The sequence below is a fragment of the Lissotriton vulgaris genome, chromosome 4_1, assembly GCF_964263255.1.
Source record: "Lissotriton vulgaris chromosome 4_1, aLisVul1.2, whole genome shotgun sequence".
NCBI lineage: Eukaryota > Metazoa > Chordata > Amphibia > Caudata > Salamandridae > Lissotriton > Lissotriton vulgaris.
Window position 1 is genome coordinate 96,712,075 of NC_141691.1, and position 288,358 is coordinate 97,000,432.

The following is a 288,358-nucleotide window of genomic DNA, read 5'->3' on the forward strand; positions in this document are numbered from 1 at the left end:
ACAAAATGGTGCTTCTTTGTATAATACATGCATATAGAGAGAAAGAGAAACCAGACAGTTAGCACCATTGCACAGAGATGGCCCTAGTTGAATAATAAAGTGCTGAAGGTTTGGCAGAAAGGACTTAAGATAGCCTTGTGCAATAGAGCTTTAAAAGCAGGGGTGAGTAAAGGGACTATATCTAAAAGTGTTTATAGTTTATTGTTTGATCAATTAATTAAAAAAATCATTACAATGTGTATAAAAAAACATTTATACATCACTTCACACTGCACTGCATTGGTCGCAATCAAAGAGAATGTGACAATTGGGGTATTGACATTTGCAGTTAGATAACAATTTCCTTCTAAAAAGAGATAACTACTGTTGTGCAAAGACAGGCGCAAGGTAGCACTAAAGTGCGTTAGTGTTTACAGTCGATTATAAAATCAAAAACCTGTCACATTACGAAAATGTGTGCAATACCATACAAAGGTACATTAATGATTGAAGTCAGTGGTAAAATAATAGGCAGTGGGTCGGGTTTGCTTGTTCCATGCAATGCTGCTGCTGTTTAGTGTAGATTTCATAGTTACAGAAATCTATGGCGATGAGTTGACATTTCTTGATTCCACAATTTATTGTTTCATGTTCTTTTTTTGTTTGTTAAATAATTTTTATTAATAGAATAAACACAGAGTTAAAACATTACATAACTCAGAGGATATATATCAGGAGATAAACAGAGGTTAATACAATCTATTTGATATAAGAATGATAAAAAAGCACATAATGCAAATATTATAATAAAACACAGTAATGTAAGAAGAGAAACGTAATGAGGATACAAAAATCATAACATCATAATAAAAGTCATGTGTTCTAGAAGGAAAAGGAAAGAAATGGTATATGTATTTTTTATAGGGAAGAGAGAGAGGAAAGAAAAAGGGAGAAGAGAAGAAGAGAAAGAGGGGAAGAGAAGAGAGAGAAAAGAAGGAAAAATGAATAGATTTAAAATTGGTATTATAAGGAAGATGAGTGTGAGGACCGAAATGTATTAAAAGGTAACCATATTAAATCCGACTTAATCTTTAGATGTATAGAAGATTGAGAGACAGAAGCAATTCTATGTTCATCAGAAATTAAATTCCACCAAAACAAAAAGGATAGTTTAGAATTGTCTTTCGAACATGATAACTTTATAAGCAACAGCAATAAAAAGGTTAAAATAAAATAGTTTTTGAAGGGAGTTGGTCAAAATCTGGAGATGAAGTACCTAAAGTATATATTATGAATAGCAAATTCAACATCACAAGAAAAAATCAAAATACATTTCGACCATATAGCTTTCCAAAAGTCATAAACCTTGGGACAATAGTAAAGTAAATGTCTCAATGTTCCTTCAGAAGAAAGACAGGACCAACATAATGGTGATATAGAATGGTCAATTTTGTGTAAAAAGAGGGGAGTACTTACAACTCTGTTATACATAAAATATAATTGTGTAATGTTGGCAGTTTTAGAAGTTTTGAATTTTTTTGCCACAATTAATCCCATTGAAGAACAGAAAGCGATTGAGATAAATCCTGTTCCCATGCTAATTCGTAGGAGATTTACTCCGAGTGCTAGTAGCTAAGGAAAAGGTTTTATATATAAAAGAGGCACTATGGATTGGGTCATAGGAAATTTGAAAGAGGGGTGTAACAGGCGTAAACAAAATAGGCGTGGGGTTAGAGTTAAAAAAATTAAAAAAGGTTTGGAGAACAAGTGATAATGTGTTATATTGCTGGATGTACGAGTCAGGGAGGCTAAATTTCTCTTGTAGTTGGGAAAAGGGCAAAATCGAATTGTTAACAATCAACTGATGAACATAAAAAAAATTATTTTCCTTCCAATGATTGTAGTAAAAGGATTTGTGGCGGAATTTGATCTGTTCATTAAACCATATTGAAGAAGACAAAAAAGATTGGTATGGGTAAAAACTCTTGGAAAAAAAGTGTATGTATTAGCCGATGAGAATATTTTAAGATAGGATATTTGGAAATGAAAGTGCAATTGGTCATAAACATAACATCCTGAAAAGAAAATACATTTAACAGTGAACGTTCAACAGCAACCCATGATGGCATAGGTAAATCTTGATAATCTTTAGATATGCATAAAATTGATGAATCAAAAAAGCATTGTGGTATAGTATGAAATCAGCAAATCGAACACCACCCTCTGATTTTGGGCGAATTAATTTAGAAAGGGCAATATGAGCACGTTTATTGTTCCATAAAAATTTGGTACATAAAGAATTAATCTGTGACAAATAATAATTAGGAATTTTAAAAGTTAACATTGAAAGTATAAATAGCACCTGCGGAACAATCATCACTTTGATTGTATCTAGTCTGCCCCACCAGGATAAAAATAATGGGGACCAGGAAGACAACAAATTAGTGAGTTTGAGTGTTAAGGCAGTAAAATTATGGGATAAAGTGTCAGGAATATTGGAGGAAAACCAAGCTCCTAAGTATTTAATCTTTTGAGGGCACCAAGTAAAGTTGGTTGATTCAAACATGTGGCAGTAACATGATGAATTTAAAGGTAAAATCTCAATTTTGGAAAAATTTAATTTGTATCCCGAGACAGTGGAAAACAAAGCAATCTCGTGTAAAAATGGGGGAAGGGAGTTGCAAGGATTGGACATGTAAATAAGGATATCGTCTGCATAGGCAGAACGTTTAATTTGGTGGGAGTTAAGTCTAAAACCAGTAATATATGGGTTATGTCTAATTCGCTCCAGAAAGGGTTCTAAACAGAGGAGAAACGGAAATGGAGAAAGAGGGCATCCCTGAAGGGTAGATGAAAATATGAGGAAATGAGCCCGTTGACAAATACACAAGCACGTGGGGCAGTATAGAGTAGCTTGATATAAGAAATAAACCTTTGACAAAAGCCAAACCATTGAAGAGCATAAAGTATATGCTGTCAATTTATTCGGTCAATGGCTTTTTCTGTGTCAAGTGATAGAGCAGCTAAAGGAGAGAAGCACTTTTTTCCAAGGTCAAGAATATTTGAGAATGTTCTAGCATTGTCAGAGGCAAGTCGGCCTTTAACAAAACCATCTTGATCTGGTTTGAGGAGAAGAGGGATAATCTTTTCTAAGCGGGAAGCCAAAATCTTTGTAAACATTTTACAATCATAATACATTTTGGAGATGGGTCAAACATTTTTACAAAAGGAAGGTTCCTTTTCAGGTTTTTGGATGATAATAATAAGGAATTCTAGAAAAGAACCACATGCTTTGGAATTGGAGAGGAATGAGTTAAAAAGATCCAATAATGTTGGTGCAAAAATTGAGGAAAAAGCTAGGAATAATCCAACTGAGAAATCATCCGGTCCTGGTGCTTTGGCTTTTTTTAAAGATTTAAAAGCGTTGGTTATCTCCTGAAGAGAGATATCTTCTTCAAGAGGTAAAAAAGTATCAGGAAGAGAAAGGGGTTTGGGAATACCTTGGAAAAAGTTACAAAATTGTTTTCAGAAGGAGTTGTATCTTCTGTGTATAAAAGTTCATACTAGGACTAAAATGTATCTACAATATCTGAATCGGAGGAAAGAAGTTTAGTAGTTGTTTTTGAGTGAATAGGTCCAATATTATTACATTCCAAATTGATTTTTAAATAGTTTGCTAACATTTCCCCCTTCCTTATTTTGGCCACCATGAAATTTGGATTTGATCTTAAGAAGAACGTAACAAGCATCAACAGTGGCAATTTTATTCAGTGTAGATTTGGCTGAAATAAATTCTTGCAAAGTGGAGGAAAATTTGTAGGAAAAATTATTATGCTCCAAATTTTTGATTTTTTGAAGAGTTTCCTGATATTTAGCATTAAGTAATTTCTTCTTCTTTGTAGAGTAAGCAATAGTAAAGGTCCTAAAGGATGCTTTAAAAGCATCCCAATTGTTATGAACTGGGGTGTCTGAAGGTTTGGTGAATTAAAAGAATTTATTAATAAAAGAGGTCATTTCTGATATGAAGGTTTGGTCAGAGAGTAGGTGGTTGTTAAAACGCCAACAGCCTTGTTTGCATGTATTAAGGGACAGATCAAAAGAAGCAGACATGGGGCAAGGTCAGAGATAAAAATAGAACCAATTTCAGAGGAATGGATACAGGGGAGTAATGACTTAGAGGTCAGAATATAATCAATATGGGACATAGTGTGGTGGACATGTGAAAAGAAAGTAAATTCAGAGGTGTCTGGATTACATTTTTTCCATGCATCATACAAAGGACGAGAGGTGATGGCAGATTGAAATGATTTGTGAGTCTTATCAGGCTTAATTTTGCATTTAGACTTCCTATCAGAGAAGGGATCCAGCAAATTATTAAAGTCACCACCAACAATTATATTGGGGTTAGAAATAGAGGATAGTTTCAATTTATTACAATGCCAAAATTGTGGGTCGGGTTTGACAGAACCATAAATATTAAGGAGAGTGGCTTGTGTTTTACAAATATAGCATCAACCAAAACCCAACGTCCATTGGAATCACATTCTGTTGATATTATGTGTGCATTGAGTGATTTATGAAATAAAATAGCAACACCAACATAATGATCAAGAGCAGGAGAGAAAACAATTTGATTGACCCATTGACTTTTAAGCTTAAGAGATTCCACATCATTACAATAAGTCTCCTGTAAAAAGACAACATGAGTATTAAGTTTGGATAAGTGAGACAATTCCTTTTGACGTTTGACAGGATGGCCTAAACGACGGACATTCCACAAGACAACATTAAACTTGTTGATGAGTGGAGGGGAACATATGAAGACAGGAACAGTAAACAAGAAAAAGAAGCAACATGTATCAAACTATAAAAGAAATACACTCTAGAAGATAAAAAGATAATAATGAGATAAAATGTAAGGGGAAATAACCAGAGAGCAAAGAGAAAGGAGAAGAGAGAAGGAGAAAAAGATAGAGGAATAGATTTAGTAAACAGATCAAGGAAAAGAGTCCAGATCTGAAAATAAATAAGCAACCGGAATGAGAGGAGCATGGTGACGTCGAAAAACAAGGACAGCTGTAGAGTGAATAGGTAAGAAATGGCTTCCTAAGAAATAAAGAAATAACAAAGAATAGAAAATATAAAATACAAAAAAAATTAAGGAAAAAGGACAAAGAGTGAGAGTAATTTAAGAATAAGAGAAATAAACAGAGTAAAGGATGAGAGAGTACTAGAAAAGTAGAGAAGAGGAACAAATAATAAGAATCCAGATATATAAACTATTAGAACAACAGTACCAATCCATTAATTAAGAGAAAAATAAACATTAGTATCCATGTTATGAGAGGAGATGCTATTTAGAAAGTATTTGAGTTTCTCAGGGTCCTCGAAAAAACGCAAGCGTCCTTCATGGGTAATTTTGCAAAGACAAGGTTGAAGAATGCCATACTAAATGTTCAAATGTCTCATCTGTGGACGAAGAGCCAGAATTTTTTTCATCGAGCATTCGTTTCATTGGAAACATCTTGGGAGATGAAGATATTATGTCCCGCCCAAGTGAGAGGACGTTTGAGTTTGACAGCCTTCAGAACATGCATAAGTTCAGTAAATTCCAGGAAGAGCATTATAATACCACATGGCTTGTTTGAATTAGGGTGGAGACGGTCCAGACAATGTGCACGCTGTATATTGAGAGGTGAAGAAGATTGAAGATCCAAAAGATCTGGGAGGAACTTCTGCAAAAAGGATAACATGTCAATATTTTCCGGAAGCCCGTAAAGGCGAAGGTTGTTTCTCCGATTGCGATTTTCAGGGTCTTCAGTGTGGAGTTTCAGCATGTGGATCTCTTGCTCTAATAAAGGAATTTTTGTAGAAATATCTTGAAGATCTCCCACATGTTGCTCCAGTTTCAACACCTTTCCCTCCATGACTATTTTTTTAGTTTCTCATTGGTAGTGGACATAAACAGTTGAAGACCACGTACCTCATCTAAAATAGTCAAGAACCGGATTTTGCGAGGAGAAAATAGGAGAAGGTGGATTATTTTTGTGCCTTTTTGGTTTTGCGCCTGAAGAGGACGGTTTAGGAGTGACGTGAGAATCGCTGGCCATCCTGGATTGTTGGTTAGACTGATGAGTAGTAAGTAGAATAAGGCGGGTCCGGCCCATATACTAGCGAAGGCAGGAGCAATGAGCAGCCCAAAACAGGTCACCGGATTGAAAATAAAACAGAGGAGTAGAGGTAAAGTGTATTAGACTCTGGAAGGTGACTAATAAAATATACTGCTCATGCCAAGAAAAAATGCCCCTTCAGAAAATGACCAGTGCTAGCCAAAATATGGTAAATATTACCATCTAAGCCAAAGAGAAGAGAGGCTATTCCATGCATTGTAATAAAAAAGTATTAGTGTTCAGTAACATAAAAAGTCCACAGTAGTACAGGTAACCAGAAGGAGTGACATCCCAAAAAGTAGTCACAAGTACAGTTTTCAACTCTGCACATCATAAAAAGTAAAATGTATTAAAGACCATGGGGGATGCATGACTCTGACATCAGAAAGAAGCAGTATGACAATACAGGCGATTTGAGAAACCCAACTATGAGGAAAAAATGGAGACGCGAGCGCTGCGACACAAAAAGACGGACGCCCGCGCTTCTTGAGGAAATAATCACCGCTGCGGCTATAGTATTTAAAAATTAAGCTGGGGAAGCCAAACGCAGGCACAGAGATTCAGCGTTGCATCACCCAATTGGAGCTATCAGGGTGTAAATGTTCAATTATCTTAAAAAAAAACAAATCAGCCCAAATTTCATGAAACATTGGAATCAAGGGAGATGACAACAGTCCTTGCCTCCATTACAGCCATATCCACAGTGTGCTATTCTGCCCTGCCAGACTTTTCTCGAGGTGCTGAGGTAGTGTTTAGAGCCTGTTGATCACTGCTTTCATTAGATGGACACCACTCCTCCCAGGCGTGACCAGAAACCAGCCATGGTAACCAGGTACTTACAATCTTCTCACTACTTCAAGGAAATGGATTCACTGGCAGTTAATCCCACCTTCTTCTGTGAGTCGAACGATAGACAACCTATTTCATTATCAGGTCAAAGCGTGTGCCAACAATGATGAAAAATCTGAACGCGGGCGCCGTGACTCAAAATGGCGATAAACAACACTGCAGCTCCAGAGTTCACAAATGACGCTGGGGAAACCAGACGCGGCACAGAGACTCACCGCTGCATCACCCAAGCGGGTCTGCCATCGGAGCCAAGCAGCTCCACGTCAAGAGGCACCCATGAAGAAAATAAGCCCTGCGTCCAAGCAGAGCTCGCTGCAGAACAGCCATGATGCTTCAGCATCCAAGCCACGCCCCCATTGTTTCATGTTCTAAAAACGGGATTCAGCAATTCTTAAGGTTTATCAAGTCATTTAAAATAGCGCTTGGATGTTGTGAATTCCAGCCTGAGGTAGGCCGTGAAGATTATGAGATTCATTTCAATATTTCTGCACAAAAGCGGGAACTTGATAAGTCAGTAGATCAGGAAAGTGGAATTGCAGCGCAGGCTGCTGGAACTGTTAGATGTTATTGTGTCCACTTTTAGCTGCTTTGTCATGTTGACACCTCAGGAGCTGTGTTTTCTGAGTGGCCTTTTGGCAACATGAACCTGCTGTATGCAGAATGGATAAAGTTCATCAAGATGATGTTTAGGACCGTGTTCTCTGCTGAGGCCAGTGCCACTATGATGCGCTGTCTACAAGACCATACTCCCAGTTTGTTCCCCTCACGGCTTCAGTTTTAATCTGCACAAGTTCATCAATGCTGAACAGATACATGCAATATGCTCCAAGGATTCACCTAATGCCCCGCAACCCCTACATATGATCTCCTCTAATGGACACTGCCAGGGAGCTAAACATTTCAAGAAGTTCCACTCACCCTAAGTGCCATAAATCTCAGATTTAAATGCAGGGAGTATGTACAAGCGAGGTGTTTTGATGGAGAGGCTGGCTGATAGGAATTACTGCCCATGCGTGCATGCATTTGGATAGAATTGCCCGGTTGCTCGGTCAATCGGCTGGCTTCACTGTGAGTGTCAGCCCTCTGTCTTTCACAAGGAGCGTATCGGCACACAAAGTAGTTTGTTCAGTGCCAGCAACTACTATGGCAGTGTGTGCTCTTTGAGACCAAATTTCTTTTGCTTTTGCCAATGTTTGTTATAATGGTGAGGACCCAGCAGCTTGCACACTAATAAGACTGTACTAAAACCATGCCCAAAAAGTAATGCACAGACAAAACCAAAAAGATGACCACAATTTTGAGATCTATGGATTTGACAATGCTTGTTTATTTGTATGATTCCTATAATCTTATTGAAACTGGTTACACTTATTTTTCATTATGAATATTTTTGGGGAAACCAACATACATCAACACATTTTACTAAAAGATGCTGCAAGGAGTTGGTATCTAAACATTTATGGTACTTTAAATAAATGTGTTTTCCTACGCTTTATTATGAAAGCAAAGAATCATCCATCTTGCTTTCAAGCTTCTGCAAATTTGTGCATCTTATCAGAGAGCATTCTGGGAGCAATATGCCTAGCCTGATATTGCTAAACTTTGAAAATGTGTGTACACATTTTGATACTGGAACCAGTGAGTAGTGCAGTCGGAGATAACAACATACTCACCCTAATAATAAAGTCTGACCAGCATTAACTCATGGATACAAATATTATATTAACTGCAGACAGTGCCCTTCCCTGATCCATAATGTGTTACTGTGAACTGGCAGCCATAGGGTTTGTGTCCCAAGGGCAAAATGAACATGAAAACGTGTTGCCCTTGACCCCAAACAATATGTCCTGGGCATCAGGCTATAGGAATTCCACATCCCTGAAAGCCGCATTCAGTGTAAATCTCAATTTCTGCAGCACACATAGAAGAAGCAAAACGCCATCAATTATTGCTTTTGAGAAGGAAGGTGTTCCTTCCAGCACAAAAACAATCATCCCTGCAACGCAGGCTCCCTTGCATCATGGTGCAAGGGTGCCTGCATTGGCGCTAGGCATCTTATTGTGTGCTAGCGCAAAGGGAAGGACAGGAATGCACTGTTTTGTGGTAAATATGACGCATCCCTGCACTTTCCTAATGACGCAGCTTGTAAATATGCCCCCAAGTTCCTAAAAACTCAGGTACCCCATCTTCCATGGCGCATTACATCACCAAGGCACCCTATCATGCTTCTAATTGCTTTACCAGTAATTGTCCAATGTATATGTTTTCTGTGTGAGCAAAAGGCCAGTAGCCACAAGCCTTGCAAAAGTCTTGAACATGAGCTAATAAAAACAATCAGCTGTCCACATCTTGAGACCACCTCTCTTGAAGACTGAATATCAGGCATGGTATTAATAACAGCCAGAAAGTTCAGTACTGTACATGGGATGGTCAACAGGACACAGCATCTGCTTTGCATGACTGGGATGTTTGAAGATAATAGGTTGTTTGTTTGTCTTGGTTACTGTCTTTGTGTCTGTCTGTCTGTCTGTCTTATCCTATTGTTTGTTTAGTAACATTCATATTTTGCTCGGTGTTAATTTTATTGGGTACATCATTTGTTTAAATGTTTGGTTTTGTTATAATTTTATCTTTTTAATAGGGTGGGCTTTCCCTTTAAAAATATTACACAATATCTGTTGATAATTTATTCCATGGATTACTGGTTAGTACTGTTCCCCATCTATCTTAGCTTAGAAGCTAGAAATGTTTAATGAAAAAACTGAAAAAGTGAAAATATTTGAATGTTGCATAGTTTATTTTTTAAAACAGATTTTATTGTGTCAAGGGTCTCAAGGCGCTTGTACGAATAGCACTGTGGAACCCATCCTGGCTTTCCCTGTGAGGCGTCCACTCCTGGGCATCCCCAAGGTGGAGGCCAGGCATCCTTAGCGTTGTGGGGGCCGTTGTGGAGATTAAGCAAGCTATTGCCCAGAGTTGCAGAGTGGGACTCCATGATTGGAATAGGCACCAAGGCGAGAATTATCAGGTCTGTGGAGTTCTGAGCCCAAGACCCACCTAGGCGGGAAATTGAACCCTGGTCCCGGGGTAGGCTCTGCATCAGGGTCTGCCGCTCTAACCATTGAGCCACACTTCTCCACAGTGTAGTGCTCCTTGACCCAGGAAACATCTGCCATATTAAACATTGCAAATGATTCTCATTGACGATTAGTTCATACAGTATGAGTATCATAGTCAGTGAAAACAATATAACATCAACACATTGAAACCACCCTGGTGCACGAACCCACTGCTGCGCTTTGTTGGCCACCTCATCTCCCATCCCAACAAATCAATTCCCTCACTACATAGCTGGTCCCTTACCCATGAGGCCCACATATCAACCCAGACATAGATACATCCACCGGGGGCACCGGGTCCAAGTCGAGGCCTTGGTAGTCTGCCCATCTTTTCCATATTTTTGGGGTGCTTTTGCGGGCAACCCCAGGCTTTAAATATTGGGATCTCTAACCCCATTCAGAAGGCCTGACCATTCTTCCATGCTGAAAGATAATATGGGGCAGTCGCTTTCCACGGCCTCGTTATATCCCATTTAGCCAATGTCAGCCTCAACAGTAGTAAGTACCTCTTGTAAATGTTACCTCCTATACCCTCCATGATATGTAAAATTGCCAGTATTGGCGAGGAGGGAAGCTCCCACCCCAACACTTCCTTCAGACAGCCCAACACCCCTCTCCAAAATTTTGTGAGTGCTGTGCAATGCCAGATTGTATATATTAGGGACTCCTCCTCCTGGCCACATCACAGGCATATCCAGGATGTCACAAGGCCCGCCCTTCACAGCCTGAGCCTAGTATAGTAAAACCGGTGATGGTATTTAAATTGAATAAGACGCAAACGCGTTGCTATCGCTGCTCCCCGAGGGGAGGCCAGTGCGTCCATCCAATCGACGCCGTCCAATTGGCCAAGATCACTAGCCCATGCCTCTCTAAGTTTGTCCAGTGTAGTGGAGCTATGGGTCACCTGTGACTGATAAATCTTCGATATTTTGTGGTCCTGCAGATCGCCCATGAAGACCTTGGCCTTGACTGGACTGAATTCAGGGAGAGCCTCTAATCCTGAGATGCTGGGGTAAATGGCATGCCGACGTTGAAGGTATTTATAAAACTGTGTTTTGGGCATGTGGAATTCTTGTTGAAGATCTTGGAATGATTTTAGCACCGTGCCTCGCTTTACATCTCCTAATGTGGAGACTCCTATGTTATCCCACCCTCGGAATCTGGATAACGCAGCCAGCTGCGGCAAACGACCATTGTGCCAAAGTGGGGTTTCCCTAATCAATTTTTCCACCACCCTATCCTGCGGAGGGACTGTTTCCACTCTTGGAATACCACCCTAGTGGCCGGCAGTAGAGAGTTGGTTAGGGACTCTGAGTACAAAAAGGTATGTAGGGTGGACTCCCCCACAAACCGTCGCTCCACTGCATAAGCAGGCATGAAGCTGGACCCAGACAAGACGGAAGTCCTCATCCTCGGCTCCACCCCCTCAGCATGGGATGACTCCAGGTGGCCGACTGCACTGGGAGCAGCACCAACACCCATCGACCATGCACGCAACCTAGGGTTCATCCTCAACTCAACACTCTCCATGACCACGCAAGTCAACGCCGTCTCATCCTCCTGCTTCAACACCCTCTGCATGCTTCGCAAGATCCACAGGTGGATCCCCACCAAAACAAGAAGGACGGTCACCCAGGCCCTCGTCAGCAGCAGGGTGAACTACGGTCACACCCTCTACGCAGGAGCCTCGGCCAAACTCCTGAAACAACTACAACGCATACAGAACGCCTCCGCACACTTGATCCTCGACGTCCCTCGCCACAGGCACATCACACCCCACCTGAAAGACCTGCACTGGCTTGCCGTCAACAAGAGGATCACCTTCAAGCTCCTCACCCACGCACACAAAGCACTCCACAACATCAAATCAGCATACCTCAAAAGACGTCTCACCTTCTACACCCTGAACTGCCAGCTTCGCTCCGCCGACCTGGCCACCATCCCCCGCAGCCGAAGAGCGAACACTGGCGGCAGATCGTTCTCCAATCTCTCCGCCAAAACCTAGAACACCCTCCCTATCCGAGGCTACTCAAGACCTGTCTATTTGAGCAGTAGCAGCAACCCTCCCCCTAGGGTCTTGAGACCCTCACAGGTGAGTAGTGTGCTTTACAAATGTTATGATTGATTGATTGCCTGTCCCCGTACCACCATTCATTCAGCATCAAGAGATGCAATGCCATGTAATACGCTTGGATATCAGATGTGGCTAGCACCCCGCAAGCGAGCGGCCTGCACTCCCCTTCCCTGGATGGTGGCTATGGCCACATGCTCTCGTCGGATATTATGTTGCGTAGCCCTCTGGGGCATAAATATAGCCTGGTCTGGATGGATCAAGGTGGTGATATAAGATTGCGGTCGTTAAAGAGCATAGGATCAACATCACAAACTATGCTGATGAGACGCAGCTTATCCTCTCATTGGAGGGGGAGCAATCTACTTCTATTGATGAGTTTCACTGTTGTCTGCGTAATATAGCCCAGTGGTTGAAAGCCAATTGATTACAATTTAATGCCGGTAAGACGGAGATTCTTTTCTGTCCGGTTGACAGAATTCCTTCACTGCTGTCTAGTAACATCTGGCCTAGTGAAATGTCTACTGCACTGAGGCCAGTGGAGAAGGTTCGCAATCTGGGCATTGTGTTTAACAACAAGCTGAACATGGAAGCCCAAGTCACTAAAACGGTGGGAAACTGCTTGGCAATCATCAGATCACTACGCAAAATCCTTCCTTTACTACCATCTCAAGTGCGGGCTCTTGTTGTACAGAGTACAGTCTTGAGTAGACTGGACTACTGTAACGCCCTCTTGCTTGAATCTCCTAAGTTCCTGTTGGACAGATTGTCGAGAATCCCGTACGCCGCAGCTAAACTTGCTCTGGGATCGCAGAGATGGTCCTAGTCCTCCAAGGCCCTTGCAGAACTCCACTGGTTGCCTGTGGGACAGAAAATTAAGTTTAAATCTCTCTGTCTTGTGTTTAAAGCTTTGCACGGGATGGGTCCGAGCGCGTTACAGAGAAAGTTTGAGTGGTATGCCCCAGCTAGAAATCTTCGCTCTACTTCAGCTAGATTGGTTAAGGTGGCTAGGTTTAGGAAAGCCAGAACCGGCGGCAGAACTTTTGCGGTCGCTGCGGCCAAACTGTGGAATGTACTGCCTCTGGAAGTAAGACACATCAGTGAGCTCTTACCCTTTAGGAAAAGGCTAAAAACGTTGTTATTCCCCAAAGTTTAGCTGACGCATTGCCCTTTACTAGTTGCCAGTACCTTTTTGTTGCCTCCTTTCAGACGTGCACTTTGAGTTCTCAGCGCCAGGATGCCGTAAGGTGATAGAGCACTTTATAAATGTAATAAATAATAAATAAATAAAATAAAATATTGTTACCCAATAGTACTCATTTTATCGACCTCAGAAGGGTGAGAGTATGAGTGGACCTGCCAGGATGTGAACCTGTAACCATGAGGTCAAACACAGGTCCTTATAGTGGACGCATTAGTCCACTAAGCCACCAGACCCGGCTTCCTTCTCCACCCCTGCAAAAGCTGTGGTATTCAGCAGAGGAGGGGGAGAGTAGGGGTTGTGGTAGTGATTAATTTGCGCTGGTGTTTGCAGGTGGGGCCCACAGGGCAAACACAAGGAGATGCCGGACGGAGCGCTGAAACTTTTCAGACACTCACCCCAGTCACAAATCTGGGTGCAATCCATCATCGTTCTTTAGCTCACTTCGCGACCCCAGTTCAGACACAGCAATATGCAAATCAGTCTTGACCCTGTGCCTCATGGGAACAGTCCAGCCCGAACTGCCAAGCCATGTCTTCTCTGGACCGGAAACAAGCATCCTGGGACCGGTTGCTGGGTAACACCCTTCATCAGCCAGGATAGCTTGAATCCAGTGGCAAAGTGAGCAAGGGACCCACATCTGAGCATACCCTGCCAACTTAGGGAAAACAAAGCAAACACAAGGAGATGATTGACGGAACGCTGAAACTTTTCAGGCACTTCGTTTTGGGGACCGGCACTTATTTTTCCCCATCAGACCTTAACCCAGAGCAAAATAAAGAAAAACACAAAGAGGGAAAAGAAGACGGCAGAGAAAGACTGAAAAATAGGGAGAAAGCAAGCATGACAAATAATCTGGAAGATTTCGAAAATAAAGCGACAGGGAGTTCCAGGGGTGAATTAAAGAAGCATGAGGAAGAATCATGACGAAGAAGCCTTGGTATTTGGCCTTCTGACTTTAGATAGCTCCAGCTGTGGGCTTCTAAGCTAAACTGCGTCCAGCCGGCACTTATTATTTTACAAATTAAGCACTGTCTGTGGTGTCTTCCACTGTCCTCATCTCTCAGCACCTGCTTTAACTATGATTGAGATGCTGTGGGAGTTGCAAAACAGTTCAGTTGCTGCCTTTCTGTCCCCTGGTGAAGGAGAGGCGTAAAATAATGCCAGAGCAGGAGGGGTAGCAGAGGAGACATTTACATCCTTTGCACCCACAGGGGCTCCAGATAATTGAAATTTGAATTGATTTATTCTAGCTTTTGAGATATGCATCATCTTGCCTTCTGCAGTGGTATAACCCTCAATATGAATGGCTCATAAAAAAAATCCTTGTTAGTTCCCTCCTGAATGTATAGGTCCCCATAATGTTGAAGGGAGGGAAAAAAGTCAGGAGATTTTGAATATGTGTAAACAAATATGTGAAATTCAGACTTACTGTTTCAATGTTCTTCGTATTTTTCTCCTGGATTTGATCCAGAGACATTGCCTGCTTGCAGCAGGTAAAATCTATGGGTGGAATATCATTAGCCCAACCCATGGCTACTAGTAATGAGGGCCTACATGTATGCTTCATTTTTACTGCAAGATCATTTGGTTCTTGCTCATTACTCTTAGAGAAGGTAGGAGCTGGCAAGAAGACCAGTCTCTCTCAGAGGCCTATTAACTATCATGTGCTATAATTTGTTTATATGTACTCTGGAAAAGAACAAAGGTCATGAAATATCACTACACAGTAGCTCTTAGAATCCTTACACTCCAATGCCAAAGGCAGCAATCAAGAGGAACAGTGCCACCCATACCTGGCCCCTGAGGCTACTGATCCACCCTTGCATTGGGACTACCTCAAGCCCTCAAGAGTTAATGTTTTTCTATGTATATATAATAAGGTTTTGGGGAAACATCCCCGTACCTGAGGGGTTGAGAGGTTTCTCAGTCGGAGTATGCCCCCCCTAAGACAGAATTTTAACCACAAAAAATACCCCAATGGACCTGCAAGTGGTCAGTAGAACAGATTCCCTAACTGTAAAAAACGGAACTCTCTAGTGTAAGGTTGCACCAAACTCAACCTGAATGGGAGGAAGGAAAACATTCTTTGTTTAATTACCCTCACACACCCTAGTGCCGGGTCACTCCGACGCCCACAAGTCGGGGTGGGCTCAACCAAAGTGTTTGGGAGCTCTTTTGATAAATGTAGACCGAGGGATTAAAGATTAAAAGACCTCAGGCAGATTCCTGGTTTTCCTTTATTCTGGGTCTGTCTGAGTTTTAAAAAATCTTAAAAACGGGAATACAGAACTATAATATCCCGCTAGAAACTACAATTCCCTAGCATGTTACTCATGCATCACGTTGGTTACACGATGACGCCGTAATGTCACCTTTGCAGAATACAGAACTACAATATCCCGCTAGAAGCTACAATTCCCTAGCATGCTACTCATGCATTGCGTTGGTTACGCCATGACCCCGCAATGTAATTTCCGGCTGCAGAATGTGGGCCTTTCATTATTTAATCAACGATCCCCGGAGGCTCTATGCACAAGTCGAGGACCGGTACCAAATAGGTATGAGAAGCGGGATGAGAGCTTGACTCGAAGTAAGTACTACGCGCTGCGCACAGACACATTTTGTGTCTACTTGACAAGACGAGTGGAAGGATCGACTACCTTCATATCCCCATCACTGAGATTTCAACTTGTTCTCCTCTTCCCCACCTTTCAAAAAACTCTCTTTACTACGGTGATTGCTACAGGACCACCCACAGTATCCTACCCGTCCTGTGCACAGCGATTAGCCTCCCCAAGAAGGGTAAGGACTTGAATGAATGATTAAGAGTACATGCAGTCGATGTGTGAATCTTGAGTAAACATTAAGCTGTTTGCAATTTTAATAGACAGACTTGGGAGGACAAAAGCGGTGAGCTGTTTGGAGAGACTGGCACACGGTGTTGGCACTCTGGAATGTACGCATTCTAACACGAAGATAGTGTTAGCATGCAAATAAAATCGCCACAATACGATAATCTGTCACATAGAATTTGTGTGTTACAGATAAAGAGATGAGCGGCACATAAGGGGATGAGACTGGTGACATGGGCTTGCACATGATCATGGCATGTTAATATGACTGGTCTCTACCACGCACCTATATGGTAGAAAGCACAACAGTAATTCTGAAATGATGCTATTTTAATATTGTGTGTTGTCTGTCTTTGTCCTTTATTTATGTTGACAGATGGAGGATCACACATAACGGATAAGTTATCTGTTACATGCACACGAGGAGCAGTTACTTTGCCCTAGGATAGAGACTCCCATCACTGTATTCCCCAGGGGGGTAACCTTTGCCCTGAAGTAAGTCCAGGACCAATTCTAATTACACAAATTCCTCCACCTCAGGGTTGATCCTTGGATAGACAATGGAATGTGTTTTTGGAAGCAATAAAAGGAGTAAAGAAACAGTTGGCAGATTTCAGATGATTACATAAGAGACCAGTTTGTTTTTAACTGCACGTCCAGAAAAATCCCAGAAAGACAACTGAGCTGCAAAAACCGTCTCTAGCGGAGGTGATTGACTTTACTATGAGCAATGAGAGCTCTGCGATTTCTACTAAAGCCATGCATGGAGATTCTGACACCAGTGTCAGCATGGTGGCTGCACTGGTCCAGAACCAGGAAGACTATCTGTGCGCTGTCAACGTGAAATGAAAAACCTCAAAGTTCACACAGAAAAAAATTGGCAAATGTTTCCTTCAGATGCGGCTCAAAGAACCATTTTAGCAATTTTGCAGGATGTCCAGCCATTAACAAATGATGTTTGTCCTGTAAGAAAATGGGGCATTTTCAGAATGCCTGTAGGAGTAATAAGACATTTGTGAACGTGGGCAGTGTGGAGACAGCAATGGAGACATGTTCAAATTCACTTAGTAATGTTGTGTTAACACTCAACTGTGTGGAGAACTCCAGAGTGGAGAAGGGACTTTTATGCACTGCACTTATTGATAACGCGAATTTGAAGGTCACGGCAGACTCAGGAGCTCCCATAGCCATTCTGAGGGACACAGAATTTTAGGAATTTTGGGGAAAGAAAGTTTCTCTATCTAAATCTGATGTGAACCCGAAAGCTTTTGGGGAAAAAGATATAGATATGGTTGGGTATTTTGTGTCAAAAGTACAATGTTTGGGGAGAGAGACTGAAACAAAGGTGTACGTAGCAGTCAAAGGAAAGAACATTATTGGATGGAGCGATTTGGCATGCATGGGACTGTATTTAGTTCCAGGGGACGAGAATCCAGTCAGGGTGGGGGAGTTACCAATTTGCCAAGTGGAATGTGTGGATGGGGCATTGAAGGATATCCTGTCCGAGTTTCAATCTGTATTCAGTGAGCAGAGGGGTTAGTAAAAGGCATGGAACACCTTATAAAGTTGGTACCGGGTGCTCAGGCAGTAACCCATAAAGTACGCCCCATGCCTCTGAGTGTCAGAGGAGAAAAGAGGAACTCCCTGCAAGATTTGTGCTCTCCTGGCATCATATTACCTACGGATTCCTCACAAGGGTGGCAACCATAGTCGTTGCCAAAAAAAGTTTGGCAAGATTAGGCTTTGTGCAGACTTACGGGCGCTCAACAAGAATATCATCATTAACTGCCACCCACTACGTAGGATTCATGAGTTACTTGCAAACCCGGGGGAGCCAAGTGGCTTTCTTTAATCGACCTGAGGTCAGCAAGCCACCAGGTGGCATTATCAACAGAATCTCAGGATCTTATGATGTTTGTTACCCCCTTTGATACCTATAAGTTTCTATGGTTGCCCTTCGGACTAGCATCTGCGGGCAGCGTGTTTCAGAAACTTATGGACACGTTGTTATACAGTATAAAGGGTGTACATGCGTATCTGGATGACATCCTGATATACGCAAGGACTTTGGAGGAGCACAATACAATTTTAAAGGATGTCTTGTCTTATTTCAAAATCAAGTGACATCAGGATGAGAGCTGACAAATGCAAATTCGGGGTGCAGGAGCTGGAATATCTAGCGCACACAGCGTCTTGCAATGGTATAAACCTCAATATTCAGTTGTGAGAGCAATAAAAGATGCCAAGGCTCCTGCCGAAAAGGACACTTTACGAACTTTTCTTGGGCTGGCAGAGTACTACGGCAAATTTGTGCCAAACTATGCACAGACAGTGGAACCTTTACGTACTCTTCTCAAGAAGGGTCAAGGTTTCAAATGGTCAAATGAGTTGGAGGAAGTGTTTGTGAAAGTGAAGGAATTGATTATATCTGCTCAGTCCTTCCATACATTTCAAGGACACTATGTTTAACATATAACGGTGGATGCTAACATCCATGGTCTGTGAGCGGTACTTAATCAGTAAGTGAATGATTGTGAGCAAACCGTGGCATTCGCGTAATCCCATAAGCAATTCAAACAACAATAAAGTGCCATCGAACGAGAGGCTCTGGCATGCGTGTAGGCTGTACAAAAGTTCAGGATGTATATTTGGGGTTGCAGGTTTGAACTTGTCACGGACCAAAAAACATGGGTCTATATATTTACCAAAGTCAATAGCAACAGTCTGTCAGCCAGACTCATGAGATTGGTATCTAAGTTGCAAGAGTATAACTTTACAGTTAAGCACATTTCGGGGGAAAAAACCTTAGAGCGCACTGTCCATCGAGAATGCGGATGAAAGTGGACGTTGAGGATGATTCACAGGTGGATGACATCACAAGGGGCACCTTGGTTCCACTAAAACTGGTATGATAGTAAAACAACATTATTGGTGTCCAGGAACGGATGGTCAGGTTAAGTTGCTAATAGACAGGTGCCCGGAATGTTTCCTGTCAGGCAAACATAAGAGGACAGTACATCAGGACTCAATTCCCGGAAGCAGCATGGGAAAAGGTGGGATTGGATTTTTCAGGTCCATATTCTTTAATTTTAACAATATATTACTTTTCTAAGGGGATGTAATATAGTTTTGTGGAGGCACCTGACACTGACCCGTCTATGATGTTATTAAGTAGAATATTTTTATTAGAAGGAGCATCCAAGGTCATAGTCACAGACAACGGCACACATTTCGTCTAAGAGAAGATGTGCAATTTTTTAAGTTCAAGGGGCATAAAATACTTGAAGGTCACATTATATTCGCCTGGTTCCAATGGCCTGGTAAAGAAAGGCAACAAAGTTATGAAAGAGGGGATTCAAACTGATATGGCTGCTGAGTTGAATGTTAAGGAGTTCATTGAGCGTAAAGTGTAGAGCTATAGTACCTCACCACATTGCACGATAGGGGTGATGCCCATATGCCATGCTGAGAGGCAGGGAGGGGCACATTCTTTTGTTCCCATCATGGTTGAGTGAAATGTCAAGACGGGACAAACCCGGAATTGAAGAAGCGACTGCAAGGGTAGTTGAGAAACAAGCTGCCATGAAAGATAGATTCCACGTGAAGCGTCACCCGTGCAAGGAAAATATAGCAGCTGGTGACTGGGATTTGATTAAGTAACCTCTGAGAGTGAGGAAAGGGGAGTCTATATTCTCTATGCCGGAACAAGTGAGCAAAGTGAGTAAAGTGGCAGTGTTTATGGTCGGTAAAGGTTGGTCGAGGCAACTAGTAAAAGTGTCACCTGAACAAGCAATTATCATGCGTCAGAGAAGAAAGCGAATGGAGGATCAGGATTGGACACATTGGTTGCAGCCTGGTATGAATAGAGTATCTGTGACAGGTGGCTGGGAAGCACAAGGGCTTGAACGAGATCCCGCCGCTAGTAGTGTGGGGGACTCATTGTGTGGCCGAGAGCACCAAAAATGTTTGAAAATGTCGTTAGATATTACGTTGGAATAATTTTTGGAATGGTTGATTCATTGATTTCTAGCTACTTGTGTTTCTATTTCTAAAGGTTTTTTTCGGCTTTTTGTTATTTTAGGGCGGAAGGTGTTGTAGTGTGCTACTATTGTCATGTTGGCTTGCCTGCTTATGCCAAATTCCAGTCTTATTTGAGCTGGTAATGTGTGAGAGGGGAGCTGGAAAACTGTAGATTTTCATGAATGTTTTATCAAGTATCGCATTATCATGCCCTTTAAGTGCCCCACTCCCATATGCTAAGGTTGGGAGAATCTTTGCCTGGGCCACCTGGGGCAGAGGCGTGTTTGTGGGTCTTTTGTGTATACAGATCTGAGAGCACAAAATAGTGCAGTGGCTTTCTTTTTTATTTCATTCATCTGGCTCCTGTATCTATCGTTGCCGTTGAAGTGATGATGATGCATTTATAAAGCGCTCGTTGATCCTGCCTCCAGTCTAGGTCGCCCTCATGCGCTGCTGCCTACCTGCCAGCCTCCTGTGCCGGTGACATCACCCGCTGCCTGCTTGCTGATTGCCGCCACCGCTGCCTGCCTTGGACGGCCCAGCCGCTGCTGATCCGCCCACCTCCTGATTTTCGTCCTTACCGCGGCTGCCTCCCTACGGCCCGCCCCCCTACAGCCAATTCGCCGCCCCGCTCCCGCCACCCAGCTGCTCCTCCTCCCGGTTCCACACTTAAGGGGGCCGCGTAGCAGGTGAAGGGAGCGACCGTTGACCCTGCCTCCAGGCTAGGTCGCCCCCATGCGCTGCTGCCTACCTGCCAGCCTCCTGTGCTGGTGAGATCACCCACTGCCTGCCTGCTGATTGCCACCGCCGCTGCCTGCCTTGGACGGCCCAGCCGCCGCTGAGCTGCCCACCTCCTGATTTTCGTCCTTCCTGCCACTGCCTCCTTGTGCCCCCCCCCTCCAGCCCATTCGTCGCCCCGCTCCCGCCACCCAGCTGCTCCTCCCTCCCGGTTCCACACTTATGAAGACCACGAAGCAACCACGCGCAGCGGACGCGCTGCTGGCGTGCTGATGACGCGCCAAAGGCAAGCCCACCTGCGCCCGTCCGCGCCTGGACCACGCCCAGCGCCAGTACCCCTGGCCCCCGGTGATGCCAGCCCACGTGATGAACTTACGACGCTGCCACCCTCAACGCACTCAACGCCAGCCGGTACCCCGCCTGCTACGGGGCCAACCCGAAACGCACCCACGGACCCTTCACCTGCCAAGACTGCAAATTCACCTGCCTCTGGACCTGCACCGCACCCGCAAGACCAGGCACCAGCAACAATCACCTCAAGTGCATCCTGCTCAACACCCGCTCCATCCACAGACACGTCATCGAACTATGGAACCTCCTCGACACAACATCACCAGACGTCGCCTTCCTCACAGAAACCTGGATGAACGCCTCCTCAGCCCCCGACATCGCAATAGCCATCCAGGAGGGCTACAACATCACCCGAAGGGACCGCGTCAACCAAACCGGAGGCGGCATCGCCATCATCCACAAAAACACCATCCAAATCACGACTAACACCAATGACACCCTCACCGCCACCGAGCACCTCCACTTTCAGATACACACCGACCCCAAGACCACCCTCAGAGGCACTCTCGTCTACAGACCCCCGGGACCACGCACACAATTCAGTGAAGCCATCGCAGACTTCATCAGCCAGCACGCCCTTGCCTCCTCAGACTACATCCTCCTAGGAGACCTCAACTTCCACCTGGAGAACAACAATGACAGCAACACGGTCGCCCTCCTGGACAACCTCGCCAACCTTGGACTCAAGCAACTGGTGAACACCACCACGCCGGTCACACGCTAGACCCCATCTTCTCCGCCAGCACCACATCTCCTTCAGCCACCCCACTGGACTACACTGGACAGATCACAGCTGCGTCCATTTCAACTTCAGGAGAACCACGACCCACCACCACCCACAACAGGTTCCCCGCAGAAGCTGGAGCAAGATCTCTGCCGACCAACTCACCACCTCCCTCAGCCAGAACCCTCCCACCAACACTAGGGACCCCAACGAAGCAGCCCGCAACCTCACACAATGGCTCACCAACTGCGCCGATGTCCTCGCGCTTCTGAAGAATCCTCCCAGCAGACCCGGCAGCAAGAAAGCCTCATGGTTCAGCAACGACCTCAAAAACTCCAAGAAAACCAGCCGCACCCTCGACAAAGCCTGGCGCTACGACCAGACAACGGAGAGCATGACAGCCCTCAAGAACGCCACCCGCAAACACCACCAGCTGATCTGCACCACCAAAAGGACAACATTCAAAGAACGTCTGGACAACAACACCCACAACAGCAAGGAACTCTTCAACATTGTTAAAGAGCTCTCCAACCCCAGCACCTGCAACAACAACATCACACCCTCGCAAGACCTCTGCGACTCACCCGCCTCGTTCTTTCACCACAAGATCGCCGACATACACAACAGCTTCGGAGCACAGACCACGCACCCAACCACCGTTCCAGCACCCACCACCTCTGCAAATGGACCCCGGTCAGCACCGAAGACACCGCCCGCACGATTAACACCATCCACTCCGGCTCCCACACCGACCCCTGCCCACACCACATCTTCAACAAAGCCGACTCCATCCTCGCACCTCAACTCCGGGATATCATTAACAGCTCCTTCGCATCCGCCACCTTAAGGTAGAGCAGGAAACATGCCGAGCTCAGCGCCCTCTTGAAGAAACCCACCGCGGACCCCACGGACCTCAAGAACTTCCGCCCCATCTCGCTCCTCCCTTTTCCTGCCAAAGTCATCAAGAAGACCGTCAACAAACAACTCTCTGCCTTCCTCGAGACAAACGGATCCCTCGACCCCTCGCAGTCCGGGTTCCGAGCAAACCACAGCACCGAGACCGCCCTCATCGCAGCTACTGACGACATCAGGTCCCTGCTCGACAACGGGGAAACAGCAGCACTCATCCTCCTGGACCTCTCAGCAGCCTTGGACACCATATGTCACCGCACCCTGATACAACACCTCAGCAACACCGGAATCCAAGGAACGGCCTTGGAGTGGATCATTTCGTTCCTTGCCGGAAGAACCTGGAGAGTCCGACTCCCCAGTTCCGATTCGCGGCCACTGAAGTTATCTGCGGCGTTCCGCAAGGATCCTCGCTCAGCCTCACCCTCTTCAACGTCTACATGAGCCCCCCGCAGCCATTGCACGCCAACACAACTTAAACACCATCTCCTATGCCGACGACACCCAGCTGATCCTCTCCCTCACCAACGACCCCGCCACCGCCAGAGCCAACCTCCAGGAAGGAATGAAGGACGTCGCAGAATGGATGAAGCTCAGCCGTCTAAAACTGAACTCAGACAAGACAGACGTCCTCATCCTGGGACCTTCTCCCTCTACCTGGGATGCCTCCTGGTGGCCCCCTGTCCTGGGCACCTGCTCCCAAGCCAACGGACCTTGCTCGCAACCTGGCTTCATCCTGGACTACTCCCTCACGATGTCCAAGCAAGTCAACGTCGTCTCGTCGTCCTGCTTTAACACCCTGCGCATGCTCCGAAAGATCTTCCGGTGGATCCCCACTTAAACCAGGAAGACGGTCACCCAGGCCTTCGTCACCAGCCGACTGGACTACGGGAACGCCCTCTACGCCGGAACAACAACCAAACTCCAGAAAAGACTCCAGCTCATACAGAACGCTTCTGCATGACTCATGCTGGACATCCCTCGTCACAGCCACATCTCTGCCCATCTGAGAGACCTGCACTGGCTCCCAGTCAACAAGAGGATCATGTTCAGACTCCTCACCCACGCACAAAAGGCTCTCCACGACATGGACCCCAAGTACCTCAACAGCCGCCTCGCATTCTACACACCCCTCGCCAGCTCCGTTCCGCCAGCCTCGCCCTCGCCACCGTCCCACATATTCACAGATCCACCGCCGGAGGAAGATCCTTCTCCTACCTGGCGGCCAAGACATGGAACTCCCTCCCCACCCACCTACGGCTGACCCAGGATCATCTCTCCTTCAGGAAACAATTAAAGACCTGGCTGTTCGAGCAGTAGACAACCCCCCTCCCCCCAGCGCCTTAAGACCCTAGCGGGTGAGTAGCGCGCTCTACAAATTTCTTGATTGATTGATTGATTGATACTTATACCCTGAGGTGTCCAGGCGCTACCTTCATAGAAACATAACTAGATGGAATGGTTAAAACTAACCCTTTAAAAAGCTAGGTTTTTAGGGCATTTCTGAATTTCAACAGATTTGTTTCTTTTGTTAAGTGAAATTGGCAGGAAGTTCCAGAGTTTCACCATGGTGGCGGCAAAACTCCTGCTACCCCAGTTCATCTTGCGCACTCTAGGGACAACAAGGTTGCCATGCTCAGCTGTTCTAAGAGATCTTGCTAGGGTGTATGGCTCGAGAAGACTTGACATTAGGCCTTACTTTGTTCAAGGATTTAAAAGTTATACACAGGGATATGAACTCGATCCGCTTGGCCACCGGAAGCCAGTGCAGTTGAAGCAGGGCCTTAGAGGTGGATTCAAATCTAGTGATCCCCAAAAGCACTATAGCTGCCGCATTTTGTGCAATTTGGAGCTTGTTGATACTGCGTTTTAGTGCGCTGGTGAACTGGGCATTGCAATAATTCAATCTGGATTAGTTGAGTGCAGATACCACTATTTTCCTTAGATCAAATGGGATCCAGGGTAGCATTTACCTCAGATGTTTGAGGTTAAAGAAGCAGGTCAAAGTAGTATGATTAATTTGGGCTTCAAAGTATTGTATCAAAAATCACTCCTAGGTTTTTTGCCTCGCTCGCTGGAGTTGGGAGAGGGCAGAGTTGAGAAGGACACCAACTATCTGTCCAGATAGAGGAACTGTTACAAAATAAAAGAACCTCAGGCGTAGAGGAGTTAAGCTTTAGACAATTGTCTAACATTCAGTTTCTTATATGACTCATACAGTCATAAAAACTAGCGGCTGTAGAGCTAGATGGACTATTCACAGAAACAAATATCTGTGTGTCGTTGGCATAAGACACTAACGCAAAACCATAACATTTGATCCGTTTCGCCAAGGGGGTGACATAAAAATTAGATAGTGTTGGGCTCAGGGAAGATCCCTGGGGAACGCTACAGGGAAGTGAAAAGGAGGGTGAGACATAGTCTCCCAAAGCCACCACTTGAGATCGTTCTGACAGGGAGGGGCCCAACAGGGAGAGTGCTTTATCCCTGATCCCAAAAACTCTAGACTAGTCATCAGCAGCTCATGGTTAACCGTATCAAACGCTGCTGATAAGTCTAGAAGGATCAGGGCAGCACTCCCCCCTCCATCCAGAGTCTGTCTGAGTTCTTCAGTAGCGGTAATGAGAACCAGCTCCGTTCTATGATGAGAGCAGAATCCAAATTGAGATAAATATAGAGGGGGTAATCATTGATAAAGGTAGATAGAAATGGACTCCTAGGTACTTGTGGCACTAGTTTCTCCTCCTCCAGCCTCGAACTGCAAGGATATCAGTTTTCTTCTAGTTGAAAATGCAGCAGTGGCGTCCAAGAGGCGTTGAAGGCAAATCTTTGTTTTGCAGATAAGAACCAGGTTGTCTGCATACAGTAGGTTTGAAAGGTGAAATCCCCGTTTAGGCGGATGAGGCTTGACTGTGTTCAGGGCCAGAGTCAGGTCAGATAGAAACAGGTTGAATCGGGTGGGTGCTAGAACGCAGCATTGCTTGAGGTCATGTGTAGTGGGTATAGGTCGTGACAGGCGCGATCCATCTCCGAATTTATTGTGACCCATGTGTCATGATGCAACAACTGCAGGGCTCTGAGCAGGGTGTCCGGGATGTTAAGGTAAGCGAGTTTCTGCCAAAGCTACCCCCTATTAACCCTTTTGAAAGCAGACTTGTAATCTATGGAGCCCATGTAGACAAGGTGGTTGTCTTAGCCCATGTTTGTAGTGAGTCCAACAACATGCAGGAAAAATACCCTGCTTTGTTGTTTCCCGGACATCTTCTTGTCGCCCCCCCCCCCCCCCGCCCCCCCCCTTAAAGATGGGAGAGAGTATCAAGCCATGCCAGGAGGGGGAGATACAGTTCTTCTCCACTATGGTTGAGAAGAGCGGGCTAGTAGGGTAGCCCAAAATGTTGTGTCTTCCTTATAAATAGCCGGTGGTAAGCCACCTGGCCCTGGTGCCCCCTCTCTGCGACCCTTGGCAATTTGTTTCTGGACAAGGGCATCAGTGATGGGGCACCGGGAAAAAGCCTGATTGCAGCTTGTTGTAGGACCTTCTGCTGGATTTGTGGCCACATCATCTTCCCCCTGGATAAGGGATTGATCAGGTGCCACCCAGTCCATTTAAAGTGCAACAGAAATTTGCAGTTATTTGACCTGGTGTTATATAGTAGTTTTGTGTAGAATGAGTTTAATATTTTCATTTGGTGTTCCCTTTTCACCCCCTTTAGATATCTTAGAGCTTCCCTTAGGTTACAAATTATTTTTTGATCCATAGTCGACCGTGTGAGGTTACTCCACAGCTGGTTATTCCTTTTGTTGGCAATCCTTATTAGGTGGCTGGTTCCGACTCCTTGTGTTGAGTGCAACTTTCCCGGTACCGGCTTTGCGTGCTGGCTTGCTAGCTTTTCAGTGAACTTTGCCCAGCTAGAGACTAAGTCTCCCTCTAGATTGTGAGTGTTAGCTAGTAGTAATTTGGCTTCTGAGACCAGGCTTGGGAGGGAGTTGATGGAGCACTCGATGTGTTTGAGGTTGATTGTGTAACATTTAGTGCCTTTATCAACTGCAACATCATACATATCTGACCCGATGTTGAGGGTGAGCTCTTAGGGGCAGTGATCACCGTCCTTTTTTTCGCCAAAGCCAAGCAAAGTGATATGGCTCAACCAGGGAAAGCTGACAAATTTAGAGTCAATTAAGGAAGCCCCAGTGCTTAAGTATGAGAGGCCAGGTGGCTTGTCGGAGAGGAATCAATCATTAAGCGTTCTCAGACCAAGGTATTCCAGGATTCCTTGGAGTGCCTGTCCTCTCTTGTCCTCTTTGTTCCACCCGGGACGATCTTGAGTTGGTGTTGCACAATCGCTGTCTTGTGCCTTTGTTATTTCATTTGTGGGTAATTAAGTCATTAGCCACATGTTGAAAGCCCCTGATATTATGATATCCATGCTGGCATTATTTGATCTGAGGTTTATGATCATACTGATCAGTTTCTTACAGAGAGCTGGTCTTTTAGTTGGGATAGGATAGATGTAAACATTTATTAGAGTTAGTCTCTTTGGCTGTCCATTAGCTATTTTGAGAGATAGGCCCACTACCTGTAGCCCTGTAGTGTTGCTGTCTTGTTCCCAGGAATGGTAACCACTGGTAGTGAATACATAAGATGCGAAGCCTCCACTGCTGTGACCGTACATTCGTTGTTTGGTTGCGGAAATGTAGTGATTTGTGTAGCCTTCTAGTTGGTGAGTCATCTGTGATCAAATCTCTTGTAATAAGACAATTTCAAAGGAGAGTAGATAAGAAATGATGCCACGGTCGTCAATTCGTTGATGTTCCAGGACCATATCTTGAGCGGCCATTCAGAGAGACTAATTTGGAGGCTAGTTTGTCAACTTAGGAGTCAGGTTGAGTTAAGAGTCCCTAACAGTCATGCCAAATTTTCTGCTTCTTCCAGACCGGCAATTTGTTTTTTGTGGTCACCCTTTGTTTGCCCAGTTAGAGGTGCTAAGGTTTTGCCTAGTGTGCCTCTGAGGACCGAGTGAGCCAATCTGGACTGTACTGTTGATATGTATGCATTTGTCAGGCTTTCGAGGATGTGTGGATATCTGGGTTCATTTGTGGAGGTGATGTGATTCCCCACTGTTCGAAGGTGTCAATGTGTCCCAGAATTTTAGGAGCTAGCTCCGTAGTTCGCCAGGTTGCCTTAGTTGTTTCATCATTGTGACCGGGCCGGCATGATGAACTGAATAGATACGATCTCATGCGATCTGATTTCTCCATGCTTGCCCATGGCTTGGATTATTTTGAGGATGTTGCCACAGTTTAAAGTATCAAGCATCTTTAGACTTATATTTCGGATGAAATAATGTATAGGCAGTTGAAGTTTGAGGTTTCCTTGTGTCTAAGCACCAGTCTCGAGTTCTAGCAGGAGTTTTAGTGTCCCTGGTTGAAGGGGCAAGAGATGTTGAGTTCAGTTGGTGTGAGAAGAATGAGCCGATCTAAGACTGCTCCCCAAGACTGAGGATGGTGACTGTTGTCCCCCCTTTTTTTTGCTGGACTGGTTGTTGAACTAAACCCCTTTCATGAGGGGTAGGGTCCAAGCTCAAGCTGGCAGTTCCAGGGTGCAGCTGGGGAGATGTGTGGGACTCCTGTTGACTCATTATGACTGAGCCTGTGATGTTATGTATGGCACTTGCTTGGTTGGGTCTTCGGTGTGGGTATTTTTGTGTTTGAATGGGCCTGTTCCAGTTAGCTGATGATGGATTCGGCTGGATGCTGGGGCCCTCCACCAAGGGACATTGGACTGAGGTAGCCAAGTCTTGCTTGAGGATTTTTCAGCAGGGTCTCTATTTGCTATCTTAGCAGGGTCCACGGTGTATGAGGGGATGTTTCCTTTGGTGAGTTCCGTGATGTTAGTCTTTTGAGTCGTGGGAGTGTGTTTAGGGATTTTGCCTGCACCTTCAGGCACCCCTTCTAGGCCGCTGTTCTGGTGTTGATGGTTATGTGGGGTGGTGTGAACTGAGCATTTCGTGGTTTGAAACAGAGGGTAGTGCAGCAGGTTGTGGTTCGTAATTAGATTTTTGTTGCAACCCTTCCTTCTTTTTGTTCATTTGCGTTTGGGCTCTCCTGCGTCTACATGGGGTGCCATGTCAGTTCCAGCTGTAGGGGCAATATTTTCCCTGGGATTTTTAGCCAGAGAAGAGGGAAGCAAGCAGTTGCTCTTAGAGTTACTGTCTGTTGTGGCTAGTCGCTGCGGGTATCCAACCTCAGCTACCCTTTCAGCTTTTGTCCCGTCAGTTTGACAGTCTGAGAGTCAGTTTTCCCCCGGTATCAAAGGCCCCGTCTCTGAGAATTTGAGGCTTTGCATTGATTATTTCTTCAAACTCACCCACTAGCTTTTTCATCACCTCTGGGAGTGAGAATAGGATTTCTGGTTGGCTAGGGCATGCGCCTAAGCCAGGCAGAAACCACCACTCTAGATAGGGCATGGGAGGTAAACGATAATGCAAATGCTACTTACCAGTATGCATCTGTTCTTGGCATGTAGGGCTGCTGACATTCATATCTGTGCATAGATCGCCGCCTAGTGTTGGGTCCGGATGATTGCACATTGTTGTCCTGGAAGAGTCTTCGAAGTATCACGAGATAGGTGGCTCCTCCCCTGGACTACAGTGCGCATGGGCATTGCCTCCATCCCCAGATTGTTTTTAGCCATTGGCAGAGATGGAGTGAAGTATGTGAGTGATGACCATGCTATGAGCATATATATACATATGAATGAATACCGCAGCTGCTACAGGCGCCGGGGAGGAGGGTGGGTGATATGAATGTCAGCAGCCCTACATGCCAAGAACAGATGCATACTGGTAAGTAGCATTTGCAGTTCGAGGCATGTGGGCTGCTGAATTCATATCTGTGCATAGAATACATAGCAGTCCCTCCATTAGCGGCGGCCGCCCGTGCCAGCTGCAGCAGTCTGAAAAAGTGTTTTGAGAACAGCCTGACCAACAGCAGCCTGCTGTTTGGAATGCACGTCTACACAGTAGTGTTTAGTGAAAGTATGTGTGGTAGACCATGTGGCTGCTCTACAGATATCTTCTAAGGGAATGTTACCTAGGAAAGCCATAGAGGCCCCCAACTTCCTGGTGGAATGGGCCCTCGGTGGGATAGTGAGAGTGCGCTTAGCTTTAGCGTAACAGATCTGAATGCATTTCACGATCCACCTAGCGATCCCCGCTTTGGAGATAGCGTTTCCCTTGTGGTGTGTGGCAAAAGCAACGAAAAGCTGCTTGGTTTTGCGAAAATCTTTTGTCCTGTCTACATAGTACATCAAGGCTCTCTTAACGTCAAGGGTGTGGAGCATCCGCTCCGCCAGCGTCTCTGGGTTTTGGAAAAACTCCGGCAACTCAATTGTCTGGTTTATATGGAATTGAGATACCACCTTGGGTAAGAATTTAGGGTTAGTGCGGAGCACAACCCTGTTAGCATGCACCTGGAAGAAAGGTTCCTGGATGGTGAGCGCCTGCAGCTCGCTAACCCTCCGTAGCGATGTAATTGCTACTAAGAACGCAACCTTCCAAGTTAGAAACTGAAGCTCACAAGAGTGCAGTGGCTCGAAGTGAAGGACTGGGTTCTTTAAGACCCAGCGGTGCCAGGGCACAACACCTGAAACCTTCGTGGGTAACCTGCTCCGGCGTACGAATGACAGAGACACGGGACACTTCCTTCGGCGTCAAAGATTCAAGATTTATTTGCTGCAGGGAACACAGAAATCACAGGAAGTACATCGAGTGTAGTTCGGGGAGACTGCTTCAAATTGGTTCTGTGGATCGCTCCTTTTATACAGTTTTTACCCATAGGACAACATGGCACACAAAAGTTTACAACCCGGTTCCCACCATTATCCCCCAGAGGGGTCGCTTTGGTCACTTTGATACACATGAGGTCCGGAACATAAGTGCGGAAACATTTGGCGGTTCCCAACTGTAAAAACCCATCTTCCCACCATTAGCGAATTCCAATCAACAGTAAAACAGATCAAAATAGGAACGAAAGACAGGTGGAGAGGAAGACGGAGACAGTGGGGAGATCGGAAAGGGTGTAAAAGGGGAGGTATCGAGAAACACGAGATACAGGCATCAAAGGGACGTGCCTAATGAGATGCACGGCTGAGACAATAAGTCCGTGCGGCAAGATGAGCCTCGAGCGGCGCCATCTGCTTTACTGTAGCATCATCCCCCTCGTCATAAAGACACTTTCAAAGGACATGTGTCTTCCGCAAATATCTTGGGAGTCCCAGGGTCGCGAAGCGGGCATCGTCCGTTCGCTGGCTACTTTGAGGGCAAGAGACAAAATGGATGCCGTATCTAAGATGGAACCCGTGGGTACAGATGAGAAACCCACATAACAAACGAACGGTCTAAGTTAGCACAGCGAAACTGCGCACACTTACTAAACTCGTCATTTGCGGTTCATAGATACCAGACTCGACCATATTCGTGCGAGTCGAAAACACCACTTACAATTGTGACGGAACCTCAGACGCTCCTTTTGCCCTCATGTAGGCAAGCACTAGTCGGAATCATATTCGATATTCATCAGACCATCGAGATGTTGCTGTAGCATAGCTCTGTCCAACCGAGTCCCCTTGGTAACAGGTGGTTGTCTCATACACGTTGTAGCACAGAGGCCACATAAGGCAGGACCACACTGCACACAAAGGCAACACGTGAACAGGAACACTACAACGACTCCGATGATCATCAGAATCTTCCAACCCCAAGTCGACATCAGGCCCCAAAACCATCCAAGTAGCGTCCAATCCCCTACATCCACGTGTATGGATTCGGAGATCTTATGCAACCTCGAGATGGCTTGATAGACAGTAGGAGCGTTATCTGGAATGAAAATGCAGCAGCTCGAATGGATCACCTTACATACCCCACCTCGATCTGCTAAGATGACATCTAAAACCATACGGTTTTGTAACGTCATAAGTCTATCCGCCTGAAGTTCAGTGGTGATATTACCAAGGGCACTGGCAGTAATATTAGCTGTCGATTCTACCACTCGAGTCAACTGTCTCAGGTTCCTACTATTAACCATAGGTCCCCAAAACGGGAGGAAACCCTTGAAAAAGTCTCCTGCCTCTTGACCGGCAGTATCCTCTTCGCTAATTACGCCTCGCACAACTCTAGTCTTATGATAATCGGCATCTACAGTAAACGTCGGCGGCAACAAATTTGCAATGAAGCATGAGCCCATGAAGTCAGCGGGCAACCATGCGTATGCACGATCATAACAGATAAAGTATGTACCCTTGGCAGCCAGAAACACAGGGGACGAGACCATCGGCAGAATGTAATTTTCAGTGCAAGCACTTGCTCCAAGTCGGGCTTGCGATCTTCGGCCACGACCCATAAGACAAAAATTACCAGTGTGGGGTACAACCCATATTGGGGGCGAGCTTTTAAGCTGCTTTTCGCTGGTGAACGCACTATATTCACCTCTACTTAGGACCCTATAGGCTTGTATCTCTTCTTCGGGAATGAGCGAGGGATCATAGATATCGCTATCTAAATCCTCTATTGCTATCGACAAAGGTTTTTGATACGAGGTAGGACCAGAGTAGGGAGAACGCGGTTCTCGAATGGGGTGGAAACCCAGTGCGCTTCGAAACATTGTTTGAAATGCTCGAGCTGACCCTTGGGAACTATACGGTAACACCAGATATGGAATTCCCTTATCCGTAGTATGTGGCATCAGCCCACACACCCAACAATTAGTAGTGTTAACCACTAACTGATGCTGATGAAGGAGCTGAATAAAGGAATTGTTGCGGAATTCTACACGTCTAGCCTGTTCGTGTTCCGGTAACATATGAAAGGAATGAGGAGAAAAAGTGGAGGTAAGTTTAGGGTCAGGAGTAGGAGTAGGTGTAGCAGAAGGTAAGAAGTAAGACATCGTGTAATACACCCCACCCGCCAATAATGCAGAAGCAGTCAAAAACAATACGAACAGTTGGAATCTAAAACATTTGGTACGACTGAGTTGCTGCAGCTTGAATCTGTGAACCTGAGCTCCTTCCAAATCATTCAGCTTCGAGAATGCCATTCCCTACGACCGTCCGCAACGTTTCTTGACGCACTTCGTTCTGTGTAGCAATAGTCAATCCCTAGGAGTTCCCAGGAACCGACGGCCTTTAACCTAGCGTCGAGACCTACTATCCAGAAGGAAGTACTCGCGCGGCCCTACGGCCTTCAATGCACAATATATATATATATATATGCAAAACAATGTCTCTCAGCTGTGAAAGCAAAAAGTGTAAGGAACGGAACTCAATGAATATATACACAAATAATTACAATGGTACGAATGTTCAAAACTGATCACGGAAAACGGGATAATGCAGTCATCAATACAGCAAAAACAGGATCCTTTATAAGTCCTTAGTGCTAGATCGCAAAAAGTATCGAGTTTTCCCAGGACGTGTCTGATCGTCAAACAAAGGATCCGTTGAAGGGAGAGCGTCCTGTTGATCAGCTGAATGTTTTGATCTTGAGTCTTTTGCTGACAATTGTTCGACAGTGTCTCTCTGCTGCACTGAGGATTCTCCGACAGGCTGTGCGTCGCTAAAAGGCACAAACGCCGGCAATACTTCGGTTTCAGTTGATGCAATGCCTTTCCTCACCCACGAGTCTGCTGGCAACGGAATGGGGACTTTCTTGGTGTGCGTAGCATGCACCCAATTCTTCCGCCCCTCAAGACGAACTGCAGTTCTCGTGGCAAGGAGGACCTGGTAGGGTCCGGTAAACCTCGGGTCCAGGTTATTCTTGCGTGAAAAATTTCTCGTCACCACCCAGTCTCCGGGCTGGAGCTGGTGGCCTGGACCCTCCGTCTGCGTCGGCAATGCTTCGTGAACCTGTTGGTGAATTAACCTCAGTTTAGCAGTCAAGTCATGAAGATAATCGATCAACATTGGGTACTCAAGATCACGAAAAATACCTGGCCTAGGAACCCCCCACACATTCGCAGGACGGCCGAACACTATTTCATAGGGACTAAGCCCTACTCGGGAGTGTACAGTCGCCCTAGTTGACAGTAATGCTAAAGGTAAAGCGTCAGGCCACGAAAGACCAGTCGTAGCCTGAATCTTCGCTAGCTTTAGCTTAAGGGTGCCGTTATACCCTTCAACCAAACCAGCTGACTGGGGATGATTGGCGCTGTGGAATTTCTGATTAATTCCAAGGCCCTTACACACACTCTTCATCACACTACCCACAAACTCACTTCCGTTATCTGACCACACGACCCTAGGCATTCCATACCGAGGAAAATATTCCTTCAGTAAGATTTTCGCAGTAGACAAAGCAGTATTGTCTTTGAGAGGATAGGCCTCGATCCATCGGGAGAATGCGCAAACCACAACTAAAACGTATTTCAGGTTATTGCATCGCTCCATATGGATGAAGTCCAATTGAATCACCTCAAAGGGGCATGAAGGGGGAGCAAAACTGCCAGGGGGAGTTGGGGTTCCTTTGCCAGGATTGTACATCATGCACACCATACAATTCTTCACCAGACGTTCAGCACATTTCGTGATGCCATCATTCTTCCACACAGGAGACAATAATTTGCAAATACCTTTCGCGCTAATATGTGCTAACCCATGCGCCATTGTCACAACGGCCAGCACATACGCATCCGGTAACATCCATCTCTTCTGATCAGACAGATCAATCCAACAACCATTCGCATCCAACTTTCCCGTACTTTCTTTCCACTTTGTCTTTTCAGTGTCGGTGGCTTCATTCTGAATTGCTTTCACACTCTCGATAGTGTCCTCACACATACTCGATTCTGTAGGCCACCTAACTGAACTCGTCACATACATTCGAGTGCTAAGGTTCCGGGCAGTCTCCTTAGCAATCTCGTCCGCAAACGCATTACCACGACCAACATCGTCCGTCACCTTACGATGCGCACTACATTTAACAATTGCAACTTGCTTAGGCAACGTCAGGGCATCCAAGAGATCATTCACAAGCTGTCCATGCTGAATCTTCGTACCATGCGACGTCAAGAAACCTCTCTCTCTCCACAATCGTCCAAAACTGTGTGCGACGCCAAATGCATATTGGCTGTCGGTAAACACATTCACACGTTTCCCTTTCGCTAACACACACGCTCTAGTAAGAGCAATCAGCTCTGCAGCTTGGGCAGAATTCTGATTTAATCTTGCAGTCTCAACAACAGTATTCAACGTTACAACAGCATAGGCAGTAGTCACATCGCCATTCGGCAACTTAAAGCATGACCCATCCACATACAATGTACCATCCGGATCTTCCAATGGGGTGTTTTTAAGGTCCACTCGACCTTTTGTTTCTTCTTCCGTCCTCAAGTAGCAATCATGTTCTGCTACTTCATCTGACTCTGTGCTAATTGGTAACAAAGTTGCCGGGTTCAGAACATTACAACGTTTTATTTGAATGTGGCTTGCCAACAGCGTCAACTCGTACCCAGACAACCTCGCACTCGTCAAGTGCTGAGTTTTCGTACGATTCAAAAGAGTATCGACTGCATGCGGAACCATCACCGTAAGCATATTATCCATGACCAATCCTGCTGATTGTCGGATGGAGACCGCGGCTGCCGCCGTTGCTCTTAAACAACTCGGCAATGCTCTAGCTACCGGGTCCAAGGTCGAGGAAAAATATGCACATGGACGTTGCTTACCACCAAAAGGTTGCGTTAAGACACTCAAAGCACAACCTTCTCTCTCGTGAACATATAACGTAAACGGCTTGCTGTAGTCAGGAGTACCTAACACAGGAGCCGAACACAATGAACCACGCAGTTCAGAAAAACTTTTCTGACATTCTTCCGTCCATGGTAAAGGAGTCGAAACATCTTTGCACGTAAGAGCCACCAATGGTTTCGCTAGCAATGAAAAATTAGGAATCCATTGCCTGCAGTACGATGTAATACCTAGAAAGGCACGCACATCTCTTTGGGTTGTTGGCACAGCCATGCGCGCAATTGCTGCAATTCTCTCTGGGGTCAACCTCCTTCCCTCCTTTGACAATAAGTGACCTAGGTAGGTTACTTCTTGACAACAATATTGGAGTTTAGTAGGGGACACCTTGTGATTTAACTCACAGAGATGTTGCAGCAACGACACCGTAGCAATTTTGCAAATGTCCTGAGTATCAGCAGCCACCAACAAGTCGTCGACATATTGGATCAAGGCCGCACCAGCCGGCAACCTAAACGCATCCAGTTGACCCTTCAAGGCTTGACTGTAAATCGATGGACTTTCACAGTAGCCCTGAGGAGCGCGCTTGAACCGGAAGCTGCGTCCACCAAGAGAGAAACCGAAAAGGTCCCTGCTCTCCTCGGCAATCGGGATGCTGAAAAACGCATTTTTCAAGTCAATCACCGAAAACCATGATGCAGAAGCTGGAATCAGAGTCAGTAGCGCCGTGATGTCAGGCACAACAGGGAATTGAGGAACCACGATTTTATTCACCTCCCGTAAATCGATAACAAAACGATAAACAGGCGGTTTTGAAGGATCAGTACGTTTAAGAATGGGCAGTACAGGGCTGTTGCACACGTTTCCCCGAGTCTCTTCGATAACATCTTTCTCGATCAAATCATAGATGATCGCTAACAGTGCTCGTTCACCATCAAGGGAGATACGATATTGGGGAATACGTGGCAAGCGCACATTAGATTTCAACTGAACAACATATGGTGAGATATCAAGTAGGCCCACATCATTTGGACCCGTTGCCCACAAAGACGCAGGAAGAGAACTCAATTCCGGTGGGAGCTTATCAAGGGATATGTACATGGGAGAGACAACCCTCTCTCCTAACGTAAGCTTCACACCCGCAGGAGAACAATACAAAGTCGCATACAAACGTTTAAGCAAATCCAGGCCCAAAAGATTTTCACCACAACCCGTAGTCAAAATCAACGGAGCTTCTAGCTCACGTGGCCCAATTTTAAGGGGCAAAGGGCGCGAAACTGGATTGCTAACAGGGGCGCCAGAGAATCCAACGGAAACATTTGTTAAGCCAGACAAAGGTGCGCCAGGGAGTTTCGAATGCTTAATGGAACTTTTCGCTGCACCAGTGTCCAACAGAAAAGGCTCAACGACGCCCGATGTAGCAACTGCGACGTAAGGCCCTCTCTGATCAACCGGAACTGATACCACTCCCTCTCCTTGTCTATGGCTGTCCTAGTAATTACTGTCGTCAGTTCCCTGATCGACGTAATAATCGTCTACATTGTACTGCGCAGATCGTCCTTGCGACGATCCACGTTGATCAAAACAATTATCGGAATTTGATGAGTTATCTGAGCGATCGGTCTGAGCACCACGACCTCTACCACGTGATGCCTGCTGTGAACCACCACGACCTCCTCTCGATGAGTTACCACTATTACGTTCGTTTAGAACAGGACAATTGAATTTAATGTGACCCTCTTGTCTACAATAAGCACATTGATTATACCCTAACGAAGATCTTTGGGAAGAGGAGTCATTACGAGTTTGAGATCGGTTCGATTGCGGCTGTGATCTATTCTGTTGCGAATTATTCTGATTTGAACGTGGAGGAAACGCTTGCTGAAGCAGCACTTTAGTTTTTAGCTCTTTCGTCTTTTTATCAGCACGGTCGCTTTCTTCTTTCTCTCCATTCTCATAATATTGTGCCGTAGCCAATATCTGAGCTGACGTAGAAACGGCCCATGCACTTTCTGAATTCTTCAATTTATTGCTCAAATCGGGCAATAAGTTCGAAACAAATTTATCCACGAACAACCTTTGACCACCCTCAGTGCTCATATCCTGACCACTATGATCGATGAATGCCTCCTCGAACCTCGTAAAGAAGTCGGAAACACTCTCATCCTTCTTCTGCTTACAGGCTGACAATTTGTCCCAATTTACCCTCATAGCTGGCATAAGAGTTTTCATTAGCGTTATAATTCTTTGAGGAAGGGCAGTAATCAGCTGCTCGGGTTTAGCACCACCAACTTGTCGAGCATCCGCCGCTACAATGGCAGCCCAAGCACCACCTAATTCGTTTGCATGATTTTCTTGGCGAATCTTAGCCCATACCGGTTGCGGTACGACATTGCCGAACAACATATCGATATCGGCAAGATTCATTACCGTAGCATCTACGAGCTGCGATAATTCTTTGTAATTCCCTGCAGGATTCTTGCGAGGGTCAGGCAAAGATTGCTTCACCTGTAACACTTCCGATCTTTTCCATGGGAGATGTATCCATACCCTCTGGAAAAACGGCGGGATCGGAGGGTTAGCTGCAGGATTACCTGGCATCCAAACTGGCGGAACTTCACGCATAGGAAATTGACCAGACTCATCTGATTGTCTTTCAACATCCTCAACAAACAAGGCTTGAGGTATAGGAGTGGGACGAAAAGACAGTAACCGTTCAACAGCACGTCGAACATTGGTGTCCACTATCAGTCCAGTCGAGAACTGAAGCTGTAGATCAGACAAAGCGGTCAGCACCTCGTCAGGCGCGTCGGCCGATATCTGATCGCGAAGGACCTTACACATTTCCTCGAACACAAATCTTTGGGTTGGTATATTGAACTGACAAAACGTGTCGAGTACAACACGTGGTGGATTTCTAAGGGGGTGCGTCATCCAACCCATCGCCATATTATATAGCGAAGCACGTTCCCTATTACCAGGGAGCTGACTACGTCTCTGGGGACCATCTGAACCAGCGGACCCAAGGACAGGTCCGAGCGAATGAAAGAAGCTAGCCGCAAGAGGAGAATTACGACTACGAGTAGAGGGAGAAGCATAGGACACAGGACTAACAAGTGAAGGGGTAGAGACAGAAACAACAGCAGGGGTTAACAAAGCAGGAGCAGTAGCGTGAGCAGGAGTATGTGGAAGCGGAGGAGCAGTAGGAATAGCAACATACGAAGGAGCAGGAACAATCGGAAGAACGGGTACAGGTTGAGGAACAGGCAAAGGAAGAATAGGTGCAGGAACAGGTACAGGGGGAATCACAGGGGCTGTGGTACCCTGTACGTACGGAGGTGGCGACTTCATAAGATAGGACATTAAAGGATCCTCAACTGACTCATCCTTCGCTTCCGACTCCGTAGGCAAAGTAGGATAACATTTATCTATAGTCATACGCTGTAATCTGTCAAACACTTCCTTTTCCCTAACCTCCTTATCATGCTGGAACTGCTCTGCTTTCTTTACAATGGTACCAGCACTATCTCGCTGATTTCGTTTAGTCTGTCTGATTTCTTTCTGTCGGGCTTCTTTACGCCACAACCGAAAGGCATCAAACATGGCCGGCCTTGACTTTTTCGCGAACAATTTAACCTCTAGATTATCTAAGATCGGGGCCTCGAAGCTACCATGTGGTGGCCAACGAAGGTCGCCGTCCTTCTTTGTATATTTGATCCAGTATTCATTAAAAGTAATCGGGCCTAGCCCATGTTTGCTATACAGTTCATACGTGGGAGTTCCAACCGGAGGTATCGGACACGAGTCCTCCAGTCGGGAATCCGTACCACAAGGCCTGAAACAACTAAACAAAGTACAGCGACCAGGCATCTTGCACACTAGCCGAGTTTCACAAACTTCAAGGGTTACGGGATTTACCAAGTCCCAGCAAAGAACAAAACCCTCGGTTTTTGGCGGCTGCAGTCGTCAAACAACACAACAAAGTACGCTGTGTCACCGACAAAAACACTCACACAGCGTTAACAACAAAAACACTCGCTAAAGTGTCAACAACCAAGAACTCTGGGAGCGATCCACAAATACTTAACTCAAAGATCGATGGCGTCACCAGGAAGGCCCGTCAATCGTCTCGCTATACCAAGGTCTACGCCAGGCGCCAAAACAGGTCTACAGTCAGGGCAGCAGTCCGTCGCAGCCGTCAGGAGGCGGGAATCTTCGCGGGAAAAGTCTTCGGGCCACTTATTTCGACAACAGGATCGATGAAGCGGAGTGCACCTTCCCTCGGAGATTTCACACGAAGTTCCTCACGATCGTCGGGCTTGGACCGGTACCACTGATGCAGCCCCACGTTGGGCGCCAACTGAAGGACTGGGTTCTTTAAGACCCAGCGGTGCCAGGGCACAACACCTGAAACCTTCGTGGGTAACCTGCTCCGGCGTACGAATGACAGAGACACGGGACACTTCCTTCGGCGTCAAAGATTCAAGATTTATTTGCTGCAGGGAACACAGAAATCACAGGAAGTACATCGAGTGTAGTTCGGGGAGACTGCTTCAAATTGGTTCTGTGGATCGCTCCTTTTATACAGTTTTTACCCATAGGACAACATGGCACACAAAAGTTTACAACCCGGTTCCCACCATTATCCCCCAGAGGGGTCGCTTTGGTCACTTTGATACACATGAGGTCCGGAACATAAGTGCGGAAACATTTGGCGGTTCCCAACTGTAAAAACCCATCTTCCCACCATTAGCGAATTCCAATCAACAGTAAAACAGATCAAAATAGGAACGAAAGACAGGTGGAGAGGAAGACGGAGACAGTGGGGAGATCGGAAAGGGTGTAAAAGGGGAGGTATCGAGAAACACGAGATACAGGCATCAAAGGGACGTGCCTAATGAGATGCACGGCTGAGACAATAAGTCCGTGCTGCAAGATGAGCCTCGAGCGGCGCCATCTGCTTTACTGTAGCATCATCCCCCTCGTCATAAAGACACTTTCAAAGGACATGTGTCTTCCGCAAATATCTTGGGAGTCCCAGGGTCGCGAAGCGGGCATCGTCCGTTCGCTGGCTACTTTGAGGGCAAGAGACAAAAATGGATGCCGTATCTAAGATGGAACCCGTGGGTACAGATGAGAAACCCACATAACAAACGAACGGTCTAAGTTAGCACAGCGAAACTGCGCACACTTACTAAACTCGTCATTTGCGGTTCATAGATACCAGACTCGACCATATTCGTGCGAGTCGAAAACACCACTTACAATTGTGACGGAACCTCAGAAGGGAGGACCCATCAGTCTTGTAAGAACCACATTGAGGTTCCATTCTGGAGCTGGTGGGGTCCTAGGTGGGATGACTCTCTTGAGTCCTTCCAAAAAGGCCTTGATAGCAGGGACCTTAAAGAGTGACAGGTGTTGCCTATTCTGGAGGTATGCTGCCATAGCAGAAAGGTGAATGTGGATGGAAGAGTACGCTAAATTGCATTGATACAGGTGGAAAAGGTAAGAAATGATGTTTTGAATGGAAGCATCTAGCGGGTCAATATTGTGGTTAGCACAGTAGATGACAAACCTCTTCCATTTAGCCGCATAACAAGCTCTAGTAGTGGGCTTCCTTGCCTCCCGAATGATGTTCATGCACTCGGGAGGAAGATTGAGGTAGCCAAACTCTAGGACTTCAGGAGCCAGATCGCCAGGTTGAGCTGTTGCGGATCTGGGTGCTGAATGTCGCCATGGTTCTGCGTCAGAAGGCTGGGAGTGAGATGAAGCCTTTGATGCGGTACCACGGAGAGTTCCAGAAACGTGGTGTACCATGGTTGGCGAACCCATGTTGGAGCAACCAGGATGAGAGTCATCGAGTGCTGCCTGAGCTTGCGTGCCACCAGTGGTATCAGAGGTGCTGGGGGAAAAGCGTACGCAAATCTGCCTGACCAGTTCATCCACATCGCATTGCCCTGTGATTGCGGGTGTGGGAACCTGGCGGCGAAGCTTTGGCATTTTGCGTTCTCCTTTGTGGCGAACAGGTCTATCTCTGGATGACCCCACCTTTGGAAGTACGGTTGGAGTACTGATGGATGTATCTCCCACTCGTGCATTTGATGGCTGTGCCTGCTGAGCAGATCCGCCATCTGGTTGTCCTTGCCCGGGAGATGCTCTGCCATGAGGAAGATGTTCCTCTGAATGGCCCACTTCCACATGCTCTGAGCCAGATGAGACAGCTGTGGAGAGTGTGTGCCTCCCTGCTTCTGAATGTAGTACATGGCCGTCATGTTGTCCGTCCGGATCAACACGACTTTGTTGCACAGATGTACTTTGAACGCCTTTAAGGCCATGAAGATTGCCATCAGTTCCAACACATTGATGTGCATCTTCCTTTGCTGTAGTGTCCATAGTCCCTGCACAGTATAATGGAGTACATGCGCTCCCAATCCCTGGAGAGAGGCGTCCGTCATCAGGATAATCTGTGGGACAGGCTCTTGGAATGGTCGGCCCTTGCAAAGGTTTTGTGGATTCCACCAATGCAGAGAGTTGTATGCCCGACCGCTCACCAACACTAGGTCTGTCAGTTGCCCATGAGCCTGAGTCCACTGACGTGCTAGGCACTCCTGAAGTGGACGTATATGTAGTCTCGCGTGCGGGACAATGGAGATGCAGGAGGCCATCATGCCTATCAACTGCATGAACACCTTCGCTGGAAGCGAGTGTTGGGGTCTGAATCGTTGGATCAGCGCCTGGATACTGGCGATTCTCACTGAATTCGGCTGCGCAGTGGCTGCCAGAGTGTTGATTGTCGCGCCCAGATACTGTCGCACGTGGGCGGGCTGGAGATGGGACTTTGGGTAGTTCAGAGAGAATCCCAGATCGTGCAGGAGATGAATGGTGCGTGACACATGGTCGACGCACTGTTGTTCTGTCTTTGCTTGAATGAGCCAGTCGTCCAGGTAGGGGTAGACGTGGACGTTCTGGCGACGGAGATGCGCCGCCACAGTCGCTAGGCACTTTGTAAATACCCTTGGCGCTGTGGTGACCCCGAACGGCAGAACCCTGAACTGGAAATGCTGGTCTTGAATCGTGAATCTGAGATACTTCCTGTGGGAAGGATGCAGGGGGATATGAAAATATGCATCTTTCAGATCCAGCGTAGCCAGGAAGTCCCCCTGCTGAAGCAGAGGGAGTACTTGCTGTAACGTGAGCATATGGAAGTGCTCCGAGAGAATGTACCAGTTGAGGGGCCTGAGGTCCAGGATGGGCCTGAGGGATCTGTCCTTTTTTGGGATTAGAAAATACAGGGAGTAAACCCCTGTTCCCCTTTCCTGCAATGGAACGAGCTCTATTGCCCCTTTTTGCAGCATGACTAGAACTTCCTACTGCAACAAGGTCAAGTGCTCGCCGGACATAGGACGGCTCCTTGGGGGTATGTTTGGTGGAATGGAAGTAAGTTCCAGACAGTAACCGTACTGGATAAGAGACTTGACCCACCTGTCCGTGGTGATGGATTTCCACGCGGGCAGGAACTGCTGGAGTCTCCCCCCGACCGGTGTTGTATGGTCGGGGGGCAGTGACAAGACGTCACTGCTTGTTGGCGGTGGTGGACCTGGAGCTGTTGTTTCCACGTCCCCTGCCCTTGACGTTATTGCCTCTGTAGCCACCTCTACCCTTGTTGTTGTATGAGGTTTGGGTGTTACTTTTGTAATACTGTGTGGACTGCGATGCCTGACCCCTTGAGGTGCCTCTGGAGTTGGAGCGGCGAAAGGAACCACCCCGAAACTGCTGAGACTGGAGGGCCCCCATAGACTTGGCAGTGTCTGTATCTTTTTTCATCTTTTCCAGCGTCGCATCCACCTCAGGGCCAAACAGGTGGTCAGGATTAACTGTTTGGTTCAGTATTGTTGTTTGAATATCGGGCTTGAACCCTGAAATTCTAAGCCAAGCATGCCGTCTAAGCAACACACTGGTATTGATTGCCCTGGAGGCTGTATCGGCCACATCCAGCGCACATTTTATGGATGCGTTTGTGATGAGCTTCCCTTCCTGAATCAGCATTTCCCCTGCCTCCTTGTACTGGTCAGGCAAGTGTTGCAGTAGCGATTCTAAGGTGTCGTAATGAGCCCTATCATAGCGTGCAAGTAGGGCCTGTGTGTTTGAGATTCTCCAAATATTAGCTGCCTGTGCAGCAATTCGTTTCCCTGAGGCCTCGAAGATTTTGGACTCTTTGTCTGGGGGAGGAGCGTCACCAGTGGTCTGCGAGTTCGCCCTCTTCCGAGCGTTGGATACGACCAACGAGTCCAGTGGCAAGTGTCCCTTGATGTATGTAGGATCTGAGGGCGCTGCCTTATATTTTTTGTCAATGCGAGGGTTGACGACACGCGCCCGGGTGGGCTCCTTGAAGACCTCCGTTGCGTGTTTAAGCACCCCCTTAAGCATTGGCAGTGTTTTGACTGACTTTTCAGCCACTGAGAAAGTGTCAAATAAAAAGTCCACATTGACAGGGTCCGAGTGCAGCTCGACATCGTGGTTAGCCGCAGCTCTCTCGATCAGAGCGTTGAAGGCCGCTGAGTCCTCCGTCGGTGACGTTTTGGCCGCAAAAAGTTGCGTGTCCTGGCCCGACTGCGGGTCCTCCGCGTCGCCTCCGGCCGACCAAGGTTCGTGCTCCTCCTCCGGATCCGAGTACGCCGGATAGTTGTACTCGGCATCTTCCTCGTCAGCCTCGCCTGCGGCGGAATGCGTCGGCGAGTGCCCTAGGGCTTGTGGAGACACAGGATCTATCGGGGCCGAAGTTTCCGCAGAGTCCCTTTTATTTTTGAGAGGGATACGAAAATGTTCCAACACCGGCTCAGTGGTGATTTTTCTCTTGAGGAGAGACAGTTTCCCAGTATTAGCGTCGATGATGACCTCTCGACGCTCTTCCTCAGCAAGCGGCATTACGTTCCGTATGTTCTTACCTGGAAAGTGCAAACTCAGGGGCATATTTAAAAGCCCCTTTCTCCACTGGAACATCACTATTTTTTACGCTCCCGTAGCACTCAGTGCTGGCCCATATTTACTAGGCCATGCAAAGCCACCATGCTTGACTTTTCATTGGCTTATAAATAAATTGCCCCCTTTCACGCATTACTCCACGTGAAAGAAACGCTGCATGAGTGTTGCTGTGGGTGTTCCCATGCAACACCCTTGGTTTCTGGCGCGTTCCCAGATTTATAAGGTTTCGTAAACCTGGGAGGCGTAAAAGTTGTGCAACAAGGAGAAATACCTTATTTCTACTTGTTTTTTCCTCTTTCTATATGTGCTGTATTTTGCAACACACACAGAAGGAGCAACACTCTATCAATAATGTCCCTTCCTGTACCAAAACAATCATCCCTGCAATGCAAGCACCCTTGCATCATGGTGCGTTGGCGCTAGGCAGCCAATTGTGTGCCAGAGCAAAGGACAGGAATGCTCCGCGTTGTTGTAAATACAACACATCCCTGCACTTTCCTACTGACGCAGCTAGGCGCAGCAAGATGGCTTGCAGCACCTTGCTGCATCATTATCTTTTAAATATGCCTCCAAGTTCCTAAAAACTCAGGTACCCGGTCTTCTGTGGTGTGTCATATCACCAAAGCACCACATCATGTTCCTGATTGTTTTACAGGAAGTTGTCTATTGTATATGTATCCTGTGTGTGCGAAAGGCCAGTAGTCATAAGCCTTGCAAAAGTCTTAAACATGAGCTAATAAAAACCATCAGTTGTCCACATCTTGAAACCCCTTCACTTGAAGGCTGGATACCAGGCATGGTATTAATAACAGCCAGAAAGCCCAGCACTGTAAATGTGATGGTCAGCAGGAAAGGGCATCTGCTTTGCATGAATGGGATGTTTGAACATAATAGGTTGTTTGTTTGTCTTGGTTACTGTCTTTGTGTCTGTCTTATCCTTTTGTTTTTTTAGACACATTCGCAGTTCGGTCTGTGTTAATTTTATTGGGAACATAATTTGTTTAAATGTTTGTTTTTGTTACAATTTTATCTTTTTAAGAGAGTGGCCTTTCCCTTTAAAACTATTACACAATATCTGTTGATAATTTATTCCGTGACATTCCAGTTAGTACTGTTCCCCTCCTTTCTTTGAAGCTAGAAATGTTTTATGAAAAGCAAAAAAGCGAAAATATTGGAATCTTACATTAGTGATGTTTGGTGAAGATTTATGTTGTAATGTCTGTTTATTTTTTTGTAATTTGTTGTTGTTTCAATTAATTAATTAAAAATACTGTACATCTACAGCAATATGTGTTTCATCAACAAGAACACAGGAATGTTGACGACGTCACTGAAAACTGTGAAAGCAAAATCCAGTCCCTGATGCAGGTCTGGCGGCACCAACATTCCATAACATAACACATTTACATAACGCACATTTACCTATTGCCATCTAAGCGCTGAATTACAGAAGTCTATTGTTACCCAGTAGTACTCATTTTATCGACCTCAGTAGGATGAAATGCTGAGTGGACCTGCCAAGTGTGAACCTGTGACCATGAGGTCAAATACAGGTCCCTGCAGTGGACGCATTAGTCCACGAAGCCGCCAGACCCGGCTTCCTCCTCTGTGCGCCCCACCCCTGCAGAAGTTGCAGTATTTAGCAGAACATGGGGATAGCAGGGGCTTTTGAGGACCGGCACTTATTTTCCCCATCAGACCTTAACTTAACCCAGAGCAAGAGAAAGAGAAACACAAAGAGGGAAAATAAGTCGGTATAGAAAGAGGGAGAAAGGAAGGATGGCAAATTATAAGAAAAAGTTTAAAAATAAAGAGACAGAGTTCCTGTAGGTGGATTAAAGAGGCATGAGGTGGAATCATGACTAAGAAGCCTTTGTATTTGGCATTCTGCCTTTAGATAGCACCGGCCGCAGGCTTCTCAGATACATTTTGGCCACCCGGCACCTATTATTTTACAAATTAAGCACTGGCTGTGGTGTCTTCCACTTTCCTCCTCTCTCAGCATCTGCTTTAACTATGATTGAGATGCTGTGAGAGTTGCAAAACAGTTCAGCCGCTACCTTTCTGTCCCCTGGTGAGGGAGAGTCACAAATATTGCCAGAGCAGGAGGGTAATAGGAAAGACATTTGCATCTTTTGCACCCACAAGGACTACTCTCCAAATAATGGAAATTTGAATTGAATTATTCTAGCTTTAGAGATATGCATGTTCTTGCCTCCTACAGTGGAATACACTGGAGACTGAGGCCATCATTAAGAATTGCTCATAAAAAATCCTCGTTAGTTCCCTCCCCTGGATTTATGGGTCCCTGTAATGTTGAAGGGCAGGAAATAAGAACGGAGATTTTGAATATGGGGAGACAAAAATATGAAATTCAGACTTACTGTGTAAATGTCCTCCTTATTCTTATCCTGTATCCTGGATTTCATCTAGAGACATTGCCTGCTTGAAGCAGGTGAAATCTATGGGTGGAATATCCCAATCCCAGCCCAATGCCTTCTAGTAATGAGGGCCTAAATGTATGCCTCCTTTTTACTGCAAGATCACTTCGTTCTTGGCCATGATTTTTAGAGAAGGTAATGAGCTGGCAGGAAGATCGGTCTCCCTCAGAGGCTTCTGAACTGTCACAAATGTTTCATGTGCTGTAATATTATTATTTTTTCTAAATACGTACTCAGGAAAAGAACAGAGGTCTTGAAATCTTACTACAAAATTGCTTGGCATGACCTTTATGTAGTGAGCAACACTGGCAAGCCTAATGGATAAAGGTGGGGTCCAGGCTGGATCCTCCTCCAGAGAAACACATTGAAACAAGGATTTGCAAATCTTCAACCACCTCGCTTTCCTCTTCAGCACCCTTTTTTCACTCTTCCCCGAATGCACTTCCTTGCATCTCCCTCACTTCACCACTTCCAAACATACACTGCACTCACTCACATTTAAGCAATGTATTTACGTTTGCTTTTGCCATGTAAATATTTTGCCATCTGTGCACCCCCTTTACAGACCACTGTTCTGCGTGCTCTGCAGAGAGGTCAAACCATTGACAAGCAGTGCTTTGGTTTCGGCGTCAGCCTCAAGAGCTCTCAATCAAAGCCCCTCAAAAACACCTGCACAGCTCATAGTATGAACGGGAAAAAATACAGTAAGAAACAAAACGTGACTAAATAGCTAACTCTTGAGGAAGGCAAGATTAAGTAAAACTTGAAATAAGAGAGGAATTAAATCACTGACATGCAGTGCCTTAACGTTTTTAACGCTCATTGTTCCAAAATCAATCCATGTCTTTGGAATTAATGTTGTTAAGAGCATGAAGATAGGGCCAGTTTTAATGCCATACAGCAGATAACTGTCCACTGTAAGCACATATCTCTTACTTAGCACTAGACTCAGATAGTTGGTTCAACTTCACAAGGGAACAAGAACCCTGGCCTGCTTGTCTTTTGGATCCATTTTGCCGGGGAAGAAACGCAGTAGCACAACTTCTAATGGGGCCAACAACATCCTGCCAGAGCCTGGGGTGTTACAATGGGGGACTGTAGTGTTGTAAGGGGTTTCAGAACAATATACATAACAGAAGATTAGCATTCCAACACATACAATTACCAAGAAGAAGGCACTAAACAAACATGTGCTTGCATCCACTCCTTTGTGTGCCAAATGGGAATGAATGAGATCCATGCCTGTGAATGATGGATGGTTGCTCTCCCGCAGGGACGGAGACTCAGAAGCCCAAAATTATGGCTCTGACAGCATCACTGGAATATAGTGGACACTGCCATAGACTACAATGGCATTGATTCATTATGAAGTAAGCACTGCGTTGTGCATCACAGTTCAAAAAGTTGATTACTGCCTGCCTTCCGTCTCTTGCTTTAGAGTGACATAGACAACCTGGGACAGATAGCTCAGACTTAAATGCATTCATTTGCTTGGAGATATAATTGTATCCCTAAATACATTGATCTATTTAATATTTGTACAGGAATGTAAAGGAAATCATTACAGGGGGGCACAGCCCCAGAGCCCTAATGGAGAATCCACACCTGCGTTGCAGGTCATTCTCATCTGTAGCAGATGTTGTGTTCCTCCTCTATAATCAGCAGGGAAAAAGGCAACAAGAGAAGCATTGACTAAAAACAACATAACTTTAGGAATATAATATTAATCTGCTCATATGGAACTTCTTCACGAGTAGGACGATTTTCCAATCAGTAGCCAACAAATGCCAGGGCACATAACAGCAGAATCTCACTTTCCACAAGGACCAGACGGCCCTGCTGGGGCTAAAAAATCTCTAAAGCATTATTAACTGGGCTTTGGCCCTGATCAGTGTTCACTATAATATACTCAAGTATATAAAGTCATCTTGGGATATCTCACTTTTTACAAACAGCCTCTGGTTCCTGGTGATGAAGCCCACATTTTTACCAATTTTATTCTACAAATCAAGACCATAAATCTCAAAGTTACGTAGAAGCCAGCTCTCTTCTTCACCTGTGTACTTCCGGTTTTCCACCAGGAACATAGTCTGTTCCAGTGTCAATTATTTTACTTTGACCATGAGTACAAAGATTGATCTACCATGACATTCACTCCAACATAACTCTATGATCCAAATGGACTAAAGCTAGAGACTGGACAAATTAACATTAATAATGGCTTAGCTACAGGGATTGAGTCTAGGGAGTGGGTCGCTCTCCTCTCCTTCCTGGATTAATCAAAGGGAGGTTATCTTTGATGGATGCAGTATCTGAACACTTGTGTATTACGCCAACAGGGGTAACCTCCAACCTACCGTTTTCTTATTCTGACAAGGGTACCACCACATTAAAATGATTTCTTCTGGCAACCCTTAGTCAGTTTTACTTCCTTGCACACACATTGTCACCCTCCGTATAGGACTCACCCCTCCACCCACATGCACCTAATGGCAGTTCTCAAAAGAGCTCCGACAAAGTGACCCTTCGGGGGACCTGTAGGGCATTGCCCGATGATGAACATGACATCTTTCGGGGTGTGTGAGATTACAAGAGACCAGACTTGTTCTTCCCTCTCTTTTGAGAGAGTCCTAGACCTAGGATCTCCATCTCCATCTCTGCCTTTCTTTCCTTTCCCCCTAGTGCGTGGGTGACTATTTGCACTACTCACCAGGAACAGTGTCCTCCCCTGTTTTGTTGACTTCATGTTTACCTTGGAGCACAGGCACTGGACCATAAACTAGCTCCTGGTCCCCTCCTCTCGTTTTTTTACATTGGATATGTTCCATTGACACAAACAAACAAAAAGCCTAGAACCCAATACAGTTTAATCACCTGATCAAGCTGTCAAGTAACTTTAGACTATCTATGTTCAAACTTGAATCTTAGGGAAAACTAACATTTATTTATTTACTTGTTTAATTGTTTTCCAAAGCACTGGCTTATGCCAAGAAGCCACTTCATTCATGAAGTGGCTTCCAAATACTATCTTTTGCATGTAGATGAAAAAAGTAATTCCTTATGTACTCAGATTTGACATTTTACTGAGATGTATGATAAATATAAGTTGCTTCAGTATTGCCTTTCTATAGATGACCATCCTGCATAAGTAAATATTTCCACACAGGTTGAGGGCATTCTCTGTGTTACCCCTTTACTGCAGTAGAGTATCGAAAAATAATAAGGTTGCACCCAAAGTAATTTTCTAACTATTAATAAAAGGTCAAATGTATCCAAAGGGATATAAAGGGAGCATGACCTGATACAGAAACGAGTTCTGCATCATATCTTTCTCTGTCTCTTTAGAGAGTAGTATTGGTTTAATACCCTCTCCTTGAAGACATACAAAAAGTAACAAACTTTGCACAGAGACATCAGGAACAAGTTTAAGAGAGAAAAAGGGATTCTGAAGGGTTTCCTTGAAAGCCCTTGTGCTGCTCTCAGAGCTCCTGCAAATGATATCAGCAGCATCTGAACTCTCATTGTTATAGTATGCCTACTCTCCTGGATATAATTGATGATATGTAAACTAGAAGAATGTCTTTCTTCCCATCCAACCGTTAAGTACAGTGCTCCTTAGGGTAATCTCTTTATTATCTATTTTAATGCCCATGTTAGACCACTATTTTATCTGATTCTTTCTGCAAACCTCAAATTCCATTCTTATGAGGACAACACACAGATCTCTGCACATGTTCCAGACCCTTTTGAATTATTCAAAACTAAACTCCAGTCTGATTACGACAGCTGATTAATCGGAAGTCAATGGTCAAAAATGAAATGGAGACAATACTAAGATGTGGCTGCTAGGTTCTCAGCAGGAATGGTCTTCTCTGACTCTGTGTATTAGCCCCACCTTCACTCCAACTCCCTACCCCCCACGCACATTGTTAAATATTCAATCTAAATTCTCTGATCTGGATGCAAACTTAGTTTCTCAGGGATGCTAATATGATCCATAGCTTGACCACTGTTTTGGTGGTCAAGGATTCTTTGATCACAATTTGCCAACTCAGGTGAATTCAAATCAGGTTCCTTAAGATACCTTAATTAGGAGAATGGCTCATTTAGTTTGCTTTGCAATCCCTTAACGCCTCCAAAAGTTAATCAGTCATCTCATCTTAGGTCTATGCAAAAGGTCTCACAATTGAGAAAAGCAGCACACTGGTCAAATTGCAGAGCAGTGGTGGAATTTAAATTAATCGCCCTTGCCTACAATGGCTTTCATGGATCACAACCCAAATTCATGATGGGAGGCCCTTTCCTTTCAAACTGTGACCAAAAGAAAATTGTACTTCCTGAAATGAACAAAGATTCTCAGGCTTTAGCTTTAAGTTTTGAAATCATCTTCTGCTTCATTTACAGTAAAAGATTTCTTTTGTCTCACCCTTAAAAAGCTTAAATCTTTCTATTTTACTGACCCCGTTTTGCCTGTTGGTATCACTCTGCAGCTTCCATTGTGCCTAGATATGATTTGATCTTTGGTGTGCTCCGTTTCAATAAATCACATGTCAAAATAAATATTGAAGTGCATAGCTTGGTGAGGTGTTCACAAAAATCAAAAGTGAAGCCCCAAAGGATTGTAACAAAAATCTACCATACTTGAACTTTTTCAGAGGCAGAGGAACAAACAGCATACATTTCTGAAACTACAGAATAACCAAGGATTGGTAAATTTTGAGTTCCTTGTCATACTTTGAAAGGAAAGCAATAAATAGCGAATTGCATTCACTTTCAGTTCATAACCAATAAAATATGTGGAGATGTATGGATGATGTAACGTCTGTGGAAATGAGCCTTTTTAGGCGCCCACAGGTGCAGGAGTTCACCCTTATCTGTCCACTGGTCCTTAAACCAACAAAATAGAGATCGCAACGGAAGCTGGAAAATCAAATAACAAGTTTATTATTCACTCATGAGTGGGACTACATTAATACAAAACCCCCAGCCACTATATGAGGTTGTACAAGGAATACAGAAACCAAGGGTCTTATATACCCAGTTTGTTGCACAGTAAGCATGGAGACTCAAATAGAAGGTACAGGCATACACAGGAATAGATATCGACTAACATGGACTGATAGAAACCACTTTGTCAGCAGAGTGGGAGTAGAGACATAACTGCTTATATCAGTTGAAATAGCGTGGCAGTTACATTTTAAGACAGGTGCATTCTAGGAGCTACAGGCCTTTCTGAGATTACACAATGCTCTGGCACAGTACTGAAGGAGTTAACTACAGTTGATGACTCAAGCAAAATAGAAAGGCAGGCAACAGTGAAGACGGCAGAATCACATGTCTAACAAAATGGGTGCCACAACTACAATGGCTTCAGCACATGCTAAGGCAATTATCTGCGATTTCCACACATCCTTCCCAGCTTCAGAGCATGTGAATGATTACACCACACATGGAGCTTGGTATTACACATCTTTATTTCTCAGCGTGTAACCATTTATTGAACATTCTACATCATGAATTCTATCAATCACACCCAAGCACTTACCTCACTGTTCTACGTAGTCTGTCAGGAACCAAAAGAATCCTGTCATCTCGTACTCAAAAGACACCACATATTCCCCTTTGTGTAGTAAAAAGTACAAATAATATATGTATACATCATAACTCAATAAGTCATTTTGATGCTTGAATCAGTCGCCCAGATTTTGCCATGTGAGGCTGCGGAGTACAGGAGAAGTGGCCATGACTACCACTGGTGACAGAGACACAGGTGCTCTTAGGATTTTCAGATGGAGAAGTCTCACTTCTGACATCTGAAGTTGGCTAATGACAAGGCAGGTGCTTCAAATGTGAAGAATCTCACATAATGGACTTTCCAGGACAGTGAGCGGTCACCATGTGTCCTTTACAAATCTATGTTGAAATCCTGCAGCCTTTTCCCCCGCAGGGAATCACAATGCAGTGGTTACAATGACTGCGTTGTGATTCCGCATACCATTTTGGAACAACGACATGCGGAGGGGGGGGGGGGGGGGGCGCTGGAATAATATACTATTCCAACTCCAGTCTGTGCGGACACTAGGGAAGGTGTTGGATTTTAAATCCAACCCCCCCCCCACCTCGGCAAGTCGTTGTTCCGACTTGCGGAGTAATGGTATGCGGAATCACAGCGCGGTCATTGTAACAACCGCGTTGTGATTCCCTGCGGGGAAATAGTTTCGGGGTAAAGGTTGTTTACCGTCTTTTACTAGTTACAACCCTCAGTGGATCAGCATCAAAACGAGCATCAGACTTGCGTTTTAGTTTCTGGACTCAGTCTCTTTCTGTAAAGAGTGTTCCTTGCATATCGGCATTTCTCTGCATAGGTATTCAGTTTGTGATTTATGATTTGAACATGTTTGATGAAGTTCACCATCATCAAGCAATCTTGTAACGGTCCATTGTGGGAACTTTGGTCTTCATTGCTTTGCCAAACATCAGGGTTGAAGGACTTTCACCCGTAGTTGATTGAGGAGTTGAACTGTAGGCACAGAGAGTTGAATGAAGAGCAGATTTGGTTTTAAGCTTTTCCAGTGCAGCACTCTGAACAGGGTGCTCCGAAAATGCTTAACAATGCTGTTTGTGTGTGGTCAAAGAGGTGTGTGGTTTTCTGCTGCTTTAAGTTCAAATGAGTAAGAAAGTTTTTGAATTATTGACTGTTGAAAGGTGGGCCATTGTCGGACTGCAGAATTGAAGAAACATGCCATGTTGCAAAAATACCATCTATCCTCTTAATGTCTTTTTCCTGAGTGATTGACGACTGGGCTTCTACCAAGGGAAAACGGGAATACTCATCAATGACTACAATTAAATGATGTCCATTGTCAAGGGGCCTAAAGAAGACAGCAAAGATTTTCTCCTGCACAAGATTTGGAAAATAAGACATGTTCAATGAATGCTGTTTTTTTTGGGAAGAAAAAAAGTTGCTCAAATGACATGCCTTTAATTCCCTTTCAACTCTTTCATCAAGATGAGGAAACCAAATTCGGTGACGGAGAGCTGTCTTAATGTCAACAATTCCACGATGTTCCTCATGTGTCACTTCAGTGACTTGCTATCTCAAACTCTCCGGCATGAAAATTCTCGAACCTCATAAAATGATACCTTCTTGGGTAATGGAAAATTCATCTTTCACAATTTTGAACTTCAGATGTTCACTGTCTTTTGTAAGAGGTTGAGTGTGCTGTTTTCAGGATTGACGTGCAGCAATGTCTTTGAGTATTAGCATATCACTGTCTGTGCTTGTGGCAGCAATGATTTAATCCACTGATATAGCGGCAGATGTACTGTAATTTATGATGAAGTTAATGAAGGCTTCAACCGTTTTGAAAGTGGTACTATGACATTGTACCGGTATTCGTGAAAAGTAGACAGAGGTCCTTTCCTGGTCATTGCACAATATTGTACTCATTTTCCAGCAGTCACAACCCCCACCTCTTACTGCAAGGGAGCATCTTGGCTTTAGAATTGTCAAAGATGGTAAGCAATGCTTGATGATCTGTGACAAGAGTGAAATGCTTTTCATATAAAAACACGCAAAATGTTCACAAGCCCACACCACAGCTAGGCTTTCTTTTTCAAATTGTAAGTAGACACAATCATTTTGTGAGCAACTTCTGCTAGCGTAAGCTGCAATATGCCTTCAAGCATTTGGATATCCATTGTGTTGGGCAAGAATCCCTCTCAACCCTACCGGACTTGCGTCAACAATTTCTGTATGTAGATTTTAATCAAATTAGGTCATTTTATTGGCATTTGCTATTGCATGTTTGATTTTCTTGAAATTTCTTCACACTCATGTGACCATAGAAATGAAGCATTTCGTTTTAGTAAGTCTCTTAATGGGGCACTTACAGTGGCAAATTCACATATGTACGTAGAACAGTAGCTGGCCATGCCAAGGGTGCAGAGATAGAATATTGAATCACAAATATCGAGTTGCACAAATATTGAGTTGCAAATATCGTAAGTCAGAAATATCGACAGCAGAATATTGTGGTCAAGAATATCGAGGTAAGGTAAGTAATAGTGATTTTATAAATATCGAAGTGTTTAATATCGTTTGCAAAAATATAGTTGTTAAATATTGTTTGATAATTAATGTTATGTATTTTAGTATATATTTTATATGTATGTGTTGTATGTTTTTTTGTAGAAGTATCATTTGTATTTTTAATATATGTGTTACATTTTATAGTAGTTATTTTTTTTTTATTTTGCGTTTTTAATTCTGTAATGGGTTGTGGGGTTATAGGGGAATAGGGTGGGAAGTAATTTTATTTTATTAAATGTATTGATTATTTTTTATGTATCAATATTTGTTTTTTTTAGATGTTATAGTGTTAAATGTGTAAAGTAATTTATTATTAATAAATTAATGATTGGTTGTTAATTAATTCAAATGAATTAATTGGTAATTAATTAGGGTAATTGTGTAATTAATTTTAGGTGTATATTGTGGTGTTTGGTGAGGGTGGCTTGGAAGCTGAAGATGGCCGTCGCATGAGCCTGCACCTCCGCACCATCCCACAATTATCTGGATGCCCTGGCAGCGGAGGGGGCCCGAACTCTGAGCTGAAAGACTGCCTGAGAGGTTGGCAGTGCCCAGGAGTCAGATACTGCATCTTCCGCTGCGTGGGGAGGGCTGGTATAGCTAAGTCAGGTGACCGAGGAAAGACCCCTGGTGGCTCCAAGATGGCGATGTGACTCTAACGCAGTATATGTGTGACAGTGGGCCTCGTGAGAGCTGCATTTGTTGCTGCAGCACTTAATCGGGTGGAGAGCCCCTGGGAAGTCTGCTCACCTGCACCATGGAGGAGGAGCAGTGCCTCCCACAGAAAAGACTGATGCCCTGACAGCCACAAAGGAGGCACTGAAAAGAGCGTCTGTGGAGTGATAAGGACCCCCGTGACTGGCGGAGGTAGGAGACTGGGGCTGCACGCTGGTGGCTGGTTAGTGGTATCAGAGGCCAGGAGAGTCTACGATGAGGTGTGTCGGGTCTCCTGCTGTCATATGGTTACTGCGTTTCTATATATTGTGTTAAGTTAGCATGAGTTTATTAAATGTTTAAACAACATATTTTCCTTCGGCTTCAGTTTGCACACGACACCTAATTGTTATTGTAGCTTTCAACCTAGACGAAAGATGTGATTTATTTGAGAATAATATGTTATTGCTCTGATATCAGTTGTGCTTGGTACACTTGGTACAACTGTCTGCACACTGAGAACTGCACCCTCTAAGAATAACCTAGCACAAGGTTGCTGAAGGCCTGATCCTCGCACCACATTAGACATAACACAAATAATGTTGCTGCCAACATTGGGCTCTACGCGGGTTTAAGATAGAGTTACAGGGAATGAATCAACACACTTGATGCTTCGCATGCAGAGAGCTGGTAGCTGTTGATGTGATCTTCTCCTACTGACATTTAGAGGTATGGGCCCGCCCTGCTAAAAACCCAAATGAGACCTTCTTAGATATAATCTAGTATGCTAAATAGGGTGCGCGAAATATAGGTGATACAGATTTCTATAGAGTTTGTATTATAATATGCTATCACCTTTTGCTTACTATGGATTAGTGACTATGCTGATAACTCTGATTTTTATAATATGTATGCTGGTATTATATAAGATACTGCGTTTGAGAACCTTGCATTGAAAAATAAACATTTCAAACTTGCACGTGTGTTCTTTGACTCCCAGTTTTGGTTTGTAATGATTATATAACGAAAGAGTGTTCATGTGTTCCACGATACCTGAGGTACCCTAAGTTCATGTTCTGGATTGTCTAAGTCATTGGGAGTTTATTAGAACCAATGAGACACTGTAGCTAGCTCGGTAAGGGGATTTCTGATACTAAGGTGAGTTTTGGGTCACCCTAACTCACCCAGGTTCTAGATCTCTGTGCACAGTTCTGTGGGAGAACGGAAACCCTGCTACATGGCGCCCATACGTTCTTGGCCTTATATCATGACACTCGAGTAGTATATCATTCAAACCTTAACCCCTTCATTCCCGTTTCCGGAAAACGGTGGTGTCGGACAACCTACCTATTTTTGAAATAGGTCTTTTCAAGCTTGAATTCATCTAAAACGGTTTCCTTGAATTACTACCCAGTTGTGCTACATAGTATTCTTTGTTTCTTTTCATTTTCCTGTGCTGACATGGCACAAGCCGTGGACATCCCGCAGCATAGTCGCATTGCGGTGCGTGACCACTTGCGGGCTTTTAATGTCCCTGTGGAAGGCTTGGCTGTGGTTCTGGTAGTGAGTGTGGAACATGCTTACCCGTACGAACTATTTTATTCCTGGGTGACATTTCCGGCGGTGGACGCTAATTCTGGTGTGTTCCATTCATACACTGCTTCAGCTGTACCAGCTGCGTATGCTCCATACAGGGCACTGGAGGTTCCTATTGATGTTTGGTAGCATGGAGTTTGGTTTGGTGGCGCCCTACCACACGCTTTAACCGCTCCGAGGTTGGGTCCTTTGTCCATTCCGGGCACTAATTGGCCCGCTTTGGCTGGATTCACTCCTCACCCTAATCGCGCCACTTGTAACGTGGCTGATCTGCGGCGACTTCATGAGGTCGCAGTGTCTGTGATTAGAGCGCTTGTTCATTACACAAGCCGCAATGTTCAGGACGCAGCCCCTAGGGGTGCGCAGCTTCGAGCAGAGCAGGCTGGTTTAAAAATCAATCCTGTCAGGGTGAATTCCGTAATGGGCAAGAAGCCCCAGGATAAGGATGATTTTCCTTTCTGGCTTGTGGAGAAATTCGGCCAGCTGGAAGCTGTGTTTCCTAATACGAATCCTGGTGAAAAACACCGGATTCTTACGCTTAGTTTACCGAAAGATTTGGCCCCTGAACTTGTTGACTGTGAGACCTGGGGTAAGACTTTTGCAGTGGTCTATTCGAGGTGCTATGGCACCCCGTCTGTGACCAACCTGTCTGCGGTCCTTAAACGTGTTCAAGATGATCACGGACCGGAGTCGGCGGTTGAGTTGGGTATGCGCCTGTGTGGCACCTTTGATATAGTTTGCAATCTGATCCTTGCGAATGTGAAGGGGGATGCAGTGAACTTTCAGGTGGCTAACGCTTTAGCGTTAATTCCCGAGGCCGAGAAACCCCGTCAGTTAGCAAGAATAATTGTAGCGGCTTATAAAATGGTTGGCCGCAATGCAAAGGGTCTTAAGACTTTTTCTGATAAAGAGAAAAAGCAGCCCCAGGGTCAGTCTTCGGAAACTAGTGGTCAACCTAAGTCCAAGAAACAGAATTGGCCTAAAAAGCAGAATCAGGGTAAGCAGCAACAACAACAAACACAGGTTTCTGCTCCTGCGTCTCCGTTGCCTGCGCAGTCGGATCGAGTTTATGATTTGCGCGATCGCGCGATGATTAAATCACCTGAAAGGTTTCAGGCTTCTGACCAACGCTCTCCTCGTTCCTTTCAGGACTCATCGGCTCCGTCAACCGGTGGTGGAGGGGGCGGCAGGGGCCAGGGTGGCCAGCAAGGACGTGGTCAGCCCCGCCCGCGTAACGGTGGAGACCAGCAGGAAGGCACTACGCCCAAGAGACCACAGTTTGCCACGAAGAAAGTCGCCGCCTTGACAGAGCATCGATATGCCCCAGATAGTGAGAACGCGGCTTCGGAATCTGACGTGGGCTCTGACCTTGCTGGACAGCGCGGCGGAGATTACCATAGTGAGAGAGGCCCTCCGTCCACTGTTGAAGGTGACAGCGACTGACACTTATGTTGTAATTGAAACGGCTGATACGCATGTTGCTCCCCCTGAACGTCTTTTTGAAATTGTCCTGTTAATCGAAGGTGACATGCAGCGAACTGTAAAAGGGGTATTTTGGGAAAATCTTTCGTCTACGTATGACATTTTGCTTTCGGAGGCTGACTGGCCCCCACCTTTTGTTCTCGTAGCTCCGCGAGGGGAGGAGGTGATCCTCCCAAGTTTCGCGCATACTGTATCGAGAGTGGAAGAGCTGCATTTTGCAGAAGAGTGGGCTCTGGCGCTTGCGCCGGCTGTGTACCGCAATCAGTGTGGCTGGGATAAATTGTCTCCGAGCCACGAGATTCCTTTACGGTCTCAGCCGCAGCCTCAACCTCAATATCCCATACGGGGTGAAGCCAAAGCTTCAGTCGCGGCTATCCTTGAACAATTGGAATATCAAGGTGTAATTGAAACGTGTGTGTCACCAATGAATAACCCCCTTTTTACTGTAAACAAGCCGGACGGCTCATATCGTTTGGTTTTGGATTATAGGCATTTAAACTTGAATTGCCGTAACTGCGCAGTACAGAATACTCATGGCTCTGCTTTAGTGAATAGTCTTGAGCGTAAACGGTTCAAAACCACGCTTGACATTTCCAATGGTTTTTATGCCCATAGATTAGATGGTCTAAGTCCCCAATGGACCAGCTTTACATGCGGCGGTGTGCAAAAAATGTTTCGGCGTCTCCCGATGGGCTATAAGAATAGTCCTGGAGTATTCTCCGCCCGCATATTCTCTCTTTTGGAGGGATTCGACCCAGTTGCTTGTTCGTATGTGGATGACATTTATCTCACAGACGACGTTCTTTGGGAGCATCTGTGTCGAGTTAATAGCATAATTTGTAACTTTGCAAACATAATTTACACAGTGTACACAGTGTTGTTTCTCGGCTACGAGCTTAACAACGAGGGAAAGGGGTTGGCACCTCACTTCCTGGAGAAATGCGCACAGTTGCGCTCTCCGACAACACTGAAAAAATTACAATCTTTACTGGGCTTTTTGAATTTTGGGAGGACTTACATTCCGGAATATGCCCAGCGTATCAAGACTTTGTATGCTTTGATACAACCATCTTTTTCCAAATCATGCTGGCTGCCTGAGCATTCAGCCATTCTGCAGTCTTTGCAGGCTGATTTGCTCGCTTCTGAATACTTACAGACTCGTGATAACCAGACCAACCTGGTGATAATAATTATCCCTGGGGCGGTGGGTTTCACGTACCTGACTTTTAATGAAGGGCATACAGTACCTATTGCTTACAAGTCACACTTGTACACTTCGGCTGAACTGCGTTTTTCCACTGTGGAGAAAGTTTTAACGGCTGTACAGATGGCAATTCTTAAAGAACGTGCCCTGTCACAAGGAAAACGCATGTTGGTTGTTACCCCGTGTCCTGCCTTGGAGGCAGTTACGAAAGCCAGTGTACCAAATTCCAAAGCTTTGCACCCTAGGTGGATTCAGTGGGCTGCATCCTTGACATCCCAGGATGTCACGTTTATTTTTGACGCCACTTTACGGTCGCAGGAGTATTTACAGTATGAATTTGTTCATCCTGCTCCTTTAGCAATGCGGCCGTTGGAGGATTTCCTTTGCATCATTTACACTGATGGTTCGGCGCAGGTTGCGCATGGCTCTAAACATGCCTACGTTTCCGCATGCGCCATTGTGGTCGGTGCCGTGGTGAACGATGAGTTCAAGTCCAGTGTCGTGCACACGCAGACGCTTGGGGACTGCACCACACAATTAGCAGAGCTTCGTGCTCTGATGCTTGCGTTGGAGTACGCAGATCCTAGTGTGACGACTTTGATCGTAAGTGACTCTTACTACTGTGTCCAGGCTTACAATGAAAACTTGTTCTTTTGGATTCAGAATGAATTTCGTGATTCCAAAGGTAGCACAATAAAACATAAAATGATCTGGGTCCGAGTGGCGGAACTTAAAGAGAAGTTGCCACTCGTGTTTGTGATTCATACTCTCAGCCATCAGCGCGTGGGGGTCCACGCTGTTGGTAATTCGCTTGCTGATGAAGCAGCGAAGTCAGCGGTATCAAAAAACTTAGTTGCAGCAGTCACGAGGTCCAAGAGCAAGATAGATGATGACATCTTGGCAGCTGTTGCTGCCACCGAGAAGGGAGGTAAATATCCTGCGGAGTTCCCTTCTAAATACACATACCACTTAAGTCCCGATAAGGTTCCTTATGTGAAAATTCCTGATGTTGGCGAACGTCTAGTTCCCAACTCGGATCGCAGGGCTGCTTTGATTACAGCAGCTCATGAATGTGTGGCGTCTGCGCATGCGGGCGTCTCAGCCACTGTAACTCAGCTACAACAAAGGTTCTGGTGGCGGGGACTGTACAAACAGACGCGCGATTATGTCCTTCAATGTGACATTTGTCAGCAGATTAAACCTTCAACTGCTGCGCGTCCGCCTCAGACACAGTTGTACATCTCTAATAAACCGCTTGGATGCGTTTATTTGGATCACTGCGGTCCATTTTCATATGATACTGCATACAAGTACATCTTGGTCGCAGTTGATTCATGCACACGCTTTGTGTGGGTATGGCCACATCGGAGTGCTGATTCACGGACTGTCATCAAGGATTTGCGAGTCTTTATAGGGATTTTTGCCTGTGGTACCTTCCATTCGGATCAGGGTCCGGCTTTCGCCTCTAAGGCGTATAAGGATGCTATGGTTTCGTTGGGGGTCCAAGTCAAGTTTTCGAGTCCGTACAGACCCGAGGGTAATAGTGTAGTGGAACGAATGAACCGTGACTTAAAGCAATCTTTGACAGCTCGAGTTATAGGCACTGGCAGAAACTGGTTGGCCCACCTCAATGGCGTGCAGCGTGCGCTTAATAATCTCCCTAGAAGGTCTCTGGGTGGGCGGACCCCGTACGAAATGCTCTTTGGTATCAAGATGTATGTACTTGACCTCAACGGTCTAGACTGCAAGGCCCAGGCCGAGGCCTTTGACGTAGATGAACATTGCAGTGTTTTACAGGATCTACAAAAGACCAGAGACAGTCTAGCTAAGGAACATTTGCCCTCCACATCGGATGATGCGTTGCAGATCCCGGTAGTTGGCTGGCTACCCCAAGTTGGAGAACTGGTTCGAGAGAAGATCGAAAACAAGAAAGAGTTTGGCCCCTCATATCGTGCACCGGTTCGAGTTCTTGGAGTGAAGGGCACAAGAACAGTCATTTTACCACCACTTCCAGGTCGTAAGGAAAACAGATTTATCTCAATTGACAATGTCAAGACACACAGGGTGGCCGATTCTTCATAGCATGACACCGGCTGTATCCTGTCCTTCCATGGTGAGGCACTCTGTGCTGGCTATTACTTCTGGTGCAGAACCGGAGGTGTCCCTCGAGATGCCTGCTATTTCCAGTCCTTTATTAAATACTATTCCTGTTACTAACATTGATGAGCTGAACTACACCTATCCTGCTGATTTATCGATGCCTGATTTGCAGACTCGTTTGGCCGACCAGTCCAGATTCTCTTTTGACTCTGTTTCGGAACTTTCAAAGAAACCCTCAACTATTGCGAAATATGCCACTTTATTTTAAAAAAAAATTTTAATTCCCCCTTGGTCATACATTTGGTTGATCCTATTTTCATTTTATCTTTTTATGTCAATTGGTTTTGTGTTTTATTTTTTCCGCCTGATCGATGGTCATTATGTCGAAGAAAGAACAGGAATTCGGTACCTTATTGGAACATTGGCCCCTCTTTCCTCCTCACATTCAGCACACAGACTGAAACGAGAATTGAATACAGTCAACATTACTGCTTGGCCTGTCCTTGATGGGATTGTGTGGGATGCGGTTAGATTTCAAATACATGGCCCCACTGAAGTGATTAATGTTCCGAATGTGCTTAGAGTAAACATGGGGGATGTGATTAAACAAAATATACGTTCTGATGATTGGGATATTCAGGCCGTAGAAGCATTATTCTCTGATTTAAAATATTATGCAGCTTTTGATGCTGAAGACTTATATTTAGATTCTGTTAATTATGGTGATTTGTTTTGCTTCCAACATTATGGTAATCATTTTCTCCATAAGACGAATTCCAGGAGGGTTGCTGTGAATTACACGCAGTGGGAGCACTGCCCAGCTCCTTTAATAGGAAGCTCCAGTACATTTCTGAAAAAATACCGTTATTTTACAGATTTTAATCAATCGAATCCTGAGTCATTTTACTTCAGAATGACAGAAAAGTCCATGTCCAAAGTTAGACTTACCGATACAAAGTTGCTGTATTCGAAGTCCTTTCTAGACAAATTGGCTGTAGATGGCTACGAGTTCTGGAAGAGAATAATTGACCTTAAATCGGTTTGGGGTACCAAAGATTGGCAGGTACAAGGCATCCCGAATCACATGTTGTTTCTAAATTCTACTATTTCCCAAACAACATGCTTTGGATTGGCTACTTCTAAAAAATTAAATACACCAATTATCCCCGATTTAGAAGAATATTCAGGTTGGGGTAATTTTTCTGATTTGTCTATTCGTGAAATACAGTCTCTATTACACAATTCGTCCTTTAATGTATCCAGTTTGGATCCAAAGGGTTGGCTGTTGTGGCAAAGAAGTGCTGATTCTTGCCAACGTCGCTTTCTGGGGTTGGCTGTAGGGTTCACACAAGTCAGACCAGATCCCCGTTTTGAAACTGATTATACTGTCACCACTTACTCTGTGGGGAAACTGTGTCAGAATTGGTTACAACATTCCACGTTAGCTGCAGTTAAACTACATCTGTCTCAGTTAACTGAAAATGTGGATTCAAATGATTTTATAAAAGGCCCGGCTAAGGGTAGATCTAAACGGTGGATTTATGCAGTTTACAATGAAATTTGGAAAGTTTCTCAAATTGAGGCTGCTAAGCGCCTAAGGCAATTAACCAAGCAAATTTGGAAAAGGTACTTGCAGTTGTCGATAACAGTATTAACATGCTTTCTTCCCGAATTTACACGTGGAACAATATTGTTTCTTCTGTTGTTGACATTGTGCATGATGAAGTGTCCGTATTATATCATGGTCAAAATCAATTGCGTTCTGTTATGCAGTTTGCTTGGACACTACAGACTCTGAAAACTGGTCGAGTGCCTTGGAGTTACATGAACGTCTCATCACTATTTGCCCCATTTAATTTGACTGACAAGCAGCACATGCTTTCCATGCGAGATGCATCATTTTCTATGTTACACATTGAAAAATTAGAATCTTTGCCCTTTTCTGTTGCTGAGGCAGCTGCTGCTACATGGCTTATCCATGGTATTATTACTTTACCATTTGCTCTGTATAAATTTACAAATTATATGCGATATATTGCTATAGGGCGATATGAACCACTAGGTAGTGCTTTCCTACATGAGACATGGTCTTTACCATACACATACAGATGTCTGAAGGAAGGGAAGGAAGTGAATCTGAATGGTGAAGAATGCACACAGTTGCCTGACCGTTCACTGATATGCAGACACATCCAGTTGCATGGTTCTTGTAATCAGGACCGGCCTAATTTAGCCTGTGTTTTGAAAGGCACACCAGTTCCTGCAATAGTTCCCACATTCACTTTATTGACTAACGGTAGTTATTTACTTTTGAATAACGAGGAGTGTTGTGGGTTAATGGTCGGTATCGCCTATGTGGTTACTGTATCAGAACGTGTGGTGTGTTGCAAGAACGTGTTATATCCACACACGCATGGGAATTCAGATGTTTCCATCTGGCCGCGCATCCCAACCTTGAGAGCGGAGTTCAACGGTTTGAGCCGAATAAGAGCCCTTTTGTCTCAAAAAGAAGTGGCCCTGAGCTTGGCCTGTGAAACTTATGTCCTTCACATAGCTAACACACGCACAGAGGTGTGTCAGGTTTGGACCTATTGCAGACAATACATTGCAGGTTTCCTCCATCACTAAATCCTCACCCCCTTCCCTCAACTGGACTCAGCTTGTGGCGAAGTATCGTTTCGCCTTGGATCAGTCATTTCCCTGTTGCCAGTGTAGTGGGGCCAGTTAGCGTTCTAGTGTTTGCTTGGAACGCTGGCTCTGTGACTTGGAGCGCGAGCGTTCGGTAAACGTCGCACTTCAACTGAATTTCCCCGAGAGGCGAACGTTTCTTCATTCGCGCTCTCTCACAGTAGATAATTTCAGTCATAGTTAGGTTTAGTTCTGTCTGGTCAGATTTACTCTCTTTCCCAGTCACCTGCCCGTTTAATATCCCGGAGTTCGGCGGCTTTGTCAGCTGCGACATTCTTCCCGTTTATTGCTTGCTAGCCTCACGGACTTTAGTTTGGCTTCCTGCAGTCCCCTTGTCACGCTTCCAGCATTTCCCCTTCACCTCCTGTCAAGTTATCCATTTCCTCATTCTGGGTCGGCAGCAGCGGCTCCCTCGTCATCCTGGCAGCGGTTCATTGTGCGCTGCAGAAGGCACCAGAGACTCGCCACACGGAGAGGTTCCCTGAGCGGTAAGCAGCATTTAGTCGGTGAGCTCGAACCAATTTCTCTTCATTTCAGAACTGTGTATTTGCTCCCCCTCAGTTTTCGTTGAGACTAATTGGAACACAAGTATTTTCGCTTGTCTGCAAAAGACTTTTATCAAGACCTCTTTGGAACTTACCAGTTGGAAGCTTGTTGTTAAGTTCAGGAGCTGCATTTCATATCCTAAAGACTGTGTCCTCATGTAGATAAAAATATATATATATATATTCTTGTGTACCACCATTTTCTCCTGCTCATTTCGTCAGCTCAGCTACCATCTTCTACACAGCTGTTTATTTAGACCTACCAGAGAGCAGCTAAGGCTCACACACACACAGGTAATTGGGGTTAGGTTCCAGAGAGATAGTTTCAGGAAACTAGTGTATTGAGGAGGTCAGAACTTAGTAATGTTGTCCTTATGTTTTGCAGAATAACTCTTCACCATTCCTTGAGCGGGAGTAGATGATTGTGTGAGCAGTCTCTCTGTCTGTCTATCCACTTCCCCTTTCCCTGTTATCACTGTTGCAAGAGAAATCCGGCACAGAGGTGAAGGGGAATTGGGAGCTAGCTTCATCTTCGGTCTGATACTCCAGCGGATCCAGAATCTTCAGGTACCTTCTGACAGATTGAAGTGCCCGCTGTATTATCCGCTTGGGTGTCATGGCCGAAGGACTAGACCTCAAAGCCCTGGGATCCATTTTGGAAGATTTACAAAAGCAATTGATAGAAACCAGAGAGGAAGTTAGGAAATCTAATCAGGAAACAAACTTTCTTCGTCAAAAGATAAATGAATTCACTACTAGTCCAAGTCCTGATTTTGGGGGTGCAAAGTCCCAAACCTTTAACCCTTCACCAGCCACTAGTGAGTTTTCCACACAGGTAGTACATGCTATGTCTCCCACTATTCCGCTAGCCCCTCCCGAAAGATTTCTGGGGGACCCAAATAAGGCACAGATTTTTGTCACTCAGTGTTCATTGCATTATCTCTGTAAACCAATAATATTTAAAGAAGATCAATCCAAAGTGGCGTTCATGCTGTCGTACCTGAGTGGAGATGCCGCTTCTTGGTCATTGCCCTTGGTGTCTACAAATGATCCTGTGCTGTACAATTTTCAGGAATTCAAGACAGAATTTTTACGAATATTTGATCGGAGAGCAATCTCTCAAACCACCGACAATGAGCTTCTGGATCTAAAACAAGGAAATCGAGAGTTGGTGGCATATTTAGCGCAGTACAACAAGCTTATAGTTGAGACAAATTGGCCAACAGAAAAAAGAGCAGCAATTTTCTACAGAGGTCTGCGTGACGAATTGAAGGATGGACTCTCCCAGATTCCCAAGAGACCCACCGACGTCTCTGAACTTATAGACTTAGTTCTTCAAATTGACCAGAGACAATCTGAGAGGCGTCAGGAGCGGCGAAAGGAAACTCGAACTTATCCTCCAAGATTTGATCGCATGCATCCAGAGAGTGTTAAGCCCAAGGAAGAAGTCACGGTAGAAGAACCAATGCAAATTGGAAGGGTTCGGGGACCGCTTAGTACTGAGGAACGGGAAAAGGGAAGACAAGGCAAGTTATGTATGTACTGTGGAGGTTCTGGACATTTTGTCAAGGAGTGTCCACGCAGACCCAAGACATCGACATGGGTAAAAGACAAGCTTCACCAGTAGAAGGGGTTGCCCTGGTGGAAGCTGAATCTAAGTCAACTCCTCTAATTCAGTCATTGTCTAACACCATGCAGTTTTCGGCTCCTCATCTCATCCTATCTTGTCAAATAATTTTTGGAAAGGAACAAGGTGCAAATGTAGCAATCATGATTGATTCAGGAGCTACAGGAAACTTTTGCGATATTCTGTTTGCAAAGAGATTGGGCATTAACTTTGTGAGGAAGGACAAGCCCGAGCCAGTGCGAGCTGTTGATGGAACCCCTTTATCTTCCGGTCCGATAGCTTTTGATACAGAAACAATCTCAGTGATTGGACCTGGAGAACATAAAAGTTACCTTCGATTCTGTTTAATTGATGCTCCTCAGTTCCAACTGATTTTGGGATTGCCTTGGTTAACAGAACATAACCCGAAGATTGACTGGGCAAGGAGAACTGTAGATTTGACCTCAGACTTCTGTCTGGAACACTGCTTTCATCCTCATACTGTGAAGACGGAGTCTAGTGAACCTTACTGTTTGGCCAATCAACCGCAAGTAATTTGCTTGGTGGAACTCCCCGAAATTCCTGCACAGTATCAAGATTTAAAATCCGTTTTTGATGAGCGAGAGGCGCAAAAACTTCCTCCCCATCGTGAATATGACTGCACAATTGAGTTGGAACCAGGAGCCTCGCTACCCTGTAGTCGCATATATGCTCTTTCGGAATCAGAAAATTTGCATTTGAAGGAATACCTTGACAAGAATTTGGCTAATGGATTCATCAGGCCCTCTCAATCCCCAGTTTCCTCCCCTCTTTTTTTTATTCCGAAGAAAGACAAAAGCCTGAGGACTTGTATTGACTATCGGGCCTTGAACCTGGTGACCCGAAAGAACCGATACCCGTTGCCACTTATCTCTTAACTTTTGGATCAGGTGAAGGAGGCCCAGATCTACACAAAATTGGATTTGAGGGGGGCTTACCATTTGGTCCGGATGGCAGAAGGAGACGAGTGGAAAACGGCATTTCGAACTCGTTATGGGCTTTTTGAATACCAGGTCATGCCCTTTGGGTTGTGCAATGCGCCTGCGGCATTTCAACATTTTGTAAATGACATACTTCGTGAATTTCTGGACCGCTTCGCAGTGGTGTATATTGATGATATTCTTATTTTTTCCAAGAATACCGAGGAGCATATCCAGCATGTTCGAACCATCTTGGAGTGTCTGTTGCAGAATCAACTTTTTGTGAAATTGGAGAAATGTGTATTTCATACAACCAAAGTGGAGTTTTTGGGGTTCATACTCTCCCCCGAGGGAGTTTCCATGGATGACTCCAAACTCAAGGCAATCCGAGATTGGCCAGCTCCAGGTTCAGTGAAGGAAATCCAAAGTTTCTTAGGGTTCGCCAATTTTTATCGGCGATTCATTCAGAATTTTTCAGAAAAGGTGAGCCCCATTACTCGTTTGTTGCGGAAGAACGAAAAGTTTTTATGGGGAACTGAGGCAGAAGGCGCTTTTCAATTCCTAAAAGAATCCTTTGTCACAGCACCCATCTTGCAACACCCGGATCCGTTGGAACCATTTTTTGTAGAGGCAGACGCTTCCAATCTTGCTATTGGGGGAGTTCTGTCCCAACGCCATAAGAAGACTGGGCAACTTCATCCAGTAGCCTTTTACTCTCGAAAACTTACCACAGCAGAAATAAATTATGCCATCGCCGACAAGGAGTTGCTGGCAGTAAAAGTGGCGTTCCTCGGATGGCGACATTATTTGCTTGGAGCCAGGCACGTGGTGACTGTGTTTACCGATCATAGGAATTTGCAGTTTCTAAAGTCTGCGCGAACCTTGACCCCGAGACAGCTTCGGTGGTCTTTATTCTTTGCCGATTATGATTTTGTTCTCACGTACAAGCCGGGAATAACCAATGGAAAAGCAGATGCCCTCTCTCGACTAAATGTGGGGGAGAATGCAAAGGAAAAGACAGAGGAATTCCTCATCCCCGCAGAAAAGATCTTGGCAGTTGCAGTAGTGGATGAGTTGGGAGAGAAGATTGTCTTGGAATTAAAAAAAGATGATTACTCGAATTGGGAGAATAAGGGTCCAGATCGAATTGTGGAAGATGGGAAACCTTATTTTCAAGGAAAAATGTTTGTCCCCGGAGAGAAACTACAAGAGGAGATCATTCGAAGTTTCCATGATCAGCCTTTGGCTGGCAACAAGGGAGTCTTGAAGACGTTGGAACTGATAAAGCGAAATTTTCTTTGGCCAGGTATGGAAGCTCAGGTTCGACAGTATGTTGCCACTTGTGAACTATGTTTAAAAGGGAAAAGTCTCAGGCAATCCCCACAAGGTCTTCTTATGCCTTTACCTGTACCACCTTATCCTTGGCACACAGTATCCATGGACTTTATTGTTGAGTTACCATCTAGTCAAGGGATGTCAGTCATTTGGGTGGTGGTAGACCAATTTTCTAAAACGAGTCATTTTATTCCTCTCAAGGGTCTTCCTAATGCCACTGATTTGGCCACCTTGTTTGTTCAACACATAGTCAAATTGCATGGAATTCCGAAGGTAGTGATTTCAGATAGGGGGTCCCAATTTGTGTCCCGATTTTGGAGATCCTTCCTAAGTGGCCTGGGGGTGGACTCTCGTTTATCCACCGGTTATCATCCCGAGACCGATGGACACACTGAGAGAGTAAATCAAGATTTGGAACAGTACTTGCGTCTATATCTACTGGATCAGGAGGGAGATTGGCCATCTTTACTAGCTCCAGCTGAATTTGCCTATAATAATTCAGTGCACACCGCCACTGGATTTTCTCCTTTCTTCTTGAATTCAGGTAGACACCCCAATATGTTGGTGGGCAGAGTTGTAGGAGAAGTCCCAGCTGCTGAAGAAGTCATTCATAAGTTACAGATTGCCCTGCAGTCAGCAACTGCAAACTTGGTCAAGGCGAAGTCAGCTTTTAAGCAGCAAGCTGATAAGGGTCGCAAGGCTAATCCAGTTTATCTTCCTGGGGAGCAGGTTTGGGTTTCCACGCGCCATATGCGCTTGCGGGGAAATCGAAAGTTTCAACGTAGGTTTGTGGGGCCCTACTCAGTGGACAGAATGATAAATCCTGTTTGTGTGAGACTCCAATTGCCCAAAACATTGAAAATTCATCCAACATTCCATGTATCGTTGATTCGGAAAAGCCCACCTAATCTTCGTAAGGTTCTTCCACCCGTTTCAGTACAGGTAGACTCAGTGGAGGAATATGAAGTTAAGAGAATACTAGACTCTAAGATCAGGAAGGGACAACTTTTCTATTTAGTGGATTGGAAGGGTTTTGGTCCAGAAGAACAATCCTGGGAACCCAGCTCTAATGTTCACGCAGCCAGACTAGTGAGAGAGTTTCACAAGACTTATCCACACAAGCCTAGGAAGGGGGTTTTGGTGGGGGGTACTGTCAGGTTTGGACCTATTGCAGACAATACATTGCAGGTTTCCTCCATCACTAAATCCTCACCCCCTTCCCTCAACTGGACTCAGCTTGTGGCGAAGTATCGTTTCGCCTTGGATCAGTCATTTCCCTGTTGCCAGTGTAGTGGGGCCAGTTAGCGTTCTAGTGTTTGCTTGCAACGCTGGCTCTGTGACTTGGAGCGCGAGCGTTCGGTAAACGTCGCACTTCAACTGAATTTCCCCGAGAGGCGAACGTTTCTTCATTCGCGCTCTCTCATAGTAGATAATTTCAGTCATAGTTAGGTTTAGTTCTGTCTGGTCAGATTTACTCTCTTTCCCAGTCACCTGCCCGTTTAATATCCCGGAGTTCGGCGGCTTTGTCAGCTGCGACATTCTTCCCGTTTATTGCTCGCTAGCCTCACGGACTTTAGTTTGGCTTCCTGCAGTCCCCTTGTCACGCTTCCAGCATTTCCCCTTCACCTCCTGTCAAGTTATCCATTTCCTCATTCTGGGTCGGCAGCAGCGGCTCCCTCGTCATCCTGGCAGCGGTTCATTGTGCGCTGCAAAGGCACCAGAGACTCGCCACACGGAGAGGTTCCCTCAGCGGCAAGCAGCATTTAGTCGGTGAGCTCGAACCGATTTCTCTTCATTTCAGAACTGTGTATTTGCTCCCCCTCAGTTTTCGTTGAGACTAATTGGAACACAAGTATTTTCGCTTGTCTGCAAAAGACTTTTATCAAGACCTCTTTGGAACTTACCAGTTGGAAGCTTGTTGTTAAGTTCAGGAGCTGCATTTCATATCCTCAAGACTGTGTCCTCATGTAGATAAAAATATATATATATATTCTTGTGTACCACCATTTTCTCCTGCTCATTTCGTCAGCTCAGCTACCATCTTCTACACAGCTGTTTATTTAGACCTACCAGAGAGCAGCTAAGGCTCACACACACACAGGTAATTGGGGTTAGGTTCCAGAGAGATAGTTTCAGGAAACTAGTGTATTGAGGAGGTCAGAACTTAGTAATGTTGTCCTTAGGTTTTGCAGAATAACTCTTCACCATTCCTTGAGCGGGAGTAGATGATTGTGTGAGCAGTCTCTCTGTCTGTCTATCCACTTCCCCTTTCCCTGTTATCACTGTTGCAAGAGAAATCCGGCACAGTGGTGAAGGGGAATTGGGAGCTAGCTTCATCTTCGGTCTGATACTCCAGCGGATCCAGAATCTTCAGGTACCTTCTGACAAGGTGCAGGCACTTTTAAATACTGACTTGCCGTTTCATTTCTGCGAGCTGGTTCATCAAATCTTTAATTCTTCCTCCACGTCTGGACTCGCACATTTTGTTAAATTGGTTAGCAGTGGTCTTGTGACTACGTTTGAAAAAGTATTTGGTATTATCCCTGCGTTCTTTCATTCTATATTCGCAAGTTTGTTTGGCGGATTCCCTGTTTTGCTGGCTTTAGCTGCAGGCGTTTTGGTGATATATTGCTTTATAAAACATGGATGCCCATCCTGCGCAAGGAGCCGCTCAGCCCCTTCTGACACTGTTTCGCAACTGGATGCTTGGTTACTATGGCACCTTGCCGCTTGCGACTTTAAGCACGGCTTTTGGATTATCGTTTCGGTTTTCCTATTTCACATGTGTCCAGCCTGTGTTTCATTGCCTGAGCTGTGATTCGTACCTCAAGGCTCATCCCTGAGTCCGACACTTTTTAACATTTATGTGTCGGACCTTGCTAAAACCATCAAAGCGCACAGGATGAGCCTAACCTCCTACGCCGATGATACCCAACTAGTGTTGGCTATCAAGGGGGACGGAGACCTAGTGGCAGAGAAATTTAAGAAAGGACTTGTAGATATAGGAGAATGGATGGCTACCAACTGCCTCAAATTAAACTCAGAAAAAACTGAGGTTCTCATATTTGGACCTCTTCTTCCAGCTTGGCCATCAAGATGGTGGCCCAAGGCCTTCGGTACCCCTCCTATCCCAACCACTAAAGTCAGGAACCTCGGAATCATCTTCGATGAGGGTCTAAATTTCATGGACCATGCCAACAAAACAGCGTCCACAGCACATCTAAAACTGAAGATGATAAGGAAAATACGTCCCTTTCTTCCTGACTCAGCTATTAAAACATTGGTCACCTCTCTTGTCCTTTCTGCTCTGGACTATTGTAACGGCCTCTTCCTTAACTCCTTCGATGCTCATGACGAGCTCAGCTCGTCATGATGTACACCTCCATACACTCATGACGAGCTGAGCTCGTCATGAACAATGGAATATCCAAAATGTCAGCACAGGAGGAAAATAACACAAGCATCGATAGTGTTAATGCCCAATCCAGAGTAATTATCAAATTGCAGACTATCCAGAACGCAGCAGCACGTCTGCTTTCTGGCAAAACAAAATATGAATCAATATCTAACAGTATAAAGGATTACCACTGGCTCACCATTCAAAACAGAATCCATTTCAAGTCCCTCTGTATCGTGTTTAAGGCGCTCAACAACCAAGGACCCCACTTTCTGAAAGAACAGTTACAACGATACAAACCTAGCAGAGCCCTACGCTCAGCTACCCTCAATCAACTGGTCATTCCTCGCACAAAAATGGTTTCATGGGGCGATCGACGCTTTTTGGTCGCGGTCCCAAAGCTCTGGAACTCTCTACCCCTAAAAATCAGGGAGAGCTCCTCCCTCCTTCAATTCCGTAAGCTTGTAAAAACTTGGCTGTTCGCCCAATGATTACTCTTTCCTTATGCTAACCGCTACAAATAACTGGTTTTACTAGCGCCAAGACGCCTAAGGGTAAATGATGCGCTTTATAAGTATTAAAAATAAATAAATAAATAAATAAATAAATAAATTTGTGTCTCTGCTTGACGACTTCTCCTGACGTCGATTTTGATCAGCTGATGAGCCCCGTAGTTGCTCACGAGTTGGTTTGTTCTGGCGAAAGGGTTATGGCCGTGGCAGCGATGCATGGACTAATGGGTCAGTGGGACATATCCGCAGCGGCGCATGACTTTCTGGCACATAGCGTTCTCGAGAACCCACTGAGTTGTCCTCTGATGTTGCTAGAGGATTCGGTGCTGGAGGAGGACGTATGTTCTTTCCCATTGCTTAATTGGATGGCTGAACTGTTTTCGGATGATGACAGTGATTTCATGTTGGAAGCTGTGGCTACCAATTTTGCATATTCTATCCACCCATGAGTGGCTTTGGAGACTTTCACTATTATGGCATGTGACTTTTTAGTAATTCTGAATGGTGCCTTTTCTGTTACGAACATTCGACTTTTATATGTTCTGGGCCTATGATTTTATAAATGGCCTCAAGTTCAAGTTTTTTTTAAATATTTTTGTGTGGCCACTATAGGCATTCATACATATTTTGTATTATTGATTTTTATATACATTTACATACATTTAGCGTGGCTCAATATTGTTGAACTCTGCTTTCATGTTTTGCCTTTCTTATTGATAGAGGAACTGGCAAAAACAATCACTGAACTGGAGGAAGAGATATACAACTTGAAATCAGAATTATCCAAAAGAATGGAGGAAGAACCATGGGGCAAATTTCTTGAGGATATGGACATCAAACTAGAAAAATATGGAAAAGAACTAGAGGAGACTAAATTACGAAAGTTTAAAAGAGACACCATAGACTATAAACTAAATGAAGCCTATACATGGGCAGAAGTCTACGCGAAAAGACGCTTTACAGGCAAGAAACAGCAGACAACTTCTTCTCAAGAAAGCGTGGTCTCAGATAGTGAAACCAGCACCACTAGACAACCACTTATCCAGGAGCAACCACGAAAAAAGGATCTTGGTAAAACAGTCACAATTGATTCAGCCTCTACATCAACTACTGACCCTTTTTTAGAGAAGGATTTGAACCTGGCCAAGCCTCCGGATCAAATTTCATCACACCCTGGCGACAAAAGACAAGAAGAGGAAAAGGCAAAGGAGAAAGAAAAGGAGAAGGAGCAAGCGAAAAAAACAGGGCCTACGGAGCCAGAGCAGAATTTAGTAATTAACATTTCGAAATATTCTCCATCCAAATTCGAAATCCAATTATTGAATAAAGGCCCGACTTTTGTCAGTACATATCGCACCAATGAATTGGAGACAGAGGTATCATTCTTTAAGTTTATGAGGATTCTACGCTTAAAATACTTTTTCACCATCCTGAATCCAGTTGAGACATCCGAAAACACAGAACAACAATTTAAACCAAAAAGTAGTTTTATGGCGCCAGTATCCCATAAAAGCTTGGATTTATTTGAAACCCTTGTAAAAGCGGACATGACGAAAATCAAATATAAGAGCAAGCTACAAAATTTGACAAGAGCTGAACTAAGCGCTTTACGCACTCTCCGTAACAATGAGGATATAATTGTACAGAAGGCGGATAAAGGAGGAGGTCTGGTTATTATGGACTCTGAGTTCTACAAAAAGAAAGGTAATGAACACGTCTTCGACACTGAAGTTTACTCAAAATTACCAAAAGACCCTACAAATGAGATTGCAAAAACTTTGGATAATATTTTGGATAAAGCGGAAGAATTAGGGTGGATCACCACCGCAACTAAAAGATATTTAAGGCAACTATATCCAAGGAGACCGAAAATATACTTCTTGCCCAAAATACACAAATGCTTGCACGATCCGCCATTAAGACCAATTGTTTCAGGTTGTTCCTCAATCTTCGAAAATTTGGGCATATATATTGACGCCCATATGCAAGCTTTCATGCAGGAATGGCCAACATACTTAGAGGATACTTCACACTTTTTAAGGAGTGTCACTTCAATGGATCTACAAACTGACGAGCATCTGGTACTGTGCACAATAGACGTTGTGTCACTTTACACATCGATTCCGCACCAAATGGGCCTAGAAGCCATAGAATGGGCGCTACTGCGAATGGATAAACCACCAGAAACAAAGTATCTAATTATGCAACTACTAGAATTCTGTCTACACCACAGTTACTTTGTATGGCAAACTGAGTTTTTCACACAACTAAGCGGAACTGCCATGGGTTTTACCGGGGCGTGTGTCTACGCAAACATCTTTATGGCAAAATTTGAACTGGAATACATTCTAGAAGACATAACGTGGCAAACTGGCATTCTGTACTACAAAAGGTACATTGACGACATCTTCCTTATTTGGAAGAAACCTATGAGAGACCTTGAGCGCAACATACAAAGTTTAAATCTCATTAACCCAAGAATCAAATTCACAAGCCAAACCAGCACCACCTCACTTCCTTTTTTGGATGTACAAGTAAAAATTGAAGAGAATGAGATAAAAACAGAACTCTACAAGAAACCAACTGATAAAAATACAGCACTTCAATATGGAAGCTTCCATCCAACCACTTTGAAGAATAACCTTCCAGTATCTCAGTTTATGAGAATAAAACGGATATCATCGGATGATGCTCAATGTGCCATGAGTCTTGAAAGACAGAAACAATGTTATCTCAAAAGAGGTTATCCTGAAAAATTAATTGACATGCAAATGGACAAGGTAAAAATGATTCCAAGGACAGAATTATTACAAAAAAAGACTAAAGCTTCAAAAAAGAGAATGGTATTTGTCTCAAAATACTCAACATCTACAAGAGAAATCAAAAAGACGATTCTTAAAAGATGGGATATCCTACAAATGGAAAGTGATTTTAACCATCTTTATGAGCAGAAACCGCTCTTCGCATATTCAAGGTCAAGAAACATCAAGGAACTATTGAATAGACCAGATGACATGATACTAGAAACAACTAGTCCTAAAGGCACAACTAAATGCTACAACTGCAAGAACTGTAATAATGTAATTACTGGCAGTAAATTATCTCATCCGAAAACAGGTGAACAAATAGGGCTTAGACATTCAGCAAATTGCAATGCAGAACATGTAGTATACTCCATAAAATGTCCTTGTGGATTACTGTAAGTCGGAAAAACCGACAGGAAAATGAAAATACGCTTGGCAGAGCACAAGAGTAGAATTCGTAACAAAAACATAACCTCACCATTAGCCAGGCATTGGATCGAGAAGAACCACACTATAGCACAAGTCCGTTTTCAGATCATAGAACAAATTCCATAGCGTCTAGGGTTGGACAATGCCAAAATTCTGCTTAGAAGAGAAATATATTGGATTCGCAAATTACAGACAGTAGTCCCAGATGGGCTTAATGACAAACTTGATATGATATGTTTTCTTTAAGCACAGGTTGGAATTAGCATCAGATTACTCGTGGGTTGTCATTCACATAGTGGCACCAGGTACCAGAGAGTCTATATGTGGTATATTCATACACACATGGCAAAATTAAATATAAGTGGCATATTCATTTACATATGAGAAATTAACTATTGATGTACTGTTACCATTTTGCTAAGAATACAAAATTATGTAACTCATTGTACTTATTTTCGATATTTTTCTTATGCTTCACTCCTTCCTTCTGTCTACTCTTGAGTCACTAAGAAACTTGACAACGCACCCATTATCCTCAAATTAGTTGCCCTAGAGTGGCTTGAAATATCTATATATACACCAACACATTTGATAAATAACGCAAAAAAAGCGCCTCCTTCAAGATGGCGCCCACAAGCATGAGTCCTAGTCCGGTTTTTATTTTCATTCCCGCAATCGGGTTCTTCATACAAACTAAAGTCCGTCCTTTGTGTTGATATCGGGTCCGGCGCATCAAAATAAATAATGGACTAGATAACCCTACACACATCACGAAGGTAGACGCCGTTACAACGCGACTTTCTTTCTATTTCCCGGTAAGCACAACTACGAAGGAGACTTTTTCACGAGGATAGTTGTTTCTTAACTACCGAGCACTAAACGGGCATTGTATTTCTCTGTCATTCTGTATAGAGTCGGAAATACGCGGACTTCTAGCGAGATCCTGAAAAATTAACATAAGGCTCGCAGGTAAATTGAAACCTTTGCGTTTACTTTCATACCTCAACCGCTGAATTGTACACTTAATGATAGCGGGCGTATATGGCCTTAACCTTCCGTTTTGTATTATTTCCTTCACTAGATCCTTTTCAACGTTACAGTTTAACGCTTATGACTTACAGGTGAGCGCTAATTTCAACACATATCAAACCTTGTTGGTTTGTTGTAGACAGATATAAAGGGACAGCGTTCTAAATTATATGTATATATCTTTTATATAATTTCCCACAGGTAGTAGCTTTCGTCATCCAGAAATAAAGGTAACGTGGTGTTAATATACCACCATATATTGCTTCTTATAAGCTGATAAGTTCATAAACTTCATGTCACTATCACAAATCTTTTCAGAGTCTACAAAGAAGTTTTAACCACATATGATTCGCATACCAACCAGTTAGTTAGGTAAGAATAAAACATCTACCAGTTCAAAAGCGATTAACTTTTGCTTCAGTATCGAAACTAATTAGGCTTCTCTTTTCTCTTCTTTTCTTTCTTCTTTTTCTTTATAGGCCCCTGACGAAGGGGTGCAAACCCCGAAATGCATTGGGTTGTGAACTAAAACTGTGTTGTGTTTAAATTGCTGAGCAAAAATGTATTATCAAAGGCACTAATTGTATGTCGTTTTTATGTATTGCAATGAATCATGCTTTATTCGTTTGAATTTAAAATGAAACAAGCTATAAAATATGTTTGAATTAAATGCAAGGCAAATGATAAAATTTGAAATACTCATTCTTTAGTTGGTGCGCACTAGAGTCCTTGTGATCTTGTGATCCTTGGCTATATACAGTTTCTTATAGTATTGGCTTGTTTTTTTTTCCTTTTTTGACCGTCCTCGGATCATTGGGGGGGTGTCATATGGTTACAGCGTTTCTATATATTGTGTTAAGTTAGCATGAGTTTATTAAATGTTTAAATAACATATTTTCCTTCGGCTTCAGTTTGCACACGACACCTAATTGTTATTGTAGCTTTCAACCTAGACGAAAGATGTGATTTATTTGAGAATAATATGTTATTGCTCTGATATCAGTTGTGCTTGGTACACTTGGTACAACTGTCTGCACACTGAGAACTGCACCCTCTAAGAATAACCTAACACAAGGTTGCTGAAGGCCTGATCCTCGCACCATATTAGACATAACACAAATAATGTTGCTGCCAACATTGGGCTCTACGCGGGTTTAAGATAGAGTTACAGGGAATGAATCAACACACTTGATGCTTCGCATGCAGAGAGCTGGTAGCTGTTGATGTGATCTTCTCCTACTGACATTTAGAGGTATGGGCCCGCCCTGCTAAAAACCCAAATGAGACCTTCTTAGATATAATCTAGTATGCTAAATAGGGTGCGCGAAATATAGGTGATACAGATTTCTATAGAGTTTGTATTATAATATGCTATCACCTTTTGGTTACTATGGATTAGTGACTATGCTGATAACTGATTTTTATAATATGTATGCTGGTATTATATAAGATACTGCGTTTGAGAACCTTGCATTGAAAAATAAACATTTCAAACTTGCACGTGTGTTCTTTGACTCCCAGTTTTGGTTTGTAATGATTATATAACGAAAGAGTCTTCATATGTTCCACGATACCTGAGGTACCCTAAGTTCATGTTCTGGATTGTCTAAGTCATTGGGAATTTATTAGAACCAATGAGACACTGTAGCTAGCTCGGTAAGGGGATTTCTGATACTAAGGTGAGTTTTGGGTCACCCTAACTCACCCAGGTTCTAGATCTCTGTGCACAGTTCTGTGGGAGAACGGAAACCCTGCTACACTGCTGAACAAGGGAGCTGACGCGGCACACGGGGAGAAAGGCCTCGGGAAGCCTGCTCGCCTGTGGCATGGAACAGAATTGTGCTTCCCGCCAGAGGGTCCGTCACCCTGACAGCCATGAGAAGGCACCTGGGAGATTCCCTGGGAGTGGCGTCGGTAGAGTGATTCGGTCCCCACGGCTGATGGAGGTGGGGGGCCAGAGCTGCACACTTGTGACTGGCGGGCAGTCCTGGTGGCAGGGAGAGACCCTGGAGAGGTTTGTCGGGTCTCCTGTTGCCCGAGGGAGTTCCTAGGCATAATTTGAGAAATAGTGCCCCAAAGTTGGACACACACCCTGCTCGATCTGCCTTGGTGGCGGACTGAGGGCGAGAGAGCTGGCACAGCACTTAGCGGGCTCCAGAGAGTCTTGGTTGCAGGGGATACAGGTCGGCGCTCGGCAGGCCCTGCTGATTACCATGGTGACCTGGCAGGGAAGGGAGCCTACCTGAGAGAACCGGGCCTGGCAAGAGGTGAAGCTCGGAGTTCAAGACTGAGGTAAGGCGCTAAAATAGTACCACACCCAGCGGCTGGACTCGGTGCTCGGGAGTAGCCTGATGCTGTGTATGTTAACTGGGGGAGATAACAGCACTCCAGGGACTGGAGTGGAGGCGGCCCCCTCTGAAAACCAACTGCGCCATAAGCGGCTGAGCCCGAAAAGTGTTGTTTGGTGCTGACATGGCCTGGCAAGTAGTGGGACTCTGTGGGCGCAGTTGTGGACTAGTAAGCAGATCGGCGCAGTAATAACAAAAAACTCAGTGAAGGGCTCAGAGGAGAACCAACACAGAGACGTTAATTGTTCACATGAGGCTGGTCTGTGCAGGCGGCCTCTTCTACCTACAGTAGCTGTGTCCTAGATAGAGGATTGGTCCCTAGTGAGGTGCCATGACCCAGGGTGACCGGCCGGGGCTAGTGGAGTACCGACTACGGTGTGGCGACAATGTGGGGGTACCCCGCCTGTGAGGGCGAGGGCAGGCGCTGGCTGGAACCCAAGATTTGCGCAGTGGAGGGCATGACTGGGACATAACACTACAGGTGCGTGTAAACCAGGACTATAGTATATCCATATCCTTGCCTATCTGAGTAGCACCCACCACACTACCGCTGAAATGGGTAAACCAAGGGCGAGACAGACAGGAGCCATCCAGGAAGCGGAAGAAACCTTTGCAGGAAAGTCTGCAGAAGGAACCTGGTGACCCTGTACAGCAACAGCTGACCAAAGTATTAGAGGCCATAGCTGACACCAAGACCACACTGCACTAGGACCTTATTATGTTGTCCGTGGGATTGGACTTTCTTTGGAAAGAACACAAGAAATTGGCAGAGAGAGTTAAAAGCACTGACGCTACTATAGCGGGCCTCGCGCCGGCGCAGCGGTTCTTAGCGGTACTGGTGGGGGACCTCACGGGTCATTATGATGACAGACGAATTGCAACCGCCAGCTGTGCGGTGGCGATCCATCCGTCATCAAACGTGGAGTGACCGCCCGCCATCATATTTATGATGGCGTGCCGATCCACACTGCGACCATGGCGGACAAAAATTACCATCTGTCACGGCCCTGCCACAGGCAATCATACCGATTGCTTGGCAGAGCGGCCTGCAGGCATAAAATGGTGACAGTGCCTAGCAGGCACCGTCCACCATATTATGATGCAGCCTTTGAGCCAAACTTTCCATGACAGCGATACCGTCATGAAAAGGCTGGCAGAGGTTCTGTTTTGGGGCCCGTTGCGGGACCCCAAAGTGCTGGGGGGTGTATGTGCACCGGTGGGTACCCATAGTACCCCCCCTACATTTCAATGCACCAAGCGGCAGGCACTGTGTGGTGCCTGCCACGTAGTGCACTGAAATGCAGAACCTGCATTTTTGACATTGCAGCAGGTGTTGCTGTCAGCAGCACCTGCCTCAATGTTGAATAAGCAAGATGCGAACGCCATGGTGACGGTTGCATCCTGATTTGTGGTGCCTGGACCGCCCTATGTATGGCTGACGGTCCTGGTTTACAACAGGATGGCGGACGGACTCCAGTCCTCCCGCCATCTTAATAACCCCCTTAGTGTTTAAATGTCCTATATGCAGTTTGGGAGGCTGGCCATTGTCGGACTTCCCTAGGGTCAGGTAGTTGTTCAGAAAGGGGATTGTTTTGTTAGTTTATTATATGACATTTGCAGAATAGAGTGGTCAACCATGGATGGGGATACAGGAGTAGAGGAGGGTCGTTGGGGTGGCCTTCAAGAAGTACCTCGCCACTATGATGCATGCACACAACACAATAAGGCTTTTACCCTGGAATATATGCAAGGTGGGATCCATGGCTAAGCGCCACAATAGTTACTCCTATTTAAAATGTAGGGATGTACATATTACCCTCCTGCTGGAGACTCACTTGATTAAAACTGAACTTGAGAAACTCCACAAGCGATGGAGAGTTCAGGTTTATGCAACAGCTTTTTCGGCTTTTTCAAGAGGATTATTAATATGGAAACGGCCCGGGGTCCCCTTTGATTTTACCTACACTCTAGTAGATACAGAGGGTAGGTATGTAATCCTGACAGTTAGACTGGCAGGCCATGAGATAATGTTGGGTGATATTTACGCGCACAACCAAGACCAGATTACTATCTTGTCCTCCCCCTCAGCTAAGATAGCTACACATATGAACAGGCAGGTACTGCTGGATGGAGATTTTAACCGTGTTGCAAACATTGCGGCTGATCGCTCACATCCCCCTCTCCCAGGGACACACTTTCATTGCACTGCAGTTGGGTTCCAAGGTTGGATATATTGCGTGGGCCTCGAAGATATCTGGAGAATGCAGCATTAGGGAAACAGGGAATACTCCTTCTTTTCATTAATCCACCAGGTACACGATATCCTTGATACTTTCCTTTGCTCCCCAGCCCTTAGTTGTTCTATTAGGCATACTGAATATTTGGGATTCACATTGTCCGATCACAACCCCTTGATGCTAACTTACTTACCTTTAGGGAGCAGGCCACTGTTTCCCTCTTGGAGACTCAGTCCTTTAGTGCTGGAGGATGCCCCATTCCGGACATCACTGGCCACACTCTTAGAGACCTATTTAGCACAAATACCCACACAGCGTCCTCAACGCTAGTGGACTGGGAAGCTTTTAAAGGTAGTGATGCAGGGTCGCTGTATGGTGCAGTCGATTGGGGCGCAAAGAGAAATGTGGCAAGAAATACTGGACTTATAGGGGAAGCTACGACAATTAGACAAAACATACGGACTGGACCCCACCTCCCTGACCCAACTACAAGAAACACGTGCAACCTATCATGAAGTGCTGGGTATATTGAGCTGCTACAGTTACAAGGGATACATGGACAGGGTAGAGAGAGAGGAAGAGAGGGCGGGACGACTCCTAGCATGGCTGATTAGGCCGGAGACACAAGGGACGCCAATTATTCAGATTAAAATGGAAACTGGTGGCCTACTTTATAGCCCTGATGACATTAACGCCTCCTTTCAGAAATATTATGAGAAGCTATATGCCGCACCAGTGGCAGTTAGCCTGCACCACATTGGTGGATTCTTGGACCCTCTCCCACTCCGGACCGTAGACCAACAGATGCAGGACGAGTTGGGGAGTTCTGGGGACACTGCAAGAAATCTGTGCTTTGATTGCGGGTTGACGCCAGGTAAAACACCGGGCCCGATGGCCTCCCGGCAGAATTCTATAAGAAATTTGTGACTGCCCTGGCACCACAGCTGGAAATCCTGTATGCTGCGTCATGTGAGAAGAGGGAACTTCCCGGTACTACTATGGACGTGCTCGAAGTTTCCCTCCCTAAAACCTATGGGGTAAGTGCTGGAGTGGTGAACTTAAGGCCCCCTCTATGCTCAACTTAGAATTTAAAATACTTAGCAAAGCTCTGGCACGTAGGCTGCTTTCCTACATGAAACCACTTATATACCCAGATCAAAATGGGTTTATTCCCACCCGCAACACCTCCTAAAATCTCCGTAGACTTTATTCTATTCCCTTCCAAGCGGAAGCTATACGTAATCGACAGGCGGCAGTCTTATCGATCGATCTGGAAAAGTCTTTTGATATGGTCAGTTGGGAGTACCTATTCGATATTATGCGGCATATGGTCTGGGGAGGCCTGGGTGAAGTGGGTACTGCTTCTCAATGCCGCCCCAACTGCAAGGGTCAAAATGGGCAAAACAATTTCTAGCCAGCATAAGATCTTTCGAGGCATGCAGCAGGGGTGCCCACTCTCACCCCTTTTGTTCACACTAGCAATGGAGCCACTTGCAGAAAGATTTCGATTGGAAGGCGATGGATTGGGTATTAAAGTAGGTATGCATGTGCATATTATTTCACACTGTGAGGACGAACTGCTGATATACTTGGGGGAGGTGGTCGCTGGCAATGCCGCTGCTATACGGATCATGGATAGCTTTGAACAAGTATCAGGCCTTAGGGTCAACAAAACCTAGTCTTACCTGTTCCTTGTGATGGGTACATTGCCTTGACCTGAGGACTTGCGCATTGACATCCATTGGACCCCCCACACATTTAAATATCTGTGTATCCACATTTAACATTCCCTAGAAGATTTAAGAGAGGCTAAACTGGGCAAAGCATTTCGATCCCTTAGGGCGTCTGTTCTATTTTGGCGCACCTTGCAGCTCCCCATTATGGCCTGGATCTCTTTGGCCAAAATTATTATGTTACATCGTCTCTTGTATTACTTTGTTAACTTGCCAGTTCTGATGACCTTGGGCTGGTTTCTCTTGCTGAATTCCTTACTGTGGGACTTGGTGTGGGGGGATGGGCGCCCGAGAGTCTTGTTGAAGACGCTACAGCGACCCATGACCGAGAGAGGACTGGGAGTGCCAAATTTCGAGTTCTTCATGTTGGCTGTCCAATTGCAATGGTTAGTGTGATAAAGCAAGGCTTCGGTCCGTAACTCCCCAGACTGGACCACCTCAATATTGAAATAAGCAAACAGGATGTCTGGGGGTTATTTTGATTAGAGTTGTGATAAACCTTAGACCATTAATTCCAAAGTTTTACGGCTTTATTTACCTTATTTTAGATATTTCAACAAAGACATTCATAATTCAATAGAGCTTGTCTTTTCAAAGAAACACCACATTAGTAAATCTCATAATTCAAAAACGCTTGAAATAGAACTATATACAACATTTCCATCGTGCAAAAAACATTTTTGTTAGAAAAAAATAATAATATATGGAACGTTTTTGCAAACAAATAATAATAAATAAATAATCACAAGAAAAACATCAATAACTCATGTGTGCCAGCCTGAAATTAAACTAGTTCTACGTTCATATTAACACCCGATGGACAGTTACTCATTTTCAAAACACGTTTCCTGTCCTGCCTGTGAGAGGATGGGGTTACCTAACCTACTGGTGAGTGTTGTCAGAAGCTGCTAAGGGAAATATATTTAACATTCCTTACGACACGCCCCATCAACAGTCCCCATACTCAAAGCCAACGCGTTTTGAATCACTTACAAATCCAGGATTCTCTTCAGGACTTGGACTTGGTATTTTGGCTCTTAATTGTGGTGTGGAGTTAATCCACAGGACTGATGTCCAGAAACATTGCTTCAAATCTTATAATGTGATCGAAGCTTCAAATGTATGTGACATGTGGGACAACTCAGTGGTGAAAATGGACTGACACCACTGAGTTGTCCCTCTCGTTACATACTGTTGATGGGGTGTGTCATGAGGAATGTTAAAAAATTAATTATAATATATAATGGTCTAAGGTTTATAGCAACGCTAATCAAAGTAACCCCCCCCCACCCCCCGACATCCTGTTTGCTTATTTAAATTGCAATGGTTGGCACAATGGTTGGAAGGAGTGAATAAAGGGGGTACTTGTCTCTCGGAAACTGTTGACCGCCCTGGCCTGTTGGTGGCTAAACTCATAGTGCCGACCACCGCCACCCCATATGAATCGGTGCTACAGGTTACTGCCCTACAGGACTAGAAAAGCTCCCTGACCAAGGTAAAGAGTGCCCGAGTTATTCACCTATGTTGCCCCTGGTGGGCCACAAGAACTCTTGGCTCTTCAGGGTAATTGGCCGATTTCGGGTTACACCCTCTCAAAAATCCAGGATATTGGTATCTTAAATCCCAATCCTACCCCATCCTTTCCTCACTTGTTAGGCCACTTAGCACGCCCCGTCCCTCGCCGGGCACCCACTCTCTTCACTACCACTCCTGGCACAGCTCGCCCTAAAGACTTTGTCAGCCTATCTTCTTAACACCCGATCCCTGGCCAGTGCTTAATTTGTAAAATATGAAGTGCAGGTGCTGAAATGTTTGTTTTTCTGGCTCCACCCACTCCCTCCACTGGCTCCACCCACTTCCTCTATTCGCTCCACCCACATCTTCAAGTGGCACTGCTAAAAGTCAAATATAATACCTGATCTGAATTTAAGAAAGGAAGCCTTCGTAAGATTTTGATAGGAGGTTCCCCGTGAACCATTTTGAAAAAGATTAAAGCAAATGTGCATTTAAAGCACACGTTTGGAATAAATTAGCTAAAACCACTAATACATTGAAAAGGGACAATGTCAGTGCTCTGTGTGCTGATTTGGGGAAAGGACAATACTGGGAGGGTAGGGCATGCCATTTTTAACAGTCTATGATTTCAAAGGTACGTTGACATAGCTGAAGTTATGTGACAAAATAAAACAAAATGTTGTGAAAACACTAGTCTAAACAGATAAACTTGAATGAGTCAGCCACTGTCAGTTCCAGTGGCCGAAGGGCTGTCTGATTTTCCCATTGCGTGGCTGCTCATTAGTATTTGAGCGCATCTTCGCGCCCCGGCGGTTGCATGGCATCCATTTATTTGGATGCATTTGAATGGGGAGAATCATCATTTGGAAGCCTCTTATTCGAAAATCCATCTGCCTTTGCGTTAATGGAGAGTCAGACAAAAAACAGGGTCCATTTACAGTGCTTTCAATCTCAACATCACATCAGGCTCACAGTATGGAGCTGATTCGCTGCTGTGTCCAAGTTTTCAAACTCCCACTGCAGCCAGCCACGAAGCCCTCGTTTTTATCCCTCATTGATTCATTCAACGATACTGTAAAACAGTGGGAATGCGTTCGAAATTACACAGCAGCAAAGCAAAGAGAGGCGCGTGCGAGGGCGCCACGCAGAAGGGTGAGCACTGAGCAGTGAACTGCATGGCTTCTGCCAGCAACACAGAAAGAAGTGCAGGGCCGACCTGGGCTAGAAAGAGCGACTGGGCACCAAAAGTAAAAGTAGCCCCCAGTAGCGAATCATCAGACAGGCAGCTAAAAAAAAAGTGGCCCTCATTTGCAAATCGGGGCATTTTTTAAACTGTAAAGACACAATTTAGTGTTTTGAAAGGTATGTGAGATTGCAGGCATGCGTACTTGCTGCAGGTAACTTTTTTATGGCAAAAAAGGGGAAATAAATCACCAATAAAAAAAAAAACACCAAAGTATAAAACAGACCCACAGACAAAAAACTGTTCCCTTGCTATCATGTCAGGCTAGCCCTTCTGGCACTGCCAGATTGCCCCATTAGTCTGCCAGTGTTACTCTGCATGAGGGCTAGATAGAACGGCTTGCAATCATGAGTGGACATAGGACAACAGCTTATTGAATATTGTTTTGCCCAAATGTAGCCATAACGTACTGTATAATTTTATTGAAAGACCGGAAATAATAATTAAGCAGCACCACAATAAACCTCTGCTTGGCTTATGAACAGGCAGCCATAAAGGCCTCGAAAAGTCTTGCTCACAGAGAATTTTTATGCAATGCTCTGTATCAACACCTTTCACACCGTGCTTAGATTAACTTCTATTGGGCTTTGCTTAACTAGTTCTATCTTCACTTTGTTCTTACCGTTATTCGTGGTGGGCCGGTCGGCAGGACGCACGGCTGCTAGGCACTTAGCTAGCGCTGCTCCTGGCTGCTGCACTGTCTCACTGGCTTACTGGACTGCTCACGCTCAGGGTACTTCAGCGTGTCGTGCTGTCTGCTTGCTACCAGGCCCGGCAGGCCGCAGTCTGCAGTCCTGACTCCTGACCAGAGGGAGGCTACCTGTGTCTGGTCGGTGAAGAGTCAGACACTAGCTGCCACTGCAGCACACCACACCAGACGACGACCACCAGACACAGCTATAGCATCAGGCCAGCCAGGACAGCCCAGGCAGCTCTCGTCGGGGACCGGGCTAACTTAATGTGCACTGACTGCAGTGACTCGTGGTGGCGTGGGCCGTCCGTCCGTGGAGTGGGAGCTGCCGCCCGATTTGCCGAATGCAGTTAACTAAACTGCGCAGTTTATGCTGGGGCGTGGCAAATGGTGGCACTGGCAGCCTGCCTGAGCCCTGAGCAAAAATGAAAAAAATTTGCGCGCGGTAAGCCCCTGCCTACCGGCCCTACCCCCATCAGAACCTCAGCCCGCCCAAATACATTTGTGCGCGTTCTGAACTTCCACGGCCCGCCCACCCACTGGCTAACTTAAACAGAAACTGTCAACAAGTCTGTTGCGTCCGCCATGCAGTGATGAAACGAAACTTGGGTTACTTGGCTGCTGGCTGCGGCTGCCTGGCACATTTTATATTTATGTACACTTACTAATAAATTATAATTGTATTATTCGCCGTCTCTCTTAGCCTGGGCAGGGGCAGCTAGTGGTGCTACTCATACTACCTAACCTACCTCGCGTCACATGCAGATGAAATGTGATTTGCGGGCGACCAGTACTGGTTACGGCGGAGGGGGAGGGTAGGGGAGGGGGGGTCGGGGCTCTCACTCCACTCGACTCACGCTAGCAACTAACTCGAGAGTCACACTCGCAAAACCGAAAACACTGCACCCTGGCCTGATGTGACGCCGGTGATCGGTGATGATGACAGACTCTCACACACTGTGACTGCTATGACATGAAAAAACACGCTGCGGCCGCCTGCCGGGCCTGGGCCGCAGATAGTACAAGTACAAGAGAATAAAAGGTATATATAGATACCATATATTTATTTTTTACAAAACCTATTCATCCTTTGGGTATGTGCGCTGTAGACCCGGCCCTGACATTTAAGTGCCGGTACTAAGCACCGGCAAGCACCGGCACAAATTAAGCACTGTCCCTGGCCAAGCATCAGCTTGAGCTCTTCTCATTTCCGGATTCAGTTAGGCCTGACATGTTGTTTCTAACCGAAATATATCTCTCCTCTGATTCCTCCCCTGACATCCTGGCGGCTATCCCCGATCCTTATTATGTTCTGCGCTCTGATCGGCCAGTTGGGAAATCTGGAGGCGGTGTATTGATTATAATCCATTCGAAACTCCATTTTCTGCCGATCCCTTTCTTAGCCATCCCGACAGTAGATTACCTTATTATTAGATCGACTTCCACCACCACCCCTTTAACCTGTGCCCTTTTCTACCACCCGCCGCAGTCTATGCCCCTCTTCTCTCATGCAATTGTGGAACTGCTTGCCACTCTTGTTGTCAATAATTCTCGCCTTCTGGTGCTAGGCGATTTCAATTTTTTGCCTTCTGACCCCCGGGAGTATTCCTATTCCAAATATTTCACTGATATCCTTTGTAATTGGAATTTTTCCCAGCACATACACTCCCCAACCCATATCCATGGTCACATCCCAGACCAGGTTTGGTCGGCTAACTTAGACATTTCCATCCCGACCATTAGCCCTTGCCTTTGGTCTGACCACCATTTCATTTTCTTTTCCTTTGACCTCAAGGAGGTGGGCAAACCCCTGCTCCCTTCTAACACCTGGGTCCATAACTGGGGACGTGTGGACAAGTCCCTTCTTTGCTCCTCTCTGTCTCTCTTATCTTCTTGCCCTGACCTATCTGGCTTCTCTCTCCACGACCAGGCTACGGCCATTAACAACTGTCTTTCTTCTGCCTGCGACCAGTTGGTACCCCTAAAACTAGATAAGACTCGACGCCTTCACGATTCCAACAGATGGTTTTCACCCGGTTAAAGTTAAAATAACTGGCCCTTAGGCAAGCGGAGCATCAATGGAGGGTCAGATACTGCCCCACCTTAACCCCTTCACTGCGGTGGCAATTCCGCCGCAGTGCTAGGGGGTGGAGGGGGTTGCACGGCTCACCTGCGCTTGTGACGGAACCGCCCGTCACTCGCCTCGGGTGAGCTGTGCTAGTGACAGAACGGTTCCGTCACGAACGCGCACGCTCAATAGAACGCGCCGCGCAGGCGCGTCGAGCGGGCCGTGACGGAATTGATCCGTCACTAGCACAGCTCACCCGAGGCGCGTGACGGAACGGTTCCATCATAAGCATGGAAGGGGTTAAGATCTGTGTATCTCACCTTACTGCATGATTACAAAAAATCTATTCTTTCTGCCAAATTGGACTATTTTACATCTAAAATTCTTCTTTCCTCTAATAAACCTAAGGATATTTTTTCCATTGTTCACGACCTCGCTACATCTGCAAGGGATACCCTTAAATCCTCCCCTTCACAAGCCCTCTGTAACTCCCTCAATGAGTACTTTAATGACAAAATCAACACTATCAAAGTGAATATTCCCTCTCCTTCTCCCAACTTTTCTTGCCCTGTTCCCCAGCCCAATATCCATCATCTGGAACAGTTTCCTCACATTTCTGGGAAAATCTTCTCATCTTGCTTCCCAAAGTCAACTCGGGTTCCCCCACGGACGGCTGCCCTGTCCACCTACTGAAAGAGGTATTTTCTGCTTGTCCTGACCCCCCTCTTTCACTTCTTAATAATTCTCTCACACTGGGGACGGTCCCTGACCTTTTCAAATCCGCTAAAGTTATACCCATCCTGAAGAAGACAGGGGCCGACCCCTCCTTTCCCAGTAATTTCCGCCCTATCTCTCTGCTCCCCTTCCTGGGGAAGCTTTTAGAGAGCCATGTTACATCCTGTTTAAGTTATTTTGTTGAGACTTCACAAACTGGACATCATAGTATTTAACTATGCTGATGATCTCCAGCTTATCTTTAATATTTCTTCCTCTCCTTCGTCTATCCTCAATTTTCAATCTGTCATTACTTTTATCAGTGACTCGATGAGCTCGAACCATCTTAAGCTCAACCCAGAAAAGACCGAGCTGGTACTCACCGGTGGCGCTCCCTGGTCTTCCATCTTCTGGCCCCCTTCCCTTGGTTCTTCCCCCACTCCCTCCAAAACTGTTAAAAGCCTAGGCATTATGGTCAGCAGCGACCTTTCTATGAATCACCAAGTTAGCGCTGTGGTGTCCTCATTTTTTCTTAATTTACGCATCATACGCAAAATGTCCCGCTTTTTTTCCATCGAGGCGCTTAAACTAATCTTGCTAGCCATGGTTATTTCGCATTCGGATTACACGAATGCTCTGTAGGTCGGTATAACCGCCTACGAGCTTCGGCGTCTCCAACTTATCCAAAACCAAGCGGCAAGGTTAGTTTACAAACTTACCAAATATCACCACACTACCCCTCTTCTAAAATCCCTTCACTGGCTACCCCTCACTGAACGTTCTCTGTTTAAACTGGGCTGCCTGATCTTTAAGGCCTTAGCCGGTTCTGCGCCTGAGTTTGCATCTGCCAAACTCAAGTGCTATGTCCCTACTTGTGACCTTCGAACTTCCACCAAAAACCTCCTGCATATCCCTCACTTCAAAAGGAAGAAACATGGTGGCCGGAGCTTCTCTTATCTGGCCAATTCCTTTTGGAATTCTTTACCTCTTACTATCAGAACAACGGCCCATTACATGGAGTTCCGCAATCGGCTGAAGACCTGGCTGTTTTCACAAGCCTTCGCTGAGTGAGCAGTTCTCCTTTTATACTTGTCCTCAGCGCCACGAAACCGCCTGGTCAACGTGCGCTTAACAAATCATTTCAACTTCAACTTCAAGAATTGGTGGATAGCTGTGGACTGCCCCCAGGTCAGTTCTTAAGCTATGAGTCTTTGAGTCGTACCTTTGGGCAACTGTGGGGTGCTGGTAGGGAGGAACCTGAGACACACCCAATCTTGCATGCGTGGATCACGCTGGGTACAGCCGGACATCAGGTGAAGTGGTTTTATGTTGCCTTACTCGCGGCGTCTCTAGAGCCCATAAGCGACTTGAGGGAGAGATGGGTAAGGATTGTGGGGGAAGAGCTTACAGATGTCAAATGGGGCAAGGTATTACATCCCCTAAAAAATGCTCTCATAATACGCATCTAAAGTAAATACAATACAACTTCATACATATGACCTATATGACACCCCACCACCTTAATGTCACCTATGGAGGGGAGGTGCCATAAGCTTATATTAGATATTAATTCTAAAAATTGTTTGATGACTTGTACGGTTAAAGATATATACGAAATGTCAATAAAAATTTGATTGAAAAAAAGGTGTGTGTTGTGTTTTTAGGTGCTACTGTTGGGCTGTAATTTATTTTTAATTGATGAATTATTAATTGGATGTTAATTCATTTTAATTAATTAATTGGTAATTAATTATGGAAATTGTGTAATTAATTTTAGGTGTGTGTTTTGGTGTTTATTGGATTAAAGGGTGGGAAGTAAGTTGTATTTATTTAAATAATATATATTTGTTAATTAATGTTAATTATTTGATATGTTTTTTGGGTAATTATTTATATTTTCGTCTGTTGTTTTTACTTTTAAAGGGGTAAAGGGTGCCTAATAAATACATTTTAATTACTTTGTTATTATTTGTTAATATTAATAGTTTAAAATTTATAAATACGTTGTAATTGTTTTTTAATATTTTAGAGTTTAATTTAGGTGTGTGTAGTGAATATCATAGTGCTAAAGCATGTATAGTCAATTAATGCTTATTCTTTTTTTATTAATAATATTTTTTAATTGATTATTAATTATGATATCTCAGAGTAGCCACTCAGTATAGTGCAATAAACAATCTCAAATTAGTACACAAATTACAGTAAAAAGTATAAAATTGAGTCCTTATGTCGATGCGTTTCGGTGCTTTATTCTTTATCGTATAAGCACCTTCCTCAGGACAGAACTTTTAAAAACATGGCTTCTTCATTCTAAAAAATGAATACATACAATTAGTATTGATGATCCTTACTTGAGAAGAAATATCTATCTATTCATGCAATTTGCTAATCTGTGTATCGCAAGTGTCTACTCGGGTTGTCATATATATTTCTTACATGAATTGCCTATCTATGGATTCCTCTCATGTAGTGGTGGACCTTTCAGTTATTTACTTGGTCCTCTTCGTGAGACTCTTTATCATGAATTCTGCACAGGAGTCCTCTGCTGTTGAGAGCATAGTTTGAGTATTAATATAAGTGCTTAGCCATTATCAAATTATTGACTCTATACTACCAAGGTGTAATTCACTTACTTAACAAGGTGAGGCTCTTGGCATTGGCGCTTATTCTTTCTGGGTCTTAGGTCTTCTGGACCCTTGCCTTTCCTTATAGGGATCATCAATACTAATTCTATGTATACATTTTTTAGAATGAAGAAGCCATGTTTTTAAAAGTTCTGTCCTGAGGAAGGTGTTTATACGATAAAGAATAAAGCACCGAAACGCGTCGACATAAGGACCCAATTTTATACTTTTTACTGTAATTTGTGTACTGATTTGAGATTGTTTATTGCACTATACTGAGTGGCTACTCAGAGATTTGTACTATAATGAAATGTTTTTCAAACAAAAACTGTTAAAACAAGCCTATATCTGAGTATTCAAATGTTTTATGTTTTATTAAATGTGTACCAATAATTTTTAAACTAAAGAAAAAAACTTTAAGAATAAAACGTCTTGAGAGAAATTATCAATTTAATTGTCTGTGTATCTATAACCAATGGTGTCACCATAGGGGTCAGAAAGTCAATTTTTGAATGTAGGCTGATATATCTAAACTAGATTGAACAACACAGAAAGGAATTCCTTTATTTTTACTGATATTACCCAGTCCTTTCTGGTATATCTGGGAAACTCCCTTCTTTTGGAGGTTATCACAGTACATGACATAGGAGAGATACAATTCTAGTTTAACACATGAACAAACAGTGAGTTCCTCAGAGAGGCCCTGGAAAGCAATTATATGAAGGTAATCAGGTCAGCATGAACACTTGATCATCAGGTGTCCACATCGCCCTAGCACACAGAGCTCAATTAAGAAAGAGCAGCTGCTGTGACAAATCAGTTTAGTGCGGTAGTGCAGCAAATGTATCTCTTTTGCAATAGTCTAACCAGTAAGGAGTGACACTTGGTAGGGCTGGAAATATCTGGATGTCATCATCGTAGGTGTAAAAAGAGAAATCATAGTAGAAGCTGAACAACAGGCTGAACTTACATGCAATTAGTAAAGAGAGGAGAGGATCCCTCTGCATTTTCTGTGAGGTTATTGCACGCTAAGGAAAAGAGACTGACCGTATACGAGCAATCAAGAAGATCTGGATCCCGATGAGCACTCTATTCAATCCAATTTCTTTCACATGCCATTGTAGAAGATTTCAGATACAACTAATAACTTGAAGAACACTCAGGCTACAACACAAACGCTGGTACCAGCAATCTCATGCCATATTCTCCTTGTGATCTATCCTTAAGATGTACATTTACCAATAATGACAGCAGTCATTTATTCAGCAATAGCTGTGCTTCAAAAGTCTGTACTGGATCACTCCATGTGCCCCATATGGGTTAGCATTGGAGGTCACTGACTAGACAGCATAGTCTTTCATTAAGGTCCCTAAATTGTACATTGAGAGTACATTTCAAAGTTTAAGCTAAGTAGGGGCAATAGTTTAAAGCATCTTTCAAGTCAAGGGTAGGTTTTTCCAAGGAACACATGAAAAAGAATTTACAAAGCTGATAATACCACTGTAGTAGATAATGACCAAAGTCTTACGAGGGTGCCTGATCTCATATGAAGCACACTGAAAAATGATCCAGATGGGAACTAGATTGAAGGTTTTCAAGAATCATCATCAATGGTTCAGCATGGAGAAGTGCACTAGATGTAAATGCTAGGGATTAGTCGGGACAACAGAACAGTTTTAATGAGGTCATGACCATTTACAAAAAACGTCTTTTTCAAAATTAGCAATAGATTTTCACTGAATTTGGTTGATGTAATATTCTCCAAAAAATAGCCAGATGTCAATCATAGAGCTTTTCGAAACATTAAGCTGGGTTTAAACAAAAAAAAATGTAGACAATATAATTTCTGTTTTGCAGGTGCTTGAAATTTGTATAGGGGCGAGCAGTAAAGTCAATCATGTCACTTATGTAGTATATTAACACAACACTGTGGATGTCAATGGAAAATGCATGCTGAGTACTGAAAGTATCCTTTTCTAATTGCATCAAGCCCTGAAGCCCTGAAGCACGATTATACAAGAAAAGGCCACCTGATGATGAATGTAAGGCTCTGAAAAATTGATTAAAATTGATCTTTCTCTGCAGCCTAATAAGTGACTTGACAGTTTGAGAATTGTTAAAAAAACTGGTGTTAGCAGTCATTAATACAAACAAATATACAATGACTTGACCAACTCACTAGATTTGCCGAGGCAAACCGTACTGGACCACATGAATCAAAGTGGAAATAAAAAACTAGAGCATGGCCCAGAACTTAAGAAATGCAACTCTGAAATGGCTTTTCAAATTCTAGGGGCCAACACACCTCCCACTCAAATATTGATATCACCAACAATAATGATTTGATGGGAAATTCGAAACACTTGGCTGTCAGATCTACAAATTGACATTAAAAGAAGAGTTGAGGCTTGGAGAATTATGTATCATACCTGAAGCAACTGTTGAAAGAGAAGACCAGCAATGTTTCAAAGTAGAACTTCCGCAGAGAACAATCAAGGCAATAATTATTTTACCACTGGAAATATCTCCATGTTAAACTTGGCACTGTGAGGGCTGAAAATCAGCAACAGGTCTGAGAGTAAATCTTTGATTGGTTCTTAAGCCACAGAGTGGACAGTAACACACAAAGCTGGAAACCTGACCAGTGGAGTATAGTTGCAAAAAGCATAGCACCATATAAGAACATTGGGTGCAATGTAAAGATTCATGATAACTTTTGTGCTTTTTTCTTCAAAAACAATATATAATTCATGCCTGATATCTCTAAATGAGGCAGAAGTGAGGTAAGAGAGAGGATTACCTTTGTCACTAGAATGCATGGACTGGAAATATAGAAGAATGGACAGATGACCAGGGCCCATCTTCTCCTTAAGTCATAAATTCTTAAGTTCATAACTCTGAAGAACCACACCCATATTTAGTACAGATCACTCAGGCCACCTGTTTGAAGATGGTTATGTGATTTAATGGAGCTATATACCACACTGTTCTATAGCACTTTTAAACAAAAACAGGCCCCTCTGAAGTCTTGACTCGAGTCGTGATTCGCACTCCTCTATTATAGCATTTTGCTTAGTCTCCCCCTCAGGACCACTGTGTATTTGTGCTCCTTACCTGTTTTCACTGCAGAGTATTGTGTGCATTGCATTATATCTCCGGGTAGGAGATATTTTTACGTGTTATAATAAATATCTATTTTTATAAATGCACTGTGTGGTTCTTTTTCACTTAACCTATACCAATAGGACAATCTGCTAAAACAAGCTGCTTTACACACCTTTGGGATCAAGCCTGAAGGCTGCTCTCCACAGCTACCACTTAGAGATTCCTAAGGTTGTCTAAGACCACTAATACCACCGTAAGGGTTTTCTGTATTGGTGCAGAGTGCTACACTTTCATAAGTGAGCACCATATACTAAGCCATCCTCCTACGGTGGCATAAAGATATACCATATGTATAATACAATCAGCCTCACAAACAAGAACTATCATCCTTCTGTAGCAGCAGATGTGTCTGTCTATATGTCTATTACCAGATATACTGCTTAGAAACATTGAGTGCTTAGCAAGTGCATATGTGTGCACATTTATATTATATTTATTTTATGGTTTTGTAAAGCTTTGTGAACCACCCTAAGATAGCCTCAAAGTACTCACTATGGGAAGGTACATTAGGAGGGAGTGAGAGTAGGAGCATAACACATTTGCAAGGGCTAGATGTGAGAACTAACCAATCAAACAGCAGTGGTCCACAATGTATGGAGATTTACAGCCGTTTGTTATGATGCCAACCAGGTGAGAAGGTCTGGATGAAGAGGAACAGCTGTTACTCGTCTGACCTGGCAGGACATGGGAACTACTGATGAATTATCCAAATGTTGGGTTAAAGTGGTGAATCTTTAAGATGCTTCACAGTTTGAAGCATCCACTTTAGAATTTTGGATGAGAGGAATAACCTCCACAGGGTGCAGCAGCCCTGGATGTAGAGAGACCACCCATCATGTCTCCTGTGCGTTACCCAGTCAGGTTGATAGTATGGACTTGTTGAGTTATCTGAGATTGTTAGTTGGTTGGTTGATAATAGACAGAGAGTATTACACAGTAGTTTGCTGCATAGACAATGTACGCAATGTGGATAGGTGCAATGTGTTTTGAAGGAAGCTTTTCTTTTACTGGGTACCAGTGCAGAGAGGCTGCATTATGGTCTTTTAATTTCAGGAGAAACAGTAGGTGAACTGCAATAGCTCCTATATCTGGGACATACATCAGCGGTAAAGTCAACTTAGTAGCAAAAATTGAGGTTTGGCAAAAGGAGAGCAACATGCTATGTTGAGCCGTTGGTGTAGTGATTTGAATACGCTTTTTGGAGCTATGGGAGCAGATGAAAAATAAGTGGGTCACAAAAGAGAAAATAAATGGGGCTGCTGGTGCTGGTCACCTAGGCGAGAGAATGCTGTTATCTATGGTATGAACTAGGATCACCACACAACCTGATTACCCATGGCTACCTTTAGATATGTTTTATCAATCTGCTCGCTAAAATTAAAATAGTAAAACAAAAACAGAATTTGAGTGGTTTCCAAGTTTCAGCTGCACAAAGCATGAAACCAACATTTTCTTTTGTTTACAGCATTACTCTAAACAGTAAGCAGTAGTTAGACTCTAGGTGTACCTTTTTTCATCTACTCTATATAAATTCAACAACATTTCAAGATAAAACTTTAAAGCTTGAAAGATAAAGTCAAGTCATAGGTGCATGCTGAATTTGCACAATACACAATATTAGAAGTCACAGCTTTAGCTTTAAGAGGAATTTCACCACCTCTGCACCATTCTCCTCTGATCATAAGCAGGAACCCTTTGTCATGAGCTGCACGCCACATGCCATGATTGTTTGTTTACACACTTATCGTTTGTGCAATCATGCACAGATGGATGCATAAACGTAGCAAGTTTTAACTCTGAAGACATTTATAAACAGGTATAATTATTAAGAACTCTTGTGTTTGTAAATCATCAGTTGCAAAGCCTTGCTGCACATGACTTTGAAAAGCAACCATTCACAACAAGTGCCATGTGTATATAAATGAGGATGCACATGGCTTAAAAAAGCAATTAGTGACAAAGACTGCTATGTGTATTTAAATGAAGATTTAACTGTTATACACACACTCCCTCCAGCATGTGTATTCTAATTAGGTACCTCCTGCGCAAGTGATTGCAGCCATCAAGCACCTGCCGGTGGTTAAGCAAATGAGTCAACCTATTTAAAGCTCAAGCATAAAACTAAACATTGCTTAGCTTCGTTTCCAGAAGAGAGTCCACTTATCTGAAGTCTACGGTCCTGCGATCCCAAGCTGTCTTGCTTCCTTCTCTGGTTTCCGACTTCAGGGGTGTTTCCCGTGGCCTCCAGCTCTCGGCGACGTCTCCGTGACTCAGGGCATCTGTTTCCAGATGCGTTCCTTCTTCTCAGCTGCTCTCTTTGGCCAGATACCTGCAGAAAAGAAAAAGAGGACAGCGTTTACGGTGAAAGTGAACCATTTGTATTTTAATGAGGCATTATTTAGTTGAACCAATCTGTCGACAAACTATTTCTGTGTGAGAACTGTTTTGGAACTTAGAAAGCTTACTGAGACAAAGCTTTGGAAATATTTGAAAAAAGACAACTTTCATTTTGAGACAATTCTGTGACATTCAGTGAACCGTTCTGAGATCAAGAAAATAGACTAAGAGACGCTACAGAGATAAATCTCTTTGGAAATATTTTATAACTTCCTTTAGTGGTTTAACGTCATTCTATTATTGAATGGTAAATGTTTTTGTACTTGTATAGCGCACAGCTACCCGCAGTGGGGTTTCCGGCGCTTGTACGAATACCGCAAGGGAACCCTTCCTGGCTTTCCCTGTGAAGTGTCCACTCCCGGGCACCCCCATGGTGCAGACCAGGCATCCCTCGCGTTGTGGGGGCCATTGTGGAAACTAAGCAAGCTATTGCCCAGAGTTGCAGCGTGGGACCCATGATCAGAATAGGCACTGAGGCGAGAATATCCGGTCAGGGGAATTAATGAGCCCGAGACCCGCAGGGGCAGGAATCGAACCCTGGTCCCTGGCCAGAGCTCTGCATCGAGGTCTGCCTGCTATAACCATTGAGCCGCATTTATCATAATAGTCTAACAGTTATCATAATAGTCTAACAGTTAAAAGTGAAAATACATAACTTCTAATTATTATTATTTATTCACTAACAGATATCTCATTAATTGAACATTGTTAACAGATTTCTACCCAGCTAATAGCAGCAAAACGCTGTGTATCTTTGTTGATTCCTTGATGTTAAGGTAATTGTTAGACTCTCAGTTGCATGCATATATTTTGTACCACAGCACACAACAGGTGAGACTCATGGCATTTAATGATGTTTCTTTTATTCATTAAACTTGATCAAAAGGTACTATAACATATTTGGTGACACTTCAGAAGTCTGTAATTGAACAATTGTGAACCCCACTAACAGCCAGTTCGAGTTCCCAGAAGATTCCAGTTCGTATCCTGAAGCAGCTGGCAGCCTTGCTTTATTTCTCTTCTTTTGTTTCTTCATCCATCCCCCTACCCCCTGGGAGATCGTAACAGTTTGATGCATAATAACATCATCATTCTTTGTGTCCTTTCAGAGGGATTTGGGAAAAGTCCTCACTCTAGTGGAACAGCCTGGATTTCAGGTGTGTTGTTATCTTGACATTCATTTTGGTATTTCTTTACCGCCACAAACTATAGATCTAGAGGAAACTGCCTGGATGAGCCTTCATCTATTGTTTATTTCATAGTCCCTCTATAATGTTAAGATATGGCTGTTAGACCTAGACCTTTTGATGGGTTTATCACCAAACTTTTTGCCTTTTGGGCACTCTTATGCCCCAGAAATGGCGGTGCTCTTCATGGCACTGTATGAGGAACGGTTTATTTACCAACACAATCCATATGGCATACACATCGTGAGATGGTATCGCTATATAGATGACATCTGGTGTCAGTGGAGAGGAACTGAGGCACTATTAACTGAATTTCATGAATGGCTGAACAATAGACATCCCAATATAAAATTCAGCATGGCTTGCAACAACACACGTCTAACATTTTTAGACGTAGTGTTTCACCAAGACGGCGAGTTGGCAACAACTCTATACCGCAAGCAAACAGATAAGAACACCATCCTCCATTATCGCAGCTTCCACCCGCATAGTCTAAAAGCAAATTTACCATACAGTCAGTTGCTACGAATTAGGCGCAATTGCTCGAGGAAGGAAGACTACCTAATACACGCAGAAATGCTGTGTGACCAACTTTCTAAAAGAGGATACCCCAAAAAAATGTTAAAACACGCGTCCAAGTGCGCGTGGTTTACGCCCCGGGAAGCGTTACTAACAAAAAAGGACAAAAAGCCATTAGAACAACTCGTGTGTGTTACCACATACGGTCCACTCACGAATAAATTCAAATCAATAGTTTTGAAACACTGGCATTTGTTGTCTAATTTAAACATTCCATTCCCTAAACCAATGTTTGCATTGAAGAAAAACAAAAGCATGGGGCAGCAAATAATTCGAGCTGATTTGGGTACCCCTCAAGCAAAGAGTGACTTACCCACGTTGTGGAAGTTAAACCCAGTGAGGGGCCACCACAAATGTGGAACCTGCATATCGTGCGCAAGCACTGTTGAAGGTTCCACATTTGAACATAACACCATTAGATGGACTCACACCGAGTTTACAAATTGCAAAAGCAAAAATATAGTCTATGTAATCATTTGTCTGTGTGATAAACTTTACATCGGCAAAACCATACAACAGATTTCACAAAGATTGGCCCAACACCGATCAAGGATCAAACAAAAGGTGTTGAATGCACCAATGGTCCAACACTGTCTTGATCAAGGTCACTCAGAAAAAGAACTAAAATGGTCAGTACTATCGAAAATAAAAATTCCACCAAGAGGAGGAAATGTGGAAACACTGCTATTAAAGAGAGAAGCCCATTTGATTCAGAAACATGACTGCGTGGGTGTAGTATTGAATGAACACGAAGAATGCCACAATCAGTAAACAGGTCCAATGTAAAATAGATCACTGATAAACGATTCTCAGAACCATGAATAATTTGGACTTCATGTCCCATAAGCCCCAGGTCACATGTCCAGTCTTTATGCAATCACGTAACCACAACACTCACTCACACGAGTGATTTCGAAGCAGACGGCAGTACTCCATACGAAGTCTGCAGGTAAACGCTGCACGCGCCCATTAAGATAGAGCACTAACATGAGGAATACGAGTCCTTTAACATAGTTTCCCCTCACTCCTCCAGCAGTAATGGCAATCTTGGAATAGAACAAAAAGGTGACGCCCCAAACACTGAATGCTCGGCGTTCAGCACGTTGGGATTTGACCAAAGTAAGTGCCCGACATTTTTGTAAACGGCTTCTAACTAAAGTAATGGAGTGAAAATACATGTCCCGCTAATTTAAATTCACCTCAAATCCCGCAGCATTAACAGCGATCCGCACAATCGACCCAAAGAAGTGGCGCCCCCTCTTTGATGATAAGCCTGGTGCTCCACGCTTTAGCAAACAATAACAAGTAAGTGCACGCCATTCTGGCAGCCTGCCGATGACTTTAGTCTGCAAACCGATTAGTATGTTTACTACAAAAACGTCTAATTAATATTACAGCGTTTGGTGATTTCCGATTGAATAAGACAGAAATCACAGACTGGATGACATGTATCGCCTGATTATCTTGTGAGTTGAATTCTCAACATCTTTTCCAAACTAGTGTTAAACGGTCCCTTGAGACAACAAATAGAAATAACATCACTGTTTGTATTTCAGAACACAGTGAATCAATTCAACCAAGAGCCCCAAGATATGGAATAAACACACGTAAATTCCACAATAAGGTAATAAGACTTACCGACATACACCAATAGTGACACCATAGGTTAAGGTCCCAGACTAAAGCATGCCCTTTGTTTATATTCATATAGGTACCCAGCCCAAAGCCCTGAACAAGAGCCTCACAAGTAAAAGATAGGCTCGGAAACGCGTCAGCTAACTACACATTCGTTTCAATTTCGAATGATTTTCTTTTTTTCGCATAAGGCTTTTCAAAAATAATTGTAATGAATGGAAAATGTTAAGCATGCCTTTGCGTCACTAGGCCAGACTCTCAGCAAAAATTGCATTTTAGAGGCCTTGTAGAAGTTGTCGGTAGGGTACTACCATGAGGATGAATAATTGACAACCTTGTTTGTTAAATGTTTTTTGATAACAATTGTTACAAGTATTTTTGTATGCTTTACACAATAATTGTTTTTAGACACTTGTATGTTATATGTCACTGTGAAAGACAGCGAGTAAACCTCGGATTTTCTTCAAAAAATTGTAAAAAGTTGTTTTCACTATTTTCTAACAAATAAAATAAAAAAAGAACCTAAGGATTAAATACCTTAGGCTGAGATTCTGCTCTAAATAATAAAGTTGCAGAAGAAAAACAGTGACCAGGTCCCCCCTTTTTTGTTGAAATTTGGGACACTCTGGGCACTTTACCACTACTGATCAGTGCTAAAGTGTATCTGCTCTCTCTGTACATTGTGATTCTGATTGCTTTTCCATGATAGGCATATATTATTTACTGGTAAGTCCATAGTAGAGTACACTCTATGTGCCCAAGACTTGTAAATCAAAACGCTTCTAGTGGGCCTGCAGCAATGGGTGTGCCACCCAAACAACCTTTCAAATATGTCTCAGACCTGCCACTGCAATGTCTGCATGCGCAGTCTTTAACTGCCATGCCAACCTGGCAAGTGCACCCAATTGCAAGGCTCTACCTCTCCCTTTTCCTACATGTAAGGTACCCCAAAGTTAGGCCCAAGGTACCCCCATAGGCAGGGTGCAGCGTAGGTGAAAGGTAGGACATGCACTCGTGTGTTTTAAGTGTCTTGATAGTGAAATACCGCCAATTTTGTTTTTCACTAGTGAAAGGCTTTTGGTCCCATGGGTTTGCATTTGATCTGCCTTGTAGCATCTTACAAGTGTAAATTTCCATTGGGACAAGATGGAGAAATGGATTTTAGGCTCTCAGAACTCTGAATTTAATGACACACCTTTCATGAAGGTGAGTTTTAAATTGGATGTTTGAAAATGCCACTTTTTGAAAGTGGGCATTTACCATTCTGTGTGCCTCTGCTTGTTCGTGTATTCGCCATCTGGTTTTGTAGTGACAGGAGCTGGGGGTGTGCATTCACTCTAGACTGTCACAAGAAGGGTTGAGGTGTATCCTGCCTTTCCTGGGTGACTCCTGGCCAGACTAAATAGACCTTTCTGCATTTAGAGTGGTGGGAGGGGATTTCACTCACACCTGAATAGGCTTTCTCTCCTCTGCACAATGCTGTCTCAGCCTCTTGTGGTCAAGCTGGACCAAGGAGGACAGACCTGGTTTTGACAGAGCCCAGAGACGCCAAAAAGAGAACATGGGGTATAAGTATTAGACCTAAAGCCCCAGAACTATAGGTCACTTCTGGAACTAACTGGATCCTGCCAAGAAGAAGAGCTGTAGAGCTTGGCAGGAGGAGTACTGCCCCTTTGCTGTGTGTTGCTTTGTTGGTCTGCAGTTGCTGCTTCTGTCTGTGGGCAGAGGAAAAGACTGAAACGTTTGCTGTCCTGTCATATCTTGCTTAAAGAAGATCTCCAAGAGCTAGCCTCCTGTTCTGAAGTCTCGGGGACACAAAAACTTCACCTGCAGCACCCTTGAACTCCATTGCTGGGAGTTCTGACCTGCCTTGTGGTGCCAACTCAGGTTCAGGGCCCGAGGAGGTTGTTCCTGCTGCAAAGAACTGAAGAAACCTGAAAATCAATGCATCTCCCTTCCAGTGCCTGTTTTTCCGATGCAACACTGGCAAGCTGGATATATTTCCACGCTCTGCCACCGTACGGCGAAGAATAGAGGCAGCTCCTGTCAATGGCTGAAAAATCCACCGCATGCCAAGTCCCATGCACCCATCTCCAAAGTCCAAGATCCCTAAGATAGCCTCAATGTACTATCTATGGGAAGGTACATTAGAAGGGAGTGACAGTATGAGCATAACACATTTGCAAGGGCTACAGGTGAGAACTAACCTGCAGTGGTCACAATGTATGGAGATATATAGCCATTTAATATGATGCCATTCAGGTCTGAAAGCCTGGGTGAAGAGGACCAGCTCCGGCGCAACCCCTGCTGTGCGACTGAAAGAATCAAAGCATTGTGGGACCGCACCTGAAGAAATCGACACAGCGACTGTTTTCTACCGCCACAGCTACCTCCAGTGTGCCTGGATTTCCACGCATCGCACCTGTGCAGCAAGTTACCAGAGGCCGCCCCACCGACCAAAATTGCATGGATTTCGACGCATCAATTTCCCATGCAGTCTGGATTCGACGCAACACTTCTCCTGCATGGCAATAGAACTGACACATTGACTCCCCAAGGGCTCAGAAACTGATACATCGCTGTGTTTTCTGATGCATCTCAACTCTGCGGCTGTTTTGCCTTGTGAATTCTGACGCATTTGAGGTGCTTGTTAATAAATCACGCATCCATCGAATTTTATGGACAGAATTGCTTGAAACCTTTTAAAGTGATTTTGTTATTTATGTATGTTGGATTTTTGTCATTTTGGTCTTGTTTGGTTTAGATAAAGATGCTTTCTTTTTTTAAACTGGTGTGGTGTTCATTTGTGGTGTTACCATTGTATTACTATGTGTTTGGGTACAAATACTTTACACATTGCCTCTGAGATAAGCCTATCTGCTCGTGCCAAGTTACCTAGGGGGTGAGCAGGAGTTATCTAGGTCTGTAAGTCTATTATCCTGACAAGAAGGAAAGGTCCCTTTGTGGACAAGGTCAATACTTCTGCCAGCTAGAGAGCCCCATTTCTAACAATGGCCAGGTTGCATGATGGGGAATAATCCTAGAAAGCAGACCCAGATAAGCTGCCATGTCAAGGGTTCACTATGGTGAGGACAGCAGAGGCTCTACCATCTTGAACCTAGCGGTTCTCCCTACTCTAATTGACAAGGGGGACTACAGGTTTACTGAGAGGGAGCACCTACAGCCTATACAGCAGTTCCCACTACAACAAACCCAAAATAAATTCGGAAGTATAATTTGCTTATTTTGAAGATTGGGAAAACAAAGATAATATTATTAATAACAATAACAGCAAACTATGCACTATGAACTCACTTCTTTTTGTGAGTCACATTTTGTGCTACCTAAGAGGGGTGAGTACACCACTGAGTAAATGTGTTTTGCATACTATAGGGACACAAAATATTTATTGTAAATCAAATACCTGCAGTATGATTTACAGGCTCGGAAAAACATCCTTTAGACAGCTTTAAAATGAAAAGAATTGACAAGCTGGTTCAAGCCAAAGGGCAAAACATAGGAAAACATACCCACTGCTCTACAGAAAGCCAGGTGCATACACCCTTACAGGGGATATGTCCTCAATCATGCTAATCCTCACTGTCTCCTATCCTAGTGGCTCATTCACACTGGGGTTAGAGTGGGGGAGGAGAGGTTTACAGCTCTCCCTCCATTCCTGCCCCAGACTGAACAAATAGACGCTTTTTAAAAAATATATATTTCTTAAAGAGTCAGCCTAATTATGGTTTATTGGGTTACTTCATAGAAAATGTTATTTTTTTAATCTTTAGAAACTTTGCACCATTTGATGAAATCATAGTCAACCAGGTCTACGTGATCTTGAGACTTTATTATAAATCCCCCATGAAGAGCTAAACCTATAGGGCATGGGTCCCAGTAGCCCAGAAGTGAATTTTCCAGTTTAATGTTCAAACATGGAAGAGGTGATGTTGTCTTGCCAAAATAACAATCTATTTCAGTTTCAAGAAAAACCTTCTAGTGTTTTTTGTATAAATGCAAAACCTCTGGGGAAGGAAAGTTAAATATGGTAAGAATATTTATAGAATAATGTTAGAATATAAGCATGACTTCAAACTCCAGTGATGAGTTAAGAAATGCTTTAATAGCAAAGTGAAACACTAACCATTTTAGAGTAGTCCACCCCTCACGATGTCCTCCAGAAACTGTCACACTCAGAATTCTAACACTCCTTACATTCTTAAACAGGTATTACCTTTTAGAATGGTTGACTAAAATGTTGTACATATTTAACACATAAGATTTATACCCCATCACCTTTACATAACATAACACAACAGTATACACAATCCCATTCCCTATAGTATGGTCAAAACAAATGTACAAGATGTCAAACATAAGCATTAGAAATCCTTTTAAGGTTTCACCTAACCTTTATTCATACAATAGAACATAACTACCCTTCAACGTTTCCCCATCTCCTAATCCCTCCGCCAACATGGCCTTCCTGCAAATCTAGTAGTCTGTCTCACAACCAATGACACACTGCCAACTTTTGCCACCAGTGGCTGTGGAATACAAGTCTCCTCCTCTGGAATACAGTGTCCTGGTTTGTTCCATTTAACCAATCTGGACATACTCCACACATCACCATTCCCCAACTCTTCTACATTCCTCCTCCCCCAAGTAATGGCAAAGAATGTCTGACATAATATTGACAGACAGAATATCGAAATACAAAAATATCGGAGCAAAAATATCGACATCAAAAATATCGGAATCCTATCTTCATAAAGGTAAGTACAAAAATATCGAAAAAATAATATCGTAGTACAAAAATATCGGAATCAAAAATATCGTTTTTTTAAATGTATTAATAATAATGTAAAAATAATTTTAAAATACATATAATTTTACAAATATTAAATAAAAATATTAAAACAAAATTAAAACTAATACATATACATTTAAAATAAATAAAACACTTAATAATTTAATGTAATTTTTTTTTAATGTTATTTATTTGATTTAATGTAATATTTTTTTGTTTTTACCCTGTACGCCTGTACCCCAAAAACCCAAAACTGACCCTGAACCCTAAAAATATCCCTGTACCCCAAAAACCCAAAACTGACCCTGAACCCTAAAAATACCCCTTTACCCAAAAACTGACAACTGACCCTGAACCCTAAAAATACCCCTTTACCCAAAAACTTAAAACTGACCCTGAACCCTAAAAATACCACTTTACCCATGAACTGAAAACTGACCCTTATCCCTAAAAATACCCCTTTACCCAAAAACTAAAAACTGGCCCTGAACCCTAAAAATACCCCTTTACCCAAAAACTGAAAACTGACCCTGAACCCTAAAAATACCCCTTTACCCATGAACTGAAAACTGACCCTGAACCCTAAAAATACCCCTTTACCCAAAAACTGAAAACTGACCCTGAACCCTAAAAATACCCCTTTACCCAAAAATTGAAAACTGACCCTGAACCCTAAAAATACCCCTTTACCCAAAAACTGAAAACTGACCCTGAACCCTAAAAAACTCCTTTACCCAAAATTAATTAATATAATTTAATTACCATTTAATTATTAATTAACAATAACAATAAAGTAAATATATTAGCACATTAGCTGTAATTAATTCAATTTAATAATTAATATTATTTTTCCCAATTAATTAATTAAGAATAACAAAAAATTATATATAAAAGAATTACTATAATTAATTTAATTAAATAATTAATATTAATTAATTACCAACTAATTAATAATTATAAATATGTACAAAATTATATTAATTAATTAACTAATTAATATAAATTAATTACCAATTAATTAATAATTAAAATATGTACAAACATATATTAATTAATTATTATTAAATTACTTCCCACCCTATTCCCCTATAAACCCATAACCCGCTACAGAACATCTTTATCAATTAATCAATTAATTAAAATTAATTAAAAATTATTTCTCAATTAATTAATTAATAATTCCTACTAATTAATAACTAATTTAACATAATTAAATTACTTCCCACCCTATTCCCCTATAAACCCACAACCCGCTACAGTAGTAAAAGACAATATTTAATTAAATTACATTAAAAATAAATAATAAAACATAAAACATAATAAATACAATATAATATACACTAAATTTATTTAAAAATTGATATTAGTAACATCGAAGTTATTTATTTCGATATTATTGACATCGATATTTAAAACTTCGATATTACTGATATCATACTAATATCGATATTAAGACTGTCGATATTACTTGCCTTCGATATTTTGTCCCATCGATATTTAAACTTCGATATTTTTGTATATCGATATTTACAAATCGATATTTTGTCTGCGTACCAATGGCAAAAGGACCCATGAATCTTGACGTCCATTTCTGGACAAACTATGTTTTTTTCACTAGGACCAGGTCACTAACAGTCCAGGATATAGCTTTTAATACATTTCTTCTTGTCATACCTTTCCTCATATTTACTCTGGTAATTTTTCCTCGAGACCACACTTGTACTTGCACTTGCTCAAATCATCTGCCTGTAAGAACCGTCCAGCATCATGTATTCCCCTATTCATCCAGGTAGGCTTAAGCTTTGTGTTGCTCACCCTACCTCTCATCCAAAAGAAAGGAGGCTTAAAAGTAACCAGGTTGGGAGCATTGTGATGTTCCCACCACAGTTCATCTAGAACTTGAGTTAACGGCCTCCTAGCATCCAACGCTCTCCGCGCACATGATTTGACCAACCTATGCTTCCTTTCCGCCAAACCAATGGCCTGGGGTGAATAAAGCACTGTCCTATGATGTACAATGGACAAACCTTTGAAAAACTCTTCTATTTCTTGCGATGTTAGTTGGACCCCGTAATCATTCACAATGCACTTAGGGATACCTTCTGTAGAAAACTCTGTTTTTAAAAACTCAACCTCTACCCTGGTATCTAACCCTTTCACGAACTTTGTAACTACCATTTGGACAAGTAGTCCACCAGCAATATTGTACATTTCTCATTCTCAGGCACAGCAAAATCCAGCCCAAGCTTCTTCCAAGGTTCAATTGGAACAGCAATCAATGACAGTAGTGCATTAACAGCAGACTTGCTCTTATCATTTTTGGCACATGAATCACAATCCTTTACTACCTCCTCAACCTGTCTGTCCAGATCTGGCCACTAACGCAACTTTCTCAGTCTGGCCTTCGTGAGGATTCTCCCCAGGTGACCTTCATGTGCCAAATTCAAAACTTTCTTTCTCAATTTCATGGCAGGAATAACTCTTTCTCCTTTGAGCAGGTCATCTATGGTCCAGTGCAGTTCTTCGCTGCACATTCCTCCGAAACAGATCTATAAACTGGCCATCCCTTCGCAATGAACTCTCTGAGTCATTGGACTTCAGCGTCACCGTCTCTTACTTCACACAACTCCTCTTTCTGAATGGCTTTCTCACAAAACCAACTCACACGATAGGGCTCCTGGCAATCCTGAACACTAGTTTTCCCACAAATGGGAAGCCTAGACAGGCAATCTGCCACACTGTTAATTTTAAAATACATATAATTTTACAAATATTAAATAAAAATATTAAAACAAAATTAAAACTAATACATATACATTTAAAATAAATAAAACACTTAATAATTTAATGTAATTTTTTTTTAATGTTATTTATTTGATTTAATGTAATATTTTTTTGTTTTTACCCTGTACGCCTGTACCCCAAAAACCCAAAACTGACCCTGAACCCTAAAAATATCCCTGTACCCCAAAAACCCAAAACTGACCCTGAACCCTAAAAATACCCCTTTACCCAAAAACTGACAACTGACCCTGAACCCTAAAAATACCCCTTTACCCAAAAACTTAAAACTGACCCTGAACCCTAAAAATACCACTTTACCCATGAACTGAAAACTGACCCTTATCCCTAAAAATACCCCTTTACCCAAAAACTAAAAACTGGCCCTGAACCCTAAAAATACCCCTTTACCCAAAAACTGAAAACTGACCCTGAACCCTAAAAATACCCCTTTACCCATGAACTGAAAACTGACCCTGAACCCTAAAAATACCCCTTTACCCAAAAACTGAAAACTGACCCTGAACCCTAAAAATACCCCTTTACCCAAAAATTGAAAACTGACCCTGAACCCTAAAAATACCCCTTTACCCAAAAACTGAAAACTGACCCTGAACCCTAAAAAACTCCTTTACCCAAAATTAATTAATATAATTTAATTACCATTTAATTATTAATTAACAATAACAATAAAGTAAATATATTAGCACATTAGCTGTAATTAATTCAATTTAATAATTAATATTATTTTTCCCAATTAATTAATTAAGAATAACAAAAAATTATATATAAAAGAATTACTATAATTAATTTAATTAAATAATTAATATTAATTAATTACCAACTAATTAATAATTATAAATATGTACAAAATTATATTAATTAATTAACTAATTAATATAAATTAATTACCAATTAATTAATAATTAAAATATGTACAAACATATATTAATTAATTATTATTAAATTACTTCCCACCCTATTCCCCTATAAACCCATAACCCGCTACAGAACATCTTTATCAATTAATCAATTAATTAAAATTAATTAAAAATTATTTCTCAATTAATTAATTAATAATTCCTACTAATTAATAACTAATTTAACATAATTAAATTACTTCCCACCCTATTCCCCTATAAACCCACAACCCGCTACAGTAGTAAAAGACAATATTTAATTAAATTACATTAAAAATAAATAATAAAACATAATAAATACAATATAATATACACTAAATTTATTTAAAAATTGATATTAGTAACATCGAAGTTATTTATTTCGATATTATTGACATCGATATTTAAAACTTCGATATTACTGATATCATACTAATATCGATATTAAGACTGTCGATATTACTTGCCTTCGATATTTTGTCCCATCGATATTTAAACTTCGATATTTTTGTATATCGATATTTACAAATCGATATTTTGTCTGCGTACCAATGGCAAAAGGACCCATGAATCTTGACGTCCATTTCTGGACAAACTATGTTTTTTTCACTAGGACCAGGTCACTAACAGTCCAGGATATAGCTTTTAATACATTTCTTCTTGTCATACCTTTCCTCATATTTACTCTGGTAATTTTTCCTCGAGACCACACTTGTACTTGCACTTGCTCAAATCATCTGCCTGTAAGAACCGTCCAGCATCATGTATTCCCCTATTCATCCAGGTAGGCTTAAGCTTTGTGTTGCTCACCCTACCTCTCATCCAAAAGAAAGGAGGCTTAAAAGTAACCAGGTTGGGAGCATTGTGATGTTCCCACCACAGTTCATCTAGAACTTGAGTTAACGGCCTCCTAGCATCCAACGCTCTCCGCGCACATGATTTGACCAACCTATGCTTCCTTTCCGCCAAACCAATGGCCTGGGGTGAATAAAGCACTGTCCTATGATGTACAATGGACAAACCTTTGAAAAACTCTTCTATTTCTTGCGATGTTAGTTGGACCCCGTAATCATTCACAATGCACTTAGGGATACCTTCTGTAGAAAACTTTTAAAACTTTTAAAAACTCAACCTCTACCCTGGTATCTAACCCTTTCACGAACTTTGTAACTACCATTTGGACAAGTAGTCCACCAGCAATATTGTACATTTCTCATTCTCAGGCACAGCAAAATCCAGCCCAAGCTTCTTCCAAGGTTCAATTGGAACAGCAATCAATGACAGTAGTGCATTAACAGCAGACTTGCTCTTATCATTTTTGGCACATGAATCACAATCCTTTACTACCTCCTCAACCTGTCTGTCCAGATCTGGCCACTAACGCAACTTTCTCAGTCTGGCCTTCGTGAGGATTCTCCCCAGGTGACCTTCATGTGCCAAATTCAAAACTTTCTTTCTCAATTTCATGGCAGGAATAACTCTTTCTCCTTTGAGCAGGTCATCTATGGTCCAGTGCAGTTCTTCGCTGCACATTCCTCCGAAACAGATCTATAAACTGGCCATCCCTTCGCAATGAACTCTCTGAGTCATTGGACTTCAGCGTCACCGTCTCTTACTTCACACAACTCCTCTTTCTGAATGGCTTTCTCACAAAACCAACTCACACGATAGGGCTCCTGGCAATCCTGAACACTAGTTTTCCCACAAATGGGAAGCCTAGACAGGCAATCTGCCACACTGTTGTTGCTACCAGACATGTGTTCTATACAAAAATTAAACTCACTCCACCCAACTTTTAATCCAGGGGGTAACAACATCATCCTTTCTCGTGGCAAGTAGTTGTACCAGTGGCCTTTGATCTATGCGCACCACAAATGGCAAACACCAAAATCAGAACTTAAAATGTTTTATGGCCCATACGCACGCCAAAGCCTCTCTCTCCACTACAGAGTAACATTCCTCTGCACTCTTGAGAGAGCGTAAGGCAACAACACACTCAGTCATCACAATGACTCTTTTCGCAACATCGAAATGTCCTAATGTTGGCATCTGGTTGATACTCTCCTTTATCGCCTTGATTGACAACTCATACTCTTCCGTCCACTCAAATGTATTCCCCTTCCTGAGAGTAGCCCTGGTGGGTTGAGCGACACTGAAAGAATTTCGAACAAATTTTGAGTAAAACTCGGCCATCCCAAGAAAGGGTCTCACTTTATCTTTATCCAGCTAAGCAGGTGCCTTCAGAATAGCGTTGTTAGGAACCGGTCTGGTACTAATGCGGCTTGTGTCATTTGTAAACATCCCCTTGGGTGATTTGTGAATCATGTTCTACTATCCATCTAGATACTAATTAACATCATGAATGTATAATATGTTTTAACTAATCATGTGTATCTAATAGCCAGTCTAATCCATCATTGCTTGTTTTTGCCAATGCTTCTTTGCATTTTATATTTATATTTCGATACTGTACAAAACATGCCCCCATGTCTTCTTCTTTGGAGGCCTAGACTTCATTTACCACCAGAACCCAAGCACGCATTGAAACACGTGCTTTGAGGTGCATTGCAGCACGTTTCCTGCATGCTAGGCAAAACCCGTAAGCAAGGCTATAAATAGCCACACCCGCAAACATGCAGCGCTTGGCTTTTTGCCTTTACCCTGGAACGCTCCTGAGACGCCTTTTGGTTCCCTGGCAACGGAGATCGTTGCGTCGTGTCTCTTCACTGTAGCTGATCGAAAGAGCTCTTCATTACCAAGGATCTGCACTTCATTGGAGACGCGCAGCGGTGATGCACAGCGGCAGTGCCGTCACCGCGCCGGAGTCACGCCAGAGTCCAGCCCATCTGTGCCCATCCGGGCCCAGACGGGCCTAGGGCCAGGAACTCTGCCCAAAAATCCTGCTATAAGGATGACATACTCACGGGATGGTCTTATGGCATTTCGCCCTTTGCAAATCGCTGCCCGTAAACCTGCCTACAAAGGATTTAGCCGCTATCTGCCCGCAGGCCGGGTCAGCTCATTCATCCTGACAAAGGTAAGAACGCCCTGTCGTTAGGTCTGCTGAATTGTAGATCTCTTACAAGACACTCGTTAGAAGTTAAGTTCCTTATTCAAGATTTGGACTTAGACATCCTGTTCCTGACGGAAACTTGGATAACTTCTAGTTCTGACGCTGATGTAAATGTAAATGTATTGCGATTTATATAGCGCACGTATCACCCGAAGGCATCAAGGCGCTTTCCTTGGGAACCCGTCCTGGTATTCCCCTGTGAGATAACCCCAGCAGGGTATCCACAAGGTGAAAGCCAGGCATCCCGCCGCGAGGGGCCGTGGTGGAGATTAAGCAAGCTATTGCCCAGAGTAGCAGAGTGTGAACCCATGAGTCGAGTAGGCACCGGAACGAGAATTATCGAGTCCGTGGAATTTTTGAGCCCAAGACCCGCCGACGCGGGGAATTGAACCCTGGTCCAGGACCGATCTCAGCTTCCGGGTCTGTTGCCTCTAACCCCTGAGCCACACTTCTCCAATCGTGCAAGCCCTCCCCCCAGGCTTTCTTATATACCATCTGGATAGACCTGTGGGGCGAGGGGGTGGCATTGCTATTCTATACAGGGACACATATGTGTGCAGGGCTCAGAATGGTTTAGTGTCGGACTGTGAGAGCTGCCACTTCTCCTTGCGGACATCCCCTACGGTATCGGTGTCAGGTATACTGACTTACCGTCCTCCGGGCTGCGTGGGTACCTTTGTTAGCTCCCTTATGGAAACAGTTACTACCCTGGCCTCTTTTACGACTAATTTTATAGTGATGGGAGATTTTAATCTCCATTTTAATGACCCAGCGGATTTAGTAGCTCGAGACCTACAGGGCGATCTGAAAGCATGTGAGCTGTTATTAATTAACGCGGGGGCTACGCACGATAAGGGACACTTACTTGATCCAATCTTTTCTAACATTCCCCGCCTTATGGCTAGGCCTGCGTATCCCCTCCAGTGGTCAGACCATTTTCTGGTTTCGGCAACTTGGCAAATTGGCCCATCGCCCACATCTGGCCATCAGGCCTATTTGGTGGACAGTTATTCAAAGACAGTGGTCTCAGACACTTATTTATACTTAATATTAATCAGTTAATGATAACCTTCTCTTTAGTCATAGGGCATGTCCAAAGGATCAGCCACGGTACATTCAATGATCATTGGTATACAAATCAAGCCAAAACGCAACAGCAGTAAATATGAGTCCAGGGCACTATTTAATTCATTACAATCATTGCTATCTCAATATAAAACGAGAATTTAGGTCGCCCAAAAGAAATATGTGCAGAAAAATGAATATAGAGTGCTAGAGAAGAAGAAAATGTAAAAGGAGCATAGAGTAAAAAGTATCAACATCCAGGACAGAAACAATTATATGGCGTCGACGTTTTGCCCTATGACTAAAGAGAATGTTATCATTAACTGATTAATATTAAGTATAAATAAGTGTCTGAGACCACTGTCTTTGAATAACATTTATTACCCGGGTCTTTTTGACGTTCTGGGTCACCCCATTGCCTTAATGGTTTATTTGGTGGACAGAGCATGGTCCAGATTATCGATCAATGACTGGATTTCCAAACTGGATGGCACGTGCCCTCCCCCTGAATCTGACCCCTAAAGGGAGACGCAAATTTCGATCAGTGGCTGACCACTTCTCTTGATGCCATAATCCCGAAAAAGAGAGTGCCAAAGAGGGAGAAAAGAATTGGCTCTACCCCGTGGTATACTCCCGAGCTACGTACCCTTAGGAAGGGGTGTAGGAAGCTGGAGAGGATGTGGAGAAAGGAATGGGAGGTAGCCAGGCGAGAGGAATACCGCTCTGCAATGAGGGGTTATAAATCCGCTCTTCGTCACGCTGAAGCCCAATTCTTTGAGGAGCGCATAAGATCTGCCTCCAACTCTTCCAGGGAGACTTTTAAAGTGGTAAAGGACCTTCTTAAAGTTCCTGAGCCCGTGGTAACACATGACAACCAGAAGTGTAAGGAGCTGGCAGACTTCTTCCACATGAAAATTGAGAAGATTTTAAGCACCTTGCCCCAGTCTCCGTCGCTTCAGCCTGGTCATAAAATGGACACACTAAAACAGCCAAGAGGAGCATCTACCCATTTAGAGACTTTTGGCCCAGTATCAGTGGCTGAAGTCCTTAAGGCTTTGGGCTCTATGAAAAGTGGCTCCCCCAGGGATCCGGTCCCCATGAAGTTCCTGAAACAGGTAGCAACTTCTATTGTCGTTCCTGTTACCGACTTAATGAACGCATCATTTGCCCATGGCTTGGTGCCACCGAGCTGGAAAACAGCAGTGGTAAAGGCGCTTTTAAAGAAGCCAAATCTGGATCCTTCGGACCTGGCAAACTTCAGGCCCATCTCCCTGAGGCCGGGACTCGGTATAATTGCGGAAAGGCTAGTGAATCAACAACTGTCAGGTTTCCTTAAGACTAATGGCCTGCTACGAGATTCACAAACCGGATTCCGGCCAGGCCAGGGCACCGACACCGCCCTTCTGGCAGTCGTGGATGAAGCCAGGAGCATTTTGGACTCAGGAGGGTCAGTGGCAGTGATCCTCCTGGACCTCAGTGCGGCTTTCGACACTGTGAACCATCAGGTGTTGATTCAGCGACTGTCCAATGTTGGTGTGTCAGGGGTCGCTCTGAAATGGCTTAGGTCATTTCTCAGCAGCCGGACATACCAGGTCTGGGAAGGGAGTGATCGGTCAACATCTATCCCCCTCCAGTGTGGGGTGCCACAGGGCTCTTCCCTCAGCCCTACATTATTTCATGTATATATGGCCCCCCTGGAGGACGTTGTGGCCCCATTTGACATTAAAATCGTCAGTTATGCGGATGACACGCAGTTGGTGGTCGCCTTATCCCAACTGGTGGAGAACCCCGATCTACTGCACTCCTGCCTGTCGGAAGTCTACACCTGGATGTGTGAGTCATCTCTTAAGTTGAATGGTTCGAAGACAGAAATAATGCTGTTAGGGAGTAAGACCCCTTCGCTCCCTGTGACCAGCTGGCCTAGCTGTATGGGAGAGCTCCCAACCTCGAAAGAGGAGATCAAGAGTTTAGGGGTCTGGCTAGAGCAAGACCTGTCGTTTAGAACCCAGGCGAAAAAAATGGCAGGAGTCTGTTTTGCCCTCCTGCGGTCAGCCCGCAAAATTCTCCCTCTGCTTCCTTTAACATCAAGGAAGTTGCTTATTCAGGGGCTGATTACATCGAGACTAGATTATAGTAATGCTATTTTTCTGGGCGCCCCTGAAGCAACATTTAATAAACTCCAGCAGGTTCAAAATGCGGCTGCAAGGCTGCTTATGGGCGTCCCTAGGAAGCATCAACCCAAAAGATTGCCACCACGCTTTGCCATGTAAACTTTTCACACAGATTCTTTATCAATACCTTATCGTCTTAACTGTAAGACGTCAATTCTACTACCACCATAACTTACAGGTTTGATTTCAGGTGGCATGAGGGGTATGCTCTGGTCATCCTGTAACAAATCTTATCTTCCACCATGGTTTAAGGGGACTCCGAGTCAGCCAACACCACCACTTCCCTATCGTCCAGTGTGATGGAACACTCAGGCATAGCAATGGAATCCGTGTCTACCTCATCTGTACTTGCCTTCACATTCAGAACTATGCCCAATCCCTCAAAAATGGAATCCACCCCCTTCCGAAACCCTTTCTCATCCTTACATACCCTAGCATAATGGCATTTCTTTCCACATTTTCTACAAACATAGTTCCTAGCGTACCCCTTGGGACTGTTCACAGCATGGCCAGGATTGCCACAATGGAAACATTTAAGCCTTGCTCTTTTGTGATCAGACATGTCAACCGCAGGTTTCTCTTGCCACTAAATCGATCTGAACATGTTCCTTGCTAACTGACTCCAAAGCAGAGCTGGAGCCTTACGCACGTAAGACAGGAGAACTTTTCTCATCTGCTTCACCCATGAACTGGTGCTTTCCATGCCCTCAACTGTTGCTAATGCCCCTCTGAGCCCAAGATTCTTCTTTAACACTTTTTCCTGTACCCTCACATTGTTGGTACAACATACCAGCTGATCTCAAATAAGTGAATCCGTCAGAAGGTCAAACATGCAGGTACGAGCAAGAGTTCTCAAACATGCTTTATAGGTTTATGTTTTTTAAAATATTTCCTTATAAATCTTTGGGTAAATAATCAACTCTCCGTTCAGGTTGGGATAATGTGATAACATACAGCATCTGCACATTGTACAGTACAATAGAAACCATGGAATTAACGTAAATGCAGCAGCAGCATAGTGCACAATACGTCAACCCACATTTAACAGCTAATACCGACAGGATCACGCCTTACAGTCACTGCAATGCACATCATGAAATATCCTAAACAGTAGCTAAAAAACAGAATAAAGAATAAAAGGGGGAGGACCTTGATCTGCTCATAGTACACATCATGCTTCACCTGGGTTGCTGTGGACCAACGCTATGCTATAACTGGGTTGCCATATAATGTAAGATCGCAGGATCATTGATTAACTGAAGGTATCTGAAAGAGGAGGGTGGTGGAACAAGAAGATGGAGGGTGTGGAGGATGGCAGGGTATCAAATCTTTTACAAGGAGGTGGGGGTGTTTGCCACCCCCCTTGCATGGAGGTCAGCTGCAGCACAAGAGGTCATTGGTGGGCATCTGCAACTTGGCTTCGATAGCTGTGAGATATGTTCTCCAGTCTGGTGAATTGGGTGTACTTGGGTGGCCTGTTACGGTCCTTTGGGAGATCTCAAGTTTGGGTATGAGGGCTCTGCACAGATCATTGAGCCATAATTGAATGGGGGGCTAAGTGTGATTTCCAGCTCATGGCCAACCTGCGCTGAGCAACCACCAAAGTTGAATCCAAAAATGTATTTAGCGTCTTGTGCTTTGTCGATAACTGAGTAATCCCAGCAGTAAATGCAAACCATAGAACTGTACCGCACTGCCCGTGGCTCCAGGCAGCGTGTCAGCTATTTCTGTCCAGTATGTAGCTAACCCCAGGCATGACCATATCATATGTCTGAATGTGGCCTCTGTAGCGCTGCACTGGGGACAAGTATATGGGGAGCCAGGGTACATCCTAGCGAATCTTTGGAGCGTGAGGTATGTGTGGTGAAGATAATTAAATTGGGTGTACTTACCCCTGGCCTTCATTGAGACAGTTTTCGGGAATCTCAGACATTGCACCCACTGTTTAGCGGTTAACGTTGTCGAGAGTTCTCCATCCCAGTGAGCCCAAAAGGTCGTGACTCGTGAGAGGGTCGGGACTGCCCTGTCATGGCGTATGGAATTATAGAGCATTTTAATAGTGCGAAGGGCGGTGCCATATATTGTCAGACAAACGGCCTATATATGGCAGAAAACTGTGGAACGAGTACTGGGGTGGGCTCCCTTTCACTCAGAATTATCAGTTTGGCATTCGGTACTTGTGTGCAGGATGGCAGAAAACATGTCTTTCCAGGCATGGACCGAGGGCGGCTGTGGTTTTGGCTGATCCATATATAAATGATACCTACATTACATTTGTGTAGGCATGTGAAGGGTTTGGTTTGGGACAGGGGCAATATCTACAATATGCTGGTCTAATGGAAGTGGCCAAGATGACATGGCACACATACCTGGGTATGCCCGGACCACTGAGCCCTAGGACATTTTGTTAACGTGTGGAGGAGGAGGGCGTCGATTGGTGTCTTTGTTGTATAAGGCTATGAGGGCGGACTCAGGGTCTTTGACGCTTAGGGCATGGGATGTTTGGAATGAAGATTTACATTCACCGTTACTGGAGAGGGAGTGGGTCAAAGTAAGTACACTAACACGCAAGGTGACCTGCAATGGCTGGTTGAAGTTGCTGCACTATAACTTCCTGCAACTGGTGTATATGAGCCCGGTGAGCCTCCATCGTATTGATACCTCCCGTTCACGTGAACGTCCTAGATATTATGGAGACCATGCTGGGTTCATACATTTGGCGTGGAAATGCCCGGAAGTGCATCAGTATTGGTTTGAGATAGTTGGCACAGCTCCATGGTAGGGTGGTTATAACGTTGGAGGCTAAATCTGAGCAGTGCCTTCTAGGGCTGGTGCCGCACCGCAAAAAGAGGACAATGGCCAACAAGTTATTGCAGCTGGCACTGGTATTAGCTAAACATAGGGTTGCCATTTGCTGGATGGGTTAGCGGGTTCCCTCTTTTGCAAATTGGATGGAGACGTGGGAAGTGGTCCCTGGCGGAGGAACTACACATGAAAGCCTACGGCAGGGACGAAAGGTTGTATGAGATATAGCAACGTGGAGAGAATTATGCAGAGAATTATTGAACTTAACAAGCACAGAAAGTGATCAGACTGCTGAGACTGATGATGACGATAGTATGTAAACGCAGGTGCGTGTGTCTCCCTAACTGTATATGATGCTGTGTCAACTACTAAGCCATGAAAAATTGAAAGTGTATTCACCAGTGCCATGTGCCCTGGGCTCTAATATATGTAACGTAAAAAAGTCAATGGATATTGTCAGAAAGGATTCTGGTGCATATTTACGAGTTCTGGCGCATCTCTGCATATCAGCAGAGATGCGCCAGAACAAACGCGTCACGCAAAACTACCCTTGCGTCACGGCAGAAGCGTGGCATTTACAATGTGGCACACCGTGGCGCAAGGGTAGGCAGATGCGTGACGCATCTCGTGACGTAAGGGTGGCGCATCGCTGGAGTCACGTCGCAAGCTCGACGCAACTCCAGCAATGCTCAGGGCCGCCCAATACTTAACATACTGCGTCAGTCCTTACGCCTGCTTCAAGCAGGCGTAAGGAATTGACGTAGCATCAACGCGGAAGTGCCTGCGTGAAATCTTGTAGATTTCACGCAGGCACTTTTGCGAGGCGCACAGGCGCCGGAACGCCCACCCTGCGTGGGAACGCCCCCATTGTGGCGCTGGGCTTTATAACGTGACGCATCTCCCTAGATGCGTCAAGTTGTAAATGCCTCGCAGGGATGCGCCACGTTTACGCTGCTGTTGCGTCACGCAAGGCGGCGTAAACGTGGCGCAAGGGGCTTGTAAATCTGCCTCTCTGTATAGGACCGTTCAGTTTGCGGTGAAACGTTACAAATAAGGTTAAAAAAAAATCCAAAATGAAATTGCAAATTTAAGATGAACTCCAACTTTTGAATTATGGTTATATAATGCTTTCCATTCAAAATGTGTTTTTAATTTGCAGATAACTTTGGCACCATTTGCAAAATGTGCATAATACATGATAAGTAAATAGTGTGTGTATTTTAGGTGCATCATATTTCCTGCAGATTAATTGAAAAGGGTAGTTACAGGGTTCATGAAAGTTTTGATGTGATTTGCTAATACGTCTGCCATCAATTGGCAAATCTGTAAAAAGTGGGCAAATTATATCATGTTTCATTCATACCATTTCCCGAGTATTCATCAGTATAGGAGAAATTACAAACACAGTGTTTTCATTTGAAGTCCTTCAGAATACTTGACATCAACACTTCAAAATGGTTCTGTAGCAAATCTTCACTCATAAATGCCCCTTCTGTGGTTTGGCACAAATCTGTTGAGATTTTTCTGATGCATTTGCATTCCCAAAAAAGTGTCAAGTGGACTTCAGAGGGTGCATTTTTATATGACTTGATTGTTAGTTTGCAAATTATTTACAGATCTGGATTGAAGGCGGAACTAAAGATGAAAAATAAAAAATAAAATGTGATTGAAAGACTGCACTTTTTTCCCACTAGCAATTGCTGGATATATAAATACACACCAGATATGCAGATCTATGCGTTTTTATTGATTTCATATTTTACCAGTATTCCATAAAATGTATGACTCAATATTTTGGTAGTTTACATACAGAGTATATAAACTTGATATTTTTGTAGAATTTTTTGACTCGTATTCTGGTATGTCGATTTTGTTCCAAATGCTCTGTCATAGTGCTGTTTATGGAAAGTGGGAGAGAGCACAGGGCTTGGCTGAAAGCCACACAGTGACTCTACCAGCCCCTCTGCTCTGCCAAAGTCTAGATTTCAGCCCGGAGCATGGTATCAAACTACTCACTTTTTTCACTCCCTAGCAGCTGTGTTCCTGGAATCCAGAGAGGTGCTTGACAGTCTACCCAAGTATTACACATATTTTATTTAGTTGCAGGGAGCAGCTCCCACATTCATAGTTTTGATATCTCAGGATTGGTCCTATCGAAGGTTTCTTAGGTTCTTATTATCTTCTTGTGTATTTCTCCAATAACTTTCATGCTGCCTAGTGCCCTGGAAACAGCCACAAATCTTATATTGAATCAAATGTATTGTTTTAGGACAGACTTTTCTTTTTCCTAACCCCTATCTCGATGCTCCTTGGGCAGGGAATGATGCCTAGCACTCTTTTACACCCCCAAGATTTTGTAGGTAGTATAGAACCTCCAACCTTTTATGGATCCTTCACATTGAATAATTGATAATAACAAAATTGCCATTGTGGCGAGCCAATGAAATCACCCGAGTGTGTTAAAATCTAATTTGCGATATCAACATTATCGGCGCCATCTCGTCCCTTTTCAGGCTCATATGTGCGCGTAAGTAGCAGCCAAATTGAATGCCATGGCCTCTCTGCCCACTGCCGATTGCCAGCGCGTCTCTCTCTCCCTCTGACCTCGCAAGCATCCCCCCCTGCACGCTGACATCCCCCGCTCTCACATGCCTGGGCCATAAACCTCCCTTCCAGCGCGACCCTGCCTCGGATCCACATCCCGTACCCAGCCAACACCTCCCTCCATCCCTTCCATGATCATGCATCCTTTTGATGAACCCCCCTTTTCCTCCATGCCCGATTGTCCTGCTCGTTCCCAGGCCGCCACCTGGCCCTGCGGATGCAGTTTATTGCTCCCATAGAGTAGGAAGCTTCTCTCTTCAAAGGATCTACCATTGATCAAAGCCCCCACCCCATGAGATTCGATCAGCCGCACGCATTCCGGGAATCGGCGGAATGTCCAGCTGCGCGACAGTCATCACCTGCTGAGACCGGGGTGGGGACTTCTACTGTAAATGTGTGTGGGAACGGGCTTGAAGCGGGGATTCCGAGGATGTCTTTCCATACTTCAAAGTGTTTACAGGAATGTGTCACTGTAATAAAGACCATAAACCTGTGTATAAGAGGCCAGGCCTCAGAGATGCGGTTAGAGCACCTCAAGAAGATACCCTGTTGTCTGATTTGATGTGTTCTGCTCCGTCGGAATAAACTCCTGTTTCCAGCCTTCCTGTCTCCAGCGCCTGCCTCTTTGTTTGATAGATTCGAGTGGTATGAGAGGCGGTTAACGCCGGGCAATAGTTAAAGGTTCTTGGTCGACATTGGCCCTACCTTTTCCACAATTGGCGTCCCAACCGTGGGCCCATCAGCGACACGTGGATCCAGTGGGAGAGGTCCTGACGACAGAGTGAACGACTGCAACGATCGGGAGAGCTCCTGCCCGATAGACCCTCATCTGGCAGCCGATCATCCGAACTTCACCGGTTCCGAGCAGACCTCTCTCGAGTGATCTACGGTCCTGACTGGGAACCATCAGGAGTGCCGCGACAGTTACGGAGAATAGAGGACGATCGGGAGCTGGATGCGGAAGACCAGAAACTGTCCATGCGGTCCGGGTAAGGTCGTGTAACACGACAAATTGCGAAATGATTGTTTGATTGTTTGGAAAATACTAGTATTACTCTTCGATTGCTTTTTTTTTTAGATATTCTCTGCCTGCAAATGGGGAAGAATAGAAATATTCTCTCTTCCTTTGCAGATAGTGAAGGGTAGGTAACGCAGACTTTTGTCCCCCGTTGTAATCTGTTGTGCCTATTTTTCTCCCCACTGATTGTTTGATTGTCCGAACATTGATTGTTCGAAGTTGGTTCTTTGAGATATTCTCTGTTTGCAAATAACGTAGAATAGAAATATTCTGTCTAGTCTTTGCAAGTAGTGAGGGATAGGTATTACGGACCTTTGTCCCCCGTTGTAATCTGTCATGCCTATCTTCTCCCCACTGATTGGTAGTTGGTTCAGCCCGGACCGCTTATTAGAGGTGAACCATCCAGCTCCACTCGAAGGCACCCCTAATAAGGACATATTCACGAAATATGGACTAGTCGCTATAGCCTATAGTAAGCTATGGCACAAATATACAAAAAGGATCAGGAAACTCAGTGGCCACTGATAGGATCCTTCGATGACGATAAAATGAACGTGCTGGAAACAGCCCTTCGTAACAATAAAACAACGCCCACTATGCTTGATAGTCTCGACATGTGGCGCAAAGAAGCAGAACAACGCAAAAAGAGAAACAAAGTGAGATTAGAGAAAGAACTACGAAAAGCAGCTCACCTAGCAGCCAGAAAGTTAGAGGAAGAGATAAAGGAGAGAGGAAGCCAAACAGAAGCAAGAGTCCGAAACATCGAGTCAGTGTCCCGTCAGAACACCCTCTACACTCTACCCCGAGTTACCCTCGAAACAACGAGCGAACGATGATCTATTACTAGGTCCTCCAATCATCTACATGCCCCCTCATATGCCCCTTCCCAACCCTTAGTACAGCACCCGCAGCCCCCAAGCACAGATGAGAATAGTACCAGGGCCTCGGTCCTCATGGCCTCCGCACCGGCCAAACCCCTTGTACTCGACGCAGCACAAGCAGCAGTATTAGACAACCCTGAGACCTGAAAGAAAGATTACACTAGAATAAACAGGTTGAGCAAGGATGAGCGAGCAGGGATCGACAATATAGTAAAGACACTGGTGGAACGGAAGGAGAGTGAGGAGTACGTAATGGATATGTACAATTCATATGCTGAGAGCCACAGACGACACTTTGTTGTGCGATTTTGTTACCACACCCTAAATGCTTATGAGGACCGATACCGAGATAAAGGTCCCGAGAGCCTAACGACCCTGTATAGAAAGGTTGGCATCGGGGATGAGGGCAAGTGTGACGTGACGGACCTCCTCACGCGTACGCTTGAAGTTTTCCGCCACCTCACTGAACGGGGGTTGGAAGCTAAAATTACGACTCCTGTAGCGACCGAACCTCGAATAGAACAAACTAATGCAATGATGCCTATAAGGGAGGCCGCTCCCTACTGGGTTCCCCCACGAGGTCTGGGAACGCACGATGATGTTAACCATCAAGATGCGAGAGGGAGGGTAGTTTATAACTGGGTCTACCAACAATGGGATCTGCAAGATATTCTGACGTTCCGATTTACAAAAAAACCCCACTGCCTTTTACACTGAATTAGGTACAGCCTTAGGTTCAACGATTATGACCCTAGCTGACATTGATTTGTTTTTCGGGTTATGTCTGCCAGCTGATGTGTGGAAGCAAATCCGGAAAGTCGACCACCTTGAGCTGTTCGGACATATCAGGTCACAACTCGATGGCATAGATAGACAACGAGAGCTTGGTCAGAAACCTTTGAAATCCATTTTAGAACTCCCAGACAAAATCGTGCAGAAACTGAAAACCCTGATCCCGGAAAAGAAGGTGGACTGGTTGATAGTAACGGCCTGCCGCCAGAAACCCCAGGAAGACGTGTCAGAATACTTCTCCCGGTTTGAAACTGTGTTTTCCGATTACAGTGGCCAGGACATGACCACTGCAACCGGACATCATCTTTTTTTCCAGAACTATGTTAAAGGTCTGTCACAGGAGGTCTCTCAGAAACTACAAGCTAGCGAGAGTAGTTGGGCGGCCTCCAAACCTGCGGCTATCCTCCAGATGGCCCAGTATTATGAGCATCAGAAGAACGAGAATGATAGGGCGACCGAGAAAAAGAAAAAGGACCTGAAGGAAAGCGTGATGATCGCTCAGTTGCAGGGGGTGACTATAGGAAGAGAGCAGTACAAGGGAAATTACCAATCGAATGCTCCTAGAAACCCACCCCCTAAAGACCGTACACCCGCACCCTATGTTGGACGTAAGGACATTGACGAGAACCAGTGTGCGTTTTGCAAGGGATTTGGCCATTGGAAATCTCAGTGTCCGGTCCTGTTAGAAGTGAATAAGAATAGAGACACAAGAGATGTAGCGGGTGGGCCTAGAAATAGAGGAGAGGGACGAGAGTCCACGAATGACACCAATAACGACAGACCAGGCAGACCGAACACATTTGACCGTCCCCGACAGAACCAGTACCAGTAGTCTGACTGTGACGACGCTCACGACTTCGCATAAGACTGCCAAGGGCAAGGGAGGGATCCAGTCGAGCTCTATGTTGACCAGCAAGGTCCTTATGTCACCGCTAAGGTCCTAGGTACAAAGTCTCCATTTTTGGTAGACACTGGCGCAACACGTAGTGTGTTATCTAAAAGACTGATTCCAAGAGCACCATTGTCTGGCTCACTTGTAACATCGATAGGTTTCGATGGAACGCCCTCCACTAATCCCTTGTCCACACCGATCTCCTTTGACTTGGAAAATAACAACACTGACACAACGTTTTTGCTCTCATCCAACACCCCTGATGCCATTATGGGACTTGACTTACTGAAGCATTTCCGAGCTACTATTAGGTGTTCACAAGACGGAGTTTGAGTCTTCTTGTACGATAACCCAACTCTGCTCAGACTTTGTCCCACCCGACCCATGTTTTCCATCTCTGACGCTGACTTGTCCCTACTTGACACTCTACCTCCATATCTGTGGGCCAAGACTGACTCTGACGTAGGACGCATGATGATCGACCCAGTGCACATAACTGTTCGACAGGACGCAATACTCCCAAAACTTCCACAAAATCGGATATCGCCCGAGGGCGAGAAGGCATTGGTAAAGATTATCCAGTCCCTGATAGATGCAGGAGTGGTAGAAGAAGTAGTTAGCAATGTTTGCAACAGCCCTATCCTACCCATTATAAAGAAGCAAGGTGAGGGAGATGAGAAAGCGTACCGCTTCATCATCGATCTGCGACAGGTCAACAAAGTAGTTGTACCTCAGTACCCTGTAGTCTCAGACATCACCACTATTCTGACTCTGATTCCTTCCACTGCTACCACCTTCACTGTCATTGATCTCAAAAACGCTTTCTTCTCTATCCCCAACCACCCAGACAGCCGATAGCTCTTCGGCTTCACCCTAAAAGCCCGCTCGTATAGATTCTGTTGAGCATCCCAAGGCTACACTGAAAGTCCCAGCATCTATAGCCAGGCCCTCAAGAGACAACTGGACGCAGTCCAGTTACCCGATGGAGTGGTGTTGATACAGTACGTCGATGATATCCTTTTGGCGGCCGACACCACTCCACTTGCAGTCACAGCCACCATCCAACTCCTGCACTTCCTTGCGGAGAATGGCCACAAGGTCTCCAAGAAGAAGTTGCAATTCTGCCAACCCCAGGTCACCTACCTAGGCCACCTCTTGTCCAAAGACGGGAGAAAGCTTACACCCAATCGAATTCAGACCATTCTAGAGACCCCTGTCCCTAAAACCCATAAAGAAGTCCGCTCCCTGCTAGGCCTCACTTCCTTCTGCCGACAGTGGTTGCCACATTTCAACCTCATTGTGAAACCACTGCTTTCCCTGCTGGCTAAAGATGTCCCCTTCCCGCTCCCTTGGACCCCTGAATGCCAATCCTCCTTCAAAGAACTACGAGATGCCCTCTGCTCAGCCCCCATCCTAGGAACCCCTGATTACACAAAACCCTTCTCCCTCTACACTCACGAAAGGGAGGGATACACTCTGTCTGTCTTGACCCAGTCCATTGGCCCGGAGCAACGCCCATGTGCCTACTTCTCTGCCACTCTTGACCCCGTAGCCAGAGTTTTGCCTGCCTGCCTTCGAGCTGTAGCTGCCGCTGCTATCTCTATCCGACAAAGTGAGGGGAACGTACTTTCGACTCCCTCACGGTGTTAGTACCCCATGCGGTCGACACCCTCCTGAACCTGACTAAGACGCAACATCTGACTAGTGCACGACTGACTGGGTACGAACTGACTCTGCTTGCACCCCACATCACACTGAAAAGATGCACCACGCTGAATCCGGCCACTTTGTTGCCCCTACCTGAGAACGAACTCAATGTATCCCCTATACATGACTGTGTGACCCTCACGGACGAGCAAACTAGGAGTAGGGTTGACCTCAGAGACACAGCCTTCCCAAACCCTGACGGAGAGCTGTGGGTGGATGGCTCTTGCATCAAACTCCCCGATGGCACCACCTCAGCTGCTTATGCAGTTACCACAGCCCGAACTGTAGTAGAGACCGCTCGCATTACACAACGATCTGCACAGGCAGCAGAACTAATTGCCCTCACACGAGTATGTATCCTAGCAGCAGTAACCACAGCAAACATTTACACCGACAGCCAGTATGCCTTCGGGGTGGTTCATCATTTTGGGCTCCTATGGAAGGAGAGGGGATTCCTGACCTCACACGGCACACCCATCTCACACGGAGATCTAGTCTCTGCTCTGATTGAAGCGGTCCTCCTTCCCAAGCAACTTGCAGTAATAAAATGCCAGGCACACAAAAAGGTGACGGACATCATTGGACAGGGGAATGCACTGGACGACATCACTGCCTGGACCACAGCTGAGAATAGGACAACGACACGCATGTATGTGACCAGGTCACAAGCAGAAAAATGGACGGACGCTAGGGAGACTATTAGAGACATCCAGATGGCCAGCTCACCACACGAATTGACTGAATGGGCACGGGTGGGATTGAAAGACGACGAAGGCTGCTGGCGGACAAAAGACACGAACAAATGGCTGCTACCCAATTCGTACCTGATCCCCATACTGACCATGGCACACTCTCCTGCACACATAGGATCTGCCCCTATGGCCGAACTTGTCTCCAAAGTTTGGCACAATGACAAGATCACAGACTCTGCTAAACGTCTGGTCCAGCAATGTCTGATATGCCTGCAACACAACCCTGGAAAAAGAACTATAGTACCCCGGGGAGGGTTTGGGGTCCCCAATCACCCATTTGAAGTCCTGCAGATGTACTACATCCAACTAGAAAGATGCCAAGGTCTGAAATATGTACTTGTTGTCGTGTGCGCATGTAGCAAGTGGGAGGAAGCCTATCCAACTCGCGACAACACTGCCATTGCCACTGCAAAGGTACTACTAAAATAATTCTTCCCTTGCTACGGCCTTTGTCGAATTTTGTGGAGCGACAATGGCCCCCATTTCGTAGCCGAAGTTATCCAACTCATCTTGAAGGGGTTGGGTGTAAAACAAAAATTTCATGCAGTCTTCCACCCCCAATCTGCTGGACTAGTTGAACGACATAATGCCACACTGAAGCTCAAGCTAGCTAAGATAGTGGCTACCACAGGACTGAAATGGCCAGACGCTCTCCGACTGGCATTACTATCAATGCGTTCCACCCCCACCAAACACCATTTGACACCATACGAGGTCGTTTTTAGCCGACCCATGAGCGTCTGGTCTGCACCAAAACCAACTTCCATTCACGACGTCCCGGACGTTCTAATGTCTGATTATTTGTACAACCTGACTAAGACACTGTCTGTTATCCATCAACAGGTGCTGCATGCCATTCCTGATGCTTCCAGGGGCCACAGACACGACATCCAACCCGGTGACTTTGTATTAGTCCGGAACTTCCAGCGTGCAAAGAGTCTGGAACCTCGCTGGACGGGCCCCTGGCAAATTTTGATCACCACCCATACAGCTCTTCGAGTGGAAGGTAAACGGAATTGGCTACATGCGCACCACTGCAAAAAGATCTCCTCCACCCTGATGACGACCGAAGACGTGGCCACCCAAGAAGAGCTCCTGAACAAAGATCGACCATCCCTGAGCTGTTACCCTGATGAAGAGATGCTTGAACTGACAGAATTTTCCGATCCCACTGTGCCATCCAGAGAAGGGTATAACTTGCGACGAAAGGAGGGAGCTTCGGCCAAGCAGACTACTGACTAAGTTACAATTCTCAGAGCGGTGGCCTAACACTACTAAGGCTGCCAGGAGAGAAGCCAAACAAAGTTTGTGGTTCTGCCCGCTACCGAGCCCCTTGAAGATGATGGAAGCCCCCGACACGAAGATGATGGAAGCCCCCGACACGAAGATGATGAAAGCAACCGGACATCCGAAGACTCACTACATTTAAGAAGTTGGCCTGATATGTGGTGTTTCCAATTCTGGAACCGCCTTGTACAAATCCAAACAATCCCTTATGGTGTCTGGTTGTAAGTCAACCTTGTTAGACAAGCTATCCTAGGGGTAGCATGGGCTAAGCAGCCTTAAAGGCTTAACTTAGGAGGTCGTGTTAAGCGAGCTGTTTTACCACATACAATCCTGTAATACCAAATGAAACCACACAAGTATATATTATAAAAATATATGTGTTTATTTCTAAATTAATCCCCAGTACTCTTTATGAGCAAAGGGGCACAAGCGTTAAATCAAAAGCACAGTATAACATATAAAGTTGCACAATTATGGATGAGGGTGGGTGGCCACTCAAACCATATATTAAAAAAGTGGTATAAGAGATACCAATCGAACAGTGGTTAGGCCTAGGGCCTAGAGAATCGCTGGGAGCAGTCAGGACTAGCAATGCTGAAGTCGGGAGAAGCCCGCGGGATTCGGGTGCAGCACGTAAAGTGTGGCTTGCACCAATGCAATGTCAATGGTGCGTAAAAGTTACACAAAGTTAGTTTAAAGATACTTCCGCTGAACCTAGAGGAACAAAACTTAAGACACAGACCCTAGAGGTTTGTACCAACGTGGGCACACCGGCGTTGCAATGTTACCTCACCCACAGGAAGTGGGTGCACAGGGTCGAAGTGGCGTCAGGTTTTGACACGCAGGCTCTTGGTGCTTGGAGCTGAAGATGCTGCAGGCGATGGGAAGCAGAAGTGTCCGGTGTGATCCAAGGGTGGATCTGAAGTGGTGAAGACCTGAAAGCAGAGGGGACAATGTTCAAAGTCATTGACCAGTGACCACCGTGGAACCAGATTGGAACCAGGCAAAGTCGGGTGCAAACAGGTGATGAGGTGTTGCTTCTCTCTGCAGCCACGTAGACACGAAGAGGTCAAGGACGTCCAGGAGTCGATCACGAGCTGTCCCACAAAGGCTCTAGCTGATGGCGGTGTCGGCAACTCGATTGAAGCAAACAAGCCTTGGCTAATGCAAGCCAAGCAGAAAGTGAAAAAGGCTTATTACTCGGACCAGCAAAGTCAAAGCGGGTACTCCTTTCTACAGAAGCGAGGGCAGGTCTGGAGCAACCAGAACCACAGTGTAAATTGTAAGTTTTGTCGCCAAGATGGCCGCTGACCACGTGGCAAGTGGCCGGGTTGGCGAGCCGAGTGGCACAAAACAAAAGGGCCCCACACAGATCGTGGAGATGCTGAAGGGCTGATCTTTGGTGCAAATGCTGCTCGGTTATGGGGCTTCTTAAACCCCAAAGCACAGAGTCGAGGGTGCCTCGGGTGCTGCGCAGTCAGCGTCTTGGGGGTCTTCCAAGATGTCAAGTCCCATGTCTCTCGGTGCCTCCACGGGTCCCTTCTTTGCATGGACTGTGGATCGAGCTGTGAGAAATATGGGAAGTTGGGTCTTGTCAGGCTCTGCACTCGGGCTTTGGCGGGAGGCGGCGGCAAAGCAGACGTTGAGGTGCTGGGTGGTGCCTGTGTTCACATGGTGGCCCCTCCTAGGCCACAAGGGAGATGCTCTTCAGTCTTCTGTTCATCAGAATGTCGAAGTCCAGTCGTCTTCTTAGTTTAAAGTTGATTTCAGGATGATCTGAGTTGCATTGGCACTGCTCCCACTCTTATTCCAATCTGAGGGGTGGATCTCCTGCTAGGTCCCTCCCTATGGGTGGGACAAGGAAGGGGGGTGGTTACACCCCCTTTCCTTTGTCCAGGTCACACTGGAGCTGGGGCTGGTGTGCCCCAGAACCGGTTTGACCGGATTATGCAAGGGAAAGCCTTGTGCTCCCCAGGCACTGTCTGGTTTCTTTCAAACCTCCCTGCTACAATCCACTATCTCCTGTCTGGGGTGGTGTGACACCTCCCTGCGACAGGAAAGCCTTTGTCCAGGCCTCCTCTGCTGAGTTTCGGTCAGCAGCAGGAGGTCAGACAATGTGTCTGTGGCAGAAGCATCCATTTTGTGGATCTGAGGCTCTTTTAAAAATCAACCGCGTTTTAGCAAAAGTAACATGTCGTCCCCTCTAGAGGGGTTGAATGCTACCAGGACTGGCGAGGGGGTAGTATTCCAATTCGTATGACACCTTACACGACATGTTTTGATAAAGCCAAACCAAAGTTGACATATAACCGTGAGGATTATAATGCACTTAATAGTATATGGTTTGGCATTATCCCGGAACAGCTAAGGGAATTGGTCCCGACAGCTGCAGACAGGCTCAGCTCATGTTAGAGCACCATCTCACATTAAACCACGCACTCTGCCTTCAGGATTGTTAAGGCCTGCCATAGGAGTGGCTAACAGGTTGATATGTGTCCAGATAGGTTTAGATATAGGCATACTATATCTAAGCAAGGGGTGATTACACCACCTTGCCCCAGCTGAGTGATCAGCCAGTTGTGTCAATTTTAGATAGCCAGCCAGGGGTGGCAAAAGATATGCTGCAGCCCCTGGTAGGCCTTGGATGCACCTATGCCCTGGGCACCAATGTGCTCTGTACAGGGGCTGATAAGGTGACCCAAGCTAATCTAGTTATGCACCTAAGGTACATGGAATCCATTTTACAGAGAGAGCAGATAGCCTGGGTCCCTGATTAGCAGGGAACCAGGCCAACTAAGTCGAAAACCAGCTAAACACAAGGCAAAAAATCTGGGGTAACCATAGTCAGGTAGCCACCTTCCTACACAACCCCCCCCCCCCCAAACGAAAGGAGATAAGGCTATCCTTGGCCAGGTAAGCCTATATTGCTTGAGTGGCCATATAAGGAAGTACCTGCACTAGCATGGGTACCCCCTGTCTCATGGTCCACTAAGCAGTCCCTCACCCTTGGGGTATCAGAGGGTCTCCACCATAGAGAATCACTACCTTGGGTGTGTCTTTGCAAGTTAGAAGGCTGGTTTGGATATGGAGTTTTGAAGTGAGGCTCCACTAATTTAGGACTCAGCTTCCTCCAATTATCTTCCACCATGTGTGCCCTTCTCTCTTCAACTGAGTTGCACTGTGCTCTCAGGGTCAGCCTCTGGCTACCTAAAGCTGGAGGCTGGGTCCCTCTGTTTGGCTTGTTGGAGGGACAGTTCAGGTTTGAGCCCTTTGGGTCCCAGGTTTGGCTGTGCCCAACAGAATCCATCTGTGGGAGGTCCCTAACTACTTTTAAGGGGGCTCCATCAGGAGTTTTTAAAGTTTTAACCTTACTAGGGCTACTAGTTTTGGTGCCCCTAATCTGTTGGTGGGGGTGCTTTATTTGACAGGGGGCCCTCTGGGTCTCACTGCCCTTCTTGTCATCTGCAGCCCTGGGCTGACTAAGGCAAGGTAGAGAGGGGCAGATTACCTGCTCCAGACTGGATCCCACCTGAGAAGGTTCCACTGCCATCAGAGGCTCTGTCAGGCCAGGCCTAACAACCTCTGGGGCAGTTCCTTCATCAGGGGTAAGATCAGTTCCCTGAGGAGGCTGATCCTGTCCTAATATCTGGTGAGGGGGAGATTTCTCCTCCTCCTCCATGCTCTCAGTTTGGGTGGAGTGATCCATCATTTCAGGCTTCACAACACACATATCAGTTTGAGTTTGGGCTGTGGCCATCACAGCCCCACCAACCTTTTCAGGAGGAGACTCAGTTTGGGTTTCTGCTGTTATCATAACAGCTTTGCTATTCTGTTTTGGAAGAGCTTCTGTTAAAGATGGGGCAGAGAGTTGCTCAGCCCTACCAACCTTTTCAGGAAGGACATCTTGGGTTGGGGCTGTAGCTATTACAGCCCCACTAACCTTTCCATTGGAGTTTACCATTCTAGAATGGATTTCCTGTTCAACCTCAGCCCAGGCTGAGATTTCTAAATCATTACCCAGTAGACAGTCTACCGGCAAGTTTGGTGACACTGCCACTCTCTTTGGGCCAATGACACCTCCCCAGCTGAGACTTACTACTGCCATGGGATGATTTGTCTGGATGCCATCAATGTTTGTTACCTGGTGTGTGGCACCTGGTAAAAGTTGCTTAGAGGGGACTATACAGTCAGCCACCATGGTGATGCTAGCCCCTGTGTCTCTAAAGGCTTCAACTTTCAAACCATTGATGATGGGTTCTTGTCTATATTTGCTCAAGGTATTTGGGCAAGCAGAGAAGTTGGCAAACCCCATGCCAGTCTCATAAACAAGATCATTGGGTGAGGGGGACCTGGATAGGCCAGGGTTCACCTGGGCTCCAAAAGTAAACCCACGCAGATTCCTGGGTGTGCTCCCACTTCCTGGGGGATTACTGCTGACAGTAACAGGAGGTGTTGGAGCTGGCTTTGGAGGTATGTTTTCTTTATTGCCATTCTTGGGACAACAGCTGTCTGTTTTGTAATGCCCAACCTGTTTACAGGCATGACAATAAGGCTTTTTCTCAGTTGATGAAGTGTCTTGGGACCCCCCCCCCCCATTCATGAAGTTTTGGGGCCCTGGGGAAGTCTTTTCTTTACTTTTATCCCCACCCTTATCTTGAGGCTTGGTAGACTCCTTCTTCTGGTTACTGTCCTGATTCTTAGGCCTAATCCTGGTTCTGACCCATTTATCTGCCCTCTTTCCCAATTCTTGGGGAGAGGTCAAATCTGAGTCCACCAGGTGCTGGTGTAAGAGCTGGTTCTGACAATTACTTAGGATCTGCTCCCTCCTGATCAAATTATTCAATCCTGTGAAGTCATGTACTTTGCTGCCATTTAGCCAACCCTCCAGAGCCTTAGTTCCACAATCAACAAAAACAGTCCAGTCCTGTGTCTGTGTCTTCTGGGTGTCTCTGAACTTCAACCTGTACTGTTCAGTGGTTAAGCCAAACCCATCTATTAGAACACTCTTCAGTAATTTGTAATTGTTGGCATCCTCATGTCTGACAGTGAGGAGCCTATATCTCCCTTTCTTTGAAAAGGAGTACCATAAGATTGCTGCCCACTGTTCCTCGGGAACCTGCTGTACCATGCAGGCTCTCTCCAGAGCAGTCATCCATTTGTGGATGTCATCCCCTTCCTTGTAGGGGGGCACAATCTTTGTCAGGTTTCTACTATCATAGGACCTGGGTTTCTCTTTAGGAATATTGCTGCCACCAGTGGAATCTAATCCACACATTTTTCTTTCTCTTGCTAAAGCAAGTTTAGCTTGAGCCAAGGCTATCTCTTCCCTCTCTATCTGGAGTTGGACAGCCCTCATCCTGGCCCTATGCCATATGGCCATATGCCTATGCTTTCCTCTGGGGGGGAAGTCATTCCCCTTTGAGATTCTCTTGAGACACTATAAACATGAGAGTCCCCTGATGGAGATCTCACCCTTCTGTTGCCTGGGAGAATTAGGTTATGGGATCTGGGGAGGTGCGGGCCCTCTCCACTCCCTAGTAGGTCCAAGTTGGTTTGGCTGAGCCTCCCCACTGGGACCTGGTTACCCCTCTGACTCTGAGCAGGCTGATCTACCTCTGAGCCTTCTTCCTCCTCTTTCTCCTCTCCTTCTTCCTCTTCTGGAGTTATCTCATGCTCAAGGGGGTTTACTCCATCTCCTAAATCTAAGGGAGCCTGACTCTCCTTATCTAAGTCATCCTTTTCCAGGATGGCTATCAGGGAAGGAATGGTAGGGCCTCTGCCCTTCTTTAGCCCTCTTGCAGTGCACAAGGCACACAAGTCTTTGTGGCTAGGGTTGTCATATCTGGAAGTTGCCTTGGTAGGGTCAACTATCACAGGGGCAGAATCTGAAGCTCTTCCTGTGTCAGACATGGCTGCTAGTGAGGTGTAAGTGGTGCACTTACCTACTCTAAGTGTTTTACTACTGTACCTTGCTAGTGAGTTGTAGTCAGGGTGTGCTACTCCCTTTAATCTACAACTACTAAGTTCAGTAGAACTTAATATGCTAAGCTTTTGATTTATATGTACCTAAGGTACTTGATGTGATCTTTCAATTTGATAAAAAGATTGCAATGGTAAAACAACAGCAAGCTCAAATCCGCACCGCTGCGCACCAATGTGAGAAGTTGGCCTGACATGTGGTGTTTCCAATTCTGGAACCGCCTTGTATCAGTCCAAACAATCCCTTATGGAGTCTGGTTGTAAGTCAACCTTGTTAGACAAGCTATCCTAGGGGTAGATTGATTGATTGAAGGGCGATTTGTGTAAGCGCTACTTTGTCCAAAGGCGTCAAGGTGCAAAAGATGGAATAAAAAGCCAGGTACTGAAGTGAACTGGAAGGGAGAGGAGACCTAAGAGTAGGCTTCAGTAAAGAGCAGAGTTTTAAGGCCCTTTCTGAAGAGCAGCAGGGAATCCTGGCCCCTGAGTTCCAGAGGGAGCTCATTCCAAAGTCTGGGGGCTAGTGAAGAGAAGGCCTTACCACCCCATCTCGCTTTGGCGACTCGGGGGATAGACAACAGATACCGACCGGAGGAGCATAGTGCCCTGCCTGGGATATAGGTCGACACTAAGGTCCTGATGCCCTCAGCGCCAGCACCGTGAAGAGCCTTGTGGGTGATGGTCAGAATTTTAAATTTTATTCTGGCATGCACCGGGAGCCAGTGAAGGTTTCTCCTGATCCTGGTCCCTGAGGAGCGTCTGGGGGCATTGACAACGAATCTTGCTACCGCGTTCTGGACGACCTGCAGGCGATGGAGTAGTTTAGTGCTCATGCCAAGGTAGAGAGCATTGCAGTAGTCCAGTCGCGAGGATAGAAGGGCAACTGCCACCTGTTTCCGGGCATCAGGGTAAAGGTAAAGGGTAAGTTTTCTTAGTATCCTTAAGACCCCGCAGCAGGTTGAGACTGTTCTACTTACTTGCTTATCAAAAGCCAGTGAGGTGTCAAATATGACTCCCAGATTACGGGCAGAAAGGTAGGGCTGGGGGCAAGATCCAAGTGTCTGGGGCCACCAATCATCTGACCAGATCTCCTTATTGCCCCCGAAGATCAAGATCTCCGTTTTCTCCCCATTCAATTTAAGAAAGTTCGAGGCCATCCAACCTGCCACAGCTTCCATGCAATTTCGGAAGTTTAGGGCCGTGGTCTCGACAGAGTGGGACAGGGAGACCATAATCTGGGTGTCGTCAGCGTACGAGAGCACTTCCAGTCCAAAAGTTCTAACAAGCCTAGCAAGTGGGGCCACATAGATGTTGAGCAATGTGGGGCTCAAAGCGGAACCCTGCAGTACCCCACATTGCAAAGGCATGGCATTGGAAAGGAAGTCACCCAGTTTGACCCTTTGCTCCCGATGGTTGAGGAAAGAAGTGAGGAGGCTGAGAGCCAGACCCTTCACCCCCGTCTCACTGAGGCGGGAGGCCAGAATGGTGGGGGACAGGGTGTCAAATGCTGCCGTAAGGTCGAGTAGGATCAGAAGAGTGGTCTGACCACTATCGACCTTGGCGCGGATATTATTGATCACCACTGTAAGGGCTGACTCTGTACTGTGCGCCTTTCGAAAGCCATGCTGAGATGGATCAAGCAGGCAGGTCTTATCTAAAAAAGCGCTAAGATGGAAGTTCAAATGAGCCGCCAACATCTTAGCTGGAGCGGGAAGAAGAGAAATGGGGCGAAAGTTCTTCAGAATCCCAGGATCCAAGGAGGCCTTTTTTAAAAGAGGCTTAACGATGGCAGTCTTCCAAGGAGCTGGGAACTCACCACTGGAGATGGCTCTATTCATAACTTCCAGCAAAGCAGGAAGTAGAGTGTCCCTGCAGTTTTTTAGGATTTTAAGGGGACAGGGATCAAGAGGGAAGCCTGACTTGGTTGAGTCTAGTAATTTGTCCAGTGTCTCAGTCGAGAGAAGAGGGAAGTTGGTCAAGATATCTTTGGAAGCTGGGGGATGATCTAAGGAGGGAGAGAGAACGTGAGTAAGATTATGACTCTGGAGAGCTGTATAAATATCCGAGATTTTAGTGTGGAAAAAAGTGGCGATCTGATCACAGAGTTCTTGAGAGGGTATTATGGGGTCGGGGTGTTGGACAAGGGATAAGGTTTCTACCACCTTAAAGAGATCACCGGGGCAGGAGAGAGATGAGATTAGCTTAGAAAATTACATTTGTTTTTCAGCTAACACCGCTGCTTTATAGCTCTTAATAATAATAATAATAATACAGAATTTTGTATAGCGCGAACAGCTACCTCACGAGGAGGTGTCCCGGCGCTGAGAGAACAAGTGTATCAGACCATGGAGGCTGGAGAGGGTAGCATTTAGCGAGACTGGGTAAACAGCCAGGTTTTCAGCAGGTGTTTAAAACAGGCTTCAGATGGGGCCTGTTGGAGGGTGATGGGTAGTGAGTTCCATAGATTGGCCACATTGGCCGAGAAGGTTCGTCCGCCCAGCCGGGCTCTTTTTACTCTAGGGGCTGTCAGACGCACATGGTTGTTGGATCTGAGCGAACGAGATTGGGAATACCTTGGAAGTCGAACTTTCAGGTAATTTGGGCAGTTTCCATATAAGGATCTGAAGGCCAGAGTAAGTGCTTTGAATTTTATTCTACTAGCAACTGGTAACCAGTGAAGGGAGAGGAGGTACGGAGAGACTGAGTGCTTGAAGGGAATCCTCATTAAAAGTCTCGCAGCCGCATTTTGAACCAGTTGTAGTTGCTGTATAAGGTACCTTGGTAGGCCCAAATACAGACCGTTGGCGTAATCCAGCCTGGCTTAACTGAAGAGGTTGTGTTAAGCGAGCTGTTTTACCACATACAATCCTGTAATACCAAATGAAAGGACACCACACAAGTATATATTATAAAATATATGTGTTTATTTCTAAATTAATCCCCAGTACTCTTTATGAGCAAAGGGGCTCAAGTGTTAAATCAAAAGCACAGTTTAACATATAAAGTTGACAATTATGGATGAGGGCGGGTGGCCACTCAAGCCATATATTAAAAAAGTGGTATAAGAGATACCAATCGAACAGTGGTTAGGCCTAGGGCCTAGAGAACCGCTGGGAGTAGTCAGGACTAGCAATGCTAAAGTCGGGAGAAGCCCGCGGGATTCGGGTGCAGCACGTAAAGTGCGGCTTGTACCAATGCAATGTCAATGGTGCGTAAAAGTTACACAAAGTTAGTTTAAAGATACTTCCGCTGAACTTAGAGGAACAAAACTTAAGACACAGACCCTAGAGGTGTGTACCAACGTGGGCACACCGGCGTTGCAATGTTACCTCACCCACAGGAAGTGGGTGCACAGGCTCGAAGTGGCGTCGGGTTTTGACACGCAGGCTCTTGGTGCTTGGAGCTGAAGATGCTGCAGGCGATGGGAAGCAGAAGTGTCCGGTGTGATCCAAGGGTGGATCTGAAGTGGTGAAGACCTGAAAGCAGAGGGGACAATGTTCAAAGTCACTGACCAGTGACCACCGTGGAACCAGATTGGAACCAGGCAAAGTTGGGTGCAAACAGGTAGACACGAAGAGGTCAAGGACGTCCAGGAGTCGAGCACGAGCTGTCCCACAAAGGCTCTAGCTGATGGCGGTGTCGGCAACTCGATTGAAGCAAACAAGCCTTGGCTAATGCAAGCCACGCAGAAAGTGAAAAAGGCTTATTACTCGGACCAGCAAAGTCAGAGCGGGTACTCCTTTCTACAGGAGCGAGGTCAGGTCTGGAGCAACCAGACCCACAGTGTAAATTGTAGGTTTCGTCGCCAAGATGGCCGCTGACCACGTGGCAAGTGGCCGGGATGGCGAGCCGAGTGGCACAAAACAAAAGGGCCCCACGCAGATCGTGGAGATGCTGGAGGGCTGATCTTTGGTGCAAATGCTGCTCGCTTATGGGGCTTCTCAAACCCTAAAGCACAGAGTTTAGGGTGCCTTGGGTGTTGCGCAGTCAGTGTCTCGGGGGTCTTCCAAGATGTCCGGTCCCACGTCTCTCGGTGCCTCCACGGGTCCCTTCTTTGCACGGACTGTGGATCGGGCTGTGCGAAGTCTGGGAAGCTGGGTCTTGTCAGGCTCTGCACTCGGACTCTGGCGGGAGGCAGCGGCAAAGCAGACGTTGAGGTGCTGGGTGGTGCCTGTGTTCACAGGGTGGCCCCTCCTAGGCCACAAGGGAGATGCTCTTCAGTCTTCTGTTCATCAGAATGTCGAAGTCCAGTCGTCTTCTTAGTTTAAAGTTGATTTCAGGATGATCTGAGTTGCATTGGCACTGCTCCCACTCTTATTCCAATCTGAGAGGTGGATCTCCTGCTAGGTCCCTCCCTATAGGTGGGACAAGGAAGGGGGGCAGTTGCACCCCCTTTCCTTTGTCCAGGTCACACTGGAGCTGGGGCTTGTGTGCCCCAGAACCGGTTTGACCGGATTATGCAAGGGAAAGCCTTGTGCTCCCCAGGCACTGTCTGGTTTCTTTCAAACCTCCCTGCTACAATCCACTATCTCATGTCTGGGGTGGTGTGACACCTCCCTGTGACAGGAAAGCCTTTGTCCAGGCCTCCTCTGCTGAGTTTCGGTCAGCAGCAGGAGGTCAGACATGTGTCTGTGGCAGAAGCATCCATTTTGTGGATCTGAGGCTCTTTTAAAAATCAACTGCGTTTTAGCAAAAGTAACATGTCGTCCCCTCTAGAGGGGTTGAATGCTACCAGGACTGGCGAGGGGGTAGTATTCCAATTCGTATGACACCTTACACGACATGTTTTGATAAAGCCAAACCAAAGTTGACATATAACCGCGAGGATTATAATGCACTTAATAGTATATGGTTTGGCATTATCCCGGAACAGCTAAGCGAATTGGTCCCGACAGCTGCAGACAGGCTCAGCTCATGCTAGAGCACCATCTCACATTAAACCACGCACTCTGCCTTCAGGATTGTTAAGGCCTGCCATAGGAGTGGCTCACAGGTTGATATGTGTCCAGATAGGTTTAGATATAGGCATACTATATCTAAGCAAGGGGTGATTACACCACCTTGCCCCAGCTGAGTGATCAGCCAGTTGTGTCAATTTTAGATAGCCAGCCAGGGGTGGCAAAAGATATGCTGCAGCCCCTGGTAGGCCTTGGATGCACCTATGCCCTGGGCACCAATGTGCTCTGTACAGGGGCTGATAAGGTGACCCAAGCCAATCTAGGTATGCACCTAAGGTACATGGAATCCATTTTACAGAGAGAGCAGATAGCCTGGGGCCCTGATTAGCAGGGAACTAGGCCAACTGAGTCGTAAACCAGCTAAACACAAGGCAAAAAATCTGGCGTAACCATAGTCAGGTAGCCACCTTCCTACACTACAGAAACCCAAAGACTGACAAAATACACAGCTCCAAGACTATTGCTCTCTTTATTGCCCTTCTCTTTTGCCTCCTACTCATGACTACCCTCTGGATCGTGGAAGAGAGTGCACCAGCTCATAAGACATTTCTAACCACTGCACAGCCTACCACAATGAAAGAACACTACCTGGTCTCTCTTTCACCTCAACTCCGAGAAAGACGTAAGGAGTTTTGGAACAACTCCTTCGTTCAATTACTGCACCAGCACAATCTTGCCACCAATGCCACCAACTGCTGGATCTGTGGGTTGTTACCCCATGCCACTGGACATTCCATCCCCTTCATCCCTTCACCTTTCTCCGTTCACGGTTCCTGCCTTGCTTGGCTTATCCTCTTGCAAGAAAGCTACAGGGATAATGCCACTTCCAGCAGAACTATGGCACATTTCTTTCATGGGGTCTGGCAGAACAAAACAGGGAGAACTGCTGCACACTTTTGCCCTCTGACATCCAACGACTCTATTCATATGGACATCCCTGTCAAAGAACAGATTAAAATGCAGGTGTTCAACAACCCAACCAGACCCACCTTCTCCTACCTCCGGAAACGAACAGCTGCCACCCTGACTGTGGCCCTATCTGTCGTCAATGTCTCAGGCCTCATGTGCATCGAAAGGCTTGGGACACAGCTGGTAGGCCACAGCGCTTGCCGCATCACCAGAACTCTGGACTTAACTGATCCACCCTCTTTTGTTACTTCTCCGAATATGTACTTTGTTTGTGGTACAAAAGCTTACACCTGGCTCCCCAAAGGCCGGGGGTACCCGTTACATTGCCTTCATTCTTCCTCCGACCCATGTGGCTCCAGCAAACCATCACCGACAAAAGCTTGCAAACGACATTGAGCAAGCCGACTTCACCGGAGCACAGTTCCTGGACGCTTTGAAGAGACTTGTTCCACTCTGGGGTCCGATGGCGAACAGCCGTGCCATCCGACATTTGACCCAGGCAGTTGAAACGACAATGAACAGTACAGCTGGCATCCTCACAAACAATACAGCCGAGCTTCAGGCGGTCCGCCTGGTGGCTCTTCAGAACCGCCTTGTTCTAGATGTGGTTCTAGCGGATCGTGGAGGAGCATGCCGTATCATTGGGTCCAGCTGTTGCACCTACATACCGGACAATTCACCCTCAGTTTACAAAGCCATTGAACACCTCCACAGACTTTCCTCAGAAGCTCACCAGGCAAAAGAAGAATGGTCGCTTGGGAGTTGGTTCTGGAGTACTGTAAAGAACTGGGGGTGGAGGTTGTTTATGATCATATTGATACCGATTGTCGTAATATGGGGATTCTGCCTGGGTATTCAATGCTTGCCACCCCTGTGTTCACTTTGTGCAAACTGTATCTGCCCTAAGACTCTGGACTGTGAAACTGAACGCATGAAAGCATTATACAATGTTGAGATCCAAAATATAATGGGGATAGACATAGATTGACAAGCTGGCTAGATATGTTGAAAAGGGAGGACTGGTAAAATCTAGTTTGCGATATCAACATTATCGGCGCCATCTCGTCCCTTTTCAGGCTCATATGTGCGCGTAAGTAGCAGCCATTTTGAATGCCATGGCCTCTCTGCCCACTGCCGATAGCCAGAGCGTCTCTCTCTCTCTCTCTCTCCCTCTGACCTCGCAAACATCCCCCCCTGCACGCTGACATCCCCCGCTCTCACATGCCTGGGCCATAAACCTCCCTTTCAGCGCGACCCTGCCTCGGATCCACATCCCGTACCCAGCCAACACCTCCCTCCATCCCTTCCATGATCATGCATCCTTTTGATGACCCCCCCCCTTTTCCTCTGTGCCCGATTGTCCAGTTTATTGCCCCCATACAGTAGGAAGCTTCTCTCTTCAAAGGATCTACGATTGATCAAAGCCCCCACCCCATGAGATCCGATCAGCCGCACACATTCCGGGAATCGGCGGAATGTCCAGCTGCGCGACAGTCATCACCTGCTGGTATGGACTTCTACTGTAAATGTGTGTGGGAACGGGCTTGAAGCGGGGATTCTGAAGAAATGTCTTTCCGTACTTCAAAGTGTTTGCAGGAATGTGTCACTGTAATAAAGATCATAAACCTGTCTATAAGAGGCCAGGCCTCAGAGATGCGGTTAGAGCACCTCGAGAAGATACCCTGTTGTCTGATTTGATGTGTTCTGCTCCGTCGGAATAAACTCCTGTTTCCTGCCTTCCAGTCTCCAGCGCCTGCCTCTTTGTTTGATAGATTCGAGTGGTATGAGAGGCGGTTAACGCCGGGCAATACTTAAAGGTTCTTGGTCGACATCGGCCCTACCTTTTCCACAAGTGCTTCAGGTATAGGTTGTGCGAATGAGGAATTTGCTGTGCTCTGTTCACCATCACCCTGAGCACAGCATATAACCTTATTCTGATGCAGATATGTCATCAATGATGGCATTGATGAATTCATAGGTGACAGTATTTATGAAGTATCTGCTGATGCAATTGGAGTTGTTAAAAGTGGTTTGAAATGTTCATCAGTGATGTCAGATACCAGGTCATGTCGTGTAGTGGGCATGAGTTAAAGGTATCCCACCTACGTTTTCGTATTATGGTGGACCCTACTTTTAAGTCCTTTTTCAATATATACTTTAATGTATGTGAGAAGGATTATTTGTAACGTTTAAATGGAATGGGTTACATCTTCTTGTAATGTTTATATTACACCAAACCGTATACTTACTTGTATTGCATGTCATATTGCTATATGTTTATACACTCAATAAAATACTTTGAGGGAAAAAAAAGGTATGCAGCTCACAATAACGGTCATGTTTCAGTGATTTTTTTAATAGTTTGTCCTTTTATATTATTTTTCAGGTGAATATGGGGAGGAGTGTGTGCTTGACTTTAGCCCCAAGTTTTATTACTGTGAATGTTTACAGTTTGCAGATGTACACACACATAACCTCTTTCTCAAGTTTATTTATTAATGTTCGATTAATTAAAATCATTACATGTATGAACCGTTACATGCAAATAGGAGATTAAAACACGTAATCATTTTTTTAGAAGTGCTGATAAATTGGTTCCGCTAGTTTTAAAACATAGTTAAAATATTGTTTGCGCTTATAATGATCTTTAGAAAACAAAGCTCGAAAGGTTTTAGGATTCGAAGTTTTAAACTGCTAGGTGCTTGTTAGGAGACTCCTGGAACCTCCTGCTGTTTCGGCCCCTGCAGTTGGGGGTTGCGGGCTTTGGACGCCACTGTCCACCTCTGGTGATGGTAGAGCATGGGATGTCCTGGGCAGTGCTTGCAATGGAAAAATAGAAGTGCAGGTACCCTGTACCAAAGTACCTACTCGTTTCTGGGAAGTGCTGTGCCGGTACTATCTGATTAAAAGTAATACTACTAGCTTGAGAAATTCCGGTATGCTCCCTCTCAAAATTAAAAAGTGGCGGTACTCCATACCGGACAGTACCGGCCCAATTAAAGCACTGTGTCTACTTCGGGCTTCTTGATGCAACTTCTATGGCTGCACACAACGCGTCTTTGCGACCTTGTAAGGGCGGAGTGCCTGTAGTGTGTTTGTTAAAATGCCTCCAGTCTGGGTTACTTCAAACGGCCTTGAGATCGGATGATTACATTTTGGCTGGTGAAGGGTCCCAACTCACAGGTTTTGATGTTCCCTTGGGTGGGTGGTGGTTCCGGGTCCGTGTCCAGTTGGCACGCTTCCCATGGCTTTACCAGGAGGAGATGGTACCTATGGCCTATTTGGAGAATACAGGCCCGTGCCGTAGGGGGGTACATAGAGGCGGCTTCAGTAAGTACATTTCGGATGGTACTAGTAGTTTAGTTTAGTGTCGTTTATTTGGTTAGCGCAGTTAATTAAAACCATTGCTATAAAATATCGACATTAGCACAGTTATCACATTAAGAAACGAAACTAGGGAGATACACAGTCAGTTTAAAAAAAAAAAGTCTATAAGTATAAAAACAGTCTTATAGTTACTAGTGTTATTGCACTATTGCTTTAGCCCAGAAATGAAAAAAATAAGACAGGAGGTACTGGGCAAAAAAAGTCTGTAATAAGATTTTTGGGGTGGAGGGACAGGAAGCGCTGTGGCCGGGGAGGGTAAAAAGAGATTAGCCAGAAGTATCACAAACTTTCCAATCCTAGCGAGCGCTTGAATGTCTGTGGAGGTAAAGCACAGGGCCGTCGCCTCCCAGCATGACCTAATGCCCCATTTTAAAAATACGGGTTTTAAGAGTGATCTTCTGGGGGCATCCATGGCAGGGCAACAGCACATCAACCCTCATGCGGCCATGATTCTGTGTGATATCTGCACAGTCTGCAGGCCCCCCCCTCCTTTGAGGAAGCCCATCTGTAAGAGGCGGTAGAACACAGGCCTAGGAGGCGCACGAACATTATGTTCTTCCGTGCCACTGCGTTCAGGTTTTCCAGCAGATAGAATTGCGGTACCCCAGGTTGGTATGAGGCATTCAGGGGTAGCAGGGCAGTAGGTGTGTTTAAAGCCTGGAGGTCCATCCGATGGGAGATTAATTTCACCTGCTTGTTAATGACTTTTTTCCAGACTGACTTTGTAAGAATCGATGTAAAATAAAGTGTGGAGGGTTGATGTTTGAGATATAGCTGTGCAATTTACTGGATAAATGAAATTAAAATTGGCTCACACAAGATTCTCTCCGCCATGGCAAAACATTGAATAATGAATTTTAATATGGATCGCTACATTTTCCCAAGTGCTGTGGATGCTTAATAGTCTAGCCTTAAATGTATAATTTAATAAAGTACATAGTGGTTTTTATTATAAAAAGACCTTAATAGGCCCAATGTTATCTTGTATAAAAACCACAAAGATCCGTTCTTTGCAAGTTTGCTTTGCACGACGGGGATTATAAATTGAAGACAGTTGCTTCAAGCTCTTCCCACAGCCTGGCAGCTCCAGCGAGCAAGACTTGCATCTTTCCTTCCCTGGCGAACGCTCGGTTCCGGCTCCACACCAGAGCAAAGGCCGACAGCTTGTTACCATTTAATTAGCTTTTTTCACTCGCACGATAATTGCGAGTACATTAGAAGCTGATTATTGTAATATGATTTCCGCCTTTTTTGGCTTTCCACTGCTAACAGTCGGATCTATGACTGGGTTTTACGTACTGTTGAGTGGTTTATTTCCCCCTCTGTTTTTTTAACATGATTTCAAGTTTTAACACATACTGGTGGGTGGACCAGCACTGTATTCATTTCTACACTATCTTCAAAGCTGCAAAAGGAACTCTGGATGAGATTTAATGTAAACTGAAAATAAGCACTAAATAAATGTACTATATTTTCAAGATCTGGTTAGTACTGCTGTGACGTCATTCAAGAAGTTGCTGATTTCTCTCTGTTTCTCGTTTCTGTGAAACCCAAGCGAGGCAGTGGAATTTCGCGTGGTGATCCGCAGGACCCATGGAAGAAATGGAATGAAGAACAGCGGTCCATCATGGGAATGCGAATGCGGCTTCCGCGTCGGCCAAAGCGTTGCAGTGGTCAGCCGCTGTTGTGTGAAGCCATGTGACTAGGCAATGTTTGCGGCTTTGTGGAATCCATTGTCAGGAGAAGCTGTCTCTTGAGCTGACAGTGTGCCCTTAGCTTGGGAGGTGGAAAGAAGGCACTACATGTGCTAGTATTATGGGTGGGGTAGGACAGGGTGGTGGTAGGACAACAGGTGTTGGTTATGGTAGGGTGGTGAGGAGTGTCAAGATGTCAGGGCCCTTATTTATGAGGCCTTGCGTCAGTTTTGCGCGGCTGGTGTGTCACTTTTTGTGACGCACCAGCGGCATACAAAATGCGCCTTGTTGCGCCATATTTAAAAAGTGATGCATCTATGTAGATGCGTCACTTTTTAAACCCCTGCGCCACATTATACCTGCGTCAGGTATAATGTATGCAGGGGGGGCGTTCCCCCGCAAAAAGCCTCGTAATAGTGACGCAGTGAAATCTATGAGATTTCACTGCGACACTTTTAGGATGCTGTTGCATCAAAATCTTGTGCCTGCCTCACAGCAGGCGTAAGACTGACGCAAGCCCTTTCACATGGGGCTTTCCCCATGTGAAAGGAGGCATTGCTGGAGTTGCGTCACTTTTGTGACACACTCCAGCAATGCGTCACTTTTGCGCTCAAGGATGTGTCAGAAATACTGACGTATCTGTAAGTCCTTGCGACATGATGCGTCATACATTAAATATGACGCATCATTGGTGTCGCAAGGAGTGCGCAGTGAAAAGTGACGCATCGCTGTTTTCACGCAGCGATGCGTCACTTTTCATAAATGAGGCCCCCGGTTTTTATTGGGTTTTGGAGGGTATAGAGAGGTTGACAGGACATTGGATATTAGGTTTTATTTTGTGCTGGGATGGCTTACATATGGAAGGTGCGGAGGTGGCATGATACCTAGTGTTTTTTTAATATTAGAGGGAAAAGAAAAAGAACGAAAGGAACAGCCCAGCTGGGAGGTAACAAGACAGTAGAATCTTAGTGTAAGAAATGTAGGAAGCCGTGGCAAAGTCAGTAGCACAGTGGGGTCAGAGAATGGACACATAAAACAGTTTCAGTTTCATTGTTTATTGTATGATTGATTAAAATCGTTACAATTTGCAAAAAAGTAAAAATGATATAACATACGTGAACGGAAAAAACACCTAAGCGAAGTCACACTCAATGGAAAAGGGGCTTACGGTTATTAAAATTTAAACAACACCAATAAAACACATGAAGTGTGAACTAAAGTGCAAATATTGAACCACAGGCATATATTCTTTTGATCTGATCAGAGTTAGTCTTAAACTATTAAATTACTCTTACCATTTTAAAGTGCGAATGTGCCTAAGAACCAGCAGTTTTATGAAAAGAACTGTGTGCAGTGATACTTAAAACAAGAAATATGATGCTTTAAAATAAAATTACAGTCAATAATCAAAGATCCTACTGTACATTTAATCAATTATGGGTTGAGCATGTGGACCGTTAGTTATGGGGGCTTTTCAAGTGCTTCAGTGTTTGAGCTATAGAGTTTCCTTAATTCTGCAAGGTATTTTACTCCCCGGCAGGACAGGATTATAGAGGAACCTTCCATCCAGCAGATTAAGGATTGCCTGCATGTGCGCATATTCAGTTAATTAAAAATGGGTTTCAAAAGCTGTTTCCTCAACTCCTTGACTGCACGACATGCACATAGCAGGTGAGTTAGTGTTTCATTGATGAAGCCTCATAGTCAGCAATGCGCTGATTGTTGATTACTTTTCCACGACGGCTGTAGATCCTTTGAATCCTGCATCCCCAACCGGTAAAAAATAAAATGCTTTTTTATCTCTACACTTAAATGGACTGCTAGGTAGGCTTGAGGCTTTGTAGATGTGGAAGAATTTATCACTGTTCACGAATGACGATGTGTGGACATTGCTATGTTGTCTTCCAGAAGAGATTTCTTCTTTGCTGCATCATTACTGGATTTACTCAAAGTTGCCTGATCTACCATGCTATCCGATGCTGATTGTATTTCAAGTACAGCAAAGGCTTTTCTCAGGTACGCTCCCCATGAGTTTGGTTGTGTCTTGTTCCATCTGGTTTTTAATCTCTTCCCAACGTAAACTGTTCAATGTGCCGAGCTCAGATGAACAAAATTTATGGCATAACTTCGCGAAACTGTTCATACCCCAGAATATCTGATTCTGGAGGCTAAATTCCAGCCGAACCTTGGCTGGAGAGGCGGACTTCGGTAAGTTAAAAACACCCTTATTAACCTTCGTCTGGATCTCATTTAATAATTCAGACTCCTTTCTGCACCAAGTTACTAGACCATATGACAGGGTGGGGAGTATTTGAGCTGCCATCAATTTAAAAAGTTGGTTATAGTCCGGGCAGTCCAGTTTTTTATTCAATAATCTGTATGCAAAAAGTAGCAACTGGGCTTTAGCTCTTAAATCCTTTCTTTGTTCCTTGTGTATCATTCCCCGCCCCAGTTTCATGCCAAGGTATTTGTAGGACACTTGCTCCTTAACTAGTGCCCCATTTACAAACTATTTAAACTTTGATTTTTTTGGAGTCCTCTAGGCGGACAACCTTGGTTTTCTCTTTGTCAAGTGTTAGATTTTCATGGTCCAAGTAGGTGGCAAGGTTGTTTATTGCTCTTTGTAACCCAATCGGACTTCGGCTTAGCAACAAGATATCGTCAGCGTACTGTAGAAAAGGAATTGACACTTTGGACAGATTTGGCGATGACAATCAGCTGCTTCTGTATATTTGGTTAGGTCCGCGAGGAACAGATTAAATAGGCTCGGCGCCAGGACGCAACATAAAACAATGGTACTTCACTGCATTGGTGAAAGTGTATTTTTGGTGTACAAATCCATGTGTCACAGAGTGATTGTCCTATACAGGTATTGTTAGAAATTGGGTTTCTGGTTGGCAGAGGTATGCACCCTGTCCAAGAAGGAACTACAATCCCAGGCAGCGTAAGTCATATGCACACCATAAATTAACCTGTGCTCACCCTTCGGTAGCTTGGCACAGAGCAGGCAGGCGTAACTTAAGAGGCAATGTGTAAAGTATTTGTGCAACACATCAAACAGTAACACAGTGAAAACACCACAATAAAAAGCAACACTGGTTTAGAACAATAGCTTATATTTGTATGAACAAAACAAAACCAAGAAAACAAAATTCCAATAAGTATAACTGGAGTTATGAATTTTTAAAGAATAAATGAAAAAGTGCTTCCTAAAAGCTTAAAGTGCCAACTGGGTTGCACTAGACCAGGTTAATTCCAAACGTTTTGCCTGGCTATGATGGAGCGTGGGTCGGATACAGGGACCAGCCTTGGCCTGCTGAAACATGTTCTTGAAATGCTTTGTCGAAAGAGTCAAGATGCCGGAAGCACAGAGGCAATCCACTGTCATTAAACCACAGGACTGAAGGTGATGGATCTGCACCAAGCTACTCAAAGTCAGGGAAGAGTCTGGACTGGAGTCGAAACACAGGAAGCAAGGAGGCGATTCATTGTCGTCAAACTGCTGGTGATGCAACAAAAGGTGATGCGTTGGCACAGACCCACGCAAAGTCGGAGGTTCATTGGAAACTGGAGATAATGGGTAGCGCAGTTGGTGATGTGATGCCCATGGTCCGGGTAGCAGCGGCGATGGGTCAGCGCTGAGGTAGATGTGTCGGTTCCAATCAGCGCAATGCCATTGATGCGTGGATTCTATCAGTTGCTGCACTTTATATCTACTTCCAAGGGCCCAGGTTTGGATTGGCACCACTTGGCAGGGCAAACCTTGCAGCAAGTAAAGTCCTGGTGCATTTGCAGGTTGATGAAAAGTCTTTGATGTCCCTGAGTCTTACAACAGGCTGAATGCCAGCATGCCCCTAGAGTCACACTGGGTTCAGGTGAGATGGGTCTAGTTCTTTCTTAGTAGGGCAGAGGGTAGCAGGCAAGGGGTAGCACAGCAGAAAAGCAGTTCTTCCAGAGCATCAGTCCAGCAGGGTGGCAGTCCTTGTAGCAGCACAGCGTCCTTACTCCTGGTAGAGTTCTTCACAGTTCCAGTAGTGTATTGATTTGGTGGGGTCAGAGACTCAGTACTTGTGCCCAATTGTGGCTTTAAAGTGGAGATGTCTTTAAGGAGGGACTTTGAAGTGTGTGTAGGGACAGTGCACAGCCTGCTCGGGTGTAAATGTCAGCTCCTCACTCCCATCCCTCCCAGAATGACCCATCAGGATGTGGGTGGCCACTCAGTCACGCCTAAGCTCCCTTTGTGTGTGGCTGTCTAGAGGTAATTTCACAAAGTCCAGTTGTCACCCACTCCAGATGTGTATTGGAGACAGGCTGCAGGCACACAAAAGTGGCATTTATAAAATGGTAATGATAAATTCATTGTTACCAGTCAAGAGGATTTATCATCACCAATCCAATGACTTGAAACATGATAGATTTATTCCTCCTCAATCAGGAATTATAGTTTATAAGTGTAATAAGGAATTCCCAATGTTAACCTATGGCAGGGGTAGGCCTCACAGTAGTAAAAACGGGGTTGGGTGTTTTTCACTACCAGACATGCAAACCTTAAAAGTACATTTCCTACCCTTTGATTACACAGCACCCTTCCTTATGGACTACCTAGGGCCTACCTTAGGAGTGGCTTAAATGTAATAAACGGGGGTTTAGGGGGAGTTTAAGGCGTGGCAAGGGGTTTTAAATGCCAAGTCGACATGGCAGTGCAAACTTCACACACAGGCTCGTCAGTGGCAAGCCTGAGACATGTTTAAAGTGCTACTTGTGTGGGTGGCACAATCAGGGCCAACTAGAAGCTTTTAATTTACAGGCCCTGGGCAGACATAGTGCCCTCTACTAGGGGCTAATACATAAACTAAATATGTTAGTTGTGGATACGTCAATCAATCCATGCTTTAGGGGAGAAGCACATGCACTTTAGCACTGGTTGGCTGAAGTAATTCAGCAAAAGTGGAGGCAAACAGCCAAAATGTTTGGAGGAAGACCACTCTAAAGCTGACAGGTCTAACAAGTATCAACTGCTCCATAGTGGTAGAGGAAACAGTGCAGCCAACTCAGACCTAAGCTAATAACCATTCCATGTGTAATGTGCAGTTTAAATAACCTCATGCTACATCTTAACCACATAATTGTGAGTAGATCTTTAAAATAAAAATGCAAGAATTCTGAATTGAGATGAAATAAGGAGAACATTGCTAGGGAGAATGTATAGAGAATCAACTGGGAATGCAAGAAGAGCCAATAGGGAATTATCAGTCAGGGGAGATGGGCAGGTAAGACAATGAGGTGATGGAGACCCGGATGTCGAATAGAAGCTTGCCAATGCGCTGATTGTTGTGTGAACAGGGCTAATCTGGGTTGGTGCCAATGCTTGATTGCCCAACCCAAGATAGTGACAGTGTAGTCATCACGCAACCAACAGTGTTTGGCCGGCTGATGTTACAGTCATCGCTTGCTGCGCATTACACCACATCCTACCCTTCCTGTGCGCTACATCTTCAACCATCAACAGGGTCTTGTGTCAAGGACAGTGAAGGACAAAGTAAGCTTATATGCTGCATTATCTACTCTTCAGACAGGCATTTTCCTCATTAGGCAGGAGGCTGGCTATTTGGTGGCTGCAGAGTAGAGTTAGCATGTATGTGGTAGGTGGACAGTGAGTCTTGTGGGCACTGTGTTGCGAGTGGAGTTTGTGGCCATATATATTAACTATTGTAGATGCAAAGACTACATAGGTGTCTTAGAATGTATGAGGGTATGCAGAGAGGGGCAGATAGCTAGGTGAGGATTTCTCCAGGGCCGGGTGAACTTGACCCGTGAGGGGCATGTTTGAAATGGAAAAGGACAATCCTCTTGGAAAAAAACCAAATCTAACAGCAGTGATAAAAAGCTTCAGAAAATGCCAAGAAAATCTGGTAATGAGGGTAAAAGAGGACACCAAAAATGTATAGACTTATTGTTGTAGAAGTATGGGTTGAAACCATCAGCCCGAGCAGCCTTCAGTGCTAATACTACATGAAATGTTGTGGTTTGAAAATGAGAAGGTTGGCTGCAGTGAGAGGTTGCTGGAACGATATTGTGGTCCTCTTTGCTGAAATTCCTTGTTTGTGAATAAAGAGTGAATACTACTTACCTACAACGTGGATCTGGATCATTGTTGTCCAGCCAGTCTGATTGCTTCAAGCTCAAATGGGTGACAAATTGTTGGAGAGGGCTGCAGGACTCTCACACTGTCAGCAACAAAGGGGCATATGTATGAATCCCAATTCCCGTTTGCAAACAGGCCAATTCTCAGAATCGGCCCATTTGCGAACGGGAAAGATCCTTTTGGGATGTATTATCTCAAAAGGCCCTCGCAAAATAGGGAATCGCAAAATTTGCGATTCCTTATTTTGCAAAAGCATTTAAGGAAATGCAATTTGCGATTCCTTAAATGTGATGTAAAAAGCATCCAAGTTGAGCGATTTCTCCTTAAGAAATTGCAAATTACCAGTAACTTCAAGTTGGTGGTAATTTGCGATTTTTTAAAAAAAGGCACTTTTTTGCATTTTTCGAAGAGCCATGTGGCGGACATGTGCACACATACATTTCAGGGGTGCAACAGGTTGTCCTTTTGACACCCTGGCACCCTTGAAATAGCATTCTCAATTTGCGATTCTCTAATTGAGAATCACAAATTGAGAATGTCTTCCGATTCATTGGGGAGGTATTCCTTAATTGAGAATCGCAATTTGCGATTTGCAATTAAGGAATATGTAGGATTTGCTAAATTATTTGCAAATCCTACATACATAGCATTTTGCGATTCTCAAATAGCGATTCTCTAAAAATCGCTATTTGAAAATAGCAAATGTTGCCTTTGATACATATGCCTCCTAAGTCTCCATGACACACCTGGAAGATGGTTGATAGTGCCTTTCTCCTTGCGGTGTTCTGTTTTGTTCTTCATCACCATCAGTGCATAACAGGAAGTCTTCAACTCTCACCTGTATTTATTGCCTGTCTGTGGCTTCATCTTTGTGTGGGAGGGCACCTCCGAATGTCATGAAACCTTGTGCTCCTCATCTTGTTGTCGCGATTCAAGCAGTCTAGTAGGTCGAGGCTTTTCACGTTCAAAGTATGCAGCGCATCATGCATTCCACGCCTCGTTTTGGTGACCGCACTTCATGCAGCCTATAGAGACTCTGCACTAATGCTTGGTGCGCTTCAAGCCTCACCCTGGGGGAACTCCTAGGGGCCTCCCCAAACCTCATGTTGGTTCCACACAACTTGAAGTCGAGCCACAGATGTGTTTGAAGATTGCGCATATAGCTCAATAAGGTTTATACCTGAAATGTATTCATGATATTGTTTTAAAAAATTGTAATCTTGTCGCTCAGAAATCCAGGATGTAGTGCCAATATTTATTCGTGTTCTTCAGCTCTAGTTTTGCAAGCACGTATTTCTCATTTGCTTACTTGTACTGTGAAAAGATTATCACCATGTACATTATGAAATAATATTGCTGGGATTTTTGCCTGCATTAGGGAACTTCAACTTTGTTTTATATTGGATAATAATACCTTCCTAACCTGCTAAGAACTTGCAGTCAGTAAACCCACCTCCACCATTTTTTGACTGTCCTGGAGACCCTCCAATAAGTTAGAATCATTGGTTTGATGGTTTGAAAATATATCAAGGGGCTAATCGAGCACAGAGCAAACAAACTGTTTGCTGCTGCATTCTTTAGGTTAGAAGGGTGAACTAAAACGAAGGAGAACAAATGTATAAATACCAAGAGGTGGTTAGAAAGCTAGAGAGCCAATTTGATCTGCTGCCAGGTCTGGGGATATTGATATGTGTATTAAAAGGACAAAGAATCAAGGCGAAGCATAGAAAGCATAGAATTGTCTATTACTGCCATCCGCCGTCTCATTGCTGAATGCCAATTTGTAGATTACACTGACCAACTTGTCAAGTGTGTCAACCATGGTTCTGACAGGGGAATCCAGCAAACGTTGCTGAGCGTGGGAGAGCGTGCTCTTCGAAAGACAATTTATATTGTTAAGAGTTTTTAGACATCTCAAATTTCAGTTAGAGGACGAGGTGACAGATGCTTTGAATAATTCTGCAGTGTCAATTATTTCAACATTGATATGACTTCAAAGGAGAGTGTGGATTTTAACAAATTTATTTTCAGTCTAAAAAACATATGTTTTCAGTGTTGTAGTTTTTGTCTTAGGGTTTGCATGGATTTACACAGTCTGAACAGAGAATTGTGGATTGACTTGCATCTCTTGCCTAATATTAGTGAGTTACTAGCTCTCCTCGGTGGTACGGAATGGTTGACTAAGTTGGAACTCACTTCTGCTCAACACTAGATAAAATTGGAACTCAACTCTCTCCATTTCACTGTGTTTGTTTTGCCATTTGAAACATTCCAATGTTCCTACATTCTCTGGGCCTCATTTATTAAAAGTGACACATCGCTGCCTGAAAACAGCGATGCGTCACTTTTCACTGTGCTCTCCCTGCGACACTAACGATGCATCATACAGTATGACGCATCCTGTCGCAAGGAGTTACAGATACATCAGTATTTCTGACGTATCTGTAGGCGCAAAAATGACGCATTGCTGGAGTGTGTGACAAAAGTGATGCACTCCAGCAATGTGTACTTTCACATGGGCAAGTCCCATTTTGTTAGTGCGTCAATCTTACGCCTGCCATGAGGCAGGTGTCATTTTGATGCATTAGCGGCCAAGAAATGGCGCAGTGAAATCTTATAGATTTCACTGCGTCACTTCCAGGACCCTTTCTTGCGTCAAAACGCCCCCTTGCATACATTATATCTGGCACAGGTATAATGTGGCGCAGGGGTTTACAAAATGACGCATCTACCTAGATGCGTCACTTTTTAAATATGGTGCAACAAGGCACATTTTTTACTCCTCTGGTGCATCACAAAAAGTGACGCACCAGTGGCGTAAAAGTGACGCAAGGGCTCATAAATAAGCCCCTCTTTGTATTGGCCTTTGTTGCGTCAGTTTTCCAAAGAGTAATGAACAACTTATCCAAGCAAAGGGTGGGATTGTTTTTCAGCACAATGTGTTGACATGTTTCTAGCAGCAAAGAACATGACAACATTCTGAAACAAGTTTTAGAAATACCGCATAGCAGAGGTTTGGTAATGAAGAGAAAAAAGTATGATCTTTTGAAGAGGGACATTAAGCATTTTGGATATATTGTTTCACCAGAGGTCATATGTCAGTAACCAGGTTTAATTAATTCTTGGCCAATTTAAATTCTTTTCTTTGCTTGTGTAAATTTGTTCTCAAATCTTACCTGACCTCCACTTGCATGACCAGTCCAGGTCATATATTGGGGCATTCTTTTTTTACTTGAATCAGTACTGTGAACAAGCTTTCAAGTGGACAAAAGAGGAATTGTTGGGTGCCCAGGCTCTCAAACCATATTCTCCATCATTGCCTTGTTAAATCTCTGTTGATGCCAGCAGTGTTGAATTGGGAGCTATTTTATCTTAAAGGAATGATAATCAGATTGCACGGTTGGGTATGCTTCACATAGCCTTAGGAACCATGAACACTTTTTTGGGTCATTGATAAGGAACTTCAAGGTTTTCTATGGGCTGTGAAGTCTTTTTTAGCACATTTGTGGGGAACAAGGATTACTGTACATTTTGACAATAAACCGCTTGTGTTTATGCTTATTGCATCTCACATTGCACAATTGATTTCTAGATTGCCCCTATATCAGTTAGAAATTCAACATTGTCCAGGGGTGAAAAGGGATAGGTTACCCACACAGGATGCCATGGAGAGTGAAGATGAGGATGACTTGGAGAGTTTTCTGATTGCAGCAGTTGATATCAAAGAAGCCAATGCTGTTTCATCGAGTTTGTGGGGTTCTGTGTATGCTAAATTTCCCTTAATGCAAGAGGTGAGTCACTATGTGAGAGAGAGTTGGCTCTGGGAAATAACCTTCTGAGTAGTCTGCAATTCTTTGTTAAGGTTGCTGATGAAGTTTCTGTAGAAGATGGGATACTGTTGCGTTTATGGACAACTAGTAATTCCGCCAGGAGAACTGAGAGCCATCATTCTTCAAATGCCCATGAAGGACATGAGATGCAATCTAACTACATGCATTTTGCGGCCAGTGTTCTGGTGGCCGAGTATGAATAAGGAGGTGAAAGAAACTGTTGAGGTTGTGTTGTATGTTTTGGGAGTGAGGAGAGAGAGTGTGTGTGCACACCTTCACTACATCCTATTGAGTTGCTCGCAGGTTCGTGGGCAAAAGTGGGCATTGATTTATTAGGACTATTGACCATGTTGCCTCCTGATTGCCAGCATGCTATAGTGCTAGTAGTTTATTACACCAAGTGGCTAAACACCAGAAATGCAATCGAAGTGTCTAGAGAGTGATTCCCTGAATGTTTAGTGTCAGTTAATGGAGTTCAGTTGGTGAGTGTGTCAAGTTTTTTTTAAGACTGTGGATGTGAGAAATTGGCTTGGTGGTTGGAGGGGGGGGTGACCGATATTCAAGCAAGAGCCAGGATCCCCATCAGGGTGAGCCGCAAAAAGTCCTAAAGTAACCTGTGCTTAACTCTCAGGTAGCTTGGCACAAAAGTAGTCTGGCTTAACATAGAGGCAATGTATAAAGTATTTATGAAGCACACATACAGTAATAAAGTGAAACCACAACCCTTTAGAAGTTATTGTTGTTTAATAAATAATTTGACACCAAAACAACAAATATCCAATCAGTAGAACCGTAGATATGACATTCTTAAAATTTTAGGTAAGTAAAGCGCCTAAAAGCACAATGCGCCATTCGCAGCTATCTGATTATGCAAGACCAGTTGAAAGTCACAAGTTCAGGCCAGTTGTGATGAAGCGCGGGCCAGATACAGGAACCAGGTTAGTTACTTTCAGAATCCAGCGCAAAGGTTCTGTTTGCAATGGAAGGAACCGCAAGGAGCAGGGGGAGCATCACAGATGGTCGTTGATGTAGCACGAAGAGGAGGCAGGCCAAAACCTCAGGAGAGCTCAACTAAGGCCACACTAAGGGTCACCACTTTTGGACCAGGATCAGGAATTCTTTTCAGGAGAGGCCAGCAGGGCTCAGGCAGGTTCAGTTGCAGATCCAGGTAGCAGGTTAACTGGGCTGTTGTAGGCCTCTGGAGTTTGTTATATCCCGTAGTTGAACACATGAGGTCAGCTGGCAGACCCTTATTGCCACTTCAGCCTGGGATGGAGGGTGCAGGTCCAATCTCCCTTCTTAGCAAGCAGAGCGGCTGAGTAGCAGGGCAGCATAGTGGCAGTCCTTCTGACAGCAAAGCAACACAATAGTCCTTCTTTTGCAGCATCCACAGGTCCAGGAGGGTACTGAAGTGTTGGGTCTGAGGGTCCAATGTTTATATCTGTTGTCTACTTTGAAGTAGGGGAAGGTTCTGGAGGTTTCCCTTTGAAGTCCTTTAAATTCCCATCCCAGCTCTGGTTCCAAGCTGGCGGCATGAATAAAACAGTGGTGACTAGTCCTTTGTGTGAGAGCAGGACATAACATATTCAGTTGCAAGTGGGACAGTGCCTATCTCTGCCCCCATCTGTCAGTTGATCGCCCATTCAGGCACATCTAATCCCTCTAATGTGTGGCCATCTGGTTGGAATGAACAAAGTCCAACTGTCAACTACACCAAGTCATATGACCCAGGAACACGCTGCAGGCACCAAATAGATGTTGGAAATGCCAACTTTCTAAAAGTGGTGTTTCAAAATTGTAGCTTACTATCCAACTTTACCATTCAAGAGGACTTTCAATTACAATTTCTCAGACACCAAATATGTTATTTATTTATTTATTTAAAGAGTTTTATATAGCGCTGGCTAGACCAAAAGGTATCAGAGCGCTTTACATAAGGTTCCACATAGTTGCAAACATATATCAGTTACAAGTTACCAAAGATACCAGTAAAAACTTTTAAGGAGCTTGGAAGAAAAGGAAAATGGAGTGAGGAAGGGAAAGGGGATAGGGGAAAAAGGGGTAGGGTATAGATACGACGGAGATTGATTTACATTTTTCTGTGAAAACATAGGTGTGATGATTCAACTGAATGGATAACAATGATCCAGAGCCAAGTTGTAAGTAAGTTGTACTCACTCTTTAATTTCAAGCAAATGTTTTAGTAGCACGTTGCCACAATGTCGTTTGAGCAGTCACTCAGCGCAAACATACCTGCCATTCTCAAATCACAACCTTCCACACAGAAGGTAGTACATGGTGGTGGTTTCAATCAATATTCCTACACCACAGGATATAACATGGCATTTCCTCTTTAAACAAGAAAACAAAAACTTAACCACAAGGAAAATAAAAGACACAGAGCCTGAAATTGCTGTTTACGCAAGGGTCGGAATTACAAGTTGAGTGTTATTTAATGCATATGATAAATATTGGATGAGTTAAATATTTAAACCTTTGTGAAATGTCAGCAGGTCAAACTTTCTGAAGTTTAACAGGGGAAATCCATACGGCCTTTACCACTTTTGTGCATTAAATACCAAAATCTACATCATTCTCCAGAAAAGGGTAATAGTTGCTATTTATCACACCGACAAATAGCACCAATACTTGTATTCATGCCCACAGTAGCAAGTATTTATTCAGCCTGCAACCAAGATAGATACAATATCACAAGAAACAATTATTGAGAATAATATACTATAACTTGCATTAGCAAAATCTGTACAAAGAAAAGTGTAATTTACGAAAATTAATAGGAACTCTAGGGATACAGGTGCTTCTCCATAACATGACTGCATCTCTGGTTTACACAGTCACACTCTTTCACCTCCAACCTACTCATAGACTGTTTGTCTCACTTGAATAATCGCTCTCTCCATTCCACCAGTGACATCACTTGATGAAAATGGCATCCCCAAAAACGTTGTCAATCCCACATGGTTCACCATATGTTGCAATTCCTTTTTTACATGACCTGTTATCTTGATATGCACCACATCACCAACCTGAAATCACATTTCCTTCTCAAACTTTCTCATGGTGTACTTCATTTTTTGCTTGGCTTGGGCAGCCTCCACATCAGAAACTTTCCAATCACATTCCATAGTTTAGACTCAGGTTTTCTTCCCCTCAAGGCGAAACAACTGTAGCGGAATGCAGTTTGGTCCTGTAAAATCACAGCAGATCTCACCACATCACACCTTTTCATGAGAGTCCAAAGAATAGACTCCCCCAACACATAGTTCATTCACTCAACAAGTAAGGTTTGAGGGTGATGTAGTGAACGTCCTAAATGTTTGACATTCATTGTTGGACCTGACATCCTTGGCATGATTCCCCCCAACTCTTTGCCTTCCAGCCTTCTGTTTGTCCTGACTTAATTTTTGATGGTGTTTACTACTGATAAACCAGTGTTAAAATGCTTGTGTTCTCTTCATGTAAACCAGGTAACATTTCTTTACATCCAATTGGCATATTTAATTTAATTGTAAGACTCTACTAAGGTGTTACTACTCAGGACATGTGAATTAAATGCTACTAGTGGACCTGCAGCACCTTTTGTGCCACCTCAAGGTGCCTGCTATGGGGCGAAGGGATCAACAGAGAGAGGGCACCTATTAGCTACAACTGGAGGTCGTGCATCCGTGGGGCCCCGCTGGGAGCCCCGAAAGTTGGGTTCCGAAAACCTCCCTTTGTCGGAAAGGCCGGCACAGAAATGCTGTCTCCACTCGACATTGTAATCCCCCAGGTGAAAAGAGCCGCCTTTGGGATTACTGGAGGCATTCCAACTGGCGGACGGGCTCTCCGAGCCCATCGGAAGCCAATTAGAATGACGGTCGCATTCCTTTCCGACCAACTCTATCATAATGGTCGGTCAGAAAGGAATCCGACCGGCTGATTACGATGCGGTCGGAACAGCTCCGACCAACGGTCAGAGCAGTTTCTGACCATATCATAATCGTCCCCTAAGTATTATGGTCTACTAGAACGTGCCTAACAGGGAAAGCGTACCCCACCATCTCTCATATCCTCCATCCTGAGGCCACCATGAATTTGGCTCACACCTTTCTGCCTCAGACAACAACCCCACTTGTTTTGCAGTTCCTCTATAAGTTCGTACACATCACATTCAGGGCGATCTAACATCTGACTTCATTTCTCCTGCCACAAGGTATGTATCTCAAATGCCCCCCTAATTTCCTCCGTTTGTTGAGTGTATCTGCTTAAGCATTGACTGATGTCTTCTCTAAACCAGGAGTACTGGGCAATTTCCAAGCCATGGAAATCAGTCATTTGAATACAATAAATGCTATACTACTAAATTTGGACACATATTTGTTCTTTTTTGTCTTGGGCTTTAAGCCGGACCTGTTATCCTTAGGATGGTGTTCTGCCAACTTTTTGCACACTTACCTCCACATTTTGCTGAATCTTTTTGTTTGCCTTAGGACTCTGAGTACTTTACCAGTGCTAAAGGGCATGTGCTTCTCCCCTAAACATTTTGCTACTGGTGTATATCTGGTTGGCATATTTAGTTTACCTGTAAGTCCCTTCTATAGAGGTATACCATGTATCTAGGGTGTAGGAGAGTAGGATCTGCTTCTTATAGTTACCCCCACTTTTTTAGTGATGTTTCACTGTTTTCGACTTAGTCTGGCTGGGATCCTTCTATCCAGGACCCCATCGTAGCTGTTTTCTCCTCTAAATTGATTGCATGTACTTTAGGTACACTCCAGATTGGATTCCGGTGTACCCTTATAAGTCCCTAGTATATGGTATACTATATACCCAGGGCATAGGTACCCCAGAGGCCTCTCAGGGGCTGCAGCATGTATTATGCCACCCCAGGGAGACCATTCAAAATGACACAAGTCTGCTACAGCAGCCTGTGTAAGGTGGTATATACACCCCTTACTTAGATATAGGTTCCCTATATCTACCTTATATCACTGCACATATAAACCTATCAGTCACCCTATGGCAGACCTTATCAATCCTGAAGGCAGGGTGCTGGGTTTTGTGTGAGAGGGTGCCGATGCATGAGCAGGGCCCCTCTGCAGCCTTCGGAATCTATTCTACATTATTGCTGTTTGCTTCCCACGCTGCATGAGGTCATTTGTTTGTTTGCTCGCAGCTACAGTATTTGTAACTTCTGCTCGCAGCTACAGTGTTTTTAACGTTTATCTCTGTATGATGCTTTTTCTTTTAAACTTAGTGTGCTCTTACCGCTTGGGGGCTGACTTCTGTATTTCTTGTGGGAGGCTTCCCCGGTCCGCCATGGTTTGGACCGTTTGTGCGGAGGGAAGTACCTCTTTAGTTTCACTGTGAGGCTCCCTTCGCGTGCAACTACTTCCGGTGGTTGATTATTTCCCTATTTAAGACCACGCTGGATGGACAGCGCAGCGGGCACGCCGAAGGCACGCCAAAGGCAAGCCTGTCAGCGCACGTCTGCGCCAGGACGACGCCAGCCATTCTGCCAGTTTTGAGGAAATTGCCTATTCTTACTCTCGTGACAACCTCCTGGCGATTAGATCTTCAATGGGTACGGGTTGTCCTCTCTTTCCTATTACCCCTATGGGTCCTTTTTGTTGTAGGACTTGTGGCTATAATTCTGAAGCTATCTTGCGATGCCCGCCCACACATGTGCAGGGCTCGAGACAAAGTATTAAAATGCTTAGCCTTAATTGTCGATCCCTGATCAAACACTACTTAGATGTGTTTGACCTACTTCAAGATGTCGGACGTCCTTTTCTTGACAAAAACCTGGTTGTCAGCTGGCACGCTGGCTGAACCGAATCTGGCAATCGAGAGTCATGGGGGGAGGGGTGGCAGTTGTTTATAAATCTCATCTCTCTTGTTCGCTGGTCAAAGAGCATGTGGTGGGCTGTGAATGTGGCCGTTTTGATATTACTTTTAACCCTAATTTCACTTTGTCGGGGCTAATAGTCTATCGTCCTATGGGTCCTTCCAAGGAGGGAATGACTGCGTTGGCAGATTTAGTAGGTACCTTGGCTGTGAGATATGCCAACTTTCTGGTCATTGGTTATTTAAATCTTCACCTTGACAATCCACACGATCCTGAGGCAGCTAACTTCACCACAGACCTTGCAGCCTGCCAACTGCTTCAACTGGTCTCTGGTCCTACTCACTCTGTGGGCCATTTGTGGGACCCTGTTTTCTCTAACCTACCGAGTCTCTCTGCTTCAACCCTCACTCCTTTAGATTGGACAGATCATTATCTGATCAGCATGGAGCTTTTACCGGTTTCATCCTGTAGGCCCCATCAGTATTGTACTCTTCGCCGTCCATGGCATAAACTGAATTGTTGCCGCTCGTGACTGGTGTCGGAGAGGGTGCTTCCTGGACGTATTCCCTATTTTCTACTTGACCAGCGGAATTGGTGAAGGCTGAACTTCTTTGTGTGTCCTGCCGATCTTGGGGCTGGACTCTGTGGTGTTGCCTGCAGCGGGACTGCGAGGACCAGACTGCCGTGCTGCCCGTGATCCGCTGCAGCTGGCCCTCTTCCCGCCTTCATCTATTCTACTCCTACATAAGCACGCCCATTGCCGCGCAGGCGGAACGCGCGCGGGCGCGCGCCGGACGAAGCCCGGGCCAAGGGCGGGCCCGTTATAGCCCGCTCGAGACCGGGCGAGACTTGACTGGGCCCCCCTCTAACCTGTGATTTCTTATTGGATTTTTGCTCAGGGAGAAAGTGCCTATGTTTGGTCTTTAGGTTTCACAAAGGTTATAGTAATGTCCACACGGGAGAGAAAGAACAAGAAGGCAGAGGGTTCATTGCTATTGGGCACTTTAGACAACTTCATCAAAAGAACTAACTCTGTTATATACCAGGGAATTATATTGATGGAAAGGAGAGTGTCGCAGGACCTGGCTCTGGCCAAAAGGTCCTCTATGGGTCACATAGCTAACGCTAGACTACCAGAACCCCTCAATAGAACTAACAACACCGATATTGAGGTGTTACTGCATAATCCTCCCAGCTCGCATGGTTCTTTTTGCTCCCTGCCAGCCCCTAACTCCCAACTGTTGGCTGACATAAACATAGACAATGAAGCAGTAAAGGAGGTAATTGAGGTAGTAGGGGACAGCCCCTCAAAGGCTGGAAATACCAGACAGCTGCGGGGAAGAAAGGAAGGGGCGATCCCGAAAAAGAAACAACCAGCGCCCGTTGCGGTAGGTGGTAAAAAATCCAAACCCTCTAGGGGCTCGGATAATAACCTTAAAAGACTGCCGCCCCCTTAGAGACTGAATCTAACACGCAATACCCCCTAGCTGAAGGTGCTCACCCTGCCCAGAGACAGGTAGAAACTCCAGGGATTAGTGCAGAAATTAACACAGCCAACACCCGGGGTACTTTAGGACCAGTAGGACTCGATGAGGACTCCTTTCTAAATATCTTAGGGTCCGCACTACTGGCACCTCTGGAGACAAGACTTTTGGGGGTTGAAAAACAGCTTGCTAAGCTAGAGTTAGAGGTGAAGGGCATCAAGGCAAGCGGGAAATCTAAAAACAACACAACGAGTACATACAAAGTTGCAGGTCCTTTAGATGTACAACCCACTCAATTACAAACTCAGAGGGTGGTGCAAGCCACTCCTAGTCTTGCGAATTCCCGTGTTATGAGTGGTCCACCCATGTCACAACCCACACCAAATTTGATGGGTAAGGACCCCATGCCATCTGTGATACCAGTGAAAGATGCTGAAGGGGAATATACTACTGTAAAGGCTAGGCGGGCTCGCCCTGTAAATCTTCCCCCTCAATCGAGCCCGTACGTGGTAGTCTTAACGGGTGTACCAGAACTAAAAAACCCAAGCCATGAGTCCTTCACGTGTTTAAAAAATAAAATTGCGCATTGGCTCAATTTAAATAGACCTTTACCTCTCCACATGAGAAGCGAGATTATGAAGGTGCGCAGGCTACCCTGGGTGGGACATACTTCCAAATCGATAACAGGGGACTGCATTTTGGTCAACTTTAGAGACCCCCATACGGTGGAGTACATTTGTTCCTGGAATCAGCATAATTACAACCTCAATCAAGGACAGATGATAGAAGTTAGACCCTTATCCTTCTTTTTTCCTCCCCCACTTATCTGGATGCCCCAGCAGTATAGTCATCCATGGGACAGAGTAGTGGAAGGATGGGAGGCTATAGTCGGGGCTATCAAACTTTTGAGAACTTCCTACCCCTACATAATAGGTTCACCCCGCTAGAAATGGTTGATTGACTGAATGAATCTCCAACTATAACCCAGCGCGTAGAGGAGGTGAAGGATATGGAGAAATACCCTCCTCGCCAGAAGCAGAAAAATTACAACAACTTCGATGACCACCCGGCTAGATTAAATTCAAAACCTACTACCATAGAGGCCATACCGGATGCATACCCACCTAAACCCCAATTACCTCAACCTACACATCTTTTAGAGCAAGAAGGGGCTTACAAGGTACCTTTGTGTCCCCTGGCCCTAGAGGCTGAGGAGAGGGGGCATCCCTTAACATTTCTGTTGGAACCGGCCTCGTGGCGTGGTCCGCCCCCTCCCGCATGGCGGGTCCCGGACTACCGCTACCTCTGTTCCCCGAACGAGAGCCGCACCTTCCGCCCCTCCGGGCCGCCCACGGCTCTTCCCCGACAGAACTCAACTTCAGAGCCACCACCTTCTCGGCAGACCCGGGGCCTTTCCCGAACCCCCGTCTCCGGGCCAGCCGCCATCTTGGACACTCCACGACCAGGCCTCGTGGCCTCGGGTCGACCTCAGCCTCGGGCCATCCAAGCCCCGACATTGAAGCACCACCATCCACCCAGGGGATAAAGAGACCACTTGGCAAGTCAATGGGAGAAGGAGTTTCAATGGCCCCCATCCGCCTGGTTTCGATCGCCCCCGGCCTCCCTGGGCGCTGGCTCCACCCCCCTGCTGGGTGTCTGGACTCACTCATCCCGGACCCCCCGACCTCCAAGTGCGAGGGTCCGGACATCAAAGGGCACCAGGCCTATAACTGGGGCAGCTCCAGAGCAGGAAGTTAGTTGTATCCTGGAGTCGAGAGACACCAAGACGAACTCATCTTCTTGAACCATCCTTGGAGTCCTGCTGGCGCTGCAGCGGCCCATCTTCGTGAACCATCCTTGACGGCCTGCTGGCGCTGCCGCGGCCCATCCTCGTGAACCATCCTTGGAGTCCTGCTGGCGCTGCCGCAGCTCATCTTCGTGAACCATCTTCGAAGGCCTGCTGGCGCTGCCGCGGCCTGTGGTAAATATTTTACCGTATACGAGTTTGCCATATAATTTCAGACAGGTAAAAAGAAATAGCTCAATCAAATGAGAGGCAGAGTCCGTGGTGTCTGAGTCATAAGGGCTTTAATCATAAATGACTCGAGTCATCGAAATCTATTCCATCAATACAAGGGTTCGGGTATGCAATGATGGCAGGAAAGATGTCAACGATTTATTAACAGTACATGACATATATAGTAAAATGACACAGTAGCATTGAATACAGTAGGCGTGACAAGTGAAATGTATATGATAAGAACACATGTGCGTAGCAAAAAGGCGTGAACAAGGGTGTGCACAGAGGCGTGTACTAGAAACGTCACAGAAAAGTGTCACAAGTGGGTGGATGCTTAGAGAATTCTTGCAGAGTCAGCTGAAACCTGTGGCCTGAATGCGCGCGCAGCTAATATGACGTGTGATTGACGCGCATCTGGAGGAAGCTAAGGGTCTGACTTTTAGCACTAGTAGAGGAGACAGAAGTCTGGCATGTCAGATCGACCTGTCCCTATAACATATCTGATATCTAGTATTTGGAGGATGTTTAATCTGGAGTAAAAGGTCTCTTGGGCAGAGGCTATTCTATACTGAATGTACGCGTGTCTAGGTGCAATGCGCGGAGCCAAGGCCTACCATGGTAACGGGAGCAATGAATTTCATGAGGAAGACAGGAAGGCTTGGCCCTTGCTCTGCAGTCGGGGATATGTTTACTTATTTCACTAGACAGGAATGTGTTTTCGAGGAGCTGAGCTGGCTACGCTGATAACTTGAAGGTAAAATACTGGTTTTGGCAGGCAGACCAGGCCGAGCCGGGCACCGCTTCGCTTGGCAGGAAGTAAGGCAGAGGTCAGGGATGCATCTCCATGCTGCAGCTTTCAGCGGCAGAGACAGAAGTGGCTTGAAGACAGAAATCAGGGCCTAGCTCGGCAGAGCCAGGAAAACGTGAAAGTGCACCATATAAAGACGGTGGCACGACATACTTAGGAACTGAATTATCGATCCATTCATGGTGGATCTGATAGAGGACATGTTAACGTTGGACGCAAATGTATTTGCGTCTTCAGATTCGGTTGTGGAGGGAAATTACATGTACTTGAAACTCGTACATGGAGCCGTTGGGGTACACGTTGGGGACACATTTGACCATTAAAAATTTCAATTACCTCATTCCCTCCTTGTCCCCTACGGACCCTTCAGGATATGTCGATGTTCATGAGAATGTAATTGTTATGTTCAGTGTCAAGCCCTAGGTTAATCACCCCTTTATGTACATCCTCGGGACCCTCTAACTAGGGCCTGTATATCTGGAGGCAGGGTTATTTCCTTTTCTTTACATTGATGTTCATGAGACCATCAATCTGTTCATATAACATCATCTGTTCTTCTTTCTTTATTCGGGAATGGGAACGTGAACTTGGATGGGGAACACAAGCTGTGGCACACAAGCCGCAAATCGCTGGCCCACATTGCAGACATAGACAACAACTGAATACTATGGCCAATATGATTCCTAGGAATGACAGTAGCTTCCATCCCCAAGCTGTGATCACACTCCAGAGCCAACCGGACCAAGTCCAGGAGCCTGGATTCTGGTGTATCAGATGGGCAATTTCGTGAAGGTAATAGCTTTATAGACTGATGGCGCGTTATTTGGAATAAACACGCAGCAACTGGATCCGATGACTCTACAAGCCCCGCCCCTATCGGCCAGGATGACGTCAAGGACAAGGCGGTTCTGAAGAACGACAAGTCTCATAGCAGACTGCTCCTCTGTTAAGTTGCCCAAAGCAGAAGTAGTCTCATTCACTACCGCTTCGAGAATTCTGGTTAATCTGCGTATCAGTTTACTATTGGAGACAGTGCCTAGGTAGGGAAAGAATCCTTTATTGAAATCTGTGTATTGTTCCCATGTAGTTTCAGTCTGATCAACTATTGGGAGGTTTCTTTTGTGTCTAACAATATTAAGGCGGGAATTCCTGTGATAGTCAGATGGGGCTATGAATACTGGTGGCAATAAGAATGCAATGAAACAGGTACCATCCCAGTCTGAAGGTAAACGGACATAAGCTGTCTGACCACAAATGAAATAGGAATGTCGGGAAGCTTTGAATGTAGACTTGCCTTTATCACTGAATTCGACCACAGTAGTACAGTCACTGTGACCTAGATGTACTGAACCATTCTTTCTGACACACAATACACCTTTCGCTGGTAAAACTGATATGGATGGTAAGTCTGGACTGGTTTCTGACTGAACATTTAGAATCATGAGGTTAAGTTTAAAATTGCCTAATCCATACACTTCATTTTCTAGATCTGTCCCTGTCATTTGTGGAAGACCCTCCTTGTTTGGAAAACATGCTTTGTTCATGACTGTGTTCAGATTTCGCCATATCCAATTGCCTTGGGAAACCCTAGAGTCGGTGTCTATAGAGGATATTAAACTAAACCATGCACCACAGGAACCATTATGTGTAAACGGGTAAGGAAAGAGGGGCAGAGCTCCCTTGTAGTTCTGATAGGGAGGGAGTCGGCCACATATCCAACAATTAGTAGCATTGTTGATCTGGTGAGAATGATGTAACATACGAATGAATGTATTGTTACGCAGCGCAAGTCGATAAGACAATTGGTGTGGAGGTAGGGTACTAAACGTGTGCTCTGCAGTGTCATTAGAAAAGGAATGTGAAAAAGGAAAATACATGTATAACATCCAACTCATAGCAATAATCGTAAGACTCAGAAAAAACATAATAAGCAGTGTGCAGACGCATCTGCTCCGGAGACTTTTACGATATTTTTGTTTCTTGGTCTCCTGTCTATCTCTCTCTCTATTTGGGTCTAACTTGTACATTGTCAGAAACTGCCTAACCGCTTCACCCGAGGGGGACTTAAACAATTAAACTGTCTGACTTACTAGACCTCAATTTCTGTCGGTACTCCTCTTGGGGAGTTTTCTCTAGAAGGGGGAGTTTGGTATCAGTCTCTGGTATGTGAGAATTCTGGGAATCAGTTTTTGGCGGAAGTCCATGGAACCGCTTCACGTGACTGGAGTGCACCCAGCCCTTCCGCCCCTCCAGCTTAACAGCAGTCCTGGTTGTTAACAAAACAATCTTCGGCTCCTTCCAGCGGGGCTCCAAAGGGCTCGACCGGTCGAAATTTCGGACAACTACTACGTCCCCCGGAACCAGTTCATGTGGCTTCACCTCGGTGTTGTCTGGGAACGCTGCCGCGACCTGTGAACGACATGATTGTAGTGCAGACATCAAAGAAGCAAGGTAATCTGTCAGCATAGTACTGTCAACATCTGTGATTTTTCGCGGCAGAGGCGTCCCCCACATATTAGGAGGTCTACCGAAGACCACCTCATACGGGGATAGCCCTGTCCTAGAATGGGCTACCATTCGCATATAAAAAAGTGCAACTGGCAATGCTACTATCCAATCTACTCCTTTCTCTTTACACACTTTGGCAAGGCAAGTTTTCAGAGTCTGATTGTGTCGCTCCACGAGACCTGCTGCCTCTGGATGTCGGACACAGTGAAACTTCCACTGGTACCCCAATAGAAGCGAGACCTGCTTCATGAGCTCAGATGAAAATGGCTTACCGTTATCTGAATACATGACACGGGGCAAACCGTATCGAGGGAAAAACTCACGAACCAACTGCTTGGCAGTGGTCGGGGCAGTGTAATCCGGGACGGGATATGCTTCTGTCCATCGGGATAGGGCACATACAACTACGAGGACATACTTGAATCCTCGGCATCTGTCCATCTGGATATAATCCATCTGGAGGACTTCAAAAGGATAGTCGGGAGGCTGAAATCCACCTTGCTCTACGGGAATCCCTTTTCCTGGATTGAACTGACAACAGATCATGCAGGTACGCACTTTCTGTTTTGCTGCTGCTCGTAAACGCTTGTTGAACCAAAGGTTCTGTAAACTGTCTAACATGGCTTTTTCTCCTAAATGTGCTGGACTATGTGCTGTATTGATGATAACTTGAACCATAGAGTCGGGGAGAAACCATGTGGTCTTTCCCCTCGTCATCCATCCCTGATCTGTCTGGACCCATCCTTGTTCAGCCCATTTCTTTATTTCATCTGGAGTGGCATGTGTCTGTATGTCGATGACATCTTGTGTGGGGTCCCTGACTGTCATGCAATGTGTCAGTGAGGTTACATCAGTCTTTGTCATGTCCGTCGTTTGAGTATGAGTCAGTGCTGTATGTTTCGCTATGCGGTCCGCAAAATCGTTGCCCTGAGAAATCTTGTCTGTGACTTTCGTATGTGCTTTGCACTTCATGATAGGTATAGCTGTAGGCAAATGTATTGCTTCTAACAGAGCTTGAATGAGGGGGCCATGCTGAATCTTGGCTCCGTGAGAGGTCAAGAAACTTCTTTCTTGCCAGAGGACACCGAAGTCGTGAACGACTCCGAATGCATAACGTGAATCTGTGTATATATTTACTTTCAAGTTCATGGCTCGTATACAGGCTAGGGTCAGAGCGATGAGCTCTGCTGCTTGGGCTGACAGAGTGTCAATGCGATGTGTTTCTATGACTTCAGTTTCAGTGGTCACTGCATATGCGGCTACTAACTCTCCTGTGCTTGTTCTCATACATGAACCATCCACATAAAGTGTCAGGTCTGGATCGGGTAGTGCGACATCTGTCAAGTCTTGTCTGGGTTTCGTAACTGTGTCAACTACATCTACGCAGTCATGTGGAGCAGGATCTGTTGTGCTCGATGGTAAAAGTGTAGCAGGATTTAGTGTATTACAACGTCTGATTTCTATGTGTGGTTGGAATAACGTCAATTCATAACTTGTCAGTCGTGCTATAGTCAAGTGTTGAGTCTGTGTCTGCGCCAAATTATGTGGTAAATATTTTACCGTATACGAGTTTGCCATATAATTTCAGACAGGTAAAATGAAATAGCTCAATCAAATGAGAGGCAGAGTCCGTGGTGTCTGAGTCATAAGGGCTTTAATCATGAATGACTCGAGTCATGGAAATCTATTCCATCAATACAAGGGTTCGGGTATGCAATGATGGCAGGAAAGATGTCAACGATTTATTAACAGTACATGACATATATAGTAAAATGACACAGTAGCATTGAATACAGTAGGCGTGACAAGTGAAATGTATATGATAAGAACACATGTGCGTAGCAAAAGGCGTGAACAAGGGTGTGCACAGAGGCGTGTACTAGAAACGTCACAGAAAAGTGTCACAAGTGGGTGGATGCTTAGAGAATTCTTGCAGAGTCAGCTGAAACCTGTGGCCTGAATGCGCGCGCAGCTAATATGACGTGTGATTGACGCGCATCTGGAGGAAGCTAAGGGTCTGACTTTTAGCACTAGTAGAGGAGACAGAAGTCTGGCATGTCAGATCGATCTGTCCCTATAACATATCTGATATCTAGTATTTGGAGGATGTTTAATCTGGAGTAAAAGGTCTCTTGGGCAGAGGCTATTCTATACTGAATGTACGCGTGTCTAGGTGCAATGCGCGGAGCCGGGGCCTACCATGGTAACGGGAGCAATGAATTTCATGAGGAAGACAGGAAGGCTTGGCCCTCGCTCTGCAGTCGGGGATATGTTTACTTATTTCACTAGACAGGAATGTGTTTTCGAGGAGCTGAGCTGGCTACGCTGATAACTTGAAAGTAAAATACTGGTTTTGGCAGGCAGACCAGGCCGAGCCGGGCACCGCTTCGCTTGGCAGGAAGTAAGGCAGAGGTCAGGGATGCATCTCCATGCTGCAGCTTTCAGAGGCAGAGACAGAAGTGGCTTGAAGACAGAAATCAGGGCCTAGCTCGGCAGAGCCAGGAAAACGTGAAAGTGCACCATATAAAGACGGTGGCACGACATACTTAGGAACTGAATTATCGATCCATTCATGGTGGATCTGATAGAGGACATGTTAACGTTGGACGCAAATGTATTTGCGTCTTCAGATTCGGTTGTGGAGGGAAATTACATGTACTTGAAACTCGTACATGGAGCCGTTGGGGTACACGTTGGGGACACATTTGACCATAAAAATTTCAATTACCTCAGGCCCCTGCCAGAGAAACCACCCGCTCGAGGATTGAGAGCTGTGCGCCAGATATCCTTGTACCCGGCTGGTACTGAGACTGTCCCGCTACCCCCTTCCCCCAGAGACTAGAATTGAAGGGATCCCGGTATCCTGCTCCTTCTGTAGTGTGAAAATAACCTGCTTAAGAATACCGATAAAAGTGTTACGAACCTATCTTTGTGTGCTGTTCATCTGTGGTGGGGGTGTCGCTCGTCCGTACGATCTGAGGAGAGGACCCTCGTCAGGAGGTCTCTCCCCCTTGCTCGGCCGACCTTCCGGGTACCCGTCTAACAATTTCTCTCCTGGAATATTGCGGGACTTTCAAACAAGTTAAATGACCCCACATTTATGAGCTTTGTTACGGATTTTTCCGTAATTTGTTTTCAGGAGACTTGGGAGAGGGAGGCTGTGCACATAAACGGATATCGCTCTTTTCATATCTCCGCCGAGCCATCAGTAAGGGAGAGAAACAAGGGGGGCTTATGTTGTTATATTTCTAACACATCTAAAGTTAGGGTTAAAAATATTGCTGTGTTTTTTCAGATGCTGGAGCTTAATTGGGATGGGTTCGAGACTTTCAATGTTATACATTTTTACAATAACATACCTAAGTGCGAAATGCCCAGTGTCTTTGAGGGCCTCCTTCAAGCTATGTTGAATTCAAACAGGGGCTGTCCAACTGGTAATCGAATATTATGGCTGGGGGATTTCAACTGTTTGTTGTGCCCAAATATCAATACTTAATAGAAATGTTTGCCTATGCCTCCACACTACTTCAAGTACACACTAGTTCATGTACAAGTAAACCACAACATGTTAGTTTACAAAAAACAATTTATGTTTTCAATTTTGTACTCAGTTTACAGAAAAAAATTCGCAAGAAACAGAACTAAGACCACTATCGACCTCATGTCTTAGCCATGTGTAATTTCAAAACACTTAATATAAATGTGCAATAAACCAAACATGTGATGAACAAATAGAACAACAGTGATTTTTTGACATAAAAAAACATTAACATGAATACATGGACCACAAAACCTTGTGCATTTATGAAAAAGGTGCTCTTACAAACATTTAGGAACACGGGGAGAAGGTAAAACACAACTTTTTCAACAGTTACACTCCCACGACCTGAGCATGAGCTAATCAATTAATTTTCAGGAGCATTGCCAATTTCTGCAACAAATAACAATGGCCAACTAGCCAAACAAAACAAAGGGGATGCCGACGCGTTTCGAACCCTGATTAGCGACTTGCAGAATTCTCGTCAGGGCAGTCTGAATCTAGTCCATGGGAACTGTTTAAAATAAAAAACAAAAATAGAGTATTTACTATCTAGCGGGTCCTCTTCCCACTACTCTCAGGACAGTGAGATTGCCTTAAAATTCATACCTTGTATAAATCCTGCCCACAGTCAATCCTGTTTAGGTGGAAAATGTCGTCTATGCATTGATGGCCTACGCTGCAACAGAGTAATAGGATGAATAAGTACCTGCAAGGTACACGGGGAAGGAATGCTTACAACATTCGAAAAACAGGGCCAAATTCACTCCAAGAGACACATTATTCGAAAAGAAAGAAAAGAAAGATCTGGAACAATTGGTTTGCGTGACAACATTTGGCCAACATACGAATCAATTCAAGAATATAATTCGGAATAATTGGCATCTTCTTGAGACTTTGGAGCACCCCCTCTCGAAACCCATCTTCGCTATGCGCAAGAACAGAAGCATAGGGCAACACCTTATCAAAGCAGACAGTCATATCACAGCACCTAAAAGCGACCTTGTCACTCAGTGGAAATTGAAACCTATATGCGGACACCACAAATGTGGCAATTGTGTTTCATGTTCAAGCACCATAGAAGGTGACACATTTGTAAATAATGGCATTAGATGGAAGCATGATTGCTTCACGAATTGTAAGACTCGAAATGTCGTCTATGCGGTGGTTTGCCCGTGTAACAGAGTCTATATAGGCAAAACAAATCAGCCCATTAATGTCCGGATTACCCAGCATCGCTCCCGGCTTAAGAAAAAAGTCCTGACTGCTCCGATGGTGGAACATTTCATTAGTAACGGCCATTCTGAGAATGACTTTAAATGGACCACACTGGCATGGATCGACCCCAAATACTTCCAAGATGTGGAGACAATGCTGTTGCGCAAGGAGGCGTATCTAATCCTAAAATTTGACAGCGTAAATAAGGGTCTAAACAGCCTCAGTGAAATAAATAGGGCGTAAAACACTCCGTGCCCGTTGTCGGACACTACATGTCCCATAATGCACCTGAATGGTTCCCAAAAACCTTGATTGTTTCTCTGAGACTACAGGTCCCATCATACATCAGTACTTGGCCGGTGGTCTGATTGGCCCTTTTCCAACCATATGTTCTGGGTTTCAAGACCGGCGACGCCCAGGGACACTCATACCCCTTGGTTTGTCGTGGTGGAGCCAGCACACTGATCGGAGGCTTTCTAAACATTTTGCGGTAAGCACGGAAGCGGCCACTTTTAAAACTGTCATTCAAAGTTTCTAAGCACAGAAACAACAACGCGGTAACATGTCCCCCCCTTTCCTTACCCCCACAGTTACTACTCAACTGTTTTCTGTGTGGTGAAATGCGGACTTAAAATTGGAACCCCCACTGAGGTCACCGCGGACCGGTGTCCAAGTAAGTGTATTATTCCAAAAACTATCCACACGCGATCAGCGTGATTGCTGCCACTTCTCATATATATAGCACAGAAACGGCAACGCGGTAACACATCGCCCCTCTCCTTACCCTCACAGATAATTTCTAAACTGCCCTCTGTGTGGAGAAACGCGGCCTCAAAATCGGAACCCCCCTGAGGTCACCGCGGATCGGTGTCCAAGTAAGTGTATCATTTCAAGCCCTAAAATTTACATGCGAGCAGCGTGATAGCGAGCGAGCAGGGTTCTAAGTCGCACTTTGTTACCTTTTTTCAGAAAACATAAGAACTTCACCACATGTGGCGAAGACGTGGCTTAGCTTCCAGAATTAACGCAGGTAAATGAGCGACAGGAGTTTTTTTGTAAGAATTCCCTCCCCGTGTACCTTGCAGGTACTTATTCATCCTATTACTCTGTTGCAGCGTAGGCCATCAATGCATAGACGACATTTGCCACCTAAACAGGATTGACTGTGGGCAGGATTTATACAAGGTATGAATTTTAAGGCAATCTCACTGTCCTGAGAGTAGTAGGAAGAGGACCCGCTAGATAGTAAATACTCTATTTTTGTTTTTTATTTTAAACAGTTCCCATGGACTAGATTCAGACTGCCCTGACGAGAATTCTGCAAGTCGCTAATCAGGGTTCGAAACGCGTCGGCATCCCCTTTGTTTTGTTTGGCTAGTTGGCCATTGTTATTTGTTGCAGAAATTGGCAATGCTCCTGAAAATTAATTGATTAGCTCATGCTCAGGTCGTGGGAGTGTAACTGTTGAAAAAGTTGTGTTTTACCTTCTCCCCGTGTTCCTAAATGTTTGTAAGAGCACCTTTTTCATAAATGCACAAGGTTTTGTGGTCCATGTATTCATGTTAATGTTTTTTTATGTCAAAAAATCACTGTTGTTCTATTTGTTCATCACATGTTTGGTTTATTGCACATTTATATTAAGTGTTTTGAAATTACACATGGCTAAGACATGAGGTCGATAGTGGTCTTAGTTCTGTTTCTTGCGAAATTTTTTCTGTAAACTGAGTACAAAATTGAAAACATAAATTGTTTTTTGTAAACTAACATGTTGTGGTTTACTTGTACATGAACTAGTGTGTACTTGAAGTAGTGTGGAGGCATAGGCAAACATTTCTATTACATATTGTGTGGCCCTGCCTACCCTCCTTCCCCTTGGGCCCAGCCACCCTTGTGTTTTTTGTTTCAAATATCAATACTGACATATGTGGTTTGGTGAATGTTAAAGGTGAACCTTGTACCCACCTTATTCACACTCCTTTAGGGAACTTTGCAAATAACTTGATGTCTGAATTGAATCTAGGATATGGGAATGAATTGTGTGTACCTCAGGTCAGTTTTAATCACACATATAATGGTAGGGGATGCAATTCCCAAATCGATTATGTCCTGACTTCGAGTAGTTTTGCATACAATTTGATTGATTTTAAAACGGGTGTAATAGCAATCAGTGACCATTACCCAATTAGTTTCTCCCTTTTGCCTATGAAATCTAAAAATAATCGCCATGGAGTGGTAAATAATTTGTATGCCAACAAAGTAAATTTAGCAAAAAGAAACGGCTATACAATTAAATGGAACAAAATCAAACCTGCCCAGTTTCTTCAAAAATTATTAGTAAGCAGACAGGAAGATTTCACGACCTGTCTCACCGAAACCAGTGAGCCGGATTCCATCATTTTGGCTTTTACAAAAATTTGTGAGGATATTAATAATTCTCTGGTAGGGCATGAACGGAAAAGACAAAAAGATAAAACTGAGGGATGGTTTGACTCAAAATGCAGTAAAGCCCACTCCGCCCTAAAAAAAGCCCTTAATAGAGTACCTAAATGTACCATAGAAATCAGAAATGCCAGAAGTACATATTATGCAGCGGTAAAAAGAAGAAAAAAGGGCATAAAGCAGGAGGCCTGGGAAACCTTACAAGAAGCCTCCCAGAAAAAAGATAATATAAGTTTCTGGAAGGCGGTAAATGCCCCTTATTTTACCGTTGGCAAAACTGACTGTATTGAAATAGCAATAGACGAAGTCACCTGGGTCAAACACTTCACTGGTCTTTATAAGAAGGATCCCCTGTTGGGGGGGCCTGGATGCCGCTATAGTTGGTGACATAACAAATAACTCGTCAAGAACATTTCCTCTGAACATCAACTTCGAATTATCGGAGATAGAGGGGGCAATAGCAGCGAATTCAGGGGGTAAAGCCCCTGGACCTGATGGTGTCCCAGTGGACATTTATAAATCAGAAGCCAGATTATGGACCCCTCTCTTGACTCAGGTATTGAATAGCTCTAACAAGATAGGTTTTATAACAACCTGGCAGGAAGCAATAGTGATCCCCATCTTTAAAAAAGGGGATCGCCAGGACCCCAAATGTTACAGGCCGATTTCTTTATTGGACTCTTTAATGAAAGTGGCCGGGAGGGTCATCTTAAACAGGCTTCAGCAGTGGGCAGCAGATTCGGGGGTGCTCTCTAAATACCAATACGGATTTAAAGAAGGTTTGGGTACAGTAGAGCAAGGTTTAAACCTAGCTATCAATATTGGTAAATAAATGGTTGCAAAAGAGGACAAGTTATTTATGACTTTTGTGGACCTAAGCTCCGCCTTCAACTGCGTTAGTCACGAAATGTTATGGGGTACTTTACTTGATTTAGGAATCGATCCCTGCGTTATAAATTTTATCAAGGAATTGTACCAGGGCGCAGGCGCTAAGGTCTGCTTTGGTATTAAAGGAGAGTGTACAGCCACTTTTCCAATCAAAAAAGGAGTTTGCCAGGGATGCATACTAGTATCGTTTTTATTGAATTTATATATTAATAGTGTTGCATCCCACTTGATCGATAACCGACAGGATTATCCCCAAATCCAAGGTAATTCAGCGCCAATCCTGCTGTACGCGGATGACGCGGTCATCATGGCGCGCACGCAATCGGGTCTTCAAAGATCACTCAACTCCTTTGCTGAATATATGGGTACTCGGGGCTTAAAAATTAACACTACCAAGACCTTTAGCATGACTTGCTCCAAAAAAAGCAAGACACATTGTAATATTTATTTGACTGACGCCAAGATAGAAGAAACTAAAACTTTCACATACCTGGGCATAAACTTTACAAATAATGGTTCCTGGGTTGCAGCAGAAAATGCTAGGACTTTGGCTTTCTCGCGTGCAATAGCCGCTATGCGCAATTTCGCTATTAAGCTAGGGGGAAGACCAGTAAAAATCCTGATTGAAATCTATAAGGCAAAGTGCGTGTCCACTGCAATTTATGGCGCCGACTTATGGGGCATTACCGACACCGCTAAGATTCAGGCTTGTGAAAATGCCTTTCTTCGCTATCTCCGGGCTGTTCCTAAATCTACCTCCACATATGTTTCACACAGAGAGTTGGGCCTAGTCCACGTGCCAGACCTTATTAAGACGAGCCCAATCCTGCTGTGGCATAGGGTGTGGGTTTCCCAAGAGACAGGGTTAAATAGGGATATCATCCAGGACTGTATGAACCTTCAGGGGAGCATGAGAATAGAGTGGTTCAGGTATGTGAGACATTTCTTATTAGCCATTGGCCATCAGGAATATTTTGACAACCCGTCTAGTATGATAGACATTTCCAGGAAGAAACTGAAGGAGATCTGTCTTGGCGAAAGTATATACTCAGTTTATTTAAAAAATGGGGACTGAGACAAAGTAGACTTGCCCAACTCAGATTACAAATGTTAGAGGACGATTTTACTCTATAGTGTGACAACTTTTTTAAAGAGCCTACTGCGTTTTAGACTGTCAATGAATTGATTTTCTTTTACATTGGTTTTTAGTGGCAATTCGATATGTTTCTCTCTGTTTTTATGAAATGGGTTTTATTGAATGTAATAATGAAAGCTATGTATAGCCTGTTCTATATTTGTATGTGCTTTTATGGATTCTCGAAACTGAAACCGATTAAAGCTTCTTTTTGATTTGATTTGATTTGACCAGCTCTGCACCAGCCTTTCATCAAGCTTGTCTTGCTGGCCAGACGAGCCTGATCTGGCCTGTGACGCCTTTACCAACTGGCTTAAACTTCCACTGGATGATATGGTTTCGGCCAAGTGGTCGAAGGGGCGAAGTACCAAGTCTAATCCTTGGTACAATGGTACCCTTTCCTCCATGCGTAAAGCATGTAAACGACTGGAACGGGAGTGGAGTTGTGATTTTGATATTATCTTGAAAGGCAAGTATCACTCAGCTATAAAGAAATATCACATGGCTGTTCAGAAAGCATGGGCCTCTTATTTCTCGGAGGAGATTAGAAACAGTCAGAACCTCACCAAGAAGGTCTTTTACATCATTACCACTCTGAAAAATGCAGGGGCACCCAAGGCACCTATAGTTAAGTCTAGTGAGCACTGCGAGAACCTAGCCACGTTTTTTATAAATAAAGTGGAGAACATCTATAAAACCTTCCCTTTGACGGTTTTAGCTAGCAACTGTGAGGATCTATCTCCTTCTGCTCAGGCATTAGTCACTTTTACTCCAATTACCAAAGATGGGCTTGCCATACTGTGCAGGAAGATTAAATCTGGCTCTCCTACCGATCCCATGAAGCCGGAACATCTGAGGAGAATACTGCCTGTTCTTCTGACACAGCTGGGCTAGGTCATCAAACTGTCTCTGGCCAGGGCCATTGTCCCAAGGGCTTGGAAGCAAGCCATTGTTATGCCGCTCCATAACAAGCCCACGCTTGACCCGACCAAGTTGGAGAATTTTCTTCCCATTTCTCTGTTACCTTGGATGTCTAAAATTATAGAGGCACATGTTAATACGATTCTCCCTAACTATCTGGACAAAAATCACAACTTGGATTCCTCTCAGTGTGTCTTCCGTCGTAACCTCAGCACTGAATCAGCCTTCTTAGCCGTATCTGAACATCTGAGAGATGCTCTGGATGAGGGGCGGTCCTCTGCACTGATCCGATTGGATCTCAGTGCCTCTTTTGATATGGTCTCTCATCCGATCCTGATTCAAAGGCTATAGGAGGCTGGCATTGCGGGCACCGCCCTGACCTGGCTTTCTTCTTTTCTCTCAGACAGGTTTTTCCAAGTTTCAGCTCCCCCTTTTTCTTCTAGGATGTATCCCATCAAACAGGGCTCTGCACTACGCCCTACACTTTTTAACTTGTATGTTCTGCCGCTGGCCTTGCTAGCCAAAAGGAGAGGGCTGATGATCATGTAATATGCTGATGACACTCAGCTTGTAGTCGCCCTCTCCAATGACTGTCAGGACTATGCAGCCAATTTCCAAAGTGGCTTAGCGGCTGTAGCAGAGCTACTGACTGCCAACTGCCTACAGCTTAATGCCAGCAAGACGAAGGTCTTGCTGGTTGGAAAGGATCATGAGCTATGGAGCTGTATAGACAAAAACAGTTAAAACTCAAAATCGTATCCAAAAATGCAAGTGGAACAAAACATAATCAAAATATTAACCCAAAAAATGAAAAGTAACAAGATAATAGTTAAACATTCTGAAAGTGCTATACAAATGCATCCTAACACCCACTGGGAGCAAGCACAAGTAAAGTGCAAGAGAAACCAAATGAGTACAAAGTCACATAATCTTCCAAATAGGTGGTGGCTTGCAAACTTTTACCTCCCTGCTCACCCTTGAACCACTCATTTCGACACCTCTTGCATCGTCCAACACCTCCTTCTGACCTTTCATCCAATGAGTTTTTCATTGCTCAGCAACAACATACCATAACATCCTCCTTCCTCACACAAGCTTCACCTTTTTGATATAAGGACAAAATTCCTTAATTTTCACCAGTCTCCTCCTTCCACCACAACAAAATATCTGCCCACATTCACAATGCGAATAGGGCCTCTGAATTTAGAAATCCACCCTTTCTCCCTTCCTGCCCTAACCTTAACCCAATCACCAACTTTCAATTGTGACTCTTCCTCCAGCCTTACTGCACCTTTCCTCCGGATATGTGGCCCATTTAGGGTATCGCTATGTGTGGTGTTGCGATATGTCCATACCATATCAGCTATCCTCCTTCTCACATTATATCAATTAGTTACAGCCAACTGAATGGTACCATTGATGAACCTGTAGGCCCACTCTGCCATACCATTCCTTCTGGGTTTGTACAGAGAGGTGCGAGAATGTCTAATCCTACATTGCTTAAGTAAACTGACCATCTCACCCAAGGATAATTGTGTCCCATTAACCATAATGAGGGCAACAGGTATGCCTTCTTCCTAAAAAATACTCTCCAACATTTCTATAGTGGTCTTGGTGGTAACATATTTCATGAATTGTATAATAAGCCACTTGGAATATGCATCCACAAGCACGACAGCAAATCTCACATCATATGACACTTCATAAAAAGGGCCTATAAAGTCTGAACAAACTTTGTGCCAAAGCTTCCCGAATCCTCAATGTGACCACCATCACTTTTGTTACCCACTCTCAAGCTTTTCTCACTTTCTTTATAAATACTACAATTTTCCACACCCCCTTTTGACTTAATTATCAAGCCCAGTCCACCAAAACTCACTCCTAAATCTCCTACTTGTCAGACCCTCACTCAAATGTCCCTCATGAGCCAAATGAACCAGCTTTTGTATTAAAGCTTCAGGAGATACATAGCGATCTCCCCTCATAACATTTTCACCACAGACCAACAACTCCTCAAAAACTTGAACATAAGGACTCACCAACACTGATGACGTACTCTCTCTCACAGTGCCCCTCAGAATCAACTTGACCACCTCTTTAAGAACAACATCAGATTTAATTTCTTCTTCCAATTCCACTTAGTGAAGGCTCCTAACCCACTACATACCACTACAGTTCCCTCCGCATCCAGATTTTTCACAGCAGGTCCATCCACCATTTCCCAATCCAGTGACACTCTTAAAAGTCAATCTGCCTCCACATTCCTCCACCCTTGAACATATTCCACTGTTTACAAATATTCCTGTAGTCTTGCAGCTAACCGGGCCAACCGCGTAGACCCTTTACTTGCTCCCCCAGATGATAAAATCTTCATCAAGGCCTTATGATCAGTCGGTATAACAAAACGCATACCCCACAAGTACACCCGGAAATGTTTTACCTCAAGCAGTGGCTAGAGCCTCATGCTCTATTACAGAATAGTTCCTTTCTGTCTGTGTAAGAGTGCATGATGCAAATGCCACTGACTTTTCTTTTCTCCCATGAATTTCAGTCAACACAGCTCTCTAATCCAGATGTGCTCGAATCCACTGTAAGTATGTACTTTATTTTTAAATCAAAAGCAGTGAGAACCCCTACATCACAAATTTAATTTTTAAAACTGGTAAAACATTCCTGTTGTTCTTGCTCCCACACAAACTTACTGCCTTTCTGTAAATGTTTTCTTTAGCTTTCAGTTTTATCATCAAATCTCTCCACAAATTTTGCATAGTATTCTAAAAAAGAACTTAACTGATCTCTGTCAATGGGGGAAGGTGCCAATTTAGTTGCTTCCAGTAAACACCTCTTTAGCTTGATAAAACTATTAGATATTGTGTATCCCAGATACTCAATATGCTCCATTAAAATTGTAGATTTCTCACGATTTAAGGTAAAACATGATTCCCCCAATTTCCTTAAAACCATTCTCAAGATGACATTGTGCTGTTCCACCATTTCACCAACTACCTAAATGTTATCTGGAAAATAGACAACATTTTCTATCCGCTCAAATATTTTCGTCATCATACACTGGAACCGACTCATAGCTGACGCTAATCCGAAAGGCATGCAAGTAAATTGAAAAGTACTGTTATACATTATGAATGCTGTCAAGGATTTTGAGTCTTCATGTTATCTAATTTGATAGTAGACACTTCTCAACTCCAAGTTTGAGAAATACCTACCACCCTTCACAGACGATAACAGCTCATTAATATTTGAAAAAGGGAGTGTGTCAGCAACAATGTCTTGGTTTAAGGATCTAAGAACCACACAGAACCTTATACAGCCATCAGTTTTTTGGGTAACCACCACCAGAGAAACCCAACGAGAAGCCTCCACGGGGTCAATTATGCATTCCTGCAACATGTCATTCAATAACTTTTACCTCGCCTCTCACAGCCAATGGCACCCTTCTGAGTTTGTGTTCTTTTGGCACAGCATCCTCCCTCAGCATAATTTTATGCACATACCCTTTCAAGCATCGTAAAGTTTTATCAAAGACTCATTGAGCACCTTTCAAAATAGCCCCCAACTGAGCTTCTTCTACAACGATTACTTGATTAGGGGCCCGATGTAGGAGCCCTAATACCGGTCAGAAACGGCCGAATTCGGCCGTTTCCGACCGGTATTACTGTTTCCAGATGTAGGGCATGCATTTACAGAATCGGTATTTTACCGATTCTGTATTTACCGATTCGGTAGCTGGCACATGTCAGAGTGCCACAGGGCTTTAAGAATCGGTATTTTACCACCCAATCCAATTGGGTGGTAAAATACCGAATACAAGTGTGCATGCACATCTGTGGATGCACACCTGTGCAATGTGACACACAGACATGCCCTTAGGGCATGTCTGTGTGCCACATGGCACACAAGTCCGGAATTGGGGTGCAAGAGGTTGTCAAAGTCACACCCCCTGCACCCTTGCAAAAATCGGTATTTACCGAATCGGTAAATACCGATTCGGTAATGACCATTGATTCCTATGGGCTGCAATGCCCATAGGAATCAATGGGCTTTACCGATTCGGTATTTACAGAATCGGTAAATACCGAATCTCAACGATTCTGTCTTTACCGAATCTGAAATACCTACATTTCCCCCCTTCTAATTTACCACTTCTTAAATACCGAATCGGTATGATTCGGTATTTTAGAAGTGGTAAATTAGAATTACCTACATCGGGCCCTAGGTGCCCTTGGATTAATTATGTTATTACAGTCAAATTGGTGCATCCATCCAAGAATAGGGGGTACCATCCACTGAAACAATAACTTTGCTTTCTACACACTTCGTTCTATACTGTATGCCACTCACCATGTAATATCAAGATTTCCCCCTGATAACCACCTAGATTAATATCTTTAGGTAGCATTACACCTTCCTTCCAACGTGCCCTCAACATTTTCTCCGGAATTATGGTATACATTGATCCCGAATCAATATTAAGATCAACTTCACAACCAGACACCCTAAAATTAACTCTAGGTCTACACATTCTTCTTATCACCTAACAATGTACTCTTGTCCACTTTTTCTTCTACACACTGGTCTACAACTAAAATCTTGTTCCCATATATGGTGTCATTGCCGCCTCCACCACACTCACTCTGGACTTATTATCCTTGCCATTTATTTTTATACACATATTTTATTAAGTTTTAATTGTCAACATCACGCACCAGGTGCATCAAAATGCACAATCATTGACCAGAATGAAAGTTGACATGCATAGGCAATACAATAATTACTTAGTTTAACAAAACAACTGAAATCAAACAAAACCCCCAACCTGCTGTGATCCCAGCAACGTGAAAATATATCCTTACATAGTAATCCAGTCCCTGGGCATTGTCCCAGTTTATCTGCTCAATTTATGAATTGACAACAGTATGTATGAGAAGCAATGTTAGGAATGAGGTAACCTCTCCATGTCCAGTATGGTGAGTGGTCGAGTTGGAGTTTCAGTACTAGTCCTCTATAGTCCGCCCATGGCTACCATATATGTGTATGTTTCTGAGGGCAACCCCGGCCCCTGAAGATGGTCTCTTCTAATCCCATACAAAAATCCATACCTTGTTTCCAAACCCCTAACATTGGTGCAGAGGGAGTTTTCCAGGAGAGAGCGATGTCAGGTTTAGCCAAGGTTAATCCTAAGAACAAGAGGTGATGCTTATATCTATTACCCCCAATATCTTCAGAAATATGGAGTAAATCTAGTCATGGTGATCTACCCTTGGTCCATCCCAGCACCTCATTTAAGCATCTATGGATCCCATTCTAGAACCTGTCCAGTACAGGACATGCCCATACTGTTTGTAAGAAGAGCCCGGCTCGATACAGCCGTACTCGTAAATAATATATTCTGTGGAAATATTTCAGTTGTTTCAGCCGCAATCTCGAGGAGATAGACACTCCTAGTCCCCCAGAGGAGCGGCCATCTCCTCGAGATTGCGGCTGATACAAATCAAATATTTGCACAGAATGTATTATACACGAGTAAAGCTGTATCGAGCCGGGCTCATTGCATCCCATCATGTCTACGCTGTGGAGTGAAGAGGCCATTTTCTTACAAACGGTATGGACATGCCCTGTACCGGACAGGTTCTAGAAGGGGATCCATAGATGCTTATATGAGGTGCTGGGATGGACCATGGGTAGATCACCATGACTAGCTTTACTCCCTCCAATCATCACTGTCAATCGAGCCAGTGTCGGTCTGCCAGGACCTCCGAAAAGAGCCCAATGATGATGCACTATGAGTAACCAAAGTTTGATATATTTGAGAAATCTTGTGTTCTTGTAGATCACCCTTGAGAAGTTTGTCCTCCAGTAGACTGAATTCAGGGAATTGTGGGAGATTCTTAAGATACGGGGACAGGGCGAGGCTAAACTGTAAATACTTATAAAATTGGGTGCATGGGATGGAGAATTCCCTCTGCAGACCTTAGAAGGACTTACGGGTAGTGCCCCGTAGGACATCCCCTAGTGTAGAGATCCCAATTCAGTCCCATCCCTGAAAGCGCTGCAAGCCCTGTAATTGTCAACGGAGGTCGCTACAGCATAGCGAGGCCTTACCTGTGAGCCTATCAAGCCAGCCAATACGGCGAAGAGACTGTAACCACACTGCAAGTACCACCCTTGTGGCCAGAGGGAGGATGCAGGTATTAGCCCCTCCGTAAAGGAATTTATATATCGATGGGTTTCCCAGAACCCATCTCTCAACATTATATGCAGGTTCCTCCCTTGAGTAATACCACCCAACATTAAGCACCTGGAGCTGGGCAGCCGCGTAATATGATTGACTATCGGCTGTTGCTATACCACCACAGCATGTGGAGAGAAAACATGTGTGAAGCGCCAGTCTAACCGTCCCTCCCACCACAGAAACCCATTTCACATGGAAATCATCTGCCTGAACCATGTTTGAGAAATGGGATAGGGCTGATTCTGAAGCTGATATAGGAGCCTGGGGAGAGAGATCATCTTAATTATAGCCGACCGTCCATATAGGGAAAGGAGTAGGAATGTCCATGATTTCAATTCTGCCTTTACCTTAATGAGGACTTTGTCTGGATTACGGGCCCGCGCCAAATCCTGTTTATCTTTGACAACGACACCCAGATATTTGAACTCATCTCAAGTCTGTGAGAGATCGGAAGCCCATCTATAATCGTGAACTGTGCTGCACAAGGGCCATACTGTAGATTTGTTTACATTCATAAAGAGGCCCGATGTCTTTTTAAATATCTGCATAATTTGAAGAATTCGGGGGCCAAACCTATGCGGGTCTGTCATAAAGGAAAGGACGTCATCGGCGTATAACGCGATTGGGTCAGAGACATCGGCTGTCCACTCAAATCTCCTTGCCTGGGCATCCAAGCAGATCCAGGCTGCCAACGGTTCAATGGCCAGGGCGAACAGCAAGGGGGAGAGTGGGCATCCTTGCCCAAGCTGATCGGAAATGATGCAGATACCCAACCGGCAAACAAAACAGGTGATGGACAGAATGTGGATCAATGTCACACATTCACCCCAGTCCAAAGATCTGGGCCCAAATCCATCGTTTTTTTGCACTCCACACCACCCTGGGTTAGACAATGGCGATATGCAAATCAGCTCTGACCCTGTGCTCCATGGGAACAGTCCAGTCCGAACTACAAAAGCCATGTCCTTCCCAGAACGGAATCAAGCATCCGAGGACCGGACCGGTTTTGAGGTAACATCTCTCATCAGCCCGGCTGTGTGTGACATTGATCCACATTCAGTTCATCACCTGTTGTGTTTGCATATTCCGCCCTAAGTGCGCTGGGGATGCCCAGACGTGGGTCCCAGGCACTCCACACCACTGGAGTCAAGCTAGCCGGGCTGAAGAGAGTTGTTACCTCGAAACCGGTCCGGTCCTCAGATGCTTGATTCCGTTCTGGGAAGGACATGGCTTTTGTAGTTCGAACTGGACTGTTCCCATGGGGCACAGGGTCAGAGCTGATTTGCATATCGCCATTGTCTAACCCAGGGTGGTGTGGAGTGCAAAATAACGATGGATTTGGGCCCAGATCTTTGGACTGGGTTGACTGGGTTGAGTGTGTGACATTGATCCACATTCGGTCCGTCACCTGTTGTGTTTGCATATGATACCCAACCGGCAGCACACTCAGAAGCAGTCTGACCATGGTATAACACAGGGATATATACGATATGAACTTTGGGCCAAAATGTAGGCAGTTTAAGAGAATGAATAGGTAGGTTCAGCTGACTGAATCTACTCCTCTATCAATATCAGCCAATAAAAGGGAGGCAGGACGCTGAAGGCGATCTACTGCCATCATTGCCACTTTTGATGCCTTCCCTACACATGCGTGCATTATGGCCTTTGCGTCCCCATTTCAGTAGTCTTTATTGACCCCAAAACACCTTTTGGAGTCTGACAAATGATATGTGCTGCCACAGCGAGTACATTTCTTCACCTTTCCCTTTGACAAAGTAGTTGCACCCCCTTTACCTCTTTTTTATACACTACATTGACATCCCCATTCATACTTTGATTATTAGAAACCATCAGGGACAAATCAAAATTTCTCTCTCTTCTGTTCATCTCCCTCATACTCCTCTATTACTGTTGCCATTTAAACCGCCTCCTTAAGAGAAGGATCTTTCGCCGCCACAACCTCTCTTGAGTTTTCTCTTCTCAACACTGGTTGCATATTAATTCAACAGTCATAGTTCCAAAATGACACTGGACCAACAGCTCCCTCAGCCTGGCTACAAATTCATCAATCGTTTCATGTTCAGCTTGTGATTGTGTGTAAAATGTATATCTATAGTTGTAAGAATAAGAGGTATCCCCGACTAGAGTTCCTAAACCGGGATAAATGAATCAGTTGGGAATAAATTAGTTAAGGAACATGAATAAAACTATGGACCTAAATTGACATGACATAATATTCAAACATATATCGAAATATATAGCTTATAATATTCAATAGACATGAATGTAATATTCAAAATGTATTTATTTTTCTATTTCATAAAGATAACCTATTTCGTCTGATTAAATTTTCAAACATAATGTTTACAATACTGCTGTGCAAATATATCTTTAGATGTCACAGTTAGTACAGTTCAATAATCATTTTGTAAATTCATTAGATCATGTGAAACATTTTAAGAACACTATCTTATTTTGTACATGGCTAAGAAAGTTTACAGTTGCTATGCGCGTTTCGGCTTTCAGTCTTCATCAGGAAGCCATGATGTGTATTCCAAAAGGAACCATGTATGTGATTCAGTTCTAGGTGTCTGTTCTAATTCTTGCACAACAACAATCTAATGAGCAATTGCCTGTTGAATGTCCCGACAGTAATGAGGAATTCCTTGAAGGTATTGCAACTTCACGTCGTTGTGGTATATACGTGAAAATATAGCTGGACGTGACTTCTAAAAGGGTAAGAGTCTTACTTCAATGCGCTAACGTCACCTTACTGTTATCGCAGCCGCAATATAGAGGTAGGGACCATCTTATAATCATCAAGGGGTTCCCAGTGAAGATGTCTTGCATGCACTCTGGAGGTTTTTTCAAACGTTTATTTAAAAACTCTTAATTTGTGGCGATATCTTGTCTACTGGCCCTCTGGAAGTTTCTTCTAAAGTTATTCAAAGACTCTTCATTTGTGGCGATATCTTGTCTATCAGCCCGGGGGTCATACAGAGGATATCAGTGCCCGAAATAGTTCTGCCGCATCAACGGTTGCTCTGTGGAGCCTGCTCAGGACACTCAGAAGCAGTCAGACCATGGCATGGTATAACACAGGGATATATGATATGAACTTTGGGCCAAAATGTAGGCAGTTTAAGAGAATGAATAGGTAGGTTCAGCTGACTGAATCTACTGCTCTATCAATATCAGCCAATAAAAGGGCGGCAGGACGCTGAAGGCGATCTACTGCCATCATTGCCACTTTTGATGCCTTCCCTACACATGCGTGCATTATGGCCTTTGCGTCCCCATTTCAGTAGTCTTTATTGACCCCAAAACACCTTTTGGAGTCTGACAAATGATATGTGCTGCCACAGCGAGTACATTTCTTCACCTTTCCCTTTGACAAAGTAGTTGCACCCCCTTTACCTCTTTTTTATACACTACATTGACATCCCCATTCATACTTTGATTATCAGAAACCATCAGGGACAAATCACAATTTTTCTCTCTTCTGTTCAACTCCCTCATACTCCTCTATTACTGTTGCCATTTAAACCGCCTCCTTAAGAGAAGGATCTTTCGCCGCCACAACCTCTCTTGAGTTTTCGCTTCTCAACACTGGTTGCATATTAATTCAACAGTCATAGTTCCAAAATGACACTTGACCAATAGTTCCCTCAGCCTGGCTACAAATTCATCAATCATTTCATGTTCAGCTTGTGATTGTGTGTAAAATGTATATCTAGACATAACTAAATTAACTTATTTTGCAAACCTGTTCTCTAGACGTTTTAAAGCTTCTCTATACACATTGTCCACAGGCTGACCCTCACTACCCAGCACACTCAACACAGTGCCTTTTTCTGTGCCGGTGAAAAGTTCTGCCCATCTTTAGCTGTAATGTAATTTTCCAACATGATGACGCTCTCTGCGGTTCGAAGACGGCACTTTGCATTCACTTCAATGGAGCCTGACGACGACTCCACTGACCCTGCTGTGTGGAAAAGATCGCCACATCATGCCCTTGACACCGACGCTTTGCTCCATCCATAGTACTTTTTTAGCTGGCCCGGTGTGGGTAATTGAGCCGTCGCCCCTCTATTAGTGTAAGCCAGAACTTTAAATCTGCACCGGTCCCTTTTGACTTCCAGTAGCCTTTATACCACTACTGACTTCTAAGCACTGTTTTCACATTTATTCTTTCAAAATTCATATCTCGACTTCAAATTATTGGATGTTTGTTGTTTTGGTCTTGTTTTACTCTGATAAATATTCTCTATGTTTCTAAACCTGGAGTCTTTTTGTGGTGTTCTCATTGAGTTACTGTATCTTATACTTTACACATTGTCTCTTGAGTTAAGCCTGACTTCTCCATGCCAAGCTACCAGAGGGTGAGCACAGGTTAATTTTGGTGTGCCCTACTTAGACAAGGTGCAAACCTCGTCCAACTAGAGACCCCATTTTTAACAGTGACCATCAGTCTCCTTGTCGGTTCTGCCACTTTACCCACCACCCCTGCCCAGGGTTTCATTGTCACAGGGCACAAAGCACACAGGGAACGATCACACAATGTGGTAAAAGTCCTCTTCTGACTGAGTACATGTAGGGCACTCCGACTAAGCTCCTGGCAAAATTCATCTTATGCGCTTTCAATTGATGTAAGTGTGGTGAAGATAATTAAATTATATACTTTAGTCTTTGATATACTTTTAACTTATTCCTTCGAGGCTGCCCATTGCTTATCTGACAGCTCTACAACCATACAGTTTAACCACTTGTCTCTGATATCTTAATTTGTGGGAGTATGGTATAAGGCTAACAAGATGTATATTAAAGTGGCAGCTTTTATTAACCAACTATGATTTAACAAAGGTTTCAGTACCTCTGACTTGTGTGGTTCGCTTAGTTCTTGCCCCCAGACCCTTCATATTGTTTTCACCAAGGAGTTATACATCAGAAATTGTCATACACCACCCACATGTCCTGAAATGTGTGACACGTGGCACAAGCATGTCACCCACTCCCACTATTGTCATACCTGCCATGCCCTTTAGTCATGCTTAGCAGTTAGGTTCCTAAAGTCAGTAAGCATACTTTTTGGCATCTGCTGTGTAAACGGAAGGGATTATCTGCTTGGCTCTACATATGTATTCCAAAGTGATCCTCTAGGGCTCGTTTGTTCAATCTAGTGAACATTCATGTTGGACTCCTTAACCAGTCAATAATATTAGGGCTTTAGGACTTGTAGGATACCGGACTTTTCCGGGTTGGGGGTTTTGCCTACCCAACTTATCAACCCCTTCAGCCCAGCTAATAGATATTTCATTTCATAGTTCATAGCTCCAGGTCTACTCCTACATTGTATTTTAGAAAAAAACACTCTCTTTCCAATATTCCCACATATTAAATCCGAAAGGATAGCTGTAGCTCTTTGATGAAGCCTTTCCTAAGAATCACCTGCAATGTCGTGAAAAAAATACAGCAATCTCAGCAAGAGCAGCATTTTAGCTATCCCCACTCTTCCCTCTGGGAAGGGAGGTGGGCTGATCCAGAAACATAGAGATTGCTGAGTCACCATAAGGACCCTACCCACATTTCCCTTAATGAGGTCGCCATTCATGCGAGTCACCCCCAGGGTATCTAAATGTGTCAAACTCCCATATTAGCCATGTAGATGTCAGCTTCCCCGAACCCCATCTAGCATATGTCTGAGAGAAAACAGGCAGGACTTGGTCAAGTTTATCTTCAAGCTTGATATGTCACTAAACTCGTCCACCACAGCCATTAGCCTAGGCAGAACATTTCAGGTTTTATGTAGATGACTGAGCAGATGAATGTCTGTGTAGAGTAATCCAATAAGCCATCTATCATTTAACTGGATACCACACTCCGGGCCTCACAATCTAAGCAAACAGGCCAGTGGTTCCTTGACCATTGTAAAGATGATATGCAACAGTGGCCACTGCTGCCTGGAGCCTCAGCAAATACCAAAACATTTGGAGACTCCTGACTTGACATTGGTCCATATGCAGCAGTTGTACACAACTGTGAAATTTGAAGCCCAAACCCTTGCGGTTTACGACCAGAACAAGGTAGGACAAACCCAGGGCAACAAAGGCCTTTCAATGTCAAAGAACTCAGCCAGCTGCAATGCGTCTGTCAAAGCTGCCGCCGCCAATAGGTAGACCAAATGCCATAAGTTAAAGAAGGTCTTCCTCCATGAGACAACACCATTTTGGTCTTGACTATAAATAGCAGTCTGTTGGTAAGTACTTTACCCAGAGTCTTGTAGTCAAGTTTCAAAAGCAATAATGGGGGTAAGAGCGCAAATCTACAAGGAATTATAGTTTTATTTGTTAAGCACAACATTCATCCGAGAGGTTATCACAGCGCTAGTAAAGCTGTAACCTGAAATGAGGGATGGGTGGTATTAAGGACATCTGTATGCAAGGAGGTGTAAGCGATAGGCTGAGAAATGTCAACAATTACAGTCTAGGGAACAGATGCATTTTCAATTTCCTTCTTCAGACATGTAGTCGTCAGTAAGACGAAAAGGTAAAGGTAAAGGAAGTTCATTCCAGTGAGCTGCAGCCAGATGTGAGAAGGAACGCCCCCCTGCTCTAGCGTTCCTAGTCCATCTGGTTTTAGCCAGTGCGTGGTGGCAGGACCTCAGTTTATGTGTAGAGGCATAACATCTGGCTTTGTTTTGAAGGAGTCTGGGTCCACATTTGTGTAGTGATTTGTGTGCATAGCCCAAGAGCTTAAATTTCGCTCCTTGGCACACGGGCAGCCAGTGGAGCTCCATCTAACATTCTGATGCTGAGCTGTATTTTGTTTTTGTTACATACAAGCTTGGCAGCTGCATTCTGGACTACCTGTAAATGTGAGAAATGGTAGTCCGCCATGCCCTCATAGAGCGCATTCCATAATCCAATTTGCTTGAAAGTAAAACTTGGGTGATGGTTATCCTGCAGTTCAGGGGGATCCATAAGAAGAGTCTCCTTAATAGTTTCAATATAGCAAAGCTTTTTCCACATAGAACTTGGACTTGGTCCTGCATGGTTAATGCACTGTTAATGAATATACCCAGGTTTTTTATCGGTTTGGGCTCAGGGCGGATCCTAGTGCTTGGGGCCACCAGGTTGCATCCCAGATTAGGTGAGCTCCTATGGAGTGTAAAATCGCTGACTTCTCAATATTCTGTTTCAAGCAGTGATCTGACATCCAGGTCACCATTTTTGAAAGGCAGTTGATCAGATTGTTCCAAGTGTCCTCATGCCTTTCTTCGAAGACTATCAGCAGCTGCGAATCATCCTCATAGGAGCAGATATTAGCCCTCAGGTCACCAGGCGCTTTACAAATCGCTAAAATAAAAATAAATAAAATATTGAAGCCCTATTTCTTACTGATTTAGGCCAGAGAGGATACATAGACATTAAAAAGGGTGGGGCTCAATAGTTAATTAGTTAGTTAGTTAATGGTTTTTAAGTTGGACGCAAAGGGGCCCATTTGTACTCTTTGTGTTCTGTTGGGAACGAAGGAACTAAACCATTGAGGGGCTTTGGAATGTAGACCCTTTTCATGTAAGGTACTCAGCAAGAGGCCATGCAAAACAGTATCGAAAGCCGCAAACAGGTCAAGAAGGATCAGGGCGGCAGCTTTACCCTGGTCTACTAGGGTTCTGATGTTATCTGAGACGGCCAATAACGTGGCTTCTGTGCTGTTTGTTGCTCTAAAGCCAGTCTGAGATGGGTCCAAGAGCCCACTGGTTTCTTAGAGGTCCTTCCCTGATTAGGCAGGACCACTGTTAGCTCTGCTCTCATGGACCTTGGCAATTTCCCTGCTTGCTTGGTAGTTTGGTACATTCTTGAAAGCTATAGAGCAACCTTCTCTCCCCACCTTACATAGAACTCAGAAGGAAGACCATCAGTTCCTGGAGTCTTATTTTACACCATCTTGTCTATTGCAGTGCGTGACTCCTCCACAGTAAACAGTTCTGCAAAAGTTTTGCACAGCAATTAGCCAATACAAGGAACAGCAATTGCTTCCATGTAGTTTTGTAAATGAGGCAGATATGTCACGTGTGATGCTGTGTACAAGGTTTTATAATGATCTCCACATGCGTGTTAACAGTTTCTCCCCACAGTATTTAAGGCTTTGATTGAGCATATGGGGCCATCTGCTCTTAATAGCCAGGCAAGCAGCCTGCATGCTCTGTCTCACTCTGCTTGAAGGCGTGTGACCTATTCCCTGTACTCTAATTTCCCCAGCCTTTCAACCAAATCAGTGGGCCTCCCTCTCAATTCTCTAATCTGTTGTGCTGACTCCAGGTTACTAGATTATAAGGGTGTGTGCTGCGCACACCTGATTGTTGTTGAAAGGTGAAAACTGAATCTAATTTTAGGCCTTGTGCTTGGTAGGAGCGTGCTGGGAGGGGAAGAGGTAGCTAACCTCCGAAAATAAATGAACAACTAAATATAACAAGTGTAACTGATCACTTTTCCCTACCCGCTCTGCAGGTTGCAAACCACTGTTTGGTATATTTATTCTCACAAATTTCTGGACGCTAAAGTAAGTGTTACAATATTTTAATCCAACATAAATCTCTTATAGAATATTTCATTCATAGAATCTTTACAAAATATCCATTGTCTTCATGGAACAAATGTTAAAGCATTGAATACAATACATATAATAAAATGTGTGTAACATATACATGTATTTAATATGAAACAGAAGGTTCATAGTTCCTTTGCTGTTAATTCCCAATGCTTGATTGATTGATTGATTTATTGTTGACCGTTAAATTATTTAAAATCATTACAGTAAAAATAATTTTTTAATATTAAACAAAAAAAGAATAAAAAGCGAAAAACTGAACCCCATCCCCCCCTTTCTCGCCCACCTCTGCCGCCCCCTCTCCCACCGAACTGCGAGTCTTTGGAACCCTGTTTCCAACAAACAAATCCTGTATTGCAAAATCCCTTTTGCCATCAACTCCGGAAACTTAATTGTGCTTCGGCCATGGTTCAATCGGGTTGGCTCTTCATTGCCCATAAATTGTTACTGAGGCACCTTGTTTGCCTGTTCTCAGTCTCTGTGTTTCACGTGTTTATGGTGAAGCACTTACATCTAAGGCCAGTCTAATATGGTGAGAAAGAAGCATTTCGGGATGCCGGATCCCTTCTTCATGGGTACTGTGAAAGTGAGAAACATAAACATTGCTTATATAAGCACCACAATGATGAACAAGTCACATGAAGCTCTAAGAAAAAATATTTCATGAATCTGGTTGAAAAAAGCCAGTGCGTACAGACCGTACATACTCACCCGACACCATGTTTGTCCAGGGCTCATGTGGGGATTAAAAAAGTGACCCATTGTCCATGATAACTCTAGAGTTTGGCAAGATACATGAGAGGATAACAAAGGCCATTCTAGCTTAGTTGTTGCTTGATTCTTAAGAATGAACTGTTTCTGCATATCATTCTTGTAGTCTGGGTAGACATCAATTGCAGCACTGTTTAAATTCCAAGGTCCTTTAGTTTTGGTGAGTTGTAGGATCAAATTCTTGTTTGTATAATTGAGAAGTCTGGCCATAATCAGTCTTGTCTCCGCCCCCACTGGGGGAGGACCTCTTGGCACTCCATGCCCCCTTACAATCAAGCAAAACATGGGTACTTTGCCTGCCAACATTGTTGCCATGAACTAGTCCTAGAGGTACAGTTCTATGTTTGGGTCCTTGGAATGCTACAACATGCCAATGATACTGACATAATTGCATCTCGAACGCACTTCTAGTATCTTCCTCCCTGATCTTAAGACTTTTTATCTACCTTTTTATCACAGGACCTTGGGTTGAGTTTGCATCTCCAATGACATTTGTCTCAAAGCTGCCTGTTCTGATTCGTTGTTCTTGACCTTCTCAAATAGCTTTCGATGATCAGCTCTTAGAAGTTCCTCATCAATTGTCATCAAGTCTGTTTTAGTTTTAAGGGTAGTCTTAGGGCCTGAGATTTCTGGCAAAATCTTAGCAAATTTTTCTGCATGTTTGTCTTGGGCTGATTCCAATTGACATAGCTGGTCTACTTGGTTGGAGGCCTGTGCTATCATTTCCATGTATCCTTTGCCTGATGCCATCTTAGAGCTTTAAGGCTTCATTACCGTCCCTCCAGTCTGTGTCTACCCTATCCCACCAAGGCAGGCCAGATGGGGGCCCCTTGGTGCTCAAGTGTAGGCCTCCTTCTCAGGGTTTGTTAATTAGAGAAACATCCTCTGTGTATGGGGGGGGGGGTCATTTTTCACCTGTGCCATTATACATTATTGGAGGATGCCTACTGCTGGCTATGGTCCATCTGTCTCTATTACAGCATGAAGCTGCCCCCTCCCATCGTCTTCTCCATGGGGTTGGTAAAATTAGAGTCAACAGGGGCCTAAAGCATCACCCTTCACACCACATAATAAGATTCTTCAGGGTGGGCTATAGAATCTGGTCCTCTTCCCTCAGCACCTTTGAAGGACTGGGCTATTCTAAGGCCCAGCGGTGCCAGGGGACAACACCTGAAACCTTCGTGGGTTACCTGTTCCGGCGTACAAATCACAGAGACACGGGACACTTCCTTCGGCGTCAAAGATCAGAGTTTATTTACTGCAGGGATACAGAGATCGCAAGAAGTACACAATGTGTAGGTTCTGAGAGACTGCTTCGAATTGCAACAGTGGATCGCTCCTTTTATACATATTTTCGTCATAGCACAACATGGCAAACAAAAGATTACAACTCAGTTCCCATAGTAAACTTCAAAAAGGGTTGCTTTCATGTTTTCAGGAGCCCGGAACATAATTACAGTAACATCGCCGGTTCCCAACTGTAAAAGTACGTTATCCCACCATTAAGTACATTCCATTCTGGCTGTAAACGAGTTAAGAAAAGAGACAGAAACAGGTGCAAGGAAGACAAAGATAGACAACAAATTGAAAAAGAGTGTAGGGGGCAATATCGGAAGCATGATTGCAGGATCAAAGGATTCGTGCCTAATGCATGCACGACTAAAACAATAGACCGGCACGGCAAGATGAGCCTCGAGCGAAGCCATCTGCCTTTGCAGTGTCATCCCCCTCATCATAAAGACACCCTCAAAGGAACACGTGTCTTCCGCAAGAGCTTGGGAATCCCAGGGTCACGAAGCGGACAGTGTCCGTTCGCTGACTACTTGAGGGCAAGAAACAAAATGGATGCCGTATCTAAAATGGAACCCGTGGGTTCAGATGGAGAAACCCACGAATAAGACGAACGGTGCAAAGTAGTGTAGCCAAAACGCGTACACCCACTAAACTCGTCATTTGCGGTTCATAGATACCAAACTCGTCCATATTCGAACAAGTCAAAAACGTCATTACGATTCTCACAGAACCTCAGACGCTCCTTTTGCCCTCATGTAGGCAAGCACTAGTCGATATCAGAATCGATCTCGATATTCATCAGATCGTTCAGAAGTTGCTGCAACATTATTCTATCCATCAATGTTTCTTTGGTAACAGATGGCCGTCTTATACACGTTGTAGCACAGAGGCCACAGAAGGCAGGACCACACTGCACGCAAAGACAACACGTGAACATAAACGTCACAACAACCCCGATGATCATCAGAATCTTCCAACCCCAAGTCGACATCAGGGCCCAAAACCATGCTAGTAGCGTCCAATCACCTACGTCCACGTGTATGGACTCGGAGATCTTATGCAACTTCGAGATGGCTTGATATACAGTTGGAGCGTTATCAGGAATGAAAATACAGCAGCTCGAATGGATCACCTTGCACACACCACCTCTATCTGCAAGAACAATGTCTAGAACCATACGGTTCTGCAACGTCATAAGTCTATCCGCCTGAAGCTCTGCTGTAAGATTACCAAGAGCACTTGCAGTTATGTTAGCAGTCGATTCTACCACACAAGTCAACTGTCTCAGGTTCCTACTATTAACCATAGGTCCCCAAAACGGCAGGAAACCCTTAAAGAAATCTCCTGCTTCTTGACCGGCAGTGTCTTCTTTGCTAATAACACCTCTCACAATTCTAGTCTTGTGATAGTCCGAGACAACTGTAAAAGTCGGTGGCAAAAGATACGCAATATAACAGGTGCCCGAGAAGTCACGGGGCAACCACGTATATGCGCGATCATAACATACAAAATAGGTACCCTTGGCAGTCAGGAAAACAGGGGAAGAGAGCATTGGTAAAACATACGTTTCAGTACAAGCACTCTTCCCAAGCTGAGCTCTTGGATTTCGACCAAGACCTTGCAAGCAGAAATTACCGAGGTGGGGTACGATCCAGATCGGAGACGAGCTCTTAAGCTGTCTATCACCCACTGACATGCTATACTCAGCCTCACTCAGATCCTTGTATGCTCGCACCTCTTCCTCCGGAATCAGCGATGCATCAAAAATATCTCTATCTAAGTCAGCAATCGCTATTGCCAAAGTCTTGTGGTACGGGCCAGGACCAAGATCTACAGAGCGTGCCTCTCGATGGGGGTAGGAATCTAGTGCACTACGGAACATGGTTTGGAATGCTCGAGCTGACCCCTGGGAACTGTAAGGAAGAACCAAATACGGAATACCCCTATCCATGGTATGTGGCATTAACCCACACACCCAACAGTTAGTAGTATTCATCACCAACTGATGCTGATGTAGGAGCTGGACAAAGGAGTTGTTCATGAATTCCGCACGTCTAACCTGTTCATGTTGGGGCAGAGGATGAAAGGAATGTGGAGATACAGTGGGAATAGAATTCAGCTCAGGAGAAGAAGAAGTAGGTGAAGTGGAAGGCAATAATGACTGTATTCCAAAATACACTCCACCCACCAGTAGCACAGAAACAGCCAGAAACAGCAAGAATACCTGAAACAGAAAACATTTCGTTCGTACAACCTTATGCAATTTTGATCTTTGTGCCGACTTCCTCTCTACTTCCGACAGCTTAGAGAACTCCATCCTCTAAAAACCGTCCGTAACGTTCTTGACGCACTTCGTTCTGAGTAGCGATTATCAATTCCCAGGAGTTCCTAGGAATCGACAAAATTAACCGACCTAGTGTCAGGAACCTGCTAAACAGAAGGAAGTACCTGCACGGCCCTACGGTCAACCCGGATGAAAGGTTTTCCTAAACAAACAGTCAATTTAATACAAGTCTCCTAGCAGTACAAAAAGAGGAATACACGTGAAAAAGAACTCAAAAAATCAATAAAAGATGCAATTGTTCATAATGTTCGTAGCAACAGTAAGGGGGTAGTATGATTTCAAAACAAAAAACAAAAAGGGATTTTTTTATTAGTCTTTGTCACGTGAACGAAGAAAATATCGACTTCTTCCAGGTCGAGTTTGCTCTTCAAATAATTGTTCAGATTGCGAAACAGTGTTCAATCGATCAGATGACAGTTCAGACCTTGAATTCTCCAATGCTGATGATTCAACAGATGTATCTGGCTGTGCTGAATTACTTCCTACAGGTTGAGCATCACTGAACGGCACAAATCGTAGAGGGGTCTCGGTTTCGGTTGCTGCAATACCAGTTCTGACCCAGTTATCTGCTGGCAAAGGGATTGGAACTTTCTTGGTGTGGGTGGCATGCACCCAGTTCTTCCTGCCTTCCAACCGAACTGCAGTCCTTGTCGCCAGCAGAACTTGAAATGGTCCCACGAATCTTGGCTCGAGATTACGCTTTCTCCCAAAGTTGCGGGTGACTACCCAGTCACCCGGTTGGAGCCGATGTCCAGGACCCTCTGTCTGTGCCGGTAGAGCTTCAAAGACCTGTTGATGAATTAACCTCAATTTAGCAGTCAGATCATAGAGATAATCAATCAACATTGGATATTCGAGACTATCAAATGCCTTAGGCCTCGGAACTCCCCAAATGTTCGCAGGACGGCCGAACACAATCTCATATGGGCTAAGCCCTACTCGAGAGTGCACAGTCGCCCTGGTCGACAAGAGAGCTAGAGGCAGGGCATCGGGCCATGACAGACCAGGCGTCGCTTGAATCTTAGCAAGTTTCAGTTTCAGAGTGCCACTGTACCCTTCCACTAAACCTGCTGACTGGGGATGATTGGCGCTATGGAACTTCTGCCGTATTCCAAGGCCCTTACACACACTCTTCATCACACTCCCCACAAACTCACTTCCGTTATCCGACCATACGATCCGTGGCATTCCATACAGAGGAAAGTATTCCTTCAGTAGGACTTTCGCTGTGGACAGGGCAGTATTATCTTTAAGAGGATAGGCCTCAATCCATCTGGAGAACGTGCAAACCACAACCAAAACATATTTCAGGTTATTGCATCTCTCCATATGGATGAAGTCCAATTGGATAACCTCAAAGGGACATGTAGGAGGAGCAAAATGACCAGGTGGAGTGGGGTGCCCTTGCCAGGATTATACATCATACATACCATACAATTCTTAACCACTCTCTCAGCACACCTAGCAATACCATCATTCTTCCATACAGGAGACAACAACTTACATATACCTTTTGCGCTAATATGTGACAAACCGTGAGCCATAGTCACAACGGCTAGCTCATATGCATCCGGTAACATCCACCTCTGACATTCTGACAAATCAACCCAACATCCATACGCGTCTAACTTTCCCGTGCTTTCTTTCCACTTAGTCTTTTCAATCTCGGTAGCCTCATTCTGAATCGCTTTCACGCTTTTCAACAGTGTCTTCACACATACCAGTCTCCGCCGGCCACCTCACTGAACTCGTAACGTACATTCGAGTTGCAAGATTCTTAGCCATTTCCTTAGCAATCTCATCCGCAAACGCGTTACCACGACCAACATCATCCGTAACTTTTCGGTGCGCGCTGCATTTAATGATTGCCACCTGCTTAGGCAATGTAAGTGCATCCAAAAGATCGTTCACGAGCTGTCCGTGTTGGATCTTCGTGCCATGCGATGTCATAAATCCTCTTTCTCTCCACAATCGACCAAAGCTATGTGCAACGCCAAATGCATATTGACTATCTGTAAACACATTCACTCGCTTTCCTTTAGACAAAACACACGCTCTCGTCAACGCAATCAATTCTGCCGCTTGCGCTGAAATCTGACTCAATCTCGCAGTTTCCACAACCGTACTCAACGTCACTACAGCATACGCAGTTGTCACATCACCATTCGGCAACTTAAAACATGAACCATCAACATACAGAGTACCATCGGGATCTACCAATGGAGTGTTTTTTAGGTCAACACGACCCTTCGTTTCTTCTTCAGTTCTTAGATAACAATCATGTGGTGGTACATTATCTGATTCCATATTAGTCGGCAACAATGTCGCCGGATTCAGCACATTACAACGCTTTATTTGTATATGACTTGCCAAAAGTGTCAACTCATAACCGGACAACCTTGCGCTCGTCAAGTGTTGAGTTTTAGTTCGATTCAAGAGAGTGTCAACTGCATGCGGAACCATCACCGTAAGCATATTATCCATGACCAGTCCTGCAGATTGCCGGATGGACACCGCAGCTGCCGCTGTCGCTCTTAGACAACTCGGCAATGCTCTAGCTACTGGGTCCAAGGTCGAGGAAAAATATGCACATGGACGCTGCTTACCGCCAAATTGTTGCGTCGAAACACTCAACGCACAACCCTCTCTCTCGTGAACGTATAGTGTAAACGGCTTACTGTAATCAGGAGTGCCTAACACAGGAGCTGAACACAACGCATCACGCAATTCAGAAAAACTTTTCTGACATTCTTCAGTCCATGGCAAAGGAGTCGGAACATCCTTGCACGTGAGGGCTAACAATGGCTTCGCTAGCAATGAAAAATTCGGAATCCATTGCCTGCAGTATGACGTGATACCTAGAAAGGCACGCACATCTCTCTGAGTTGTTGGCACAGTCATTCAAGCAATCGCTGCAATTCTTTCTGGGGTCAACCTTCTTCCCTCCTTTGACAATAAGTGACCTAGATAGGTTACTTGACAACAATATTGTAGCTTAGAAGGTGACACCTTGTGGTGTAAGTCACATAGATGCTGTAACAACGATACTGTAGCAGTTTTGCAAATCTGCTTAGTGTCAGCAGCCACTAACAGATCATCAACGTACTGAATCAAGGCCGCACCAGCCGGTAACACAAACGTGTCAAGTTGACTCTTAAGGGCTTGGCTATAGATCGATGGACTCTCACAGTAGCCCTGAGGAGCGCGTTTAAACCTGAAGCTGCGACCTCCTAATGAGAAGCCGAATAGATCTCTGCTTTCCTCAGCAATCGGAATGCTAAAGAAAGCATTCTTCAGATCGATTACCGAGAACCAAGAGGCAGAGGCTGGAATCAGAGTCAACAAAGCTGTAATGTCAAGCACCACAGGAAATTGTGGAATCACAATTTTATTTACCTCTCTCAAATCAATGACAAAACGGTACACAGGAGGCTTTGATGGATCAGTTCGTTTCAAAATAGGTAACACAGGACTATTACAAACATTTCCCTGAGTTTCCTCAATAACATCCTTCTTGATCAAATCATAAATGATCGCTAATAGCGCTCGTTCACCATCAAGGGAGATACAATACTGGGGGATACGTGGTAAACGCACGTTCGATTTCAATTGGACAACATAAGGTGATATGTCCAGCAGGCCCACGTCATTGGGACCTGTTGCCCACAAAGACTCGGGAAGAGAACTCAATTTCGGTGGGAGCTTATCAGTTGACAAGTACATAGGAGAGATCACTCTCTGACCCAATGTAAGCTCCACTCCCGCAGGAGAACAATACAGAGTCGCATATAACCGCTTCAACAAATCCGGGCCCAAAAGATTCTCACCACAACCAGTAGTTAAAATCAAAGGAGCTTCTAGCTCACGCGGCCCAATTGTAAGGGGCAAAGGGCTAGAAACCGGATTGCTAACGGGGGCGCCAGAGAATCCAACGGAAACATTCGTTAAGCAAGACAAAGGTGCGCCAGGGAGTTTCGAATGCATGATGGAACTTTTCGCTGCACCAGTGTCCAACAGAAAAGGCTCAACTATGCCCGATGTGGCAACTGCGACGTAAGGCCCTCTCTGATCAACCGGAACTGATACTACTCCCTCTCTTTGTCTATGGCTGTCCTAGTAATTACCGTCAGCATCAATGTCATGCTCGACGTAATAGTCGTCCACATGATACTGTGCAGATCTACCAGACGATGAATCGCGCCGATCAAAGCAATTGTTCGAGTCTGATGAAGTAGTAGAACGCTCATTCTGAATTCGAGTGACACCGCGACCTCTACCGCGAGATGCCTGTTGAGGACCACTATGACCTCCTCGAGCCGAAACACCATTATTTCGGTCACGTAAAACCGGACAATTAAACTTCAAATGGCCCTCACCCCTACAATATGCGCATTGATTGTACCCAAGCATAGATCTCGGTGTAGAAGAGTCAGTACGCGACTGCGTCCTAGAAGACTGTGATTGTGATCGATTTTGCTGTTGTGAGTCATTTTGATTAGAGCGCGGAGGATACGCTTGCTGCATTAAAACCTTAGTTTTAAGATCCTTCGTTTTCTTATCTGCACGATCACTTTCTTCCTTTTCTCTATTTTCGTAATATTGAGCCGTGGCTAATATTTGAGCAGTGGTAGAAACAGCCCACGAACTTTCGGAATTTTTCAATTTGTTGCTTAGCTCAGGCAACAAATTCGACACAAATTTATCAACAAACAGTCGCTGACCTCCCTCAGTACTCATATCCTGACCACTATGATCGATAAATGCCTCCTCAAATCTGGTAAAGAAATCAGAGACACTCTCGTCCTTCTTTTGCTTGCACGCAGACAATTTATCCCAGTTAACTCTCATTGCTGGCATAAGTGTCTTCATAAGTGTAATAATTCTTTGGGGGAGATCCGTAATGATCTGTTCAGGTTTAGCCCCACCAACTTGTCGTCCGTCAGCCGCCGCAAGAGCAGCCCAATCACCACATAACTCAGCTACGTGATTCTCTTGACGGATTTTTGCCCAAATTGGTTGAGGTACTACGTTACCGAACAACATGTCAATATCGGCAAGGTTCATAATAGTAGCATCCACAAGTTGGGATAACTCCTTATAATAACCTGCCGGATTTTTCCGGGGGTCAGGCAAAGATTGTTTCACCTGCAAAACTTCTGATCGCTTCCATGGGAGATGTATCCAGACTCTCTGCAAGTGTGGTAAACTTGCAGGGTTAGCAGCAGGATTACCTGGCATCCACACTGGAGGAACTTCTCGCATGGGATACTGACCAGGTTGTGCTTCCCACTCCTCAGTGTCGTCATTAAACAATACTCGAGGATGCACTGTAGATCGAAAAGCTAACAGACGCTCTAAAGCACGCCGAACATTACCACCCACAATCATACCGTTCGAAAACTGATTCTGGAGTTCAGTCATTTCGGGCGGTACATTGTCTACCTCATCATTATCCCACTCCTCTCGTAAGGATTTACTCATTTCCTCAAACACGAATCTTTGTGTGGGCTCAATAAATTGAGTGAACGTATCGTAAACTATGCGCGGAGTGTACTTAGCAGGATGCCTAATCCATTTACGCGTCATTTTCACTAACGTCTCACTCTCCCTACCACCAGGAATTTGACTTCGTCTCTGAGAGACGTCAGAAACATCGGACCCAAGTATTGGTCCAAATGGAGAGTAAAGATTAGCAACAGCATTAAGTATGCGACTACGGACAGAAGGAGAAGAGGAGAGAAGTACAGGGGCAACGACATGAGGACTGAAGGTAGGAGCAGTAGGAGTAGACAAGATAGCAGAAGTAGCAGGAGCAATAGACTGAGAAGGTATAGGCAGTGGAGCAGTAGGAAGAAGGGCAGGTAAAGGAGCAGGGACAGCTTGAGGAACAGGAGGATTCGGAGGAACAGGACCAACGGCAGGCTGACCTGCAGCTGCCGGAACAACAGGTTGGGGGACAGGAGGAACCACAGGGGCTGTAGTATCCTGTGCATATGAAGGTGGCGATTTCAGTAGATAGGACAGCAAAGGGTCCTCTACCGCTTCTTCTCCCTTCTTATCAGAACTCGACGGTAAAACCGGATAACATTTATCCACCGCCATATGATGCAGTCTAGCAAAAACTTCCTTTTCCTTCTCGTCTTTGTCTCGCTGATACTGTTCTGCATTTTGCATCACCGTAATAATACCTTCCCTCTTATTCTTCTTAATCTGGTTGATTTCTTTCTGCTTGGCCTCTTTGCGCCATAACCGAAAGGAATCAAACATGGCCGGCCTAGCTTTCTTTTTAAACAATTTTGCTTCGAGATTGTCCAAAATTGCAGTTTCGAAACTACCATGGGGTGGCCAACTAAGGACACCATCATTTTTAGTGTAACGGATCCACTATTCATTATATACGATAGGACCCACTCCGTGTCGACTATAGAGCTCATAAATCGGAGTTCCAACTGGAGGTATCGGACATGAGTCCTCCAATCGGGAATCCGTACCGCAACATTTAAGGAAACCAAACAAAGTACTACGGCCAGGCATCGTGCACACTAACCGAGTTTACAAACTTCAAGGGTTATCGAATTACGATGTCCTCGCAAAAATGCAAGACCCTTGGTTTTTGGCAATTGCAATCGTCAAATAAAACCCAACAACTAAGAACCAACAACTAAGAACCACAAATGCAATGGAACCATGCAAACAACCAAGTTTCAACAACAACAACCAAGGATTCTGGGAGCGACCCACAAATACTTAACTGAGAACAATGGCGTCACCAGGAAGGCCCGTCTATCGTCTCGCCGTACAAAGGACTACGCCAGGCGCCAAAACAGGTCGACAGTCAGGGCATCAGTCCGTCGCAGCCATCAGGAGGCGGGAATCTTCGCGGGAAAAGTCTTCGGACCACTTATTTCGACAACAGGATCGATGAAGCGGGGTGCACCTTCCCTCGGAGATTTCACACGAAGTTCCTCACGATCGTCGGGCTTTGGACCGGTACCGCTGATGTCGCCCCATGTTGGGCGCCAACTGAAGGACTGGGCTATTCTAAGGCCCAGCGGTGCCAGGGGACAGCACCTGAAACCTTTGTGGGTTACCTGTTCCGGCGTACAAATCACAGAGACACGGGACACTTCCTTCGGCGTCAAAGATCAGAGTTTATTTACTGCAGGGATACAGAGATCGCAAGAAGTACACAATGTGTAGGTTCTGAGAGACTGCTTCGAATTGCAACAGTGGATCGCTCCTTTTATACATATTTTCGTCATAGCACAACATGGCGAACAAAAGGTTACAACTCAGTTCCCACAGTAAACTTCAAAAAGGGTTGCTTTCATGTTTTCAGGAGCCCGGAACATAATTACAGTAACATCGCCGGTTCCCAACTGTAAAAGTACGTTATCCCACCATTAAGTACATTCCATTCTGGCTGTAAACGAGTTAAGAAAAGAGACAGAAACAGGTGCAAGGAAGACAAAGATAGACAACAGATTGAAAAAGAGTGTAGGGGGCAATATCGGAAGCATGATTGCATGATCAAAGGATTCGTGCCTAATGCATGCACGACTAAAACAATAGACCGGCACGGCAAGATGAGCCTCGAGCGAAGCCATCTGCCTTTGCAGTGTCATCCCCCTCATCATAAAGACACCCTCAAAGGAACACGTGTCTTCCGCAAGAGCTTGGGAATCCCAGGGTCACGAAGCGGACAGTGTCCGTTCGCTGACTACTTGAGGGCAAGAAACAAAATGGATGCCGTATCTAAAATGGAACCCGTGGGTTCAGATGGAGAAACCCACGAATAAGACGAACGGTGCAAAGTAGTGTAGCCAAAACGCGTGCACCCACTAAACTCGTCATTTGCGGTTCATAGATACCAAACTCGTCCATATTCGAACAAGTCAAAAACGTCATTACGATTCTCACAGAACCTCACCTTGCAAGGCTATAGCCCACCCAAAGGGCTGCTTACCATGCCCAGTGCTGTTCAAGGAAGAACATGGCTATGGCCAAGGGTAGAAGCATATCTCTGCACAGTCCTAGGTGTTGATTTCATGCCAGAATTAGGACCGAGCCTAGCCGCCAAGCCAGTCTGCAGGAGTAGCCTTAATTGGGCCTGCTATCCCCAACAGGGCACTGCAACCATGGTCATCTCACCTCTTCAGGTCCAGTACATGCAAAGCTTCTTACTTCTACCCTTCGCAGCCCCCAATAGAGCTCCTTATTTCAGGCATGTCCCCAGGTCTTTAACCTCTTCGCCGCTAATGACAAGGGTAACTCGTCATGGACTTTCCATTGATTTCAATGGAAATTACATAAAAGAAGGAAAATAGCCTTAGCAGTAAAGGGGTTAACAACCTGAGAATGATCTGGGAGGGTGCAATGTTTTCCTCTCCTGCTACTCCTAGCCTGCTCAGTCACTATAAGAGGCTCCAGGGACTCTGTCTCTGTCTGGGCCAGCCCAGGCCACCCAGGAAGGATTCACATTTAGGCCCTGTACTGCCCGGGATATGTAGCAGGCAGCCAGGTCCTCCTCTTCGGTCCTCACAGCCATGGAATTTTAGTCGCCCTCACAATGCTAGTCATCTGGAGAGTTATTTGAGGGCTGTCTTATGCCTGTGAAACCTGTATTTCACAATGAACCATGAAATATTTTCCTTATTTTGTGGTTCCCTGTGCAAAATATGGGTTTTTATACCACTGTACTTTGTGCAATAAAATCACATAGATAGATATGGCAACACAACCAGTTATAAACAAGGATAGAGATACAGCATAGTGTAAAAGGTAGAGACATGTAGATAGGTTATAGAATATTGGTTAACTAGATAAATTAGAAACCAATACAGATGTCCCTTCCTGTTTCTTCCTTGTCCCTCCCTGTTGTTAGCTCTCCCTTACCTTCTTTGTCTCTGTCTTTCTGTCTCTGTAGGCACCAAATGGTTGGGACAAGAAAATGCCAACTTTCTATAAGTGGCATTGTAAGAATGGTAACTTAAAATCTGACTTTACCATTAAAGAGGGATTTAAATTACAATTCTTTAGACACCAAACTTGAGATTCCTACTTGCTCCGAATTGAAAGTTATCAGTTATTAAGTGTAATAAGGAAACCCAATGTTATCCTTTTGGAAAGGTACGCCTTGCAGTACAGAAAAAATAATTTACGAGTGTTTCACCACCAGGACAGGTCAAACTTAACATATCCAACTTTTTAATTGTACTACACACTGCCCTCTGGGCTTTTTAGGACCATCCCTAAGGGTCATTTATATTTCTAAAAAGGAAGGTTTAGGCCTGACAAAAGGTTTAAACCTGCCCTCACAGGTTGCAAAGGCAGACCCGAGACATGTTTAAAAATGCTTCTTAAGTGGGTGGCACAATCAATGCTGCAGGCCCACCAGAAGCATTTAATTTGTATGTCTGGGTACATGTAGTATCACTTTACTAGGGACTTAAAAATAAATTAATGATGCTACTTGGGTATAAGCCAATTTGACCATGTTTAAAGAAGAGATCGCAAGCAGTCCTGAAAACCAACAGAAACGGGTTCAGAAAACAGGAGAGTCAAAGCAAATGGTTTGACCCTGTAGAAAAGACCAGGGGGCAGATTTACAAGTCCCTTGCTCCACTTTGCGTCACTTTTCCCATGTTAAAAGTGACGCAAAAGTGGGGCAAGCGGCTTGTAAATCTGCCCCCAAGTCTATAATGACCCCCCTCAAACCAAAAGCAAGGGTAGATTCATCAATACCATTATGGGCTTCCCTGCTTAGGTGATAGAGCATGGCTGAAGGCACCATGTGGAACCCTTCTCCTTACTTGTCGACATCATCATTGCAGCACCTAACTTAACTTGCTCACGGATGCATCCCAGTATCCAGACATTGCCACCATGGGGAACAAAGTGATGTGACCCTTTCTAGCTCTTGGATCTTCTGTACCCAACCCAAGATAATACCTGCCAATAAGGACAGCAAGCCCAACAGAGGCCACTGACAGCTGTCAGTGTCAAGAGCCAGTCCCCAAATCATCAAGGTTTTTCTGACCTTTGAGGTTTCTCAGAGTGGAAGTGACAGACCAGGGTGCTAGGCACCCTTTTTCCACTCTCCTTCCCTCCAATTCATGGGTGGTATCCTGAGACTGGGTTTTCAGCCCAAGATCTCTACCCTGAGGGGGACAGGGGTGAGCCCTCCCTCACCCTGCCCCTCCATCTGTGCACCTGTACCTTCCCCTTGATAGTGGTACCCCCAGAGAACTGATCTGTCCTGGTGTCCTAGGAGGTTGTACCTCTCAGCTGTCGTGACATCAGGGGCAACCCATTCCCCAGCATGTATTCTATGAGCATCGGGGAACTAACTCTGACCCTCCTCTAGGTCACCTTCCTACCCCACCCGATCCCACCGTAGTCATACCAGGGTCATGGGGTGGAAAAAGTCCTGCCCCTGCACTGGGGTTACCCTCCACACCTGGCTGGTGTACTATTGCACTACCAAAGTCTAGCTATCCCTGGTCTCCCTCAAAGTAGTAACTGTCATCCCATTCACCTTGTGTAAAAGTGATGACTTTCACCTCAGAGATCAAAAACTGTCCCTGTGAGCCTATCGCTCAGCTAAGGGAGATCATGGCATGGTTTATGACCTGCCCCTGTGGACTACTTACCCCTAAGTCCACATTTACCACCCCAGTAGTGTTTTCACCAGTGGGTGGCTTCTTTGGACAGAGTCCATCTGCTTGTGTCCTAACTTGGAACAATCAAGTCATTGGGGTTAGAAATGGCAAGCCCTGAGCCACCGTCCACCAGAACCTCCTCCCTGTTTCTCAGAAGGTGCATGGGAACCCTTGCCTTCCCCTTACTCGTTGTTCGGTGAGCCATTAATGTTTCTAAGTTCAGGTTTAAAAGCTATCATGTTTAATAAATGTCTATATATTCAGTGATATTATCTTCTGTACTAAGGTGAAACATTTCTGCATGTAAATAAATACATGTCTTTGAATTTTGAAGAGGCTGAATCATATTTCTACTTTGTTTGTTGCACAATAAACATGGCAAATGTTCTCATAGGTTGAGTCGCAAGGACACTTAGAGCCAAACCAGACCCTTGGCTCATCTTTGAATCGGCTCACGATATTCATTTGCTGGTGTGCGCACCTCTATTTGCAACTTGGGCTTAGTACAAGAGGCTGTTACTCACTTGATAAAATGGTTTGTGAAATCTGAGGACTGGAAACATGTAGCCAAGGGAGTAGCCAGAAATTAAAATACTCCCCCACTTCGAACCAAAGCTTTTAGGCTTCAAGCAAACAAAGCAATTCATCACGATCCTCCCCAGACAAGCTCTCTTGTCTCTTCCATCTATCCATTCAGTCTTCCATTCACCTGCTGATATGCACAATTCCACCTTTACATTCTGTCATCGATTTATTCGTTCACATATCATTCAGTATTTCACTAATTCGTCCACTCCCCTAGCCATATTCAAACCTAAGCATTCACCTCCAAACTTATCCATCCATCCATCTATCCATCATCCACCCTTTAACTCATCTATCTCTACATCCTCCCTTTCATTAATCAATCCATGTAATTCATCAATCCATCCATTGTTTCACGTCGTCCATCCACCCTTTCACTCAATCCTTGCACTGCATTCACCCCTTCATCCTCCCTTCCACTCATTCATCCATCCATTCTTTCGCTAAGCCATCCAATGATCCATCAGTCCATTGATCCTTCCACCTAACCACTCATCCATCCATTTAGCCCTTCACTCATCTATCTACCCACTCAGTCATACTTCCATTCTTTCACTCATCCATACACTCTTCCATTCATCCACCCTCCCTTTCACTCATCCATTCTTTCACTCATCCACCCATCCACCTGCCCCTTCACTCATCCATCCATTTTGCTCTCATCCAGACTTTCACTCATCCAACCTTTCACTCATCCATAAATACTTCCACTCGTCTATCCATCCTTTCGCTCATCCAGCCACCCTTTCACTCCATCCAACCATCTACCCTTTCTCTCCATCCATCTGTTCATACCCCCTTTCACTCATACATCCATTCTTTCACTCATCCATCCTCTCATCCATCCATCCACATCCACTCTTTCACTCATCCATCCATTCTTTCAGTCTTCCATCCTTTAAGTCATTCATTCATCCATCTACCATCCATCCTTTCACTCACCCATCCATCTACCCTTTCACTCACACATCCATCCATCTATCTCTTCACTCACTAACTCCCTTTGGTCTGCCAAGTTGCAGACAGAAGAGGCCCATCAAAAACTCCACCCCGCTGTAGCTTCTAAAATTGGGGGTATCACGATGTCCCAGCATCCATCCTTTCACTCATCCAGTCATCCATCCATCTATCCTTTCATTCATCCATCTATCCATCCTTTCATTCCATTCATCTATCCACCTTTCACTCCACTCATCCATCCACCCTTTCACGCATCCATCCATTCAGCCTTTCATCCATTCACCCAGCCTCTTTCATTCATCCATCCATTCTTTCACTAATCCTTTTTTCCACACTTGTATCCATTCATCCACTCTTATATCCATCTCTTCACTCATTCAATCATCCACCCACCCTTTCGCTCACTCATTTAACCAACCACCCTCATTTCACGTTCTTTAAGAGCCTTTGTCTCCTGAGCTGCAGGCAGACGAGGCCCATCAAGAACTTCACCCCCACTTAAGCTGTTAAAGTGGGGGTTCACTATGCCCCTGCATGTAGCCCTGCCTAAATACACCGATTTGACAACTCTACTATCAAGACTCCTCACATCAGAGAAGAAGAATAGCGTACGTAGTGAAAATATGTTTAAAATAAGAGATCCCAGAGCAGGAATCACAAATTTTTGTGACCAATGTGTTGTACATGACCGTAGTAATGAGTTTCCAAGCAGAACTACCAGGCCAAGGTAGGACGGATAGGAGTGTAGCTTCGGGGGAGGGAGTGTATTCGGTGTGCCAAATGCATTCTTGGCTTAATATTTGAATCTGGGATTTGCTATGTCTGTGTTCGTTTTTCGCGCTGTTCTTATTTTGCTAAAAGTGTTTTACTTGTTCATTTTTTGGAGTTGAATTCTTAATGTATTTAGTGACTTGTTTATCGAAACAAAGTCTGGACCATTACAAGCGGTTTCCGGATGGGTGCAAATTTACTACTTTTTGGAATTCACAAACATTAGAAGTAGTAGGCATGTGAATGTGTGCCAACTTCATGTTTCAAGGCATTCTACTGGCAATCAAACACCCAAATGTTGATGGGAAGAATGCTTGAAAATAGTCTAAACAGTGGCAATTGCTCGGGGTAGCATTCCAAACCATCGTTTTGTGCCCACTCTGCCACTAGACACAGGCCCACCTAATGCAGATCAGTTCTGACCTTGTGGATGGAAAGAGTCCATCCTGAATTTTGGTCATCTCACCCCTCTACCCTGCATATCACTGCGTTGTGAAAGGTTGTTTCTATGTGAAAGGCTTGGGAGTCTGAGAGTTCTAGAGAACTCCCATGGGTGGGCATTTCAACTAGGGTCATACCTGATTCTCACACTAATAAGTTGTTATTGTGTGGCAGACTCATACCTTTGTATAATCTATGCTCTGAATGTCTAGTAGGGTTAGTTTATTGGCCATTTCATTGAGGTGAGTAAAGAAGCTGTTGATAGACTTCTCAGGCTTTTGTTTTCTCCATGATGGAAGAGGAACCATACATAGGATTTGTCTTGGGGGTGAAATGAGCGTTTAGTTCCACCACTGCAGAGGCATATCTAAAGTGTGGCCTTGCTTTGTAAAAGACCTGGGGCCATATTATCAAGCCCCAGTGATAATTATCGCTAAGCGCACTTAGCGCTAGGATAATTATCGCTGGGCAGCGTAGATTTTTATCACTGAGATAGCGTGCTATTAGCAACGCTTATTTCAGAAGTGATAAAAATCCTTGCGCTAACTGCCAAATGAGAGATTATCGCTGGAAAACCAACGATAATCTCTTGAAGTTTGACGTTAGCTTGATGATAGGGGCTCACAAACTTAGCCATGATATCCACCTTCCAAAGGATATCAAGGCTAAGTCAGGAAAATACCAGGTGTAAAAAAAGCAGCACTAACCGCGGTTAGCGCTGCTTTGTTAATCACTAACAGGGTTAGCGATATCCTTGATAAAAGGAGAAATGTCGCTTAACAACATTTCTCTTATTATTTTTCTCTGGAACGCCCCCTTTGCATCTCATTAGAGATGCAAGGGGAAACGTAGAGAAAAAGGGTGCTAACATGCGAATTTGCGTGTTAGCACCCTGTTGCTGATCAGGAGATAATTTTATCTCCTCTTTCTTGGCTTTTAAAGCCAAAAAAGCAGAGATAAATCCCTTGATAATATGCCCCCAAGAGTGTTTGCAGTGCAGGAGTAGTGTGTGCATCTTGCCATTGTATATGCCTGTGGTTTGGAAGTATATTGCTACTCTTTCTAGCCAGAGCTTTCGGGTAAACAACTGAGTAGACAGAGCCCCTTTGTATTTGACTGACTGCACTGAATGGTAGACATGGTGCATGCTGTGTAGTGTGTTATGAGATGGTATTACCTAGAATTTTCCAAGGTTTATTATTCTTTTTTACTCCAAAAGACGGCATGTCTCCATTCACATGGAATATGATAGTCTGCACTGAGGGAGTCAATCTGTCCTTACATTTACTTTTACGGCACATATGGATGGCTTGAGATGAAAGTGTAAAGGGATATGCGTTGTAAAATCCTGGGTGGTAAAGGTTATGCGTGGTAATGGTAGTCGCGTTGTAACGACTGTGTTGTTAGGGTAATGCATGGTAACGGTTGCATTGTAATGGCTGTTTAGTCTCAACCAGTGATGCAGGTTAGAACATTGAATAAAGCAGTCCAATTAATGTGATGATGTAGTGACAGCCATGTGCTTGATTACTCGAGAGCAGTAAGTGTAGGGCTATGTTAGGAGCTAGAGTGGAAGGCTGGTAGGTACCACCTGTGAATGGCAATAAGGAGCAATGCATTGCCACAGGGCTTGATCAGGCATGTGGGCAAGGATCTGGTAATGTGGACCAACTGGAACCCAACGTGTGAGGTTGTAGCAGCACCTCTGAGCTGGATGTGAGCAGGCAGGGCTGCCAGCAGGACAGCAGGTGACTTCTGCCAAGGTGCGTGGGTGCGTTTGGCTGATGTAGGGTAGCTCAGTGCTTCTGGAGCGTGCAGCAACTGGACCAGCCTCGTCGCCAGTGGCAGAGGCCTTGGAATGCACACACAGAGGCAGTAGGGTATGTCAGTGACCTCTGGGCTCTTCACTTCACACTTTCTAGTCACATTTTTTACTGTATGTGGTGCATACCTGTGGCATGAAAAGAGTGTTTCACATGTATGGAGTTATCATGTTTATCAACGAGAGGGAAGAGCCTGTATAGAGACAATCATATTGTGTCCACAATCTTAGGGGCCGATTCACAGAACTAATCTGAGATAAAATCCTAAACTTACGACTTTTGGTATTCACAGAAGGCATTTAGTAGTAGTAAAGTTAGGACTCCTAACTGTACTACTACTAAACTGAGACAAAATCCTAACTTTACGACTTTCGGCATTCACAAAAGGCATTTAGTAGTAGTAAAGTACTACTACTAAATGCCTTCTGTGAATACCAAAAGTAGTGAATTTAGGATTTTATCTCAGATTCGTTCTGTGAAACGGCCCCATAGAGTTCAAATGTGCACCTTCGTACACGCATTTGAAGTGCAGCGGAAATAGGGCATGATAGTGTTATACCCTCTACATACCCACTCACTATTCTTGCTTCTTGGCCTTTCCTACATGATGGAATAGCCCATCCTCTCTCTCACTTCTGCTCCCACCTACCACTAGGTCCACGGGTGCTGCTGCCTTCTTCAAGTACAACAAACGTACATTTTCAGATAAAAGACACTACAACTGCTCTGTAAATTACAGCACTAAGGAAATGCTTATTGGTGTAACTGTGTAACAGCCCTGAAGGATGAACTCGCAACAAATGTTCTAAGGATTACTAATATGGAAGGTGGGGGAGACCTAGTGTGGTTGTGTACGACACACGACCTCAGTGCAAGGGAATCTGGGGGGAGGTTATGGCAGAGCAAAAGGACATTGTGTTACTATGATATGAGAGGAAACGAAGGACAGTGCTCATTGTCAGAGGCAGTGCAGATGAGAGCATTAGAGCCTTACAATCCAGATTGTGAAACTGGCATTGGCGTGTAAAAAATAAATGTGACTATTTCACGAATATTAAGAACAAAATTAGTGAGTTGTTAAAAGAAACCGGAAACAAATAGTAGGCTGTATACAAAATACAGGCACATTTAAAACAAAATCTCTGAAGCCGGGTTCTGGACACCAATAGCGGCCCTTTAAAAAAAACATAATAGGGAATAAATGAATGACGTGGTTTTATTGAGGGCAACAGCTGCTCCAGCCCTGAACCCAAAACTAAGGTGGGGTGCAGGCGCGACCAACCTCGAGGATATCTTACAAGAGGGTGTTTTCGCCAGCAACAATTGTGCAAAAAAGTGCCAAAAGATGCATTTTGACTTATACTTTTTGAATATTTTGGCTCCAAGGCAAACCACTTTACTGGTAGCTGTGACAGGACTAATGAAAATATTTCCTTACTTTAGTGTCTGTCACAGTCTCCCAGAAAAAATGTTTCCATAGTGTATAGCTATTCCTGCGTCAACTTTTTACAACCCTTTTTGCTCAGACAAACTTCACCAGATGTTTTGTGGTAATTACTAAAAAACTCAGAAACTCGATTCGGGTGTAAACCCCCAATCTCCAAAAAATGCAAGGTGTTTATTTAAATGTCTAATGGCCATCACACAGTTTGGGAAGCAGCTTGCTGGTGGATCCTACTCAGCTAGCCACCTACCTGTCAGTCTCTGCTACTTTTTCATTTTTGTGACCGGCTACACTGTAGCTTAACTGAAAACTTTCAGGTTTGGCTGTGGAACCCACCCACCCTAAAGGTGGGACCACCAGCATGAAGCCCACATGCCCATGGGGAAAGTCCTTGGGCCTCATTCATGAAAAGTGACGCATTGCTGCGAGAAAAAAGTGATGCCTACATTTTTATTGCGCCTTCCTTGCGACACTAAATATGCGTCATATTTACAGTGTGACGTATCATGTCGCAAGGAGTTACAGATACGTCAGTATTTCTGATGTATCTGTAGGCGCAAAATTGACGCATTGCTGTAGTGTGTCACAAAAATGCTGCAACTCCAGCAATGGGTCATTACACATGGGCAAGTCCCATGTTAAATGTGCCTGTGTTAGTCTTACGCCTGCCATGAAGCAGGTGTAAGATATTGACCCATTTGTATCCTAGAAGTGTTGCAGTGAAATCTCATAGATATTTTACTGCGTCACTTCTAAGACCCTTTCTTGCATCGGAATGCTCACCCTGCATATATTATACCTGGCACAGGTATAATGTGGCGCAGGGGTTTACAAAGTGACGCATCTACCTAGAGGCGTCACTTTGTAAATATGACGCAACATGGCACATTTTTTACACCGTTGGTGCGTCACAAAAAGTGACACACTGGTGGCGTAAAAGTGATGCTAGGGCCCATAAATAAGGGCCCTTGTTCTTAGCGGACCCTCTAGCGCACAGCCCAGGTGCCCTGGTGGAAGTCCAGTGTGATTAGCGAGCCTGTCAGGCCCTGAGTGGGGTATCACAAGAAAAAGACACAACCCTCTTAAGAGCTTCCAGGAGGCAATTCATTTCAAGTAATTTATTTATGTCTTTATTTGTTTTTGTTTTTATATAGATTTAACTACGCTACACCAGATGTCATGGAGTTTTTTGCCCTTAACAATTTTCTTGTGCATATGTATAGCAGATCTACAGCATGCGTAGACTTTTCATATTTAAACTCTCTACTACATATCCATATGACCATTTATGTAAAGTTTAACATAAAATGACATAGATTGAAGAGATTCTGCATACATTTTACGTAGATGAACCCTCATTATTGGATCAGTGCACATGATGTCCAGTTACACTGTATATAACCATATCCGAATACGTATGGAACCATACCCGAATACATATATAACCATATTCGAATAGGTATATAATCATATCCGAATACTTGTGTAACCCTAACCCAATACGTGTGTAACCATATCCGAATACATATATAACCATATCTGAATACATATATAGAACCATATTCAAGTAGGTATATAACCATATCCGAATACTTGCGTAACCATATCCCAATATGTGTGTAACGATATTTTAATGCGTATGTAATCATATCTGTATACGTATATAACCATACTTGAATACATATATAACCATATTCGAATAGGTATATAACCATATCCGAATATGTATATAACCATATCCGAATACGTGTGTAACCATATCCGAATACAAATATAACCATATCCGAATACATATATAGCCATATCTGAATACATATGTAACCATATCTGAATATGTATGTAATCATATTTGGATATGTATTTAACCATACCCTAACACGTTTGTAAACATAACCATATCCACCGGTGTTGATGTTTTGTTTCTAATACAGGAGGATCTACTGCCTTTCCTCTGTGAATGAACAATATTTAAGGTACAATATAGGTAGAAGGTTTAAGACACAGTCACCTAAAAAGGTGCTTCCCTCTATCAGCATGCTACTACACGGTGGCATATCACCTGTGCACCAGTGCACTACCTGTGTAGCTCTGTGCTGTATTTTTGTCTTCTGAGTTTGTATCTTGTCTGTTCTGAAGAAAAATAAAAAGTGAGCAGTTACTTTCGCTGTTTTGAAGAAAAATAAAGAGTGAGCAGTTACTTTTGACTGCTACTTCAAATGTTTAGGGGAACAAATGGGGTGCGAGGTGCCCAGGCAGTTTGTAACTCTGCAATAGGTTTTGCCTTTAAGGAACGCCCTGTGGCCATGGAGTGGAATTGCCTGTGAGAACATGCAGGCATATTGCTGCAGGATTAGATTTCACGGCATCTTTTGATCTTAGATTGCTCCTGGTTGTCTCTCTTGGTGCATGCTCAATTCTGGAACTTGCTGTAGGCGGGTGCTCCATGCAGCCATGGGTTCAATGTGCATGCCTCATGGTCACACCTATTGTGACATTGTTTAAGTGTCGAACCTTCAAGGAACATCTTGGAGTCAGTGGTGGTTTGGCTGTTCTCCTGAGGCTGGCATATGGAGCCATATCTATATATATAAAAACGAAAGTATGTCTGTCTGTCTGTTTGTCATTTATGCATTACTACACCATCCAACTTTGGGAAGTTGTTGAGTACACTCCCGCAAAGGTTTCTGTCAAATTTTTTTTTTTTTAAATCCCCCCCCCCCAGGGCCCTCATAATCTTTCGAATACTAAAATAGACAGCGAATTTGCGAGCATCGTCGACAGTTATGACCCCCAAACGGAAATCGATTGGTCAATCTACATCAGAAGCATGAAAGAAAAAGGCATTACGAGCTTCAGAAACAGACGAGCAACGGGAAGCAATATTAGAAGCTGTTCGAATATAAACTGCTCAAGCCCGTAATTCTCAAACGAACAAGCAACCAGAATCAAGATTGGAAGCCAATCGGGGACGCACTGCTCAAGCCACACTTAGAAATGTTTTCAAAAATAAAATGAATAAGTTTCAATAACAATGACACAATGTAAATTTAATGTTATCATAACGAGTGTCTTTATATTTCCTTTCTTCTGAGATTGCAGTAACGCGCGACGGGTAAGCTAGTATCCAATAAACCGCTGCGGGGGTTCATTTTGCACACGCACCTACCTGCTGACACAGCGCAGGGGCATGGGCTCCTGGAGCTGCAACGAGCGCCGTGAGGGGAACGGCTTAAAACCTTTGGCAGACCGGGAGCGCCGGGAGACTCCCGACTACAGTTCCCAGCAGCCCCGGGGGCATCGCGCCTCCCACACGCCACCAGAGCGCCCGGAGAGAAGCCCGGGACAAGGGCGGGGCCATCTGTGGCCATCCGGGAACAACCAGGGACGGGACGGGCCACCCCCTGACATCATGGGTAAGAGAAAATTACTAACATCCCTAATAGGGGGGGCTAAAGCCAAAGTCCCTAGAAATACCTCTAGCATCATTAACTACCTAACCACTGCAGTAGGGGAACTGTCTAACCAGATTGCTGATACAGAACGGGAACTTGGACTAGAAGGAGGCCAGGGGGATACAGTGGGCGAACTCGCTCCCCCTACTAACTGCATCCCTCTGGAACCAAGGGTTAATATAGATATTTGCAAACCTCTAACGGCACAGGACCCGATCAATCTACCATTCCCGGAGTTGACAGAAACTGTTATTATTCCCCCTGACATTGTTAATAATGAGACCAACCCTAAGGAGAGAAGACCTACTATATCATTAAAGAATCGTGGGAAGAGACAACATAAAAATGCAAAACTAACCAGCAATACTACCAACACAGAAGGACTGCTGCTTACTAGTGACCTACAGGGGCACCTAAGAGTATTAATCGAAAACATTTTCACCGAGAAACTCGAATCCACCTTAATCCGAATCTCTACTGACATAGTTGAAACCCTCAAAGATTGTGTAAACGGACTAATGGAGAAATGTGACCGCATTAATGAATTTTTACATATTCACGATCATTCACTTAGTAAACAACCTGATGCACCTGTATTTGCCCCACAAGCAATTCCACCCATGATATTGGAAGCCAGGGAAACTAAAGGTCCATCTACTTGCCTGAGAATTCTAGACACTGAGAGACCCACCATCTCCCCGTCTACTGAACAAGGGGAAAATGTGTCTAGGACACTCCTAAGTGGATCGGGGACACAAGGCAAGTTAGCTGAGACTAGGCAAGAACTACACACCAGGAACACGGGGGGAGGACAATCTGCCTCAGTGCCGCCAGTTAATCTCCCCCCATAGTGAACTTTAATAGTCCCAATGTGTCTAGTCGCCTTTTTTGGGATGACTCAAACTTAGACCCAAATGATGTGAGCATCCGTGCAATGCCCCTGGGCTTTTTTTACCCGCAGGCGACCCGGCCTTTCGGGGGGGGGCGGACCAGGCATACAGGAAATAAGGAACACCAAGGTGGGAGAATTATAAATCATGACACTCATGCGCATCCATGGGTTACCCAGAAATCCTGGGGACGGGTGCCGGTCAGGAATAGATACACGTACGAGCCCAGAGAGAACTTAGGGGCATATTATCAAGGGGGTTTATCTCCGCTTTTTTGGCTTTAAAAGCCAAGAAAGCGGAGATAACATTATCTCCCTATTACCTAGCTGCCGCTAACACCAGTTAGCGACAGCTAGCAGGAGATGGCGACCATCTTGGGCCCCACTTTGCATGTCAGTGATATTTATCACTAATGAGATGCAAAGTGGGCGTGCCAAGATGTTAGAGACTGAAAGCAGTCGCTAACATCGCTATCTCCTATTACCAACTTTTGGAGATATTCGCACTAAGCAGGAATATCTCCAAAAGCTAACACCTGCCCTGAGCAGTTCTTAGCCATGTTATCCAATGGGAGGTGGATAACATGGCTAAGAGCATTACCTTGCTAATGCATGAATATCGCTGACTTTTCAGCGATATTCATGCTTTGCGGCGATTTTTACCGCATTTGCGTTAAACCTTGGTAATACCAAGGTTTATTTGCGGTAAAAATCGCCGCAGCGCTGCGGTAAATTTTTGTCTCTAACCTGGTAATATGCCCCTTAGTCCTTTCTAACAGATTTACTCCTTTAGTTAATTTAGAGGAAGTAGATTGACTAAATTGTGAAACCTCCCTGGGGGCTAGTCCTGGCGAAAACAGTTAGTATGCCTATAGAACCTGCCACGCTCCCAGAATCCAGAGTCAGCACATTGACACCTACAAGGCATTGTATAAAACTGATGACCTGGAATATTGCAGGGTTGCGTTCGAAAATGGATGATCCAGCATGGTTAAACATGGTAAAAGAATACAACATTATAGCTCTCCAAGAGACCTGGGCCAGGGACAAGGGGGCATATTATCAAGGGGGTTTATCTCTGCTTTTTTGGCTTTAAAAGCCAAGAAAGCGGAGATAAAATTATCTCCCTATTACGTAGCTGTCGCTAACACCAGTTAGCGACAGCTAGTAGGAGATAGCGACCATCTTGGGCCCCGCTTTGCATGTCAGTGATATTTATCACTAATGACATGCAAAGTGGGCGTGCCAAGATGTTAGCGACTGAAAACAGTCGCTAACATCGCTATCTCCTATTACCAACTTTTGGAGATATTTGCGCTAAGCGCGAATATCTCCAAAAGCTAACACCTGCCCTGAGCAGTTCTTAGCCATGTTATCCAATGGGAGGTGGATAACATGGCTAAGAGCATTAGCTCGGTAATGCATGAATATCGCGGACTTTTCAGCGATATTCATGCTTTGCGGCAATTTTTATCGCATTTGCGTTAAACCTTGGTAATACCAAGGTTTATTTGCGGTAAAAATCGCCGCAGCTCAGCGGTACATTTTTGTCTCTAACCAAGCAATAGCGATAATTATCGCTATTGCTTGGTAATATGCCCCAAGGTTTTTTGGCTTGATGGATATACATCCTTTTTTGTCCCAGCCAAAAGATCACCAATGGGGAGAGATAAAGGTGGTCTTATGTTCCTAGTCTCAGTTAATATTGTGGGCAGAGTAAAGGAACTTGACAACTCATCAAATAACTTTATGCTGTTAGAAATTTTGCTACCAGATCATAATAAGTTGGTTCTTATAAATTGTTACAATTCTATGCAAGGGGGGCCTCAAAATTTTAATCTTTATTCTTTGTTAGAATTCCTACCCGATTATAAGCATAAACAATCCACTTTTGTTCAGTTCATCATGATGGGGGACTGTAATGTTCATTTGTGTGCTTTTAATTGCCAGTACAAGGATTATGATGGCCCTGAACTTACTACTCCACAACACTTTGAACATAGTGCCAAGGGTGAGGCTATGGAAGAACTCCTGTCATCTAACGATTTGTTTGAGGTGGGGTTTCTAAACCAGAGCGATCGAGTTGTCACATATAAAGCTCGAGATAGCGAGTCAATTACTGACTATATATTCTTGTCACCAGGGCTGTTAAATTATGCTGTGTCCTACAATGCCATCCCTAGTGGGTATAGCGATCACAACCCGGTTATACTCGTTCTGGATAGGACCCGCGGCCTCTTGAACAAAAACTCCTTTATTAATATAGCGATAGATGTAAAGAATAAAGATCAAGGAAGGAGACTGAAATGGAGTAAGGTGCGCCCTGATGACTTTTTTAGCACTATTCAACAAAAGGTGGCTAGGGAAATAAACATCTATAAAGACCCGACAAACTTTGGAGGGGATGTAATAGCAGCATTCAAGGCTATTTGTGCACGGGTATCCATGGAACTGACAATCAAAACTAAGCGGAAAGCCACACCAGTTCTAGGCTGGTTTGACCAGAATTGCTCCAAAGCGCATAGTCTACTAATGAAAGCACTCAAAAATAAGCCTAGGGACAAGCTGTTGGTCGCAAACCTTAGGAAAGAATATGCATCGACCCTGCGGGAAAGAAAAAAGACCATCAAGAAAGATGCTTGGGACTCGTTAATGGAATCAGCCACCATGAAGGAGAACTCGAAGTTCTGAGCAGTTATCAATAATCCCTTATTTGCTGAGACAATGAACACTGTCCTAGAAACAAATATTGAGGAGGAAGGCTGGCTAAATCATTTTAAGGAAATTTATGGGAGCAATAAAGTACAGGAGCCGTTTTTGTTACCAACTAGTTTGCATCCTTTGCCACCTTTAAGATTTACAGTAGCAGAGATCGAGGTTGCGATAGAGGGCACAGCAGAGCGTAAAGCCCCTGTCCCGGATGGAGTCTGGGCGATTTTACTTGCAAATGTTTTTAATTCAGTTTCTGAACTAGGTTTCCCAAAAACATGGTCTTGTTCAACTATCATCCCCATTTTCAAGAAAGGCTAAAGGGGTGATCCCAGATGTTATAGGCCGATATCTTTATTGGATTACTCCGTTAAGATCTTGGGGAAAGTGGTCCTAGCCATAATAACACAGTGGACGATGGATAATGACATCCTATCCAATGCCCAATATGGCTTTAGGTCAGGGAGAGGTACGGAGGACCAATGCCTAAACTTACATCTGATTGTGTCGAAATATACGAGGGCAGCCAAAGGTTCCATTCTTCTAGGTTTCATGGACCTGTCCACAGCCTTCGACCTGGTTAACAGGTCAAGGCTGTGGACTATGCTATTGAACCTGGGGTTGATGCATCCCTGGTATATTTTTTATCAGAATTACATAGAGATCTGAAGGCTACCATCAGGATGACACAGGAGGGCAAATGCACGGCATGGTTTAAATCTGGGAGAGGTGTACGCCATGCTGGCATCTTGGCCCCCATGCTCTTTACGTTGTACATAAATTCCCTGGAGGAGAGGTTGCTAACTGCGTCCCTCGACATTCCGCGTATGAAAGGTATCCCTATACCTGTACTCTTATACGCGAATGACACTGCTCTGGTAGCACGTACACCTCTTGGGTTGCAAAGATTGCTTGACTCCTTTGGGGCTTTCATGAATTTGCTTGATCTAGTAGTGAATAATTCCAAATCCCACATAATGGCTATTGGGGCCAGCAAAAACACCACCAAGACTTTCTACTGCAACAAGGAAGTCATTTCAAGTGTAAAGGTTTTCACATACCTTGAGGTGGTATTTGACAACAAGGGACACTGGTCCCCGCAACTAACATCAAAGACAAAAGCGGTAAGAAGCTCCGCTAATGCAATCCTAAACTTCGCAAGAAGACTGGGGGGGGGGGGGGGAACCATGTGAAGCTTTGATAGCTATTTACAAGGCAAAGACACTTTCAATAGCTAGGTATGGTGTGGGCCTTTACGGATTTGTAAAAGGAGACACTATCCAAAGGTAGGAAAATGCATTTCTTCGTTCCCTTTTGGGTCTACCCCAATTGACCGCTACCTTTTCGGTCCATCAGGAGTTGGGGATGGGATATATCAGTGACACTATAGCAATGGCACCCATCCTACTGTGGATCAGAGTTTGGATTAACACTAATCTTACCTTGAACCATATAATACTTAACCCCTTCAGCGCGGCGTGAATTTTCGCGCTGTGCTGAAGGTTCTAATGAGCCTATCGGCTCATGACGGAACGGTTCCATCATGAGCACAGCTCAACCGACGCTCATGACGGAACCGTTCCGTCATGAGCATGGAAGAGGTTAAGGACTGCTTAAACCTAGATAAGGCTAAGGACATTCAATGGTTAGCATACATCAAGCAGACAGTAACAGAACTGGGGCGTCCAGAGATCTTTTTCAATCCTTCTGGACTGAAAAAGGCAGACCTGACTTGGGTTAAAATTAACTTCCCCAAATACAAGGAACTAGAGCGGGAGGAAAAACAACCAAGTAAACCCAATGTCAGGGCCCATTATATGTTAATTTCCTGCCTATTCGTGCAACCATACTTAGCAGTCGTCACTAATCCATTCCATAGATGGCTCTTAACAAAGCTCCGGTTTAATCAGATCCACATGGTTCTAAGTGAACAAAATGGGTGGTCCAAGCCTGAAGATGCGGCCGTATGTAAATGCGATGATTTTTCATCACAAGATACTATGCACTTCATGCTGTTCTGCACTTTCTATCACGATGCCAGAAGGAAGTTTATTGTTCCCCTGTTGAAAGAGAAAGCATTTATACAGGCAAAACCTGCTTTACTTTTTTTGCTACTATTGGAATCACCTGTAACAATGTATAGTGTGGCAAGTTTTCTTGTTGCATCCTTTCGAAGTAGGAAGAAGAGACTTGCATTGTAGTCATGTGGGTTTTTAGGATAGCTGAATTATATTGACTATGAATTATGGATTTCAAATGAGGAAACCTTTTTATATTTTTTTATTGTTATTTTATGATATTTGAATGTACTGTATGCATTTTGTGAATTGTTGAAATGTTTTTATTGTATATAGCATACTTTTATGATTTTTTGAAAAAACCGAATAAAGTGGTTATGAATTGAATTGAAACCGCTGCAGGTTACGTCATTCTAGTGATGGCCCTTTCTCATTCTCTTGGAAATAGCCAGTGATTAAAGTCAGATACAGAATGCTATTTTTCAAGATTGATGTGGACTTCAAGTGCCTACTAATAGAGAGAATACATTCAAACACAACATTTCTTAAAGATGAAGTCTTGCTACCTCTTTCTTAGAATATATTAGAAACATAACAACAACAAAAACGTTTTTGCAAAAATTAAAGCGCTACTATGGATTCTGACCTGCTTTTAAGTCAAAAGAAACAGGTGTCTAGACTTTGATTGCTGTCATCAGTCTAGTTTAAAGGAGCCATTGGTTCTATTACACTTGTCATCTTTACAAAACACCTCTTGTTGTAGCTCTTGTGCTTTAATGGGCAGGAACAGTGCTTATTGTGAGCCGGTGGTTTCCGGTGCTTGGCACAGGTACTTCATTACCAACACCGGCACTTATGATAGTCTGTCACATGGTGGCGCCGCCTGTATTATTTAGAGATGAGCACAACAACATTTGTTTATTAATGTATTATTAATTAAAAATGACTAATACATGAAACCCAAGCCATTCTTATAGCTTTGGTGGCCTAGAATAGTCTAAATTGTCACAGGTAGAGTGTGTGGTTAATAGATGTGTTTGTACTGTCATTTGCAGTGCTGGCAGGGGCAATGGGTGGTGCAAGCTACAGTGGCCACCTTAGGAGGGCCCTGGTACTTATTACTTTACAAATTAAGGACTAGACTGATACTGAGTACAAGCACTTTTTCATTTTGAGAGGGAGCGCCCCTGCACTTTTCAAGAGTGAGGTAATGTTTTGAAATGAAGAGTAAAAGCACTTCTCAGAAACAAGCAGGGGCTCTGTCACAGGGAACCTGCACGTATATTATTCCAATTTAAGCACTGCTAGCTCCTAAATCCTGAGTGTTGTGTGCACCCTGCACCATGGAGGGGTTGGCCGTCCCAGGCAGTGCATACAGAATTTTATCACCGGACGTTGTGCACAATGTGAATAAGCCAATGTCAGTTTTACATGCCCAAGAGAATTAGCTTTGGATTCAGAACAATGAAAGGAGGGTGTCAGAGCCTTTGTGGAGGTGATAGGGAGATTGTGTGTATATCAAAGATAAAATTGCTTTGTAAGGGTCTAGCTTGGAAGGAGGAAAGAATCTTTAACAACCTTCCTGCAGGGAATCCTAAAGACAGTCGATGAGGTAGGTGGGTATGCGGAGGCCCTAATTATGTCCCCGCAAAAACTTAATTTTAGAGTGAGAGGCATGCACTTTTTAGGGGTGCAGCTGCCAGGAATGCCTCCTGAGAGTTCTAGTAGTAGCATTGAGTATATTAGCAGGGACTTACAAATGTGGAACATTCCAAGATGAAAGGTTTATGGGCCAATTCATAGAAACAAGTTGAAGAAAAGTCCAGGAAAATTAGAAGGAGAGCTGGCTCGAGGGATAGAACTGTCTGCCACGTCTGAGACACTGTCAGTCCTGGGGATTTAGGGGCCAAGTTCAAAGTCTGCAGGTTCAGGAGGAAATTAAACGAAAAATGAGTAGTGAGGAGAAAAGAATGTAGAAGGAAACAAACGTCCAAATTGTTCATCAGTGTGGTAACAGATATCACATGAGTATCACAAAAATACCGAGTTGTAGTAGAAACATGCAGCCAATCTAAGGGAAAAGACGTGGTGCCCAAGTTTGCAAAATTCAAGAAAAAATATAAATATCATACATGTGATCAAAAAGACAGATGAGTAGAGAGAGAACAAATAGATTTGTGTTAGTGGCGGAAGAAGGCATGAATCCTGCACGCCAGAGGAAACTACAATGAAGGCAGATGCATACTTGGTGGAGAAGATAAGGTATGTGTAACACCAAAGTAAAAAGGAGCTTGGCTGTTCACTCTAAATGATGCACCCCGGTTAGAACCAGCAATGGTTGTATGAGAGGTCGTATGTACAGTGGAGGGACATGGTGTGTGAACAAAAACTAAAGGTGGACTCCATGGCTTACAATTCAAAGGAAAGAAATGACATTGCCTGAATAGTTGTAGGCACATTATAAAAGATGAAGCCCTCATTTCTGCGGAATTGGCATAGAGCAATGTGAAAGGGTAGAAATGCACCATATTTATGAAATTTGGTGCATTCCTGTTCTTTACCCCTGTGCTGGCACACAATGTTCTGCCTTGTGCGATCTCAGGCCCATGCAGGATTGTTTTTGTGGAGGAAGGGTCACCTTCCAGCACAAAAACAATCCAGAGAGGAATTTTCCTCTTTTTATGCGTGCTGCAGGATGCAGCACACATAAATGGAGGAAAGAATTAAGAGAAATAAAAATATTTCTCCACATTACTCCTGCTCTGGGGAGGTGTAAGGTTTTGGCGCTGCCACAGGCTTATGTGATTAAGTAAATCTGAGGCAGCATCAAAATATATGGATATTGCGTGGGAAAACACACCACATTGTTTCTAGAACACCTCCCTGGTGCGGAGTAAGGCAACACAGCGACTTGCACTGCTTTTTCTTATTCTATGAGGCCATGCACAGTCATGCACAGTGGTTTTGCGTGGCTTCATAGATATGATTGAGAGGCTTGCCCGGCTGGAGCTTAAAAAAAATACACTTTGGCAGCTCAAGCCTTTCATAAAACCCTGATTAGTGTACAAAGAGAGGATGTGAGGCTCAAAGAGGTATACTACAAAATGGGGATGAAGGAGTAGAAACAAGTGTGGTTACCTTTATTTAGTATCTGTATCTAGTTCACCTGTACTAGTGGTAGAGTCCGGATTGCAAAACACATCAAGGCAAGTGGTTGCACAGTACAACTACAATCAAGCAACCATATGTGTAGCATAGTGTCATAGAGTTATTGTTTGCTATCTGGATGCTTGTTCAATGTCATTTTAATGTCTGTGAGTCAATAGTTATTCACTACTGTCATATCCACAAATAAATCCTTCATGTTCATCACCCACAATTGAGATTATGAATCCTGATATTGTTGCCACGTACAGCATTTCTTGTCGACATTGCTCAAATAAGTAAATAAATATCATGTATCACATCTTATTGAATGGGGACAAGTTCTGAGCTTTTCAATGACTTTCCATCAGGGCCTGTGAGGTGTTGGTTCCTCTCTGGTTGATCTGCTATGCTGGACAGCTCAAAGCAAAACCAAAGGGGATGATGGACAGAGTGTTGACCATTGCAAGCACTCACCCCCAGTCACCTGATCTGGGTTTAATCCATCATCATTCTTTAGCTCACTCCGCCACCCGAGTTCAGACATGGCCATATGCAAATCAGTCTGACCCTGTGCCTCATGGGAACAGTCCAGCCCGAACTGCCAAGCCATGTCTTCCCTGGACCGGAAACAAGCATCCTGGGACCGGTTTCTGGCTAATCAGCCATCATCAGCCAGGCTAGCTTGAATCCAGTGGTAAAGTGAGCAAGGGAATCACATCTGGGCATACCCTGCCAACTTAGGGAGAACAAAGCAAAACCAAAGGGGATGATGGACGGAGTGTTGAACATTGCATACACTCACCCCAGTCAACTAATCTGGGTTTAATCCATCATCATTCTTTAGCTCACTCCGCCACCCCAGTTTAGACATGGCCATATGCAAAGCAGTCTGACCCTGTGCCTCATGGGAACAGTCCAGCCCGAACTGCCAAGCCATGTCTTCCCAGGACCAGAAACAAGCATCCTGGGACCGGTTTCTGGCTAATCAGACGTCATCAGCCAGGCTGGCTTGATTCCAGTGGCAAAGTGAGCAAGGGACCCACATCTGGGCATACCCTGCCAACTTAGGGCGAACAAAGCAAAACCAAAGGGGATGATGGACAGAGTGTTGACCATTGCAAGCACTCACCCCCAGTCAACTGATCTGGGTTTAATCCATCATCATTCTTTAGCTCACTCCGCCACCCCAGTTTAGACACGGCCATATGCAAATCAGTCTGACCCTGTGTCTCATTGGAACAGTCCAGCCCGAACTGCCAAGCCATGTCTTCCCTGGACCGGAAACAAGCATTGTGGAACCAGTTTCTGGCTATTTAGCTTTCATCAGCCAATATAGCTTGAATCCAGAGGCAAAGTGAGCAAAGGGACCCACGTCTGTGCATGCACTGCCAACTTAGGGCGAACAAAGCAAAACCAAAGGGGATGAAGGACGGAGTGTTGATCATTGCAAGCACTCACCCCCAGTCAACTGATCTGGGTTTAATCCATCATCATTCTTTAGCTCACTCCACCACTCCAGTTCAGACATGGCCATATGCAAATCAGTCTGACCCTGTGCCTCATGGGAACAGTCCAGCCCGAACTGCCAACCCATGTCTTCCCTGGACCGGAAACAAGCATCCTGGGACCGGTTTCTGGCTAATCAGCCGTCATCAGCCAGGCTAGCTTGAATCCAGTGGTAAAGTGAGCAAGGGACTCACATCTGGGCATACCCTGCCAACTTAGGGAGAACAAAGCAAAACCAAAGGGGATGATGGACGGAGTGTTGGACATTGCATGCACTCACCCCAGTCAACTAATCTGGGTTTAATCCATCATCATTCTTTAGCTCACTCCACCACCCCAGTTTAGACATGGCCATATGCAAATCAGTCTGACCCTGTGCCTCATGGGAACAGTCCAGCCCGAACTGCCAAGCCATGTCTTCCCAGGACCAGACACAAGCATCCTGGGACCGGTTTCTGGCTAATCAGATGTCATCAGCCAGGCTAGCTTGATTCCAGTGGCAAAGTGAGCAAGGGACCCACATCTGGGCATACCCTGCCAACTTAGGGCGAACAAAGCAAAACCAACGGGGATGATGGACAGAGTGTTGAACATTGCAAGCACTCACCCCCAGTCAACTGATCTGGGTTTAATCCATCATAATTCTTTAGCTCACTCCGCCACCCCAGTTTAGACATGGCCATATGCAAATCAGTCTGACCCTGTGTCTCATTGGAACAGTCCAGCCCGAACTGCCAAGCCATGTCTTCCCTGGACCGGAAACAAGCATTGTGGAACCAGTTTCTGGCTAATCAGCTTTCATCAGCCAGGCTAGCATGAATCCAGTGGCAAAGTGAGCAAAGGGACCCACGTCTGGGCATGCACTGCCAACTTAGGGCGAACAAAGCAAAACCAAAGGGGATGAAGGACGGAGTGTTGAACATTGCAAGCACTCACCCCCAGTCAACTGATCTGGGTTTAATCCATCATCATTCTTTAGCTCACTCCGCCACCCCAGTTCAAACATGGGCATATGCAAATCAGTCTGCCCCGGTGCCTCAGGGGAACAGACAAGCCCAAACTGCCAAGACATGTCTTCCCTGGAACGGAAACAAGCATCCTGGGACCGATTTCTGGCTAATCAGCCTTTATCAGCCAAGCTAGCTTGAATCCAGTGGCAAAGTGAGCAAGGGACCCACGTCTGGCCATGCCCTGCCAACTTAGGGCGAACAAACTAAAACCAAAGGGGATGATGGACGGAGTGTTGAACTATGCAAGCACTTACCCCCAGTAAACTGATCTGAGTTTAATCCATCATCATTCTTTAATCACTCTGCCACCCAAGTTCATACATGGCCATATGGAAATCAGTCTGACCCTGTGTCTCATGGGAACAGTCCAGCCTGAACTGCCAAGCCATGTCTTCCTGGACCGGAAACAAGCATCCTGGGACCGATTTCTGGCTAATCAGCCGTCATCAGCCAGGCAAGCTTGAATCCAGTGGCAAAGTGAGCAAGGGACCCACATCTGGGCATAGAGTCAAGACTTATTTGCATATGACTGGGTTCAAACTGGAACGGCATGGTGAGCAAAAAAACAATGGATTCAGTCATCACCGAATTGGACGGGTATGCTCAGACGTGAGTCCTGTGCTCTCCTTGCTATCGGAATCAAGCTATCCTGGCTGATGAGGGCACAAAGCCCGAAACAGGTCCTAGGATGCTTGTTTCCAGTCCAGGGAGGACCTGGTTTGGCAGTTCGGACTGTTCCCATGGGGCCAGGGTCAAGACTGATTTGCATATGGCTGGGTTCAAACTGGAATGGCATGGTGAGCAAAAAAACAATGGATTTAGGCCCAGGTCTCTGTACTGGGGTGAATGTATGACATTGTTCTGCACTCTGTCATCAACTGTTGTTTTTGCATGATGGACAGTTCATCCTGGAGTGAAGCAACCATTAGGTATTTACAGGCTGCAAGGGTTCACATCCTGGAAGACTGGGGGCCTAATTTAGAGATGTGAGGTACAGTAATGAATCTAAGAGATTCCACATGACAAAAAGTGCACTTTAGGAAGTAACAGCACTTCACATTGTAGTATGGAAGATCACTCACTTCCACACGGATGCCAGATCCGATAGAGGGTGGAAGGACCACATCTGTGAGCAATCAAAGAATCTCGCTTTACAAAGAATCCCTAGATCAGGAATTCCGTCACAAATGAGAGAACTGCAATGGTGACTGGAACACATGTGGGTGTAACACGATATCCACGTAGAAAGAACTCAGAGCTACTGCCTGAAAACCTGCAACACTGCGGATGGTAGGTAGATGATCCCTTGTCTTTCTGAAGTTTACAGAAGTGCCACAACAGTACATTTAGGGACACACTGGAACATGAGCATCTTTAGTCTGGATATGTTAGGTGTCGGAATCATATAGTGAGCAGAAACAGCGGGAAGAACAAGCCTCTTTCTACTTGACCATTCTTGCACACAAGGTCTGGTTCTCATTTTCTCTTTTAATAGGAAGCTAAAGAATCCCATACTGTTTATCACTCTCCATGATGCCAGGTTGGGCAACTGAGGGGAAGGAAGCAAGTAAAGTTGTGTTTTCACCGAATCCAGAGACAGTAACATAAGGAATATTTTACAATATTCTTTAAAGAGCCCTCCGTGGCCACACATTCCAGAACCTGCTTCACGGAAACAGCATCTGTCGCATTTAATAAGGACTGGAGATGGAACTTACTGCTCTGAAAAACTTTCAAGTATGCAGTATTTTCTAGTAGTAAGTTTAGTGATAGAGGTGAAAATAGACGTTCTCAGTGGAGGAGCAGTGGCTAGGATACTCCTTAGAAGCCAGCGAATGCCCACAAATTTGTATACATTATTTTTTCAATGAATTTGCACCAATGCAGTCTGCACTATGTGCGAGAAAGGGCTGGGGTAACTGTACATACTGTGTGTGAAAAGCATCAAAGCACAGAGCTAGTGCGGCAAGGGAATGTTTCACCTGAAAAAGTGATTTCCAGGTAGAGAAACAAGAATTTGCAATGCAAAAAGTCTCGCATTTGCAAGATTTTGAGCTATTAGCATTGTAATTGACAATGCCCCTTATTTATGTGTTTTGAAATTCTGCAAACAACGACTATGAATACAAAGTGCACATAAATACAACATGCCTGTCAAGCATCACGCATCAGCCGTGACGCTCACGCATTTCAGTGCGGTGTTCCGCATCACCGCACTGAAATGCATTGTTGAACAAGTTACTTACCTTCGGTAACGATATATCTGTAAGAAACAGTAGTTAGTATTATATTCTTTACCTTAGAATATCCCCAGGCGTCAGACTGGATCCGGAAATGTTTGCGAAGCAGTACCCTTGCGCGTCGGTAGACGTCGTCTGCGGCTCCGCGTCCATCGTCAGCGTCGTGGGCGCCGTGATGACGTCGTCGGAGTACTTATACGCCGCCTCCGCGTGCTGACGTCAGTTCTTAGACACAGCTTTTCCGCGCCAGAAACGCAGAGCCATGTTAAAAACCAACACTGGTGCCATTGAAACTAGGGCCCTGAAAGGGGATGACCTTAACCCTAGGTAAGTAACTTGTTCATCTGAAAGAAACAGGTTAGTATTAGATTCCTTACCTTAGAATGGATACCCCAGCAATACCAACCCCGGTGGTGGGTCTGCAAACCAATAATCACACCAGAAAGTCCTGGAGGACGGAACGGCCAAAGAAGCCATCCCTCCGGACTTGGCTGTCCAGGCAGTAGTGTCTTGCAAACGTGTGCAACGATGCCCACGTAGCTGCCTGACAGATGTCCTGCAAGGGGACACCCCAGCCCAGGGCAGTGGTAGCCGCCGTGGCCCGAGTGGAATGGGCCCTCAGCCCAACAGGAGGCTCCTTCCTTGCCAAAGAGTAACAAGCCTTGATACACAAGACGACCCACCAAGAGATGGTCCGCTTGAGTACCGCCCGTCCCTTCTTAGCGCCCATGTAACCAACAAAGAGTTGGTCATCCACCCGGAACTGGTGTGTGCGATCCAGATAGAATGAGAGCGCACGTTTTGGGTCCAGACGGTGGAGCCGCTCTTCCTCCTATGAGGGATGCGGAGGCGGAAAGAAGGTGGGCAAGGTGATAGACTGCCCGATGTGGAAGGCCGTGACAACCTTGGGCAGGAAAGAGGGTCTAGTCCGCAACATAACCTTGTCCGGATGGACAGAAAGGAAAAGAGGTTTAGAGGAAAGAGCCTGGAGCTCACTCACTCTCCTGGCAGAGGTGATGGCAACCAGGAAAGCAGTCTTCAGAGTAAGAAGGCGGATAGGACAGTTGTGAAGTGGCTCAAAGGGAGCGCACATCAGATAAGTAAGAACCAGGTTCAAGTCCCACTGAGGCATCACGAATGGAACAGGTGGAAACGTGTGTGTGATGCCTTTCAGAAAACGAGTGACAATAGGGGACTTGAACAAAGATGGTTGATCAGGCAGCCTTAGAAAGGCTGAAAGGGGCAAAAGGTAGCTCTTGATAGTGCCCAGAACAAAGCCCTGCTGGGCAAGAGAAAGAAGGAAGAGAAGAACCTCAGAAAGAGGGGCATAGAGTGGATCCACAGCCTTTGCTGTGCACCATGCCACAATTCTGTTCCACGCTACATTGGTTGCAGGTGGCTGGCCGGATAAAATTTAAGGCTCTCACCCTGGCCTTTAGAGTGCTTCATGGAACTTGCCCGAATTATCTAAGAACTCGGCTGCCAAGATACACTCAGGCCCGTCTCCTCCGCTCCAATTGTCGGGTCCAACTACGCGTCCCACGAGTCAGAAGGGCGCGCCAGGGGGGCAGGTCTTTTTCGGCAAACACTGCACTTCTATGGAACACCTTGCCACCCGCGCTTCAGCTGGCACCCTCTGAAACCAGCTTTAGGAAACAGCTGAAGACGTGGCTCTTTTCTTAGATGAATTAAGGCAGTGGCCTTCCGTGTTCTGGTCTCACCCTGCCCACTTAGCGCCGGGACACCTCCTAGTCGAGGTAGCTGTTCACGCTCTATAAAAATCTGTATTATTATTATTATTATTATTATTAATATTCCACCTGCAGGCGTGTACCAAATTTGTGGAGGGACGCCTGGCTGCCAGAATGATATTACAGACTTCAGGAGGCAAGTCAAATGGCCTCAACTGTCGCCGCTCAATCTCCAAGCATGGAGGTGGAGACTGGACAGGTTCGGGTGGAGGACCGTCCCCTGTTGCTGCGACAGAAGGTCCTCCTAAAGAGGCAGAGGAACCGGGGGATCGACTGACATACTGAGTAGCTCGGGATACCAGTACCTTCGTGCCCAGTCCGGAGCCCCAAGGATGACTAGGGCCCGTTCATTTTTGATCTTCTCCAGCACTCTGGGCAGAAGTTGTATAGGCGGAAAGGTGTACAACAGACCGCAACTCCACTCGCGACGAAAAGCGTCTCCGAGCGAGTGCCGCCTTGGAAATTCCAACACGCAGAACTTATGACATTGCGCGTTCTCTTCTGTGGCGAATAGATCTAACCAAGGCTCTTCTCACTGCAGAAAGAGACCTTGCGCCACGTCTGAGTTCAGACGCCATTCGTGATCCATCATGCACCGGCGGCTGAGTTCGTCCGCCCTGGCGTTCAAAGAACCTGCCAGGTGTTGAACCCCCAGGGTCACGCCATGATGTTCCTGCCACTGCCAAAGGCACAGAGCCTCCTGGCAGAGGGTCCACGACCCCCCCCCACACCCTGTTTGTTGCAGTACCACATGGTGGTGGTGTTGTCTGTGAACACTTGCACTACACTCCCCCGGACAGAGGGGAGGAATGCCTTCAGTGCAAGACGAATCGCCCGCAGCTCCAAAAGGTTGATATGGAGCCGGGACTCTGCCGGAGACCAGAGGCCTGTGATCTCCGCCTCTCCCATGTGGCCTCCCTAGCCCTGGAGGGACGCCTCCATCACAACTACGTGCTCCGGTTGGGGAAGGGAGAGGGATCTGCCGCTGACCCAATCGCGGTCCTTGAGCCACCACTGCAGCTGTCTTGCAGTGCCCTCCGAGATCAGGACATGGTCGGACAGGTTGCCCTGATGCTGGGCCCACTGAAACTTCAGGTCCCACTGCAGAGCCCGCATCCGGCAACGGGCGTGATGCACCAGAAGGATGCAGGAAGCCATCAGCCTCTGAAGCCGCAGCGTCAACCTGACCGAGACTCAGGATAAAGGCTGAAAGATCAGAATCAGAGCCTGAATATCACGAACCCGCTGCTCGGGGGGATAAACCCGAAACTGCGCCGAGTCGAGAACCGCTACGATGAAGAGGAGCTTTTGAGAGGGACACAGGTGTGACTTCGGCACGTTGATGGAGAACCCCAGCAGGTGCAGGAGATTCGCCGTCGTCTGGAGGTGGCTGATGACTGTCTGGGGCAAGCCCGCCTTCAACAACCAGTCGTCAAGGTAGGGGAAGACTGAAACCCCTAACTTGAGCAGATGAGCTGCGACCACCGCCATCACTTTCGTGAACACCCGTGGGGCGCTGGTAAGGCTGAAGGGGAGCACGGTAAACTGAAAGTGCTCTTGGCCTACCGTGAACCGCAGGTAGCGCTGGTGGGCCGGCAGGGGGATGTGGAAATAAGCGTCCTGCAGTCCAACGCGACCATCCAGTCTCCTGGGTCCATGACCAGTGTCAGCATTTTTAACTTCTCCTTCCTGAGGAAGCTGTTGACGTTCCGTAGGTCCAAGATAGGGCGTAGGCCCCCTTTGCCCTTCTTGGGTACCATAAAGTAGTGGGAGTAGCAACCACACCCTACTTCTGTCCCAGGAACGCACTCGATGTCCCCCATGGCCAAGAGGGTCGTAACTTCCTCCTGCAGAAGCCACAAATGACCCCCCGATACGCGGTGGTATTGCGGTGGCATGGCTGGAGGGGGTCGTCTCGAAGGGGAGGGAGTAGCCCCTTCGGACGATTTGCAGCACCCACCTGTCCGATGTGACAGTGCGTCAGTGGGAGTGGTGATGGCAAACCCTGCCCCCCACTGGCGTCACATGGGCCCGAAAGCACAAACTAGGAAGGGTTTGAGGCGGATGCTGTGGGGGAAGGTGTGGACTGGCCTCGCCGTTGTCCCCGACCGCCTCCACAGCAGATTCCATGGCCACCACCGCGTTGAATGTTAGTCTGCGGTGCGTGGCTGGCAGCACGTGTGGGGGCGCCCCTTCCTTGGCCACGAAAGGAGCGAAAGGCACCCGTTTGCTGGAGCCGGGCCGAGAGGCCCAAGGACTTGGCCGTAGCCCTGGTGTATTTAAAACGCTCAAGCGCATGGTCTGCCTTGTCGCCAAAGAGGCGACGGCCATCAAACGGCATGTCTATGAGGGTATTCTGGACATCCGCTGAAAAGTTGGCGGACCTCAACCAGGCGTTGCCATCGCTCTGCCCAGTGAGTCGGTGGTATCCAGCCCACACCAGATGGAAAAACGTGCTGCATCTCGACCCTCCGCAAGGGCTTGGGCGAGTTTAGCCTTGACCTCCGCCGGGCATTGTGGCAGCACGTACGCAACCGTGTCCCACAGGGAGTGGGTGTAGCGGCCCAAGAGGCTTGCAGTGTTGGAAGACCTCAGTCCCAGACTAAGGGAGGAGAATATTTTCTTTCCGTAATTCTCATACCTCTTGGATTCCCGATCAGGCAGAGCTGACGGGAATGCGGTCTGGGAGTTCGAGGCCTGGATGACCAGGCTCTCGAGAGTGGGGTGGGTGGTCAGGAAACAAGGGTCGCCCAGGGCCCGGCGTTGGCGTCTGGCCAAGTTCCTATCTACAGGCTGGCCTGTAGCGGGCCTGGACCAAGTGGCCAAAAAAACGTCAGTCAAGGCCTCATTAAATCGCAGCAGAGGCTCAGCCGAGCTTGATTGCGGTTTAAGGACCTCAGTGAGGAGGTTAGTCCTCACGGCCGTGACGGGGAGCTCAAGGCCCAAGGCCTTGGCCGCCCATGTCAACACCACACTGAAGGTTGCCCCCTCCTCCGAAGCCACGGTAGGAGGTGAAACAAAACCAGTGTCTGGCAAAGTGTCCAGGAAAAAGAACAAACGTCCGGGTTCGTAGGACAGGATGTTGTCTTATTTTGGTGTGGAACCAAAGGGTATCGCTACTGTGGACTAAGCTGTTAATACTTAGGGGAAGGCAAAACCTATACACACTTGTTCGGACAACTTCATTAAACATTGAGTACAAATTGCACTAGATAAAACTGATTTTGTTTCCCATAATTTTGGGAAAATTACACATACGTGGGTTTCTTAAGATGGGCTTACAAACAGTGATAATATGAAATTAAACTGGTACATTCGCTTATTGAGTGCAGACACATTAGTAAGATATTTAGATTAAAAGCATATTAACACAAACGTTTGGTCATATTATATGAATTTTATTACACATTGCACCATATGAAAACACATTAAAAACATTTATCAATAAATATAATCATCACAATGTTAAAAATCACAGAATCAAAAGGTCGACGCGGCGTTTCGGCTTTTTTCTAGTATGCCTTCATCAGGACTGATTCTTGTTAATCCAAATGGATTGGTTATCCATGTGGTTTGAGCTTTTAGTTCTACCAGGAGTCCTTTTTGATGATATGGACCTTTGGTGCCTTGCTTAAAGATTATTCACAAGATAGCTTGGTCTCGAAATCGTGTATGAGTTAAATTTCCACTCCTTCAACCTCTGCTTGTATAACCAGGGGCAAGAGGTGTAATTCCCTCTTTAGTCTGCCTTGATGGGACTCTATCTTTGCCGTCTCTTTTACTGCCAGGATGAGCCACCGTTCTGTGTATTGGGTGCTGTTCTCCCTTGGGGGCTGGAGGGTTGATTATGAACCACAACCTCTTTCAATTAGGTCAAGGTAAATTTCGCTGACTTCTTCCTCTGTTATCAGCTGATATCGATATGATAGCAGTCGGCCTCCCTGCTCCTTCCTTCCTGGCAGTACCTCCTTGTGTTCACCGCACGGCGTTCTGTTGAAAAAGTGTCCAGACCACTGGCATCCCCAAGTCCACCTGTCCAGTCCTCCTGGGACTGACACTCACGTGTTAGAGGGTCCTCAGACCCCTCCCAATACTCCTCATCACCCATCTCCTGATAATCAGGGTTGTCAAATGATGGGGCCGGTTCATTGAAGTAAAACTCCCCAAGCAGTGTCGAGAGCGGTGCCCAGCAGCGCCGCTCCGACGCTGGAACCTGGTCGAGGGAGATATTGGGGACGGCGCCGTCCGAGGACGGCACCAGAGGTGACACCTGCGGGACCGGCGCCGGTGAGGTCGTCAGGTCGACCGGCGACGATCCGGATCCAGAAGCGGATCCAGTGGGGCCCTGCGGCGCCGGGCCCGAAGGCGCCAGCGGCATCGGGGCCGAAGCACCCGAATCGCTAGGGCCCCCAGACGGGTCCGTTGGGCCCAAAGGCACCGCGGAGCCCGCCGGAGGAGTGAGGGACCTCATGGCCATGATGAAGCGTTCGATCTCCTCCGGCATCGCTTGCTGCCCAGGGACCGGAGGGTATGGAGCAGGTCGCAATGCCCACGACTCTGACGGAGCCGCGTGGGCGGTGTCACCCAAACCCCCGGTCGCATCGCACGAGCGTCGGGGGGGTCGGAAGAGCGATGACGTCTCTTCGACTTCTTGTGCTTACCTGACGACTTCGAACCTGAGGAGTGATGTCGACTCCCGGAGCTATGACGGCTCCGCCCCAGTGACCGGTGCCTCGACCTCCGTCCGGACCGGGACCTCTCACGGCACGGGCCGACTGCCGGAGCTCGAGCCGCTTGCGGGACTGCTCCCACCTAGCTTTCGATGTTATGGCCCGACAGTCAGAGCAGGTCTTGACGTCATGATCGACGCCGAGACAGTGGAGGCACCGTCAGTGAGGGCCGGTGACCGACATCAGCCGGTCGCAGTCCTTACAAGGTTTAATACCTGGCATCCCTACCGGCACCGATCGGAGTCGAAGACTCAAAGAATAATCAAAAAGATCTCAAAAAAGTTTAGTCTAAAAGTGACTACGGTACCACTTTTTCCGGATCTGCACTGCTGGCGTGGGAAAAGAAGAACTGACGTCAGCACGCGGCGTCTAAGTACTCCGACGATGTCCTCACGGCGCCCACGATGCCAATGACGGACGCGGAGCTGCAGATGACGCCTACCTATGCGCAAGGGTACTGCTACGCAAACATTTCCGGATCTAGTCTGACGCCTGGGGATATTCTAAGGTAAGGAATCTAATACTAACCTGTTTCTTTCAGATACGCATTTATGCCACTCTGAAATGTTGGCTATGCAGGTGCCAGCGCGCGCCAGCGCGCGCCACCGGCGGCGCCTGTGTGCGGCTCTTGCTCAAGCGGCCGAGAGTGCAACAAAGAAACAAATCTGCGCAGCCTAGTGCCTGGTGCCAGGCTGCATTTCCTGCGGCGCGGCGGTAGTACTGCCTTTGTAACGTCCGGTCATATAGGAAGGGGAAGTGACTAGGCAGAAGCGGCGGGGGATTCAATGTGAGTCCACGAGTCCTCTGGTCCACTTCTGTCTGCCGCGGTGCGCTGCACAGCACCGCAAAGACCCCCCCCCCTTCAGTTTGCCAGACCTGTGGGGGCGCTGAGTCCCAGAGTGAATGAATAATGGATGCATTATTATCCAGGCTTCCTTAGGTGAAACTGACAGCCGTTGTACAACAATTGCCACTCCTCGAGTCGTATCAGCTTTCTTCAAACTGTACTTTCAATTTTATTAAAAGCGCTAGCGCGCTGACAGTCCTACTACTTTCAGTGCCAGAGAACACAGCTCACGTGCTTAGGGGCAGATTTATGTTAACTGGCGCATCCCCAGGGATGCGCCAGTTAACGTGCGCCACAGCTCCGCCACCCATGGTGCGCCGCATTTATAATGCTTGAGAAAAGGGGGTGGTGATGAACAGAGTGTCTGAATTAAGCAGACCACTCTTACCCAGTCCAAAGATCAGGGCTTGAGCCATCACCGTTATTTATCTCACTGCACCATCCCAGCTCAGAACCTGGCTTTATGCAAATCAGTCTGTCCCTGGCCCAGTGCATCATGGGAACAGGGCAGACTAAACTACCAAGCCAATTCTTCACCAGAAAGGAGACAAGCTACCGGGGACCGGTTTCTGACATTTCAGCCTTCTTCGGCCCGGCTTGCTTGAATCCTGATGGTGCAGTGAGAAAGGGACTCATGTCTGAGTATACCCTGCCACACCTATAGTGGCCAAAAACGATTCAGAAAAGGGGGTGGTGATGAACAGAGTGTCTGAAATAAGCAGACCACTCTTACCCAGTCCAAAGATCAGGGCTTGATCCATCAGCGTTATTTATCTCACTGCACCATCCCAGCTCAGAACCTGGCTATATGCAAATCAGTCTGTCCCTGGCCCAGTGCATCATGGGAACAGGGCAGACTAAACTACCAAGCCAATTCATTTCTGCATTTATAATGCGGTGCACCATGGTGCAAAAACGGCACAGATGCGTGACGCATCTGTGCTGGAAATGTGGCGCATTGCTGGAGTTGCGTCGCAAGCGGGACGCAGCTCCAGCAAGGCTCGGGGGTACACCATCTGCACAATGCTGCGTCAAGACCTACGTCTGCTTCAAGCAGGCGCAGGGTTTTAACGCAGCATTGCCCTGAAATTGACTGAGTGAAATCTCATAGATTTCACTCAGCCACTTTCAGGAGGCGTTCCTGCACAGGAACGCCTACTTATGGCGCAGTGCTTTACAACGTGACGCATCTCCTAGATGCGTCACGTTGTAAACAGGGCGCATTGTTTGCACCGCAGTAGCGTCAAATAAAGTGACGCAATTGCGGCGCAAAGGCATCATAAATCTGCCCCTAAGTATTTATGTGTTAGCTCTGTAACAGCACCTTCTGAAAACAAATGTGTGCATGGGCCCTTCTGTTCTGGGCAGTGTGCGGGCTCTGCATTCACATTATGTTACGCAATTATTTCATAACCTGTTGTAGATGCTTGCTTGTGAATTGTTTAGCAGTGACACTAGTGTATTTAATGTTGGATTACACATACTCTGGTTCTTATCTAAACGACTGCGTTTTTGTCTAAACAATTGCATTTGCAATTTCTATCTCCAAGGAGTTTTTTGGACAAGCCTTTTACTAGCATGAATTATAAAATAGGTCCCAGGTAGGGGGAAAGCGGGCTTCAAACTCCCAAATCTCAAAAGGATGAACGGTACATGCAAACCTCGGAGATATTGTCGGACTCATTGACTGTGAATCAAAAATGGGTGGGCTTGGTTATGGAAGTAGTGAGCGTGAGACCTTCTCTCGTTCCCTTGTATTTTGAGCAATACGGGGAAAGCGGGTGTCAGACCCCAAACTAGAATGACTGCTGATGTGTAAAGGAAGTATCCCGTCAACACCAGGATCGTGGCAATCAACTAAGATGGTAGTGAAGATCTGCATCCCAGGAAGCACGACCCGCGCCATCGAGAAGCCGTGTCAGACATCTTGAGGACTAGAGGGGTTTGCGTGGATGTATTTGTCGGGCGAAGCCGGCTTCCACCAGTTCATGAAGCAGCCCCAGCACAGGAAACTAAGTGAAACAATTACAAGTTGTTCATCGTATATACTTTTTTAACAACACGTCACATCTAGCATTTGTGAAAAAACACAAGGATGTGGCTCAAGGTATAACGCTGCCGACTTTGGACCTAGACAGGGTTCGAACCTGGGGTGGGTGTAATGTCGCGATAGGTGACGATTGCATCACATCACAACGTGAGTGTCATGTGACCCAAGGTTAATAAATGAAGGGGCGTGCTCACGTCAGCCAGTTGGTGACGGAGACGATACCCACTAATTGCATACCATATCAGCCTCCTGTAATTATTGTGTGGTAGGCCCTGAGCCCCTGATATCATTCTGAGTCCCTCACGTGTCAGCGCTACCCCATGGCGCCTGACACAACATTTGGCGATGAGGGTGAGCGTGCCCTCGCCTTTTGGTCCTGCTTACCGCGTGGCTCGCTCCGTGCAGACAAGAAGCACACAGGAGACTGCCAGTTGCACGAGGATGGTCGTGGTCTCGTGGGAGAGACCGGAGCAAGCCGAGTGCCTGGCCCGCCCCCCACGTGCTCCCAGCGCTGGAAAGGAGCACCGCATGATGCTGTCACTGCCCGTTTCACGGCCCCAGAGTGCCCAGCCGAAGTGGGGAAGGGCATAACGCTCCGTCCACACATGGCAGCACAGCTCTCAAGCCTTGCTATTCAAAGAAGGGGACAACAGCACAACACCACGAGGCAGAGAAGGAAGGCCTCCCGGAATTAACTAAAAAGGGAAATAACACAGAATACACAGAGAACTGTGGGAAAACACATCCGTCTCCTGGGAATACTGTCGCAATCGGCAACCTTGGCACACAGGCAAGGCAGCACCTCAGCTGCGCTACGGCCACACCCTAACACCCTAGAAGACGGTTGCTACCTACACCCAAAAGCACCTTGCCCATCCCGGCTTGCAAGTCAGCGCAGGAAGGCCCATTTACCGGTAGCGCGCAGGAAGGACCCAGGCGCACGCGCGTATCTCCACATCATGTCACAGATACCCCCAATAGAGCCCTTCATAGTGGAAGGATCGCCGTCTTCCCTTGCGCCCAAATGGAAGGACTGGGTGGACCCCCTACAGATCTTCTTCAAGGCCACCAAGGTACACAAGGATCAAAAAAGAGCGATGCTGCTCTACCTCGGAGGGAAGGACATACACAACATCGCCAAAACGATCGTGGAAACGACGCCAAAGAACCATCACACCCTGATAAATGCGCCCCATGCTCACTTCGAGCCGATGGCCAACCAGGACTATGAGCAGTTTATTTTCCGCCAGGCACTGCAACTTCCAGAGGAATCTTTGGACACCTACCATGCGCAGCTAAAAATTCTGGCCTCAACGTGTGGGTTCCTGGACGAAACGGAAGATAAGGGGACAGGTAATACAAGGGTGTGCTTCTGCCAAACTGAGGGAACGGATTCTCGAGGAGTCTGGCAAACCCCTGGCCGAAATCTTGACTCTAGGGCGTACCAAGGAGCTGTCCAAAGCTCGGACAGCTCACATGGAGGTGGCCCTTCAAGCCACTGTGAAGACGAAGCCGGTTAACGCAGTAACCACCAAGCCCGCAATGAAGTGGAACAAGAAAGGGCCATGCAACGCTCCAGAGGCACCAGCCACCACGTGTGGATATTGTGGTGGACCACCACACCAGCAAGCCGACTGTCCCGCAAAAGGAAAAAGGTGCTCAGGTTGCGAGCGCTTTAATCACTTTGAAAAAGTGTGCAGGGCCAAGAAGTACCGTAAGCCACGACAGAGAGTCAATGCGGTGCAGGAGAGTGATAAATCACCCAGTGTCATGGATGATGATGAGGAGGAAGAGAGAGTGGTGCATAAGGTGCACATGATTGGTGCTGCCACCCGCAAAGTGCGACGTCTCCCCCAATGCAACATCCAGGTGGGGGACCAAGAAGTCATGGCTGTGGTAAACACTGAGGCAACCATTAACATCATGGCTGCGGCTCTACACCTCACATTACGACCCACACTGCAGCCCTCAGCAATCGTGGTGTTTGCATATGGTCAGAACACGCCGTTGAAGATACTGGGGCGCTTCAAGACGTCGGTGACTCATGGAGAACGAATGGTCCATACTAACATATATGTCACCGAAGGTGGACAAGGCATGCTCCTCGGGTGTCGGGCTGCCGAAGACCTAGTCGTCGTCTCATTTGCCTTCAGTGTGCATCAGGAGTCCATACAACATCTATTGGAGGAATATGCTGAAGTATTCGAGGGCATTAGAAGGATCAAGGGAAATAAGTACATCATCATGTGGACCCCACAGTTCAACCTGTTGCATTGCGACATCGGAGAATTGCTTTCCATTCGAGACCACAGGTCGAGCAGGAGCTGAAGAAGTTGGAGGCTGCTGGGATCATCGAAAAGGTTACCAGTCCCACGCCATGGGTCTCCCCCATCGTAGCTACGCGAAAGCCCAAACAGCCTGGAGCAGTGGGCATCTGTGTCGACATGCGCCTCCACAATGCCGCCATAAAACGTGAGCACCACATCACCCCGACCATCGACGACCTCATTGGAGAGATGGCGGGAGCCTGTTGGTTCTCCAAGCTCGACCTACGATCTGGCTACCATCAACTGGTGCTTGATGAGGCATTATGAAACATAACCACATTCTCAACTCATGTGGGGTTACGACGTTACACCCGGCTAAGTTTCGGGGTTTCCAGCGCTGCGGAGGTGTTCCAAAATGTGATACAGGAGCTGATCGCAGACATCCCAGGGGTCATCAACGCCAGCGATGACATAATGATCCATGCCAAGTCACTGCCGGAACACAATGCCTGTCTCACGCAAGTACTGTGAAGACTGCGAGATGCTGGTCTCACGTTGCATCGTGTGAAATATGAGTTCCTAAAGACCAAATTACAGTTTTTTGGCTATACATTTTCCACAGAGGGAGTCAACCCGGATTCCGACAAGGTGCGAGACATTAAGAGTGCGGTTGTTCCTGCCAGTGTGACTGATGTTCGTAGTTTTCTAGGAATGGTCAACTATTGTGGTAGATTCATCAAAGACCTGACCACCCTCACATTGCCGCTAAGAGAGTTGACCAAAGACTCTGTCCCTGGGAAAATGGGGTCCGCCTCAGGAAAAAGACCTTCAAGGACATATAAAATGCTCTACCGAGAGCCATGACACTGGTCTTCTTTGATACGGAGAAAATGACCCAAATCGCCGTGGATGCAGGCCCGGTAGGTCTCGGGGCTGTCCTATCACAAAAACGACGATAGGAGGAAGACTGGGCCCCAATGGCATTCGCAAGGAGCTCCCTCACAATAACGGAACAGCGGTATTCTCAAATAGAGAAAAAGGCTATCGCCATCCATTGGGGGTGTCGCCATTTTCACTTATATGTTTATGGGAAACCGTTTGTGGTCACAACTGATCACAAGCCCCTTGTGGCCTTATTGGCAGGGACCTCCACAAAACCTCCGCCACGAATTGAGAAACGGATGCTACAACTTCAAGACTACAATTGTCGGGTGGAGTATCAACCTGGATCCCGTAACCCAGCGGAATATTTATCACGACGTCCTCGAGCAGCCACTGACAAAGAAATGGAGGACGGCGCTGACACTGAAGAATACGTCAAATGTATCACCGCCCGGTCCTGTCCCATTCCTCTGTCTATGCAGGATCTATCCGAGGCTACCGCCAGGGATGAATGTCTCCAAAGGGCAAAGTGAATTCTCCAGCAAGGAAATTGGCACAAGGCCAGAGAAGACTGGAAGATTCTAACCATTGAGGCTCAGAGGATCATGGAGAGTCTGCATCACGTGAAGGATGAACTCACTGAAGACCCTACGGGATGTTTATTAAGAGGGCATCGTCTGGTTATCCCTACGGTGCTCACAAATCGGTGTGTACAGCTGGCCCATGTGGGACATCAGGACGTGGTCAAGACCAAGTAACATCTCCGCACCAAGGTGTGGTTTCCACTCATGGACGAACTGGTGGAGAGTATGGTTCGGTTGTGTCCTGGCTGTCCAGCTACTGGGGACCTGCCTCATCCTGCCCCGGTCATCACGGAGCCACGACCGCAGACACCTTGGTATTGCATGAGCATGGATTTTGGAAGCCTACCAGATGGTCGACACACTCTGGTAGCCATCGATGACTATTCCAAATATCCGGAGGTGGAAGTCGTGGGGTCCCCCAGTGCTGCCGAGGTGATACCCAAGATAGAAAATATAATGGCAACCCATGGATTGATACAAGAACTGCGCACAGATAATGGGCCCCCGTTTTAGGGACAAGAGCTGTCCGAATACCTTACAGCCCTGGGTATACACCCTCGTCGAATCACGCCTCGTTGGCCTCAAGCCAATGGTGAGGCAGAACGATTCATTCGCATTGCTCATTACAAGAAACAATCCCTTGAATTGGCCATCTTCACGTTCCTTCGTAGTCATCGGCAGACCCCTCACACCACCACTGGGGTAGCCCCTGCTCACCTACTGATGGGTCGGGTAATCACCGATTCCATACCCCATCATCCCCACTGGCAGCCGAAGGACCCGGAGGACCCTCGGATTGATGCTCGATGAAGAAAGGCCCATGCACATGTAAGTCACCGACGGCATGCCAAGGAGAGCCGGATTAAGGAAGGGGACTTAGTCCTGCTAAGAAATCGCTGTCATGCTGGCAAATTCCAACTCCCCTCTGAGAAATCACCCTGGACAGTAGTGAAGGTCAAAGGAACCAGAATCATCGCCACGCGGGGACGGGAGACTGTGACCCGCAACGTGTCTCATTTCAAACCATTTTATGCTGAACCATTGCCTCCTGCCACCCTTGTTGATGCATCTTCAGGCATGGAGCATGGTGGACGAGAAATCACGGTCCTTACTCCTGCCCGTGGTGCGTCTGGGAATGCTGATCTGGATGAGGCCTGAGTCGGTGCTACGGATGATGACAACAGTGCTGACACTCCAAGTCTGCGGGATGATCGTCAGTCCGAGGTGGTTCCGAAAGTGACAAGTCCTTCTCTTTCTGGTCGAGGTCTGTCTCAATATCCCCAGAGAAGAAATCTCGAACTTTTCCTCCAGACTGACTATATCACGTAAGACTGTTCAGTGGGTGTTATTGGGTATGCTGAGTACCTGTACCCTGGTGGGGCGGACGATTTCAAGCTGGATTATGATAAGTTAAATGGTTGCTGATGAAGCTTTGAATGTTATGTTGTTTTAAACCTTGTTGGGAAGGAATGTAATGTTGCGATAGGTGACGATTGCATCACGTCACGACGTGAGGGTCATGTGACCCGAGGTTAATAAATGAAGGGGAGTGGCAACGTCGGCCAGTTGGCAACGGAGACGATACCCACTAGTTGCATACCATATTAGCCTCCTGTAATTATTGTGTGGTAGGCACTTAGCCAATGATATCATTCTGAGTCCCTCACGTGTCGGCGCTACCCCATTGCGCCCGAAACAACAGTGGGCTGTATCACGTAATCACCGACAAAGTAGTCCCCTAATGAATACATAACAGCTAGCAGCAGAACTAGACTGTAGTTGGTCGGTGCTGCTTCCTGCGAAATGAAAGTAAACCTGGAAATGACGTTTCGGACCACCAGCCAATCAATGCTCGCCATGAAACCAGCAATGACACATTTAACCAATGGCAAGTGACAACACAAAGCAAAACGAAATGGGTGGAGTTTCACTACTAATACAGATTACTTGATGCCTCTTAGAGGCAGCCTGCAGCTGCCTATGCGAGACCTAAAAACAAAATGGATGGAGTTTCACTACTAATACAGATTACTTGTTGCCTCGTAGAGCCTGCAGCTGCCTATGCGAGACCTAAAAATGTGAGAGTTATAAGAGGAAACACACTGACTTACTGCTAAGGTCACTGCACCCAAACCAACAGACCACGCACGCAACCTGGGCTTCATCCTGGACTCCTCCCTCTCTATGACCAGACAAGTCAACGCCGTCTCCTCGTCATGCTTCAACATCCTGCGCATGCTACTTAAGATCTTCCGGTGGATCCCCACCGAGACCAGGAAGACGGTCACCCAGGCCCTCGTCACCAGCCGACTGGACTACGGCAACTCCCTCTACGCCGGAACCACTGCCAGACTCCAGAAGAGACTCCAGCGAATCCAGAACGCCTCAGCAAGACTCATCCTGGACATCCCCCGACACAGCCACTTCTCCGGACACCTGAGAGACCTGCACTGGCTCCCGGTCAACAAGAGAATCACGTTCCAACTCCTCACCCACGCACACAAAGCCCTACACAACCAAGGCCCAAGATACCTCAACAGCTGCCTCAACTTCTACACTCCCACACGCCAGCTTCGCTCAACCAACCACGCCCTCGCCGCCGTCCCCCGCATCCGAAGAGCCACCACAGGAGGAAGATCCTTCTCCTACCTCGCCGCCAAGACATGGAACTCCCTCCCGACCCACCTCCGCCTGACCCAAGACCACCTCGCCTTCAGGAAGCAGCTCAAGACCTGGCTGTTCGAGCAGTAGCGGACCCCCCTCCCCAAGCGCCTTGAGAGCCTCCGGGTGAGTAGCGCGCTATATAAATGCTGTGATTGATTGATTGATTGCCCTGCATACATGATTCTACAGGAATAAGTATAAGGCAGTAGGTCTAAGCATATACATCTATGAATTGTAGATATTTATATTTGTGAACACTGAAATTTCTGTAATTAAGGATATCCCTCATAGGAGAGAGGCAATCGAGAAAGTACATATGTTCATTTATTCCTCATTTCTGACTGAATGCTTTTTCATTCTGCAGAACGAATTGTTTACACACAACATGAGTCACTGATATCCTCCGATAAAATAATATTTCATTCATGTATTCATAATAGCTTTAGTCACTGTGGGCAGTTATTAAATGGTGATCAATCAATATGATTCAATATCTGAATAGGCGTAAGAAATGTCACAATCATTAGAACCTGTAGCGGAGTCTATATGTATGCATTTCAGAGATGATAAATAAGACAATTCCACACCTGTGCCAAAACATCCTACATTAGCCATTTAACTGGGGTCTTCATCAGACCAGAGATCTTTTGGAAAAAGGGAGTGGCAATAGAGCAGCAAACACGGATGAGTAAAGATGGTTGCACTGTTGGTAATGTTTAGAAAAAAGATAAGTTAAACCCTGATTTGGAAGATGAATTACTAAGGTTTGCATGAAAACTTGTGTGGCATGGCACAATTTTTCCCTTCATAATGGTAAGCAAATCCAAACAATGCTTTAGTCACTTTGCACCACTTTGTGTTGCATTCTGAACAAAAACTTAGTAAATAAACCCCTAAGGATTTTTGTAAAATTCCTAAATTGTGTAGAGCTTCATAAGTTGTAGGAAGCACTGAGAAGTAGTAGTTGTATACATTTTGCGGGAATTAATTTGAATGGTTCTCATAGACGCTAACACCCTTTTTCTCATGGGACAACAGAAACGAAACAGAAAAACTAGATTGCGTCGTCTTCTTCCCCTTTACCGAATCACTTGCTGGTGCATGTGGGTGGTATTGTGGCATGGGTGGTGTTTCTTCTGTACCTTGTAAATCATAGGGATTCTAATAGTGAAAACGTATAACTTATGTTGTTGTATGTCAACACTCCTTTATGCTGTTGCAGTATGCTTCATAGATTCAAAAATGTGTTTATTCTATAGTATATTACGAATCATAAACTGCTGCACGAAAAAATACTAAAGAAATGAAAACCAATACACGTCAAGAAAGGGATATAGGACATGAAACAATGTCCCAATATTCTAGTTATTCATAAGAAGGCAGTAACACAAGTATGTGCTATACACTGTTAAATTAATCAGCCCACAAAGGAAACTAAACCCTCACAAATGTGTGCAGCAAGCCATAAACTTTCAACGAGTAACAGGCTAGTTTTATGGTTACGAGAAACACATAAACACATTAAAAGGTATACAGGCATGCAATATGGTCCCCCAGAGTGTTCGATATCGGCAGACATAAAACAGCCCGGGCCTGCGTGAGACAAAAAGATTAGGAAAATGTTGTACAATTCTGATATACAGTGCCATAACATAATTATGTTATAGTATTTATGCACTAGGCAACCGCCTGTTTGAAATTAAATCATATATAAACATTTCAAAGAATAAAGTCGTAAAAAAATATATAATGTCTCTGTAAGAAACAGTCCCCATGTTAGCTTCTTGGAAATCTTTCTACGACCATTTTAATGCTGCTTTATGCATCATAGAGTATGTAGTGCTCTTTTTTAGGTCCGGCTCAGGTAGCTTTATCTCTTGCTCTAGTATTAGCTTTCATTGCTAAAATAATGTAAGGACTAAAAATGGGACTTCATGCACAGGCAAGATTTCTAGGGCTGCGATTACTCTTGACTCAAAAAGGGCATTACTGGCAAAATAAAGGGAATGTTACATCCTTAGCCCGTTGAAACCCGAGCCAAGTAGCGCCAAGTAGCTGTGGTGGGTCCGTAGGGGGCAAGGACTTACCGTCCCAGGGTGCATCTAGGGTTACCAATTGGCAGGGTGCAAATTCAGGACGGTCAGTGTAAAAATTCAGGACAAAGGGTCAAAATTCAGGACAAAAATTTGGGACAAAACATAAGTTTTACAGACATATCAGAGGAGGTGGCACAATAATATATAAGTAAGTAGTCAGTCAGTCAGTCATAAAACTTTTATTCGGTTACAAAACTTTTGAAACCATAAAAAGTACATAAACAGGACATATATAAACATCTCAATATAGTTAAAAATAGGACAAAGGCGGAAAAATAAAACAGCTAATTAAAATTAACATTTCCATGGTTAGTTCGCGTAAATAACAAATCAATTTGGAGAAACATTTATAAAAAGAAGAAAAGTTAATGCAATAAAGTTAATCAATCAAGGTTAGAACGATATTTTAAACAGGATTTTAAAAAGCAGGCTACACATTTTGCGGCATATTCTGAGTCCAAGAATTTCAGAGCCAAATAGGCCGGACGACAGGATCTCATACCTAATGTGCGTAAGAGCGGCACAATCCAACGCTTACGAGCAAAGACATAATATCTGCAAAAGAGGGTGATGTGCATTGTTGATTGTGGGGATATTCCATCACACGGGCACTTTATAATAGTGGTAGACCAGTCCTGTTTTTTAGGGAATGTAACAATACGGAAAAAAGAATCAAATCGAAACCTCGTTAATAGGTACTTTTCATATGAAGTGAGATGGTAGGTTAAGTATGCTTGGATACCCGGGACGGTCTGTACTGTCAGAATTTCAACGTTGGAAGGTTTATTAATTTCCTGAGAGAGACGTAGTTCTCTCAAGTGAGTTAAGCATAACTTTTTCAAATCTTTCCTACTAATATCGGCTAAACAGGAGGGGTCTTGAAAGTAGGAAAAGCGGTCCAAGTCTCTGAAACAATTGCTGATATATATTAGCCAGGGTATTTTATTCCATCTATCTAAACCCAAGCAGTCTGTGATTAGTGAGCGAGTCAAATGACATTGGGTCTTTGTCCAAATACGGTGCCACAGGAGAATGGGTTGGGACCTGATGATATCTATGAGATAGTCTGCACCCAATTCTGTGTGGCATGCGTAATTTGGGGCGCTTTGTGGTACCGCCAACAGATATTTTAAAAACCCGTTCTCAATGGTCTGGAGGGAGTCGACGTTTGAGTTTCCCCAAACCCGGCTCCATAGACAGCTATAGAATGGCATTTTGCATGGTAGATCTTTAACAGTTCTAGTGGGGCCGGTTTACCCAATTTTCTCGAAAAAGAGACTAAAGCCGAAGTAGCACGCTGAAAAAGAAGTTTTTGGGTGTTCATAGCCTGTCTCCAACTTAAATTATCGTCTACTACGATACCCAAGTAAGGATATTCCTTGGTACATTCCAGCCTCACTTTATCATTGTAAATACTCTTTGGTTTATGGACCCTAGGACCAAGGTGCATGACAAAGGTCTTTTTCGTATTTACTTTTAGGCCTAATGCACCCATAAATTGGCAGTATTTGTTGAGTTGTTTTTGCAGTTGGTTCAGTGTTCTGGCTAATATTACAGAATCATCAGCGTATAATAGCGCCGGAATTGGGCGATGGGCTATCATTGGGAGGTCCTGGCTCCCTTCTAGCATGGCCACCTCAAGGCCGTTAGTATATAAGTTAAACAGGAAGGGGGACAGGACACAACCCTGTCTAACCCCTTTTGTGATGGTAAATGCGGGAGATAATTCTCCATTTACACCGTACCTGACGCGGGCAGTGGCATCTGAATAGAGTTCACGGAGAAAGATAGCAAGCGGGGGGTCAACCCCCAGATCCCCAAGTATGGTCCAAAGTCTAGAATGCTGGACGCAGTCGAATGCTGCACTGAGGTCCACGTACACCAGGAACAGATTTGACTTTTTGGCTCCGGTATATTTCCATATCAGGAGGGAAAGATTCAGAACCTGCTCCACTGTGCCGAGGCCCTCCTGGAACCCATATTGCAGGTCGGTCACGATGTCATTAGTGGTCACCCAATCCTGAAGGCGCTCTAATATCAACCGGCCTGCCACTTTTCCCAGGGAGTCCAGAAGGGAGATAGGCCTATAACAGGCGGGGTCGTTGCGGTCGCCCTTCTTAAAGATAGGAAGCAATATAGATGTGGACCCAGAGTCAATTAAGCCGGCAGATGTGACTGCCGCTAGAACCTGGGTAATCAGGGGGGACCAAAGTTCGAGATTATGGACATAAATATCTACCGGTACCCCGTCGGGTCCTGGGGCCTTGCCAGTTTTGGAAGCTGTCAGGGCTTTAATGACCTCTTTGTGATCAAATAAGAGATTTATCGGGTAGATTTTGTCCGAAGGTTGAGCACCCATGTCTGCGCCCTCCTTACTGGACTCAATTGGATTACCGTCAAAATTTTTGGAGAAATGGGAGACCCACTCGTCATCAGTCACCGCGACATCTAGATGTCTCGCGGCCAATGAGTCAGGCAGAAATGGGGATTTAACTACTCGCCAAAACATAACACTATCTTTATTTAGACAGCTCTCGTGGAGCTGGGCCCATAGATTACTCTTAATTTCTTTCCTGCGATTTAGTAGGGCGAGGTTATACTGCTTTCTTAGATTAGCTATTTCGGTTTTGTTTCTCACTGTATTCCGAATAGCCACCTTTAAGTTGGATAGGGCTTTACGGCAGTGAGAATTGAACCATCCATTAGATGATGGCTTTATAGATGTCTGTTTACGGAAAAGCTCCTCTCTGATAGTTCTAGTAATTTCTTGGAAGCTAGTAATAACCTGCAGTGGGGGGGGATCTAACTCCAAACATTTTTGTACCCATGGAAGTGCTTTGGTTAAAATTTTTCTGGTCATTTCTGTCGGGTCCGTCTTAGCCCATTTTACAGAAAAGCCATTCGTTTTGTCCATAGTCAGGGTTTGTTGGGTTAACAAACTATTAGTTACAGGACTGAGGGGTACGTTTTTTGGTAGCACCACTAGACTATTTGGGAAGTGGTCGCTGGCAGTATTCGAGCCAGTTTTGAAATTTACCATTTGGCCTTTCATGCTCTGAGATAAAGTCTATAGTACTCGACAGCCCTCTCCCGTGAAAGGTTGGCAAGAAATCAGTCGGGGGACCGGTCGATTCGTTAGCGAAGACCAACTCCAGGGAAAAGAGACATTCATTTAGACAATTGCCAGTCAGTGTATGCACAAAATGAGACAGATGAAGACCACATTCATCTAGTAACCCACAATTACCATTTTTACAATTTTTACACAGTGAGATATTGAAATCCCCTCCCCAGATGACATACACAGAAGAAGACAGATTCTTAATCCGCTGGGCGGTCAAAAAGGCTGTAAATTCATTTAAAATCCTCACTGTTAGCGGAGTCCAAGTTATTATAAAAATTAACCAGGAGATACGTTATACACTTATTAAAGGACACTTCAAGGATTTGATAACTCTCTTCGCCCTTGGATTTTGGGCGTAAACCCGCTACATTCCAGAACAGTATGGAAAAGGTGTGTGGATTATTGTGGGAAAATCTAGATTCAGGGGGTTTCAGATCCTGGGGATGGGTGGGGTTTTGGGATGTCAGGGATTTGGTATGCATAAAATTTATCCTATCATTAAGATCTGGAGATGAGTTACTGTAACCCATGTTCTGTTGGGTAACTTCTGTGCTAGCTGCAACTGCTATGTACTCAGGAACCAAAGTTTGATTGTAGGGGGTTAGGTTCTCTTTAGAATCATTAATCTTATTCGATGAAGATATACTGTCTAGGGACCCCGACCGTCATTCGCAGCCATCAAGGCCCGAGAACGCTTCAAATCTATTAGTAACTTCCAATGGGGTAAATGGAAGCAAATGATCCATATCCCTCATGCCATGTGGATGTTCCCTCCCCCTAAAGCTGTTACCATAGCCCCTATAGGGCACTGTATCCCACCCAAAGGTTTTTTTTGGGGCTATGGGTTTGGGCACATGCGGCGGATACTGATTGCTAACGTTCATAGATGGATTAATCAGTGGGCCAAAGGGGACCCAGGGACACATTATAGGGACCACCAGGGCTCTCGGGTAGAAGTACGTCAGATCACAGGGCACGATTGTTTTACTAGTGTTCCCTGGCATCCAATTTAGGATGTGTCTGACCGCACCCGGATCCCTAAAGTTTATGACTATTAGATCACCCTTGATGTCTTTCTCACGACTCTCCAACCAGGGGAGACGACGCACATGCACAATTTCACCATTGATGTTACCAGGGAGTGGCCTATTCTGGGTGAGCCAATGCATGGTTTTATTTTTTAACTGAACAGGCCCCTTTCTCTTGTCATCCTCTAATATGGGGACACCCGTGAGCACAACTACATAGGGGACCGCTTCTGGAGGTAGTTCAACTTGACGGTGTCTACGGTGTTCTACTCTATTTGGGGACACCCTCCCTCTTACCACCGATTTTTTTCTAGTAGCAGCTGTATTCCCCCCCTTCGAGATTACCTTGGGGGCATGTGGGGCAGTTTGATGAACAGATACATCTCGATTAACCCCATGTTGATTTCGGCTCACAGAGTTACTAGATGGGTGTAAATCCTTTTGGGTGGCAAGATTGGGAGAAGGCACTGCAGCTATATGAGGTGAAGCTGAATTAGCTGTGTCCTTAGGTAGTCCGGCTTTGTTGGTGATAGCCAATTCTAAATGCTCCATCCGTTGCTCTATCCTCTTCAGTCTTTCTAGGATGGGTGCTGTAAATGATCTAAATAGGCGTTCAATGGTATCTAAAGAAAGGACAGACGTCTGTTCGTTGGGTGTACAATCCCCAACAAATTCTGGACCAGATGTCAAAGCAGTTAATGTAGGGGTCGGTGATGTTACTTGAAGAATCGTTTGGGTTGAATCAGATATTATGGTGTCTCTTGAAGTATGTGCAAGTATAGTTCTTGCCTTAGTGCCTTTACCGAAGTCAGTATGGCTGATCTTGCCTCTTTGTTGAACACCACCCCTCCTTCGTCTTTTATTCGGTGGCGGACCATGCACTTTGGGCACCTCCGGTTTCTTAAGTTTAGTGTTTGTAGTCACCATCACTACTTGCGGGGTATCGGATATTGCTTCTGATCCCAAGCTTGAGTTACTAAAGGTAATGTAACGTTTGTATCCAAATTGTTGGAGACGTTTTGTGTAGGGGATGTTTCTCGCAGGAGTACTGGAATACCCTGAGTAGATAGGAGGTCCTCATTTTCTGAGACCAAACCTATACCAGGAGGGCTAGTCTGAGATAGTGGGGCTGGGGGAAGTTTGCTCTTAATACATTCAATGAAGCGACGTCGCTCTGCTCTACGTTCGGCCAATAACTTCTCCTTGTCTTTATCAGGGGCAGCTTTTTTAAAATAATTTTCTAGAGTACCTTTACTGTTTCCCCCTTCTAATGGCAATGCGGCTATTTCAGGGGTAGTAGCCATAAAGAATAACCCACCCAATGGTGATGTTAGCTACAGAGAAACGTAGCAGGGCGCTGAGAGGAGAGGACACAAGAGGGTGGCTCCAGCCCAGCCTCCTTCAGCCACTGAACGGCCACAAAACGGCCCGCCCTTTGCCCGGCGTCCCGCGAGGCGGGATGTGGCTTAGTTTTAAGCACCTCCTGGCGCTGTGCAGTGATGCGGGCGGCTCCGACCGCCGGGAATGCTGGGACTTGTAGTCCTCTGGTCCCGCTCACCTCTCGGTGGCCGCTAAAGTTGTTAACAATGCGGCGGCGGGGAGCAGGCACCCAGAGGAACTCCGCAAAATCAAGCAGCAGCCCACACGAAACAGGCAACAGGGCTTCTCTCCCTTTCACTAGGATCAGGACCTGGCTCTCGCTCCACAAACGGCAATTTCCCTCAGACTGTAGACTTCGCCGTGGCTAACTCGCTCCTCCTCCTCCTCACACAGTGTGTTTACTTCAATCACAGCACTTGGGTAGCGTTGCACTGTATTACCCCTTTACGCCTTGCACCCAATAACAAGGAAGATTTTTGTCAGCTAAAGCTGCAGTCTCTCGGCCCGGAACAACTTAACTCCCAGTATGAGCAGCTGGCTTCAACTCCAACACTGCCCTGCGCACAGCTCCATAGCTTCACATGCAGCCGCAGCTGGAGTCAGAAGGTGAAAAGGCAAGGGCAAAGAAAGAGGGTACTCTGGCTGCTACCGTACCTCCCAGGCCACAAGGGCGTCAAGGCCGCAGCTGCCCACCGCAATTCACCGCCACAGTCACAACCTGCCCACGACCCCCCCGCCGACTGCTAATGAAAGCGGGGGGCCGAAGCTGGAGCAGAGCAGGAACAATGCCGATAGCGGGTGTGGGCGCGGGCGCCGAGGGCGGGAGCCGCAGACGTCTTCTTCGTCCTCAAACGCCGGGTCGCGTTGCGGTGAAAACACGAACTGGAGCGCTGTTTCTTCGGGAGATCCCGCTCAGCAGACCTGCGTTCCGATTCTGATTCCAGCTATAAGTAAGTAAATATAAGGTTTAGCCAATCAATGAGTTTTTCAGTATGCGCGCAACTTTGCAAAGAGACATCGGGCCCTTTCTGCAATCAAGATTTGTGCTAGTAACAAGAAACACTAATAAATAGTATTTTTTTATTTGTATGTTGAAATCTGTCTTTTAAATGTACAGTGAAAACGGTGCTAGTTAATTTATTTGTATTTTCTCCAGCATGGCTCCAAGACAAAAGCAGAATGCTTTGCCCTAGTCCCATACAGGAGAAGGCACCCCACATGCTGTCACTACAATTAGGCCCATTAGCACTTATAGAAAGACAATCAACTGCATTCTCAGACTGACAATGGGCCGCTCCACAGTCTGCACGGGAGGGGCGGCTGCAGGGAGCCTCTTCAGTTTAAAAGATAAGAGCGAGAGGTCAGAGTGATATCTTTTTAACTCACCAGGGGCCTCTCGCATGAGAAACAGCATTCCTTTCTGAGATTTCCCATTTCGATTTTAGTATGATGTCTGTAAGGCGTCCGTAATTTGGGATCCCCAAATTACGGTCGCCTTGTGGACACCATACTAAAATGACGTACGGTCCGTGAAATTTACGGACGCTTGGTCACCCTACGCGGCCAAGCAAGAGTGCACACCCAGCATCAGCAGCAGCGCCAGGAAGCGCGAGGATAAAGATCAAAGCAGGCTCCCGCAGGGCGGGAAGCCCATTAAAACCCGAGCGCCAAGTAGCTGTGGTGGGTCCGGAGGGGGCAAGGACTTACCGCCCGAGGGTGGATCGCACCGGAACCAGAGCGCACACCCAGCGTCAGCAGCAGCGCCAGGAGGCGCAAGGATAAAGATCAAAGCGGGCTCCAGCAGCACGGGAAGCCCGTTACCACCCGAGCTTCAACTAGCTGTGGTGGGTCTGGAAGGGGCAAGGACTTACCACCCCAGGGACCCAGGTGCATCATGCCGGAGCCAGAGCGCACACCCAGTGTCAGCAGCAGCGCCAGGAGGCGCAAGGATAAAGATCAAAGCGAGCTCCGCAGCACGGGATGCATCACTGGCTATTCGAACTCTGTTCCTTTGCTTTGGACAGCCCTGAAGAGTCACGGGTTCAACACCCGCATGATGAAACACGTGTCGGCTGGTTGTATTCCTTGATGTCCAATACATTTTCATCTTGAAAGATACCACTTTGATGCGTCCACTTTGTTTCATGTGATGATACTTTGTTACCATGAATGAATTAAAGAGACACCTAGCTATACGTGTGCACAGGATTTGTTTGTTATAGTTACGGAGTGAGCCCTTGTTACTCACTATAGAGGTTTGGGGATCCCCTCTAACCTGTAGCACCGTACCAGTATTATTTCTTTTCACCAAACTCTTACCGCTACCAGCCCAGGCGCCATCTTTTCTGCATACACAAAAACCCCGCAGAGAATCTCTAGTACAAATTCCAACATCTACAGAACGACTCAGGCAAATCCTAAAAGAGCACACATTGATAATCGACGGGAACAAAAGTTATCTGACCTCAGTCAGATTCGTTTTCAACAGCATCTCATCACCCCCAGTGTATCAGGGAACCCAGGCACGCTACTGCCTAAGGATCTGAATCCTTTAACATCACATCTGGACAATCTCCCTAAAGCTCAAGTTTTGCTAATCAATGTTCCAAAAATAACCTTAGAGTACCCATATGAAAATGAGCAGGATTTGATAAATAAGTGTATACACTGGTTACGGCATGTGAGGAATTGCAGATCAGTCATAAGAGAAGACATATACTCTGCAAAAAGATATATGATCCATGGCTCTAGTACGGACTATGTATGTCTTAAGTTAACTACCAGTGATCATGTAGATAATTTAGTATCCTTTGACCTCAGAATATCTCGTTTGGCTTTATCCAACATAAGAATAAAATATAACCCCCCTGCATTATAAACTAGGACTGTTACTCAGGTTCAAGTCCCCTCTACCAAAGAGGGTTCTGCCCTGGACAAGGTTGATTGATGCCAACAGAGTGGGTCTACGACATTGCAGTATGAAGCAGTGTTAGCCATAAGGGGGAACCCATCGATCACCCAACAGTACAGATCCCTCCCATAGTGGTTGATAACATTACCACCGATCCCAGCCCAATTAATCGGTCACTATTACTAGCAACCTGGAATATAGCAGGGCTAAACTCTAAGGTAGTGCCAGCTGACTGGTCTTCATTTATTGGGGACCAGGATATATGGGCCTACCAGGAAACCTGGTCATTAAGCACAATCTTTCGCCCCGGGTACTTAAACTTTTTAAAACCTGCTATTGCCGGCAAAACGGGAAGGCCCTCAGGTGGGCTTACCACATGGGTTAGGCAACATCCAGGATACAGGGCTGTGGAGATCCATATTGAAAACGTTGATATCCTGGCTATTGTCATTCAACCAAGCCAAGGATCTGGAATAATAGTTATTCAATCAATCAATCAATCAATCAGGAGTTTGTTAAAGTGCAACTACTCACCTGTAAGGGTCTCAAGGCGCTATGGGTGGGGGGGGGTGCAGGTTCCATTCCATCAAGGAGGGGGTCTGTCGAAGAGCTAGGTTTGGAGGTTTCTTGCGAAGATGGGGAGCGATGTTGTCTGTCTGAGGTGGAGCGGAAGGGCGTTCCATGCTTTGCCCGCGAGGAAGGAGAAGGAGCGGCCTCCCGATCTGGTCTTTCTGGTGCGGGGGACCTCGACGTAGGAGAGCTGGGCTGATCGTAGGGTCCTTTGGGGTGCGTGGAATTTGAGCCGGCTGTTCAGTTATGCTGGTCCGGTGCCGTGGAGGGCCTTGTGTGCGTGGGTGAGCATCTTAAAGGTGATTCTCACCTCGACAGGGAGCCAGTGGAGTGTGAGCATGTGCTGGGAGATGTGGCAGTGTTTTGGCAGGTTGAGGACCAGTCTTGCGGCGGCGTTCTGGATGTTCTGTAGCTTGCGGATGAGGTTTTTGTTTATTCCGGCGTAGAGTGCGTTGCCGTAGTCGAGTCTGCTGGTGACCAGGGCGTGAGTGACTGTCTTTCGGTGTTCGAGGGGGATCCATTTGAAGGTCTTACGAAGGAGGCGGAGGGTGTGGAAGCAGGAAGATGAGACAGAGTTGATCTGGCGGTCCATTTTGAGCTCGGAGTCCAGGATGATTCCCAGGTTGCGTGCGTGGTCTGTGGGGGATGGCGGGTTTCCGAGGGCGGTGGGCCACCAGGTGTCGCTCCAGGCGTCGGGGTTTGGGCCCATCATGAGTACTTCTATTTTGTTGGTGTTTAGCTGTAGGCAGCTGTTTTTCATCCATTTGGCGATGGCTTCCATGCCTTCTCGAACGTTGCGTCTGGCGGTGTTGGGCTCGTTGGATAGGGAGAGGATGAGCTGGGTGTCGTCTGCGTATGACACGATGTTGAGTCCGTAGGTTCTGACGATGGGGGCAAGTGGAGCCATGTAGACGTTGAAGAGCGTCGGGCTGAGGGAGGAGCCCTGGGGGACTCCGCAGGTGGTAGGTGTGGGGTCTGAGAGGAAAGGGGGGAGTCTGACCCGTTGCATCCTGCCGAAGAGGAAGGAGCAGATCCAGTGGAGGGCCTTGTCCTGGATTCTGCGTATAAGGGTGCGGTGGGAGACTGTGTCGAACACCGCTGATAGGTCTAGGAGGATGAGGGCTACTGTTTCTCCTTTGTCCAGTAGGGTGCAGATGTCGTCTGTTGCGGCGATGAGGGCGGTTTCCGTACTGTGGTTTTTTCTGAAGCCGGATTGGGAGGAGTTGAGGATGTTGTGTTCTTCAATGAATGTGGCGAGTTGGCTGTTGATGGCTTTCTCGATGACTTTCCCTGGGAAAGGGAGCAGAAAGATGGGTCTGTAGTTTTTGAGGTCGGTGGGGTCCGCTGAGGGTTTCTTCAGGAGGGGGTTGACCTTGGCGTGTTTCCAGTCGTCGGGGAATAAGGCGGTGGCCAGGGAGCAGTTGATGGTGTGGCAGAGCACGGGTGTGATGGTGTCAGCGGCTCTGTTGAAGATGTGGTGGGGGCAGGGGTCCGTGGGTGCCCCTGAGTGGATTGACTTCATTGTCTTCAGTGTGTCTTTGGTGGTGAGGGCTGTCCAGTCATCAATCGCTGGTTTCCCGGTGTCGGGGGTGGTTGGTGAGGGTTCAGTGTGTTGGTTGTCTTCGTCGAAGTTGTCGTAGATGCTCTTGATTTTGTGGTGGAAAAAACTGCTGAGTTTGTCGCAGAGGTCTTGTGAGGGAGGGATGTCGGTAGACTCGCTGGTGGGTTGGGCGAACTCCTTGATGATGCTGAAGAGTTCCTTGCTGTTGTGTGCGTGGGTGGAGATTCTGTCTTCAGTCGCTTTTTTCCTCGTTTCTCTGATGAGTTGATGGTGAGCGTTGGTGTCGGCTCTGAAGTTGTTGTGGGTTTCTGTGGATTTGGTGTTTCTCCAGGCCTTTTCAAGGCGGCGGCATGTGCGCCTGGACTCTCGAAGTTCGGTGGTAAACCATCTGGCTTTCTTGGCACGGGTATTGTTGTTTTTCTTGAGGGGGGCTATGGTGTTGGTGCTGTCCGAGATCCATCTATGCAGGGTTCGGGCTGCGGTGTTGGGGTCGTCGTTTTCTGCGATTGTTGGGGTGGAGTTGTTGAGTGAGGAGATGAGCTGGTCGTCGGTGATTTTGGTCCAGTTTCTTTGTGGAAGCAGGTGCTGGTATCTGTGGATGGTGGGTGTTCTGAAGGTGAAGTGGACGCAACGATGGTCGGTCCATGGGAGTTCGGTGGTGTGGCTGAAGGGGATGGAGTTTCCTGTAGTGAAGAGGGGGTCGAGGGTGTGTCCTGCTGAGTGCGTGGGGTCAGTCACGATCTGGCAGAGTCCAATGTTGTGGAGGTTGTCCAGGAGGCATGTGGTGTTGGGGTCCAGTTGATTGTCGAGGTGGAAGTTGAGGTCTCCCAGCAGGGTGTAGTTGGTGGATGCGATGGCCTGCGGGGAGATAATGTCCGTGATGGAGTTGGTGAAGGGACGGTAGATGAGGGTTCCTCGGAGGGCGGCAGTGGGGCTGGCCAGTATCTTGAAGTGAAGGTGTTCCATCAGTTCTGTGGACTCGTCAGGGAGTGTGCTCAGGCGGAGGCTGGATTTGTGGATGATGGCGATTCCTCCTCTTATCTACGCTGGAGGAATGGCTGGAGGAAAACTTTCTAGCACAGTTTCCCTGCTAGATACTTTCATAGAAGAATAGAGAGGGAACTATAACCTGGTGATAGCAGGAGAACTGTACTTTTGAGCCCCTTCTTGATGATGAGAATGAACATGGTAAGGAAGAGGATGAACAGTGGGGTATACCTTCTTTAAATTTGCCGCAAATAACAACGTGAGCCGAGGCAGTCCTTCAACTGAATAATCTGTGTCTGGAGAGAGGTTTTAGGGCATCAAACAGGAGGACATTATCTGACAGCAAGGGATCCCATACATACTCTAATGGGATAAGCAGCAGTCGGATTGACTACTTTCTTATCAACATGGAGATGTGGTCATGTGTCTCCGACATGAAGGTCCATGAAAGATGTGAGAGTGATCACAACCCACTCTTACTAAATCTACAGGTCTCAGGGATAGTCCAGCAGCCCCAGATAATAGAAAACGTAACAGCAGATGTTTTTCTTAAGAACGATATGAGAAGGGTGAAGTGGGAAACAATCTTAGAGAATGACAAATCCCTAAGGAATATGAAGAGCTCAGTAGAACGAATCCTTAAGATCCTCTCTGATCATGAAACACAGGATGACATTAATGCAGTGATCCCGCAGGTACATGAAGATCTGTTCACAGAGCTTAAGAGTTTTCTCATTAAGGCACACAAACCAAGGAAAACAGCTATTATAAAATCCGCAAATTGGTGTAACAAGGATTGTATAGCGGCGCATCAAAAACTAACCTAAGCTATAAAATCAAAATTTATGGAAAACATAAAGGTTGCTAGAGTTAATTACAAGAAAACCCAACTCAAAGCCAAGAAAGAGTCAGATGAAAAATGATGGGAGGAACTCCTGTTGGCAAGCAGAGAAAAAAAGGATGCAGAACTCTTGGCAGCTAGTGAAGTGGGGCAGTGGGGAGCACAGACAAGCCCCTGTTAATTATGTAGCACCAGATCAGTGGATTACCCATTATCAAGCACAATTTGCTGCCACAACTGTCAGTACCACTCAAAGTCTATTCCTAAGGTCTGACAAAACCGTAACCTTCGGCCTAGAGGAGGTTGGTAGAGCTCTGGGTGCGAGTCCCAAAGGACGAGCGCCAGGCCTGGATTGTATTCCGGCCGACTTGTTAAGGCATGATAGAGAAAACTGGTTAAAATATGTTCATATTATCACAAATGTGATTGCGTGTGGCGCTCCAATTCCTGAATCCTGGCAAGGCGCGGAAATCATACCAATTTACAAAAAGGGGGACCGCACGAGCCCAAGCAATTATAGGCCAGTTAGCCTAATTGACTCGCTGCACAAGATAATGGCTAGGCTTATGCTAAGTAGGACCCAATCATGGATTAGCAAAAATTATGTTTTATCTCCACTCCAGGCTGGTTTTCGCCAATAAGTGAGCACCATAGACCAAGTCTTCAGGGTCATGTTGATTTATTGGAGCAGGGTAGTGATAGCGGAGGGTACCCTCTACGTGGCCTTTATAGATCTTAAGTCCAACTTATTGCTGCGAAACAAACTCTGGGGGGTACTAAAAGACCTCGGTATGCTAGGCAAACATCTTGCATTAACTGTCAGGCTCATGAGTCCAACTTTGAGTAGGTACGTTGGGGGTCGCAGGGCAAGGTTACAGATAGGTTTGAAGTATAAAAAGGGGTCCGGCAAGCGTGTGTTTTGGCCCCTACACTTTTCTCTCTGTTTATTGATAGGGTTGTATACTACTTTTCGACACACCCAACTGATGCCCCTTCCCTTACGGGTGAAAAGATTCCGCTACTTATGTTTGCGGCTGCCACTCTGATCCTATTCAAGACGCAAACAGGGTTGCAGTGTGCATTAAACAGATTTGAGACCTTTTGTAGTGACCACGAATTGGTAGTCAATGTGGATAAAACAAAATACATGATTTTCCATAAACACAAAACGGTTCAAGGAAAAGTATTCATGAACAAGGTTCAGGTTGGAACAATCTGATGTGTTCATGAACTTGGGAGTGACCTTGGGGAAGAAGCTTAATTGGAAACCACAGATAGATCTGATGACTTTAAAGCATGTCCAACTAGCAGGTGTCCTATTAAAAGAACACAGAATGTCCAAAACCAAACCGGTAAGCTGAAGTAGTCTTATTGAAGTAAGTCGCAGGAAGCAGAATGATATAATTAATTTGGTAGTTTATTCAGAGAAACGTACGTTATCTCTACAAGCCTGAGTCAACCGTTATATCTGAGACTCTCGGAACACTGTTCACTCCGAGTGTTCCGAGTTCCAGATGAGAACGGAAAACACGAGAACACCACACATCTCCCTTCTTAAAAGAAAGAAAACCATGTAACATATGTAAACAAAAACAAAGTTCATTTGAAACACATTTTTTAACATATTAAATAACAAAAATAAAAAAATAAAAAACGTAATCAAAATTCACATCTCAAAACACAGGTGATAAATTTGCTCTAACAAATCTTAGCAAAGATAAATAAGTTATCTCCTCATTACATAGTCTTTACACCATACAGGTGCATTCCTTTGTCTATGACATATTCTATGTTGATTAGAAACCAAACTATGCCGATTCTTCCACCCATTCGTGTTCCCATGAGAAGACTTAGGACTTAGAGTTGCGCTTCCACGTGCAGAAAATGTACTCCCTTTCTGACTTGAACTTTCCATATCCACAAATCTTGGAACCTTCACAACCTTTGAAAAACTCCAAACATTACCATCCGACAATTCCACAACTTGTTTGCCTACCCTAACAACTAGCATGGGATCAGAAAAACGAGATTCTCCAGACTTCATAAAACCAGACTTTCTTACTTGCACCCAATCACCAACGCTGCACGGAAGACAGACAGTGGAGTCCCTCGCTTTGGACATTAATCTCATATCTTTCCCACTAATCAGATCTCTCATCCATTGTTGACTCATATTGCAAATACTTTTTCTCCCCCGCATTTTTTCGAATGGGGATGAATCACCATCACTTCTGGGGGTGTTCCTATAATTCCATAAAAGTTTTCTCACAGCATCATAGCAATTTTGACCATTGCACAAGGCAAGTTGTAAACCTTCTTTCAATACCCTAATCCACCTTTCTGCCATACCATTTCCTTGGGATAATAAACAGAAAAACGTTTATGAATTATCCCATGATTATGGCAAAATGATTTCATTTCAGAAGATGAGAACTGTGCACCGTTGTCGGACAAAATTGAAACTGGAAATCCTTCCTTTTCAAAAATACAGTTAAGAAAATCAATGACAATTTTGGAGGTCACATGAGGTACAAATTTTACTACAGGCCACTGAGAGATCTGATCAATAAGAACAATGGCGTAAACAGGATTTTGCCCAAAACTCATGGGACCAGCAATATCAACTGAAACAGATTCCCAAGGCTTAGTAGGTCTTGTGACAGCATCACAATGATAGTTTACAACCTTCTGTGACTTATCACTGACAGTACACTCCAAACATGATCTAATTTTCTTTCTATGGATCTGTCAATTCCAGGCCACCAAAACTCACTTCTGATTCTCCTTTTCATGCTTGTCATTCCAGGGTGCCCCTCGTGAGCCATCTCAAGAACAATTTCTCTAAGATCTCGAGGTACAACTAATTGCAAACCTCTTAGTAAAGTGTCGTTTTGAATGGACAGTTCTTGAACTATATGAAAATAAGACCACATTTCTTGGGACAAACTAGCTTTGTTAGGCCAACCGTCCTTGACAAAAGACAAAACACTCTTATAATCATCATCACTGCCACAAGCAATTTTCCAGTCCTCTTCTCTTATGCAACCCTTAGAAACTTCACAAATAGAGACTACCCTGTCAGGAACTTCATCACAAGCAACAACATTATCGTCATCGACGGGTAACCTCGAAAGACAATCGGCTAAAACATTCTTTGCACCAGGAATGTACTCTACCTGGAAGTGGAAATCTTGTAATTTATATTGCCATCTAGCTATTCTGGCAGTCGCTTTACTACAACCTTTAGTAGTGAATAGGTCTACAAGAGGACGATGGTCAGTTCTTACTGAAAACCTTGAACCGTAGACATATTTGCGAAAATACTCAACAGCCTACATTACTAGCATCGGTAATAATGACAGATTCACATGAAGTATCTAATGGAGATAAAGCAGGTGCTAAAGCAATGCATTTCTTGACATACGAAAACTGATCTTTACAATTGGAATCCCAAACAAATAACTGATGATTTTTCATTAAGTTCCTTAAATGAACAGTCTTGTCAGCAAAGGTAGGGATAAATTTGGCATAGTATTCAGCTAATCCTAAAAAGGACCTGAGTTGATCCTTATTGGTAGGGTCAGGGGCATTTTCAATGGCTTTGACTAGACTATGCTTGGGTGAAATTCCTTTTTTACTAAAAGAATGGCCCAAATAATCAACTGACTCCATGCCAAATTTACATTTTTCTTTAGTTAATGTCAACCTATTGTCATGCAAAATAGATAAAACCTGGTACAAAATTTCTGAGTGCTCTTTCTCATCTTTCCCAAAAACTAATATATCGTCCTGAAAGTATAGTACGTTAGACAGGTTTTTAAACAGATTGTGCATGACCCGCTGAAAGAGTTAGGAAAGGTCTATAGCAAAGTGACAGACATTGATTAAATAGTCCAATTTGCGGTTTTTTGTAAATAAAAACCTAGACTGAAAAAGTATATTAAAGTCCACTTGTGTACAGAAACCAATGAGCAAAATAATTTCTGATAGAGCTTTATTGTATCTCTATATTGTGTTTACCTTAGCAGAATTTAAACCGCCAAATAAAACATACTTATTAACAGGAATATCTTTCACATTTGAATGGGGAAGAGGATAAGCATATCGATGTAGCTATGCTGAGAAATATCTTGCATTTATAAAAAAGAGAGAGAGTTTCCATATCTCTATATAATGTTTAGCTAAGCATAATTAGTCGGCCGAAACAAACATAATTATTAACGGGAAAATATTGCACATATGATTGAGGAAGAAGATAAGCCTATAGATATAACTGTGCTGTGAAATAGCGCATTTGGTGTAACATAAGTATATATAAAGAACCGAGCTAGACTAAGCATGACTTCTAAACCTTCATATTGAGCAGACTCACCCGTGAGGTTTGATGAAGATAGTGACGCTCCTGGTAGACAGGGACTTGTAGCAGTACTCGACAGCCAAAAGACCGCACACCGGTATGCTAGAATGCAAGCAACCGTGTGATAGGAAGCAGCCACTTTATATAGTGGTAGATGATTGGACGCGAATACTAGGAGTAGAAATCAAGGAAGTACTTATTCGTGCTAGGTCATAGTGATTAAAATAGAAGAAGGACTTGTAAAGTAAAATCAAATAGAATAAAGAAAGGACTGTTCTATGTCTAACATGAGGCGATATCAATGATAGACATAAGATGCAGGGTTAGGTTAGAAAAAAGACTAATGTGCGGCAGAAACAATACTAATAAACGATCCTAGTGGAGAATTGAAAAGATACGAAGATGAATGAAACTTGATTTCTAGAATTACAAAGATGGCAGATGACTTTACTGAGCAGAAAAAGTAGTGATTCTTGACAATAAATAGCAGAACATAAATTATTCAAGAAACAATAATACCTGTAGGTGCTATTTTGAGTAATAAAATTAAATAAACAAATGAATACTATAGAGGCGCTACCCTAGTTCTTAAGTAGGGTAGAAAATAGAGGAACTATTGTAATAGTCTTAATATCTTTGGGTCATGACGGGAGGAATCTGATAATTAAAGGGCGAAAAAAGTAGGTAGGGTAGCAAAACGTTAATACTAAACAGGGGAATAGTACCTCCTCATATATAAAGGTGGCTTATTTCACATGTGTCATATAGTCAACTCTTTTATCAAGCTTTAAATATATACCTTTCAGAGTGTGTATCAAATAATCGCTTGGTCCCAAGGAATTTCGGAATTAAGCCCATTATTTACCGTGTCAAACATGAAAATATGATATACTTCCCGTTTTTTTCTAATTTTATCACTGCAGAGCCCTGCAGTTGGTACAATTTTTTCCAATATATAGCAACGTATATCATCTGGAGAGTGTTGTTTTTCCAGATAATGACTTACTAGTGGTGCAGCCATTTTTTGTGTGCGGATTGCCGATCTATGTTCGGTTAATCTAGTATTCATAGATCGCGAAGTCTCACCCACGTATGCTTTTTCGCATGGGCACAGAAGTATGTAAATCAAATTTTTGCTTTTGCAGTTTGTCATCCCTTTATTTTGAATGGTAATTCCATGATGGCTAAATGATTCATTTTCTATGGCCAAAGGACATGATTTACATGTTCCGTATTTATAATTACCATGAATAGGCTGTAGGTCTCTAATGTTCAACTGAAGAGGTGGTTTTGTTTTAGGCATACGTGACCTTACTATTAGGTCTTTCAAATTTTTATTTTTTCGATAGGCAAACATAGGTTTTTGTAGTGCCTCAGTAGATGGTTTATTGATATTTAACAAGTGCCAGTGTGAACAGACAATCTGTCTGATTCTGTCATTAAGAATCGAATGTCTGGTGACAAATACCAGATTTTGTTCAGAAGTGTTGGAATTGCCTGACAGTAGGTGTTGTCTGTCGTAAAAATGGGCTCGTTTGTATGCATCCCGAATGATACGATGAGGATATCCACGATTCTTGAATTTGATCTTCATATCTTCTGCTCTTAGGTCGTAATCACTGAGTTTGGTGCAATTACGACGTAATCGCAGAAATTGTCCAAAAGGGATTGCATTTTTTTTGATTAGTGGGGTGAAAACTAGAGTGGTGCAAGATGGTATTGCGTGCAGTGGGTTTAGCATATAAATCCACATATAATTGCATTCCCTCATGTTTGATCATGATGTCGAGGAACTCGATCTGATCGTTGCTGACATGTGATGTAAATCGAAGATTTTCATCACAAAGGTTTAGCCATTGTATAAATTCAGACAAAATTTGAGGGTCATCATTCCATATAAAGACGATATCGTCAATATAGCGTGACCAACAAAGGACAGTCTCGAAAAAGGGGGCCTCCTCTTTGAAAATGTACTGGTATTCAAAGTGAGCTACATAAATGTTCGCTATAGTAGGAGCACAGGACGCTCCCATGCTTACCCCTTTTACTTGTTTGTATAGGTCATTTCTGAATTCAAAGATATTTTCTTTAAGGATAATCGCTAAGCAATCAACAATGAACTTACTATTGCAATCAACCTGGTAGGTTTCAATGAACCAGGTTACTGCATTAATAGCACCTTCATATGGAATGTTGGAATAAAGATTTTCAACATCTAGGGTTACTAGCCATTGAGTCTGTGCATTATAAGGGGTACCTTCTAAGAGGTTGATTACCTGACTGGTATCTTTGATGTAACCTGGTATTAACTGGACGTAAGGGCGCAAAATTGCGTCTAGGTATTTTGATATGGGCTCAGTTACAGAGCCAATAGTATTGACAATAGGTCTAAGTGGGGGATTGCCTATATCTTTATGTACTTTGGGGGTTCCATAGATACATGCTAATTTTGGTGAATCTAGATTAAGGTATTCATATTCTTTGCGACAAATAATGTCATCATTATAGGCTTTGTAGGTAAGATTTTCAATTTTAGATTTAGTTGCATTAGTTGTATTCTTAGTTATTTTTACATAGAACCTGTTGTCATTAAGCATGTTTTCCATTTTTTCGATGTAGTTATCTGTATCAAGGATCGCTATTCCGCCCCCTCTGTCACAAAATTTAACAGCCAGTTTAGTGTTGTTTTTCAAACATTCGATAGCTTGATACTCATCTAAGGGGACGTTGAAAGGTGTTCTGGGTACATATTTAGTGGCCTGTATGAAGTTGTTATATACTACTTTTTCAAATATGGCCACTTCAGGTGGTATTTGATCCAAGGTTGGGGTAAATATCGATTTGGGAGCTAGTCCTGATTTATTATTTCATTGTCATTGCTTTGATTATTCTGAAAGAAAAATTTCAATCTTACTTTTCGAAGAAATGTCATAAGATCTGCGAAAAGTTCAAATTTGTTTATGCCAGCATGAGGGACAAAGGAGAGTCCCTTCGATAGTAGAGACATTGCGGATTGATTAAGACTAGTTTTACTTAAATTGAAGATTGGTATGGTATCTATTGTCTCCAATATTTGGCATTCCATGTTTCCAGGTATTGATTGGAGTTCCCTTGAGGTGCCTGAAATTGCTGGGGATATGGAGCTTGTTGTTGGTATTGGTTGGGATTCCCTTGGGGTCCCTGGTATTGTTGGGGGTATGAGACTTGTTGTTGGTATTGTACAGGTTGTGGAAATTGTTGATGCTGGTATTGGTGTTGGTTGTATCCTTGGTATCTGGGCCTCCAGTTCGTTCTGTAATTGTTGCGTTTCCCTAAAAAAGGACGTCTAGTCTGTCTTGGGGTATATCCATAACCTCTGGGTTCTGATGTGATTGAGCCATCATCACTACCAGAATAGGATGAATTAGAGAAAGTGGTGACTTTTCTATTAAAACCAGAGTGGATTTGATTAGGAAAAGTATCATTACTTGTTTCAGTTTGTGTATAGAATCCTTCTGCAAGATAGGGATATACCCGTTCTTTACTGAAATTTCGTATATCTTTTTGCAGTTTGTCTGCTTTTCGTTTGACCAGATAGTCATTGTAGGAACTAAGTTCTTTGTCAATATCTTCTAAAGCTTTTTTAGCATCTGATATAGACGGAAGAGATTTGATTTTTGATTCTAGATCTTCTATTTCTTTTAGTAGTTCTAAAATGAGCTGTTTTGCTGTCTCTACAATTAACATCATTAAATCTCTTGAACAGCGATTTGCAATACAAGACCATTTGTCCAAAAAATCCTTGATGTGGGCAAAAAGTCCAGGTATATTTTTTATTTGGAGGCCTCGCGAAATAACTCCCGCTTTTAGATAATGTAGCATATATTCACCGTGAAGTTCTATGCGTTTCGTTTTTTTCTTTAGTGCTAACAACTTGATTAATTCAGAGTTATCTCCTGTGTCATTAGTAGTTCTTTTATCAAAGGAAACTGACAAACCTACCATACTCATAAAGTCATTATCACTGAAACCAAATGTGTCAAAATTAGCCATATTATGACTACTATACTCTTGTAGTTAGTTTCTCAAAGGAGAAATTTGTATGTACTGCCCAGGTTGTGATTGCTATATATTAACAAAACAGAGTTCCATATATCTAAATAAGAAAAAAGTGAACAAATGTTAAAATGTGGACAATGATGGCCAAATCAGCACATCCCCTCATAGAACAGGCTATGAGTTTAGTAAATATTTGGAAAAAGGGGACCCCTATATAATATAGTAGCACTTGCTATACATAGGGAAGAAACAGAGTTAGGAAAGGTCTATAGCAAAGTGACAGACATTGATTAAATAGTACAATTTGCGGTTTTTTGTAAATAAAAACCTAGACTGAAACAGTATATTAAAGTCCACTTGTGTACAGAAACCAATGAGCAAAATAATTTTGATAGAGCTTTATTGTTTATTGTTGTTGACTATTTTTCTTTTGTTTTCTACTATTTTTTGTATATATAGTTTTTATAAGTGATTATGTGTTTAAATTATATATAGTCTTGAATTAAAAAATACAAAAAAGAGAATACAAAATCAATAGACATGAAACATATATACAGTGATGAAGGCAAAGCGGTAGACACCACTACGCGCGTTTCGGCTCTTGAGCCTTCTTCAGGTGACCGTCTATTGTTCTATAAGCAATAAGAAGATATAAATAATGAGATTTACAAACACAAACATATTATGTGCAATATATAAAAGAAGACATATATACAAATTATTTACATTTCTTACAGTTTTATAATGGCGACAACCTTATTATATACAGTGGACTTAGGGCAGACATACATGTTATTTACAGTTATAGCAAATCATTGAGGGCAGTATAGATGTGTCATCATAGTGGTAGAGATTCTTTTCATTTACAATTGTATTACTTTAAGGTATAGTGGTTTTACAGGGATGTAACATTTCTTATATACACGGCAAATGTTATATATTTCAGTATTGACATGTTTATACATTTTAGAGCATGTTAATAGTTAGCTCTATTACTTGTTGATTACCTTGGATCTTTTTTAGTTTACATTAGTTGATAGACATTATTTGATTATACATTTCAGATCATATAGATGGTTAAACTTTACCTGTAGTGAAGCAAATTTTATACATGACATTATTAACATGTTTATACACTTCAGAGCATCTTGATGGTTAGCCCTTTACCTGTTGATTACCTTAAATCTTTTTTAGTTGACATTGATTGATAAACATTATTTAATTCTACATTTCAGATCATATAGATGGTAAAGCTTTACCTATTGGTCGTCATAAAATTGTTTTAATTGACATCAAAATGATAAACATTATTTGAGTATATTAATCTTGAACTTCAATTCATAAATTGCATTTCATAACAGACAAAATGTTGATAAGTCAAGTGTACAGATTACTTTCTTAAAGCGATACATATATTAACCATATAGTTTTCAAAAATAAGCCACCTGTATAATGTGGAGTATACTTTTATGGGGGTAGGATAGACTTTGTTAGAAAAGGTGGGAATAGACAAAGCAGAGAAAGCTGTGGTTTTAGATAATATCCTATATGACCTGTAGTTTAAAGTGTTACTACATTGTTAAGAGAGAGAACAATGTTGTTAAACTAAATGATAGCATAGCAATGACCGAGGTTCACAGAATTTATATAAAACGGGGGGAACTTAGTTTAAACAAAGATGATATAAATATATGAAGATGTACTTACAGAGTTTCAAAGAGTCCAGGACTCACAGTTAGGTGTGGCATGGATATAAAAGGTCAGTCGGTAAAAGCAGCTTCTTAAGATCTGGAGGTGTGATATAATTAACAACGATAATGAAAATAGTCACAATTCGTATGATAACAGGATTAAGATAGCTTGAGAAATATTGGATCCTGTAAATGAAGGAGGATTTAAACTGTACATAGGATGAGCTGCTTAATAAGTCAGCTGTAGGTGTAAACATAGCAGACTGGTAGGTAGTATTATCACCGTTAACCCTGTTGGTGTATAGATGACTATGAACTATGAACATGGATAGGGTCATACAGTAATAGGAGTAAGAAACATAATGAAATTACCTTGAGATGTGGAACGATGTAGTCCTATAACTTGTCATATGATGTTATGACATCAGAGAAAAGGAGGTGGTATAACAGTATAGTGGAGGTAGCTTAGATTCAGATCGTTATTTGTGTTGACATTTGTAGAACCTAAAATAAAATAAAATATCATGGACCAGATATAGTTTACATGTATAATTGACTCTCCATATAAGTGAAAGAGTGCATTATCGATATATAGTTACCTCCACGAGGATAACTTCCAGTGAATAGATGGTAAGGTGATGAGAGCAATAGTGAAGGAAGCGAGTATTTTATCTAGGGATGTAAGATAAGAGGGTTTAGTATATAATGATGCAATTTATTGCATCTATAGCGCGATTAATTATGATGTCTAATGTTACCTCCACAGGTTGATAACGATGTATGATTGTTAGCGCGAATATTTTGTATCCATCTAAGGGATGAATAGCGAAATAAAATTAAGTAGTAAACATATTAGTGCAGGGAAATCGAAAGAAATTCAATTTTACTTAAACAACAAGTTGGAAATTTACCTAAAGATAAAGTAGAAAAGATGTCCCAGGAGCGGAAGATACTATGGAGGATGATCTGGTCATAGCATTGCCTGAGAATAACGTATATAAAGATGAGAGTTGCCGTATCTCTATATTGTGTTTAGCTTAGCAGAATTTAAACCGCCAAATAAAACATACTTATTAACAGGAATATCTTTCACATTTGAATGGGGAAGAGGATAAGCATATCGATGTAGCTATGCTGAGAAATATCTTGCATTTATAAAAAAGAGAGAGAGTTTCCATATCTCTATATAATGTTTAGCTAAGCATAATTAGTCGGCCGAAACAAACATAATTATTAACGGGAAAATATTGCACATATGATTGAGGAAGAAGATAAGCCTATAGATATAACTGTGCTGTGAAATAGCGCATTTGGTGTAACATAAGTATATTTAACCCCTTGAACGCTCATGGCGAGCTCAGCTCGTCATGGTGTACACCTCCATACACTCATGACGAGCTGAGCTCGTCATGAACAATGGGTTTTTAAAAAAGTCAGCGCACAGCAGTAAAATGAGCCCGCACGCATGGTGATAAAGAACCGAGCTAGACTAAGCATGACTTCTAAACTTTCATATTGAGCAGACTCACCCGTGAGGTTTGATGAAGATAGTGACGCTCCTGGTAGACAGGGACTTGTAGCAGTACTCGACAGCCAAAAGACCGCACACCGGTATGCTAGAATGCAAGCAACCGTGTGATAGGAAGCAGGCACTTTATATAGTGGTAGATGATTGGACGCGAATACTAGGAGTAGAAATCAAGGAAGTACTTATTCGTGCTAGGTCATAGTGATTAAAATAGAAGAAGGACTTGTAAAGTAAAATCAAATAGAATAAAGAAAGGACTGTTCTATGTCTAACATGAGGCGATATCAATGATAGACATAAGATGCAGGGTTAGGTTAGAAAAAAGACTAATGTGTGGCAGAAACAATACTAATAAACGATCCTAGTGGAGAATTGAAAAGATACGAAGATGAATGAAACTTGATTTCTAGAATTACAAAGATGGCAGATGACTTTACTGAGCAGAAAAAATAGTGATTCTTGACAATAAATAGCAGAACATAAATTATTCAAGAAACAATAATACCTGTAGGTGCTATTTTGAGTAATAAAATTAAATAAACAAATGAATACTATAGAGGCGCTACCCTAGTTCTTAAGTAGGGTAGAGAATAGAGGAACTATTGTAATAGTCTCAATATCTTTGGGTCATGACGGGAGGAATCTGATAATTAAAGGGCGAAAAAAGTAGGTAGGGTAGCAAAACGTTAATACTAAACAGGGGAATAGTACCTCCTCATATATAAAGGTGGCTTATTTCACATGTGTCATATAGTCAACTCTTTTATCAAGCTTTAAATATATATCTTTCAGAGTGTGTATCAAATAATCGCTTGGTCCCAAGGAATTTCGGAATTAAACCCATTATTTACCGTGTCAAACATGAAAATATGATATACTTCCCGTTTTTTTCTAATTTTATCACTGCAGAGCCCTGCAGTTGGTACAATTTTTTCCAATATATACCAACGTATATCATCTGGAGAGTGTTGTTTTTCCATATAATGACTTACTAGTGGTGCAGCCATTTTTTGTGTGCGGATTGCCGATCTATTTTCGGTTAATCTAGTATTCATAGATCGCGAAGTCTCACCCACGTATGCTTTTTCGCATGGGCACAGAAGTATGTAAATCAAATTTTTGCTTTTGCAGTTTGTCATCCCTTTATTTTGAATGGTAATTCCATGATGGCTAAATGATTCATTTTCTATGGCCAAAGGACATGATTTACATGTTCCGCATTTATAATTACCATGAATAGGCTGTAGGTCTCTAATGTTCAACTGAAGAGGTGGTTTTGTTTTAGGCATACGTGACCTTACTATTAGGTCTTTCAAATTTTTATTTTTTCGATAGGCAAACATAGGTTTTTGTAGTGCCTCAGTAGATGGTTTATTGATATTTAACAAGTGCCAGTGTGAACAGACAATCTGTCTGATTCTGTCATTAAGAATCGAATGTCTGGTGACAAATACCAGATTTTGTTCAGAAGTGTTGGAATTGCCTGACAGTAAAAACGGGCTCGTTTGTATGCATCCCGAATGATACGATGAGGATATCCACGATTCTTGAATTTGATCTTCATATCTTCTGCTCTTAGGTCGTAATCACTGAGTTTGGTGCAATTACGACGTAATCGCAGAAATTGTTTAAAAGAGATTGCATTTTTTTGATTAGTGGGGTGAAAACTAGAGTTGGGCAAGATGGTATTGCGTGCAGTGGGTTTAGTATATAAATCCACATATAATTGCATTCCCTCATGTTTGATCATGATGTCGAGAAACTCGATCTGATCGTTGCTGACATGTGATGTAAATCGAAGATTTTCATCACAAAGGTTTAGCCATTGTATAAATTCAGACAAAATTTAAGGGTCATCATTCCATATAAAGACGATATCGTCAATATAGCGTGACCAACAAAGGACAGTCTCGAAAAAGGGGGCCTCCTCTTTGAAAATGTACTGGTATTCAAAGTGAGCTACATAAATGTTCGCTATAGTAGGAGCACAGGACGCTCCCATGCTTACCCCTTTCACTTGTTTGTGTAGGTCATTTCTGAATTCAAAGATATTTTCTTTAAGGATAATCGCTAAGCAATCAACAATGAACTTACTATTGCAATCAACCTGGTAGGTTTCAATGAACCAGGTTACTGCATTAATAGCACCTTCATATGGAATGTTGGAATAAAGATTTTCAACATCTAGGGTTACTAGCCATTGAGTCTGTGCATTATAAGGGGTACCTTCTAAGAGGTTGATTACCTGACTGGTATCTTTGATGTAACCTGGTATTAACTGGACGAAAGGGCGCAAAATTGCGTCTAGGTATTTCGATATGGGCTCAGTTACAGAGCCAATAGTCAAGTCAAGTCAAGTCAAAGAATTTATAAAGCGCACTACATACCCAGTGGGTCTCAAGGCGCTAGGGGAGGGGAGGAGGATTACTTGTCAAATATCCACGTTTTAAGTTGCTTTCTGAATGCTAGGTGGTTCTGGGTAAGGCGCAGGTGAGTGGGGAGTGAGTTCCATGTTTTAGCAGCCAGGTATGAGAAGGATCTGCCTCCCATGGTGGTCTTGTTGATGCGAGGTACAGTGGCGAGGGCTTGGCTGGAAGAGCGTAGTTGGCAGGAGGGGGTGTAGAAGGACAGTCGTGAGTTGAGGGATTCTGGTCCGATGTCGTAGAGTGATTTGTGTGCGTGGGTTAGCAGTCGGAAAGTGATCCTCTTATTGACGGGTAGCCAGTGGAGGTCTTTCAGGTGTCCAGAGATGTGTTGACAATAGGTCTAAGTGGGGGATTGCCTATATCTTTATGTACTTTGGGGGTTCCATAGATACATGCTAATTTTGGTGAATCTAGATTAAGGTATTAATATTCTTTGCGACAAATAATGTCATCATTATAGGCTTTGTAGGTAAGTTTTTCAATTTTAGATTTAGTTGCATTAGTTGTATTCTTAGTTATTTTTACATAGAACCTGTTGTCATTAAGCATGTTTTCCATTTTTTCAATGTAGTTATCTGTATCAAGGATCGCTATTCCGCCCCCTTTGTCACAACATTTAACAGTCAGTTTAGTGTTGTTTTTCAAACATTCGATAGCTTGATACTCATCTAAGGGGACGTTGAAAGGTGTTCTGGGTACATATTTAGTGGCCTGTATGAAGTTGTTATATACTACTTTTTCAAATATGGCCACTTCAGGTGGTATTTGATCCAAGGTTGGGGTAAATATCGATTTGGGAGCAGGTCCTGATTTATTAATTTCATTGTCATTGCTTTGATTATTCTGAAAGAAAAATTTCAATCTTACTTTTCGAAGAAATGTCATAAGATCTGCGAAAAGTTCAAATTTGTTTATGCCAGCATGAGGGACAAAGGAGAGTCCCTTCGATAGTAGAGACATTGCGGATTGATTAAGACTAGTTTTACTTAAATTGAAGATTGGTATGGTATCTATTGTCTCCAATATTTGGCATTCCTTGTTTCCAGGTATTGATTGGAGTTCCCTTGAGGTGCCTGGAATTGCTGGGGATATGGAGCTTGTTGTTGGTATTGGTTGGGATTCCCTTGGGGTCCCTGGTATTGTTGGGGGTATGAGACTTGTTGTTGGTATTGTACAGGTTGTGGAAATTGTTGATGCTGGTATTGGTGTTGGTTGTATCCTTGGTATCTGGGCCTCCAGTTCGTTCTGTAATTGTTGCGTTTCCCTAAAAAAGGACGTCTAGTCTGTCTTGGGGTATATCCATAACCTCTGGGTTCTGATGTGATTGAGCCATCATCACTACCAGAATAGGATGAATTAGAGAAAGTGGTGACTTTTCTATTAAAACCAGAGTGGATTTGATTAGGAAAAGTATCATTACTTGTTTCAGTTTGTGTATAGAATCCTTCTGCAAGATAGGGATATACCCGTTCTTTACTGAAATTTCGTATATCTTTTTGCAGTTTGTCTGCTTTTCGTTTGACCAGATAGTCATTGTAGGAACTAAGTTCTTTGTCAATATCTTCTAAAGCTTTTTTAGCATCTGATATAGACGGAAGAGATTTGATTTTTGATTCTAGATCTTCTATTTCTTTTAGTAGTTCTAAAATGAGCTGTTTTGCTGTCTCTACAATTAACATCATTAAATCTCTTGAACAGCGATTTGCAATACGAGACCATTTGTCCAAAAAATCCTTGATGTGGGCAAAAAGTCCAGGTATATTTTTTATTTGGAGGCCTTGCGGAATAACTCCCGCTTTTAGATAATGTAGCATATATTCACCGTGAAGTTCTATGCATTTCGTTTTTTTCTTTAGTGATAACAACTTGATTAATTCAGAGTTATCTCCTGTGTCATTAGTAGTTCTTTTATCAAAGGAAACTGACGAACCTACCATACTCATAAAGTCATTATCACTGAAACCAAATGTGTCAAAATTAGCCATATTATGACTACTATACTCTTGTAGTTAGTTTCTAAAAGGAGAAATTTGTATGTACTGCCCAGGTTGTGATTGCTATATATTAACAAAACAGAGTTCCATATATCTAAATAAGAAAAAAGTGAACAAATGTTAAAATGTGGACAATGATGGCCAAATCAGCACATCCCCTCATAGAACAGGCTATGAGTTTAGTAAATATTTGGAAAAAAGGGGACCCCTATATAATATAGTAGCACTTGCTATACATAGGGAAGAAACAGAGTTAGGAAAGGTCTATAGCAAAGTGACAGACATTGATTGAATAGTACAATTTGCGTTTTTTTGTAAATAAAAACCTAGACTGAAACAGTATATTAAAGTCCACTTGTGTACAGAAACCAATGAGCAAAATAATGTTGATAGAGCTTTATTGTTTATTGTTGTTGACTATTTTTCTTTTGTTTTCTACTATTTTTTGTATATATAGTTTTCATAAGTGATTATGTGTTTAAATTTTATATAGTCTTGAATTAAAAAATACAAAAAAGAGAATACAAAACCAATAGACATGAAACATATATACAGTGATGAAGGCAAAGCGGTAGACACCACTACGCGCGTTTCGGCTCTTGAGCCTTCTTCAGGTGCCCGTCTATTGTTCTATAAGCAATAAAAAGATATATGGATGAGATTTACAAACACAAACATATTATGTGCAATATATAAAAGAAGACATATATACAAATTATTTACATTTCTTACAGTTTTATAATGGCGACAACCTTATTATATACAGTGGACTTAGGGCAGACATACATGTTATTTACAGTTATAGCAAATCATTGAGGGCAGTATAGATGTGTCATCATAGTGGTAGAGATTCTTTTCATTTACAATTGTATTACTTCAAGGTATAGTGGTTTTACAGGGATGTAACATTTCTTATATACACGGCAAATGTTATATATTTCAGTATTGACATGTTTATACATTTTAGAGCATGTTAATAGTTAGCTCTATTACTTGTTGATTACCTTGGATCTTTTTTAGTTTATATTAGTCGATAGACATTATTTGATTATACATTTCAGATCATATAGATGGTTAAACTTTACCTGTAGTGAAGCAAATTTTATACATGACATTATTAACATGTTTATACACTTCAGAGCATCTTGATGGTTAGCCCTTTACCTGTTGATTACCTTAAATCTTTTTTAGTTGACATTGATTGATAAACATTATTTAATTCTACATTTCAGATCATATAGATGGTAAAGCTTTACCTATTGGTCGTCATAAAATTGTTTTAATTGACATCAAAATGATAAACATTATTTGAGTATATTAATCTTGAACTTCAATTCATAAATTGCATTTCATAACAGACAAAATGTTGATAAGTCAAGTGTACAGGTTACTTTCTTAAAGCGATACATATATTAACCATATAGTTTTCGAAAATAAGCCACCTGTATAATGTGGAGTATACTTTTATGGGGGTAGGATAGACTTTGTTAGAAAAGGTGGGAATAGACAAAGCAGAGAAAGCTGTGGTTTTAGATAATATCCTATATGACCTGTAGTTTAAAGTGTTACTACATTGTTAAGAGAGAGAACAATGTTGTTAAACTAAATGATAGCATAGCAATGACCGAGGTTCACAGAATTTATATAAAACGGGGGGAACTTAGTTTAAACAAAGATGATATAAATATATGAAGACGTACTTACAGAGTTTCAAAGAGTCCAGGACTCACAGTTAGGTGTGGCGTGGATATAAAAGGTCAGTCGGTAAAAGCAGCTTCTTAAGATCTGGAGGTGTGATATAATTAACAACGATAATGAAAATAGTCATAATACGTATGATAACAGGATTAAGATAGCTTGAGAAATATTGGATCCTGTAAATGAAGGAGGATTTAAACTGTACATAGGATGAGCTGCTTAATAAGTCAGCTGTAGGTGTAAACATAGCAGACTGGTAGGTAGTATTATCACCGTTAACCCTGTTGGTGTATAGATGACTATGAACTATGAACATGGATAGGGTCATACAGTAATAGGAGTAAGAAACATAATGAAATTACCTTGAGATGTGGAACGATGTAGTCCTATAACTTGTCATATGATGTTATGACATCAGAGAAAAGGAGGTGGTATAACAGTATAGTGGAGGTAGCTTAGATTCAGATCGTTATTTGTGTTGACATTTGTAGAACCTAAAATAAAATAAGATATCATGGACCAGATATAGTTTACATGTATAATTGACTCTCCATATAAGTGAAAGAGTGCATTATCGATATATAGTTACCTCCACGAGGATAACTTCCAGTGAATAAATGGTAAGGTGATGAGAGCAATAGTGAAGGAAGCGAGTATTTTATCTAGGGATGTAAGATAAGAGGGTTTAGTATATAATGATGCAATTTATTGCATCTATAGCGCGATTAATTATGATGTCTAATGTTACCTCCACAGGTTGATAACGATGTATGATTGTTAGCGCGAATATTTTGTATCCATCAAAGGGATGAATAGCGAAATAAAATTAAGTAGTAAACATATTAGTGCAGGGAAATCGAAAGAAATTCAATTTTACTTAAACAACAAGTTGGAAATTTACCTAAAGATAAAGTAGAAAAGATGTCCCCGGAGCGGAAGATACTATGGAGGATGATCTGGTCATAGCATTGCCTGAGAATAACGTATATAAAGATGAGAGTTGCCGTATCTCTATATTGTGTTTAGCTTAGCAGAATTTAAACCGCCAAATAAAACATACTTATTAACAGGAATATCTTTCACATTTGAATGGGGAAGAGGATAAGCATATCGATGTAGCTATGCTGAGAAATATCTTGCATTTATAAAAAAGAGAGAGAGTTTCCATATCTCTATATAATGTTTAGCTAAGCATAATTAGTCAGCCGAAACAAACATAATTATTAACGGGAAAATATTGCACATATGATTGAGGAAGAAGATAAGCATATAGATATAACTGTGCTGTGAAATAGCGCATTTGGTGTAACATAAGTATATATAAAGAACCGAGCTAGACTAAGCATGACTTCTAAACTTTCATATTGAGCAGACTCACCCGTGAGGTTTGATGAAGATAGTGACGCTCCTGGTAGACAGGGACTTGTAGCAGTACTCGACCGCCAAAAGACCGCACACCGGTATGCTAGAATGCAAGCAACCGTGTGATAGGAAGCACCCACTTTATATAGTGGTAGATGATTGGACGCGAATACTAGGAGTAGAAATCAAGGAAGTACTTATTCGTGCTAGGTCATAGTGATTAAAATAGAAGAAGGACTTGTAAAGTAAAATCAAAAGAATAAAGAAAGGACTGTTCTATGTCTAACATGAGGCGATATCAATGATAGACATAAGATGCAGGGTTAGGTTAGAAAAAAGACTAATATGTGGCAGAAACAATACTAATAAACGATCCTAGTGGAGAATTGAAAAGATACGAAGATGAATGAAACTTGATTTCTAGAATTACAAAGATGGCAGATGACTTTACTGAGCAGAAAAAAGTAGTGATTCTTGACAATAAATAGCAGAAAATAAATTATTCAAGAAACAATAATACCTGTAGGTGCTATTTTGAGTAATAAAATTAAATAAACAAATGAATACTATAGAGGCGCTACCCTAGTTCTTAAGTAGGGTAGAAAATAGAGGAACTATTGTAATAGTCTTAATATCTTTGGGTCATGACGGGAGGAATCTGATAATTAAAGGGCGAAAAAAGTAGATAGGGTAGCAAAACGTGAATACTAAACAGGGGAATAGTACCTCCTCATATATAAAGGTGGCTTATTTCACATGTGTCATATAGTCAACTCTTTTATCAAGCTTTAAATATATATCTTTCAGAGTGTGTATCAAATAATCGCTTGGTCCCAAGGAATTTCGGAATTAAGCCCATTATTTACCGTGTCAAACATGAAAATATGATATACTTCCCGTTTTTTTCTAATTTTATCACTGCAGAGCCCTGCAGTTGGTACAATTTTTTCCAATATATACCAACGTATATCATCTGGAGAGTGTTGTTTTTCCAGATAATGACTTACTAGTGGTGCAGCCATTTTTTGTGTGCGGATTGCCGATCTATGTTCGGTTAATCTAGTATTCATAGATCGCGAAGTCTCACCCACGTATGCTTTTTCGCATGGGCACAGAAGTATGTAAATCAAATTTTTGCTTTTGCAGTTTGTCATCCCTTTATTTTGAATGGTAATTCCATGATGGCTAAATGATTCATTTTCTATGGCCAAAGGACATGATTTACATGTTCCGCATTTATAATTACCATGAATAGGCTGTAGGTCTCTAATGTTCAACTGAAGAGGTGGTTTTGTTTTAGGCATACGTGACCTTACTATTAGGTCTTTCAAATTTTATATTTTTTCGATAGGCAAACATAGGTTTTTGTAGTGCCTCAGTAGATGGTTTATTGATATTTAACAAGTGCCAGTGTGAACAGACAATCTGTCTGATTCTGTCATTAAGAATCGAATGTCTGGTGACAAATACCAGATTTTGTTCAGAAGTGTTGGAATTGCCTGACAGTAGGTGTTGCCTGTCGTAAAAACGGGCTCGTTTGTATGCATCCCGAATGATACGATGAGGATATCCACGATTCTTGAATTTGATCTTCATATCTTCTGCTCTTAGGTCGTGATCACTGAGTTTGGTGCAATTACGACGTAATCGCAGAAATTGTCCAAAAGGGATTGCATTTTTTTGATTAGTGGGGTGAAAACTAGAGTTGGGCAAGATGGTATTGCGTGCAGTGGGTTTAGTATATAAATCCACATATAATTGCATTCCCTCATGTTTGATCATGATGTCGAGAAACTCGATCTGATCGTTGCTGACATGTGATGTAAAGCGAAGATTTTCATCACAAAGGTTTAGCCATTGTATAAATTCAGACAAAATTTAAGGGTCATCATTCCATATAAAGACGAAATCGTCAATATAGCGTGACCAACAAAGGACAGTCTCGAAAAAGGGGGCCTCCTCTTTGAAAATGTACTGGTATTCAAAGTGAGCTACATAAAGTTCGCTATATGAGGAGCACAGGACGCTCCCATGCTTACCCCTTTTACTTGTTTGTATAGGTCATTTCTGAATTCAAAGATATTTTCTTTAAGGATAATCGCTAAGCAATCAACAATGAACTTACTATTGCAATCAACCTGGTAGGTTTCAATGAACCAGGTTACTGCATTAATAGCACCTTCATATGGAATGTTGGAATAAAGATTTTCAACATCTAGGGTTACTAGCCATTGAGTCTGTGCATTATAAGGGGTACCTTCTAAGAGGTTGATTACCTGACTGGTATCTTTGATGTAACCTGGTATTAACTGGACGAAAGGGCGCAAAATTGCGTCTAGGTATTTCGATATGGGCTCAGTTACAGAGCCAATAGTATTGACAATAGGTCTAAGTGGGGGATTGCCTATATCTTTATGTACTTTGGGGGTTCCATAGATACATGCTAATTTTGGTGAATCTAGATTAAGGTATTCATATTCTTTGCGACAAATAATGTCATCATTATAGGCTTTGTAGGTAAGTTTTTCCATTTTAGATTTAGTTGCATTAGTTGTATTCTTAGTTATTTTTACATAGAACCTGTTGTCATTAAGCATGTTTTCCATTTTTTCAATGTAGTTATCTGTATCAAGGATCGCTATTCCGCCCCCTTTGTCACAACATTTAACAGTCAGTTTAGTGTTGTTTTTCAAACATTCGATAGCTTGATACTCATCTAAGGGGACGTTGAAAGGTGGTCTGGGTACATATTTAGTGGCCTGTATGAAGTTGTTATATACTACTTTTTCAAATATGGCCACTTCAGGTGGTATTTGATCCAAGGTTGAGTTAAATATCCATTTGGGAGCTAGTCCTGATTTATTAATTTCATTGTCATTGCTTTGATTATTCTGAAAGAAAAATTTCAATCTTACTTTTCGAAGAAATGTCATAAGATCTGCGAAAAGTTCAAATTTGTTTATGCCAGCATGAGGGACAAAGGAGAGTCCCTTCGATAGTAGAGACATTGCAGATTGATTAAGACTAGTTTTACTTAAATTGAAGATTGGTATGGTATCTATTGTCTCCAATATTTGGCATTCCTTGTTTCCAGGTATTGATTGGAGTTCCCTTGAGGTGCCTGGAATTGCTGGGGATATGGAGCTTGTTGTTGGTATTGGTTGGGATTCCCTTGGGGTCCCTGGTATTGTTGGGGGTATGAGACTTGTTGTTGGTATTGTACAGGTTGTGGAAATTGTTGATGCTGGTATTGGTGTTGGTTGTATCCTTGGTATCTGGGCCTCCAGTTCGTTCTGTAATTGTTGCGTTTCCCTAAAAAAGGACGTCTAGTCTGTCTTGGGGTATATCCATAACCTCTGGGTTCTGATGTGATTGAGCCATCATCACTACCAGAATAGGATGAATTAGAGAAAGTGGTGACTTTTCTATTAAAACCAGAGTGGATTTGATTAGGAAAAGTATCATTACTTGTTTCAGTTTGTGTATAGAATCCTTCTGCAAGATAGGGATATACCCGTTCTTTACTGAAATTTCGTATATCTTTTTGCAGTTTGTCTGCTTTTCGTTTGACCAGATAGTCATTGTAGGAACTAAGTTCTTTGTCACTATCTTCTAAAGCTTTTTTAGCATCTGATATAGACGGAAGAGATTTGATTTTTGATTCTAGATCTTCTATTTCTTTTAGTAGTTCTAAAATGAGCTGTTTTGCTGTCTCTACAATTAACATCATTAAATCTCTTGAACAGCGATTTGCAATACGAGACCATTTGTCCAAAAAATCCTTGATGTGGGCAAAAAGTCCAGGTATATTTTTTATTTGGAGGCCTTGCGGAATAACTCCCGCTTTTAGATAATGTAGCATATATTCACCGTGAAGTTCTATGCGTTTCGTTTTTTTCTTTAGTGCTAACAACTTGATTAATTCAGAGTTATCTCCTGTGTCATTAGTAGTTCTTTTATCAAAGGAAACTGACGAACCTGCCATACTCATAAAGTCATTATCACTGAAACCAAATGTGTCAAAATTAACCATATTATGACTACTTTACTCTTGTAGTTAGTTTCTCAAAGGAGAAATTTGTATGTACTGCCCAGGTTGTGATTGCTATATATTAACAAAACAGATCGAGTACTGCTACAAGTCCCTGTCTACCAGGAGCGTCACTATCTTCATCAAACCTCACGGGTGAGTCTGGTCAATATGAAAGTTTAGAAGTCATGCTTAGTCTAGCTCGGTTTTTTATATATACTTATGTTACACCAATTGCGCTATTTCACAGCACAGTTATATCTATAGGTTTATCTTCTTCCTCAATCATATGTGCAATATTTTCCCGTTAATAATTATGTTTGTTTCGGCCGACTAATTATGCTTAGCTAAACATTATATAGAGATATGGAAACTCTCTCTCTTTTTTATAAATGGAAGATATTTCTCAGCATAGCTACATCGATATGCTTATCCTCTTCCCCATTCAAATGTGAAAGATATTCCTGTTAATAAGTAGGTTTTATTTGACGGTTTAAATTCTGCTAAGCTAAACACAATATAGAGATACGGCAACTCTCATCTTTATATACGTTATTCTCAGGCAATGCTATGACCAGATCATCCTCAATAGTATCTTCCGCTCCTGGGACATCTTTTCTACTTTATCTTTAGGTAAATTTCCAACTTGTTGTTTAAGTAAAATTGAATTTCTTTCGATTTCCCTGCACTAATATGTTTACTACTTAATTTTATTTCGCTATTCATCCCTTAGATGGATACAAAATATTTGCGCTAACAAACATACATCGTTATCAACCTGTAGAGGTAACATTAGACATCATAATTAATCGCGCTATAGATGCAACAAATTGCATCATTATATACTAAACCCTCTTATCTTACATCCCTAGATAAAATACTCGCTTCCTTCACTATTGCTCTCATCACTTTACCATCTATTCACTGGAAGTTATCCTCGTGGAGGTAACTATATATCGATAATGCACTCTTTCACTTATATGGAGAGTCAATTATACATGTAAACTATATCTGGTCCATGATATCTTATTTTATTTTAGGTTCTACAAATGTCAACACAAATAACGATCTGAATCTAAGCTACCTCCACTATAGTGTTATACCACCTCCTTTTCTCTGATGTCATAACATCATATGACAAGTTATAGGCCTACATCGTTCCACATCTCAAGGTAATTTTATTATGTTTCTTACTCCTATTACTGTATGACCCTATCCATGTTCATAGTTCATAGTCATCTATACACCAACAGGGTTAACGGTGATAATACTACCTACCAGTCTGCTATGTTTACACCTACAGCTGACTTATTAAGCAGCTCATCCTATGTACAGTTTAAATCCTCCTTCATTTACAGGATCCAATATTTCTCAAGCTATCTTAATCCTGTTATCATACGTATTATGACTATTTTCATTATCGTTGTTAATTATATCACACCTCCAGATCTTAAGAAACTGCTTTTACCGACTGACCTTTTATATCCACGCCACACCTAACTGTGAGTCCTGGACTCTTTGAAACTCTGTAAGTACATCTTCATATATTTATATCATCTTTGTTTAAACTAAGTTCCCCCCGTTTTATATAAATTCTGTGAACCTCGGTCATTGCTATGCTATCATTTAGTTTAACAACATTGTTCTCTCTCTTAACAATGTAGTAACACTTTAAACTACAGGTCATATAGGATATTATCTAAAACCACAGCTTTCTCTGCTTTGTCTATTCCCACCTTTTCTAACAAAGTCTATCCTACCCCCATAAAAGTATACTCCACATTATACAGGTGGCTTATTTTTGAAAACTATATGGTTAATATTTGTATCGCTTTAAGAAAGTAACCTGTACACTTGACTTATCAACATTTTGTCTGTTATGAAATGCAATTTATGAATTGAAGTTCAAGATTAATATACTCAAATAATGTTTATCATTTTGATGTCAATTAAAACAATTTTATGACGACCAATAGGTAAAGCTTTACCATCTATATGATCTGAAATGTAGAATTAAATAATGTTTATCAATCAATGTCAACTAAAAAAGATATAAGGTAATCAACAGGTAAAGGGCTAACCATCAAGATGGTCTGAAGTGTATTAACATGTTAATAATGTCATGTATAAAATTTGCTTCACTACAGGTAAAGTTTAACCATCTATATGATCTGAAATGTATAATCAAATAATGTCTATCGACTAATGTAAACTAAAAAAGATCCAAGGTAATCAACAAGTAATAGAGCTAACTATTAACATGCTCTAAAATGTATAAACATGTCAATACTGAAATATATAACATTTGCCGTGTATATAAGAAATGTTACATCCCTGTAAAACCACTATACCTTGAAGTAATACAATTGTAAATGAAAAGAATCTCTACCAGTATGATGACACATCTATACTGCCCTCAATGATTTGCTATAACTGTAAATAACATGTATGTCTGCCCTAAGTCCACTGTATATAATAAGGTTGTCGCCATTATAAAACTGTAAGAAATGTAAATAATTTGTATATATGTCTTCTTTTATATATTGCACATAATATGTTTGTGTTTGTAAATCTCATCCATATATCTTTTTTTTGCTTATAGAACAATAGACGGTCACCTGAAGAAGGCTCAAGAGCCGAAACGCGCGTAGTGGTGTCTACCGCTTTGCCTTCATCACTGTATATATGTTTCGTGTCTATTGATTTTGTATTCTCTTTTTTGTATTTTTTAATTTTTTATATAAAATTTAAACACATAATCACTTATAAAAACTATATATACAAAAAATAGTAGAAAACAAAAGAAAAATAGTCAACAACAATAAACAATAAAGCTCTATCAGAAATTATTTTGCTCATTGGTTTCTGTACACAACTGGACTTTAATATACTGTTTCAGTCTAGGTTTTTATTTACAAAAAAACGCAAATTGTACTATTTAATCAATGTCTGTCACTTTGCTATAGACCTTTCCTAACTCTGTTTCTTCCCTATGTATAGCAAGTGCTACTATATTATATAGGGGTCCCCTTTTTCCAAATATTTACTAAACTCATAGCCTGTTCTATGAGGGAATGTGCT